This window comes from Stigmatopora nigra, chromosome 4 (genome assembly GCF_051989575.1).
Source record: "Stigmatopora nigra isolate UIUO_SnigA chromosome 4, RoL_Snig_1.1, whole genome shotgun sequence".
Lineage (NCBI taxonomy): Eukaryota > Metazoa > Chordata > Actinopteri > Syngnathiformes > Syngnathidae > Stigmatopora > Stigmatopora nigra.
Genome location: NC_135511.1, coordinates 4,618,263 through 4,906,620, shown reverse-complemented (window position 1 = coordinate 4,906,620; position 288,358 = coordinate 4,618,263). Strand labels below are relative to the sequence as shown.

Sequence of the window (288,358 nt, the reverse complement as noted above, 5' to 3'; positions counted from 1 at the left end):
TGAGAAACTTTTACTAAAGACAAGTTAAACTAATAATAATAAGCACTACTAGTTGATATTTTTAAATGGAGTAGTTCAACCATAATAATCAGAATCAGTTTTTATAGCCGCCAGCTAAACTGCTACCAGGCGCTTTTATTTTTAAGGAATGGTTTAATATGAATAATAAATATTATCATTAAACAAATAAAATGAAAGTGTGTTCCATGAAGGTCGAAATATGCAACATAGAAACATTTATATTAATCTATGAAATTAATATGTACCCTCCATTGTTATATTTGACAACCAGTTTAAAACCACATTTGGCCTTAAATATATGGTTTCCTTTTGATATGTGGATGAATATATAACTGTCACAAAGAAAACGTGTAACCTTGCAGTTGTTAAGGGATTATTTCATAAATACTTAAATAGCCTTGATTTATTGTACAAGTCATAAAGTAAAAGGTCTTGTCCAAATACTTTTCTTCTGACTAACCAGCAAGTAACAGTAGGTACATGCTGGCACTCAACAACCCTCCCGGCCTCAAGGGACGAGCCAACCAAAGCAACCACTGACATCATCATTGTGAGACCCTGACAAGGGTCATCTCCACGTGTCAGAGGTGAGATTGAGATTCTGACACTCAAGAGGGGCGGGGGGGGAGTAAGACAGTACAACAGAGACGACATAAAAACGGACAGAGTTGAAAGCAGGGTGGTATGGGAGATGTTTTCGCGCAAAGCACCGTGTTGGCGAGGGATGTGTGCGGCAGGGCATGGCGCGACATTGACTACTAAGCCCAAACGGTCACTCGTATGACATGTGTGACGTGGGCCGGCCCCAGCCATTCAGCCTTTTGTGCTGCTGCCACACTGAGCGGTGTGACAATGAAGTGCAAAGCAGCAGTAGCAAAAAAAAAAAAAAGGGCCATCTAGAAGGACGGCCAATCTACTTATGCACCCCGCAGTTGACAGGTTGACATTTCTATTCAGCGGGCCGGGGTGGGTGCGAGTCGGCTGACAGATGAGAGAAGGGAGAAAGGAGAGAAGAAACAAAAATCAAACGCTGTTTTCCCTCTTCAATCACCTTGTTTTATCTCGCCCGCACAGTTGTTGGCTTTGACGAGACCACGCTGGCCCGGCTCGCTGGTAACGGCCTACCACAGCGAAGCACGCATGGGGTGCGATGGTGGCTAAAGGGTTCGTAGACTTTTCACACTTTTATTTTAGAATTCATTCTACCCGAATGATGGCATTTTCTCTTAAAATAATCTTACATTTCAGTCATTTTTATGAACGCTAAATTTGTTTTGGAACTTTTAAGCCAATGTCATTTCAGATCATTTTATATAGTATTAATGTCTCGTATGATCAATAACAATAACTAGGTTTATTTGCATAAAATAAGCAAATATGTATATGAAATACAGCCAAGTGACATGTATGCAAATAGTGTGTTGACATGTAGTATATAATATAGTCATTCTACTATTAAAAAAATATATAGGAAAAAAATGTATAATGAAACACTGTCGGTAAACTACATTTTCTTCTTCAAAGCCATAGATGTCAAATTTCCTACCACCTTTTGCAACATGTGATTTCTGGAGTATTCCAAATGATTTAATTGTGGTAATTAGGAAAACAAGAATATATGTTAAACCTCGGGAAAACGACTAAAGTATTAAGTGTTACTCCAGTTTCCATATTTTTTATAAATAAGATAGTGTAAGGATGAAAATTCACTTTGCAAAACTAAAATAATTGAATATTTCTAATAGATCCAGATGAATGTGCTTATGATGAGTATGGTTGGAAAAGAATTAAGACCCACCCCTTAGTAATTTACCTGTTTGGATACTCTGGGTTCCTCTTCCATGTACTTCTGCTCAATTGGAATCAGTGTCCTGAGACCAGCTTTCACCTGGAGGAAAACAATGTGGTGAAATATATACTTTGTTATGAATATTTTCTAGTTTTTTTGTTGTCACAATACAACACACGCGCGCTCTGTGAGAGGTTGGAGCGAATGGGTGGGTGGTATTAAGATGGCAGCTACGGGACACACACACAGGGACGGAATGAGCGAACAAAGAGTGCTGAGGGGGGAGCCTTCCATAATTAGAGCAAAAAAATGAGGATGAGTGAGGATGGGAAAATGGAAAGAATTAAGACATCGGCAGTGAGAGAAAGGTTGGGGATAAACATTTTTGCTTCAATACGTTAGGGAATCTAAAGAAGCGAAAAAAAATAGAACTTACAGCATTAAAAATGACGTCTATTTCGAGAAAGATGACCCCTTTTGTTGGCCCTGTCAGCTCCTTGCTTTTCAAGACGTAGGCTTTGCGTTCTCCATTTTGGATCTGCGAGCGGGGAGAGGGACATGACAGGCGTCTGTCTGGCAATACCCGACAGAATGGGCTCCTCGGGCCACCTTTGAACCCCCGGCTGCCTGTGCTGACAGGGAACCCAAAACAACTGTGGCAACTCTGACAAGTACCTGTTCATTACCCATAGCAGCTCGCCTCTGTCAAACAGAAATTAACTATCCTGGGGAATCACACTTTATATATGCGACACCAGCTTCAATCACCGCAAGAGCGTATATAAATATACTTTGTGAAATGTGTGTCATTTCAGCTTTTGATCAGTGTCATTTTCATAACATTTCTCATTCACGCCGTTATGTTCTACTCAACTGTCAATCGCTTTTCTGACAACCTCAAACTTGTCAATGTGTGAGCAAAAATAACCTATGCTTCTTATATAGGAATTTCAACTGAGTGTTTTTATAACCTCAGCTAGTAGGCAAAACCTACAAAAACAAAGGTTATGTATTTGGTTTGGTATGTTTGTTTGTTTGTTTGTTTGTTTGTTTTTCTCTATGTTTAGGTTGCTGATAAATAAAGAACAAATAAAGGATTTAATATCAATTTTACAGTTTTTTTTCTTATATTAAATTAAAGTGGTGATTAAATTTGGGAGTCAGTAGGTCAAAGGTCACCGAGGTTTGTATGTTGTTGTTGAAGATAAACTCGACAACGATAAAAGTTGCAAAATATGTTTGAAACACGAAATGAAAGATCTTATTAAATTTTGTGGTAGTGAGTTGTTGGATTTAATTGTGTATTTCCTAAATAACCGTGACTCAAAGGTCAAATAGGTTTGTATATTTTTTGTCAGTATGTTTGTGTTTAAAATAACTCAAAAATGAATAAAATGATTATAAAAATACTCATGAGGTCAAATGTCTTGTTGTAACGAGTTTCTTACTTAAAGAGAGTGCTTTCACTTGCAAATATCCATTCTTTGAATTTGGTTGCTTAGGTAGAAGTCTGCTCTTTTAAAGTACTCCTCTTGTTTTTAATGTTTCTAAGGGATAAATAAACAATAGTTGGACTCACACTTAGTAAAGGAATGGCCACTTTCCCCAGGAAGTCTGCACTTCTGTCTCTGTCTTCGTCGTAAACAGTGACCTCGAGCACTGAGTGAATGTCCTTCACATTACTGGATGGCAAAAAAAAAAAAAAGTTTAAACGCATTGTCCATCTTTGAACTATATTTGCCAAAGTAGAGGTGTGTCAGACTCATCAAAGTCAGCTATAAAGATGGGCAGTCCTTTGTAGTACATAAAAACGAGGATTTGTGGGGGCTTGTAGAATAATTAAATTAACATGTCCCAATACTGGGAATTACCTGACTTTGAACTCAAATTGTATCACATGTTTAAGAAGTATTGTAAAGTTTGTTCTAATTATCAACTACAAATTTGATACAATATCAGTATTTTCTTTCATTATTAACCCCTCATATTTTTCTTCAAGAAATATGTTAATTTTCTCAGAAGAAATGGATTTAAGTCAAGGGTGTCAGACTCGGGTTGGTTCGTGGGCACAGAACATAGAAAAAAATGGTTAAAAATTACAATTATTGATTTAAAAGGGGGAAAATCAGGAAATGTAATATACATTTAAACTTTTCATTTGAATTTGATCCTAAAACAGAAAGTCAGCACTCATGATTTACTTTCCCGGGCCACACAAAATGATGCGGCAGGCCAGATTTGGCCCCCGGGCCGCCACTTTGACACATGTGATTTAAGGTATATCACTATCAATGCCAGGTAATGAGTTACCTGGCATTGATAGAATAGATTGCTATTTTAATGTTTTGCCAGTATATAATAGTACTCACAAAGTAAAGACCTTGTTCCACTCTGGGTTGAGGTTTTTGTAAACAGTATGAGTTTGCAGCCGGTCATTACTCAGCTCCACTATACAAAAAGGGTCACTCTTACCTAGACAGGAAAAGAAAAGAAAAATACATGAATGGCCTTCAAAAAATAATGAAACGAAACAACACGGAGAAGTAGACTTTCTCTGCTTGAGATTTCAAGGAGAGGTTTTGTCCAATCTCTGAAATAAAGCATGAATTGATGCATTCTTTAAGTTGTACTTTCCATGTACAGATGTTAAAATAATAAAAAAAAACGTTCCTACTGAGTCAATATAATAAAAGGCGCTTTGAAAATCAACTGTTATTCTGGCAATAATAAGAGTTCTTCCGTTTTAATTCCATTAATTAGTACACATATAATAAAGATATGATAATTATACATTTTTAAAATTCAATATATTATAATATTGTCATTGGTAAGTAGAGAAATGACGCAAAAGTTATATATATTTATATCCATAGTTATACAATGTACACTTGTTGGGATTTATTAGCTAAATAGAAACATGGCAAATTACATGACTTAAATTATTTTTCTCATGCTGCCATATATTCATTAGCTTTTAATTCTATATCTTTTAAAGAAAGGGTAAGTTCTGTGTTTTACTAAGGGTAGTTGTATCAGTGAGTACCTCATTTTTGAATAATTGTGTGGAAAGCAGGTTTGTTTTAGAAAATGAGGCAAAAAGGCTTGGGCCAGAATATTTAAAATATGTCACACGAGTCATGGGGAACTATTGAGAGGACTGAAATAATTTTATTACGTTCGTAAGACTCACGAAAGTTGGAATTGAGTTCAATCCCCTTTTGGCATTTGTGTGAGCGAGCATGTGTGCTTGGATTTGCGCGCTTGTGAGCATCATCGATCTGTGTGATTTTCTTCAAATGTTGTGACAAGGGCAGGACATTTAGTGGGTGTGCAAAGCAAATGTCACAGTGATCAATGCGCTGCCGAAGGTGTTGCCTCTCATATCAGTTGTTGAGACGCTTATTGATGTGGCTTGTTTGAAGTGGCTATCGACAGACGTGTCTCTAACAATAGAAAACAAGATGCAGTCAAATAGACAAAGCATTAAGGAGTATATCATCCTCCAGACAATGCTGTCTTTGATTAAAGGCTCCCCTAGTGAGGTAATGCGGCTTAAAATATTGACTTTTTTTGTAATATCGAACTGTATTTTTGTACATATTTTGTATGGATTGGACGCCCGTTGCCATCAATTGTACAAAAAAATCACTGCAATCAACGTATGTCATTTTTTTTCCTCTGGATGTCTGAATTTATAAAGAATCATCCTGTCACTTCCACATCATGGACAGTTATGCCACAAATTCAAGTTTGATTAAATCAAAATTGCAATCAATATAAATTAAGGGACAGAACATTATACCGCTGTAGTACCTCTCTATTTTGGTCTAATTGCCATTTTTTAATGACTTGGCAGGTTCTGGTGATCTAGACTTGCCACCAGTGTTGAACTTTTGCTCTGTTGGTCGTTACCACCAAGGTAGCTGTCTCAAACATTACACGCTTCTATTTGAGCCAATGTCCAGTTAAAGCTCCTCCCACATAGGGTCACGTCTCCATGGCGCCTCCAGAGGAGAGAAAACTCATTTCGTGGTCCCCAAAGGAAGCTGTGGCGGATGAATACGGCACGGATGAGAAAGCGGTTTAATTGCCTCGCAGAAAATTTAAAGTTGAGAGTTTGAGTTGTCCATCAGAATTAATTATGGTTAATTTATCATTCATTACGCTCGTCCTTGCAAGAGTCGCAGGGGTGCTGGAGCCTATCCCAGTTAACAATGTCCAGTAGGTGGGGTACAGCCGGAATTGGTTGCTGAAATAGACCCCGGCTACAACTCTTACGAGGTACGGAGGATGAATGGATGAATTCATTTTATTGTGGCTTTTTTTCCATTGTACTTCTATGCCCTCATAGCACGTCATGGCAGTTTTTGGGGGTGTTTAATCTAATTTAAAAGGAGGTCAGTTTTTACCTCGAAGCAGAAAGCAGAATAAATACTACAGGGCACACATAACAAATAATAGTCTACGATGGAGGGGTCTGACAGCACCTTCAATCTTAAAACACATTTTGATCACAATTTTGATTTGGCAAATATTTAAAAATAACATTTATTGAAGAATACAGTGGTAAATCAACATACCAGCACCTCAACAAACAAGCACCCTGACATACGAGCATTTGGAGATACGAGTAAAATTTCGAGCAAATAAGTATCTCTAGAAACGAGAAAAATTTTGAGATACGAGAAAGCCAGGTGGCCAAGACATGTGAGGATGTTTATCATTGTAGCATCTTTTTTGCCACATCTCTTTCGTGTATAACAGATATCTACGAGCACTGGGCAGAGCGTTGCATTTTTTTCTGTGTTTTTTTCCATCACTCAGCGCGGATGCCAGAGCGATCACTAATACGAGGAGTATAGTATATTACTTCTCGTTGGCTGCTCATAAGAACATCATGGGCACTGGGTCTCTCCCCCACAACTTCTCGTGTAACATGTCTGGTCGCAACTACCTATTTGTGATGTCTCTGCGAGCACTGGGTGAAGCGCTGCATTATTTTCAGTTACGCATTCATTTTCATTGATCATCTCGATCACTGCCACCCCTCTCAGTTCAAATAGACTGGACACCCATCCCTGCCAATGGCAGTAACAATCAAAGCACATCTCTATTATGGGACTATGCTCGAAAGCTATTGGGAAAAAAAAAACTTACTTATACAGTAAATGAAAAAGAAACTCCATTGAAGTCCTTGAAGTAGGTAATGAAGTAAATGCCATCCTTGCTCCTCTAGTTGAATGTGAAATTGCTTATAATGTATCACTATTGAAATGACTCACATTAAAGCATCTACTCAAGGAGCAGGACAAGGAGAGTTGTTGGCTTTTGAGACTGTTTTCAATTCTCTTTCTCGTTGAGCACTACAAAAGCACTTCAATTAGACCAAGAAAGATGGTTGGAGTGTGATGTAGAAAAGAAAAGAAAAAAGAGGAGACGGACAGGCAGCATGAAAGGGAACAAGAGAGGAGAGAGCTAACTACTTTTCTCTCACTGACCTCCCTTCTCACTCTCTGGCTGTTTGTCTACCTGCCTTTCCCTGTGCTCAACTAATAAAATAGGGTGTTTGTGTGTTGAGGGCTCTAATGTGGCTGTTGCATCTGCCCATCACACACAAAGTTATTTGAAACTTTTTTCCCGACATTTTCAAGCCAAAAAACAAAATATTCTGGGTTCTGTTTTCCATTTGATTTAAGAATGGGAAACAAAAAGGTGTATAATTCCCCATACCATTGAAATTTACTATTTGCATATTAATTTTAGATGCAGAGCTTCAGAGAGACAGTTTTGATGTTAACAATGTCTGTAAGGATTCATTTGCCCAACGGTAAGTAAACTAAGTTTGGATTGGACGTCTGGCAACGTCGGCGACAGCCTAAATTTTTTGTGGATCAGGGGACAGCCCACCATCTGAAGAAAATTAAAACTACAATACTAAGACAGTTTGTTAAGTTTGACATATTCGATTTAGGACGAAACAATGGTATTTGCCGTGTTAAATGAAAGTTGTGCATAAACACAACACAATTCAAAAGTTTTTTTAAAAAAATACTTGGACAAAACTATGCCATGATGACCTCAAAATGCAACGTGCATTTGAGATGGTTCTTTTGTTTGAGTAAAATGGGGCGAGAGGGACATTAGGCAGTGCAAAAAACAGGTAAATAACTTTGATACAGGGCTATTTTTTCTACGCCGAATGAATAATGAGCTGCGAAACAAGGTCAGCGAGTAAATTTCGGCTGCAAGTGAACTACAAGAGCCATTAGTAGATGTACTCTGTCTGCCCTGGTCTCAATAAACCAAATCTAGCAGTTCCACTTTGTATTGGCTAACACAGACTCTTGCTGCTTCCAATTGAGAAACACACACATGCTTTATATAGTCTCAACTAGATAATGCAGTGAAAAACTAGGCCTGTCCACTGCATACCTAATTAAAAGTAAGAATTAATGGGGAATGGCAGATTAGGCGGGAGCAAGTGGAGAAAGAAAACAAAGGCAAGGAAAGGGGGGAGATTTGTTCGTTGAAATGAACATTTTTTTCTCTCTTATTCAAATTAGCAGCCAGCATCTTCTACCCCTAAATACACAGTGATTTATCTATTTTAACTCCCCCAAACTGTCTCTTAAACCAACATTACATTTTATCTTGGGCTAAGTTTATGGTATTGTACAATGTGCCACACACAGTCCACATAGAAAAATAGAATCAAATCCTGAAGTGAATGACTTACTTGTCAAAAATGTCCAATGAAAATGAAGCTATACCACGGAAATCCACATATCAAATCTAAAAACATGCAGGTGTGATTGGGTATTTGCTTGTTTTTAAACCAGTTTTTTGAATGAAGAGAAAAGAATGCTTGACAGTATTTTTTTTAATATCCAATCAGCCAGTAGTGCCCCCCAAAATGGATTTTTTTTCAGTTTTTTCTTTTGCCCATTAATCAAATGGTATCTCAAATGTAAAATGAAAATGTTATAACTGGTGGCCCGGCTGCTTGAGTGATTATTGTGTCTGCCTCACAGCTCTGGGGTCCTGGGTTCAAATCCAGGTCGGTCCCCCGGGTGGAGTTTTCATGTTCTCTCTGGCCCTACATGGGTTTTCTACGGGTACTCCCTGCACATCCTAAAGACATGCATGGTAGGCCGCATTATAAGGCGCACCCTCAATGAATGATATTTTTTCCATATATAAGGCGCACTGTATTATAAGGCGCACTGTATTATAAGGTGCACTGTATTATAAGGCGCACTGTATTATAAGGTGCACTGTATTATAAGATGCACTGTATTATAAGGCGCACGATCTATTTTGGAGAAATTTTAAGACTTAAGTGCGCCTTATAGTCGTGAAAATACAGTAATTGCTATTGACTTCCAGGTATGAAGCACTCACTTTACAGTCACCTCTAGAGCCAGCCATTGTTGATGTTTTGGATTTTTTTGTATAAAATCTTGCAGTGGGGGAGGAGCTATATGATGGAAGAGGTTGCAAACTAAGATGGCATCTGTATATTTAACAGTATTGTTTCAGTTTAAGCATTTGTGTTTTTTTAATATCCGACAATGGTGGTTTTTCATTTTTGGATTTCCGTTTTTTCCATATATAAGGCGCACTGGATTATAAGGCGCACTGTCTATTTTGGAGAAAATTTAAGACTTTTAAGTGTGCCTTATAGTCGTGAAAATATGGTATGCACATTTATAGACCTTTACCATGATTATACCAAACATTGTAGATAGCAAAGAAAAAATGCATAAAGTTGAATTTAAAGCATTAATCTGTCAGATGAGCACATTAATCGTTTTATAGTTAAAATGCGGTAATATGTCCAAACAAAATCAGCAAGCTGCAGGCATTTTTTCAATAATTTTGAAGCAAATTCTAGATTAAAGGCCCCCAAGCATTTTCACACCAAAAAAACAGCATTCCCCCAAGTTGAAATGCATTGAACGTCTGACGCCGTCAATGGCTCTGAAACAACATTTATCGCCCTATCTTACCAGTGACATCTGCTGCCATCAGTCCTTCAGCACGAATGACTTTTACCTGCACCACACCAACATCTTTCAGGTTATGCAATGACCTCCACATGCTCTGAAACAGCAGAACATAGGTGAAATGTCAAAGAGGCTGGTAAATTAGCATTTAAGAGAAAGATGGGTCAATAACCTGACATTTCATTAAGGGAGGAAAAGGGTAGAAAATGTCCTTTAGCAGCCCTTATTTTAAAATATATCGCTGGCATTTATAGCCACCTCCACCAAGACGACAAATGAGTAGCCGCAAGTATGTGTGCTTGTTGATATACTTTAGTTCTATACTATTGAAATTGAAGTAGATTACCATCGGTGGATTATTATAATTGAGAAGATTCCCAAAAATATGATGAAGAAAACGTTAATCAATGAGTCAGTTCACTCCCTCTGTTGGATTTTGACAATTCTGATTTGATAGTAAACATTTTGTTAGTGACATGAATTTGACAATTTACCTGACTGGATTACAGACAAAAGGAAATGTGTTGATGTACTTATTAAAGTATGTGGAATTATTGTTCCAGAATATTTACAGTTCCATTCTCAAGCCCATGAGGTTTCCCATCTGCTTTGCTGCCGTCATAGTTTAAATGTGCCAAACATGCCTTTTGGCATTATGGGCAAAAAGTTCAATGTTGCTTTCATTACAGCAAAACATTTAGTTTCAATCCGATGAATTTAATAAACTCTGGCTTTCCAGCATACGGTAACCTCTTCACGTTGAGTTAAATGAGTGCTTCTCAATTATTTTCTGTTGTATTTTTTAAGTCTTGAGCTACCACGTAGCCCTTTGCGCCCATCTAGTGGGGCCGCCATACTATTTGAAAAGCACAGGGTTAATCAGATATGCTTTGAATTGTGTAAAATGTGTGATGACTCCCATTTAACATGAGTTTGATACGAACTGGGTCATTCTAATCACAGGCTTTTTGTGCCCACTGTACATTCGGGGTGCAACTAAGACCCGAAAGAAGCAAATGGGTTGCACGTTCATCAGAGAAAATTGGAAGGAGAACAGCTTGATGTATAGAGGCAAGTTTCAAAAATGTCATATAAATATACAGGTCTGCGTGATACCGCAATGGTCTCAACTCACTGTTTATTGACTGTACATAAAACAAAAGGAATTAGGTGTTTGTTCCAATCCATTTTTATCCAAAAGTAAAGGCCCTATCAGGCACATGCACACACACAGACGACGTTTTTGTTCTTGCCGAAACACTCAGGTACATTGAGGCCAAATTGAGGAGCATGTCGGCGAGTCTTAAAAGCAAGAGTGGAAATGCACTTCACTTCAATTTATTTCTCTCTCTCTCTCTCTCTCTGGCAATAGCCATGTCCATCCCCACAGGAGTAATTATAATTTAAATCTCAGAGTCAGGCCAGGCTACAGACTTAATTCATTATTACCAACTCTGTCAGACTCTGCCTGTTTCAGGCGATATCATTGTCCAAAAGCTCTGTAAGGGAGATGAGAGGCGAGAGTGTGTGAGAGCGAGGGGGCACAGACAGAAAGAGAGAGAAAGAGAGAGAGAGAAAAAGAGAGAAAGAATATAGAGGATGGGGAACTCTTTGTTCCAAGGCATGATTTCTATAACGATACAAACACTTGTGAGAATACTTAAGAAGAGAAAAACATCAACTTGAAAGAGGCAAACTAAAAGGCCAAGACTGGCTTAAAATATCTAGCACAAAGTATAAATGTTGTTTGGTTAAATATGTCAATTTTGTCTTTTCGGAGCCCTTGAGGAACTTTTTGATGATTGAGAACAAGGGTCGGGTTGGTTCGCGGTCCACTTTAACGTCAACTTGATTTCATGTGGGCCGGACCATTTTAGATATAATATTTAGATGTTTTTTTTTTTTAAATGGATTTAAAGAACTGGATTAAAAGCCATGAATATTCAGATTTTTCTAGATCTAAAACAATGTTTATTTTAGCTTTTTATATATATATATATATATATATATATATATATATATATATATATATATATATATATATATATATATATATATATATATATATATATATATATATATATATATATATATATATATATATATATATATATATATATATATATATATATATATATATATATATATATATATATATATATATATATATATATATATATAAATATATATATATATATATATATACATATACATATACATATACATATACATATATATATATATATATATATATATATATATATATATATATATATATATATATATATATATATATATATATATATATATATATATATATATATATATATATATATATATATATATATATATATATATATATATATATATATATATATATATATATATATATATATATATATATATATATAAACAATATATATATATATATATATATATATATATATATATATATATACATATATATATATATATATATATATAAACAATATATATATATATATATATATATATATATATATGTATATTTAGATTTTACAAAATGATTTTTCAACTAAAAACTCAGAAAAATGTGATTAAAAAATGACAATTATTGATTTAAAAGGGGGGAAATCAGGACATTTAATATATATCTATAATCTTCATTTTAATTTGATCCTAAAACAAAAAGTTGGCACTGATGATTTACTTTTCCGGGCTACACAAAATGATGCGACGGGCCAGATTCGGCCCCCGGGCCGCCAATTTGACACCTGTGATTTAGAACTGTTAATGAAAAGCCGTAAAAGTTTACTATTGTTTAAATGTTCATGAAGGCATTGTGGGGTATTATTTTGACTACTGTAAATCACACTATGTCATCTATTTCTTGAATAACAATTTCCCTAAACTACACCTAGTACAACTGATCACAATGTCGACATACAGATCTATATTGATTTTACTTATTCCCAAAAGTTCACCATCATCCATCTACCCGTGTCCTTTATCCTAACATGCATATGTGCATGTGTGTCACCACTCTTCAGAGGAGGTCACCACATTCTCCTCCTCCTCCCTTCCATCCTTCTGGTGGCCACCCCAGGCCCATTAAGAGCCATTAGTGTGTATGCTCTTTTGCCATCATAATACATAAATCTCTCCCTCTCCTGTTCGGGCTGTCTCCCTGCACGTCTGGGAAGCGGTAATTAGCGATGAAGGAAAGGTTACGGTGAGCAATAGCACATCCAAGGCAATTGTCACTAAGTGAGTGTATTGCACCATGTTGCATATGGCATACGATGCATTCAAAGTACATTGCGCTTCAAATACTCATGTCAAAATGCCATGTGATGTTTACACTGTATGTACATGTGACCCTTGTGAGAATAGGCAATATGGAAAATGAAATTAAATTAAAAATAACACTGTAATGTACTGTATGTTATTGTTTGATGTATTTAATGTAGAACATCCCAATTCATTAGGAACATCTGCTGAAGCCAATACTGGAGCTGTGTAACACATTAATCTTAAAAATCAACATGGCTTAACTATTGCATTAAAATATAGGAATAGTGTTTATTATGTAAAAAATAAAACTTATGGTCCATTTTGTTAAAATGAAGACTGTTATTAGGTAATATACCTAGTACATAATAAGTGGCCATGAAAATACATTAGCAGATTATAATATTCTTTGTAATTATTGACCGTGAAAACATAAATAAAAAGAAAAAAAATGGGTTAAATGGTTTTTGTAATAACGTTTTTTGATAAAAACATTTTTCTACTACTCTTTTTAAGTAATTTTAAGTACATATTTTAGTTTAGGGTATTACATATTGCTGCAGCTGTTCATTTTTGTTTAATAACCAAAATGCTATGGAATTGTAGTTCTTTTAGAATTAGCATAAATGGAATATTTTCTAAATATCAACCATTTAAAAAAATGGCATTTTTATTACAAAAAAAACAGGAAGTTCAATGTTTTGGCATCTGTTCTATTACTGTCTTTAATGAAGTTTTAAGTTTTTACTAAAGTGTTGATTTAGCCTGCATATCAATCCCAATTAATTTTTGGTATACTGATAACACGTAATATAACAAAACACATTCATCCGCATGATTACACAACAAAAGTTTACAAATAAAAGACCCATATATGAATAGGGCAGACTATTGTTCTTTGAACAGAATTATTCGGCTAGTGGTGATGCTTAAATCTTATCAAAGTTCTTGAATACGGCACATCTTTATTAAATTCTGTAACGAGAAAATGGCTTTTGTGGGTAAAAGAATTATAGTAATGACTGTATACTTCCACGTCTATATTTCACCATGTAACAGGAGAGACGATTTGGACAGAGACAAAGAGAGAATAGGTGCTACGATGGCAAGGGGAAAGGTAGTCTTGAAAAGGAAGGAAAGAAAATTGGACCTTCAGCCGAGCAGAAAAATGGGGTCTGTACAAGTTGTGAGAGAGGTGAAATAGCTTTTTCTTTTCATTTTACACGCCTTCCCTTCCAGTGGAACTCTCAGCCTTTACCTCTCATCCTCTATTATAGCCACAAACACACACACTTTCACACACACTCACACACTGCATTCCCACATTTTGTGAGTACAGAGGGGGACAGTGAAATTCTCGGTCAAAGAGCGCCCTCGTCTGATCATGGGCCATCACTGCAAATGGAGATTTCCAGTGTGTTATGAGCATTAAGTAATTCCCTGCCGTTGACAGCGATACACGTCTGATCAATTTTGACTGGGAGGGTCTAGCAGTATTTTTTCATCTATCACCACCAATGGCACTCAATGAGTATACATTCAGTCGACTCACATATCTCTGCTTGATCTGGTGTCTCTCGTTAGGGTCGTCGAGTACGTTGACCGACAGGTCCGAGATGGAAACGGCAGCAGAAGCTGTGAGCGTCACCAGCATCACCAACAGACCTTCGCCTTCCTCTAGTGGCAACTCCAACTTGTGGGTGTGTTCTTTACTCAGTAGAGACAGGTCGATTGTACACCTGAACCACACACGAACATAAAAAGGGTTGGCTTGAACAAATTAATTAACGTCAACTCGGTTTCATGTGGGCCGGACCATTTTGGATATAATATTTAGGTTGTTTATTTTATAGATGGGTTAAAATAACTGGATTAAAATCCCTACTATGAGGACCCGAATAATCATATGCCTACGATTATTTTTTCAACTCAAATTTTCGCATGCCTACGATTCTTATTTGGGTGCCTACGATTATTAATTTTTGCTTCAATTAAGTCCATGCAGCAGCAACATTGTTCAATGTCATTAACTTTCTACGTGTAAAGCACACGTGCTGTTTTTACTAACGTACTAGTACTTGTAAGAACGTGCAATTGCCACTGGTAGAGTTGCAATATACATAATTACAAAGTATTGGTAGGGCTAATATATACGAGAATTACGTTACACACAATCCATTGCAGCAATTATTTGCAACTGTAATGCAACTTTGCAACACGATTATGCATCACTAATTATCTCGTGCCTACTAATATTCATTATTTTTGGAATTTTCCATTGCCTACTATTATTCCGGTGCCTACTATTATTCCGGTGCCTACTATTATTAATTCATTTGGAATTTTCCATTCCCTATTATTATTCCAGTGCCTACTATCATTAATTCATTTGGAATTTTCCACTCCCTACTATTATTCCACTGCCTACTATTATTTGGGTCTTCATAGTAAATATTTTGTTTTTTAAAGATCTAAAACAATGTTTATTTTAGCTTTTTTATATGTATTTTTAGCTTTTACAAAAGGATTTTTGAACTAAAAAACACAGAAAAAATGATTAAAAAATACAATTATTGATTTAAATATGGGAAAATCACGGAAATTTAATATACATCTATACTCTACAATTTAATTTCATCCTAAAACAGAAAGACGGCACTCATGATTTACTTTCCTGGACCACACAAAATGATGTGGCGGGCCAGATTTAGCCCCCAGGCCGCCACTTTGACACCCGCAATCTATATAAAAAATGTAAGCATTGACGTGAAGGTCAAAAGCTGGTTTGGCTAAACAAATCCTTAATATTTTTGTCTACCTGTAATAATTATTATTTTCTGTTGTTTTGAAAATGCTTGTATAATTTGTAGGGTTGCCACGGTATACTAAAATGTCATTTCAGTTCGATTTTTAAAGTCTGGAGTTCAATTAATTTTCATTTCAAAAATATTTACTATAAAAAATATGGAAATTAAATAATTATTTTCAAATAAAGTAAATAGTAATAGAACTTGAGGAGTGAGATTGGTTGAACACATCCACGTCAACCATTACACCGTCAGTGATTTCATACCTTCCCATGAAGTCGTCTTTTTTGCCAGCATCTTTATCCCAGACTGTAATGTCCACATAGCCTCCTTGCTCTTCATACATGTGGAAGTCAAACTGTTCTCTCCATTGAGGATTTAATGTTTTGGAAATTGTCTGAGTCCACAAAAAAAATGGATTACAGTCAATAAATGAGGTTGTAAACAATTGGCACTGTGACATATTTACCTTGCTCTTGTATTTCTGGTGGCCCATCCTGAATTTAACGTAAGGATCACTTCGACCATTTGAGTCCATTGGCTGAAGGCCGAGACCCTCGATCAAACTGATGCTGACGATGCCTCGCCACAGCTGAGCTTTTCTGTGTACGTCTGACAGACGCATACTTTGGCACTGTCATATAAAAAAAAAAAAAAACATCCATTCAGGCAGGCATCAAGGCGCACACAAACGGCTAAATACTTTAAATTATGATAACCCCATTTACGTCAACATGTCCTCCGAAATGTGGTGATTGATTTAGAACTCTGTGCTTTCAAGGCTTATAATAGATTGTAATTAGGTGAAGCCTATTGGAAGAGAAGAACATTATGTAATCTGTTCCAGATCTTCGTTTCCCTGTTTGGTTTCAAGATAACTCAAGAGCATAAAAAGGGATTATTAACTAACTTTTTACCATAAAATGAAAGACCAAAATAAATGTTGGTATTTTGAAGTCAAAGGTCACACAGTTTTGAGGAAGAAAAATATAAGAATTAATTAGAGGGAATATTAAACTTGCAGAGTTAAAGAGAAAATGTGATTACATTTTGGGGTTAGCGAGGTCAAAGGTTGCAGAAGGGGAAAAAATGCTAAGAATTAAAAAAAGGGGACATTTTATGATAATATGAAAGTGAAGTGGTGACTATTTTTGGACCAAAGAGAATTATTATATTATTTCTCCTAAAATTTCAATCTCTTTTTAGTGACTTGTCGCTTGTTTAATAAAGTTATTACCCCTTTGTCTTAAAGATGTAGTTTTGTTATTTTGTTCATTGTGCTATCAATAACAACCTTTGATATATTCGTGCAAGTAAAGAGATTATTAGATTTTTATTGATTATTTTAAGAATATTGTTAAGGAATTTGATTGACAAGGAAATAACGATGAAAAACACTAAACACATCACTTGAATAAGTCATAGCATGGAAAACCTGTTGAAATATGGCACCCTTTGACTGCCATTGACAGTGACAGACATCTGTGTGTGTGTGTGTGTGTGTGTGTGTGTGTGTGTGTGTGTGTGTGTGTGTGTGTGTGTGTGTGTGTGTGTGTGTGTGTGTGTGTGTGTGTGTGTGTGTGTGTGTGTGTGTGTGTGTGTGTGTGTGTGTGTGTGTGTGTGTGTGTGTGTGTGTGTGTGTGTGTGTGTGTGTGTGTGTGTGTGTGTGTGTGTGTGTGTGTGTGTGTGTGTGTGTGTGTGTGTGTGTGTGTGTGTGTGTGTGTGTGTGTGTGTGTGTGTGTGTGTGTGTGTGTGTGTGTGTGTGTGTGTGTGTGTGTGTGTGTGTGTGTGTGTGTGTGTGTGTGTGTGTGTGTGTGTGTGTGTGTGTGTGTGTGTGTGTGTGTGTGTGTGTGTGTGTGTGTGTGTGTGTGTGTGTGTGTGTGTGTGTCATTGTTTATCTTCAACCTACAGAAGGGACTAAAGGTGGAAATTAGCCATCGGCTACAACCTTATATATTCTCATATATTGGATTGGATGACTTTATTCATCCCGTATTCGGAAAATGTCGTTGTCACAGTAGCAAGAGGGTGCAGAAATAGGAAAGGCATTTTAGACATAAATATATGTTCATTAACATGAATGGTGAATAGGTTCATTAATGTGTGCTGTCCCTTATTAAATATATCAAACCAAAAAAACACGATCACTCACTGCTAGTTCAATTTCCGATTTCTGTCTATTTCCTCACCACTTACCAGCGTATTTAACCTCTCTTTGAATGATTAGAATATCCATCACTGCAACAAATTTCTCCCTCCCCCCCTTTATCCATCTTCTTTTATTCGCATAGCTTTTGTTTTGTAGATGAATTTCATTAAACTCCAAGCAAACCCTGCCTCACAAGCACAACCCTTTGATCTGTAGATGTAGACTCTTAATTTCTATTCTCCAGACATTGAAAACTGCTCATAGCTGCTGGTGGTTAAGTTAACCTCCCATGCAACTACTTTCACATCTGCCAATTGCTACCATCCTACATGGCGTTGAATGTTAATGATAAATTCCAGGTCACTTTTTTATGTTGTACCCAATCAACAATTTAATTGAACTGTTTTCTAACGATCTAAGCTGAAAATACAAGGGCTATTTACTTTGGAATTATGCATCTCTGTGCCAATATGCACAGCAGGAGAAGAATCATTCGTACCGTGAAGATGCTTGAAGTCCCAAAATGATCTACACTTTGGTAATATTTGCACATAGTCCAATTTGTATAAGCCCTTTGGAAGAGGGAAATGTTTGAAGTGCCAAAAAAAGAAATTGCCTAGTGGTGAAGATGGAGAGAGACCTGGATTTAATCTGCCTCTGACTTGTAATTACTATTTCAAACTCTTTCTTGAAGAGCTTGCATCTTCTAATACATGTTCAATGCTTCATTAAAAATAGATTTAAAAATAAAACAGTGCACTGTGTGCAGGAAAGCAAGGAGACAGGGAGGGAGGGAGTCAAAAGGGTTGCAAGTTCATTAGCGTTTGCGTCTATTCCCGAATCGCAGGCGGGGTGGCCCATATCGACGACTTCAAAGGCGCCATTCAGTGGAACGCCCAGCTTCAACTAGGCAAATTCAAAATTTGGAGTCATGAGGAAGCACTACCTCAAAAAGAATTCAAGTGTCCCAAGTGTCAGCATTTGCAGAAAGACAGACTGACAGAAAGACAGACGCTGCATGCGTGAACCAACATGCTGAGACAGAAATAAAATCATGAAGTAAATAGGATTGGCAACTGCTTGAAGTCAGCTGTGATAGGCTCCAGCACCCCGCAACCCTGACATGAAGTGGTGATGGAAATGAATGAATATTCAAATAGGATGAAAAAGATGAAAATATGACTGTTTGTAATGGCAAACAAAAAGCAAAATAACTAAACTCAAAGGGCTCATTGGGTTCTTTTTCTTTTTGAACCAAAAACTGAGCCAAAAACTGACTTGAAAGGATATAGTATCTATTTTTTAAACCAGCTAAACAAGCACTATTATGTTACAACACACTACTAGAGGCTGACCACTGTGCACGCATGCCCTCTATTGGCTAACTCGTAACCTACATGCATCACAAGTACCACAAATGTCTGTAATTAATTAATTAGCCCCCGATACAAAATAAAGAAATAAAAAATAGACTCTAAGGATCAATAGATATTGGCCCATGCTACATACCACAGCTACCAATTTTCATGATCGGTTCACCATTGATGGGGACTCCTCAAAATTAGTGTCCATAAGAAGAATTAAACAAAAAGAAAACCAAAAAATAAGAAAAAGACGAATAAAATAGGAAAGAAGATGAAGACAAAGAATAAGAGGATGAAAAAAAACACAAAAACCATTACTATTACCTACTATTACTTGTAAAGAACCTCAGTTTTTCGGGTTTTCGACACTTCTTTAAAAACATCGGTATAAATACTACATACTATAATAATATAAGATGATTGATAAATAAGAAAGAAAAATATATTTCTTTGCCAACTGTTATGTGTGGATTGCAACATGCAGAAAATTAAGTGGTGACACACTGCCAAGCATGAAAGAAACGTTTCCAAACGAGCAGAGGCAAGAAAAAAGAGGGATGACAACATAAAGGATCATTGGCAAAAAGTGAGGGTTACATGATTTTTTTAGTTTACCTTACTAGATCGTTTCCAGCTCCTTCTCAAAAGCATGGTCTGTGAATTGAGACAAAGCAGTTACAGAGCAGCCCCACCGTCTCACCCTTGAAGCAGTGAGTGAGAAAGGGGGTGATGTGAGGTGGTCAAATGCTAGTAGTGGCCTGAGTGTGAAAGGGTTTAAATTAGCTGAGTGAAGCATTTGTCAGACATGCAGGGGTAGAAGCAGGAGCTTCAGGTGCCTTGTGTTTTCAAGCCTAAAACATGCATTTTTAGTACTCTAATACTAAGAATTACAATGATTATTAGGGTCACACAAAGAAACAAAAAATGTACGCACTGAATAATCAAGTCATGAAATTACAACAATAAAGTTTTAACATTATGAGGTTAAAGTCGTAGTATTGCAAGAAAAATCTTGTGATATTTTACTCATTTAAAGTCAAAATTCAATTTATTTTACATATGTTTCTGTACTTACATATTTTTATTCTCCTAATATAACGTAGTACATCTAAAATGTTATGTAAAGTTATATAAGCCTACTATCACTTGTAAATCAAGTAGTTACATTGCATTTTGACTTTAATCTCGAAATATTGCCACTTTTTTCTTGCAATACCACGACTTTAATCTCATGATACCATGACATGATTATTCTCTTAATATGGGGAATTAAAAGTCGCAAAATAATATCTTTATTGTCATTGTCTCAACTTTTTTTCTTTCTTTGTGTGGCATAATACTCTATCATCGATCATTGGTTTGCTAATGACAGCGATAAACACCCTATCCTTTTTAAATGGGAGGGAAAAATAAACATACTATCCATTCAAAATGGCTGGGACGGTTACCACTGTCAATGGCACTAAAGCACGTGAGACAATAGGTCTAGCCATCCTAACCACGCAAACACGACTTTGCAGTCGTTGTATTCACAGTTGGAGTGACCCAAAATGGTTCTTAACCTAAATAAAATGTATTTGTTCTGTCAAGTGTGGATTCACTGAACTGCAGAAGTAAATAAGCAGCAAAATTAATACATCAGATCAAAAGGAATAAGATATTTCCCCCATGACTCCGCCTTGTTCTGGGTCAAACATGAGGGGGTCCAATTAAGCAGACAAATAATTGAAGAGAAATAAATGTGACTCGGAAGCATCTAGCGCAAGAGAGCAAACATTCACCAAGCTTTGAACATGAAATTTACACCGACACGTTGATTATATTGGCCTATGTGCATATGTGCTTGATGATTTGACAAGTTTTCAGTAATTGGGAGTAAATGAAGCCAAAAATTTCAGGTCAATACATAGAACAAGAGAGATATAGAAATGTTGCCAAGATTGTGGATTTCTTACTGCATCTCTTATATCTCCCTCTCGTGGAGATAAAGTGACAGAAAGTTCAAGGCTGCCCAGATTATGGTCTGGATAATGTGGGTCCTTTAGGTCCAGGGAAACTTCCAGTGTCCTGAAAGCAAACATACAAGATCATTGTTATAATCATTCATTCATTCATTTTATTAAACGCTTATCCACACAAGGGTACAAGGAGGTGCTGGAGCCAGCTGACTTCAGGGACACCCTGCATCGGTGGACAGCCAATCGTGGGGCGGACAACCATTCACACTCACGCTCACACCTGTGGGCAATTTAGAGCGTTCAATCAGCCGACCATGCATGGAGTACCTGGAGAAAACCCACACAGGCCCAGAGAAAACCCACGCTAGTCTACCCCTGAATCCGTGGCCGGACGATCGCAGGGCACAAGGAGACAGGCAATCATGCACACTTGCTCCCCGCCACCAGATGGCAATCTTTCACATTATCAGCTTTGAAATGATCTTAATCGTGCCAAGAAAAACAATATATATTAATTCATTCATTTTCTGAACCGCTTTTTCATCACAAAGGTCATGGGGGGTGCTGGAGCCTATCCTAGCAGACACAATATTGGTGGCCAGCCGAACGCAGGGCATGAGGAGACGGACAACCATGCACACCCATACCCATACCCAGGGGCAATTTAGAGTGTCCAATCAGACCACCATGCATATTTTTGGAATGTGGGAGGAAGCCCACACTGGCCCTGGGAGAAAATGCAAACTCCAAACAATTGGACTGACCTGGATTGGAACCCAGGACCCAAGTGCTGTGAGGCCGATACGCTAACATCTCGCATCACCGAGCCGCCCATTCTTTAGGGACTTTTGCATTTTTTTGCTTGTTTCGCCAAGCGAAACACAAGTAAGAACACGAAAACAATAGAACTCTTTATAAAGTTTGTGCATTTTCACATATGATAGTGTAGTCCTGTAAACAACCTCAGTGCTTTTTATTTGTATTTAAAACATGTTTTCTCCATGATCAGAGATCTAAGAACCCTAACCCTAACCCCAATGTCTCATGTTCTACCGACTCAACTAACCCTAACCATTTTGTATTTAAACACACCCTAACCTAACCCTAACCATTTTGTATTTAAACACACCCTAACCCTAACCTAACCATTTTGTATTTAAACACACCCTAACCCAAACCTAACCCTAACCTAACCATTTTGTATTTAAACACACCCTAACCTAACCCTAACCATTTTGTATTTAAACACAACCTAACCCTAACCCCATCCCCATTTGCTCAAATCGTGTCTAATCTGAAAATGACAAGTAATAATTTACCAGCTCAAATTGACAATTAGAAATAATTTCCAATCCATGTAAAATGAGAGTTATCATTTTCCTGTCCACTAAAACTGATGATTGTTTACTGCAAGGTCCTTAAAAGCTTGAAAAAATATATATAATTTCTCAACAAAAATACACTTCAATGCAAAATTCAACAGAATGTGCAGTAATTGAATGTACTTCATTGCATGAGCTTATACATATACAGCCACTACTAGTTTATAATATAGAGAAAGTGTGTCCAAAACTACCACAGGAGGGAGGCAAAAGATTATTTTTTGGCAAGCAAAAGTGTACGTTTATTTGAACTATATTTCTTTTAAAGTGTGTGTGTGAGTGTGTTCATCAACGGTAAATAACAGAGCGTATGCATATGCAATAGACAGTTACATTACAAAAATAAGATGACCTTTGATGTTCCAGGGATTCCAAGTAGAGATATGCTGAGCCCATAAAATCATCCTGAAGTCCAAAGTCATAGTCAAAAACCTAGAATGTTTGATAAAAACATGTTTAAATAGGAATTTGTCATTTTCCAAGGTACTGTAACATATTTTCTGCTTGATAAAATACCTTGACATACAGCGGTTCCCTCAGGCTTTCCACCAAAAGACTTGTTCTTTCATCCCACACTGGATTGAGGTTCTTGTGGATTGTTTTACTCCTGAACACTTCTTTCCCTGCAATCTTGAACTTGACATATGGATCGCTGGTTCCTGTGCGAGAAGATGAACACATTGAGGATATGGCTACAATAAAATCCATGTCCGCTATTGACGGCAATAAACGTCCATAACCTAACCCTAACTCTGGACGCAACCCACAGATTGCACATTGGATTGGATTAGATAATTTTATTAATCCCGTATTCGGGAAATTTAACTGTCACAGTAGCAAGAGGGTGAGAATACAGACACCGGAAAATACATTTTAGACATAAATAAATAGGTAATTAATAAGTTAATAAAAATTAAGTGTTGCTGAAATACATATATATATATATATATATATATATATATATATATATATATATATATATATATATATATATATATATATATATATATATATATATATATATATATATTCACACATACATATACATATACACATACACACACACACACACGCACACGCACATACACACATACACACACACACACATACACACACACACACACACATACACACAAATACATACACACACATACATACACACACACATACACACATACACATGCACACGCACATACACGCACACGCACACGCACATACATACACACACACACAAATACATACACACACATACATACACACATATACATACACACACATACATACACACACATACATACACACACATACATACACACATACACACATACACACTCATACACACAGACGCACGCACACACATTAATTTGCAGGAAAGGCACAAAAATAACTTATATTAAATCGAAATATTTAGATTACGCAGATGCTTATCAGACCGAATGATAGAAAAGCAAAATGTTAAGCATATTTCTTTAGTGTGTTAGTCTATTTGTTAATATGCCCTCAATCCACTGTGACAGAAGTGATTACCAGAGAAAGGGCAAGAGATGAAGAGAATCCCATTATGAAAGCATTACCACTCTTGTATTATCCTTTTGGTCAGTATCTTCAAGGGAAATTGCCGTAAATCAAGATGTACACGGCATCCATTGACTGGCTTTAAACAAGTTAGTCTATTTGATTGTTTTATCTGAAGATTTTTAACAGATTTTACATTTACATTTATTTTATTCAGGCATCAAGGTTTTCAATGCTACTACTGCAAACATAGCAACCACAATATATGCATTTTTGCACTTCTCGATAAAAGCAATAAAGGAAAATGTGGTTAATTTGCTTCCGAGGGAACCAGTTTGCAAAGCTTAGTGGATCATTGATTTCCAAAGACTTGGCACTATTGTCCTGTTTTTTTTAGAGCTAATCAAATTCATTGGTCGTGACTCCACATTAAAATCCCGGCCAGAGCTAGAAATATATACATAACTTTCATTCAGACAATCCCCCTTCCTCCCAGTCCAAATGGCACTCACAAAATATCTTTGCGAGGTAAAACTGAAGCATCACCATTTGTCACAAATAAAGACGTAAACATAAAACTGCGGTTTTGAAAACAAAATACATTCTTGGACTGCTGTAACTTAGTTTGGAAACCAAAGGCCATCAAATTAAATTGCATCATTTTAAGAATAGTGTTGACATAATTAAACAGAAGCCCTAAAAACAGAAATCCCTTTACTGTGCTCGTATCACTTGATGGTCATTTGATTCAAATATCCACAATGAAAACGGAAAATGAATGAATGTTTAACTATCTTAGCCAATACACTAGTAGAGAACTTTCAAATATAAATAAATATATATTTATATTTTTAACCCTTACAGTGATGTTATTTAAAGGTCTCTCCTCTAGTCTTTTTATTTTACTTTTCGAAACATCTTTGTCGAAGACTTTGTTACCTGACTAATCTAATAATAATTGCTAATATTTACTCTTTTTAATGACCAAATAGTGTCACTTACTCTTTAAAGCAGGGTTCGAATATCCACAATGAAAACAATACAACTAGTCTATTTTCCAAATCCCCCTCCTCTACCTCACCTGAAACTAATGATCAACTCATCAGCAAGCTGTCCAGAAGCTTGATACCAATCCCGGTTATTTGATTTAGATGTGTTGGCGGAGGGAGACATGAAAACAGACTGGATAGGGGTTCTCGAGGACCAGACTTGGCCACCCCTGCTTTCAAGAGTCAAAGGTTTTACATCAACTTATAAAGAGCTGTTCACAATAGTCACCACACACACTTACTTGTAAGCTTGCACAAGGCCTTGATGTCAACATTCCCATGCACTGTACAGTGTCTTTATATTACCAAAAATGTGTACTGTAGGATGTTGAGCCTAAGTTCGGCTCAACATGTTTTTAGTAGCATCAGCATGTCCTTCAGCAAGGAAGATGGCTGCATTGTCTATCCCAACATAATTGCTATAATAGTGGCTTCAACCATCTGAAGTTACAGACTTTAGCTTTACTGGATGAGCACATTCAATTGTTCAAGAATGGAAGTCTAAGAGGAGAGGAATTTTCTTGCATTCAGTTTTCAGTTTGAGCGATGACTAGAAGTGTTGCAGGTGAAAGTGTCTCATTGCACGCAAATGGTCTGCCTTTAAATATAATGGGAACATTAGTGTCTTGTATTGCCAAACCTCTGAACAAGAGTGTTTCACATCTACATGTTCATCGACTGGAAATAAATGTGTTGAAATCAAAAACCAGTCTACTCAGCACAGGCATGCTTGGCTGAAGCGTGGCCAAAATCTCTGGTAGTATCTTTGATAAATGTTTCCTTTATTCCTGACAGCAGTTTAAAATGCACATAAAGCAAAACTATTTATTGCTGCCGGAATAACACAAGAGCAGCAGGGGACAGTGCAATGACTCAGGGCCAGGCAAACTAAAACAAGAAAAGAAAATGCAGCAATACCGTAGTTAAAAGTGTCATCTAAAAAATAATTTGGTAGAGGAAGACACAAACAAAAAAAATGACGTCTAAACTTAAAATATGTAATCTTTGCCAAGGGTCATTGCAGACATGTTGATACATGATTCCAATGATGAATTATTAATTTCTTTACTTTCATCATTTATCTGTAATTCCAATTACATACTCCTGATCAATAGCTCTCTTGCCCATCACATGACAGGCAAGTGGTCTTAAATTATTAATTGATGATAAATGAACATCTAATTACATTTCTACTTTAATCATGTACTAAAATAAGCGCCAGGTTCCTGGAGGTTAATGAATATACTATAGTTGTATGCATAAAAAATCACTTGGATTATCATGATCATATTTCAGTGCCTTTAAAGGCAATAGATGTCTAATCCATTTGAACATGATGGTATTCATTCATTCACCGTGACCCTTGTGAGGATAAGCAGTTCAGAAAATGAATGAATCACTTTAAATTTCTCCTAAATATGAGTGTGCGTGCACGTGAATTATTTACAAATTTGAGGAAAAAGGAAAGAAAACATTTGAAAAACAAATGAAATATTAGCAGATTTCTGTTGTCTTTGATGAAAATAACCAGATTAATTTAAAATATACTTTGCTAAGGAAAAGATCAATAGAGTAGTAACTGTCCAACATTTTCCCACACAGTTCTTTGGCTTCAATTTACATTTCCAGCTAAAATGAGAAGGGTGCTAATACGAACTATGAAAATTGTTTTGTGCCAACCCTACCAGAAACTGCTGAAACAGTGGGTGTATGTACTCCGTATTGGACATGACAGATGGCTGCAGCATAAAGGGTATCCCTTTACCAACAGTGATATAGGAATATCGGACAGGGCTATCATTCAGTCATTCAATACAATTACTGACATTGCGCTATGCACCCAGACGCCTGTGCTTTCCTTTGTTTGTAAAATGTCTTCTTATAAATATTTCTATGGTGTGAAATATCCGCTCAGTCTGAAATCCTCAGTGAAGAGAAATAATATTTTAAAAAAATTACAAACCAATGCACTAACATTATCTGTTTTATGCCCTCTTCAATATAAACAGTAGTACCTCAACTTACGAATGTATGAAATATGTGGGTTATAAAAAGCAGCGAAGTGGAACTCTTTGTTCCGAGATACGAAAAAAAACTCAAGTTACGAAACGGCAAACAAAACATAAATGCACTTTCTGTATCTGTTTTTTAATTTTAAATTTTCATTGTAGAGTTGGTTTCCCATAGGCAATCTCTAAACATCTCATTGGCCACCTTTTGACAAGGACGAAGCTGTATCTCCATGATGCCGGAACTGAGGTTAGCGCACTGTAGGCAGATGTTAGCGCCGGTCGATCGGCGTAGCCGCCAACGTGTGCGATAGAGAAGATAGGAACGCAAGAGCCATCCCTGTCGAGATAGCGCCCACAATTGGATCACAACCATCTAACCAAAAGCCCCTATCTGTATACCTTCTCATCTTTTTCCAGGACCTTGGTGACATCCTGATGTGTGTGCCTTCAACCCTTGTATATCACAAAGTTGTTTCATTACTTTTTCCTCGTCCGCAAATTTTAAGTATGTATGTTTACTCAGCTGCCCATTGTTTGCTTATTTCTTCCTCACCTATACGCACTCACAATTCCACTCCATTGGAAAATAAGTTTGCATTTCTTATTCATTTTATTGGTTGAATTTGTTTTCATTTTCTTAACTTTTTTCATACATTTGCATATGTATTTCATGCAAAATAGGTATTATTTTTCATATTTTTAAAGGGTTTGGGCATAGTATTAAAGATTGTGGGACAAATTATGCTAGGTAAATATAAAATGTGTCTACTAACAAAAATATTCCTGAATTAATTTCATAAGTAGAGGCACCACTGTACGTACTAAAATAGAAAACAAAGCTTAACAGGCTATAGGAATTGCACTACATTTCTTTTTACTTCTCACTCTGTACAAGACACTCACCACCACATTGATTGGCAACATGAGTGATATAAAAACAATGAGAAAACCCTACCTGTGCGATCTCTGATGGCCAAGTTGTTGCCTTTCTTCAGGACAATATCCAGCTGATACATAGCTGGACTAGGAGGTGGAGGCTCTGCATTACAAGGCTCCACTGTTGTGATGCCCTGTAGTGATGAGAAAAACATACAGTAAATCTAATAAAAGATCATTTATTACTAAAACAAGGGCCACCTGGTATTGTGTGTGAAAAACTATGTCTTCACATAATGAACGGTCAAACTGAGTTGCATTAATTTACGTCATAGACAATCCACTTTGGAAGCTTAGAAATCTTTGAAGGACGTTATCCCTTCAATTTCATTGTGGAACCCCAACTGGCTCTCAACATGGTTCCCCTCGGAGCCATTAGCAAGCCACACGATGAGTCAAGCGCTTCTCCTTATGTTTTTCCTTCTTATTAATTAGGCAGTGCATTGGGCTATCATGCATAGCGATGAAGCTAAGAATAGAAATAAAAGAGATTAGGACAATTCTCAAATACCCCTGAGAAGCAGTGGGAGAAAAATAAGAGATTTCCAAAACCGGTGTTGGTCCCTTTTGGGATATCTAAATGAGCAGATATCCCAAAACTGTGAGGGGAATAAAGGGTAACTATAAATTAGAGTTTGTATTTTGGTCGCACTAGTTAAACTCTGGTTGCTATGTTCTCATCATTTAACATTAGGGCTTTGAATTTGAATCACAAATCGACAATAGCGACACACAAATCCAATAGTTAGCCATGCATGTCATTGTGTACTGAAAAGGAAGACAGCAGAGAGTTCATCAAATGCTTGCAAGTGGGCTTGACTTGCTCGAATACTTTGCTCGAATGACATTTATCCCAAGAATACAACACTGCCTGCAAAGTGTCCACTGTACTTATATAGAGACCTTTCCTTTTAAACGTTTTGACCCGATCCCAGATGAATTTGTATAGCTGGCAACCGACATCACCTTGCTATTCTACTGGTGTAGGCAAATCCACCTCTATATCAACACCAGTAAGACAAAGGAAATGGTCATCGACTATCGGCGGACTACTCAACAGACCACTCAGATGAACATCCAGGATAAAGACATTGAAATTGTGGAGAGTTTGAAGTACCTGGGTGTTCACCTCAACAACAAACTAGACTGGTCCACAAACATAGATGCCCTGTACAAACTCTGTGGAGGAAGTGGGAGAGCGGAGAATGCTGACCAGGATGATGTCCATCATGGACAGCACCTCCCACCCCCTGCATGAGTCTGTGGAGTGCCTTCGAAGGTCTTTCAGCAATAGACTGCTGCACCCTCACAGCAGGAAGGAGCGCTTCCGCAGATCCTTCCTACCATCAGCTGTCAGGCTCTTTAACAAAAAAATGGCTGTTAGGACCTACCGTATGCATGCATGTGCATCTATGTGTATATATATATATATATATATATATATATATATATATATATATATATATATATATATATATATATATATATATATATATATATATATATATATATATATATATATATATATATATATATATATATATATATATATATATATATATATATATATATATATATATATATATATATATATATATATATATATATATATATATATATATATATATATATATATATATATATATATATATATATATATATATATATATATATATATATATATATATATATATATATATATATATATATATATATATATATATATATATATATATATATATATATATATATATATATATATATATATATATATATATATATATATATATATATATATATATATATATATATATATATATATATATATATATATATATATATATATATATATATATATATATATATATATATATATATATATATATATATATATATATATATATATATATATATATATATATATATATATATATATATATATATATATATATATATATATATATATATATATATATATATATATATATATATATATATATATATATATATATATATATATATATATATATATATATATATATATATATATATATATATATATATATATATATATATATATATATATATATATATATATATATATATATATATATATATATATATATATATATATATATATATATATATATATATATATATATATATATATATAGATAATTCAGCAAAATGGTTATTTATTTATATATTTATTCATGTATTTATTCATTAACTTATTACCTATCTATTTATGTCTAAAATGCCTTTCCGATTTCTGCATCCTCACTCTCTTGCTACTGTGACAACGAAATTTCCCGACTGCAGGATGAATAAAGTTATCTGATCCAAATACTACTTTGATGTTGTACAGCATTACTACCTAAGTGTAACTATAGATTGCAGAGGATAAAACAATGTGATGAAAATAACCCATTTAAGAATTTTGGGTAGGCTTTGTTGATTAAATTAAAGCCAGCTCGCCATAAAAGGTGACCAAACCGATCAATATTTAGGTCTGCATGTGATCACGCAGGTAAACCATGCATTGTTATCTCAATTCTTACAGCCTCAATGCGTATTTTTTCTTGAGTCTAGTACTCTGACCTCCATTTTATTTGTTGTAGTCCAATTTCCGTCCTATTTATATCAGATGTAAGCCTGGACATGGCCCAATATAAAAAGATAGATAGAAAACACACACACACACCAGGGGACTTATTGCCTTTGGTTATGTACATGTTAAATATCAATAGAAAGAAAGAAAAAGGAAGGGGCCAAAAGAAAAAAAATTGGGGGGAGGATTATTGTACAAAATTGGGTAAACTGATGATTTTATTCCCCATAAATGTAGTAGGAAATTTCACAATACAACTTTGAGTGATTGCATCCTGCCGTTTCAATTAGCAGGTTTGTTGAAAAAGATTGATATCCTGAGTCTTGGGGTGCCATAGACGAGAATAGAGTCTATAGTGGTGGACTGTCAGGGTCTGCAAGGCCTTCTCTGCTGGCCTAAAAAAATATATATCTGAATCCCAGACTGTTGTTAATTATGTTTTGTCCATGAATACTTAAAATAATTCCAAATTGTCAGCTTCTTTTCATTGCTTTTCCTCTGGTTGTGCTGCTTCCAAATGTGTGTTTTCATATCTAAGCATCTAACCAATCACATTTTAGCCTTTTATTTGTTGCCATGGTCAGAAATCTGCCTTGAGGTCTTCAGAATCCGTTCTGTAGGTTCTGCTGCATCAAACAAGCATCACTAAAACTGTGACTTTAACCAATCAGATTTCGAGTTGTCGACGCTAATGCCTTCTCGCAGGCATAGAGATACGTCATTGCCTTCTCGAAGGCGTAGGGATACGTCAATGCTTTCACCAACTATGATTGGCTAGTGATTTAGTGGACTAGCCAGAGCTACCAAACGAGAAAAAATATGTAGGCTAATTTGATGCTTCTATTGGACAGTTTTATGTTGCAGCACTACTTAATGCATTTACCATTTGTGGCTGGTCGATATGAAGTTAATACAAAAGTGAAGTGAATACAGAAAAGCTGTCATAATTACATAAAAAGAAAGTTGCATTTATACTCCGTACTGAATGTTTATCTTCCAAGTGTCAAAAGATTCTCCAAAAGATATCCAACACTATATGTATCTGAATCTAATTCTCTTTTTTTCCATTATTTAAATTAGAATCCATCATAAAGCCATGCAATGGATGTTTTTGTACCTCGAGTAGTCTTCAATCACTCAAGTGAAACAAACTACCATCTTAGCATGAGGCAAACCTACGTAAATCATTTTTATTTGAGTGTGTTGACGGCTGTCTGTAGCAATCACTTGCATGTGGGTTTTATGAAAATGAGCAAGCGCTTGCATATCAACTAAGTCTGTTGCTTTATAAAAGTCTGCCCAATAATACATTCAGTACTATATACTAAAAAAATCCCTCATATTTCAGTGCCGTTGGGCCGAGGTGACAGTAAAAGAACAAATGTTTTAATGGGTTGGAAGTCTACAAGCAATAATAGAATTGCTTGCTTTGTGGTTATTAGCAACATCATAGAATACATTTATTGACCCATGTGTCGACAATTGTTGTATCGCTTTACTATTTTGAGATAATCACTATATTTTGAAATAATTGTTTGTATTGCAAATTGTATATTATGATGAGGAATTCAGAGCTTCCTACTCATAATAGTTACTCCAGATATAGAGGGAATTATGGGATAAACATTCTTGAAAACTTGCATTTCTTATTTTCTGTTGAATATTTATCGTCACAAATATTTTTATCCTACAGTTTAACGGTAAATATTCTATTAAATATTTTCTGTAAATTTAAAATTATTGGCATAATCACAGTAAAAGAGTTACGGGTAACAGGGTTGCATATCTGTAATAATGTTAGCTTTTTTCTTAGAAGAAGAATGTAGCTGTGGCGCTAGTATTGGACATCTATCATCATGAGCAGCAGCCAATTAGTTTCTCAGCAAAGCAAAGGCCAATGATGCGAAAAACACATAAAAGCCAGTTTATAACATTAATAGATGATGTTTTTGTCCCCAGTTTGCCTGCTGATTCATCATAATCTGAAGACTATGTATAGTAAGTTATTGATACTGGGCAGGGAGGTTTGTGCCGTATTTGGGTCCCATTCCAACACATATGATTCTGGTACCGCCTCCGCACTGACAAGATAGCAGCCTCCACATTGGTAACATGATAGCAATGCGTATCCCTCACATTGGCACCTTGCTAAAAATATCAGTGACCAAGTAGTAAAATTGTATTATTACGTGCCGTCTTATTCATGGGAACGGAAATATACCACTTTTTTCAGACCACTTGAATGCAAGTCACAGTAAAATGTATCTTTGAAAAACAAAAAAAAAGAAAAAGTTATTTCCTGTTTGTATGAATCAAAAAATGAACTGCAGTCTCTACCTTCGTGGCTGCTGTTGAAGATGTTCAATTTTTCTATCAAGTTAATTTACTTTACCCCAGTCAAAATGAATTGATAGTCCTGTGCTGTCAATGACACTAAGCATGGTCCTTCACTGCCAATCCACCCAGTTAACATAGGAAGTTATCATTGGCAGTTTAGTTTCTGATTTTAATTATATTGTTTTATTTAATATTATCTAATTATGATATTATTCTCACATTTTGGGTCATAAAGGCCACAATTGAATACCAAATGTTACTATTGTGGGCTATATGACCCAAAATGTGTTTAACAGTTTAGGTGTTTCTAAATTATTAAATTATTTCTTGCCTTCTTAAGGGTTCATTCATATTCTGCATGTTCTGATTAGACACTCTAAATCCCCGGTCTCCAAACTTTTTCTGACCAGTAGAACTCTTTCTATTTTCTTGCGGACCTGTTAATGGGAAGAGCGACAACTTTAGACAAAATATTGTGGGGGTGCGGTCGGTTCACGAACAATGTCCACGACAGCAAGCAAAATACCAATTATTAATTATTATTATTATTATAACAACTTTTCTCATTTCAAGTAGGAGAGCGATGTTGAACACCTTAATATTTATTATGCTGACAGCTACCAGGTGGCTCACGGTTGGTGGTTGGGGACCACTGCTCTAAATTGCCTCTAGGTATGAGTTTGAGTGTGAATGGTTGTCCATCTCCTTGTGCCCTGCGATCGGCTGGCCACTAATTACGGGTGTCCCCTGCCTCTGGCCTGAAATCAGATGGGCAAGGCTAAACCGCCCTCTGCAACCCTAGTGAGAATAAAGCGGTTCAGGATATTAATGAATGGATGAATGTCTAAAGAACACTATACACCCTTTTGTGGTTATATTTACTCCTTGATCATATTGGTTGGGTGGGAACATGAATACTTGAAATGTTGTTTTATACATGGCAAAACGCGGTATAAATCGCCAGCCACTTGATGACACAAAAGGGTAAATGGGTAATGGTTATATAAAAATCTATTTGAAAATCAACAGTCCCCTCAAAATGGCAGTTGACTGCCCTTGCTGGTCTTTTCCTCCTATTGAAGTTGAATTTATGAGCTTAAACGCAGTTCTGTGGCAACAAATTAATGCAAAGAAACTCAATACTACATTAACAGGTGGTTATTTGGACTTGTCAAGAAGAAAATCTATTAAAAATAATGGTTTATTTCAGTCAAAAGTCCTTAAAATGCTGCACTTTGTTACACAAATGCATAAGTGTTGGGATGTATATTAATGATGCAACTAAGGAACACAATGACAAATTGGAAATTGTATGAGAAACACCACTCACCAGTCTTGAAGTCTTATCTGACCTGTTCCGAAAGGCCTAAACACTAAACTAGTCAACAGTCAGTTGGACGGTGTACGCAGAGACAGACAACCTATCACACTTACAATCACACTGCCAATGAGTGGAATTTGATCCCATGCTCCCTACACTGAATTCAGGTGAATGAACCACAACAACATCGGGGTGACCAAGAATTACTCCAGCATAACAACATGGTTACTTTAATCTTTTCTAATCCCCATCTATCCACACATGCGATTTTCAAGTCCTCACCTACCTTTCCAGCCAATTCATCTCTCATTTCACCTCCACTGTCTTTACTTAGACTTGCTTATTTGGGCCAACTGCCATCTTGGGCTACTGCGCTCTCATTCCAATCACGTTCCACATCCGGCTGTCCGGGTGTTTTCTCATAAATTAACTGTACCACCCCAAAGCGTCTGGTCAAGACAGAGGTATAAACAATCATCATGAAATACTACGTCCATGTGATCATGCCAGATCACACTGGTTTAATTGGCTGGAAGGTCCCTGCCACACAAGCACCCTGCTCAGGTTGCACTCAATTAGAAATCAGATACAACACGCCCACTCGACTTCAACACCCCACACTATCATTCTATACACAAACAGCTAAACGAACCGCACATACAGACAACATCTGACCACATGACCAAAGCAGGCATTCAGGTTTGTGGAAAGTACCGTGTATGAAAATTATTTCTGCATGCAAATGTGTGAACATGCTGAAGCGGTGGAAACATTCATCATTAGAGTGAAATCCTGGTAAACACAAAATAAAATGTTCCCATGCAAAACATGCGCAGTCTGGCAACGAATCTATATGAAAGTATGGCAAACAAAATTGATGCCGGCTGATGAAGAAACCTACCGTTTGGCTTTGCCCCACAGCTGACAGGGGTAACGTCAACATCCAGACATCCACACTGAACACTCCACTGTACTATCACTGCTGCTGCTGCCTTTACAACAGAACAGACTGATTCTCTCCCTCACGCACGCTGCAAAGGCCAACCAGATGCGACGATCTTACGAATAGTCGAAAGGCGCTTGGTCTTTTTCCCTCTCTTTCTCTCTCTCTCTCTCTCTCTCTCTCTCTCTCTCTCTCTCTCTCTCTCTCTCTCTATGTCTTTCTCTCTCTCTCGCTCCCCCTCTCTTCCTCAATCACCATCATTCACAAATCCAAAAAGATGCTTGCTTTTTACTCACAAATGTGACAGGTAATAAGTTGACAGGGTAAATAAAAGCATTCATAAATGCTGTTCTCCAATACACATTACTAATGTTAGCCGATCAGACTCCTATCTGCCCTCTTCTTATCCTTTGGTAATTAAGTGTATTCCCCCTTACATTATCTCCACTCGGTCGGAGTAGTCATACTGATATAGCAATGCGACATTAGTTAGCAATATATGAACTAATATGCTAACTGAAATATAACCTGTCCAGTCCAAAAAAAAACATCACCACCCAAAAAGAAAAGGTCATATACTGTGATTTTGGGTTGGGCCGCCTTTAGCTTTTATTATGGCACCCATTAAATCTTGCATTCTTTTATTACACTTCTGTATTGTCAAGATTTATTTCCATCCAGTGTAGCATTCATTTTTCACCAAGATCTTGCATTGATGATGGTAGAGGATATATAGCATTAAGAGGTTTCAGTTGGCTGGAGAGCATAAAGATTAGACTCAAGAAATGCAAGAATATCTGATCTGATAAGTCTAAATTCACCCTGTTCCAGAATGATGGGCACATCAGGGTAAGGAGAGGCAGAATAAGTGATGTACACATCATTCTTAGTGTCTACTGTACAAGGCAGTGTTATGATCTGGTGATGCTGCAGTTGGTCATGTCTAGTTTCAGCAACATTAGCTCAATACTAAAAACATGAAGTCACCTGACTATCTAAATATTTTGAATGACCAGATTATTCTATGAATTGCCTTTTTTTTATGATGGCATGGAACTACTAAAAACTGACAGTGCAACGATTCACGGGGCTCAAATTGGTTCAAATAGCCATCAGTGGTTCACTCTACTGACTTCGGTGCGGGGAAGCGTGAGATGTATTCCCGCACAGTGGAGGTATGATTGTGAGTGTCTCTCTGTGTGCTCTACAGCTGACTGTTGACCAGTCTACGGTACAGTCTGCTTTTTACCCAAAGTCAGCTGAGATAGCCTGCAACACCCCCTGAGACCCCTTGTGAGGATTTGACTTCCTTTTTGAATTTGTCCACGTGCAAGCAACACCCTTACGGTACGGGTTATACGCGGAGGCGGCCAATATGCCAGAAAATACAGTAATTTCAGCACATATATTGGCCAGCATAGAATCCAAACCTTAATTTCATTGTGTCATGAGCCAGCTTCCTACTCCACTATTCGGTATATTACACCACATCTAGTCTACCTATTAGGAAGCTCATCTAGTCATTCTTCCTAACCACTACCACATGCAACATGTTACTGTGTGTCTGTTCAGCTGTTTCTTTCTATTCATTGGAATTCCGAAACGGATGTCCACGTGTGGCTGAACCTGAAATCTATGGCTTTCCTGCTCATGAACATGGTGCCGGTAACTGTGAGTTCCGCCCCGAGCCTGTGTTTCGTCTGTTGCTCACTCTCTATAGCCTCTACAGATCCCATTACAGCCCGTGGAACAGCTGGTCCTGTGCCAAGCTAATTCTTCCAATGTTATCGATCGCTTCTGTTTTTCCTGTCCCGCTCTTGACACATTGAGAATCCTTGAGATGTGCTGGAGAAAGCTTTGTTCAACGATTCAACTCTATCATCATCAATGCAAGATCTTGGTGAAAAAAATTATGCAGCACTGGATGGATATAAATCTTGTGACAAAGCAAAAGCTTATTGAAACAATGCCACAGTGAATCATATTTAAGCCGCCTTTCTAAATTTACAATAAAATGAATAAATAAAATAATATATTGACTGTTTTTCCCTTTTCATATTTGAAATAAAAAAGTAAATAGAGAATATTTACTATCAATTTGACTCATGTCATTGACCTATTTGATTTATTGAAATTGGGAGGACCTTCAGCACCATGGATGTCAAATCCATTAATTGATCCAATTCATTAGAACATTCATTCATATGCCCCTTCCAATCAAAAAAGGATGAACATAAGCACTCCCAATATGATTGAGCATCTTAAATTGTGCAAGCCTCTCCTTCGCCCTCCTTTTTCTAGCGCACTGTTATCACTGGAGCGGATTGGAGGAAGATGCAAGATTTATCAGTGCGAGAAGACGCATGGCACCCTTGGAGTATAAAAAGACAGATGGACAGATGAGATGGACCTATATAGACAGGGTGAACTTTGAAATGAAAGCCAAGATCTATTCAATCCAAACCAGATATTCATTCATTTCAATTTCTTTTCTGTACCGCTTATCCTTGCAAGGGCCACGGGGTCCTGCCTAATTATTGCGCCCTGAGCAGACATCTTTCAAAAAACATTCATGCTCACGTTCATACCTAGGGGCAATTTAGCCAACCAGTCCTCAATTTGGGATGTAGTGGGAAACCGGAGTACCCCCCAAAAAAACCCACACAAGCTCATAGAGAACATGGATACTGCAAACAGGAAGGTCGGAACCCACCGAGGATTGAGTCCTTGATCTTGGAATTGTGAGACACATGTGCTGCCACCGACCGGGCTGACCCCTTCATTACAGATAATGAAATACATTTCAGAATGTATTCCAGACTTTCAATTACTCAAATGTAAAGCAGCCATGGTGCTACCCAAGGTTGGCAAAGGTATCACACATTAAAAGAATTAACCACTTTGTCTGATTATTGTTCCTTGCACTCACACTTGATGCAATTTATGCTCTCATTTTCCAGCTGATTGTTTGCAGCAGAAATGTGTCTGTTTTCCCTATTGGGAGACCTTTCACACAGTTCTGCACCAGTATCCCAGCAAATGAATACATCGAAATATTTCTCATACAGTATGAATTGCTTATACTTGCCAATTCAGAAATATTAGCATTATCTATGGAGTTTTATATAAAATAATATGGTCTCACCCTGACAATGAAACAAAAGCTTGTTTATGTGCCAGTACTTGACATTAACGACTACCAGAATGCCGGGGCCAGCCAAGTACTCTTTTCGAGCATCTAAATAAGTTTTACAGCTAATAACGTTTTGATTATGTGATGTAAAATGAATGAAGAAAATCACAATCGCTGTGTCTGGTTTGTTTGCTGCCATGGGCGGTGAAATTCTTCTTCTTCAGCGTAGAATGCAGAGCCCTGACTTCCGTCACTCTTCATTTCCTGTCTTTTGGTTGCGATTTCAGTGTGAATTTTTACATTTTTAGGAACTTCTTTTTATACTTAATATAAAATCTCGTAATTTCCGCTGGTGGCAGCATGATTGTGAGTGCGAGTGGTCGTTTGTCACTCTGTGTGCCATAGTATGGCTGACTGGCGACCAATCTAGGGTGTAGTCTACTTTCTGCACAAAGTCAGCTGCGATAAGTTTTGGCGTCCCCCGCAACCTTTATGAGGATGCGTGGTACGGAAAATGAATGATAAGTTACAATATAGACAAGGTGGCATGTATATATGTACATTACATAAGTGCTAATGAACAATTTGGAATAGCCACTACTATTAAGCATATTTCTCTCACAGTTGAAATGATTCATTTAAAGTTAGGTAGTTAAAGATACCGCAACACAGAGGAATGAGTGATGGCGGTTATAAGAAGCATAAAAAGGCAAAAGAAATAAACAACTGCTCTGGAGTCGAGGCTGCTAATGTAGAGACTGACATGAAATGACAGCGAGGCCAGTCACAGCATGGCCATGAGTGCGCCCTTCAAATCTACACATGGATTTATGTCCGCTCAATACTCACTTTCTGGCCAATCCCAACAATCTTCATTTGACTCTCACTTGAGCAGCCCGAGGAAGATTGTGAGAACAGTGTTAAGCTTGAGCTAACTCTAATCCAGCTAATTAAAAGGCATTAGAGGAAGACAGTAAAGATGAGGTAAGTAAACATTAACTATTTGCGGGACGATGGTCACTACAAAAGTTTGCACAAAGATACGTTTAACCCTTCATAGAGAAAGCCACTATTAGTTGTTATGTTTTGTTTATTTTTACTCAGGAAATTTAACCTGTCATTGTGACTATTTTTGGTGATTAAAAAATATTATTTATTATTATTTATTATTATTAGTTTATTTTTAATTATTTATCCTTTTTGTCATATACATTTAATGGGAGGCAGCAGTTATACATCCACCTCACAGTTTTGACATTAAGGGTTAAATCCCTGGTTGGTTTGGAACGTCCTGTGAGGATTTTGCATGTTCCTCCAGTGCCTGCGTAGGTTTATTCCCTGTACTCCGATTGCCTCCCACATACCCAAAAACATGCAAGGTAGGTTGGTAAAACACTCTAAATTGTCCTTAGATCTAGGATTGAGCATAAATGGTTGTTCCTCTCGTTGTGCTTTGTGATTGGCTAATAAACAATTCAGGGTGTCCCTCGCCTTGTGACCAAAGTTGGCACCCCTACGACTCTTGTGAGGATAAGAAGCTCAGATAATAATTGAATGAATTTTGATCTCATTTTTTGTCATTGATCAAGAAAGATGGGAAGGCGGCCTGTCCAACCTGTTTAAATTAACTTAAATTTACCCTTCCTTGTCCAAAAGGATTGGATGTCTAGCACTTCCAATTGCAGCTAAATAAGTCCCAAGTAACAGTTAAAAAAAGAAAAGAGTAATCATAATTCATGCGTGAAAGGTTACTGAGGATAAAAACATGCCCATTAGGGTAACTGGGGACTAAATTATCTGGAGGCTTGAATGAGTGAGTGACAGTGTGTGATACCTCCATATGCAGTGCAAGTACAGTGAACTATTGTTAGGCAGATGATAAAGCTGACTTCTCAGAGGAAATCTCCCCCTCAACGCACACAATGTGTCATCAAATCATCCCACCATCCAGACCTGGAAGGAAGTCCAAAAATGAACAGTTGTACAAGTACAATAATAAACCCCATGAGTCATCAATTATCTTTCGATTTAAGATGTGCCACACCAACACTCATACTGCCAGAAGCTTCTATATACAGTAATACCACAGTACAGCTGATCTGTTGTTAAAACAAGTGAAAGGGAAAAAAACTCAATCTCAAAGACACCTCCATGAACTTTTTCAAAAATAATAACGTTGTGTAGAGGAACAATAACTGAACATCAAGATATAAACTAGAGAGGATACTTCATATTAAATTTTAAAAAAATTCTCGGAGTAATATCTTTCATAGAAAAGATTTTATATTTTTTCAAAAGTCAAGTTATATGTACAATGAACTCACCATGGATGTAATTGAGCTCGCCAGTGCATTTAAAAGGGTCTATCAGGCAAATAAAGTAAATGAGAGGTTTAGAAAGCGATTCCGTGCAAGCTAATAGAAGTTGGAATATTTACCTAAGGTCACGGCTCTCATAGAGGTCCTTATAAGTCATGCAAGAGACAAACCCACACGCTTGGTAGGAAGGCCAGTTCTTTCATTTGTAGTTGGGGGTGTCACATGACAGAGGGGAATAACACGCTGCCTCTTAGTATAGAATTTGTCAAGTCACAAATAAAACCGCCTGCATGTGTCTGCTACTGTGTTTACCCTTGAGGGACAAAATAAGTGTGTGACTCCAGTTTTTAAACTAGGTCTACAATTTCCTCTGTGTCTGTTTTGCTACTCTAAACAAGGAAATTTCCCAAATATGGGATGAAATAAAGTTCTAATCTAATCTAACCTAAAAAAATAAAGAGAAAAAAAGGTCCGTATGAGATTTTCAGACTACAGAAACCACAAGAAGCAAAAATAGTGACACCAAATGAGTTGAATGAAAAACAGATGATGTTCTGAAGTAGTCAATCTTTTTATAGAGTATTGGTCAAATATATAATGACTTGAAAATAGCAGCCACCTGCTGTGAAAAGACGATCCAGGAAAAAGTAGAGCAGCACATCTATCTCTCATGGGATACAAAAAGCATCCCCTTTGTAACGTGACAGAATGGCAACCATGACATACGAATGAAATAAAATAGTACACATCCAGAGCCAATTCATTCATTACCGCAGTCTGCTATATTTGACTTTAAGCCAATGCTGACTTTGAGTGAATTGCTGATGCCTCATTTAGCTGTAATAAACTCAACAGCCACAGCAATACAGTACATTCAAACAAAAACAGTTCTGGTAGTGGTGTTACTGGTACAGACAGAAGCATACGCGTATGCTCAACCTCTTTGTAGACAAGAAAAGGGTAACTAACTTTGAATAGCAAATTGGCAGGCAAATGAGAATCAAAGAGCAAAATCACTGTAATACAACACCAAATGGAATGTACTTAGATAGCAATTTATCTTTACCATTAAATTTCTCAAAGCATTTGACAGTGGCTCACATTGACCCTTTCATATAGCAGTGAAGTGTGCTCAGCTCCCAGGTCTACAACTATCAATTTTTGGGTTCAGTGTCTTGCTCAAGGGCACTTTGACAGTAGACAAACTTTGGCCACTAGATGACATGCTTACAACTTCACTATGGCGGCTCATGTAATATGTTTTAATATGGTTTTAAATCAGTTTTCAGAAGTACTCATGAAACAAATCCTCACGTGATTTGCCGGGTATGTTAACCCAAAAATACAATAAATTAAGGCAATTGTTTACTGTGGCAATACCCATTTTCCGGTTAGGTGAACAGTTTGTGTTTAAGACTGAGTAAATACTCTCCGCCCCACCAAGACAAAATCATAAATCACCAAGTAGAAAGATGCAAACCGCAGCTTATTATTGACTCAGAAACATAGTGGTACTATGCTGAGTCATACATCATAGATTTAATATCTTATTCTCAATGATGTTGAAAACTAGCATTTTGACACAAAAGCATAGATTATAAAACTCCATTGAGATGCCAGTGTCAGAACACACCAAACATACATTTATTTGGGGATTTCCATACACTGACATGGAATGAGTGGCATATTCAACAAATAGCATCTATAATTGATCTTAAAGGTTTTATTTCATTATTCCTTGACTGAGGCTGCAGGAGCCTCATTTGCAAATATTCAATATCCACTCACCACAAGGGAAGGGAGACCCACATTGAGTTGCAAATATCACATTAGCATCAATCCTTTTATCACAAACCATGTCTGCATCTTCCTCTCATCTGGCTGAGCCATTCCATTTCCAAACTCTCCCACACAAAACTAGCTTAATGGTAGTACTTCATTTCAAAACTGTTGCAGGTCAATGCCACTGGCCAGCCCAAATCAATGTAGACATCGATCACATAACATTCACCTAATCTTGAGGCACAGGGAGTAATTGATTGCTTGCATGAAACCAGCAGAGGGTGCATATTCAAGAGAAGCAAATTTTTCATACAGGTTGGAAAGTCTCACCTCATCTCATCTCATATTTCCTCCGAGTTCTCCGGTTTCCTCTCACATTCCAAAAACATGCATGGTAGGCTGATTGGACACTCTAAATTGCCCCTAGGTATGGGTGTTAGTGTGCATGGTTGTCCCTTCCTTGCGCCCTGCGATTGGCTGGCACCACCTCTGGCCTGGAGACAGGTGGAATTGGCTCCAGCACCCCCGCAACCCTAATGGGGATAAAGGGGTTCAGAAAATAAGATGAAATGTACTCTAAGGGTATATATATACAAAAATAAATAAATTTTATATATATATATATATATATATATATATATATATATATATATATATATATATATATATATATATATATATATATATATATATATATATATATATATATATATATATATATATATATATATATATATATATATATATATATATATATATATATATATATATATATATATATATATATATATATATATATATATATATATCTCAGAGCAATTTTTGGAAACCAGCTTTTTCCAGTTCAAATAGCTAGGATGTCTATCAGTACCAAGTCTCAATGTTAACTACCAAAATAAAAACTGAATACTTTCACAATCACATCCAAAGACTTCTATTTTGCCATTTTATTGTGGCCCAGGCAAATTTTCCATTTCAAGTTGTTCTGCTTAGGTTCTGAAATGATTGCTCCATGACTAGGGACATTATCTTTTCATTCATAAATCTCTCTCTATCTGCTTCTTTGTTATCTCGGCTGTCATGTCAGTCCCACGTTTTAGTCTTTCTAACGCTAGATTGTCTTCCTTTGACAGCAGTTTGACAAGAGAGATCCAGCAATACCCTTGGCACATACAGTATATTCTCAATACAGAAAGTCGGGCTGCCTATTTGTTTTCCAAGGACAACAGTGACAAAGGACAAAAAGAAGGTCACGGTTAAGTGCTTGTGCAGATAACCACCAAAATGCATTTTACATTTGTCCTCAGCAGGTTATTGGAACCCAGACAGGATAATGATGGGATCACTGGAGGTAAATCAGTGAGACAATGGAATAAAGATGACCTCTCAAGGTAAATAGTTGCAGAGGATGTAATATATTTTTAGGCCAGCTGAGGGAAAGAACAAGATGCGTTCTCTGACTTCCCAGGGAAAGCGAAAGATGGAGATGGATTTGTTCAAAGTCATATATATACATATATCTAAATATTTCGACAACACACATCTATTTTTTCATTAACTTACTTATTACCTATATATTTATGTCTAAAATGTCTTTTCCTGTGACTGTGACAGTGAAATTTCCCGAATACGGGATATCTAATCTTATCTAACATGTAGGGGCAATTTTGAGTGTTGAACCAGCCTACCATTCATTCATTTAAGTGAAGTAAAAAAATAAAAACTCGATTTAATGTGCACCATTTAAGTGAAGAGAGAGTCGAGTGAAAAGTGAAACGATTAACTTCATTTAGATGTTACAGATATAATTGCCGTTTTTTTTCCTTTGCCACTTTTTGAACACACAGTAGCATGAAATGTGCTCCAATGTTCAAGTGGAATGCACTTAAAAAATGAACTGCCACTACAAATTCAGACTTAATCCCTCCTCCAACCACTCAGCAAAAAAAAGTGCATATTCAATTTATGAAATCGTGCCTTGCAGCCATTGACGACGATAAACATCAACTCTATTTGTACTCATTGTGGTTAGGGTGAACAGGTTTGTTTATTGAGTGCATGATACAGGATGTGAATGCATAGTCTAAACTCTTTTCAATCAGGTACAGCTTTTTTATGATACATACATATATATCCTTATTTATTTGGTATGTATCTGTTCAGATAAGCATATTTTTAATTTGACCTCAACAGTTTTTAGTCTAATACATCATTAAATTGATATATTTCAGAGATTTGAAGGTTAAAGTCAAATGTGGTGTTAAGATTTTCCATTAGGAAGAAATGGGCCACATTTCAAGTATATTACAACTTTTTAGTGTTGGAGGCAAATCACTATTAATTAAACCTCACTTCTTCAAATTATCAGCTCAGGTCTTGCATTCAATAACTAGAATACAAAATGTGCAAACCTCCCTTCCATATGAATCAAATGTATGACTATTGACCGCAAACACACTTTGACACGTCGCCAAATTCTTCAATATTAATGTATTGTCATAAAAAACGCAGACACGAGCCAGTGAGAGCATGATATATTATTTAACTCAACTGCCATGCACAGTAATGATGCTGCGAGATCAATGTGAGTCAAGTCCTCTTCAGTTGAGTGTATGCAGCTAAAGAGAGATTTAAAGGTGGCACAAACTCCAATATGGAGTGAGAAGTATACTTCATTGTTAAATCACTTATGGAAAGCTATCTGGATGATGTTGGCAAGTGATGTGATTAAAAAGGCCTTAGAACAGCAAAACAAGATATGGTCCGACGATATAAGAGTTAAGTGATTGGACAGCCAGTTCATGATGCAGATTTATACCTCTGACATTTGTGTTTGGTACCAAAACCAGTTTTAAATTTGGCACCAGTTCTGGAGCAACAGAATCAATAAAATCCAAATTTTTCCTCAAGGCAGTTAGAGAGCATCTATTTTACTCGCCTTTTTTTTTACATTATTTACTTGATAATAGCCATCTGATGGTGTAGTGGTTCAATCACCTGCGGGAAGCGTGGGATCAAGTCAGACTTAGTGTTGGTACGATTGTGAGCTCTATTACTGACTGGGAAACAGTGGTGTAGTTTGCCTTTTGCCCAAAGTCAGCTGGGATAAGCTGCAGCACCCCGCCACCCTGGCCAGGATAAGTGTTGTTGAAAATTTATGAATAAACTTGATAACACTCATATATTGTTAAGGGCAATTGCTATACAAACAACAGATGAAATGTTATTTGTTACATTTGTGAATCAATTGTTAATTTGATACTTTAGGAATGCCTGTATGGGAGTATACCAGTCATATGAAGTGGCTTGACATAAAACTTCTTGCCCTTTGATGCTAAAATAGCTAACACAACAATTTGAAATGTGTTGCACGTGATCAGGCTCGAGACCAACACGATGAGTTGCTAGCCTGTGGTTTATTGTGTTTACTGTTTGTTTATTGTTCTTCCACATACTACTGAGGCCATTTGCTAAAATAAAAACTTGGAAAGCAACCAGCATGTTTCAAGTCCTGCTTCTTATACATACACAGAGCTGCCAAACTCTGTCGACCCCATTTCAGGTGTAACCGTGTCCCTTTTCCGGAGTTTATCCAGAGTGAATGTGATTAACGCAAAATCGATATGCGGTGAAGTTGCACAAGACAAATCATTCGTCAGAACTCAGATGATTCACAATGCACTCGTGTTACCGAATTCTTCCAGTTTACAGTGCAGTTGAATCAAGATGGCGGAAGCCGTTGCGTTGGTGTGAATTTCGAGGCATTTAAATTGGAAATATGGTACTTCTCTGAAATGGTTGCTTCCAAAAACATGTAAGTGACAATTTTGGGGGGATTTCCGGAGTTTAGGGCGATTGTCCAGAGCCCGGGAGTTTGCCTTGCATTTCTGGGTAAACTCCTGAAATTCAGGAGTAGTTGGCAGCTCTGCATACAGTTAATCTTTCAGTTGTTCAAAGAACATCAATATGCAAAAGTACAATTTAGCAGGCCTGTATTTACAGTAATAGATATCTAATAATCCTTTTGAGTGGCGAGAGGTTGGAAGAGATTGAACAATCGCTGCCAGGCTCTCCCAGTTCAAAATGAGTGAATGTCTACTGCCATTAATGCCAGCCAAGAAGTAATAAAAAAAAGGGAATAAAATATAGAAAAAAAATTAAATTCAAACAATAAAATAATGAAGAGAATATTTATAGATTTATGTATTAAAATAATTTGAAAAATATGTGAAATTTGCCTGTTGGCTGTTTTTAGCTCAAATAAGTCTGTAAAAATTAACTCATTGGTTGCCACTAATGGTGAAAGAAGTACAATCAATTTTACTTGGGATGACTGACCGCCACCAAACGGATTGCATGTCAAGTACGATCAATGGCAGTGAAACATCATCACTCATGGCTAGCCAGTTTAATTGGATTCAATGTCTATCACTGTTAATCACAGTGAATGAGTTCATCTGTTATCAAAATATTTCGTCTATTTTTGGTTTCAGCTCTGGTTGTCAGATATATCGGTATGGGAACATCTGGGTACCTCGCAATATGGTGCAATTTGGGATACAAGGCTCACAATAACGATGATCTCCCAATATGGCAAAAAAATTGTCGATGCATGATGCAGGAAACCAATCTACATTATTCTACAATAAACCTATTGGAAGAAAAACATATATTTCTAATAGGAAAAAAAATAATTTACTTTACACGGTCGCCGTTAATCCGCCAAAATCTTCCTTAGTCCTCCTTACAAAAGAAGACAATATTTCAGTGGAACATTTCTGATAGACAATCAAAGCATAGACACTATTTTAGTGAAAACTTTACTTCTATTGAAAAACATTTCTAGGAACTTGTCAGTTCCATCATCAACCCTGTCAGGAGAATTTTGATAACCTATTGGGATTCAAGACGGACGTTTTGACTTCTGATTCAATCCGATTTTTCCCAAGATGTTTTGCTGATACTGATCAAAGCCCATATATTTACACTAGTAAAAGTAATGCAAAATATATTTCAACTAATAAATGATAAATCCCTTTTTTGTATTAAAGTCAAGGCATGCTTTGTTTACAATATTACACGATGATCTGTCACTGTCATTGGTGTCTAAAAAGATGTCGACCAACACAGCAGACATGTTTGCCTAGGGCAATGTTTCCCAACCACTCTGCAGGAAAGTCATACATTTTTTTGTTCTGGAAAAAAATCTTAACATACAGAATACAAATAGAATAAAATTGAATTTTTGCGAGATTAAAATGCAAATGATGAACATTAAATCATAGTATATCTTACTATTACAAGATTTAAATTGTTATATTATGAGATTAAAGTATTATTGTTGCTAATTTTCTTCTCTGGTTTCCTCACACATTCCAAAAACATAAATGGTAGGCTGATTGGACACTCTAAATTGCCCCTAGGTTTGGGTGAGAGTGTGTATGGTTGTCCACCTCCTTGTGCCCTGCGATTGGCTGGCCACCGATTTAGGATGTCCCTCGCCTCTGGCCTGGAGACAGCTGGGATCGGCTCCAGCACCCCCCCCCCCCCTAATTGTATTGTTGAAATACAATTAGCAGGACTCAGTGGCCCTTGAGGCCCTATTTGGAGACTCCCGGTCAAGAGGAAAGCATGCAGCACTGCAGTTGGCTTTATTATGTAGCTGCTGAGAATGTGTCACTGGCATTGCAGTCATAGGCCCTTACAAGATTATATTGGAGCTAAGTAAACGATGCATGCAGTGGGAATCTTACCTCATGGCGAAACATGTGATTGTGTATTCAGGTCAAATGCAATATGAATGAGGTTGTTTGAAATATCACGTGCAGTGTAGTGTGTTGGCTAAGTAATGGAGTTGTACTGACAGCATCACTCTGCTTACTCCGCAGCTTCCCGGCTTCCTCCAGGACCACGGCCGGATCCACCACCAGCTTTTCGAAACACGCCGATCCCAGCGACGAGCTCTTCTGCTGGGACGCGATGCGCTGCGACACGTGAATGTTCGGGCTTCCGTGAGCTGCCAGCTCGGGCTTGCTCCCGGAAGAAGCCGAGCCGCGATGGTGCAGCAGCCCTTCGGTGGTTCCTCGGCTGGCCCCGGCCGCCGTCACGTCGTCACCACCACCACCGCCACGACCACCACCTTCGCCGCACTTGTCCCCGGACGGAGAGGCGCAGCGGAGGTTGGGCTGCGACGACGAAAAGACTCGGTCCAAGTGTTTCTTTTTCCTCTTGAACATCCACAACCCGGATTCCTTCCTGGTCCCTTCAGCTCCGCCGCTAGCCCGACGCTCGGAGCCCAGTTTGGGACTGAGCCACGGCTTGGTTTTCTCCTGGAAAGTCTTCCACATGCGCCGCTGGTAGGACTCTTGTCCCCTGGACGTGCCTTCATCCTTGGCTGCCTTTTGCTCCATGTTGCCAGTGCAGCAACCACCCAGCCTGAAGCGTTGGTGTGTGTAAATGTGCGAGCGTGTGCACTCGCAGCGTGCACTTCACTGCCGGCCGGGTTAGGACCAACACACCAGGATGAGGAGGAGGCGAATGATGATGATGGTGTTAGTAGTGGTGGGGGTGATGCGAGTCAGCTTGTAGTACATTGTATAATAGTAGCACTCCGCTACTATCTACCACACGGGTGTAAAAGTGGCGGCTCGGGGGCCAAATCTGGCCCGCTGCATCATTTTGTGAGGCCCGGGAATAATAGAATAAAATGAAGATTATAGATGTATATTAAATTTCCTGAACCCCCCCCCCCCCCTTTTAAATCAATAATTGTTTTTAATTTTTTAATTTTTTTTCAGTTTTTAGTTCAAAAAACATTTTGTAAAATCTAAAAATAGATTTTAAACAAGCTAAAATAAACATTGTTTTAGATCTGTTGAAAACTGAATATTCAGGGATGTTAAACCAGTTCTTTTCATCAATTTTTTTTGAAATATCTAAAAATCAAATCTAAAATGGACCGGGCCACATGAAACCGAGTTGACGCGAACCAACCCGAGTCTGACACCCTTGATCTAACACACTAGAGGGATGTCCGAACTTATTTCGACAAGGACCAAATTCAGACAAATCTTAAGCTTCAAGGGCCAACTGCAAATCCATCCACTTTTATTTGTTAACATTTCTTCATTCCTTCATTTTATGAATCGCTTTATCCTCACTAGTGTTGCGGGGGTGCTGGAGCCTATTCCAGCTGACTTTGAGCCAGAGGTGGGGGACACCCTGAATCGGTGGCGAGCCTATCGCAGGGCACAAGCAAACAGACCATTCACACTCACAGCCATACCTAAGGGCAATTTTGTCCAATCAGCCAACCATGCATGTTTTTGGAATGTGAAAGAAAACCGGAGTACCCGGAGAAAACTCTCGCATGACTGGGTATAACATACAAACTTCACATAGGTTACTTTCTTCACAGAAACAATAAACAATTCCTGCTCTTCAGTCATAAATTGCCTTCAAGTCCATTTTGCCAGCAAAACCACTCTCAACAGAGTAAGTGCCAGTTTAAGGAACTGAGATTTAAGATAAGAGACCATTTTCCTCAAATGTAAGCCTTCTTGTTCATTATAAAACCCTACCTGTCTTGATAACACAGAACACTGTTTGGTAACATTACACACTAAAGTGTGTGTGTGTGGGGGGGGGGGTTGTTTTTCAAGAATAAAATGCAGATTCTACTGTTGTTGTGGCATGCTACCGTTACCTTTAAGGAAAAATCACACGTAATTTGATTTTAAAATGTTTTTTTTTTTAAGACGATAATAGCTCACATTTTGCAGAAGAACAACTTTGGAGGTGAAAACTCTCTTGATGTGTATCTAATTTCAAATGTAAGCTTCTCACTCTGTTCTATGTCTGGATATGCCTTTTCCCTTCAAAGAGGCTATACTCAATGTTTTCACCCACACACAGCAGCAAATAGTAAGTGAGAACTTTTTCTTTTTGGATGCTTGTACTGCAGTCACAAACATGATAACCCATTGCATCTTCCTTCTTAGCTCCTGATTCATAAGAGAGCCTAGTTTCACTTTGCCGAAAACCACAAATTCAATGATTTAAGTGTTAAATTTACATGCAGCATGCTTTGGTATAGAGAATCATATACAAATTGCTTCATTGCTCCTGAAAATACTAGTGTTGTACTCGTATCATTTTTTTTTTGGGGGGGGGGGGAGACTAATTCCACCAAACTGTTGTGTGTAAATAATTTAAAAACTGATTTTTTTAATACTAACACTAGTTTTAATATCTTTTACTATCTACACTTACATGAATGTCAATGAATTGCTATCACACTTGGTCATAGACCGCTTCACTAATTGTTTGCAAGTGACATCTCTAGACATCCAATAAAGTTGACAGGGAATAAACATTCATTCATTCACAATCAAACCTCCTACTCAAAATGGATTGGGCATCTACTAGTGACAAACTTATTTGAATTCACAGTAAAAGCATGAAAATACTTTTCAAAAAAAAAAAGCCCCAATGGGCAATGTTGCCAAATGAATAGATTTAAATAAAATTTTTGTCATGACTAACTAATTTCTCAACCAATTTGATAATGTAATAGTTCATCAATGTCAGAGCTTTGCTATTTAGTCATTGGCCACCATTGACTGTGCTACACATCCAAACCATTTGAAATTCATTCACTGCCTTCCTTCCACCGCAATGGATTGAGCGTCTATGCAAGTGATGAACTCATTTTAAATCAAAGCAAAAGGATGATTATATGCCAATTGGACATTTATGATTGCGTAATTGGCAGCCATCTAGAAGAGAGTGACTGGCTGTTTGGAAATTAATTATGAAATTGCACATTGTTGTGAATCGGCATGTTATTTGTGCGTACTCCCAATACAATGAACTTATTTTAGTGCCTAAACTAAAAAATAAATTCAAATTTGGCAAAATGCAACTGAACATTGCTGTTCACTTGACCCAATCAAAGGCTCTTAATAAAAGGGAAGTCCACCTTAAGTTCAATAGGCATGCGTGCCAAATGGTTCCTATCGACTTTCTCTTTGACTGAGCGTAAATTGTGTGAATCTGCAGCCTGCACGTTATTGTTTTTAACGATCCTGCTGACACTATGTGAATGCACACACACGCAAAATGGGCTCCTCTGGTGAGTGCAATAATTTCTAATTAGATTTCTTTGCTGGGACAACTTAATACAGTTGGCAGGATAACAGAAGACTAGGTTTGTTGAAATGAAATTATGAAAAACAATTTTACTTGACCCAATTCCAATTAGGCTTATTTAACAGAATGTGTTTATTGACTGAATGCAATTAAAAGTTACCCTTGTAAAGGTAGCTAATAAACTCATGCTTTGGAATATTTGGGATGGATTAGTATTTACCGGTCAGGATTTTAAACAAATTCATTAGATTACCATATTTTTTTCATATATAATAAGTATTTGGAACTCAATATAATGATGACTGAATCAAAGGTACGGGTTATGTGCGCACGATACTTGCTATACTCTATTTCACCCATAGATGTCGGCAAAGTTACATTAACAATTTCTGGGTTATTTTCTGTTTTGCAGTAAGAAAACAACCATTACTGGATGAATTAATTCCTTATGATATTCACCCCAATAATGTGCTTTTGATTCATACAGTTTCTCAGAAATCCCGTGTGATGATTTTTCTTAAGATTCTCCCTCCGAAGTAACACTGAAAATCGTGATTCAGTGGGTGGCTTATACGCGAGAAATTGTAAAGATCAACGATTTTAAGCCAATTTTAAGGGTGCAGCTCTGTAAGAGAGTAAATACGGTAGATTAAACTTTATTCATCCTTAATTCATTCAGGATCAAGGAGGGTGCTGGAGCTTATCCCAGCCAACTATGGGCAGCAGACATTCAACATTCTTAAATGTTTGCCGGCCAATTGCAGGGCGCAAGGAGATGGACAGGCATTCATACATTTTTGGGATATGGGCGGAAGTCAAAGCACCGTAAACCTTTTTTCAGTCTACGATACCTGCCGATAAAGTAAAACGCTTCAGGGTATTTTTGGTCAGAGGAAATTGCAACACTGCATTGCCAGATCCGGCTGTCAGCTAGGCTTGTGCTCCACCCACCCTATCATCCATGAGTTCCTGTGGAGTTGTGGAGCACCATCATCACAATCACATGCATAATCAAACAGTCAGTGATGGAATTGATGCAGTTTTTTGCAGCTCAAAAGCAAATGCTCTGCTGCCTTTTAAATCTTTAATCTTCTTTAAGCTCATCCAAGGCATTGTTTTTCCTCTTATGATCAAAACACCCACTCATGTTGATGCAGCCTTCCGGTACACCGAAAGGAGGGGCATGAGGGATTGGTAGTGTGGGGGCTAGATGTGGTGTGACCAGGTCGAGGTCACTTGTAGGAAGCAGATGGTAAGCTGTTACTAGCTTGATTTTCAATTATTTTTGTCGAAAGTATAGTTGTTGTTAGAACCCTTTTTAATAGGCCACTGTTACGACTCCCCCTGGGGTAAGATATACCAGGGAGTCGCAACTACCACAGCAGACGGGTTCGGTCAAGGATCAGTCCACCCAAAAAACGCAAGTAGCCTTCAGTGATATTTTATTTACAACAAAGTCCACAAAAACCTAGACTACGAGATAACATAGGGGAAGCACGAGACATTAAAGTGGCACCCTCAAATAAACACTGTAAAAACACCCTCCCAGACAGTTGTCCAAATGAACACCCTCAAAATTCAGGAAATAAGGCCGAAGGGTGCCACTGTCAGAACTGATGTAATAAAAGTCTAGATAGGGGAATAACTACGTGTCTAAATGCGCGAACTATATGTATATATACCCGGGGGTGTCTAAACTTATCTCAAGTCCCCCTATGCAACCCAAAATCATTAACTTTGCCAATCACAATTACAAAATATAACAAGGGGTAACGTACTCACATTACCAGGTGAAGCTGGGACAATCAAACTTTACTCCGCACTAAACCATGTGCTTTCTAAGGAAGGAAATGACTCCACTGCCTCAGCAATTACAATCACAGCCAGCCAAGGGAGTCAAAGTCAGGAATCAAGAGAAACCAAGTCAACCTGAACTGACAAATTAAAAGGGTTTAAATAAGGGCAGGAAGTGAATCTTGATTGGAGGAGGGATGATGGGGAACTACTCACCGCTGTGTTGGCCTGGGCAGGGCTTTGTCACAGGGGTGGAGCCACAGCTCCATGTACCTGTAGAGAAAAAGAAACCACACCCCTCCTACATAGTGTGTGTGCCCAGGCTGCCAGCCGTAACAGACACTCACTTAAAGAACAAATCATTGGCTGCCATTAATGGCAATAGGTGTCCAATCCATTTTGATTGTGAGGGATGGCAACAATCTCACTTCTGGCACAGAAGTATTAGCATTCAAAGACAGTCCGCATCTCAAACTATTTGCTCATTTATCGTCGTCTGTGTGTGTACATGGTTGTCACAAGAGATCAAAAAGTTATGTCATTTCTAACAAGGGTGTTAAACCGGTCCTCAAACAGGGCCACAGGGGGTGTAGGTTTTCACTCCAACTGAACATGAGGATACCTTTTGCAACAGTAATGAGTTGATTTAAGTCAGGTGCTACTTATTTTGCTCATTGGTGAAACTGTCGGCACTGGATCGGTTGAAACAAAGACCAGGACCCACTGCGGAATCGGTTTGACAAATAATAAAAAACATGGCAAGACAATGATGGAAGCTTGGCGTCTCGGTGCCATCCTTTTAAACTCAAAGAGGCTGGCATGGTAGCCATCGTCTGGTCTATCATGTCAAATGCCATTGATTAAGTTATGAGATTTTTCCAACCACAGGACAGCTAAGCCCCTCTCTACACTCAAGTGGTCAAAACATATTGTATGAAGCTGAGAGACAATGGAAAATCAATCAAGCCCATTACACAAACGGGCCTTAGCCCATACAATATTTCGGAATGTCATGATGTACTAAATAATAAATGTCAAAAGTAAATCAAAACTTTCAAACCTGTGCTTTTGCAAACTCAATGCGTGGGAGCCATATCCAGCCCACCACATAATCTTACGTGATTTGCCTATGTAATGTTTTTCATTTAAATAAAATTGTATTCCGTTGAGTACTACACAATTCAGTGAATAATTCATTTTTATCTTTTTTTTAATAAAAAAAACATATATTACTGTTTTTTTGTAACGCAGAAATGACAAATATTTTTCCTTAAAAATTCAATCGATTAAAAGAAAACTAATTTGCCTTTTCAAAAAAAATGTAATAAAGAGAGCATTTTTTCCTTTAAAAATAAACAAATATCTACAATAGATAGAAAATAATAATTTTAAATTAAATCATTCATTTTCCTTTCCCCTTATCCTTGCTAGGGTTGCTGGGGGTGCTGGAGCCTATCCAAGCCAACTAGGGCCACCAGTTGCGGAACACCCTGAATTGGTAACCCAGACACCCATATCCCACAAGGAGTTGGACCACCAGTCATCCTCGCATCTCACACAGCCTACCATGCATATTTTCGAGATGTCAGAGAAACCCAGATCACACGGAGAAAACCCACGCAATTCTGGCGAGAACACATAAACTCCACATAGGAATGGTTGAAATCACCGTTGATTAAATTCTCGATCTCAGAATTGTGAGGCCAACCACTCATCCACCAGGCCGTCATCACAACATTAGTTAAAATCTTAGCTATTTTACAGGCCAAAAATTAGGATTTGTAGAAAGTAATGGTTAACAATATGTCTAAGTCTCTAAGAGATAAACTGACTAGAAAAATAGTTGTCAATTCATTTGATAATTAATTAGTTGTTGATTCATTGTGGCAGACCTAATTGACACATACAATGGCTCTCCAGAGGAAAACAGTACTATCAGGTTGCCCTTGACAAAGATGAGTTTGACAAATATATAGAAGACAACCTCCAGAGGCCAGGAGTCAGGGCAACTCATGACAAAAGATGGAGCAACCCAAAATAGACAAAAATGCTGACAAAAAAGGATACAGCTGAGCCTTTAAAAAAAAAAAAAACATCAGATTTTAATGCCTTTTGGGAGTGATGAAATCAATCTTTATCAAAAATTATGAGAAGGGAGAAAGGTGCACATCATCCCCAATAAACAAGCACAATTGTAAAACCCACTAGTAATGAAATGGCATCTTCTGAGACAAGGTCAGTTATCCTCCTTGATGAATAATGTTGTTTTCTGTAATGAGCCTGAAAAATTGATCTATCATGCTAAAATAAAAAAATAAAAAATGATGTCTTCTGTGGCAGTCATCTGTGGTCAATTGAATATGGACTGCAGTACATTGTAACATTAATGGCAAATACTGTTTGGCAGTAAGGGAATCATTACAAGATGAAACAAAATCAATATACGAGAGACAACACATCGGAAAATAAATTTCATAGTAGAGTACATCAAACAGCCAATTAAGATAATTAAAGGCTGTCAGCATATGAAACAAACTCAAGCTGCTAATTAGCTCTCTCTATCCAGAAAGCTGTGGTATGATTTAGTTTAATTTGTTCATCTTAAATTCATGCCACATGCCACAAAAAGAAAAAAAAAACACACACAAAAGGGCATGTACTAACCCGTTGTCGTTAATCATATTTGAACTTTGGGGAGGGCAGTGAATGATTCAGTGCCAAAGGACATTCAATCCATTTTAATTGGGAGAGGCCCACCACCAATAAATTCAAATGGATTGGACGCCTACCGTGAATGGCTTCCAGTGAGTTAACTATCCATCTCCTCTATGGAATCTTCAAAAGGAGTAAGATCGATTATCTGAAAAATAGTTGACAGCAGTGATATGTCAGGTGACAGAAGTAAGTGGATAAGCTAGAAGGTAGCCTAGTCTGTTGTTTTGATACAAACATTTTTTACTGAAGAATGCTTTGGTGAAGTCACAGATGACATGTGGCCAATAATTCTGTGTTGTTGGTTTTTTTTTTTTTTGGGGGGGAGGTCTAAACTGTAATAAAAAATATCAGTGGTAGACTGTGAGCATGCAGGTTTGCTTCATAAGTTAATGGCTTGGGAACCAAAACAGCTGAAAAAAAAATCATGTTTTAAATTTCAGATGTGAAATGAATAATTTTTCACTTTTTGTTGTCGGTGTTGTTGAAATTGCACCACATAAAAAAGTCATGTTTTAAATGTCAGATGTGAAATGAATAATTTTTCACTTTTTGTTGTCAGTGTTGTTGAAATTGCACCACATAAAAAAATCATGTTTTAAATTTCAGATAAGAAATTAATAATTTTTCACTTTTTTCATACTGTTTTACTTGTAGAGTCAAGGGTCCTAAATGTATGATATTTACAATTCAGTAATGCGAATGGAGTACAAGATCCTTCCATGGCAGGCTTTGCTCTTTCTCTCAGTCAAGGGGGTCACGTTCCGACTATAAAATCTCATATTCTTCGGGACTAACTTCCTCTTCAGACCCATTTTCAATTTCTCATTCCATTATAAGCACAATGGGTACATATCTATGTCCTTTTTTTTTACCCATTGCATCATACATCCTTTATTGGATACTGTCCTCCCATTGCATCTTTAATTTTAAAAATCACTGATCCAAAACGCTACTTAAATTGCTATAATTTATATAGATACGGATTTGTAAGTAATCTTGATAAAGTTTTGATCGTTTATTTTTATCACTCTTTGACAAGATTCTGTCATTTAATTCGGGTGTAAAAATCCCTGATACTGGGACTTTAAATAACAAACATGATTGGGCAATCTGGGTGGTTAATCGCTTAACTTGTACCAGTATTGATAAAATGTCTAACCACTGCCTAAATATAATAGTTTTTCTAGATGTGTTTCCCCAACTATATCATAAAATAAATATAATCTATTCATTAAATATGATTTTTTTTCTGTTAATGATGTTTTCTGCTGCTTTAATCTTAATTTTCCAAGTGGATTAACAGGCAGGATGCCCATGAAACTGAGAAAAAATGCTTGTGTAGCTAACTGACTCATCTATGATGATTAGGTGACAATAGCAGTGTCAAACTATAAGTGACAACTGCATACACCCAGCATCTTGTTTACATACAACAACATCTGTGGCACGCACATATTAAGCGGACTGTTATCTATGCTGTGAATTTCCTCCATGGACGATTAATAATGTACTATTTTCTTCTGTTCAGGAAAACATAATGAGACAAGTTATATTATATCCATGTACCAGAGAATCCTGCAAACACCAAACTTTTTGCTTATACTTATTAAAGTATCTATCCCAGTACTTTCTAGTTCCAATTAAAAAGTTATTGTTCAAGGCTTTCAATACACTAATGAAGTCTTTGTTTTTCCGCCTCACTCCAAAAGCAATTTGCTGTTTTTCAACATGTATTATGCAGTAACAACTTCTTCCTGTACTCAAGACAAATTTCCTTGTGAGTGGATTATGGCCAGAAGGTGCCTCAATAGCAGGTTTACGTGTCTGGGGACAGTCATAAAGATTTGATAAAATGGATTATAGGCTTATTCAAGTCCAAAATGCAGCCCATGGGCCAACTCAAGCCCACTGCTTAGTTTTGTTGGGCCGCAGAAAATAATGAAAATATCATTGAATATGGCACAAACAAAAGGCTTAAAGTGAGCCTATATTGCATTTCGGAGTTTTAACACTAGATCAGGGGTCGGGAATCCTTTGGAGGAAGAGAACCATAAACAATTCATATTTTCAAACATTATTCCTTGAGAGCCATACTTAGAATTAAAAAAAAATTACATGGAAATGTATTCATTTGTTAATCTTTTTACTACTTTGAAAGTAAAAAAAAAGTCTGAATTCTTTTGAGAACATTTTTTCACTTTTGCTAATGATTGAGTATCAATGAGAGTATATGCATGCAGAAGAGTCTAATGAAGAAAAATTATGACTAAAAAGGCACTAGAGATAGTGTCAGCGCCACAGTGCCGGCGTGACGATCCCATTGGTGCGTTTGGGACTTAGGTCTCTTTCCAGCGGTTCCCATATTTTACCACACAGGTTAGCGGAGAGCCATATACACCCATCAAAAGGGCCACATATGGCTCCCGAGCCATAGGTTCCCTACCCCTGCACTAAACAGCAATTCTTCATTAGCTGAAGGGTCAAAAACTCTCAACATGTTGAAACAAGATTATCTGTCTCTCTGTGTATCTTACGACTGAAAGGCGACCAGTCTTGGGTGTAGTCTGACTTTTGCCCTAAGTCAGCTAGGATTGGCTCCATCAACCCATGCGAGGATGGGCGGTACGGATGATGAATGTTCTTACAACCGTGTACAATTTTCATATTTTGATTTACAATATGAATTCTCCTTGTTTTTCATAGTTCGTTCAACTAGTGAAAATATAAGTATAGTATAATATTTTATAATATATAATATATTTTGGAATATGCTTGTATTTTTTGATTATTTAGTTGCTTCTAGCCCTAAAATCATTCACTTGCATCGACAGATATCAACTTAATTTGCAGTTAGATACCTCATGTTGAACTGTGATTGGTTCCTATCGTCTATATAACAAATTTAAGTGGAAAGACTTCAAATTGGCCCTTGCAGTTTTTGATTTTTTTTTAAGCGGGCCTCAGAAAAAAATGTTTGAACACCCATATCCTATAGAGATGTTGGCTAAATGTATAAATCTGCCTGGCGAAGACATTGAGTGAGTCGCTCTCCAAAATCCCTTGCTACTTCTTTCCAACTGGCGTGGGAAAATGCCAATTTTGTCAAGATTGAAATCTCCAAATTCATCACACCCTGCGTAAGTGTGACTAAGCTGAGGAAAAATGGTGCAACGTGTGAAACAAACACAAGTCGAGGCTGCTGGAGCAAATAAAGTGTTTGTGTTTGTTCAAGGTAGATCATAAATGAGTTGGAAAGTCTCCAATCTGCCAATATGCTGCCTGCCAAAACCAAAAATTGGATAAATAAATGGTCAGGCGACGACATGAGAAAGCACAGCTGGTTAAACAAAAACACTTGAAAGGTGGCTGACAAGTTTGGGTAACACCCTGTCATCAGCACCGTGGTGGTTCACCATTGCGGCAATGGTGGTCCTGCATATGGACGGAGACAGCTTCAAAGAAGATAAAAGCCTCTTTAGCGAGTTTCTGTTTGGCCTTAAAGCTTGCAGCGCTATTGAGCACCTATCCATCACAGTTGTGTAAATGTAGGACGAGATGAAGAGAATGAGAACAGTTTGATGAATAATTGATGATAGTTGTAAATATACTCAAAGGCAGGGTCGAAATATGTGAAGGGTGACTGATAAAGTGGTTAATATGGGTATGAGTAAGTGTAAATTATCGCTACACTGACACCTTCACAAAAGAGCCGACACAATTGCGGACAAAAATCGAGTGGCCCGTACGGGGATCGAACCCGCGACCTTGGCGTTATTAGCACCACGCTCTAACCAACTGAGCTAACCGGCCTTGTGAAGCTTTGGGCTGTGGGTGATAATTTTACAAAATAGCGCCCACTGCGGGCCCATTGTTTGCTTACGTTCTGGGTTAGCCAAGATGGGTTCAGGATTTCTTTAGTTTCTGTATTAAATGATGTTTCTTTTTAAGGTGTAACCGATTCATGAATAATCTTTATTTCATGTGGACAATGTGGACACCAGGGATCTGGTCATTACCAGGTTAATTGTGTATAAAAATCATACAATGTGACCAAAGATCATAAACTGATGAAATGTTTTTTTTTACCCCCAAGCAATGCATTATTATTCAGGATTAAGAAGTAAGCTGTAAAAGTAAGTCCTTCAATCGATGATCAGCATTTCTTTCAGCATGCTCCATAAGTACCTGCATGAAAATGAAACAAATGAATTCCTTCAGTGATGTATATGTATGTTATATGATTTTGACACTAGTAGACTAGTAGAATCTAATGGCATCAGCGATTTAAAAGCAAAGAAAGTAGCCAAATATGTTTCAGCTGTAAAGTGATAGTGTGCTTTACATTAATCAGCTGCGCGTCGTTTTTGAAATGCAGGTGCTTTAGAAGATACCAGCTGGCCACATGCATGACCGTCACAGGGAATTCTTGAGAAGGGACATAGACCAGCTTTTCCAACAGCCGTCTGGTTTCCCTACAGACCACACAAATGTTAGCAATGAACGATCATGTTTCAAGCCGGCAATTTGAGAAGAGCCTTTTGTCACATGAGAAAAACTCTACCTGGCAGCCATCTTGGTGGCAAACTGGACCAGAGCCTGGAACAGGAGTGCCACAGGGGAAGGGCCTAGTTTCAAGGCCTCTGTTGTAGCTTGAAGAGCCAGATCATTCCAGTCGTTTCCAGGAAGACCTGCCTGAAAATTTTACATGGAAACACATAGGAAGAATAAACACTCTTCTGAATTTCAGTCACAGATGCTCATCATGTTGACCTTCTGTTTGACCGTCAACTCTGTCTTTCATCTCTTCAGTTTCACAGTATTTGTAACCTAGTGTATGAAAGCAAGCACCCACTTACCATGCAGGCCCTCGCGGCTAGCAGGCCGAGATGCAGCAGGCTGGCGATTTGACTGCCGTGCAGGCCTATCTGGGAGGCAAGCTGCAAACTCTGCCGGAGTGCCATCACTGCCTGGACCAGTAGACCCTGGCTTATGTACACTGTGGCCAACCACTGGATGAAACACATTAGAATGAAGGGTGTCAATTCATTTTGTCGAATGGCACATGGAAGTCCCTGAACTCATCTTTTGGGAATATTATGTCTGCCAACCCATGCTTCCACGATAAAACAACGGAGTGACTACTAATCAATTATCAAATGAATAGACTGATCTACTTATTACAGTGTATTTACATAAAATGAATGAATCCATCCACCAATCAATCTCCTCAATCTTTACAAATGCTTTTTGTAAGCTTTTAAAAATGAATTTATAATGAAAAAAAAAACACTTACCGTGTGGTTATTGGTTTACTAAATAGAACCAAGAAATATGGATGAAATATGGATCATATTCATTTTTACATCACTTTATTTTTTCACAATAATTGAAAAAGCAAATAACTATATCCAGTTTTTCAATTATTTATGAAAAAATAAAGGATCAAACTATAAATGTCTTTATTTTTAATTTGTAAAGAATATGCAGTTTTTTCTTTAAAAAAATGAAAAACTTTTTTTCCCATTTCACCCTATCCTTTCTATCATCCTCCCCTACACTAACCCTTTCATGCCACTTGGCAGACTAGATATGGCCCCACGACCATGAATTTGACACGCCATAAATGTGAATAATGAGGCAAATCCCATTTTCCAGTGTTGCTTGAAATGACTATGGTTGCTCATTCTTACATGCCATGCTGCAATATTGTGTGGGTTCAACATCACAGCATTATTAATCTGCTCCAGGACAGATTCGGAGAGGAAAGTACCATCCCTGGCCTTAAGGAGACGCTGGCATTGTACTTGTCTCAATGACAATACCACTGACGGTTGCTCTGGGGATACTTTCAGCATCTGGATCAAAGTATGCCATGCAATTACACTGTCAGTAGTAATTTGGTTGTGAAATATAGTAATTAATTGGAAAATGAGTGAGTAGAAGAGTGCAAAGGTCACCTGTGAGCAGAGTGCTTCTGCTTGATCAAGCTGTCCACTCAGCATGAGACCACTGACTGCCTGTTGTATTACCCATCCTTCCAGAGATTCGACCAGGGGGAGCTCTTGCCCATCAACATGTCGTACTGTGATTCACAGTACATAATACATGTAAATATATATATATATATACATATTTATACACATACACATATACCTCCCAGCCCTATATACATATACACACACGGGCATGTTTTCAGAGTTAACTCCCAATTAATTACATTCCTTTTTAAAATGTTCAATTGCAAATGTTATTATACATTTTGTTTCAAATACTACATCAATACAGGATTTACCCATTATGCTTATGAAGCAAAATTAAAATTTAAGCGTCGTTAAAAACAAGAGTTTGGGAGATTTAAGATGGTAAAGATGAATTAAACATCAATTTCCTCCAAATACTAATTTGTAAGAAAGGTAGCACGCAAAGATTGGTTTGCATGTAGTATACTCATGGTTCTGATATCAAGGGTTCAAGTCTGTGCTCTATGTTTAATTTTTTTTGTGATACAATCTATAAAATGAATATTTTATTTCACATAATCTTTATTTTGCATATATTAGATTTAGAATACAAATGTAGGCTTACAAACTTTAGGATCAGCAGAGGTCCTATGCAAGCCTAAACTCTTTTGAGCTAACCAAAGACTGACTTCTAAACGACCCTCAGACAATTAACTGCGTGATGTGTTCATTTGTGTGTAATGGCTCAATAAAATTGTTATTTTTTTGGGGGGGTTTCAAAACTCGTTTTCAGCTAAAATCTTAATGCCAGAGTAATACAACAGTAAATAACACGGTAATTACAAGTAAATACTCATCACAAAAAGACATTAGACAGCCATTAAAATAATACTTTGTGGCACGGCTACAATTTTATCCCAAACGCCTCCCCGCTTTCCAAAAAAACCCAAATAATATAATACATACCTTTTTCAGAAACCACCAACATGAGGGTTTGCTCTAGTCCTTGCCTACGAGAAACTGAGCCAGAGAGATAAGAAGCAGCATTTTCTGTGTGACATGCAGCCATTAATCCTGCCCACGCTGCTGGATCATCTGCAAGTAGAAGAGACATTGTTCTAAAACTGGCACCTTCTAAAAACCAAGAATGCGCTAAACGCTAAAATTCTTCTAAGCTACACATAGTTAATTCATAGCTTTGGGCTTTTTGAATAAATATTCGCAAGCTACCAGGGCAGAGCAACACAGCTCTCTGCATGGTCTTCAGAGCATTCCTATGAGGATCCTCTCCAGAGTGTCTGCCAGAGGCCAGCTGGTTCACCCCACTGTACAGGAGCGCTCTCTACGGAATAAAATCGTCTTATTTAGCAAAAACGACAAAGGTGAAAAAGATATTAGATAGGTTCCTACATTGACAGCAATTTACATTATCATATTTATTCCAGTATAACACGCACCAGTGTATAACACCCACCCATAATTTGTGACTCATAATAGGTAGAAATGTTTTTTTTTTCTGTTTTTCTCAGCTCACAGCAACGATTGCACCGGTACTGGAAACTGGCAAATGCTGAACACATGTCGCCATTACAAAACAATTATTCACAACATATGGTACGGAAACTTGGTAAAAACAAAGTGATACCAGGTTGAACACAATTCTCAAATGGAATTTCCAATTTTATAAATCCTTAATTCCGGTTGGCCTGGGAGGGCTTAAAGCCATTGAATGATTGGTGCCATCTCTTCCCAGTACAAATGGATTGGACGTCTAACATTGTCAATGGCATTCAATAAATTAATCTATGAAATAAAAATGCCAATAGAATGATTGGTCTCCTTAGTTTGAGTCTCGTAATAGGTAATACGAAAAAGTTAGTTAATACAAAAACAGTTCATTTTAGAGTACCTAGATAAGGCTCGTCTCTCACGCCAATAATTTCAAATAGATATAAAACACAGTATAAAGATGAGAAATTCTACCTTTCCCAGAGTCATACTAGAAAGACAGGCGACATGTCCAGCAATCGCTCCCCCCTGTAAAACAGCAGCATGACATTATTTTGTGGCAAAATGTGGCATAACTTGCAAGGCACATTGCTCACATTTGCCTTCCTGGGGTAGTAACGGGGTACCAGTTTGGACAATAGTGACCACAAAGATGAGTTCCAAGGATAGCTGAAAATTCCCACAAGAAGTAAGCTGATAGGTAAAATACAATCTCAAAGTGGTACACACCTGTGTACAGCTTTGGAGGCCTCTCTTTGCACTGCACTATAGTTGCCCTGCAGTGCCAGTAAGGTGCAGGTGAGAAGACAGCGCTGCTCGATAACTGTCGCACAGGACGAGCCTTGTTTGAGCAGCTCGGCGCGGGCAGCGGAGGCTAGTGTCGTATCATTGTGGACCAACCCAAGGGCGCATAAACACAGAAGCGACTCTGGTACCGGTTCTTTCAAAATTGAGCTGCGAAAGACAGACATATTCAGCAATTATTTCACTGGAAATTGCTGAATTAGTGGACTGACCATTTAAACAGCAGCGTCTTGGCAGAGTCGACATTGCCTTGTTGGTATTGCAGCAACGAAAGAGCTGTCAACACATATGCTGTCTCTTTTTCATTCGAGGCCACAGTCAGGGCACGCTCGTATGCTGCGGAAAACATAAGCATTTCACAGTCGCATAGCACATTGAATCTTCATTCTTGATGGGGCACACACATAACTCATTGGCTGCCTCTTACAGTGAAAGACGTCCAATCCATTTTCACTAGGAGGCTAGCAGCAACTGATCAACAAATTAAAACATGAGTATTCATAGCCAGTCCTTCCAGTTTAAAAGAATTGGATGATATCGTTGTCATTAGCAGGCAATGATTTTATAGGGCGAGTGGCTTTTAAAAAGAGGGAAAAAAAGAAACTAAATTAACTTTGATATCATTAGATGACACAATTAGGTTATGTAAATCATTATAGGATTTTTCATATTTAGTAATAAATACATTTATAAATTAATTACATGTTAATTTAAAAATAAGTTGTGTGGGGATGCTCTGCTGATGGTAGATTTCAGGTCGATTACTGTTGATTTTGGGTCACTACCTGTGGATTTTGGGCCATTCTAGTTTATAGTGGGTCACATTTAATAGATTTTGAAGAATTTCAGGATCATTTTCTATTTCTTTTGTGTTATTTACATGAAAAATATACTGATTCTGGCCACCAATATATAGCACACACTCCCCTTTAAATGAGTATCCCAGGTGTGGCCAAGTCGAGGCCTCGAGAGCCCCTATTCGGTCTTTTTTCCATAGCTCCCTCCACCACCACACCTGAATCAAATGATCTGGATCGGTATCAAGCTTCTGGAAAGCTTGCTGATGAGTTGATCATTTGATTCAGGTGTGGAAGAGGAGGGAGATCTGGAAAAAAGACTGAATAGGGGCTCTCGAGGACCGGACTTGGCCACCACTGGAGTAGCCTATAAGAAGAGTCCCCTGCCACCCTCATGCTCACAAAGCAACGTTAACACTGATGTATGGAGATTATGAGCTAATGGCCTCAGGGTTACCAAATCAAAAAGTTTGTTTTGCTGATGTGGATGCAAGGTGACAATCATAAATATATATTAAAACTGTATAACATTCTGTATTAAAATGTACAATTTTAAACAACGTTAAAACTAATTGTAGACTATGATTATGCCTTCTAATAGTAGTCGTAAATTTGACAATATTTAAATGTTTGGTACTCACTGCTGATGCTCTCTTGAATTAGCCCTGCCTTGCAGTAGGCTAGAGCCAGCCCTGACAGATCACTAAGATCCTCCAGCGGCGTGGAAATATAAAAACTGACTGCCTCTCCCCACTGACCACAAGCACTTAAGGAAAATAGTAGAATTTATTATGTTTGGTAGAATAACAGCAAATAGATGTGCTGCCAGTAAAAAAAATCTGAATTTCTTACCATAATGCACGAGCATAGTTGCCACGAGCAAAATACAGTTGATCAGTGTGCAACTTGGAATCAAGCAGCTCAACGGCCCTGACGAGAATAAAAAATAATGATAATAATAAATAACATGATCATGGAATGTTTTTTTTTCAGTCATACCTTTGATAAGCATGCATAGCCTGTCTTTTTAGCTGGAGATGCTCATTCAGAAATCCCAGCATGATGAAGGCATCTACATCCGATTGGATTCTTTCTGGAAGGAAAACTTGACATTTCAGACGTCTGTCTGCATGATCCAATTACAACAGACTTTTGTAACATACCAGTGTACTTTGTGAGTGCCACCTGGGCTGCAGTGATGGCATTCATCTGGACTATGTTGTAGCGGTAGACTTCAGAGTTTCTCTTGCTTTTATCCAGCAAAGTGGAACACACCCAATGGGCATAACCTTTGATTCCCTCCATCTAAATAAAGGTGAGCGATCAAGAAGAAAAGGGAAAGGAGAAAAAGAACAACCAGAATGGGCTATGTATATATTTTGTACATTTTCAAAGTGAATTCTTAGAGAGCAGAGGTAACGTACATGAGTGCTAAGTTCAGTGGTGTGTCTAAAAAGATCCATGGTTTCATCACTTCCCACTCTCTCTGCAATCAAAGCCTGTCAGGATAGATGAGAGCAAGGCTTTAATGCAGGGGTCTCAGACTAGGGTTGGTTCGCGGGCTGCTTTAACGTCAACTTGATTTCACGTGGGCTGGTCCATTTTAGATATAATATTTAGATTTTTTTAAATAAATGGATTAAAAGAACTGGATTAAAATCCCTGAATATTCAGTTTTTTTATAGATCTAAAACAATGTTTACTTGAGCTTTTTTCTAAATGTATTTTTAGATTTTACAAAATGGTTTTTGAACTAAAAACAGAAAAAAGAATTAAAAAATTCCAATTATTGATTTAAAAGAGGGAAAATCAGGAAATGTAATAGACATAAAAGAGGGAAAATCAGGAAATGTAATAGACATCTATACTCTTCATTTAAATTTGATCCCAAAATAGAAAGTCAGCACTCATGATTTACTTTCCCGGGCCACACATAATGATGCGGCGGGCCAGATTTGGCCCCCGGGCCGCCACTTTGATACAGGTGATCTAATGCTTTAACTATGATTAATGATAAAAACGCCTGAAAAAAGAAACAAATTTGTTGGAGTTTAAGTTCCAAGCAAGATGGAACTTTTAGGCTGTAGTATACATTTAACGGTTTCAGCAGTAAATCTGATTAAATGTATATGTTAAGTGTTAACAATATTCACACCAGTGTATTTTGATTCAGTTGTTCACGATGAACTATTCGTATCTTTTGTAAAATAGATTTTGGGGACAAGTAGTAGTATGAGATTAAAATGCAATTAATCGAGATGAACCACATACAAAATTAATTCTAAGGCAAAAAAACCTGTCCAATCCAGCAGTTGACATACAGCGGCTCCAATGATTGTGCAACCTTAAATGCCTCATGTGCGAGCTGTGGAAAAAAAAAAAACAAGAAGATGGTGCATTAAAAATAGAAGTACATTTGTGTTTGACCCGATGCAGCAAAATGACTCACTGTCTTGGTGGAGAACCTTTTACAAAATGTCATTTTTTAACATTTGGCAACATTTTTATCCAAAAATGTTGCCTTAAAAAGACACTTACAGAAGGATTGATGGGGAAATGACAAGGTTGAAAAATGTCACTTAAAATATCTTTGCCTTTTATTTTGGAAAATTCCTGTACATCTGTCTCTTTTTCTTATGCAAGATTGCCAATAGTGAAACAAAAAAACTTCCACAATTATCAAAATATGAAATGCAAACCTTTATATTGTCCTTTTTCAGATACAATGTGCCGAGGTTGGTCCAAGCAACAACATTCTGTAAATATATATTAAGTTATAAGAAAGATATTTGAATCCAATTTCCAACCTATCATACATACATTAGATTCAACTTGAATGGACTGGATGAAGCAATGCTGAGCCAGTGCAAAGTTCTCCAGACCTGCCGTTTTGGAAAAATGTCAAATTATTGTATTTTTTTTAAAAGAGAGAAATAGGTTACTGAATACTCCATGACAAAAAAAAAATATTTTTGATCAATACACTACACCTTTGCTAATGTTGATCACTCCCAATGCATTCCAGTAGCTATGTTCGCCACTGTCCATCATTACTGCCTTTCTTAAACACTGGAAAGAGCCAAAGGTAAATTTAAAACGTTACAAACAAAAAAAAAACCAGGAATACTAGAGTTAAAAATACTTGTTGGGATTTCTCCATTAGTAATGTTTGTTCATCCTCATAGTCAGAGGTCAGGCGAGCTTGTCGATAAAAGTTGAGTCCCAGATCATACCAAAGGCTTGCGACTTCTGGCATCAGTTTTAATGCACGAGTGTAACACCTGTGGGAATGGATCGTTTAAATGACGGCGATTGACATCCATTTCGTTTTGACTGGGGGGATTAGATGTGAATTCCTGCCAATAAATGAAAGATGTAGGATAGAATTGACGTACCTCTCGCCGACTCTGAGCGTCTGAGCCTGGTTCAGCATGTGGAGTGGAGTTTTGGGGTCCAAACCAGCCAACGCTGCCGGCATCTGGACTTGAGCTCTCTCCGGTGAAACTAAGCTTACAGCAGAGCAGGCATCTCCCAGCAACTTCCATAAACAGGACAAGTCAGATCTCAGCTGCACAGCTCTGAGGAGCACAACTTCGATCAGGTTCGATTGGAGCTGGTTACTAGTCAACTAGTTGCCCGGACTAGTAATTAGAGGCTTATAGTCTAAAAGTTACAGTAAATTTTATCTGAGGGAGAAACATGAAGTCAATGCACATGATTTATTTTCACAGACCACACTAAATGATGGCCACCCGTGTTGAACACTTCTGCTGAAAATCCTGAGCAAGTAGCAAATGAGAATTTGGATTTACCTAAGAAAGTTATGTATAGCTTGCTGGATCAGGTCAATGGCTCCTCCATCTCTACAATCCTCCATAAAACTTTTTGCCAGGGCGAGCTGAGACTCACCAAGACCTGAATAAGACAATCTGATTATAAATGACATGTCACAACTTTGCAGTGTCTCACACAATAATTTACCTTTCAAAGCAGGGACATAGTCGTGTTGTGTTGTGATCTGTAAATATTCTGTGATGGCTTCTTGGAACTTGCCCAGGGTCTGTTTTATGGCCGCGGCCTGGTAAAGGATGTAGATGGAGGTAGGCTGAAGACTATGGGCCTTCCCAAAGGCCTTTAGAGCTGTTGTGAAACTTTGGCGTTTTAAGTAGGCCTCGCCCAAACACTCCCAACACACACAGTCTTCTGGATCTGCTCTCAAAGCTGCTTGGAGGCTGCAAGTATATAGATAGGTAAATGAGTTATTTCAGAATTGGAGGACATTTTACATCCCATCCATTTAATTTTAATGATCCAAATTCAAATTCAAATTACTAAAACAAGCAGTTCCTGAGTACATTTAGTGTACTTGTATATTTTATTATATATATTTTTTAAATTAATGAATGAATGTAGGATGAAATCATAAAAGAAGAGAGTATTTATTTTCAGGTATTTTAATGGCCAATTTTCCTCCAATCCTTGAATTACTCAAATATCAATAAACATATATAAATATTTGACATAAAAAAGACCAGTATAAATAGTTAATTGGGACTTACTCTGCAATTGCCTGTTGATGCTCTCCAACCTTTAAGTAGTAAAGACCTCGTCTCAACCAGGCCCATTTAGCAGAGCCTGGAGTGGCCTTTTCAATCACTGATTGGAGTATTGCCAAAGCAGTGTCCTGAAAAATAGCCAATCGAAAGAACTTAGCACAAGTTTCCTGAGTTCAAGTAGGAGTCTGAAGCTAAGTCCAGAAATTACCATGTCTTCCTCTGCCATGCAGAGATCAACTGCAGATGCACCAGACTCAGCATCATCACAGTCCAACTCGAAGGCCTTCTTGTAGCAACCACGTGCCCGACCATAGTCATTAGCCACCTCACGGTAAAAATGTCCCAGGAACCGGAATGCGGAACTGAGATGTGGGTCCAATTTAGCAGCCTGAAATACACATGAATGAGACTTAGAAACCAATTGAAGACAGACAATTTCTTACTAACCTTGAGAAAATGTGACTGTGCTTTGTTTTTGTCTTTACGGGTCTCTTCGCCCATCGTCCAGTAGAGTGTGCCGAGCAAAAAAAAATACTCGGCACAGTTGGGGCTCTGTGCAGCCGCCTTCAGGAAACTAGAAAAAGGAAGGGGTTAAATAGTATTGAGAAAAAAAATATTAACATTTGTGGTCAACCTTTGCTCTGCTAGCTGATTCTGGTGCTCAGCTAAGTGAGCTAATCCTCTCAGAGCTGACACCTGGGCCAAATTTGCGTGGGACATTTCAAGCCGTGAAGACAACTGCAAAAGAAAGAGTGGTTACATTTGTTTTTTTGTTTTAACTAATTGGTTGCCATTGATGGTGTTCATGTAAACATTAGTTGATCCACGGCCATCTTACTCACTTAAAATAGTCTAAGTCTACTAGTGATAAGCTCACACAAAAAGTTTTATTTTATGTTTTAACAGCCACGTGATTGGATGCCTATTATCATCAATTGCAATATATCAATTGCATGTGAAACTAATGAGTTAAGCAGGATGTATTTATTGTGATGTGTCAAACTAACCTTGATTGACTCAACTACTTCCCCTTTGTTAAGGTATGCACGGCCTTTAAGGGCTAATAGTAATGGGTCTTTGTCAGCATCAGGGATCTAAAAAGTAGGTAAACAAAATATAACAAGATGATAAGTTGAATATGAAAGTCATGTTATGAATGGAATATTTGATAGGCAAATAACACCACAATCTAAATATTTTTCACACGGGACAACAAAATATGATCCAATGTAGGTTTAGCCATCTTAAAAGTACAAAAACATTAGTGATTTCAAAATAGAGGGGAAATCAGGGTTTGTTGTCAGACATGAGGTGAAAAATATACAATTTGGATTTACTATCTTTAGATAGACAGCTAAAAGCTAACTTTCAGCTTAGCTTTTACCACAATTCAAAACGTGTTGGCTGACAGAATTTGAATAGGGTTGTTTTTTTTCCAAACGACTTTTGTTGTTGTGTTGAAGCAACATTGTAAACGTTATAATTTTTGTAAACTTTTTCTAATTTCAAAAGTAATATTTTACTTTAATTTCATTCAAAAGTTGTCATCATTTACAAAGAATATCAAAATGTTATTGAGGTTGATACTATAAATACCAACCCCATAGTCTGTAACATTGTTGACAACGTAAAACTACTTAATATTAAATTACTGTGAAAAAATCAATAAATAATATTTTGAATAGCGAAAAGGATGTCAGATCCAAAGCAAGATATTAGGGTACTTGGTAATACATAAATTATCATTCTTAAATGTAATTATTGAATGATACCCAGGTAAAGGTGAGATATGTGGCAACAAAATCCCCTAAAATATAGCTGTAGATAATAAAATGTATCCTTTTTTTCAACACCATAATTTTAATAGTACAATGGTACCTCTACTTACACTTACAAATGCTTTTGGATACAAAATATTAAGGTAAAATAAGCTTCATTTGGAAAACTTTTGTTAGATACGAAAACATTCGACGTTACGAATTGTCAAGCGAAATGAAAACATAAATATGCTTCCTGTATATGGATTTTTTTCTTAAATCGACATGGTACAGTTTCTTTCCCATTGGCTAGCCGCCAAAACCTTGCTGCCCACTCATTCACTAGACGTATGCTGCTTCACAATGATGCCATTTCATAAGTACGTATAGGACCCAATGTACTTACCAGGGAAAATGTCTCCAAAGCCTGTTCTGCAGCCTTCTCCTCTTCACTCCGAACTAAAGCTTCAAACCTTAGCTTCAGGAGTCTGATCCTCAATTCCTTTTCTGCAGGCAAACACGCTTTTAAACCTATTGGAATAGAAGCACATATACTCTAAGCTTTCTCAAACTGCTTTTAATTGGTTATTTCAATAATAAAAAAAACTTGATGTTTAGCATCATACCATGAGCGCATGATTTTGCACACTCTGCATATTTGTGCACTTTAAATTGAGCCTCTGCCAGACTGTGCCACAATGGAATGAAGTTAGTTTTCTTCAGTCCTACCAAATGAAAAGAAGTCAACTTTTTCAACAACTGTATGAATTAGATCATGCAGATGATCAACAGACCTGTCAGTGGGTACAACTGTACAATTTAATAAGGACCAATATAAGACATGGTAAGCCTTTCATTCCGCTATATCTATTCATCTGTTATAATAAATAATGTATGTATAGACATTTACAAAAATATTTTTCTGCTCAATGGTTCTATCAATTGAATGGGGAACTAATACAGTGTCCTGAGTATGTTTTTACAACCTTGTGTGAGATCCTTAATGGCATCTTTATAGTTGCCCTCTTGGAGCGCTTTCATCCCGAATCCCAATTTACACAATCCGTTGTCTGTGGCTAAATTACGAAGCCGTGAAAAGCAACTGAGTGAGTCTTCATTCTGGACACCTATAGTAATACAAAACACAGCATGTAACCTTTCTGCATATTGCATTTTTAAAACTAAACAGGCCAGCATTTACATATTTACATATGTGAGAACCTTTTTTGAGGTAGTGGGAACACAGGACTTCAAGAGGAAAACTTTGAGTGGGGTAGAGGGACAACGCTGACTCGCACGCACTTTTCAACTTCTCTTCTTCTTCAGGCAACTGTGGCAAACAAAAAACCCTTGATTAAGAGACCTGTAAAAAAGTGCCTCACCATGAAAGGGTGTGCACAATGTTGCTAATAACATTTTATGTTCTTCGATACCTTGGAAAGACATTTAATATAATTGTCTGAGAGCTTCCGATGTTCTTCTCCAGGTTTCGGCTCAACCAGAACCACGGCTTTCTCAAAAGCTGTGCTTAACTGTTATACAAGATGGTAAAGAAAATTGCTATTAATAGTGCAAAATCACTTAGTGCTTCTTTAAATGTTTTTTTTTTAAGTTCTGAGGGACAACACCAAGTGATAATACTCGGCCACCACGACCAAACATTGTTAGGTGTCACTGTGTATGCTTACATGCGTTTGCATTTCAGTGTCCTGATCATTTTCACTGGAGCAGTCCGTGAGGAGCTGGGCCATTTGTTGCCAAAGTTGGAATAAAGCTTTCTTGTCTGCGCCATCTTCCTCTTTGAGTCGAATCAACTGCAGCCAAACCTTTGCCAACTATGTATTTGTAAAAAAAAAAAAAAAAAAACGAAAATAGTGGTCAAACTGCACACAATAGATGGTAATATCAAGGAATTACAATATTTCATTGCCTAATATCTGGCGATACAATTCATATCACGATTAATCTCGATACAGCACTTTAAAAGGATTATTACGATTTTTGGATATCCCTTCTGGAAAAAAAATATCAAAATGGACAAAAGCTCATTTATATCCATTAATTTGTGAAACCTCATTCAGCAATAAAAGTAAACATTTACTCATTCACTCATACATATTTTACATGCAGTGACAACATAGTAAAGTACAAGTATGAATAAATTCCACACCTTGGCATATTCTTTGTCAGATTGATGTATCTCTTGGAGCTTCCCTATCACTTCATAACACTTGTTTTTATCTGAGCTGGAAAGGTGGAATAAATACAATTTGAATAGGGAAAACCCATTAGCATGAAAAAAAACACTGTTCTTCTAAGATATACTGTTTTACCTTGCATACAGCTCGACAAGCTTCTGATAGACATTAGGTAGCTCAATTTTGAAATCCCACTGATCTGTCTTTTCATATAAATTGCACAGGCCCTGTAATAAAACAAAGTTAGAATATACTAATTTATAATTTTGGTAAAACAGATATTTTCAGTTACCTGCCATGCCAGCAGCTGCTCAGGCTCTAGCTCCAATGCCTTCCTGTAGGCCGTCTGTGCCTGATCAGGTTGATCTAGCTCACTGGCAGCCAGGCCAATAAACACCCATGCATTGTAGTTGTTCTTCTCAAGCTTCAAAACATTCTGACAGCACATGGTTAAGTCAGACACAGATACATTATAAATGATGTGAGGATTGTCAAAAGCCTCGATAAGTATTAAAATAGCAGAACTGAAACGTATGTGCGATTTTTTTTGGAACTAAAAATATCAATGCTCAGTTATTCGTTTTTGCATTACAGGTCACCAGAAATATCTTGTCATGGGGAAAGGTGGGTTTGATTTTAAAACACTTGCCTCATGTATACATATGTATACATCTATACATATATACACATACACACACATATATACACCCATATATACACACATATATACACACATATACACACATATACACACATATACACACATATACACACATATATATACACACATATACACACAAATATATACACGCATATATACACAATTAAAGGGCATTTACTATTTGTAAGTATCGATATGGAGTTGAACATTTGAGTATGATGACGCATTGATTTTTGTGCTTACCTTGCATTGTTTCAATGCCTCTTTGAAGTCCTTGCTATTTATAGCCTCTCTGGCACTTTTTAGGGCAGCTTTAACTTCCTTATTATTCGACATGATATTGCTACCTGTGGGATGGGAACTCATTATACATATTGTGTTTGTCTACCTGTAGTCGGGCTACAAATAACACTGAATCGCAGGGAAACACTTTTGTGATGTTGATGTACAACTGAATGTCAATATTCCAGTACTCATTAAACAGTGATTTAGCAAATGAATAGTTTAGGTACACATTAGCTTGTTTCCCTTTAAAACATTAATCGATAGCGTCATACGCTTGGAAATATACAAACACGTAATGCAACTTGTAATTTTTTTTGTGCTTTAGGCTGAGTATGAAATGAATATTGAATAAAAACTTAGGGAGACCCACTGTTTACTTCGACAATTCAAGGCGCTGCTGCCATTGACCCGGATGTACAGGTCATTGCGTTAACATTTTCAAAATAAAATCAGTATGTGATGGAATTCCCTCCCCTGCTACCAAATAATGTATTTAGTCATAACGCGATATTAAAAGCATTTTTTGTTATAGTATTTTTAAAGGCTTAAATAGATTTTTTTTAAATGGTGTGAAACGTTTTGAATCCATGAATAGAAAAAAAACTTACAGCCCAAACGTTTATTCTAAAAATATTTTATTTGGTTATTTCTTATTATACAAACCAGCCTACAGATTCTGCAGGATAATACATAAAAAAATGATGCGGTAACATTAAAAAGCAACAATTTATAAATATGATTTATTCTAAAAGACAAAAAGATATATTAAAAATGTAGGGGGAAAAAAGTGCAATTTTAACCACAATAAAACACTAAAGAATTATTAGGATTTGTTCAGCCACCTCTCAATTAATCTTTCATTGTTAGCAACATCTTTTTGCCAGTCAAGATTCCACCTGAGATTAGCAATCAATCGACTGTAATTGCTACCTACTCTTTGGCGCCATGCAGCAAATTCTTTCTTGTTGTAAAAATGGACACTGGCAGAAACACTGGGATAATCTACAATACGACGTAACTGCTTGTCTAGATGTGCCTGCACATCTGGGAATTTGAAAGCCACGTTGTGAAGTTCTTCCTTGTCCAGCACAAGGTCTGCAAAGAAGCAAAAGGAACAAAAAAAACCCACAAAAGTGTTTTAATTTTAAGGGATGAGGGAAATAGTATAGAAGTAGTAAAGTATTTACCAAAAAGCTGAGGCGGCACGCTCACTCCATCACCGTATGTGATGTATTTCCACTTGCCCTTTCGTAGCATGTAGGTTGATGCATTGACATTGCAGCCATGATACTCACTCAAAACCCAATCTGGATATTTCTTTTTGGGAAATGTAGTGTATTTGGAAAGAAGAGGCAGCAATGAGTAGCCACTGAGATTTCCAGTTGCCGGGATATCTGCAATATCTGAAATATAGACACATATGACTGTGTAGAAAATAATTAAATATCACTTATCATTTGCATATTTTCATTCTATGAGTGTCACAACCCTGACAAGGATAAGTGGTGTTAAAAAATGCATGAATGAATATAAATAGAAATATAGAGATGTTTGCTATTAGGGCTTTGGATATGGATTGGAATTATTTTTTAATGACTAATACCCTACATAAGACATAAACGTATAAGCCATACCCTTAAAATTGCCTTAAAATCATTGCATTTTAAAATGTCTCTTGTATTAGACGCTCCCAAAACCAACAAATTCCTTTTTTAATTGGTAGCACAAATGTGTTACCTTGAAGGGAAAATCTAGAGGAAAAAAAATGCACATGGTATTTCTGAGATACTCTTTGAATTGAAAGGATTGTCTGCTGGATTGCACATTCCAAAACGGTGTTTTTACTTCAATTTCATTCATAGATGTCAATATAAAATTGTCTTGGCTTATGGCGTTTCGTCCTTGTTGCCTTGGAGTTTCGTGCATGTCAAGATTAATTTATGCGCAAATAAGCCTTACCCTCGATTCAGTCATCAGTTTTTTGAGAGACAAATACTGCATATATGTGAGAAAATACGGTAATACAATGTGACAATGAGTAGTTTAACAGTTTTCCTACCTAGCATAGTAGGGTAGAGATCAACTAATGACACAAGCTGGTTGACCTGTAACCCCGACACAAGCCCAGGCCCCATAATTAGCAAGGGAACATGGGAGCTTCCTTCAAACATGGACATCTTGTAGAATTGCCGGTGCTCCATGGCCAGCTCTCCGTGGTCCGCCGTAAAGATTACTACAGTGTTGTTGATCATCCCTGTGTCTCTCAATGCAGAAATGACCATTCCTGGGGAGAGTTTATTCAGTACATAAATCAAATGCTTGAATTGTATTGTAGGCTTACTGCTTTCAACCAACCCAGCATGGCATCTGCTTCTGCACACATGGCATAGTAAAAGGTACGGATACTTCTCACTTCCTCTTTTGTAAAATCGCCACTGCAGTTTTTTGTGAAAGTGGAGTAGTAGTCCACAGGGTGCATAGTAGCCAAAGATAGCCACGTGGGAACAGAAACGGTCTCAGATTGAACCTGCAAAGAATACACGTCACAATTTAGCGGGAGCAACACATTTGATTAGAGGAAAGATGAAATATGCCTTTTTCAACCAGTAAAGAGATGAACGGAAAGTGGATCCGCCAGCGTTGGGACCCAGTGAATCAGTCTTGTAGGTGTGAGGAAGATTGAGGCCAAGATAAAGGGCGAACGGCTGTTGAGAAGACGCAGCCATCTGATGGATCCATTTTGTGGCAAAATCTGTGTTTTTCCAGTCCACCATATTGACTCTGACTGTGGACTCGTTCCCAACCAGTTGAGTGACAGGCCGACCTTCTTGCCGCAACAGGAAGGGAACGTCACGTGTCCAGGCCTCAACACGATTACTGTGTAGTATGAGCATCCATATGTTAAATGTCAACATGCACAATTGTAGAAAAAAACTGATACTCGTCACATGTCCTTGACGATCTTTCACTTTTCACACAAGCTTATGTAAACCGGAGGGTTTTAAGTAAGTTATTTTTTAGCAGTACCAGTCATTTTAAGTTGATCCTAAAACATAAAGTCGGCACTCATGATTTTCTTTCCCGGGCCACAGAAGATGATGCGGCGAGCCAGATTTGGCCCCCGGGCCGCCACTTTGACACCTGCGGTTTAATCTATTGAAATTTTGTTTTTTTTGACTTTGGGAAGGGAAAGAAACACATTCATACTGATATGCTCCTGGGGTACATCGTGCCTGATTAAGGTATTCTATAAGCACACTGCTTCACATTTTTGGATGTGTGGTGCTTGTTGATCTTTTCCGAGACTTCCAAAAAGTTGTAAAATAAGCAGTCAGATATTGCTTACCGTAGTCACAGAAATAAGCATTGTGACAATGGGGGGCAATGGCGAAGCTTGTCGGATGTTGTCCCTTAATAACTGTTGCTAGGATGTATGATTGGTCAATGGTCGTTTTAGGTGTCAAGTTTACGAAAGGTTAATTACCTGAGAGAGTGGCTCCCTGAGGTATAATCCAGCTTGCCAAGCATCTTCGTACGGTAGCCATTCTTTTCCAGCAAATCCATCCACGTGGTCGCATTTTTATCAAGGCACTTGTAGTTGTTCCACGACTGGGTGAGGTGGACAAACTGACCACTCCACATGGCTGCAGGTAACACAGACATGTTTCAATTAATCTTTACATCATTTGATAAATCCACAATTGGCCGATGTACTGTACATTAATAAATGAAAACTTGCCTGCACGAGAAGGGCAGCATATGGGAGAGTTGGTGTAGGCATTGCTGAAGGTGCTCCCGAGTTCTCTGAGGTAGTTTATATAGGGAAGCTGCACAACTTTGCTACCAGGATCAAATGTCAAACGACCATCCTGCAAAGTCAAAACAATAAATTAGAAAAAATACTGTAGTTTTATATATACATTCTTTGATTTTCTGCAGCCCATGCCAGCCAACCACGGGTACCAGGTGGGCGACATCCTGAATTGATGGCCAGCCAATGGCAGGGCATAAGAAGACATAACAACCATTCATTCTCACACTCATATCTAAGTGCAATTTAGTGTTCAACCAGCCTATCCTGCATATTTTATGGGCTGTGGGAGGAAACCGGAGAATCACACAAACCCGGGGAGAACAAGCTAACTCTCCATATGAAGGTATAGACCTGCGATCGAACCTTCAATCTCAGAACAGTGAAGCCGATGCGCTAAACCACTGAAACACTGGGCTGCCAAGTTTAATTTACTTATCTATATTTCATCTGCTTTGACTTTAAATTATTTATTTTGGGGGATCTAGTTTGCACTGCCGGCTTGATTGGTTAGCATGTCAGCCTCACAGCTCTGATGTTCTGGGCCTGCATGGGTTTTTTATGGGTACGCCAGTTTCCTCCCACATTCTAAAGACATGCATGGGAGGACTATTGGACACTCTAAATTGCCCTTAGGTAAGGGTGCGATTCCGAATGGTTGTCCGTCTGCTTGTGCCCTGCGATCAGCTGGCCACCGATACGGGGTCTCCCACGCCTCTGGCCCGGAGTCAGATGGGATAGGCTTCAGGACCCCCTGCGACCTTTGTGAGGATAAAACGGTTCAGAAAATGAATGAATGATTAGTTTGCACAGAATGTTCCTAATATTATATAAACATTAAGGTGGACATCATTTGTGTAAATTGGTGGTATTACACCACTACAGTATACACTGGCTACAGATTGCGATTGTATACGTTTTTTAAAAATGTTTCATGATTGTGCGTGTGGAACTCGTCGAAAGCACGTCATAGGAAATGCGCTACTTAAAACGTACATCAATATATACTCACAAATGCATCTGTCATCACCATTACGATGTTAGGTCTATTTTCAGATTGATGACACAAACTTTTAGTATGTATTTGAAATAGACATATCCATGCAATAATTAAATACATGGCAAAAAATCCCCCCCAAAAAACTTCACTCGGGCTTCAAATGATTTTTGTTCATAACAACATCCGGGTCGATTTAACAAAATAAGAGCATCCGTTAGCACAACAACAAATGGGAAATACAGTAATGTTATCAAAATAATTCAGAGACGTTGTTGTCCTTTAAAACTGCTGAAATGACACAACAAAGCACACATTTTCATGTATTTTTACTTTTAAATTCTGAGTATGGCGCAATTATTCATAATTGAGACCTTCCGTTAACATATGACGTCACATGTGTAGCCTACATGACCATCAATGTGATGAGGACGTCAGGTCTATTATAGAAGTTTTATAACATTACATTAAAATCACAGTTCTGGGTCCTGGTACCACGCATACTCACATGCCATATAGTAAAGGGTTTAAGACATATCTTTGGTGACCATTTGTTTTTCATGTAATAACACACTAAAAACGCTAGAGAGAAGCATTTATCAGAAGTACTGATGCCCAGGCCATTATTGTACTGCAGACTTTCAATGGGCTAATGCGCTGCCGTCAACTCATTCCTTACCATTGACGGCAATAGTCGTCAGATTATTTGCAGGTGACAGGGGCTGAATAGATTAGCTTTAAATATCCATCTGACATTGGTAAAAAATGTTCAGAACTGTACAAACAAAATTCCCATCATTTTTATTCAGATGAGGCCAAAATTAAAACCATTTGCGAGTTGAACATCATGCAAAACCAAATCCTGATGTCTTAAAAAAACATATTAGTATTATTTTTATTTATATAATTTGCAGTTGCTTATTTCAGCACTCTGCTCAACAAGCAGAACTCAACAGGTGGTGTCGCATTTGACTGCAATAACCATACACGCCTGCAAGTGGCGTTTTGAGTTTGTTGGAGTTGTTTTTCTGTTCAAACACAATGCGATCCCTGCCCCCACTAACCACAGTTCATTTTTACAATTCTTGATGCATAAACAACATAATGTACAATTGGAATGGTCGTTTTTATATTAGTATTGAATTACTCAAACCCCAATTTTTCAAACAGTGTAATAGCAGGGTGGCCCGGTGGATTAGTGGTTAGCGTGTCGGCCTCACAATAGGAGACCTGGGTTCATATACAGGTTGCTCCACCTGTTTGGAGTTTGCATGTTCTCCCTGGGCCTACGTGTGTTTTCTCCGTGTACTGTGGGTTCTGCCCACATTCCAAAGACATGCATGGTAGGCTTATTGGACTCTCTAAATTGTTCCTAGGTATAAGTGAGTGTGAATGGTTGTTTGTCTCCTTTTGCCCTGCGATTGGCTGGCCACCAATTCAGGGTGTCCCCCGCTTCTGGCGCGAAGTCAGCTGGGATAGGATCCAGCACCCCCTGTGACGCTAGTGAGGATATAGTGGTTCAGAAATTGAGAAGTATAATAGCGTTTCTATCTTGATCAATCTGTGCAAGGTGAGTCTTATGTATGGGGCATATGTTTGGGTTATGACAGTGGTGGGCAAACCAGTCCTTAAGGGCTACAGTGTGTCCTGCTCTTTGTTCTAATTGGTCCAGCACAGCTTTTTTTTTAAACCAATAATGCAGAAACTCGAGGCACCTGACTGCAATCTACTGATTGTACTCATTAGAAACCAGATTTGGTAAAAATGTTTCCTCTTAATGGGTTGGAATGAAAACCCACACCAGCCCTTTGTGGAATACTTTGTACACCCCTGGGTAATGATATATGCTTGTACAGACAAATACACAATGGCCATACATGGCTTGTGGCAAGTGAGCTTGGGTTACATGCGTGACCTAGTAAATAAACTCGTTGTATATTACCGAATAACAACAATAATGAGGATATTATGGCAGTATCTTTTTGTGCCATCTTTCAGCTGTTAGAGCAAACTTGTCATCTGGCCCTCTCCTCCTTCCCATAAGGCGGATAAAAAAAGGGGGCGGGGATGGAACTCTACGCATGCGCACAAGGTTGTTTTTCACATCTCCCGTAGTTTAAAGTGAGCGGAGCTGCCAAACTGCCTTGTCTTTGACCGGAGACCAAGCGGGGCTGAGAGGCGCACGATAACAGCATCCTTTGCTGTTATTCAGCCTTCACGCATCTCAATGAACCGCACACATCGAGAACACTGATAGTGCCTACTGCCTCTCGCAGGGAGGCACCAACACTTTTTTTCCCCTCATTCCCCTTCCACCAAATACCATTAACATTTTTTTGGTTGTCCGTAGCCTACTTTTTTTTAAACCTCCACCATGGTGCTCGGGAAGGTGAAGAGCTTCACGGTGAGCTACGACTGTCTGAATGACAGCAACGTGCCCGTGTTCTCCAGCGGGGACTGCGTCTCAGGGAGGGTGGTCGTCGAGGTGACCGGCGAAATCCGCGTCAAGTCCCTCAAAATCCACACCAAAGGTTTCGCCAAAGTTCGCTGGACCGAGTCTCGGAACGCTGGTTCCAACACCGCCTATACGCAAAACTACACGGAAGAAGTGGAATATCTCAACCATAAAGACGTTCTAATTGGACACGAGAGAGGTAAGACCGACTTGGACTAGTGTCTCTAAGTTTTTTAAGGGGATGTTGGAGGTCCACCTTTACGTAACAATATAAATTTACAAAAACAAATGATAGATGTGGTTGTAAGCGTTTAATAGATGAGTTTGGTCTTGTTTTTTAGTACGAATAGCAGACAAATACGTGGTTAATTGAAGCAGCAGATATGTCAAAATGAATGACAGCCATGGTTTGCATTTTTTCCCCACTCAATTAAGCTAAAAAATGGTATAATAGTCATTTTCGAATCGGAGAAAAAGGCTTTAGATTATGAACGTATGTCGTAATGGCTTTGTTGGTGAAAGTGAGCACATATTCATGCGGGAAAATGTGTTTCTTTGTCGCTTTCTTAAGTTTCCACCCATTGTTCAAAGCGGTTCAATCCTGTTCAGAAAACTGGATTGGGAGTAGGCGGGGTTGCAGGCTTGTCTCCGCCCTTATCTCTCTGCGATTGGCTGAGGTGCTCATGTGTGGCTCAATGACGTAACCATTGCAGAGTGACTTGAACAAGTTTTTTATTGACAGTTTATAATGATCAAATGATAATCTTGCAGAATTTCATGGATTAATAACATTGAAAACAACCAGTTTAATTTCCTAGAAGATTCATAGTTGGCTTCCCTTAAAATCCAATTCCTTAAAACAGGGAACAAACGAAATTAACGTTTGAACTGAAGTTGGAATTGTTAGTCATTGAACATCATTCACCTTTGTATTTTCTTCATTTATGTTAATACATTAGGTTGTGTGGAAAAAAACAAGTCGAGGACAAAAATACCCTTAGACGTTTTTTGAGAATACGCTATTTAAGCAACTAATTTACATGTCGAGCAATGAAACATGTTACATAAGCACAAGTAAATGATGGAAAATCTCTTTTTACGAATGGAATTAATTTGCAGCAGTACTGAAAAGGTTAACCAAACCAAAATGCCTCCATGGAAAGAGGAAAAAAAGATGTCATTACATTATCAGAGGATCATAGTGCTTATTTGAGCATCTATTCTATCCTTTTGTGCTTGTGTTCACCAATATTTTCCCAATACGAGTGGAAAAATTAATTTGAAGTGGTATTTTAAATAAAATTTAACCCCTGATGATTAATCTTACTCTATTGATCTATGTAACAGAATTGAGCTTTCACGGTGGAATGTAAAAAGGTTGTAGTAGTTTTTCCCCAGAGCAGAGCTGAGCAAGCTGCAGTGTTGCACAGTGAATGTGTAATGAATGCATGTGTCTGTGCCAGAGAGTGGGGGTGTGCGTGTAGGAGCTGCTCGCTCCGGTTTAGGCCGGTCTCCTCCTGACTGACAGCTCTGCACTTGTTTACCACACGTCTGCTGCTTGTAGGACTGGGAGGGGAGGGACTGCTGAGCTGGCAGAAGCAGCTTTTGAATTGCCTCCTCATGGCGTCAATGGCAAATGTATATTTATTCCACATTGGAGTCAGAAAGCTGTGCATAATGGTTTAGTTTTGCTAAGTAAACTCTATGGTCTTTTGGCTGTGGATTGTTCGGTCTGTGTTGTGTTGAGAATCTGCTCCTAATTTTTATTGTGTGATCAAAATTGTACAAGTTGAACAACACTTCAATGATAATATTCACCAATTGCATGGTAGGCTCGATCAAATGCGCTTGCACCCATACACATTTACAGCTCGATTGCAGAGTAAAAAATATTTTATTCTCTTCTTTCTCCCCCACCCTCTGTTTTTTTCTTTTATTTTTCTGTGGTATGACTTTCAGATGTCCTCGTAGAGCAATGTATCCAGGTATGGTATACATGTGTTTGGAATAGTGTCCGCCTTGTTTTTCAGACGATGACAACTCTGAGGAAGGACTCACCACTATCCATTCAGGAAGACATGAGTATGCATTCAGCCTGGAGCTTCCACAGACGTGAGTGTTCTTTTGCCCGCAAAACAAAACAAAAAAACCCTCCTAATTAAGTCACCCCATTTTTAAATGTGAACCTTTCCGCATCCCTCCTTTCCAGACCTCTGGCTACCTCTTTTGAAGGGAAGCATGGCAGCGTGCGCTATTGGGTAAAAGCAGAACTCCACAGGCCGTGGCTGCTGCCCATCAAGACTAAGAAGGAATTCACCGTCTTTGAGCACATTGACATCAACACTCCGTTACTGCTGGTAAGGAGGAAGTGTGTGTGTGTGTGTGTGTGACGCCACAATGACTCATCCGAGAAGCAATTTTCCTTAAGCGTGTCGTAAACTCAGAAATATTTAGAGCTGGTCGTCTCATGCAATTTCTAGGCGGTAGTGTGTGGTGAACGCCCAGTGTTGTTATATAATATCTGCATTTTTGGATGAAGCCTAGTTTAATGCAAGGTTTCCGAAGGTTTCTAGGGCTCCTACGCAACACACAGGCATGTGTCAGAGCTAGAGGTTTCCCAATCACACTACATTTGACAAAGAATGAAAAAGGACAAAAAATCTCAAATTCCCTTTTGTCAAGACGTTGTGCATCACAAAATAAGTTTTCAAACAAGTTGTTTCAGTGTTGTGTTTTACATTATTAATCAAACGTATATAGAGAAAAAAACAAATTCCTTTTCAATTAGGAAAGCTGCCTTTCAGTCATCATATTTAACTGCCATTGAAGGCAATAGACATCCAATCCATTTTGACAGGGGTCGTTCACCTTTGTCAAAATGGATTGGTTGTCTATTGCCTTCAATGCCAGTTAATATGTAAAAGTAAATTATTACATTTTAAAAACCTAATCTTGTTTTACCTGGTTTTGGGCCTCTGAAAATGATGTGATTGGACTCTATTTGTGTTCACGTGATCGTATCTGGGACTTTCCTCATACCCGTCCACTTTGGCCAATTGCTCCCTCTATTAATTATTGTATTTCCCCTTATAAAGCGATAAAGAAACGTAGAAATGCAAAGCGGCAAATATTTTCTTGCATATAGCATGTAAAAATCCAATATTTTCTCCAAAGTGGACGGCTTTCAGACGTGCTATATTTTTATAGTGAAAAGGCGGACGGGTAAAGGGGGGAATGCACATTTGCATTTCATGCTTAAAGCAAGAGAATACTATTAGCAGTCGGCGATGACGTTTTCATCTGTGACTGAGACGACCCAAATTAGAACCAAAATGGGTAAAACGAGATTAGTTTTACAAAAAAAAACTTAAATAAAATACCATACAAAAGTTGTTATATGGGGTACACAATTTGAAATGATTAAAAAAAAACGGGAAAATGAATAAGTTGACAGGTATGCTTTCTTATTGTTTATAGAAAATACTTATTTACTCCAAAAAGTGTGATACAAAGCTCAAAATTTGGACTAGTTTTAGCCAAATTAGTTCTCACGTTTACCAATTTCTTTCCTCCAGTCACCACAGGCCGGCACAAAGGACAAGACCCTTTGCTGTTGGTTCTGCACCTCAGGTCCAATTTCCCTAAGTGCCAAAATTGAACGGAAGGGGTACACCCCAGGTAAGAATCCAGTTGATTCACTTCATTCATTCACTTCTTCAAATAGCAAATGACTTAATTTCTTCCCCGTCAATGACTTTACAGGAGAGTCAATCCAGATTTTCGCAGAGATTGAGAACTGTTCGTCCCGGATGGTGGTGCCAAAGGCGGCCATCTATCAGACGCAGACTTTCTATGCCAAAGGGAAGATGAAGGAGGTCAAGCAGCTAGTGGCCAACCTGAGGGGCGAGTCCCTGTCCTCAGGCAAAACAGAGACCTGGAGTGGCAAAATGCTAAAGATCCCGCCCGTCTCGCCTTCGATCTTGGACTGCACCATCATCAGAGTGGAATACTCACTCATGGTAAGTGTATAGAAACTACATTTCTTCTTGTTTTTTTCTACCATGGCTTTGTATTTTATCGGAATTGACACATTATCCAACCTGGCTGCACCTGGTATTAGCTCCACATGGCGATAAGAGCATTAGAGCAGCGTATCTGCAGCAACCCCACAGGCGCTTATTACCTATTTACTCTCTAAACAGCCACTAGGATCTACCTAGTGTCTACGATAAACATCTGACCTAAAGACATTGACCCACATAACATGGAGCTATTGTATCAGTTCAGGGCATTTCTTGCATTTCAGTAGTTTTCATGCTCTCCTTTTGTGTTTCTTTAGGTGTATGTGGACATACCAGGGGCAATAAACCTTTCTCTGAACCTGCCGCTAGTCATCGGAACCATCCCACTTCATCCCTTTGGATCCCGCACATCTAGCGTGAGCAGCCAGTGCAGCATGAGCTGGCTGGGGATGGCTCTGCCCGAGAGGCCCGAAGGTAGGCTGGATGATTTTCGGTGCTCCTTCAGGTGAAGTTCATTTCGGAAAGGGAATCCCTGAATTTCTAATTCCTTGCTTCTTATTCAGCTCCTCCAAGTTATGCAGAAATTGTGACGGAAGAGCAGCGACAGAGCAGTCTGGATGTGCCAGCGGCTCGCGAGGATCTGGATGGACCTCTTTTTGCCTACATACATGAGTTCCGCTTCCAACCTCCACCTCTCTACTCGGAGGTAAGCCCGGTTTTTAACACACAATTGCTTACTTCAGAAGCCCAATTCTAAGGTGACCCTCAGACTTTAGTTTGAAGGGACTTAAATCAGATCAGAGCCTATCTCAGCTGACTTCAGGCGAAAGGCAGACCTACACCCTAGACTGGTCGCCAGTAAGCCTTAGGGTGATGCTGTATTTATTTGCATAAATATTGTCATTCTCTTCAACAATAGACCAGACAGATTGGACAGGAAAATATTAATTTTTTTATGCCCGGTACAATTATTATTTTTTCTCCAGAATTGTTACCCATATTTTTATAGCAATAAATGATAAATAACATTTATATTATTGTGAAACAGCTCAAGAAATAGTCTGTTTTTCAAAATATTACACAATGTTACTCTGATTAGTTTCTAAAATAAAATAGTCCCACAAAGTTGGCATATTTTACATACATCATGATTGTACTGAACACACCTGCCAGTGATGGATTGGATCCATCTTGTGACCAAAAACTGCCTGATATTTCAGAAATAATCGTATCCGGTGCTAATACTTAGTTCCTACCCCTAAGCATGGTTCAGCTGTTCTGAATAGCCACACAAAAAAAGATAGGGCAAAAATAATGTATAATAATAGTCAAATAGGTTTCCCCCCAATGCTTATTTACCTTTTGGTTTCTCCAGGTGGATCCTAACCCCGACCACGCCGACCGTCCAGAATTGCGCCGGGCCGATGCCTGTCCATCACGCTGAGGCGTGGTTAGGAAATTCCTTTGGCTGACTCGAAATTGAAAGAAACCTGCAAGCTACGAGGCTCCACGTTGTTCATTCTTTCCCAAAGCGGAGTCATTGACGAAAAAAAAGAGAGAAATCAGATCGACAAAGACTCCGTTGGGATTAGACAAATGTGTCAGCGACAGAGAGTCGCTGTTTGGCCAGCTCACTCGCTTGTTGAGGGTGGGTTGTGTACAGACATTTTCATCTATGGGGACCCTTTAGAAGAAAGGAAGAGTCTGAAGGTTCCGTACATACGGACAAGAGGCTTCACCAGTCACGTCCAGACTTTTCTTTAGCAGAAAAAGAGAAAAAAAAAGCGCCGGTCCAGGATATGGTTGTCGTCGACGAGAGAGCGCCACATACAGAGCAAAAGTCCTCCTGCCTCATTTTGGGATTTGGTTTTGCACATCATTATTCTTGAACGAGTGGCTCTGTTCAGCGGTTTGCTTTTCCAGACTCTTGGAGATGTGAGACTGAAAATGACAACAACAATGCACTGATTTTTGTTTTCCTAATAAGCCCGTTCAAGAAGTTTTTCCTTAGTGATTTTTGACAACTAGACTTTCTTTCTTTTTTTTTTTTTTAAATAACCACAATACCAACCGCAGCACACTTTGGTCTACCTAGAAGCTTTTTGAATTTGAAGATGTTGCCTACTCTACTTGGATCTTGTATGGCTTCCCTCCGTTTGTTCGTTATTAGTTTGTGTGTGTTCTGGAGCAGGGGTTTGCAGGTATCATTTTGCTACTAGAATTGGAAGTTTCTCTTCTGTCTGTATGCCTGCTGCCCCTCTTCTAACCTCTTACTAGCCAGAAGGTACTGTTTCATGTGTTCAACAGTGCTAATATAGCAGAAAAAAAGTTGTTTTTACTTGCACTGTTCAGAAATATTGAAGAATACTGTTTGTTTTGAGTTAGCAAAACTATTTGGAGAAACAATGTGGACTTGAGCGAGGCAGCTTTTATTAGACACATTCCCTTTCGTCCTGCTGCACGTGCTCATGTTATCAGACCAGTGAAGCCAGAATGCTTTATTTGTGGGGGGGAAAAAGACAAGCACTGACGCCGTTTCTAGTTTGGAAAAGCAAACCATTTTTACGCAAGCTGGTCAGAACAAGTAGTGGTAGGTTGATATGAGTACTACATTGGTTTTCTAACTCATTCAACAAAATAGGCCAGCTGTGGTAATAATGGCTTTGTCAAACAAAATGATGCGCAGCACTTTTTTTTTAATTTGATTATCTAAAAAAATAAAAATAATAAAAAAATAGAGAAAAAGCATTACATGGTGAAGGTCTGGATACAAAAATAGGTACTAATGTTTCCAGTTAAGCAGTGTTGTGTAGGACATGCATTATTTAATGTTGAAGGTTTAGTTTACAATATGTGGCATGTGTGGAGATCCAGACGACGACGATGGGAACACTTCTGACGACAGACAAACTGCAGATCATTCAAGTGATCTTATCTTTGTGGCCTTGACAAAGAAAATACCTATTTAGGGTTTTCCTTTCCTTTCTCGTCTATATTTTCAGTTGTATTTAAAAGGACAAAAAGGGAAAAAAAGTCCTTTTTCGAAGCAAGACAAAACAGCCCGAGAGGCCTCCTGATTTTTTTCCATTTATTTGAGAGCATTGTTGTAGTTGAACAGATAACCCTTGTGGTCTCTCAGGCTGTTGATCAGCCCTCCTCACTTGAGGAAAAACATGTACTTGGTTACCTGCATTTCCTTCAAGACCCCCCCCCCCCCCCCCCCCCACGGCCCCATTCTTTTGTATTGTGACGCTTCATGAATAAGCTGACATGTTTGCTCAATACCGGCTGGTGTGAGTATGTCCAAAAGTAAGACTAAGCTTATAAAAGGCAGGAACTGAAATGTTCAGACGGTCGGTATATGACATCTGAGACATTTTAGAAACAAAGTGCAATATCATTCGCTGAATTTTCTTCATTCTTCAGTTTTTTGTTAATCGTGTTGTATGGATATTCTATGAATATGCTATGTTCTGAATGATTTTCTTTTGTCAAGTTCTTCCTTTTTTGATTTGAATAAACATTTTGTTCGAAATGACCATTCAACATGATTACTGGTTGAGTAGTTTTTCTTCAAAGGAATTTGTTCAACTAAACACCTTTTAAACAATGGACAGCTGCAATTAAAATATTTTAACTCCTGGACCCTACTTAACAAATCTGCCTTGTTTATTTTAGGAATAAATAAGTACTACTATATGAAACTGCAAAAACAACATTACCAATAATAATACAACACTGCTAATAAATTAAAGATCATGCAAACTGCATGAATATTTATTGTTACGTTACTTCATATTCCAATGGAAAAAAAACATGCTTTTTTTCACTGCAAACATGACAATCAAACAGTAACATGTAAAAGGATGGACACAACCAATTGGAATAAAATCTTTTATTTTTAGAAATTAATACATTGTCATGTTAAATGTTAACTTTTATTCAAAGAACATGTTTAGTAATGAATATTGCACAGTGCAGGGATATCATTAATATTCATGGTCATCAAATAAGATCATTTGCACTACTGCTCTGTTGTCAAATCTATGGATTCTAGGGGCAAATCTTTGTTTTTATTTGTTGTTTGTTAAAAGGCAGTATTAACAGATATTTTTAAAATATTAAACTGCCAGTGCAGTTGTTATAGTATGGCATTTCATAAACAGATCAATTTAAAACTTTTGAAATAAAAAATTACATTTGTCTATATCAATTTGAAATTTTTGAAATAAACAGTTACATTTGTTTATATCAATTTAAAACTTTTGAAATAATTATGAAGTTCCTATTGGGTTTTCTGTGAATAACAAATGAAATATCAGACTTGCTTCAACACTATATGGCAGTGAGTGAATCGTTTTGAACACAACTGTGAGTAGGTGGGAACAAAAATAGACTAATTGCAGAAAATAAAAAATAATAAGAAATATTCACAGAAAAATAAGACATATTTACCAGTTTACTCCTTCATATATATATATATATATATATATATATATATATATATATATATATATATATATATATATATATATATATATATATATATATATATATATATATATATATATATATATATATATATATATATATATATATATATATATATATATATATATATATATATATATATATATATATATATATATATATATATATATATATATATATATATATATATATATATATATATATATATATATATATATATATATATATATATATATATATATATATATATATATATATATATATATATATATATATATATATATATATATATATATATATATATATATATATATATATATATATGAGTCAGGTGATATATTTATAGTCTAACAATATATATATATATATATATATATATATATATATATATATATATATATATATATATATATATATATATATATATATATATATATATATATATATATATATATATATATATATATATATATATATATATATATATATATATATATATGTATATATGAATATATGAATATATATATATATATATATATATACATATATATATATATATACATATATATACATATATACATATATATATATATATATATATATATATATATATATATATATATATATATATATATATATATATATATATATATATATATATATATATATATATATATATATATATATATATATATATATATATATATATATATATATATATATATATATATATATATATATATATATATATATATATATATATATATATATATATATATATATATATATATATATATATATATATATATATATATATATATATATACATATATAAGTATTTATACACATTATTTATTTATTTATTAACTTTTTTATTACCTATTCATTTATGTCTCAAATGTATTTTCCGGTGTCAGTATTCTCACCCTCTTGCTACTGTGACAGTGACATTTCCCAAATATGGGATGAATAAAGTTATCTAATCTAATCTAACCTACCTAAGGGTCTTTCAACTGTTCTACATTTCAGCAGCCCTCCAGTGACCTACAATCGTTTCATAAACCAGGAATCAATTACTCTATGTCAAACTGTGTGTGCGTGTGTGTTTTCAACACCATTTGACATTACTTCATGTCAAATTCAAGCATTTGTCCCTCAACAGGCCCCTGTAAATCCACCAAGGAAAGAAAAAAAATGTGAGGAATGAAAAATCATATCTGTTGCATAACCAGGATGTTTGATCCCTCGGGTGCTACGTGACTGAACAAAAATGTGCTTTTTTTCCCCCCCTGTCAGCTTTACCGCATTAGTGATGACTCAGTAGTTGTGTCCACCTTTGACTTTTGGGATTGGGGGACCCCTTGTGAAAGAAAAGGAGCAGGGGATTATTGTTAGAGTTGAGCATATATAAATATATATATGCACGCGTTACTCATAAATGCTGACGCTACACGAGCCTCAGCTGTTTCCTCACACTGAGTTAATCCCAGTCGTCACAATCCAGTGTGGTGCACTGTGTGTCACATCATTGGGAGGACACGACGATTCATGTACACTCAACAGCCTCTACTTGTGAAAAGATTATTTTCTTTGGCAATAATTGGTTGAGGATGACGACAGAGCCTATGTCCGATTATTATTATTAATAAGCGGATAGCCCTTTTTCATAAATTATGTAAAATGGTGAGTCTTTCAGGGCTATTGACAATAATAGAGGTCCAATTATGTGGCACTTTCCATTTCATTTTGTGGCATTTATGGGTTACTTCCTTTTACTTTTTTTTATTTGGGGGAAATTTAAGGAAGGTTCTTGTCAAAAATATTCCCAGTGATTTGCAATTTTTTTGTCAGGCCTGAGTTGATAATCAATAAGAGTAAATCAAAATATGGACAGGAAATATAATATACATTCTATATGTGAAGAGGTATGCTTTTCTAACTTCAAATTTAATCATTTTTTTACCTTCATGTTCTAAAGGTCACATGAAATAATAAAATCTACAAGTTCTTTCAGAAAGCGTACAACACAGACACAGTTCAGATTAAGTATAGTGTTACAAAACTAGTATATTCTTCAATGGGACAAAGAAGAAGAAAAAAGGAGCCACAGATGGACAGAGGAGAAGCAAAGGGGTTTCAGAGTTATTTCTTTTTCATCTCCAAGCAGCTACTTCATACCCATTCTGGGCACTTCTGCTCCAAACTGCTGACCTTGCCAGCAGGCACAAACTGTGCAGTGAATAATCATTTTTGAGTGACATTAACAGCGATAGACGTTCTTCTCTATTCATTTCATTTAATCTGATCTTTGTCGAATGAAAGTCAAAGCATATTTGACCTGATAGCATTACAGTTAATTAAATATTCTCAGTATTGCTTCCCGCAATTCTGACTTTAAAATAGAGCGAGACCTAATATACAAGACTCAATCATACCATACAGGTGCGCTCAGTGCCCCCCCCCCCCCCCCCCCCACACACACTTTTTAGAACAATCATTTATTAATTAGGCAACATCTGTCTTTATAATTACCATCTAATAATTACCATTTCCGTGTGTCCTTGAAATTGGTGTCATTTATCTCTTTTATATTATATTATACATATTAAAATACAGTAACGATTACTATTAATACAAAGTATAAATATAATTATAGTGCAGACCTGGCATATGTATAAATGTAGGACCCTCGACCCAAAATGTGATGTTCACATACCTTTAAATATATCTTATTTTTGTTTTATTCTTTTACCTTATTACCTAGAATAGTCCCTTGTCCTATAAAGGGTTAAGAAACCCTCTCATGTTTCCAGTTTTATGACTACTGGCCTTCTATCTTTCTTAGGAGGCTGATATATTTGCACTAGCTTTTCATCATTTGCATCATAGCGTTTATAGTTAGACGTTAGTCATTATAACTCATTGGAATAAATTCTGCCCGCCCTTACAGTTAAAATTGATCTTCATTTTGTGTTTATATGTTATTGTATTCGTCATTTTTTTTAAATTTCATCTTTTCAAACTTTTTGAAATGATGTTTAATTTTATTCATAATTTTTTTAGTGTAGTACTTTTAAATATTTGAAAAATAAGTTATTGATTTAAAAAATGTTCTGTTAAAATGTATTTGACTGCCGCCTTTAGTGGCATGGGATGAAATATGTCCACTCTGTCATAGGTAATTCCATATTATACTACTACTGCAATACTATCCGAGTAATGTTGTTAAGTGAAGTTCCACAGAGCGCTTATTAAATCCTAACATTAGCCTCAGCTTCCACCACAGTTCCACAGTTACATTTTTCTTAGTAAACATAATGAGCTATTTCTCAAAGAAAAAATATTCCATCCACAGGTCCGAGGACCAATACTGGTCCACAAGCTACCTAGTGCCGGTCCGTCAGAGTAAAAAAAAAAAAACGTATCGTTTTCAATCTCGCCCTCCTACCGTATTTTCACGACTATAAGGCGCACTTAAAAGTCATAAATTTTCTCCAAAATAGACAGGGCGCCTTATAATCCAGTGCGCCTTATATATGGAAAAAAATAAAATGTGCCTTTCATTGAGGGTGCGCCTTATAATGCGATGCGCATTATGATGTGGTGTACCTTATATATGGAAAATACACTATTTAGCTTCTAAAGTCAAGTTTGAAATAGAATAAGGCTGGAAAACAACTAAATCAGTAATAACACTGATAAATGCAAAAAAATATATTGAATAAACAATAGTACTTCAACCAATAGTGGCCTCCACACAGAATAAAAAAAATCCTAAAAAAAAAAATGTATGTATTTTCACGACTATAAGGCGCACTTAAGTCTTAGATTTTTCTACAAAATAGACAGGACGCGTTATAATCCAGTGCGCCTTATATATGGAAAAAAAAATAAAATGTGCCTTTCATTGAGGGTGCGCCTTATAATGCGATGCGCATTATGATGTGGTGTACCTTATATATGGAAAATACACTATTTAGCTTCTAAAGTCAAGTTTGAAATAGAATAAGGCTGGAAAACAACTAAATCAGTAATAACACTGATAAATGCAAAAAAATATATTGAATAAACAATAGTACTTCAACCAATAGTGGCCTCCACGCAGAATAAAAAAAAATCCAAAAAAAAAAAAACGTACTGTATTTTCACGACTATAAGGCGCACTTAAGTCTTAGATTTTTCTACAAAATAGACAGGGCGCCTTATAATCCAGTGCGCCTCATATATGGAAAAAAAATAAAATGTGCCATTCATTGAGGGTGCGCTTCATAACCCAGTGCATTTTATAATCCATTGCGCCTTATATATGGGAAAAATGTCATTCATTGAGGGTGCGCCTTATAATGCAGTGCGCCTTATAGTCGTGAAAATATGGTACTTGAAATAATAAAAGTTGTTTTAATAATAATAAATGATTGCTATAATGCTTGGGACTTGTTTACTTATTTATTTTGCCGTCGTGGGTGTCGTTCGTGCACTGACCCCACCCCCACACAATGTTGTCGCTCTCCCCATTAGCCGGTCTGCAATAAAATAGAATGAGCTTAACCAGTCAAGAGAGAGAAAAGGTTTAGGACCTGCTATTCTACAGCTTATAATAATATAAAGACATGGCATAAGATAACCTTTTGATGACATAGATATAGACATGGATGCACAAACAGTTCCTGTCAGTTGTATTTGAGGGGGCATGTGTGCACGAATGGAACGGTACATTCTCTTGGGTTATGTCATATAGGAATATGATGCGCACGAATGAGGAGTGAAGGTGAAGTGGTTCGGCTAATGTTTGCGACGGTCTGGAAAATCTTTTTGACTAAGTTTAATCATAGTTGATGTCCAATCTATTTGAAATGGAAGGGCTGACAGCAGATAAACAACCTCAATGGAAATCAATAAGCCAAAAAACCTAGGTCAATTCATGTTAGTATGTGCTGATATGAGAGAGTTAGATGAGTGCTACTTCACTACGTGCATTCTATTTTACCCCGAGCTTCCTTTTTATAGCCTGGGCTGACTCACAGATTTTATCCTCACATTCTACTGAGTCACAGACTGCAAAGACAACCCCAACCAACCCACACCACACATTGACCTCTCTCCAGTGTGGCTTTCACTGCTGAAAAACAACAGGTGCGACTCAAGAAAGGAGGGGGGGAATTATGGTTTTGCGTGTCGGAGCTTTCCAGTCACGCCTAACTGATATGTTAGCAGTCCCCTTCGAAACAGCCAGTCTGCAGGAGGATTTGAACTCCGGGCAAACCCTGGCAACCTTGAGCTATCAGCACATTCAAGACTGCGTTCCACTGAAATATTTCTCCACCTTATTACATTGGTGTTCTTTCCATGCGAGTTACTATGTTGACAAGGTTATTTGCGAACGAAGACAACAATCTTCCATACACTGATGCATTTCTAAAACAACATTTAAAAATTGGCTTTTGTCATCCTGCGTTAAGTTTGTTATACAATATGGAGACGGAGACCCAAGATGTGGCCCAAAATGTCTTCATGTAGCCCACAAAAACTTAAATTTTAGGTGTGTAGTATTATTAAATAAATGTTATGAAGCAGTTAAGCACACAGACAAACTATTCATTCATTCATTTTCTGAACCGTTTTATCCTCACTATGGTCGCAGGGGGTGCTGGAGCTTATCCCAGCTCACTTTGGGCACGTGGCAGGAGAAAGCCTGAATTGGTGGCCAGCCAATCACAGGGCACAAGGAGACAACAAACACTCATGCTCATGCTCACACTCATACCTTAATTTATATTGTCAAACCAGCCTACCATGCACGTTTTTGGAATGTGGGAGGAAACCGGAGTACCCAGAGAAAACCCATGCAGGCCCAGGCAGAAGATGCAAACGCCACATAGGTCGACTGACCTAGATTTGAACCTAAGACCCCAGAATTCTGAGGTTGACCCACTAACCACTCAGATGCCAAGCTACAGAGAGCAACAAGCTAATGTTAATACGAGACCTATGAGCTTATTAAAGCTTCACCCTTGGTTAAAAAACACCTCACATGGACAGGTCCTCACTAACCCAGTTTCCCGTAGCTGCCTCAAGGTGATAGCCCACTTCCAAAATAACATAACACCATGGTCTTGTGCTTATCACATCAAACGTGACAAAATCCAGGGTCAACAACAACGCTTGTTCTGGTTTGCTAGGAGACCTGCATGAACTTTGGGTTTAGGTTTGAAGTTGCAGAACTTCATGGCGGGTTTTGACGGCGACAGGCGCCCAAACCATTTTTCCGGGGAGGCCTGGCAATGAGCATTTAGTCTTCATCAACATCAACAGCACTAAAAAAATATAAATTATTCACCAGCCCCAGCGATAGCCATTTCCACAAGCAGATCAACACATATCCACTGTGCATCATTCAGTACTTTTAATTACTTTTTAAAGGGATCTTAGCTGGTAGAATTACACAACTGGTTAGAACGTTCAGTGCTGTCTGATTTCTCCACCTACGTTTTACTCAGGAATAAACTCAGACACTCTCATCTCATGTTCCCCAATTTTCCATCCGTCTAAAGCGGACAGGCCCGGTGGGCTAGTCCCCCCTCATCCTCAACCTTTACTCCTCTGGGCTGGACCGAGACCAAAGTCGCACTGTCTGTGCAGCTGCTGTCTGCTATGCTGACCACACATACAGTAAAAGCACTAAGAACATTCGAGTATGAAAACGCATTTGATGCTTGTTGCCATGTCTGAATTGTTGCCAAGCAACCGTTTTCGTTGGACAAATTAAGGTATGTAGTAATGCTTTTCTTGTGTTTTACATGCTACTGTCATCAAGCCTGACCTTAACTCTGACCCAATCTGGTTTGCTCCAGTTCAGACTCGAATGAATGCTGGTTGAGAGAAGAAAAAAAGGACAATGAGTGTGCTCCTTGTGTGAAAATGACTCAGGATTGGCAGTTGCTCTCTTCATTTCCTTAAAATACGGGATGGATTAGTGTGTAGTGCACATTTCCTGTGCGTCATCTGGATGTACTTGAAGCACACAGTGTAATGATATAATAAAACATGAACATTTGCTAAATAAAACAAACCCTACTGGCTAAACAGTTTTTGGAAAATGGAAATGTCAGTCTGTCCCATTTGCACTAATGAAACATCTTGAGCCAAAATACTACTAAATTGCCATTAGGTAACACACAATTTCACTTCTAACGTATATTTTTTTGTTTTCGCATATAAAATAAATATGCAACAAGCACACCAAATTTTAACAGCTATCTGAAACGATATTAGACGGACATAAAAATAGGAGCGTTTATTAATTTGATAGAAACTGTGTAAATAGGAGCAAATACTTGGCTCAACAATATGGTATGTGTACAAAATTGTTCTTCTCTCTGGATTGGCTGGCTTTCAAATCAGCCCATAGTAGGCTGTGATAGGCTCTAGATTCTTCTGCGATCCTTGTGAGGATAAACAGTTCATAAAATGAATGAAGGAAAGGTCTCAGTGGTTTGAACTGGTTTTGATATTTATAACTTTCCCTTTCTGGTGGCTCGATTATGACAAAACTATTCTCCAGAGATCAAACACCACAACAGCAAACTCAAGCAGTTTTTTTTTATAGTCATTCCAAGTTTGTTGTCTGTTATCTGCCACTTGTTATAAAAGCTGATTAAATAGAGCTGAAATGAGATTTATGAAGACACATGCACTTATCAAATCAAATCGAATGAGATCACCGTGACCATGATCTTGCTCGAGGGCTTAATGGGAAAAATCCATAGAGGCTTTGTCCTATTATAAAAAGTTGGTCCAACAGCTTATCTATGCAAACACAACTATTTCAGGCAGCAGTGAGGGTTAAAAATATCAGTAAGGAGCGTTCTGTGTCAACGGTCCAACACTTGGGTGCACAATGTACATGCTGGCAGCATTCATGCATGCATTTTATGTATTTAGGTAGTAAACGCACAGTGAAAAGCAAGCACATCCACATCAGACCATGCACAAAAGCTTCGGCAGAATATACATATGACTCCATATACCGGCTAATGGTGTATAATGTTGCTGATATTTACACAACCACCCGAACGGCCATTAGTAACTTTTGACAGGGCCCTCATTGGCTGCTATTCATAAGATGACAAAAAGAAGCAAAATCATATCTGTTATGCTGTTTGTAAAACAATAATACAATAGGAACGAACAATAGGAAACATTTATATATATATATAGAAAAGTTTCCTATTGTACGTTCCTATTGTACCAATCCCGATCATTTCATTCAGTAAATTCAGGAAATTAATCCTAATTAAAATGTATGCAAAATGGCTTAAAATAGCCATATATATATATATATATATATATATATATATATATATATATATATATATATATATATATATATATATATATATATATATATATATATATATATATATATATATATATATATATATATATATATATATATATATATATATATATATATATATATATATATATATATATATATATATATATATATATATATATATATATATATATATATATATATATATATATATATATATATATATATATATATATATATATATATATATAATAGTCTTTTTTGCATACATTTTAATATGGATTCATTTATTGAATTACGGAATTTCCCTCCATTGTGATGACATGCACATTATTCATTTGTGAGGCTATTTTTTAATGTTTCTTTCCTTCTATGGAAGGCACACACAAAACAGTGAAAGAAAAAGCAAAGCCCATGAAAAAAGCATTTAATCTCTATTAGATTTATACCTGTGTCGACTTCTTGAACTCCAGTGTCCTTATCAAACAGCCGACTGTCAGAGTCAGATAAAAGCCGCCATTCACAGACTCTCAGTTAATGATGTAACACTAATACAACACTGTGCAAGTGTGTCCTGCGTTCACTGGTTTACCAAAATGTCACTCCGCACTTTTGAATTGAACAGGAGCCGACTATCTTGATGAGATGAACACAAGCTGACTATCTTGATGAGATCTTGCCCTGCGTTCTGCTCCACTTGTCACAGTGGAATAATAATGTATATTCGATTCTTGCTGGACGATTTTGTTGACCTTGCAGATAAATTTGCTACCTGTCGAGATACCATTTAAATGAATTGTTTATGTCAGGGTTTGAAAACAAAGGTCAGTCAAGGTGCCACTTTGGATGGGTCACACTCAAATATATGGTCAAATTCCAGGAGTTTGTGTGAAGGTATAGACTGGGTTTAACTCTTTCACTGCCATTGACGATGAGAGACCTCCAATCTTATGGCTTTGTTCACTATTTTGCTGTGATTTTAAATAAGTGTAATGGGTAGTGCTGTTAGCAAATGCTGCCTTCCCTTCCAGTTCAAATGGATTGGATATCCAATGTTAACCATGGCTCATAAACATGATCTTTTGAATTAAGAATTATTATCTTCATATTTTATAATGAATAAGTTGGATCGCAGCCACATGATTGTGTATAGGTTCACTCGCCGGACTTCAGCGTGGGCTCGATTTGCGCTGTTGCTGGTACGATTGTGAGTGTGAATGGTCGCCTTTCTCTCTATGTTTCCTACAGCTTATTGGCAACCACTCTAGGGTGTAGTCTGCATTTTGCTCGGTGTTAGTCTAATTTTCAATGTATCTTTCTTAATTTTTTGGAATACTTTTAAGATTAACTGTATCCCCTGCCTGCAACCCTTTTTCATATTTTTATTTTTTTCCTATTATTTGTTACATTTAAATATTTTCTTAACCATTTTCAATTTTCATTTTGTTGTAATGAATTCATGTCTATATGTATATGTATATATATATATATATATATATATATATATATATATATATATATATATATATATATATATATATATATATATATATATATATATATATATATATATATATATATATATATATATATATATATATATATATATATATATATATATATATAAATGAATTCATTACAAAAAAGTCAAAATAAATTGAAAATGATATAAGGTTTTAAAAAATATATACATAAGGTTTAAAAAAATATATTTATTTTTTCCCAACTGTTTTACAAGAAAATCTTATTGTTGCTAGCAACTCCCAGTTCAAATGGATTGGGATGCAGCAAACAAATCCCTTGTGGCATAAGAAAGGAAAAAACAACCCAAATGCATTTAAACAGAATACGATTTATTAAGAATGTTACACAAACTCTATCACATGTAGTACATTGCTACAAAAATGTCTAAATATCCACTCAAACAAACTCCATCCATTAATTTAGTCCAACATTCTGATAAATGTTCATCCATCCATATAAAAGCAGTACAAATAATATCAAATCACTAAATGAAAATGTATTATTCCACCAGAAAAAAAATTAGTGCAAATAAAAATAAAGTTTGTATAAAAATACTGTGATGTGTTCCGAGGATGAGGGGTTCTACTAGAGGTGTGTGTCAGCGATGGGGATCCTTCGTAGCTCCACAATTTGTGAGCTGCTCACGCTGCCCCCATCGTGGCTGCCCGGAATGGACTCGTTGTCACTGATATTTAGGCCGCTTCCTAAAACCCACACAAACATTGCAAGAGTTTTAAACAGACAATTGACATTATTTGAAGACAAAAAATGCACAACTATTCATGTAAGAAAATATTTTATTGAGTTAACCCTGCTTTGATACTGATCTGTTATTTTTTACGTGCGTGTAGTGACCCCCAGAAGCATGGGTTGTGTTGCAATACTGTAACCGAAGCGGACAACTGGCTGGTTAGCTCAGTTGGTTAGAGCGTGGTGCTAATAACGCCAAGGTCGCGGGTTCGATCCCCGTACGGGCCAGAAATTATTTTCAGTTAGGATTTTCTGATCTAGTTAACTGATATCTTGCAAGTTCACCAAGAAGAAAAGTGAGGTTTTCTTGAAGCAAAACATTTTTGATTATTCCCATCCCCAAAAGGATTGCAGGGGTTGCTGGAGCCTAACTCAGCTGTGTTCGGGCAAAAGGCAGAATACAACCTAGACTGGTCGCCAGTCAGTCGTAGAGTAACAATCATCCGCATTATCATACTGCCGCCACCAGCAGTAATTGAACCCGCGCCTGCCCATCTCTAAGTCAGGTGAGTGAATCACTACCCCAAGAGGCAACTCATTTCTATTTATTGATTGTATTTAAGATACACATAAAATGTGCTCCCCGTCAATTAATTAAATGAGTTTTGTATCATGTCATATTTGATTAAAAATATCAAAACACTTATACCTTTTAGCAGTACGAAAGGCACGCATAGTGTGTTCTTTCTTTTAAATAAATTTACTGTCACAAATTGAAATATTTCAGAATCTCAGAAACAAATGACTGGTATGCTAATTTATTTTGCATGATACAGTCTGCCTGATAGGTATAAGTCTATACCGATATGTAAGTAAATAAGGAAGTAGCCTCAGAAAAGCTGTTTTTTTTCTCCAAAAAAAGCTTTGTCAACACAACAAAGGAGCACATATTTTAAAAACTTTACGTTTTGAGAACATTGTTACAACTTATGACAATAAAGATGGAAAAAACATTTGAATTTGGGTTTAAAAAAAACCCTTCAAGCAAGTTCATGTATTTTGGATCACAAGATTGATAACATTTTAAGACATGATGGGATTTTTAATAGCTTTTGAATAAAATGTAATAGCTGGATTTTGTTACTAGAGTCTCTATGTAAAATGTTGGTGTGTCATTTGTGCGTGTCAGTACAAAATGATAAGAAAAATTCTAGGAAAGGCAGCATGTAAATAAATGATCAGCTCAACGGGCCTCTTTGATGGTTCACTGGCAAATGAAGTGTGTGAAGAGCCTCATTACATGGCTGCCTCCTGACCCCAGCCGCTTACATAATTGTGGTTGGACAATTATTTTTCCAGATGAGTGCCTCGTTCTGTTGGTCTTCAAGCGGGCTAAAAGTTCACTGTGACATGTGGCCAAACGGTGCGTTCAAAAGTCACAGTTCAGCCTGTAATTATTTCATGTAACATGTGTGCTACGTGTGTGAGAGAGCATTTTGCTATTTGCAATATTCTATCTTTCTTTAAACTCTTTTAATGATGATAAACAATCCAATCATGTAGTTCTTTCCATCCCTGTGATGTACATTGTACAATAAACATCCAGTTCATTTAAACTGATATTGCAATGGCAGTGAATGAACATCCCTACATCGAATGTTTATTGGCTGCCATCCTTCCCAGTTCAATTTGATTGGACGTCTAGTGTAGTCGATAGAAGCCTATGAGTTAATAATTTTGATTGCTTTCAGTTTTGCCCAGCTAAAGCAGATTCAAACTAATCGCAGTTATTTATTTGTAAAGACAACCATACAAAAATGGGACAAATTCGTTTCAGTCTGATGTTACATAAGTTGCATTGAATTGAATTTGAAACACTAGTTTAACCTGAAGAGTGAGTGTGGTACTCTTTTAATGAAATAAGTGCCTTTGTTGTTGACCTATATGGATGACTCAAATGGAAAGCATGATGACTGACAAGATGTATCAAATTAGCTTTTGTAGGTCAACGAACTGTTGAGAGTTACAATTTAGACAGAACATAATGGGAAGTTCTAAAATATGTGTTTGGCAAGTCAATTTAAGTGAGTTGGAACTCTTGTGAGTACAGGAAGTATGTGTTGTTGTTGAATACTTTTGCGAAAATCTGTGTAAAATGGTTGGGAATGAAGAGAAAACTCATGACTAGGTAAGTGTAGTTTAAGATTGGAACATTACATTTTTTATTGTAGGTAATATTTACCAAGGAAATGAGATTTAGACGTGTTTAATGAATGTTTATTTTAAATGTATTATGGAAGAAGAGAATATAACATTTTAGGTATGTCACAAAGGTCTAGAATTTATTTTGCAGAAAACTAGATAACAGATTATCCTATTTAACTAAAATCTGTTGACTAGGTGATATGATGAGAAGAGAAAGGGCCAAATGTCACAGAGGTCATCTCGTTACGCTTTGAATTTGGTTGCATAGAAAGTCTGCTTTCTTAGCATGGTCCTTTAGTTCAAAACAGGCATTCAGGAATTTTGCTTTTTCCTTTATTTTGATTTGGGCTTGTACAGATTTTGAGTTTGTATTTGTCGTCATTTAGTTCTCTTTTGCTAATGAAGTAAACATTACTTTATTTATAGTCGAGCAAGTAAACAACTAATTCTGATGTGTAAAAAACCTTGTGGACTTCCTGTATGTGGCTCCAGTTTTTTACCTAGGTCTACAATGTCTTGTGTGTCTTGTGTCTGTCTTGCTGCTGCAACCAAGGAAATTCCCTGAATACCGGATGAAATAAAGTTCTAATCTAATCTAAAAAAAAAAAAAAAAAATAGCATATTGAAAATAATATGAATATTGGCTACATGTAAACATGGCACTGTGCCTTTGATTTGTTTGTAAAAAAAACATTTTGTGTGCTCATCAGTGCAGCACATCTGCGTGTACTCACCAGTTTTTAAGGCAAATATGAGGTCGTCAAACTCCTGGGACTCTTCGTCTGTGATGGCCAAGTTGGTGTTGATGAAGCCTCCTTCAGTTGTGTACGTCCCCATCACCGGACTGGGCTTGAACCCAACCGTGGGCTGAGTGCCGGGCCTCAGTGACGCATGCTCCCAGTCCGCAGACACCTGATGAAAAGTCATCATCTAAGTGTTGGTCATGCAGTCGTTATTTAACAGGAACTTTCCAAGAAAATTATGAATATGACACAAATATAATAGGGCTGGCCCACTTACTATTATTACATTTACAAGCACACCCTGTGTCATGTAGTCATGTTCCTGTGATGAGTTTGGGTCAGGCAGAGTGCATGTCATTCAAGCACCCTTAGGGTTAAAAACAAGGCCACCGAGAGTTCATGGGGTGATCGAGAGGTCATGTGAGTGTTAGGCTTTTAGGGGGTTGAACAACCTTCCAAGAACTAAAACACGAGAAAAACATACAATTCTTGGATGGAGCCTAGTGTTCTGCTCAAGAGCTGACTATACCAGTATAAGACTTGCCTGAGACTAGAATTTACCAAGACCAAAACTAGAACTGGACAAGCTGAGACCAACACGAGACCGAGAGCAAGACCAATAAAACAAGATTTTGGACACAATTGAATATTTACAAATGATTCAACAACTTAATCAAGTGATGCATTTTACTTACTGAACACGGAACCTTTCATGTTGAAGTTTTCTGATACACCAACTAAATTGACACACCCAACTAACAGTTCCCAAAATATCCAATTAAATAACTATTCTTCTCATAATTAAATATCAGTTGGGGCAAATAAATGTAATTACTTGACTGTATACATAATTTCTTCTTGTGCTACAGCTGCTTGAAGTACCGTAACAGTGTTGATATTAAATCAATTGATAAGGTTGAATTAATTACAAAGTGCAAACTATTCCACAAAGAGTGGGTGCGGGTCTTTTTGTTCCAACCAAACAAGACGACATCTTTTCACCTATTTGGTGTCCAACAAGCACAATCGGTGGATTGTAGTCTGGTACTTTATTTTTGCGTCAAGATGATTGGTTAAACTGTCTGTGCTGTATCAGTTGCAACAAAAACCTGTACCCACAGCAGCCCCTGGGGACCCGTTTGCCTACCCAATTTTTTTTTTTACTGAGCCTAAGCCCTAGTAAATCAAATTTTTGTTGTTGTTGTTATTAATGGAATGCACATTTCTTCAATAAAAATGAATTGGCATTAGAGGTGCTTTAAAAATGTGCTGTTTTTACATTAACCACTTTAATTTTCCCATAATTTCACTTAGAACACTTAAAGCAAACATATGGACAATCTTTCTACTGTTCCAATGGCTTTGTTTTCATTTTCGTCGTGAACTCACTCGCTGCTACTGACAAGTCCGAATTGATCCCCGGACGTATGGTCGACGGACGTTTGGTCGACAGACACTTGGTCCCTGGACGTTTGGTCGACAGACAGTTCTCTCTCTCTCTCTCATGATTATAACTTTGAGAGCGAGAGATTACCTGGTTGATCGCTTACAAGAGCAAACTCTCTCTCTCTCTCTCTCTCTCTCTCTCTCTCTCTCTCTCTCTCTCTCTCTCTCTCTCTCTCTCTCTCATGATTATAATTTTGAGAACAAGCGAATCCAGCAACCAAACGTCCGTGGACCAAGTGTCCGTTGACCAAATGTCCGGTCACGGTCCGAATGGAGAGGCACTTCAACAATGACCATTCAATGCCCAAATGTCCTCATTAATGACTCACATTAACTCATAAATCCATCCAAAAAGTTGTCTGACCTCCCGTATATCAGCCCACCCTTTCATGATGATCGTTCAAACACTTCACTGTCTTCATCATCAAAAACTATAGCCCGAGTTAAGAAAGTAACTGAAAGACTAGTTGTGAGACTGCTGGTAACTCAGACTACTTCTTTGTGTGCTCTGATTTCATTCCAATTTCTCTCCGAGCTTACAAAATAAGACTCGCGTGGTGGTGTTTTTATCGTTGAGGCTAAATTCCAAAGTGCTGTGCGCTCATGAATAAAACAAGATTAGCAGATTCCCGTGAGTGGTGGGTCTTCCAACGCTCACGCTGCACGAGTCCTTATAGGGTGTTCTCTAGAGAGAGTGCAAGAGTTATGTGTGCTTGTTTGTGTACACCGCCTTCAATATTACAATAATGTGTAAGCTTTTACAGACTACTTGTAATAGTGATGCTGCTCATTTCATGATTTTTTTTAAATTTTAGCTTTAGCAACTTGGGGTTGTTTTTGTGGGATTTTATGGTAAAATTGTTGGAACTCTACAAAGGGAACTAATGACACATGTACAGTGAATAAATATGATTTTTATTACAGGCATCTTGAATTCAAATGTTATTTATGGCTGTGACAATTGACAGATTTCTATAAATAAATGTTCCAAATATTAATAGTATTTTCTGGACTATAAGTCGCACTTTTTTCATATATTTTGTCTGGGTCTACGACTGATAAGTGTATTATTTGTTTAATCTGACTCTCAACAGCTTTGTAGGTTGTTTTTTTAGGTTATACTTATAAAAAAAGACTTACATTAATGGATGCTTTTTTTCTGTTGTTCTTTATTTCACTATTACTTTAACGTATATAATGTTTTGCAGGTTTTTTAAATTTTGCTTGTAAGATATCAGTTCTCTACATCTGATATTTCATGGCAAAAATATATAGTGGCCCGTACGGGGATCGAACCCGCGACCTTGGCGTTATTAGCACCACGCTCTAACCAACTGAGCTAACCGGCCAGGTGCTTCAACATTGGTCAATATTTCAAACTTATCCTGTTTTGGAGGAACTATACGTGTTTTTGAAATTTGGGAGCAAACGGGAGTACCTGGAGGAAACCCACGCAGTCCCGGGGAGAAAATGCAAATTGCAAACAGATGGACAAGACCTGGATTTGAACCCTGTACCCCAGAGCTGTGAGGCTGACGCGCTAATGTAAAATAACGGGAAAAGATTCGTAAACCAAAAGATAGACTACAATGAAATACAAAAACAACGAGTGGGAAAACGTAAGGCCACCGAGACACCTGAATTAATACAATAGAATACTAAATGAACACGAAGGTTGTATAAATGATTTCATCATCGATCAGAACGGTCTGCGTTACCTCTTCCATGGCGCTGATGAGGTTCTGTGTTGATTTGTTGATATCGGCCCCGACCGTGGTAGGTCCGGCTCCCGGAAGGCTGGAGTCCAGACTGTCATGGCCACTCATTTCTACATTATAGGTGGCTTTAGTGGGCCAACAGAGCTGGTTGTGCATGACAAAGTAGACTGCAAACACATATAGTCCCTGTATAGATTGCAGAATGGCAAATTTAATAGGTTACAAAACTTTCCAACACTCCTGGCTTTGTAAAGCTTCTGCGAAATCAGCATCTGTTCAAGCAGTGCTAATGGAAGATTACTTCATCTAGGAGACATGACATCATTAGAGCCCTGGTATTTGTTCATCTGCCATTTCCGCAGCATTACAAAACCCTCTTGCTCAAATACTCGTGCCAGGATGTGAATTACCCCAAAACGGGCAGGTGACAAATACCACAAGACCGTCTTGTATTTCACGACATACATCCTCGGGCGATGCCTGCAGCTGCCGACAAGAATGTCGTTTGAAACTGAAAGTGGGACATTTTAAGTTTTGGGGCCTTAGGCGGTGCTAGATGTCCAATCCGTTTGGACTGGGAGTGGTGGATGCATTTGGATCTCCCAGTACAAACGGTTTGGATGTCTATCGTCGTCATGGGCTGTTGATTCGTTAATAGGTCAAGCGACTAGTTCTGGTAATTAAAAAAAAAAAAAACTTTAATGTTATTTATTACTGTAATTTTTTAAAAAGAATTCGTGGGAATGCTTTACTGCTGGTCAGTTAACTGCAGTAGGTTAAATATAGGACATTTCACGTTAATATAACACGACTAAAAACAGAAATAAAGATAGGATAAAGCTCTCTTCAGTCATTCAACTTTGTTACCATTATAACCGAATTAACACTGTCTAATCTATGTGGCAGATAGATTCTTTCAGTTTTGTTTTTTTGAATGATTGTACTATTATAGGAGTAGAAGATATTAAATATTAGTTGTTGAATGGTTGTCCAACTTCTTGTGCCTGGCAACTGATTCAGGGAGTTCCCTGCCTGGTGCTCATAGTTAGCTGTTAATACTCTAAAGTTGATTTGAAAATATATCTTAGTATTTCAATGTTTCAAATGAAGGTTTGTATGTTGTTTGCAATCAAGGCAGCTCCATGCTCATAAAAAGCAACATGGGTGCTTTAGCATAGATCATTAGGAACAGCCATTCAGAGAAGGCTTTAAAATGGGCCTGTTATATAAGTGTGCACTGATCAGTGGAGAGAACATGTGATTGGCGAAGGCCAAATGAACAAAGTTACAAATGGGTTGTGAAAGGGTATATAATGGTGATCACAGGGGTCAAACCATCGGCCCTGGTACTAGATTCATCCTTTTGTCTATTGTGTGCATTGTTATGTTTGTTGCTAAAATATAATCTATATAAAATTTGTAGTCTTGATTATGAAGAAGATTTACACATTAAATTTTTGTTTCAAAATTTTAAGAAATCCATAAATAAAAGTGGGTAAATACTAACCACTGCCTTTAAAAAAAATTAATAAATCAAAGATAAAATTAAAATATAAATATATAGGTAAAATGAGAATGTTAAAGTTTTTAATTGAAAGATAAAAAATAAAAAAAGAACTTTATTGTTTCCCCACCATTTTAAAGAATTTCTTTAAAATGAAACGAAAACATTAGCTTTTTAATATAATTTTATTTTTTTTTATTAAAAAAACAAATTTAAACAAAATTATGATGATGTATGCGGCTTTTCCTACTCTAATCAAATACAAAATTTTAAACAATAATAAAACGACACTATTTACCATTTTCCACCTTTTAGACTTTGGTTAAAATATGTAAACCGATAAAAGTTAAAAATTAAAGAAGAATAAATAAGTTAACAGAGAATATTTTGGACGTTTAGCACCGGCAATGGCAGCCAAATGGATACTTAGTTTCAAATTGGCCAACAATTGTTTGCAATGCTGCTATGAGGTAAATCGGAAGGCGCTAAGGAGAGGAAGTACTGCTGTGATTGGATTACATCCCCTCATTCAGTCTGCTGCGCCACAGATGTGGACCAATAATAGAGATTCATGGAAGGGAGAAGTAAAGGAGGATATGTGGCTTCTAAGTGTTTGACAAATGAGGAACCTGCCTGGCGACAGGCACGCAAGCATACATGAACGCAGTTCTAGGCACTCACATGTGCAGCTGTTTAATGGTGGCAGGTAAAAAAAACCTGCTGTTTTGTGGCGCACGAGCACACCACAGACATTTTTATAATGGAAAAAACTCAGCATGTTGCAGAACAGCAACACGCCAGATTTAAAAAAACAGTTATCATGTTCCAACTGGTTGTTATTTTCTCTGATTTTCTTCTTTTATTTGATGCGTCGGCCGTGTTTACTACCAACTCATAACTCAAGGTGTCGAATTCAAGGCTTGGAGCTCAGATTCAGCTCGTAACATTATTTTTGGTTTCACGCAAAAGTAAATCATCTGGATTCATTTTATATTTTACGCTAAAATCGAATTTATATAAAACTTCTCGAGGGTGCCTGATGGTGTTGGGGTTCACTCGCCTGACCTCAATGCAGGCAGGCGTGGACTCGATTCTCGGTCTGAATCTCTGTGTGCCCTACGGAACACCATTCATCTACGGTCCTATGGTCTAAAACTCCAAAATGCCCTCCTTGAGAGCAATGATGTCTGGCTTTTGGGAGAATCAGCAGTCTGCACTACTGGTCACAAAGTTGCTTGCATGCATGATGTCACCTTACGGATCTCTAGTGATCAGTAAACTCAACATTGTGTGTTGACGTCGACATCATTGCTCATCCTCCTGCATTCTTTCCAACAAAACAAACTTACTTTAGTGTGACACTGTTGTCTTTTGCACATGAATGCCACATATCACCGAGGGTTACTACACACTTTCAAAAGTGCATTACAGCAATACAATGAGTGAGCAGGAAGGATGATTCGTCTCATTTTCTCAAAGAATCAGTCGTCCCAAATCAAAGTTGTCTAAAATCTTTTCATTGAATATTGTTTGGCATTAACGGCGATAAACGTCCAATCAATTTTAAGTGGGAGGCCTAACAGCAATCATTCCATTGCTACCAACCTCCCCAGTCAAAGTGGATTGGATGTCTACTGCCCTCAGGGTAAGTTAAACATAATAACTCAATGGCATCCTTCCTTGTTGAAATTGATTTGATATCTATACATGTCAATGGCAGTGAATGAGTTAAAGGACGCCAGCGACAAATTTATCATGAAGTAATGGGATATTGTAACATATATAGTCATTTTTGCAATTAAAAAAATATTATTTGGAAGTTAATTATGAACGATGATTAATCAAAAAATAAAATTTCAACCAAGATAGCTCACTATCCCTTTTTGTTATTTGTTTAATAGATTAAAAAAAAAATATACAGAAAAACAAATGCTAAAATTCTGCAACTTTTTCCTTTTATTAGAACTAATGGAGAGTGCTACTATTTGGAGTGATTAACTCCATCTTGTACTAAAGTTGAGAAATGCGACTTATCGTAGGCTGAATTGAATTTCTTTTGTGAACCATACTCAATGATAATTTCATCATTTGGTGCGGGCAAATAAAAAAACGGACCATAATTGTGACACCCCTCGCTTAAGACTTAAGATATTTGGCTGTTTTAGAGTCTGAGTCAAAACTGTATGTAAATCCTTCACAATTTATAGGCAAATGAACATTCATCAAGGAGAGTAAAGAGGTAAATAATCTCACCAGCAGGCAATTACAGATGATATAGAGGACAAGCATCCACATGTGCTGATAGCCAATGTGAAGTCCTGCCCACATCCACACGAGAGAGATGAGCAGGAACAGGTAGAGGACTAGTGGCACCTCTGGAATAAGAGAAGAAGGTGAAGATGAAAATAACATGCCTCTTTGCAAATTAAAATTTTTGGGACCAACATCCGGACAACCAAACACCTGGACGACCAAACGTCCGGATGTCCAAACATCCGACCGACCAAACGTCCGGACGACCAAATGTCCGGACGACCAAACGTCCGGACGACCAATTGTCTGGCGACCAAAAGACCAGGCGACCAAACATCCGGGAAACCAAACGTCCGGAAAACCAAACGTCCGGGAAACCAAACGTCCGGCCACCAAACGTCCGGCGACCAAACGTCCAGCGACCAAAAGACCGACGACCAAACGTCCGGTCATGTGATAATTATACTACATAGTGTACTTGTATTTTTGCAGTATTGTAGTAATAATAGGGATGATCTTACTTCTCGATTTTTCGATTATCGCGGCCATGTCTGGTCTACATTATCCGCGAAACTCGAGGGTTTACTGAACTTCTGTATCCTGACTGCTATCTGGTTCGTCTTCTACATACTGGAATGTGCTTTCATCAAACGCGGGGAGGGAGGTCACTAGAGGAGAGCGAAGGACATTGAAACAAACCTAAAAGATGAAGAAAAAGATGGCAGAAATGGCACCTAAGTGAAACGTGGGCCCTGTGTTTCAATCCCACTTGTGAAGTGTACAGTCTGTTCTGCACACGGCGGACTAGTGACTCATTTTGCAAGGTCACTTTCAAATCCACACACTTACTACGTGCTCCACGCAGGCTTATCTAAGTTGGAGCATTTCGTTCTGTCTGGCAGGATTAATTTGAATGAAGCCTAAGACTGTGCGTCTAAGTTTCGGTTCCACCGCACGTATGTACTTGAAAATGACGCCCTCATGAAGAAAGGCATTTTTATTAACTCATTGGTTGCCGTGAACATTAATTGCCAGAATTCCCGAACCGAATGGATTACGGAATCAAAGACAACTAAACAGTTAAAAAATAAACACATTCTGACTAATTTGTTGTTGCAACTAGCTGCAACTAGTTAGTTTACAGGCTGATATCAGATCATTACTAGGTCCCATCCTCTTGACATCGGTTCTCTTCCTGTTAATTTTGTGATGTTGGTGGGTCACTTCTTGTTGATTTTGGGTCAACTCACTTACGGCACTTACTTTTTTATATTATGGCACTTTCTGTTCATTTTTGGGTGTTCTGCGGGACACTTTTTGATTTATTTTAATAATGAAAAAAATGGTAATGCCATGGATACTTTTATATTTGTTGTCGGTGTTTTTTTTTTTTAGATTTTATAGTATTTTAACCTGTCCCCTATCAAGGATCATATCCTGCCAATAATACACTATTCTATTTTGATTGGGAGAGCTGACAGCGAACAATTTAGTGGTCATTTGTGCCAGTCCTCCGAGTCGAAATGCATTGGGCAAATATCCATGTCAATCAAACTAAAGCGTCAAAAGAAAACCACAGACATCTGAAAGAACTATCCTTTTGTGTACAAAAGAGTCTTATGCTCCTTTAATACAATGAATAGAGAATTTGAGTCATTTAATCAGGTCTGAAAACAAAAAAAACATGCCGTCCAAATGAGGACTTATTGTCTTATCGCTAGGCAGACACGGAAGTTGAATACGCTTTTCTCTGGCTGACATAAGAAATAAACACTTAAACCCCTGAGAGTGCAAGCCCAATCGTGACCAATGAGCAAGCTTCTTCTCACCTCTAGTTTACATTTTATCGGACTGTGAGAGGATAAACCGAGAAGAGGGGAAGGGTTCAACCAAAACAGTCGGTTAGAAAATGCGGCTGGTGCTGACACGACTGCTTCAGCAGCTGTAACAACAAGCAGCAGTAATGAGCAAGTAGCCAGCATAGTATGTGCGGTGGCCTGCAAGCCCTGCCTGTGAACTGAATCCTCACCAGTGCAATTTTGTTTTTACTTCATACAAACACTGTGTTGTAGTATTTGAAAAAGCCACAGGAAATACCACTGCTTGTGAAGGGTTTGCACAAGTGCTGATTTAACCTCATGATCACTATTTAAACGAACAATATGTAAGGCATCGCACAACCGTCACCACATACTGTTCAATTGAGGATAAGTACATTGCCAACATGTTACTCTCAAATGCTTGTGTAATGAACCAGCACCTTCCTGCGCGATTAAAAAAAAGTGAATATTAACACTGCGATTGGCTGGTCACCAATTCAGGATGTCCTCCGCCTGGTACCGGAAGTCAGGTGGGATATACTACAGCACACCCCGTGACCCTTATTAGGTTAACCAGTACGGAAAACAAATGAATTAATATTAACATAACGGTCACACAATGAACTAAAGTGGTTTTCAAAGTGTGGTACTAGTACCCCCAGTGGTAGGTAGGCTTACTCCAGTGGTGCGCACAAGACTGTCTGATTGGCTTTATGTACTCAAACTTTTTTAATCCACTAAGCCAAGGGTGTCAGACTCGGGTTGGTTTGCGGGCCGCGTTAATGTCAACTCGATTTGATGTGGGCTAGACCATTTTAGGAATAATATTTAGATTTTTTTTTAAATAAATGGATTAAAGGAACTGGATTAAAAGCCCTGAATATTAATTGTTTTAATAAATCTAAATTTCTAAACCAATGCTTATTTTAGCTTTTTTGAAAATATATTTTTAGATTTTATAAAATTATTTTTGAACTAAAAACACATAAAAAATGATTTAAAAAATTACAATTATTGATTTAAAAAGGGGAAAATCAGGAAATGTAATATACATTTATACTCTTCATTTTAATTTGATCCTAAAACAGAAAGTCAGCACTTATGATTTACTTTCTCGGGTCGCACAAAATGATGCGGCGGGCCAGATTTGGCCCCCGGGCCGCTACTTTGACACCTGTGCACTAAGCGATCACAGTCAGCCATTCTCAGTCGAAATACAATGGAGGCCATTGGGCCAATGTTAGCCCTGTTGTTGGTACGCAGTAAGCTAAGTATTCTTTGATGCCGCAAAATGTTTGAGAACCACTTGACTAAATAATCTGAATGAATCCAGCGCTATGCTCACAGATCTCACCCATCCCACTGAAGTGCTAACATTCCTTGCCAATCATCGATCAAGGCGAAGTTGTAAGGGAACATCAAAAGGCATAAGAATGCAATAACAGATATTTAATCATCTGAAAAGAACATATTGTCATGTAAACACGCCTTCGGATAAGGCTTTGGCTTTAAATAGAAGCCATTGTTTCGTTAATCCATATGTCCTGGGTATTTATTTTTTCCCTCTCCCTGTCTATTTAGGCTTGAACACACATTTCAGTGACGTCAGCAGTCTCACATGCTCCTTCCAAGTTTCTACTTGTGGCCCCACATGCTGCACTCTCACACAGATTAGTTTGAAGATTATCTCATCACTCAGAGTTTGAAGTCAAATATTTGGAGATGTTTTTGAAACAGCTTTTAAAATTATACATTCTTGACTGTGACTTTGCACAGTTTTGAATCTTTTTTTTAACCTGTTTTGCATGAGGTTGCTCGCTCTCAGCCTTTTTCACTCGACATGCTGCTTTTTTCAACCACTTGTACTCAAAATATTTCTCTTGGTGTACTTCAGGGCGCAATACAATTGTTCTGTACATCACATGACTCTGCATAATTGTAAAAAAAATTGAATTCTAGGTAAGAACTTTTTAGTAAAAGAATTAAGGACTAAACCTCACCCAATTAAATGAGGGAAAATGTTTGACTATTTAAAGCACAAATGCTCCTTTTAATATTTAGTATAAAGGTGCGGTAACGCATCGTGCAACCGTACCTGTGCTGTTTGCACGACCCCGATAAACGTCATCGTAGGCCTTCCACTGCTGAGAAACCTGGTAGGCGTGTATGAAGACGACCAGCACTGCAACCAGACAGATGAGCGGAACGAGCACAGAGGTGCATAGTGCAGCATATATGTTAGGGATGAAACACCTGAAAATGGAGCATGGGGGAAAATTCAATAGGCAGAAAGTAGATATAAACAATCACTGCTTTTCTTCGTCCTTAACAGCAAAATTTTATTTGTTTGTTCTGTTTACCAGAAAAAAATCCAGATTCACACCCTTTCAACTTCAAAATATTCAAAAAATTGACGCAACTGAAGGATTGTATGAATTTCTCCTAATGCTTATGGGTCACAGCATGGCAGAATCATTTTTTATTTTTTTTTAAATAAAAAAGGAATTCATTTCCAAAGTAAAAAAAATCTAACACTTTTTAAAATGATTTTTGATGATTTTTTTTCTGATTAATTCACACATCCCCAAAAAACAAAACAAAATCAAGGGGCTCCAAAGTTACCAGCAAGTTTTTTTTAACTAAAATGTACAATTCTGCCAAAATTGGACAAATATTTTCCATTAAATTTTCGATTCAACTGGCACAAAAACCTTTCTATTCACTCCTATTGATTTTCAACTGGGTAAAATAAATATTAATTGTGTGTTAAATTGAGTGTTAATTATTTTTGACAAAAAGAAAAAAAAGAAATGCCCCAAAATGTAACAGAAAGTGACCCAAGATCAACAGTAGGTGATCCAAAAGTCCCCTTAAATTAACAAGGAAGTGAATGAACTTGACACAATGATAGAATTCGAATTCATTGAAATCCAGAGGACTGCTTATGAATAAACTGTCAGTGCCCCTGACAGCGCTAGATGTCCAAGTAATTCTGGCTTTAAGGGCGAATGAACATATATGTATTCATTTTCTGTCAATGTGACTGTTTTCCCAAGCCCCTCCGCAGCAGTTTGATCACAAAATTGACTTTCCCAGCAGAATCTGAGAAAACTAGACCCTTCCTATTACAACACTAAGCAAGCCAGCACAAAACGTTGATGTGACTGTCTATTTCACGTGTGGTGGGAGAGTGGAGTCCAGATAGAAGCTCAGTTTTCAGTGACTACAGTGAAAACTAATTGGCTTGGAGTTAGCCATAACATGACAGATGGTATGCCAAATAGACAATTGCATCACACACTTGTAGTGTGAGAGCGTAAACATGCTCTAATATGGATATTTGTTCTGTGGCCTTGTGGTTGGGTGAGAGCTTACTGTACTGGAAATATCACAAGAAAAGGAAATCCGGCCCAAAGCACATTACACGTAAGTGACTTGAGCTGAATTAAAAGATGCCCAATAAAACATATACTGTAAATAAAGCTTAGATTTTGCACTATTCCAGTTAATTCTCTTCATTGTTGTCGTGACTTTTCGTTTGTCCTGTTCCAGGTTCGCTACAATAAGTCACTCACATGATCTGTTTGGCTCAGATGTGATGCCAGATGCCCTTCCTGACACAAGCCACCACATGTTTTATCCAGGCTTGAGACTGGCACTGGCTGGCAATTGGAGCTTTGACCGGGAACTGAACCTGTTCTGTCCAATATGTACAACAACACTAGTTTCGGTTCATCCCCCCACCCCCTCAGATACTTACATTTGTACAATATACACTGCATAGTTACTTGTTTTGGTGATAAAATATGAATTAGTTTATTTTGGTAATTTAAAAAACAACTCCTTACTGCTTTCTGAATAATTCAAAATTAAATCATTACATTTTCCATTGACAATGATTGATGTCTGATCAATTGTAATAGTCCAAACAAACTTGACAATAATAGATGTGTATTTCATTGAAACTGGCAGGGCATTGGGCAAATGCTTCTTTTCATTTCCACTGATCGCATAAGGACTCATTTTGACTGATGTTTGTTCATTCGCCTCTGACAGTCAAAATGGATTGGACGTCTTGTGCTGTTGATGTCAGTGATTGATTTACATCAATAACTGCCCTTGTTTCCCTCTATTTTAAGACAGTATAAATTAAACTGCCTTCAGTACTTTAAATCAATCGTTGACTGCTTTTGAGTGATATGGTTGGATGTCCAATTTGTGTAAACTAAAAGAATGCTCATGTGTCAGTGCTAGATGTCCAAGCGATTTCTCGATGCCTTGCTCTCCTTTTCAAAATGGATTGGAAATCTGGAAACAACGCAATGGGAGTCAAGGAGCTAAATGGCTGCCCGACAAAGGATTGATGTCGTACCGAATATCAGCATGATAGCCATAACTTTGAAAATAATGGTATATTATGATGAATACTGCCTCTTTCCCACAAAAGAGGAACAGGAACTTCACTTTTACCTGACTTGCTCTTGTGTATCCGCAAATCTCGCATCTATGCACCCACTGTCTTACGGCCACTTACCCGCCCACAGGAAACTGGCGTGCATACACAGTTCCAAGGACAACAGCCACACCTAAGGCAAGCAGCTAATTTTAGATTTAAGGAGGGCCATATTTTTAAGAGGTGTGCATTTACCAAGCACGAAAAAAGGATGCATTTTCCATGAGTTTGTTTAGAAGGATTCATTTTCTTTCCTTTTCTTGGAATGTTGTGTTTATCCATAGCTAATTTTCACAATCACTGGCACACCAAAGGCCAAGGAGTGGTTTTGTTTGCTTTTTCTAATTGGTTTAATTTTGTACACTTCCACTTTTGAGGGGAATTTTCCTTGGCTGACTCATTCTGTGCTTCATTCATTTGATTGGTTGAGCGATCGCCTCACATGATGTCAGCAGATCAGGTGTTGGCTTTAAACAAGTGACATCATGTTGAATTTTTCTTAAATAGTCAACTTACACATTCCCTTGCACCAATCCGTAGACTGCGTGGATACTCCAGTCGAAACCTCCAAGCAAAACGACGACCAGTATAACGATGACAAGAGCTGGTAGACCCCACCCCAACAGGAAGTACAGCAGATATCGCCGCTCCGTGTGCTCATCGTTCATTACTAGCACTTGCCAAAAGTTCACAGCCTGGAGACACAAAAGGAATGGACGATTTAAAGCGACACATAACAACTTGATAATGTAAATCTCAGTGGAAAAAATCATGTTTAATAAGGTGAGGGAAAAAATTATCTGAACCTGAAATTTTAAGTCACCCTATCTCCCTTGACATTAAAAATAAACATAAAAGTGAAGTAAAGTAAAGTGATCATATGAAAGCAGAGCTCAAAATTTGAAGTACACCGATCTTAAATTGTTATTGAATACGTAGGATTTGTCATTAGATTAGATTTGAACTTTATTACATCCCGTATTTGGGAAATTCCCTTGGTTACAGTAGCAAGCACAAACACAGAAGACATTGTAGACCTAGGTAAAAAACTGGAGCCCCACTCAGGAAATTCACAAGGTGGGGACCGTCTGCAGACTGAGACTGAGGTTCAAGAATGCAGAATGACTTTTACTATTAACGACAGCACCATATTTCAGAAACTGAGTTAAACAGCTTGGCTATGCATCTACCCAAAGTGACTATATAACTGTACTTTTGAAGGTACTGGGGGAGTAAACACAATTGATCACAGAACTTACCCTTTCATATTCTGATTACTCCAAAATGTAGTTATTGCTAATTCAATTGAACACAACTAATTTTATGGAGTAAAATGTAAACTTGATAACATGAGTGTATCTGTGGCTTCTATAGAGAACCTGGCATACTGGTTTGATTTACAGCAGCCGAAAAGCGGAGAAGTGTTGAAAACACGTTTGAATATGTGAATCAGGGCCAAGTTGGATATGGTGCTGCACGCCAAAATGAGTTGTATCAAGTAGGAGTTGGACTACTTTCAATGATGACATTTCACTACTACGATTATAGACGTCCAACCACCTGGGAGGTTTGATTCCAACATCAATGGCAGCCAATGAGGAAAAAAAAATGGAAAATAAGGAGTCCTCATCATTTTTATACCTATGTCTTAGGACTTTTGGTAGATGCAGAGCTTAAAGTTCAAAATCTATAAAAGAGGACACAAAAGACCATTCCGCTCTTTGTTCAGAGTAATGAACCTTTATACAACACCTATAAAGCTGATGATGTTTGTGATTGCCCATCTGTCTGTTAACACATTTACAAATAGAGAGCTGTGTATGACGCAACAGGAGGTTATGGGATGCTGACCTCTAACTCGGACAACCTCTGCTCTCAAATAAACATTATTGTTGTGTAACAGGTAACGTAACAAACTGCTTTACACACGCTAAGGTTGTGTAACAGCTCAACTGTGTGTCAAAAAGACAATCAGAAAATGTCAGAATTAAGGTCGGACTTTCTCTAGGAGGTGTGAGAAGCTGTCAAGACACAATAAATTAATGAGGTGGCCTTTGAAGTGAACTCGCCGACTTTTGATATTGAAGGTCGGAGTTGGAAGAAGGGCATGGAAAAAAATAGATTGTGCTTCCTGTGGTTTGCCAGACAAATGTGTTTTTTTTCTTGATAGTTGTGTCTGCAGAAAAAAATAGGATGGGTCTAAGGAAAATAAGCTATCCTGTTATTCTTCTGGAGCACCAGGAGGAAACTCAGTGAAAGTCACAGTAATAAATTCAAGGTTAAATTTGCATCAGCCAGCCTTAAATATGGAGATGAAATAAAATTGTTTAAAGGAAATGTCGATTTAATAGTTTTCAACAAACTTTTGTGTGTGGGATACAAAACATTCTCTATCATGTCATGTTTTTAAACCAGAGGATCTTCATTTTATTAAAGAAGTTTGAAAATACTGTACTTAATATATGGAGCTCTTTAAAAAATGCACTGGAGCAGTGACTTAAACAAATGCTTCTAGATACGTAATTTACCATGCAAATGACCACCCTGACATACGAAAACAAGATCCAAGTTATAAAATCCCTCAAAATGTAAAAGTATTTCCTGTAACTGTTATATTATTTTGAAATTGTCCCGGTATCATTGTGACCTGCTTTACTTTTGCTTGAACCCCCCAACAAAAACAGCACCCCTCTTTGACCGCCCTTTGTCATCACAAAGTTCTTTATTTAAAATGATTGGTGTTAAGGAAATGAATAAATGGGCCCTGTTATTCATTGAAAAGCGGAAGAAAGTGGCATGTGGTTGACTGATATTGCAAAGCAATATGAGCGGCCATAACCCACTTACTGACATCACTACAATATCGAAAGAAGCATCAAAAGCGAGGACTCTTTGTCATGGCCTTTCTGTACTGAATGACAAGATGGAGAAGCTGTTAGTCCTTTGGAGTTCTATTTTATGGTGAGTTGTTTTGAATTCATAATTTGAAGTTGGGTAGCCTGGCGATTGAGTGGTTAGTGCGTTGGACTCAAAGTTCTGGGGTCCTGGGTTTGATCCCGGGTTGGCCCTCCTGTGTGGAGTTTGCATGTCCTCCTCTCTGTGGGTTTACTCCCACATTCGAAAAACATGCATGCATTTGGTCTATTTTAACATATAAAATATTTAATTTAAATAATCAAATTATTGATTAACCACAGGTTTTCTCTGGATACCCCAGGTTCCTCCCACATTTCCAAAACATGCATGGTAGGCTGGTTGAACACTCTAAATTGCCCCTTGGTATGAGCATGAGCATGAATGGTTGTCTGTCTCTTTGTGCCTTGCGATTGGCTGGCCACTAATTTAGGGTATAGTATAAATATAGTGAGCGGCCCAGCGGCTTGAGTGGTTAGCACGTCAGCCTTACAACTGTGGGATTCAAATCCAGGTCTGTCCACCTGTGTGGTGTTTGCATGCCTCTGGCCCAAAGTCAGCTGGGATAGGCTCCAGCACCCTCCCCGACCCTAGAGCGGTTCATAGATTGAGATGAAAGATGCCCGACTCACTGATTGACATTTTTGGAGTCATCAAGACAGTTTTACTTTTAATCAGTATAAAACTCAACAGGTTTTTCATAAGTTTCCCAGTGCAATTATAATACTTTGATTTAAATCCGGCCACCCGATTGTGTAGTGGTTCTTCCGCCTGACTTTGGTGTGGACAGTCTGGGTTCGAGTCCCACCTCCTGCGTCACTGACTGGAAATGAGCATTATGCCCTGTTGGCAGAGCATGACGGCAAAACACTGCAGTGTTTGTGTAGCAAACCATCCGAGAGAGAGAGTGCAAGTTAACTTTTCAATAAACTAAAAGAGCAACAATGTTATGTAATGCTGAAAATCCAATCTGGACACAGATATTGCCTTTTTTCTGGGCCTCACTGTTAGATATGCTGGTCGACCCATTCACTTGGCACAGACAAACACCCTTCCTCCCTTATGAATCTTGTACATATTGATTTCCTCGTGGTTTGAAATGGGTTTTTCTGGCGCCTGTTAATATGAGGAGCAGGACTCTCGAGTGTCTGCCCGATAGGAGGGGAAAGACTGGAGAGGACAAAGAGCTAAGTGACAGCAATCAATTACAACAAGAGTGGCTGTTATATAGCTGCACTCTTTATTTGCCATTGACGTCGATAGATAATCAGTTAATTCGGACTGGGGGCCGGGGGGGGGGGGGGGGGGCAGTCTTTGCACTCTTTTAATGTTAGCTTTGATTCTTTCAAGGGCTGAAACGTGTTCATTTTCAATTCTTCATTGCTGAAATACTGGGAGGTAGTTTTGCCAAAGTTTACTTATTGAGCTCCAGTAACCGTATATATTATCAGAGATTTTTTTCAATCACTGAGAATCATAAAACTGGCAACACATACATCTTATAGTCATTTATGTAAAACAGTAATTCAAAATTATTTTTTTTTTTACAGTAGTTTGTTATTAATTTGTCAGTAAATTCATCAGGTCTTTCAATTTTTTAACTCATTGGCAGATGATGCCAAATCCATTAATACTGGCAGCGATCGTTTGATGTCCCTCTTAAACTGACTACCACAATGCATTATCTCTGGGCTGGGTTGGCAGTGAATGCGTTAAAATGACATACTGTAGTGTTATGGAGCATTTGGTTACAAGCATTTCGAGTCATGGAATTCCTGTGCTTTTGTCTGCAGATGACAAGGATTAAAATTGTTTTATGTTAAGATGTTCATCATGATAACATCGTTGTATGTTTTTTTTGTTTTTCAGTGATTCTTTTCAATGTTGAATGTGAACACATAAAAACTAAATATTTGGGAAGTTTCCACAGATAAATTAGTTTTCATATTTCTGTTTTGATTTTATTAACAGCAACAAATCCCGAGACCATTCTCAAATGAAGAGGCTGGTATTGCCTGCATGAGGTAGTACAAGTCCTTATCCAAAAGTTAAGTAAACAATACATTTTTTTGTATCGAATGAGGGGAGAGGCGACCGGTGGGCTAGTAGTCGAAAACTATAAATTGCCTATGGTTATTAGTGTGAGCCTGTAGGGTTGTTTGTCTCCTTTGTGCCTTGTGAATGGCTGGCGACTGATTCAGGGTGTCCATTGCCTTGTGCTCCTAGTTGGCTGGGATTGGCTCCAGCATCCCCTACGACCATTGTGAGGATAGGTTGTTCGGAAAAGGAATGTGGGAGGTCCTTCACAATAAAAAAAATGAAAAACACCCACTGTAAGCCTATTAGACACTGAGTTCCTTCCTCCATGAAGAACAATTGAAATGCTTAATTGACGCTTAATGATCATAACTTTGGGTCGAGTGACCCTAATTCTGATACTTGCACTTACCTGTATAAGCATCCAAAAGAACTGACTGAGGTAAAAGTAGTGAGAGAAGAGTGCAAGTGCTGCACAGCTGTCCTCTGAAAGCACCCGGCCACGGAAAGCTGACACCAGAAAACAGATCTGAAAAAACATATAGTTTACATGAATAACATTGACTTCCATCGGAAAGGATCATTAACCGTCAGTGAATTAAAGACAGCTGTAGTCAGAGCAAGGCCCTCATTATGCAACCTGTTGGGTTGATTCCCAACAAAATAGAACATAAAATATTGTGGGGACAGAAATATTTCTTGGATTTACACTGGTTGTGGATATCTCGTTTCACCCAGTTTAATATCTCTTTCAGTGCTTTGACAGTGATAGACGTCCAATCTATTTGAAGGTTGGCAGCAAATAATGGCTGGAAATCAGCAAGAAACAAAACTATATACATACCCATTTTCGGATTTCCCCCATTTAAGTCAGAGCCACCATGTTTACATAAAAATGACTACTGATTCAGTAATTTTACCATCCAAGCCCTGCAGGGTGTGAGTGGGTGGAATGGCACAGGAAAGAAACTCATGTTCTTAGTGCTGGGAATTGAACCCAGAAGGTGAAATGGTTCAGGTAGTTAGGAGCTTGCCAAGTTAAGACACACCCCTACCATTTGATGAAAAAAAAACAATGTGCAATGTAGCAACAGTACAGCACCAACAGTTTTGTTAGCAGAACGTTACAAAAATCATTTAGAAAAAATAAATTTAATGATAGTTGCAATGTTCCCTAACACTCATCAGCGGGTAAGTACAATTGTTCAAGAATTAAATCAAGTGACGCCCTCATATTTATTTTCTAAATTTCCTTATTAATAACCCTTGATACGTCACTTATGTAACTAGTTGGAGTTATTTGCCCCTCACAGTCAAAATGGATTGGATATCTTCAATGGCACTGAAAGACAAGCATTCCTAGTTATTCCTTCCAGGGTAAAGGAATTAGATTACTATACCATTCAATAGCAGGTAACGAGTTAAACGTGGCCTAACGATTGTTATTGTTGATCCATTTATTCATTGTTTTCTCAACTGATCTCATTTTCTGAAACCCTTTATCCTCACTAGTGTCGCGGGGGGTGCTGGAGTCCATCCCAGCTCACTTCGGGCCAGAGACCCTGAATTGGTGGCCAGCCAATTGCAGCTTATTAGGCTTTATAGTTTTTTTTTTTATCAACAATGTAAAAACATGAATGAATAATTATATATACACACTTACATATATACACAGTCTACTTATTCCTTCAACTGATATCTTCCTTTAGCTCTAAAAAACATCCCCAATCAATCTCATTAGTATGGCAAAAGATGTTTGTGTGGCATTTTATTTTAAGTCATTGGCTACTAATGACATTGATAGGCATCCAATCTTTTTGAACTCAGAGGGAGAGACAAATAAATGAATGTTTGCTGGCAAACATTCCAGTTCGAAAGGTTTAGACACCTATTAGTGACAAATTAATATAAATGTACATCAAAAGTATGAACAGAGTCACATGATTGGATATCTATCATTACGGATGATACAGAAAGAGTTCATCTAAACGTCTCTAACTAACTCAAATAACCACTGAGTGAAATCAGCAGTCTCAACTCGCACAATAACACATGAGAAAATGTTCCAATCCTTGTATGGGACAAATAATGAATGGCTCAGGAGACAAGGAAATTGTATGTAGATGACCTAAAAAACAACTTTGCTTCAATCATAAGGTCTGCCGAGGAAAAGGGTAACTTAGAAGTATATAGCAAACAGCCCATGCAAAAAAAAGTGAATTTTGAAAACAACAATGTCAAGGCAGATTACTGTGCAAAATCCCACAGTTCATGAAAGTTGGAGAAAAACTCTGGCAATGACATGTCAAAGTCAAAGACCTAATTAGTGGTGAGAACATATGTTATGTAACCAACTCTCAGTATGCACATGCTGACCTTGGATCAATCTAAAATGGACTATATCCCCTGCTTCAGTAGTCTAGCACACCTGTTGCTTTTGTCTTTATGATGAGTACATGCAGTAATGATTTGCTTATCTTATAGCTCCTTTTAAAACCAACACGACTTTAGAGAAATCATGTCTTTACATTATATTTGACTGAGGTAGGCCGGGTTTGTACGGATTCAAATGTTGATGTTGCCAGTTTAGGCAGTTTTGGGCCTACTTGGGAAATTTACGGTAAAATATAAATTTAGGAGGCTTCATAGCATTTGGGCTACTTGATAGAACTGTTTGGATTTGATTGAGACAACTTAACTGGTATTTTAGGATATCACCATGAGCATAATTTCTGATTCATAGTTGAAGAGTCAAATTCTTCAGAACAATACATAGAGTTGCATTCATAAATCATGTCTTGAATGGGAGGATCTAATTTGAACAGGTTATTATTAAACCGGGTGTGTTTTACGGTGTGATTGCGCTGGAGTTTCTGATCTGGAAACTCTGACGGATGTTAGAGTTAGTGTACTTTACTTTTTTGGTGAAAAAAGAGGGTCATGTTAGCAGCAGTCACATAATGATGACCTTTCACAAAGTAGAGGTCATCAGGGTGGGAAGGAGTCAGGTGCAGAAAGGGGATTTATCGGAACTTATCTACCACCCTGTCCTTTGTCCCCCGCTTAACTTCTTTATTGTGCAAGACGCAAGGAGTCGACCTGTCTAGACCCTCAGGCAACAGACTAACTCATAGCAGAGAACAGGGAGATAGACCTCAGCACAGCTTGTACCATGTGATGACTTGCCTGAAGGAGATATCAACTCGTTGAACAAGAATGAAGAGGACAAAAATAAATTGATTTACTGCAACATCACAAGGTTATAGAAATCAAACAGAGCTGGACAAAAGACAAAACAAGCACTGTAACACCCCGGTATTATTCACTGGGGGTACAATATAAGTTATTAGACGACAGTGAATTACACAATATGTTAGATTTGGCAGCATCAGAAAATTTCTAAAAGAATGGATGAGCACAGAAATATTTTTTAAATATTACTTTACTTGGTTACATAAACAAATGTGTCCCCTTGAACAACAGTAACAGCTAGCTAAACAACTAAGATCTACAGTAATACCTCACCAATTGCAGATCGACTATCAGAGATTTAGGACAAATCAATTAGAATCCGCAAATATATATGATACGTCAGTAATGGAGAGTATTTCTCAATTTTAAACATGTTTTTATTCCTAGTGGTTACCACTCGCTTGGTGTCCTTGGAAAAGGATATTGTTGCCGTATTCCGAATGTTTGCTTCTTCTTTCTAGATGTATCAGTATTGCTATATGGGCAAGATCTCTGACGGCAAACATTTTTGATTGAAACCAGCTTGCATTTTATTCATTTCACGTTTGGTTGATTTATATTTACTGTGAAGCAGACAAAAGTATGCAACACCTGGTCACTGCACCCACTGCTACTAGTGGTTGCTGCTCTCATCCTCCCGGACAGTGAAAGTTTCACTACTGATCAATGTAGCCCAGTGTGTGACGCTATAGAAGCTGTGCAGCAGCGTGGCTTTAAATAGCACTCGACTGCATTACATCACTGACCAATGCAGGGAGGGGCTTGTGGGGGACCCATAGCTGTCTGCCAGCCAGACTATCCATCCACAGGCAAAACAGTCTCCCCTCCTCCAGCCATTCTATCCATTTTCTTATAGCTCAGAGTTCTTCTTCATCCTCACCAACAACCGCAGTACATCCCCCACCACAATCAGCCTCCTCTTTCTCTAACTCCCCCTCCCCCCCTATCAGCTACCGGTCTGATCTAGCTGGTTCCAGCCGCAGCCTGTAGCCTGGCTGTTTGCCTTTGTTCGCAATGAAAAACAGTAAAGCAAAAACCAGAAGTATGAAATGGTGATATGTATGGCATGTATGTGATGTCCACTGACAACTCAAAAAAGCTTGTTTCTGTCCGGACAAGAGTCATTATAAACATTTGTCACGCAAAATGTGAATGTGAAGTCAAGTAAAGTTCTGAATTGTTTTTAATTCATTGGCTGCTGCTAGAGACTGTATTTAAATTTACTTTGCCCTATTAACACTTGCGACACATAACTAAGGAAGCACATCAACAACTTTCTCCCTGTTCTAACAGTCTTAATGTTACGTCAATAATTATCAAATTCATCACATTTCAACGAGGATGTTTATTCGTAAATTGTATTTTTGTTTATTTGTGGTGTGATGGTAAATGTGAGTGGCTGGTAACCACTGATGCCTATAGTTGGCTGGGATAAGCTCCAGCACCCCCGCCACCAGTGGTACGGAAGATGAATGAAATATAAGTGATTAACAACTGCGTTTCAACCTTTTTCTTTTTAATTTGAATAGCAAAATCCTATATTATTTTTATTCCAAAAATATTATTTTTATTCCAAAAACATTATTTTTATTTCAAAAATATTATTTTTATTCCAAAAATATTATTTTTATTCCAAAAATATTATTTTTATTCCAAAAACATTATTTTTATTCCAAAAATATTATTTTTATTCAAAAAATATTATTTTTATTCCAAAGATATTATTTTTATTCCAAAAATATTATTTTTATTCCAAAAATATTATTTTAAAAATCGTCTTAACCTTGACTGATCACTGATTTTTGTTGCCAAGATTTATACAGTCACGATGTAGAAAAAAATGCTAATTATTTTTGCTATGCAAATCATATAATGCTTTATGAAAATACATAGTAAAATCCCTTGAAAATTGAATAATTTATAGCAAATTTAAAGTACACCCTCCATTGAATATGTCAGTTATTAAATGGTACTCACGCAAAATGATGAGTGGCAGGACATAACAGTCGTCCCGATTGAATCACAGCACAAATCTAGTTCCATATTGATCAAACAAATGATCACTGCCAACCCTCCCAGTTCAAATGGACTAGACGTCCATTGCCATCAATGCCACTAAAACATTAATTCATCCAGTTATCATTGCAAAAAACATACTTTTTTTGCAGCTGTCAAACTGCCTCAGCAATATTTATAGTACAACTAGTACTATTTACATAGACGTGCTATTTTCCAATCCATTCCTGCAAGCATCATCAGTCTCCTCACGTTCTACAGTTGGTGAGTTGAGGCGGACGTGTCGTTTATGTGCTAAATCACATAGGACAGGCAGTTGCACGAGAGAGGTCAGACAGGGCTGGCAGATAGCTGGGTTAATAGGCCAAGGTAATTTCATTTGTGAGGACGGAAGGGAAACAGGTAAGGTTAAAAAATATAAAGCTGATACCAACTGGTCAATGCATTATTATAAATGTAAAGAAAAGCCGAAAAAGCAAGTGTTAGATCTGAAATATTAGTGGTTTGTTGGACCCCGTTCTATATTTCAAGCTTCGCTGAATAGTCACAACAAGATAAGCTGTTTGTTTTCTGAGTTGCAATTCCAGTTCACTGAGACCACACGATAGAAGTAAAGGTCACGGGTGTTTGGTGTAGAACCTCAGGCCCAAGTTTACTTGCTGAGCCAGCTGTTGGCAAATAAACAACCTCTTTCTCCCCTTTGGTGTGTTTTCCATAAAAACAACCACAATATGTCTTATACAGTGCCATGAGAGATGTACAGAAACATAATATTCTATATCACGGTGTGAAAAAGCAAAGATCAAACCTGAAAGGCATCAACAATGTAAGGAGGTGTCAAAAATAAAGGCTAACTTGAGCCCACATAGATTTTAAGGGGCGAGCCGGGCGGTCGCAGTTCATTTTGAACCTGTTCTATATTTTGTTGAAAAGTAGAGCATAGGCCAAAGGAAGGCCGTTTTAAATTTGCCCCCCTAGTTAATGTTTAAAATGATTGCCCATAAAGTAAACATGGGGCTCATGAGATTGAGAGTCAACCATTTTCTCATGACTCAGCCAAAAAAGGAAACATCACTCTGTTACATGCATATGAAAGATATTCTAACAGGGCTCCTCTCTACTCGTATTCACGCTTTGAAGTACGTCTACTGCCCGAAAATGTTATCTGATACTCATACTGAACGTCATTTTTTTTCTTTTGTGTCTGGAGAGCCTCCTGAAAACACTCGTATGCCACATGACAAACACAAAGACATTAACCTCTCCTGATCAAGAAAGCATACTTGCTTGGCATAAAGGGAACGAGTAGAAGATTATTTGACCTATTTTTTTTATTATTATTAGTATATGTTTATTGATACAATCTGTCAATACAACCACTAGGGTAATCAATGGCGTCGTCACTATATATGCCGAGATCAATAACATGTTCTGCACAGGTGTGGAAACGCTAGTCGAATACCGTTTTCAATTGCACACGTCGTATGGAAGAAATGTCTAGAACAAGGGTGTCAGACTCGGGTTGGTTCGCGGGCTGCTTTAACGTCAACTTGATTTCACCATTTTGGATATAATATTAAGATTTTTTTTTAATAAATGGATTAAAAGAACTGGATGAAAAGCCCTGAATAATCAGTTTTTTTATAGATCTAAAACATGGTTTATTTGACCTTTTTTAAAATATATTTTTAGATTTTACAAAATTATTTTTGAATTAAAAACACAAAAAATATTTATAAAATTACAATGATTGATTTAAAAGGTGGAAAATCAGGAAATTTAATATACATCTATACTTTTCATTTTAATTTGATCCTAAAGCAGAAAGTTGGCCCTCATGGTTAACTTTCCCGGGCCACACAAAATGATGCGGCGGGCAAGATTTGGCCCCCGGGCTGCCACTTTGACACGTGATCTAGAATAACACAGATTTGTTGATTAGGGTCTAGTGCTATTTAAAAATATTTCAGTCCTGATCCAAAACCTTTGTTTGATAAAGAATGCTTGTCAAAAAAATACAATTAAAACACTATTGCCTATGCAAGGTGTTCTTCTGCTAATTAATTTCATCAAGAGCAACTACATTATGAATATGGTTAGAGTGACAGCTTTCAAAAGTTTTTACCTTGCCAATAAAATGGACATTTGCTGTAGCTGTTAAACAAACACACCTTTGGGAAGTACCAGATCAGTGCCAAGGTTAGTCAGAGACTTCTTTCAATAGCAGTTTAAAATGTGAACTAATCTACGGAACTCGTCTGACCCCTACAGGTCATTGTAGATACTGCAAATCCTTAAATCCACTCTGATCTCATGCATGCCTCCCATATTTCTCCACATCAATCTTTTGTGTGTAACAGAATTAAAACCAATGATACTTCATCTATTAAAACGTGTATTTGTACAATAGGTCCACTGTATCATTGTACTCTCGGTCTCATCTCATCTCATTTTGTTGAACTGCTTTATCCTCACTAGGATCGTGGGGGGTGCTGGAGCCTATCCCAGCAGACTTCGGGCCAAATGGGGGATTACCCTGACTTTTTGCCAAGCCAATCGCAGGGCATAAGGAGACAGACAACCAATCATGCTCATTCTCATACCTAGGGGCAATTTAGAGTGTCCAATCACCCTACTATGCTTGTCTTTGGAATGTGGGAGAAAACCAGAGTATCCGGAGAAAACCCACGCTAGCCAAGGGAGAACATGCAAACTCCACACAGGTGGACCGACTTGGATTTGAACCCAGGACCCCAGAGCTGTTGAGGCCACTCAGTTGCCGGGCCCTGTACGCTCTGTGTAACTAAGAAAAACAAAATACCGAATAATGAATGTGATTAAGCTAGTGGCTATATCCTTCCTCCGTTGAAGGTATCATGATCCTCCCCCCAGGAAGTGAAGCGAATCATTTTAGGCAATTAAGATAGCTGCAGCCATTAGTGACTGAATTTCTTGTGCTCCCATATTGGCAGGCAAATGCTGCATGAACCCATCTGGAGCACCAAAGCGTTCAGGATAAACAAAAGTCCTCCAAAGTTCACTTGACATGCACAGTGCACCCGAGACAAGCGGCCAAACTCCAAAAATAGAATGTTACTCAAGAGTTCTGCAGGTCCGCACTTGGTTTATCATCCGATGCGCCAGCAGTCCTGTTTGTTCTTCGGCGAATCGGAAATTAGGTAAAAGGTATCTAGCACAGAACGCTGCACGTGAATAAATAAATGGGAGGAAAGGTACAATCGGAATTGTTGCTGACCTAATTAACAAGAAAATATGTTTTGAGTACATCTTATGATGAAATAGAGCAACACAACAGTTCTCACAGAATGATTTCCTCCATGATAAAATAAATATGCATAGGGTGTTAATAAATCAAGAATCTCAACACCCCTGTACATAGTCACTGCGCTAAGTTATGTAAATAGCACCAACTAGTCGAGTTACTAGTGAACTGTTGAACCGGGCTAAAGGTGAGAGGTCACAGTGGCCTCCTGTTACTGTTTATATTGTGCTTTTTCTGGAAATAGATGAAAGTTCATGCAAGCAAATTTCAGGTCAACAGTTGCTTGTTCAACAGAATTTTTTCAAAAATGGAACTCCAGAAAAGACATTGTCATTCAGTACATTTGAACTGGGAGAACAAACAATCGCTGAAATGCCCTCACTGTCCAAGGAGTACTATTTTTACCATGGAGTATTCTTATCTAATTTAATCATTCATTTTCCAGTTCCACCCATATGAAAACCCATGCAGGTGCATGGAAAACATACACATTTACACTGATCTCAGTACTGTGAGGTGGACATGCTAACCACCCTAATACAGTGCTAAAAAAATCAATAAATATGAAGGTAAAATTTTAAACTTGATTAAAAAAATGTGCATGATCACATTTTTGGGTTATAGTAAAATTGTTGACTACAGTGATCCCTCAGTTATCGTGGTTAATGGGGACCGGGACCACCCGCGATAAGTGAATTTCCGCGAAGTAGGGATGCCCCTTCAAAAATGCCTAATTTAAAATTTTTTTTTAATTATTTATTCCCCCCCCCCTGTATACAGTAGACCATAGAGAATACAGGTAGAGAGAGAGTGAAATTCATGTTATAACAAAAAAACAACTGTAAAATATGTTGTCTCAATCTAATATATATATATATATATATATATATATATATATATATATATATATATATATATATATATATATATATATATATATATATATATATATATATATATATATATATATATATATATTTTTTTTTTCCCCCAAAAATTGCGAAGCTCTGAATCCGCGGTGGCTGAACCGCAAAGTGGCGAGGGAACACTGTATATATATATATATGAGATGATAACTGGCCTCACACCTGATGTCTCCAAAAGAGTGTTCTGGCTGGGGAGTCAGTCGTATGTACACTGTGGTAGCCTGGTATCCACTACAGAATAATACAGTTTAAACTAATTTGTTTGTAATTTTTCCTCTAATTTTGTATCAAAAGAAAAAAAATCTAGTGAAATTGGGTGATTTGAAGCTTTTCTTTATTTTATTATTATTATTATTTTTTTTTTTACAGTGCAGACTTTACAAATTATCGTTTAAACTTCATGTTTTGACTTTGTTGTGATGTGTTTCTTCCAGAACATTTCAATTTGAACTCTTTGTACCAGGTTTGGATGCCCAAATTTCAAGGTTAAATAATGGATCTCGGAATTTTGTCACAATGGAACTAAGTCATGTTTGTTTACAAGCACTTCCACCAGGATCCTTGATAATTTCCCGGGTAATGACAATAAAACATGAAGTGGGGCACATAATTAGATTGAAGATCGTCATTGGTCAAACAAATGAGTCACACAGGATGTGAAAAGTGAGGGAGCGAACTAGAGAGAGTTCACATTTCGGTGACTGATCATGTTAAACCATTAAGGGACAGTGTTCACTCCAGAAGATATCTATTCAAATGTTTTTAGGTTTACTCATTCACTGCCAGACCAAGTCGCAGAGTATGGGATGTAGGAGTTAGTAAAAAAGGAGTGGGTAAAAGCTATTAAATTGATCGATTCCAGTCCGTCCGTCACAGTTAAAACAAATTGGATGTTTATTGGCGTCAATGGCAGCCAAAGAATCAAGTTATGCAAAGTCAAAAAACAAATAAATAAATAAAAATTAGCCACACTTAACGGAATTCATGCACTATTCTTATTGTTTCCACCTAATTGCAATATATTTGATTTTTTTTCCTGTTCATTAATTCACTCATTTTTCAAAATGCTTATCCTCACAATGGTCATGGTTGGTGCTGGATCCTATCTCAACTAATTATGGGCACCAAGGTGGGGACATTTTGAATTGGTGGCCAGCCAATCGCAGTGCACAAGGAAGCAGACCGCCATTAACGTTCACTCTCATACCTATGGGCGATTAATTTTCATAATTTTTCTTCATTAAATCAAAATTTTTCTTCATCAAATGATAAATTTTCTTCATTAAATCATGATTTTTTTTCATTAGACTCTTCTTCATGCAAACTCTCATTGATATTTATTGATTAGCAACAGTGAAATAATGTTCTCAAAGTAATTCAGATTTTTTTTTTACTTTCAAAGTGGTGAAATGGTGAAAAAATGCTCGGATTTTCATGTATTTTTACTTTTAAATTCTAAGTATGGCTCTGAAGGAATAATGTTTGATAATATGAATTGTTTATGGCTCTCTTCGTCAAAAAGGTTCCCGACCCCTGGTTTAGACTAAAAGACAAAAAAGAAGCAATGACAAAAACATTACACGAAACAACATGATTTTCATCAGTTGTTATCTCATGATGAGAAAAAAATCCAACATGTAAGTCCAGATCTGTCCTACTTCTGGGTCGAGGTCAAGCCCGAACTGTGGTTCTCATAGAAAGACACCCACCGTGTTGTTTCCAAATTATACAACTTGCGTTAGCCTCCCTCTCACACGCGTGAGTAAAGAAAAGTCGATGTTTTTTTTTTTTTTTTTTTGCTGCAGGGCAAATTGTCCAAAATAGAATAGGACATTCTTTTGACGTCAAACACAGCAACCACTTTGTATTTTCATTGGATGATTGATTGGTCATGATGGGAACGGGTAAACTTCCTGAGGAAAAACACCAATTTACATTGTGTGTTGATCTTTCTTCCTGATCATGCCCCTTGCCTCTCTTTACTCTCCTCCCCTCCCAAAACATGACTCGACCCTCTACTAGATAGACACTTATGGGAATCCCACAGCTTGTTCACACTATTGAGATACGGGAAGGCAGGCCGGTGGGATATTATTGTGCTTGTAGGAGAGGTTGTCGCTGATGTGTTTATGGGCTGAGAAGAAAAGCTCTGAAAGCTGGAGCTGGTCCCAGAGTTACAGGAAATCCTCTCACCAGAACAAGAGTTACCTAAACATGCACCCAGATAAAGGACAGCACGGGCATAGAGAGGAGAGGAAACACTTTACTGAGTCACAATGACTCTCCAATGCGTACGTGAGGGCGCAAGTTGTGTTATCATAGGGCTTCTTGGTACTTTTAAATGTGTTTTCTTTAGATTTAAATGTAATCCAGCAAGAACCTAACAGTAAAAATGGGCAAACATTTACTGAAAATGAACATAAGTCGTTGAAGGGTGATGGAACAAAGCCAGTGAACGTTGTGAGTGTAAAGTTTGGACAAGCACAGTGTGTGTTCTGTTTGGTCCACCCGGTCCCGATCCCGTATGTCAGTAGACTGGATGAAAAATGCGTATTATGGTGACAACAGGCTTTGAATTGCAGTAAGATTGTGAGAGTGAAAAGTTGTTTGTGTCTCTGTGTGCCCTGCAACTGATTAGTGAGCAGTCTAGGGTACAGTCTGCCATATACTCGAAGTCGGTTGGGATAAGTTCCAGCTACTCCACAACCCTTACGAGGATGGGCGGCGTGGAAGATGAATGAATAAATGTTTTTATAAAAATGTGTACACCACGAGGCGCAGTTGGTCTCCACCACTAACTTGACGTGGAAATGAAGGATGATAGTCTAGAAAATTGCTAATATATATACTTATATAATTGGAAAAATATTATATATATATATATATATATATATATATATATATATATATATATATATATATATATATATATATATATATATATATATATATATATATATATATATATATATATATATATATTCTTACACATACATATACACAATGAAATATGAACGACTGTCTATTTGTTGTTAAACTCACACACACACACACACACACACACACACACACACACACACACCTGCGTTGGGTAAATTTCCATTCCACTCAGACAATTTTCAGTTGTCTTGCTGAGTACAGAGCCAGTGTAGTCAACCAATTCCCAGAAGGGTTCACTTGATTGCAAAATATTCCTGATAATCTTATAAGTTCTCTGGTCTAGACTTCACATGGAGTTTAGTCACTGAGTTCACCACAATACCAGTAGAATAATTTTGAGTTATTCTTATAAAATGGAAAACTACATCTAATTAACTATTTTTGAATTATTTTTTTTAAAAAAGGATCATCATTAATTGGGGGGTTTTAAATTGAAATAGTATTTAATAATTGCCCATGCCTAAGCTGTGTGGGTAACTTCCCTTCCATCCGAACCTTTTCCCAAATACTCAATTTATATGGGTGACATGATATGGGAAGGGATTTGGTAGCTTAGAACATGTGTATGGACTGCAGAGGCTTCTGTTCTCATAGGTGAAGATATTTTTCTATTTGAGCAAGGCATATTTTTGGTCTTTTTGACAATTGTGGGTCATAAACGCTGATATAAACAACCATTCACGCTCACACTCATACTTAAGAGCAATTCAGAGTGTCCAACCAGGCTACATGTCTTTGGAATGTGGGAGGAAACCGGAGTACTTGGAGGAAACCCACGCAGGCCGGGAGAAAACATGCAAACTCCACACAGGTGGACCAACCTGGATTTGAACCCACAACCCCAGAATTGCGAGGTCGACAAGTAAACACTCAGCCGCAGTGCCACCCTATAGCGCAATCAATAAAAAAAAATCAGTTATAAACGATTAACAAAGACAATAGCATCGAAATGATTTCAGCGTAACCCTCCAAAAGCCCCCGAATTGGTCCCAAATAATTCAAAGGTAATTGGAGTTCAATTGCATCTTTGCCTACACACTAGAGTTCACGCGGCAAAAACACTATGTTATGAATAATAGTCCAATACTCATTTGCAAGTAGGAGGTCTGAACATACATTGACATAGAAAGAAAGCAGGTCGGAATTTTCCATTCCAAACCCATTTAGATCCGGGGGCTCTTTCTGGGCCATAAACGGGTTGTGCCCAATGTGCGTAGCCCCCAACGACTCAAGACTTATGTTTGTCAACCAAAGCGAGGGGCTACCTGTGGAAATTTACCAGTCTCGCATTTGTCACACATACAAACTCCATAGAGGCAAACCAGAGTCCGCATATCTTGCTCACTGGTCATTTGACAGCTTTTTAATGGGAAAGGTGGGGGGCATGGTTGCGTTGTCAGGACACCAGAGCCCGCAAACCACGTAGACAAGTGATCGTCTATCCTTTTGTAAATTCATGAATATTAGCAAAGATGAAAGAAAGATATAGTCTGTGGTGGCTAAGCAGGTGAGTACTGTGCTCATGGAGGATATTAAAAGGGATAGACAAAAGCTTCATCATGTGTGGAAAAAAAATCCAATGCAATTGCAATTGAAAAGACACAGAATTTCCGTTTTCGGATGTGTAATAATGAAGAAAGTGTAAATAAAAGCCATTATTTCCAAGAAGTATAGAAAGACCGATAACAGCTAGTATAAAAGACCTTAATAGGAAAGATGATTTAACAAAGTATTTAAGAATAGAAACATTTCTTTGACCTCTGATGATAAAAAAATTGTGTATTTTATTTGTGTTTGAAAATTGCACATTTTATAGCCCTCGTATAATAGAGAAAATATAATCTAAGCCCAAAAACTGATGCCAGGCACAGCTTTCTTGTGACATGATGATGAGGGTTATATACTCACTGTCTGGAGTTTGCATGTTTTCCCCGGGCTCACGTGGGTTTTCTCCTGGTACTCCGGTTTCCTCCCACATTCCAAAGACATGCATGGTAGGCTGATTGGACACTCTAAATTGCCACTAGGTATGGGTGAGTGTAAATGGTTGTTTGTCTCCTTGTGCCCTACGATTGGCTAGCCACCAATTCAGGGTGTACCCCGCCTCTGGCCCGAAGTCAGCTGGGATAGGCTCCAGCACCCCTTGCAACAATTGTGAGGATAAACCGGTTCAGAAAATGAGAAGTTCACAGCAGAATGATGAAAATAGCCTCTTGATTGGACATCTATCAATGTCAACGGCATTAAAAGTGTTCTGTTTCCTCTGGGATGCACATGACATTGGTGTTGTCTGTACCTTTAATGTTCATTTAGGATGTGATACTATCACAATATTAGATGTTTGAATGCTTTTCATATGTGGTGTATTAAATTAGAACAAAATTTGTATTACCTGTGCTCCGAGGCAGCTCACCATCATGTGAACGAGCAATTTGGCAGCAAACATAGGGAGACGGGAACAGAGGATGTGTGCTATAATGGCCAACGCGAAAGCTGGAAATGGGAGGGAAACAAAAAAAAATAATAATCAGAATTTTATTCACAGCACCACGTCATTGGCACTGAAATGTGAGCATTCAATGCTAGTTGTCCATATTGCTATCCACATGGTATACCTGAGATGCAGATAAACCCAGAGGCATAGAAGCCCTGGTTATATGATGCAAGTGGGGCAAACTCTGCATAGGCCGCATAGATAGACAAGTGGGAGCAGGCGCACTCCACGTAGTTGGCGCTCTCTTTCACAACCCGGCAGTACTGACCATCCGATGACCAGCTAGAGCATTGAGAAAGCAAATGTGAAATAAACAACATAACAAAACTAGGTCGCAAATATTTGAAGATTGCATTCAGTTTGTATAAGATAACAAATAAGAGGTCAATTATTTTCGGCTCTTTCCCTCTTTCAACTCCTCTCTCAATTCAATCTATCAACGGTGTGATTATTGCAAAAACAATGTTCCAGCCAAGGAAAACTTGCCAAAGCACTAAGCAGAAATGAAGACCTGCGGAATGTTCTCATTAGAGTGATGGTGAAAGGAGGATTCATAGTGTTGCAGGAAAATATAATATATATATGTGCGTGGACCATTAAGGAGTTGACCTTGCCACAATATGTGAAGGTGATAGCGAGTGCTAAGCACATGATACTAGGTTTAGTATTGTCTGGGTTAGGAATGGGCATGTTATTCATTTTCATTGTGCAATTATTCGGGAAATTAAGTCATTGTTCACTATTGTTTTTCTCAAAGTTTGACGTCAATGGCATTGAATCACCATAATCATAATTCCTACATATGAATTAAACCAAGGGTGTCAGACTCGGGTTGGTTTGCGGGCCGCTTTAACGTCAATTTGATTTCACGTGGGCCCGACCATTTTAGATATAATATTTAGATTTTTTTTAAATAAATGGATTAAAAGAACTGGATTAAAAGCCTTGAATATTCAGTTTTTTTATAGATCTAAAACAATGTTTATTTTAACTTTTTTAAAATATATTTTTCGAAGATTATTGAACTAAAAACTATACAAATGGATTAAAAAATTACAATTATTGATTTAAAAAGGGCAAAATCAGGAAATGTAGTATACATTTATACTCTTCATTTTAATTTGATCCTATAATAGAAAGTCAACACTCATGATTGTCTTTCCCGGGCCACACAAAAAGATGTGGCGAGCCAGATTTGCGGCCGCCAACTTGACACTCCTTTCTGTCATGGCAGTTACTTAATTCCGCCATAAATTATTATTTTCATAGTTACATTATAACGAAAAATGTGGGAAGAGTCCTAAAAATACAGCAGGGATGTTTTGCAAAGAATTTTCAGTCTATATCGCCATGTGCTTGGACTACCTTTCAGTGGTCTGGTTCCAAAGAAGACACGTAGAACGTCCTGGTTTAAGTGTCTGACCAGCAGTGTGAATTCGATAAATCACTTCTATGCCATCTCCAAGAGGTCTTGACCTTCTGTCCTGAAGGTTGGCTGAGAAAACCTACACAAATAGGTATTTAAATAAAACTATGGGCAATACTGCCGCCTGCTGTTTAAACCTTGCAGAACAATGAAAACCTTCACCTTCCCATTGAGTGCATTTGTTGTATCATTGCTGAGAAACCAGAGGTCATTTCTAAACTCTATAATCTGAATCTGGCTGAGGTTGTTGCACTTGAGCGTGGAGACAGCTGGAACTGCCAGCAAAGTCTCAGGTATCTGGAAGAAATCTGCGTTACGTCCCCAGAATTTGTGCCCGTTGATCTGAGTGGGATACCACTGGAAGGCCGAGATGGACATGTGCGCACATGTGTCCATTGTGGTTCCCCCTCTGAGTCAAAGACACAAAATGATGTATTAATTAAAAAATAAGACACATTTGGAGAAAAATTTGCATACTCACATCTCACAATGATTGCGTGTGATGATGGAGAACGCAAATCGTTCTGTCGCTTTGGCGAGGTGACTGAGCCCCCGTGTGTCAGCTCTGGTGGGCTTGGCCAAACCACACAACAGGTTGTACGTCAAATTACGGCTGCTGTTATCAAGCCATTCTCTCTCGGAAACTGTGAGCAACTGGTTTAATTAAAAAAAAAGAGAGAAATTCAACACATTGTATTGTCATTTGGCCAGCAACAAGCACACAATTAATTCCAATGCAGTTCTTGTATTGGATTAATTCTAAAAGTATAAATATAGTGAGCGGCCCAGTGGCTTGAGTGGTTAGCACGTCGGCCTCACAGCTCTGGGGTTCAAATCCATGTCTGTCCACCTGTGTGGTGTTTGCATGCCTCTGGCCCGAAGTTAGCTGGGATAGGCTCCAGCACCCCCCGCAACCCTAATGAGGATAAAGTGGTTCCGAAAATGAATGAATGAAAAAGATAAATATTGTATATTAGTAGTACTAGTATTACTAGTAGTATATTAGATATTATATTACAGTTTAGTAGTATATTAGATATTATATTACAGTTTATTGATATAGTAGTTTCTTTTAGAGTGAAATAAAGGATTTTTCAAGACATTGTTTACACCTTTGTTGGGCTCTTAAAGAGTAATTCCCCATCATGCTTCTTATCTGTTACATTCTTTCCAACCCATAGTCTCATATACAATTTTACTTGTCTATTTTTCTTGTGGAAGTCAAGCAAATGTCAGCGAATTAGCAAAAGTAATCGAGTTGATTGTTTAAAAAGGAGAGTTTTGCTTTGAATGGATACAAATGATTGTTTCCCTCATTATCATTAAAAGAAGTAATGCAAGCAAAGGGTTTTATAGATGATGACAAAGATACTATACTATGGCCTTGAGTGGCCTGACTTTTGGATTTGTTTACTCTCAATTTGGAACGATTCAAATTAAGTGGCTGTGATTTGGAGGTCCACTTAGCTCAGTCTTGGCGAACAACACTGCACAAATGTATAAGATGATATAGTAATACAGCATTACTGAAAAGTCATACACACATTATATAAATTACTAATACTACACAGGCCTACTATGAATCTATATTATAAAACTTAAAATCAGTTGACTAAAGCAGATTAGTAACAGATTAGTAGATTAATAAGTAAAAAGCAAGTAACACCTTTCCTTTGATTTAATTAGCGAATTACTCTTGTTTTTTTTGTTATTAAAAATATATGCATTAGAAAGGAGGCTGGAACATATCAGCTCTTTGCCTGCCATTGTTGGTAATAGACATGCAAGCCATTTAAAATGGTATATAATTTGCTGCCAACCCTCCCATTTCCAAGAGGTTGGACATTTGCTAGTGACAAATTAATTTCAAGTCACAGCAGAAGGATGAAATGAACCAATATATTTGGATGTCAATTTTTGCTGATAGCACTGAAATAGTTAAGCAGACCTTTATGAGAATTGTTCACCTTTTCCAGAGCTTCAAACATAGCTGTCATCTGTTCCTGAGACAGAGTGGTGGCTGTCTGATCGATAAGTCCTCGCAACACCTGGTTGAGCGTTGGCGGATTGAGAGGTTGATGTAACTTCCCAACCAAGGCCCACATAGAGGCACTGGCAAGATTCGACACCAGCGTAACATTAGCTTGGCCGAATTCAGTGTGTACTCTTGCGCCCCCAGTCGCGTTAATCAGCTTCACTTGGAAGCGCTTAGGCCGGGGTATAGATGATTTGGGGTCAGAGGTTAGATACATTTCTACGGATGTGTTGCTTTGACCTGCATCAAAGGTCAGCTGGCCCTCCTGCTGAGAGAAATCTAGTCCTTCCTTAGCAGGATAGATTACAAATGGTCCGAGCACCTCCTCCCTGGGAAGCTCCTATAGGGGAGACAGATTTGTGAGTTACATTTCCACCCCTCTTTCCATTTTCTATAACACTTGTCCTCATGAAAGCCACCACGAAGATACCATAAATTGGAAACACTTAATGAATCTCTCGAGAATGAGTTAGGAATGTTTAGAACTGCTGCTGCAAAAGCGAATGGATGGATGATACGATATATATGTATGATATGTTCAGTCTTTTAAGAATGGAGAATAAGATGGGAATGTAATGTAAAAACAATGGTTTACTATCTCTCAGAGTCCACACAAAAAAATCTTTTGAAGTTCAGCTACATCAATACTTTCTTTGATATGCCATCACATAAAATTGTGATCCTAAAACCCACAAAAAAAGACTAGTCTCAGAGGTCTGATCCTTGTTTGAACCACCATGAGGACTGTGACCTGTGTCTCTCATTTGCTTTCACGAGAAACTGATTAAAGTTGACAAGATGAAAGCAGGAGAGCTCAACTATGTTCCTGTGTAGTGCATTTTATTTTCTCCTTTAATCTTCAATATGACTCCGTGAAAGTGATGGAGGACCAATAATCTTTTGTCGGTTTGAGTGCATTCAATATAATTCTGCATGGATAGTGTAACTATGAACAATACTATACGAATAAAAAAAAGACACTCAGATGATTAGTATTAGATTAATCATAATTATTATAATTAAATGGAATGTTATGACTTTAACCATTTACAAATAGAGACTAAAGAATAAGCCCAGGGGAGCACAGTTCAACCTAAGCAGCCAAATTGAAAGAATGACCAAAATAATATCACACTCCCTTCTGATTATGTCATCTATCCTTGAAATTTGAGTCAAATGGGCCAATGCATTTTTGAGATTTTAGCCTATTAAATCTATTCTGATCTGACTTTGGATTTCATTACCTTTTAATTTAAGCACCTCTTCCATTTCATATAACAAACATATACTGCAAGTTTGATAAAAATCACTTAACTTGGTCATGAGTTATTCCGAACACAGATATACAGGCCAACAAATAGGCAGACACAAGGAAACCAATACAGAATGTCCACTTTCTGTAGGAGCTAAGACGTAATTTTCCTCATCTGCTATTAATCTTATTGAAAAAATATGAAAGTAAAACATGCGTACCATAGTACGATACCATACTGATATTTTTGAAGCTATGCTTGCTCTTCTGTGCACCCAAAGACTCAGCTTTGTAGTTGTTGGAGTGGCAGTGGGTAACCTGTGGCTGACGTCAAAGTACACAACACCTCGTGGATCGTCGCTCTCCAACATGGTGACGTTGGCAAATCGGCCGGTTTCATCAATGGTGGCGCCTGAACCCACTTGAAAAACTTCCACCAAGAACCAAGTGCTGTACTCCGGTTCCTATGGGAAGATAGATTATAGGTTAATTTTTTTGGCTCTAAAGAATAGGTCAGTATTTTACTTGAATGTAAGCAAAACAATCTATCTCACCTCATCATCTTGGACCTCCAAAGTAAAAGTACACATGACCTCTCCTCTTTTGCAAGATGCAAATCCTGATGTGTGAATCAGCTGTTTGGTAAGGTTGACACCATTGCTGATAAGAGTTGGCACTGTTTTGTTGAAAGTAGCTCTCCATAAAACTTGTACATCCTCAAAAGCTCTATGCATTAAAAGAAAAGAAAATAGGAATTGAGAGGGATCATGTTTTAGTGTCATTGTAATCGCTGCCTGGCCTCCCATTCAAAATTGATTAGTCATCTATTGCTGTAAATGGCAGTCAAAGAGTTAAAATCAAGTGTATAGAAACATGTTTTTCCAGATGAAACCCTTTTTTCTTGAAATTGGCAGACATTTGTATTGCGCACATTATAATAAAATACGTACCGGTTTTCCTGCCTCTCTACATACAATTGAACTGTTTTGTTCCCTGAATCTTCATCCAGAACTTGACCAATCAGGGACGTTTGACTAAAGCCTATGATGCCATTATGGAAATCGCTTCCTGAGAAGAAAATTATACAAAAAAAGGTAGTGAGGTTAGAGAGGGTAGCAGGTAAAAAACATTGATTACACCATAGTTGCTGATTCAAATGGCAATCGAGGATGAGGACAGCAGTGACTCAAATCAAATCAACCCTTTTTCATTTGTTCGTTCATTAATTCATTAATTCATTCAATGTACCTTACAAGGGCTATTAGCACTAGAAAACACAATTTTCTTGACCTCAATCTAACAGCTGTTTTAAATTGATCTTTGGTTGCGGAATCTACATGATCTTGTTTTTTCTTTATCAAAAAAAAAGGTTAGCATCAGATCATTTGGATTCGGAAACCGAAAAAAATGTTGAAAACAGCTGTTACACATAAAACATCAAAATTGTTTTTTTTTTTCCTTTTTCTTCTTTTTTTCTTCATAGTGTTGCCCATTGTAATTGAAAATTATAATCTTACCAAGAATTGTGATTTTGGAAAAGGCCCCATAGCCCTGTTGTAGACTGTCAGTGATTTGCGCCCCTCCCTCAGGATCACTGAGATAGATAAAGAAAACTTCCTTTCCTTCTGGTTCGGAGTCATCCAGGATGAAGAGGACCACCTCAGTCTCATTCTGGCCAGCCAGCAAGTGGACAATACTAGACTCCAGGTGGAAGTCATGATTCTCCTTCGCTAGAGGCCAAACAGGCTCCAAAGCAAAAGGGAACGGTGTTGTGCTTCCATCTGGAGAATATCACATGTAAATTAACCCCCAAAAATAAAACTGAAAATACAATGATTTAGTAAATCAAAGTACCTCCATATGCTTGAACCTTAACTCGTACATCTCCAGCCACACTACCTGACCTGCGCACCCTGAGGAGAATTTTTCGTTGTTGCTGGCTGTCTTCATCATTGTCTTCGGGTACTTGGATCAGTCCTGGTCCTATACTTAGAACTCCACTGGTCACATCGCTGGCCAGGATGGTAACTGTTGCTAGTCTGTATGGTGGGTTAATTCGAGGGAAGAGCTCTGCCTCAGCCAAGTTTGGACCAAGGACTTTGACGTCTGTAAGGTTGACGCGAAAATATTCATCCGGCTCTGAGATGGAGTCATCAAGGATGGAAAGCTGGAAGGAACGGTTTGTTTGGCGAGGCGAGTCAAAAGTCAAAGCTCCGTGTGGAACGGAGATAAAATCGTCTCCTGGGACTGCGCTTCCTGCTATTGTTGTGTAAGAGAGGCGAGTTCTGTTGCTACGAAAACCATACAGCTTCTGGACATAGAGTGTGATGGTATGAATGTCCTCTTCAATGACCAGCCGGCGGGAATCGGGAGAAAACTGGTAGACTCCTAGCGGTTCCACTTCTGTCATGGTAAATCCTGACCTGTTCATACAAATGTACTTGAATTGGTGTAGAATAACATTAAAACGTCCAAATCACTTAGGGAACTCTTACCTGAGCTTCACATGGCTACCTTCAACTGTGATGGAGGTGGCTCCAGTCAGGTACAATGCATGAGCAGTTGGCTCAGATGCATCAGTCATGGCTGTCAGATGTATTATTTTGGTCCTCTCTCCATGGGAGAAGGTCAAAGAGCCTGAAAGAAGAAAGATTACATTCCAAATTGTAAAATTGCAATTGTAGCACGATACCCCGATTTATTCTGGATTGTTACCTGAATCTGGCACAATTGTTCCGATTGTAAAACCTGGTAGAGACTCTCCCGGGGGATACCCTGCCCTCCACTGGACTGTGATATCCCCAAATAACCCAGTTCGTGTCACTTCTGCTTGGCATTTCCCTGTTTCAATGCTTGAAACTGATAAAGCCAAAGAGGCAAAACCCACCTGAGGAGCATATTACATCATATGCAGTACTTAGGTTGGGCGCAAACATGTATCACATTATACTATAACGTGATCTATAGTGATTATAGATAATACTAACCTCGGAGTTGGCGGCTTCTTCAGGTACAGTCAGCCTAACAACAGTGGACTCGTGATAGAAGGTGGGTGGGGCACCAATTAAAGGACTGAGCATTCTTACATTAGTCAGCTCGACTGTTAAACTCTCTCCCAAAGACAAAAAAACCTATAAAAAGAAAAAATCTGTCAATTGAAATGTGTTGAAGGTGAATGAACTAATGTTAAGTCACCCCCTACCAGTCAAAATAAAATGGACATAAACATTATCGTGGAAATGTTGGTCTAAAATTATGGTAGTACGCTGTTGGCTCCTTTATTAAACACTGATATTGTTTTAAAAAGGATAAATGCATCAATATAACAATAGTAGATTGCTAATCTTGGCATACAAAGTACAGTGGTAGCTCTAATTATGAATGCTTCGACATACAAAATTGGCAGTGGCTCCTCAGCCGGTAACCGGTCAAATAGTCCCAGAGGCTATATAGCTGGTAACCTATTATTTAACATTGAGTGAATAGGAGATTTTCTAAACCATTCAACCAATCTTATTGAAATTTGATGTGTTATTGCCAATTGATAGATTTTAACATTAGGTGAATAAGGATTTAGTGACTATTATTTAGGCAGTGGCTCCGTAGCTGTAGTTTCTTACTATTTACCCCACACAGAATTCTTACCGGCTAAATAGCCGTATGGGGCCATATAAGCTATTTAGCCGGTAACCGGTTGATATCTGTGTGGGGTAAATAGTAAGAAAATACGGCTATGGAACCACTGCCTAAATAATAGTCATTAAATCCCTATTCACCTAATGTTAAAATCTATCAATTGGCAATAACACATCAAATTTCAATAAGATTGGTTGAATGGTTTGGAAAAAGGTGTTACTTTCATGTAGAATATCTATTTCTACTCACACTGTACTAACACTTATTGGTACCTTTACCATTTTCTAGCTCCCAACTCCTCTCAGGCTTCCCATTGACTATAAGAATGCTACATCTCCATGATGCCAGAACCAAGGTTAGCGTGCTGTTCGCACCAACAAACGCGATTATTAAAGATCTTCTCTCTTCTTACGAAAAATCCAAGTCACGAAACCACTCGTCACGGAACCAATCATATTTTGTAAGTAGAGGTACCACTGTATTGCGATATATCATCATATCAATGTGTATTGTCAAACTCTTGATGAAAAACCTGTCTGGCTATATGTTCAGTCACCTGGTTGCTTATGTGTAGCATGACAGCACTGAAAGCCTGGCCCTCACTGAACAACAGTTGTCCTTCAGCTTGTTCTCCCACTATGTCCATCATCTCCTTGGTCCCACCAGAGATTTTGTAGCTCACACTGACATTGCCAAACAGCCCTGCGAGCCGAGCCACATTAATCTCCAGAACTCTACGGATCTCTTTCCCTGACCCAACAACTGACACAGACTGCTGCTCCGGATTTAAGGAGAAGACACCATGGGGGTCATCATTTGCATTGACTCTGAGTATGAAAGACAAATACAGATGATGGAAATTATAGTAAATAATAGGGAAAAAACATGCTATTGAAAGAAATAAAATGTATCTCTATATTTGATGGGAATTAGACAGATTACGTAAATTCAATGTTTTCACTGGAAAAATCCATTTGATAAAATAATGAATTATTTTTTCCTAGTCACAAAAAATCAATACAAAAGATAACAGCAATAGTAAATAACAGGGTAATAAACATTCCATTGAAAGAAGTAAAATGTATCTCTATCTGATGGGAATTAGACATTTTTAGGGATTTATTGTTATTTTAGTGTGATAGTTTTCACTAAAAAACTTGACACAGTATATTTTTGGTGTGAGTATGATTTTTGAAGCGACTTCTAAAAACTTGGCACTAAAAATCACAAACTGACCTTATATGGGTGCGTAAAAGGTCCAAATTATCATCCAAAGTAGCACCATCCTCCACTGCTGTTAGTTGAATAGTGTAAAGCTCCTCTACTTCTGGCACAGTGTCAGGCTGAAGACTAACAACTATTTCTGCTTCCCTCTGGCCTGCCATGATTAGCACTGAGCCAGAAAATGTAGAAAAATCTCCAGCTTTGTCAAAGTCAGAGAATATCTCCCAATGAATCTAGAACAGAAAATGACAGTTTTTATGGCATGAATAAATCAAATCTATATATTTGTATTCAGTTTAGCATTTGAAAGGATTTTACCCGAATGGTACCCATAACACCCTCTCGACGTGTAACATGTAAAGAGATGTTGACTGGTCCTTCTGTGGGTTCATTGTAAACATGTTCTTGAAGTGCATTCTCTGTAAATCGAACTATACCCTTTGGGTCTCCAAATTTTTCAACCTGCATGGTGAAACAATATAGATACATTCAAAGTATATTTTTCACTTATTTTAAATAAAACGTGTAACCAAGGGTTTGATCACTGCCATGCCCTCGCATTTCAAATAGATCAGATGTTTATCACTGTCAATGGCAGCTAATGTTTGCTTGCCTTCAGTGTTATGGATCCAGTTTGCGAGTCGATGTCCACATCCCCACTGACAAGCCTGAGCTCAATTATAAATATTTCTTCCACCTCCACTTCACCATGAGGAAGGATCCGGAGTATAATAGAGCGCGTGCCTTCTTCCCCATCATTGAAGAAAAAAGTCCCATTCAATGGCTCTTTAATGTCTCTATTGGATGGAGGCAAAGCATCTCTGCTATTTGGGCCCAGGATAATCCAAGCAACCTGAACAATGAAAACTCAATTAGGAATAACAATGTGTGAGGGCCGAAGCTTTTCTATCAATATCTTAAAAAAAAAAATTCGTAACAGAACTTTCCAAAAGATAACATTTTTCAGCTTTGGTTAAAACAAGATGAACACAGAATATTAATGAACTGCTAATGCAGCGGTGTGTAAACTACTCCACAAAGTGGGCCCGTGTTTTCATTCAACGCATAAAGGGGACACCTTTTCACCAATCCAGGGTCCGATAAGTGCAATGAGTGGATTGCAGTCAGGTGCTCTTTGTTTCCACAGAAACCTGATTTGTTAAACATTCTGAATCTGATGGAAACAAAGATCAGGACCCACTATGGCCCTTGAGGATCGGGTTTGCCCAACCCTGCGCGAACATTACACAACTTATGATGCCTTTATATGGTGTCATATTTGCTAAAATAGGATAAAATAACATTTTGTGAGTCGAATATTGCCAGGGAACGCATGTACAAGTTTTCTCAAAATGTTCTACTAGAATTTGAACTTTCCGAGAAGAAACAAAAGTTTCCCTTTCGAAAGTGCACCAAGTGATTGAGGAGTTGTAAATTGTTAGACGTTTCATAGAAAGATTTATCATCAATATGCACATTGTTTGATTCCCCACTTTGCTCAACATATGAGTGGAACCATATTAGTAATGATAATTTACAAAAAATTACAAACAAAAACTATCTCGTAACATCATGACATTTTGATGATGCATGCACTGTGCAAGTGTTGGTTGCCAGATCCAATTATGAAGTTCCATTTGCAGTGTGTTGAGGTTGGTGATCTCATTTTAACAAAGCTCGTTGAATGAAAACAAATAGCTGTTCAGGAATGAACATGCTCACAAAATCATACGTAAAAAAACAAAGTACACTACTGACCGTTGCATTACCTACTCGTCCACCAGTCCTCTCCAAAACAAGCGTCAGTTTTCGAGTTTCATTTGGGTTACGAATGGTGATCAGACTTTCATTACGGAACCGCACAACACCACCCGGAGAGTCACTCTTGTTGATCGTCACCCTGGTGACTGTTTGAGAGCCAAGTACTGCCCCACCCGTGGTTCCAACCAGTACGATCTGGAACATCTCTGCAGATTCACTACAACATAGCATTTTTAGAGGTTATTTATGTTGGTTAAATTACCTTTGATTACCCTATCTCTGAATGTTCTCACCTTTCCGTGTCATCTATGATAGTAATATTAACAACACTACTTTGCTGGCCGTGGATGAACATTACTGAGCCATTGTTTGCAATGTAGTCAAGACCAGGAGTTGCACTCAGGCCTATCGAGACATACTCCACAGAGATCATTCCATAAGAACCTGCCACCCTCACCACTGGAATCAATACAGTGCCTGCATCCTCTTCAACTGAAGAAAAAGTTGTTATTGGTGCTTTGTAAACATTGATTGACTTATTGTCATCTTATTTTTGACTCACCTGTGATGTTAATGTGGTCATGACTGAACTCTACGACACCCTCAGCATTGTCATTCATTAGTATGTAAACAGCAAGAGATGAGATGTCACCGATGGCTGGAGGTTGGTCAAGTCGGAAACCTGACTCAGTCAGTGTGTAATCCATACCACTGACCAATAGAGGGTGACAAGAAATTAGAAAAATAAGTTGAATTACCAATGCCGTATACCCTAACATCAAATTCAATGTCATCTTTTTGAAGACTAGTTGTGTTTTTGTACCTGACATTGACTAGCTCTACATCGGTAATATTGAAATAGAACATTTCAGGCCCCTCTGGAAGATTGTCGTCATGGATACGCACTAACACACGTTCTACTGTTAGACCTGGGGTGAAGAGCACCTGCCCCGAAACAGCAGAATAGTCTTCTCCACTAACTGCTGTGTAGTCTGAGGTTTGGTAGGTGACCCAAACGTTTCCCAAACTACCCATTGTGCGATTAATAGTCAAAATTACCTAAAAGAAAAGAGTTAAGGGTCAATTTTTAATGTCGTATACATGTCAAATATTTAACAGCTTCTTAATCAGGAATGTTATTATGACTATAATGCTGAACTTACAGTTTTCTCCACTTCATCTGTGCTGATCTGCGTTTGGGTGAGGGAGAACAGTCCATAAGGGTTGTCACTGGCAGCCATGGTTATCCTGGCATGCTGTGCATTGGGACTGATTTCCAGTCCCGGGGTCATGGATGTCAGCATTAATTGGAAGTCGCGACGTTCCTCGGGAAAATCATCATCTATGGCCTTGAATTGCAACCGAAAACGAGATGATTCATTCACCGTTAAATTAACCTGCATTCCGCAATTGTCAATACCTCCAGAGAAAAAGAAGCAAAAGATTGCTTATCTTTCATTGTTACTGAGCCAAAGATACTTTTGAATTCATCATCCAAAGCGGGAGTGATATTCCAAAACACCTGCACTTCCCCGAACACACCTGGCCCACGAACAAGACTGGGGGAAAAATTATATTTTTAATTTACTTTAATCCTTTTTTTTTTAAAGGAGATTTTCCTATTAAATTCATCTTACTTGACAACAGTGCTTCCATTATAAAATCCTTCAGGTTCTCCAATGAAAATGTTCCTGGAAGACTCCGCCAAACCTATGATACCCAAGGCAGCTTTGTCTGCCATGATAGTGATGGTTGCCAAGCCTGAGGTAAAACATATCAGGAAAAAATGTCAGTTATACTTTATCAGGTCCATCTTAGTAGCAGTAAAATAATTTCCCAGTACCATTTAAAGGGTCAATAACAGCACTGCCATCACTTGCTGGAAAGAGCTTAACAGTGAAGCTCTCATCGCCTTCTAGTATGCTATCACCAATAGCATTTATCACAAAAGTCTTCATCGATTCAGTCTGGAAAATCAACATTACAGTTACTCGTTTGCTGCATAGTGACGCCTCCAGAAATTCTCTGATGGTGATACTTAACACAACTTAACACCAAAAGTAAACCCAAAAAAAGTTTGTTCAACTTGGAATAACTATCTTTGTTATTTTTGTTCAACATTTAAGTTTTTTTCTTCCGTTTTTTTTTGTTACCCCAGTTAAGTGACCATTTTCAAGACTTGGTGTCCATATATTTTCATCATGTAGGCCACAATATTAACATTTGGTGTACAACTGTGTACATGATGAAAAAAGTGATGTCCACATATGTGGATGCCAGATGTGAATAAAAAAATCTAAATTGTTAAACAAATAAGAGTAGATTTTGGTTTTTATAGCATGTAGACTTGCACTTTTGATCATGAGATGAACACGCTATTTCATTCAGTCATTTTCCATACCGCTTACTCTCACAAATGTTGCAGGAAGAACTATTGTTATTATTATTTTCTTTAATACAAGTTCCAATTTTTTTTTGTGTTACCCCTATTTCTTGAAGGTAGGTTGTAGCTCTACTTAAAACCCCATTCAGGTTCAGATGTGTATTCTAGTAATTTTTCAACTGTTTATTAAGTTTATGATCAGATAAAAATAACATTGAAACAAATATAAAACACTGCGATCAGCGTGTCCTCCGCCTCTGATCCAAAGTCAGCTGGGATAGGCACCTCGCGCAACCCTTGTGAGGATAAGCGGTTCAGAAAATGAAAGAATAAAATTGAAATATATTCGTTTTATTTAATATATTCAATGCCATTGATAGTAATCGGCGTCAAATCCATAACAGTTAGAATGCTGATCAAATTGTTGCCAGCCCCTCTATAGCCAAGTTGAGAATTTCAAATTGTTAGAATTGTACCGCTACATTCTGAATTTGTACCTCAGTGAAGTTAAGAGTTCCATTTTGAGGTGAAAGGTCATTAACAGCTTCCCGTTGCAGCTGCCACACCAATGTCACAGCTCCTTCACCTTCTTCACTGCGCAATACCGCAAATCGAGCAACAGCAGCAGGATCACCAATAAACTCTGGCTCATGTACAGTAACCTTAGAAAATATGGAGGTTATGAGATAATGCTTTTTTTTTTCAGATAATCTAAATAAATAAGAAGTTTCTGGTAACCTCTCGGTTTGTGCATGGTTTAGAGTTGATAGAAAAAACTTTTACCTCCATCTCTTTGAATCCAAACCGTCCCAGAGGTGAATCATTAGCCGGAATATTGACAATCACAGAAGTTGCATCTCCTAATCGAGCGCCACCAATCACCCGCATTAAAGTCACTTTGAATTTCTCTAACGGCTCCATGTGGTCATCATCCAAGATGGTGAGAATAATCACAGCTTCCCTCTGATACACCAATAGATTAGGATTTTATCCGAATGGTCATATTTTGAAAACATTGTTTTACCTGGCCGTCTTGGAAAGTGATGTTGTCAGACAAGGGGGTGAAATCAGTGATATCAGCAGTAAGAGGTTGAGCCTCCCAGTAGATGTGAACTCTTCCAAGTGTACCAGAAAGTCGTACTACTTTCAGTTGGAGGATGTTGTCAGGTGCTGACATCTCAAATGCCACAATAGGGCTATCCTAGTCAAATTACAAAATAAAGTTGAACCGAATCAGTTTATGACTTTTGTTCCTCTTTTAAATTCATCCAGCCCATAGGATAACTGTTTGGGTCATTCCAAAATTGGAAAACATTTTAGATCCCACTTACTGTAAATTGTGACCTAGCTAAAGAAATTGTATCCTCTCCAGAGAAAAAGCTAACATTAATATACATTTTTAATCATTTCATTATGACTATGCCAAGGGTTCAATATTATCAATAACCTTTAAGCTTTAAAAAGGAAGCTTTTGATATATTATTAGCTATTATTGCTGATTTTGGAGCAGACAATATGAAAAGGGATACCTCGTTTTTCAAGAATTTTTAAGTCAAAATATTCTCCACTTTTGGAATGACTCATGCACTTACGGCCACAACAAACTGCAAGATCCCTCGCGGGTCATCGTTTTCCTGAATGGTTACTTCAGCTACTTCCATGCCCGGTCTCTTCACAGTCGGTTGGCCTGCTCCAGGTGGCCTGCCAACTGCAGCCACACTGGTAATATTTACTAGGAAACTCTCTGACAGTTCTGGGATGTCATCCTGAGACAAATACATTCATACACATTTGTGGCCAATTATTCATCGGCAGAAACAATTTTTTTTCTTCATCTGGTACAACAGATCATTCTTACGGGAAGTATTATGATGGTTACAAGGGCGACAGCTGCTCCTTCTGGCATGATTAGGATCCCATCTTTGGCAATGTAGTCATAATTTGCAGAAGCTTGATTGGATGGAGGTTGGTACAAGGCTGGCTTGGTTTCATAATGTATTTCCACTTGACCTGTGGAGCCTTGTTCCCGAACTATAGACAAAGTCAGGTTGGCTGGGAGGCCTGAAAGTTTGAGGGGAAAGTTGAGTTTAGTTTTCAAATCCTTTATAGAGCAAGTGACTATTTTGGGTAACAATAAATTATGAAATGTGGTCCCTAAGTGTGCTCCAAATATGTACGCGTTAGCTCTAAATTACAGTTATATTATCTTTTTTTAAAATTATTAATCATTACCAAAAAACGAATATTTTTTACACTGATAGAATGGTAATAAAACTAAAAAAATAACATTACAATTAATTTAAAAAATAAATAGAATTTTGTCATACCACACCCAAAAAATCATTTTTTATTTTATTTTTAATAGTATTTAAGTCATTGCCTGCCATTGACTATGACAGTCACTAGGGTGATGATCTTTCAGTGCTAATGACGGCACAAAACGTCCAATATATCCGAACTGGGATGTTTGGCAGCTATCATTTGCTGCCAGATTCTCACAGTAAAATGGATTGGCCGTCAGTGGCAGCCAATTAAGTTAAATGATTGCGTAATAAAGATTGAATGAGCATTACATTTGTTAAAATATTCTCTGACAGACTTCCCAAAAAGATTAAAACAAAGCTCAGATTATTTCGATTCCAGGAAGGCGTAAAAAACCCTTTTACAGTAAGTTTCAAAAGTGTTTTTCCTGTAAACCCTTCTTAGAAGGATCATTGGCTTGTGTTATTAGAGAATATATAGTACATTCAGGCACTGGTCAGGTCTAAATATTGCCACAGAATAAACTAAAGTACAGTGAGTAGTTTGAAATTCCTGACTAACCCTGTGGTTCTTGGGTTAGAGTAATGTGAGAGTCCAGATGCCATCCAATAATTCCATACGGAGAACCGTTTGGCAGGATGGTGAGCAGAGCTCGTGCCCGCAAATTGTCAATAACAGCGGCCTGTTGTATGTCCTGCAGCGCAACTGTGGTCACATCCTTGAGAGAGATGGTAACGCTTTCGCTCAGCTCTGCCACACTATCGGCCAGCACAGTCAGTGGAATGATAGCAACCGACTGACCCACTGAGAATGTAACCTATGAGAAAAAAAATCACTTTGAGATCAAGAAATGTAGATTTTTCATTTTCTAAATGGTGTCGCACTATGGAAGGCAACAATGTTACATGAGTCAACGTCCACCGAGTAACTGCAATTACACTTTATTTTAGTAAAAAAGTATGTTGTTCGAGGTCAGATGTAAACCAGGATTCTTGCCTGGATTTAATGTTATGTTACATCAGTGAGGGATATTTACGCACCACTCCAGAAGTGGGATAAATATCTGCCAGACTCCCACTGGCAGACCAGTGAACAGTCAATCTGCCGAAAGTCCCCCTTCTTCTCTCCACAGTGAGGGAAATTTGATGATTTTGCTCCAACTCTTCAACCTCCAGAGACAGAGAGTTCTGGAAATTGCAAAGAGTTAAATTCCCCTTAAAATGTATACTGTATATATTAAAAAATAATCATGATCATAGATTCAGATAAACAAAGTGAGCGACATTTGAAAGCAAGAGATGTTTGTGATCTTGCCTGCGCAAACCCTATCACTCCATGGGCGTTGTCATTGCTCGGAACCACAATGGTCACCTGACCCCCGAATCCAATCTCTGCCCCTCCTTTGGGATTCTTTAGGCGTACTTGAAACTGCTCCTGCTCTTCAGGAACGTCATCATCTAAGACATTCACTGCAATCTGTAGCTCGTTGTCGCCAGGTAAGAAATGCAATTCTCCAAAACTAGGGTGGAAAGAAACAACTGAATTATCTAGTGAAAAAGAGGTGAACCTGGCTTGAGTCATATGACATCACTTCAGGCAATACCTGGGAATGAAGTCGGACTGATTTGAGACTGAGGTTAATTCATAAAGTATAGAGCGATTCTCTTCAGAAGAAGCCAAAATTATCTTGGTGTTGTTCAGGGATGAGACTTTAAAAGAGACAAATCTCATAGCTGCAGGAGCCTTCAGTACAATGGTGAATAGGCTGTAATCAGACCTCCAAGCGTAGAGTGATGACCCGTTGCCACCAGCAAGCAACACGTAAACTGGGAAGGAGAAAAAGAGCAGAAATTTATATGTACTTGTACTTCATCTTTTATGCAAGTGCTTACTGATTTCAGAGGAAGCAGTGAATGGATGAACAAAAGTGAGGCCTTGGTGAGGAATGGACTGATGTAACTCTGGTGAACGCTGCCCAAATTTCCACAGTAGAACTTCACAGGAAGGTAGGACATCTGAAGAAATGACATATGCCATTGACTAAAATGCCAAGTCATCATGTTTCAGTGTCATGGCAATGGACGTACAACCCATTTGACCTGGGAGGGCTAGCAGCGAATGATCACTGCCAGCCTTCCCATTGCCATCCATGTATTACTGAAACATGACCGGTCATTGCCAGCCGTCCCACCTTGATGAAGCACCAAAAAAAGAGTGTCCGCCGCTCTAATTTGGACTGTCTCCACTTGGCTAACTTTCCCTGTAACAGGGAAAGGTTGTGAATTTCCAAATCTTCCATCAGTCCAGTTAAGTAGGAAGCAGCCGGTGGTCACTCTGTTTAAACAGACTACTAAATAAGGAGCGTCTGCATGGATAAATGGAGTAACACTGACAATGTCTTCATTAAAGTCAAGTGTCTGAAGGAGGGTGAAAGTGTTGTTGGTCCAAACAAATATCTGCCGACATAAAAAGTTAAAAAAAAATTAAAAAACACACACTCAATGATTTCCACAGAACAGAAAAGCTAAAATGAATCAAATCACCTGACTTGATGCGACAAGAAAATGTCTTTCATCAATTGTGAAGTGTTTCACATCCAGACTTTTCACGCTCATGACTTGTTCCTAACATGACAAAAAACATGTTAACCAAACAATGTAGTAATGACAAGAAAATCAGTGGATGTTCTACTAACCAATGTGACATTGAGGTCCCTATGTACTTTCAAGATGCTAAGTTTGGAAGCAGGGGCAAAGGGAGGGCTGCCGTGTGTTATTGCAATGTAGCTAGTGTTTTTGGCCGTGAAGCCCACGCAAGAGTTAGGGTCCTGAATCCTCACAGACTGGAAGTAAGAAGTAAAAAATGATTATAGGACATACTACAAGTTCTTTGTCTGGACTTAGAATTCTTGATTTACCTCTACGGACACAAAAACTCCTTGCCATTGATAGATCGTGGCCAATGTGTGGGAAGATCCCACAGCGGGGGTCTTATCAAGTCTCACAGCAAGAAAGGATGGCAGTCCGGTGACAGAGCACCAAGTAGATGTGGGGCTGTCCTCAAAGCTCTGATACACACCCATAGCCGGGAAATGACCGTCTTTAAGACACAGATGACAACAAAAAAATATTATGATTTTTCATTGTAAAACTAGATGAAAATATTCATGACATCACCAAAAGCGACAGCTGTTTCCGACTGCGTCTCCCACTCCACACTGACAGCAGATTCCAGGCTGTTGCTGCGGGACACTGCGAGGAAAACTGGTCCACTTCCTTCATTTGCCACCACCTGGATGCTACTTCTACACAGGTGCCATACATAGTATTTACACCCAACCTAATCCCAACGTTTATGATACCGGTAGCTTTTGTATTAAATTTGTTTCGGACCTATCAAGAGTAGGTCCAATACGGAACAAGCCAGCTGGAGCAAGGTTCTCTAGGACTGTGATGACTGCGTGTAATTTGTCACCTAGACGCGCACCTCCGGTTGGATTGAACAGACTCACTGTGAACGTCTCGTTCATCTCAGGCTCACCGTCAAGCAATACTCGGATATCCAGCATCTGAAAACATGCAAGGAAAACATGCAATCAACAACTGGAGTGACAACCTGGAATCCATTTTCACTGGGAGGGATGGCAGCGAATAATTGCTTCTAGCACTAACAGTCAAAATGCATTGGATGACTACTGTGTTGTTTCTACGAGGTGTACCTTGAACCTAATACCATCCTCCATCACCACAGTCCCTTCTGATGGTACAAGATCTCCATTAGCAAGACTTCCATTGGCATCTGTTATGATAAACTCCACAGTCACAACTCCAAATGTGCCCTCTTCAGGGTTACGAACCACATAGAGGGAGGCAACACTCTCTCTCAGGCCTAGCTCAGATGTGGGCTCCTTTAGTAAGAAAGGCTCACTGGTGTTAAAAGATATGACACCATGTCCGTCATCACTAGCCAGGATGCTAATGGTGGCTGGAAAACAAGGGAAGCACAACAATGGCGGCGTATACTTTTGTTCCTCAGCAACAATCTTTGGAGTATGTGGCTAACCTGTAGTATTGGTGCCAAGTACCAGGCCAGGTGATGGATTGGACAATATAATCTGGAATCGTTCCACTCCCTCTGGAATGATGTCATCGATGATCTGTACCTCGACAAACTTGTGACTTTCGCCATTAACAAAATGAAGCATCTGAGTGGACAGGAGTGTTTTTGTCATTATATTTAAAATTCAGAATTTGGCAAATCCACATTTTTGAGGCTGTACCGTTTCGCTGATGTTATAATCAAGGCCTTGCTGAGCTTCAAGGTTCTGAGCATGGAAGAGAAGGGAAACATTCCCATATGTGCCCTTGTTTCTGTAGGCCACTAGAGTAAGAATCCCTAATGTTTCATTCACTTCAAACCTAAGAGCCAAAGATGTAAACATTTGACATGTTTGAAATAATATTTACTGCAAACATGGCAAAATATAAACTCAAAGTGTTTGCTTACATGGTGTTTGTCCATTCGATGACTCCTCTAATTCCATCATTGGCAGCAATGCTGACCTCTGCCACCAAGCCCTGAGTGTCTATGGCAGAAGATTAACATGCCTAAATTGTTTGAATGTTAAATACTAGCTTTATTTTTGTAGTTTATTTGCTCAACAAAGCAAACTCTAGCAGCTCTAAAACTGGGGTCTCAAACTCAATTCATTCACGAATTGACAGAAATCTGGGTGGAAGTGTGAATGGGTCTGAAGTACCATAAGGATTCCCCAAAAAGAAGAAGGAATGTTTCTGATACATTTTGGATAAATAGTTGTGAAAAACAACACCAAAAATGATCACTGCCTTGAGATATTTTAGCATAAAAGAGAAAAATGGGGAAAACAATTCCAGGAATTTTTTCAAATGTAATAATTTATTATTTTATGTCATGCAATTTGGTTATCCTTTTACCTTTGAGGTATGTTTCAAATAATTTTATATTATATATTAGATATTTACAGTATACATGTATTGCCCATAACCTGTTAAAATATCAATGTTTCTTTTCATCCTATTTTAATTTAAAATAGTATATATTCAATTTCCCCTGGCTTTTTAAAAATAAATATATTTATTATTCATTTTTAATTTATTCTAACTAGTTATTTAATTTTATTTAAAATTATTTATGTTTTAAGTATTAAGTTTTATTTCCTATGACAAAATATGTGCAGTGCACACTAATACAATTTGATTATCAAATAAAGGGCTGCAAAATATTGTCCTGACACCCCTGTTGTAGTTTGAAATATCATATTAAAGTGCAAAACTCTTGAACTACTCTATGACCAAGTGGGAGATCAAGTATCACTTTAATTTGCTTTTCCAGACAAGAAGACAAAATACAAACTATACTTCAAATGTTGCAACATTTCCCCTAAACGTTTAAAGGCCACACAATAACAATACCTAGTTGAGGAGCAGTAGCAACTGTTGTCATGAGTACGGCTGATGTAATGTTGACTAAGAAGTATTCCTGCAACTCTGGAATGTCATCCTGGTAAACAATGCAAAAGGAAAACACCAACTTAACTATTCTTATAAAACACAGAATGACCTCTTCCCTGCATCCTATGTAAATAATGCAAGATATTACTATTTACCTCCAGTATGGTGACTGGGATCGCAACAGAGGTTTGACCCTCCTCAAGAATGACAGAACCGGTCCCATCCAAGAAGTCTTGTCCGGGGATAGCAAGAACACCTTCTACCTGCGTGAGGTTCTCCAGAGAACCTTTGAGAACTTCATAGGTAACATTTACAGATCCTGGCAAAAAAAGCAAAAGAATTAGTCTGAAGTATTTGGTAAAGACAAGTGATCCTCTAAATCAGAACAAACTGACCTGAATTTCCAAATTCCCTGTTGATATAGATATCTACAGTGTGTTCTCGTTCCTCAGTGGTCACCTTTTGAGACAATTGAGCAATGGTCAAAAGCCCATATGGTTCGTCGCTAGTGTCAACAATTAACACCGCCTCTTTCCCCTGAACGTCAAATGTGGCTTGGCCTGGAGTTGAAACACCTTCAACAGAGGAATATTTTCATTTGAAATTTATGAAACAAGTAGTAGTTCAAACATGTTTCTTACCAAAAGTTTGGATGTTTGTCAGGAAAACTTTGTACTCAGTTTTATCCTCCAGTGTAGCATCTTCCAGAAGCTGTACAACAATCGTATTGTTTAACTGTCCCTGTTGAAGATTTACAAGTGAAGCAAATGATTTACACTTTAATCATCATTTTCTTCCATGATTTGTCTGTGGTCTACCTGATGAAAAGAAAGTCTCCCCGAGGTGGAAGTGAAAGTTCCTTCTACAAAAGGACCCCGTATCGTCCAGTCGACTGTGACGTTACCTAGACCTGGAGCGGTCCTCAAAATTAACAAGGTCAGCTTTTCACCTGAAAAGTGAATAAAATATAAATAGCAGGTCCAAACTAACAGTCACTGAATTATACTTGGCTACCAACCTTCTCTAGCAATGACTGACCGCGACGCCGGGTGAAATCCCACAATGCCGGCCACGTTATCATTAGCCAGAATCACGATGTTGACGGTATCTGAGCTTGGGAGGATGCGACTTCCTCCCTCCGTATTAACAAGCCCAATCATAATGTTCTCATTGTCTTCTGGTTCAATATCATCTCTGATCACGATCTTGATTGTTTTCTTCAGATCACCTACCGACACAAACAAAAAACATGGTGAGAATAAATACTCTGGGGAGATACTGTACAAAAAAATATCAAGGCAAAGTAAAGGCTGATATACATACCATCAAAAACTAGAGTACCCCCAGTTTTGGCAAAGTCTCTATCTGGTGTAGCTTTTCCTCCAACAAATCTCCACTCCACAGTCACTGTGCCCAAGTTGCCTCCTCTTCTTTCAATAACCAGAGGAACAACCAACATCGGTTCTTCGTGAACCTCAATGTATAGACCCTCGTTGGTGGCATTGGGACTGTCACTGTATATCAAAAACACGCCAAACGCATCCCCGTTCAATCCTATAGTGACCACTGCTTTATCGGGCTGGCCAATGGAGGGCAGGTTCTTCTGCTCCGCAGTCAAATTCATCAGTTGTACCTTCAAATGACATGTGATATCACATTGATTGCACTAATTCAATATAATCAGTAAAACGTTTAACTAAACCATTGATATGATAGTACCTTAAGGATCTGTATGGCAAAGCTTTCATCCTTTTCAGGCAATTGATCAGTCAAAATGAATACAGTGAGATTTGCTTCTCCTGAGCCGTCCTCCATAAAGGCACTTTGGGCCATCACAGGGACGTAGTCGCTCCCTGCCAAGGCCTGGCCGCTGAACAGAGAAGCAGCGGCGGAAATATTTTTCAAATATGTCACGATCTGATGCATTGGTGCGAGTTGGTCCGCCCCTGCTGTGACCCATGTACAGGAAGGCGGGATTGTGGTTGAGGATAGCGAGAAAGCTTGGCAGTCATTCTTCCTCAAGCACACAGCAGCACAGGCAGATAAGGGATCCTTCAGACCGGTCATGTCAAGTGAGTCTTGAGGCAGAGCACTAGGAATTCCTGTTTTTGGGACATCATAGTAGCTCAGCAGGTTCTGGCCCTCAACCTGTGCTGAGTCAACCGGGTCAATCTCTGAAGTGCTGTACAGGATTTGCAAGCGACCAAAGTGTCCATCTCTGAAATTGAAGAAATAAGATCTTTAAGGGTATAAACAATACTATAAATACTGTATAACCTGAACGACTGTTGCTCTAATTCAGGGGTCTAAAATTTTGGTCCTAGAGGGCCCCCATCCAGTCAGTTTTACATATATCCCTGCGCTACCCCATCTGAATCAAATGATCAACTAATCAGCAAGCTGTCCAGGAGCTTGATCACGATCCTGATTATTTAATCCAGGTGTGTGGGTGGAGGGAGACATGGAAAACAGACTGGACAGGAGCCCCCGAGGACCACAGTTGAAAATGATTTCTTGATATCTCTAAAACAAAAAAGGGATCATAGTTTATTGACTTATGTCTATTTCTGTTATGGGCAGCGAATAAAATAAGAAGAGAAAATGCACACCAAAAATGTAATGTTTCAATAATGACACATACACTCTTTGGATAGTAATATTGGCTCCAAGGCGTCCCTCCAGTGGCTCCTGTATGCGGTAAACAGGCTGTCCAAAAGAGACTGTCCCATACGGGTTGTCATTAGAAGGCACTGTAATGTGAACGGTTTTATCAGCGCCAAGATTTCCACCATTACTGGCACTGGTGAGTTCAATCTTTATAATCTAAGAAACAAAGAATATCAATAAGTTTTGAGAACAATCATTTCTAAATGATTGAATTTTTTGGTTTACCTCTGTTATTTCAGGAACATCATCAGCTAAAACCTCCATTTGGAGGGTCTTTGTGGTCTCTCCTGGAGCAAAGGTTACTTCTCCCGATGCTGGTTGGATGTCTCCCACTGCTACCATGCCATTAACAGTAGCCTGCCATTGGACTACCACTGTCCCAATAGAACCAGCATTCCGAACTATTGGCAAGGAAACTTCAACTGTGTTGGTTACTGGTTCTTCGACAGTGACTGGGGCAGCATGGAAGACTGTTCGTGACAATAAAAGCTTATAAACTTGTTGTAGCTATTTAAAAAATGTAGGAGAATCGTCATCAACTGACCAAAGGCACCAAATGGGTCATCAGAAGGCAATATGGTGATAATGGCACGCGTGAGCTCTCCAAGCAGGGCTCCTCCAGTAGTCTGATTGATTAACTCGACAGCAAAAGTCTCCTCTAATTCTGGTACCACGTCATTGATGACATATATCGGAACTGATTTGCTGGATTCCCCTTCTAGAAGGACGACATCGGTGGAGGCCACGCTGTAGTCTTCGCCTGCAGGTAACATGTACTGTGAATCTAGATAAAGGACAGAGATATGAAATGGTAGATGCAAGCCTTCACTAGCAAACTTACTGACTCTGGCGGTCCAAGGCACAGCTCTGAACTTAACCGATACATCCGCAAAAATTCCCCCGACACGTGTGACATTTATGATAGGGCCAACATAATCTTCAGCCACGCTGACAGCAGAAGCTGATAGTTGAAGTATACCGAAGGCGTCATCACTAGCCTCCACTATCACCTGGGCGATGATTTCGATTCTGGGACCAAGTGATGGGGAGTTGGAAACTGAAAAGGAACGTTAAGAAAATGTTATTAAGGCTATATTGTTAGAAAGAAAGGTTTAACTTATTGGGCACAAAGACGGCAATAAAAGTCTAATCCATATTGACTGAGAGAGCCCGGCAACGATCAGTAAATCAATATGTCAATGGTAAAAAGGGATTTCCAACAACTGGTGTCTCAGGAAAAGTATTTTAACTCTTAAGACAGGTCTCAAAACAAGATTTGGAAGGTCTGGGGCTTGTCTCCGTTTTGGACAGGCCAACACAGGAATCCTTTTTGTGATTTTATTGTAAATATAAAAATTAAATTACATTGCTCATGAGCACAGCCATGATGTGACATCAGTCATACCTAGGAATATACATACCGATAGACTCGAGCACTGGTCTACATGATAATGATTATTAGTGACATCACAAAGAAGGTTGGGGAATATAGGATACTCTAATTTGATTGGGTAAAACACTACTGGCACTGATAGATGGACTGCCACCATTTACAATGGCCACTGTCTGGAAATCCTGGGCTTTTACATTTCTCATCTGTCTGATTAAGAGAATGTTAATCAAGGTTTTGGAATACCTGCAGACTTCACTAGCCATCATAAAAAGTGTTATCATAAGCCATGGATTCTCAAAAACTACTGTGAAAGTACATACGTACAGTATATGCCAGGAAAAGAAAAAATGATTTAAAAAATTAAACAAAATTATGTTGTTCAATGACTGGTAGATCAGAGTCTGTCACTTACTAGGCCTTTGCTGCCCTCCACCAACAAGCTGTACACTGATCAGCTGAATGAACACAGACTCGTCTCTCTCTGGATCCTCATCATCCAACACTCTGATAGTGATGTTAGTTTCTCTTTGATTGGCCAGAAAAAGAACCGAATTTAAGAGTGGAATAAAGTCTCGCCCTTCTGTGGCTCGGCCAACCCCGGGTGTATTGTAGGGTTCCGGATCTTGTGCTTTAAGTGTTCTAAATGTGACTCGCACCTTGGAATAAGAGAAGGTATTGACACAGGAAGTCAGAAAATAAACGTTGTTAAAAAGAGACACGAACGACACACACCTGTCCCATTAGTCCTTTCTGTCGTAATATGCTGAGGGTAACAGCTGAGTCACCTTCAGGCAGGCGGACGGGCCTTGTGGTGTTGGAGAAAACAAAAACACCATAAGGGTGGTCACTGGCAAGAACGTTGACAGTTGAAGAGGTCGCGACACCGAGTCGGCCGTGAGAAACATTAACCAAAGACACAGTAAAACTCCTGTCCAACTCGGGGACGTCATCTTGGGCCACAGTGATAGTGATGCTCTGTGATGTCTGGCCAACGCCAAAGGAAATGTTGCCAGATTGGTTCAAGAGTTCCCCTTCTGAGCTGATATCAGCTTCCCAGTAGACAGTCACATTGGAAAGATCGCCAAAAGATCGGTCCACCTGGGAGATGGGAGTAAGGTGTTGCAAAATTAACTACAAGAAGCATTTTGCATATACCGTATTTTTCCGCATATTGGCCGCCTTCGCGTATAAGCCGTACCCTTAAAATTTCCTTAAAATTGTTGAATTTGACAATTTCTCTCATTTAGGAGATGCCCCATGGCTTTAATAAGGAGTACAAATGTGTTACTTTGAAAAGAAAATTAGTAAGAAAAATTTGGTTAAGCGTTTTATCTGTTTATCTTTTCTCTATTTGAAATAAATAGCCATATCGGCCACATTGTCTTGCATAATGGCATTTCATTTCTGTCACCTTGCAGTTTCGTGCATGTAGAGTCTAATTTGTATGCATATAAGCATTCAGTCATCATTTTTTTTTGACAAATAAGCTGTAATATGCGAGAAAATGCGGTATAGATAGTCTATAAATAGCTCTATTTTAATGCGACTAGGAAATACGTCGATAAGAACAGAGTGATTGCCTGACCCCTGATTTTACTTATGCCAACTGGAGGGCAATACCTCCTTTGTCTATTGGAATGTCCATCTTATATCTTTTTATATTGTTATTTTTTTATTTTGATATCAATATTTTCATAATGTCTGAGGGACTTCAACTATATTCAACCAACCTTTAGAATGACAATGCTATGTCCATCTTCTGGTTCTGTCCCATTAACAGACAGGGAGCTAGGGCTGAAGTTAAAGACTCCGTGGGCATCATCAGAGGCTGCAATGGTAACAGTGACCCGTGAGGCAGCTCCTAGGCTGGCTACACAGAAAAAACACACAAAGGCCTCAGAATTAGAAGACTAACACATAAACAGTATTGTTCAAAAATGTATCTCAGGGATATAGGGGAGATAAAATATATTCAAACTTAAAGTTGCTTAAGCCTATATAGGGCCCTCAGTTAATCTACCATGCATATTTTTGGGATGTGGGAAGAAACCAAAAATGGGGGAAAATCACATGCAAGCCCGGGAGTAAACATGTAACCACCACACAGGAAGGAGTGAACTCTGGGGCCCAGGCGTTAAACAATCGTCCAGCGGGCACTGCGAGTTAATTCATTCATTCATTTTCTCAACCGCTTATCCTCACAAGGATCACGGGGGGTGCTGGAGCCTATCCCAGATAACTATGGGCACCACACGGGGGACACCCTGAATCGGTGGCCAGCCTATCACATTGCACAAGAAGAAAGAAAACAATTCACGCTCACACTCATTCCTAGGGGCAATTTAGAGGACAAGACAGGTGGGTGGATGCACTTGTCTGCCAATCACAGGTCCAGCACCAGATGAGTCGAGCACCGCCAGGTGTGGCTCAACTACAATCACAGAGCAATTTAAGTAACCCAGAACTTGACCACGTCAATGGATCGTCTTTATCACTGTAAAGTATCTTCTCGCGCTACATCCTTGTTTGTCTCCCATTGATCGCTGATCTCTTGTTTTGTCCTTATGACCTCAACCACGACCACACATCTTCCGTGGTTAAGGCGTCAGCCTCACAGTTGAGGGTTCAATCCCTGGTGGGTTCTGATTGTGTGGCGTTTGCATGTTCTCCCTGCGCTTGCCTTGGTTTTCACCGGCTCCTCCGGTTACCACCCACGTCCCAAAAACATGCAGGGTAGGCTGGTTGAACACATTAAATTGCTCCTAGGTATGAGTGTGAGCGTGAATAGTTGCATGTCTCCTTGTGCTCTGCAATTGGCTGGCCACTGATTCAGGATGTCCCCAGCCTGGTGCCCAGAGTTATAGCTAGGATAGGCTCAAGTATCCCCTGTGACTTTAGTGAGGATAAACAGTGTAGGAAATGAATGAATGACCAATGCTTTTGCGTCTTTCCATCTTCACGGCACTAAAAGCGCTTTGACACTGTATTGTCATCCATCTACTGGTGACACATCATCGTAATAATAAAAAGACTCTGCAGGGAACCCATTAGTTCCAAATGAGTTCCGTCCTTACGCTGGCGACAAAAAACTAATTTCCACACCAGTCAGATTTCACATCTAAATGCTTAAAAAACAAAAAAATAAAATATTATAACAAATCGAGTTGCATTTAATGGGAGTGTGCGGAGAGTTGTGTCTTAAATGATGTCCTTAATTGCACCGCTTGAGTGACTGGAGAGAAAGGGGATCCATAAAAGCCATAAAATTCACTTAAAAATACCCAAACACTTACCATGATGGAGAAAGGATGATGGTAGGAAATCAAAGTCACGCTCCCCACTACCACTTTCCTCAACATGCAGAAACTGATCCACTGGTGGATCACAAATCGGGATCACAGGCGAGGACGAAAAGGGATTCACAGCAGGATTTTGCATCAGGAGAGTCAATATCAAAAAGACAAGGAAGGTTGCAAAGATAGGAACGTAGAAACGGGATTCTAAAAGAGCAGTCTTAAAGTACAATCAGAAATAACTGCTAATAATCAAGTCAAGTCTTGCAGAAACCAACAAAAGAAATGTAAAATCAACACCAAATTGAGAAGAATGTTATGTAATTACTGTTTTCTCACCTCCTCCATCCGCATTGAATAGTTCCACTCTAAAATTCTTATCTAGCTCTGGAACAAGATTGTCATTGATCCTGACAGAAATGAACTTTAACCTTTCTCCTGGGAGAAATTCCAGCATACCCTCTGAATCCTGACCATAAAACACATAACTATTCTTTTACAGTCAATCAGATGAAATGTTGTCTATATGTTACATTCAAGTGCATAAACTGACCTCATAGTCTTCAGGGCTGGAAGCTGTGAAAGGGGTCGTCCTGTATCCCACTGTGACCCTTCCCAAAAGGCCTTGTGCCCTGGCCACTGGCAGACGGATCTGCCCATCTTCCTCTCGGACAGTGATGTGTGCGGGTTCTAAAGCCGGCAGGATTAATCCCTCGCCTGGAAGATGATCTTGAAACTGTAGTAAACCTACAAAGAGTAGAAGTTCATCATACTGTGTGTTTCTTGAACTGAGAATATAACTGATTTAAATATATAAATGGTATATACCATAGGGGTGGTCACTCGCTGTTACTCTGACCGTGTTGACAGAATTAGAGGGGTCAATGCTAGCACCGCTAGCAGGAGTTGAGCCTAGTTTCCCATCACTTGAGCTTGCCGATACTAGTATAACTTGAAAGGTCTCTGCTAGCTCAGGGAGGTTGTCATCCAAAACGAAAAGGTTGAGGACCTAAAAAAAATGTGTATAACTGTTTGTCTGAAGGTTTTAATAAACGGGGAGCCATTGTCACACACCTCAGAGCGCTGCCCATTCATGAAAAGCACAGCTCCGGTGGCATTCTCAAAATCTCCATTTGCTGGCGTCGCACTGTCCTCGCCATTCATTTGGATGACAGAGTAATTAACATAAACTTGGTCCAGGGATCCTCGCATCCGTTCAATCACACATGAAATAGTTGAACCCTCCTCAGTGGACTGTGACAACAACAAAAAGAATGGAAATACAATTAGGTGATTCCAGAATTGGAGGATATTTAAAACTTTAAAGCCATTGAGTCTTTTTATTCTTCTGCTGTGAATTTAAATGACTTCAACAGTAGTAGTAGATATCCAATCCATTTGAAGTCAAAAGTGTGAAGACTTTCCGGTTGCTGATCCAGTGGACAAGGCAGCAAAAATGTTTTCATGTTTTTTAAAGCATGAAGACGGTCAAACTTGTAGATTAAGGCTGGCTTCCGTGTGAACCCTGGCACTTTCAGGTTATCTTTGAATAAGAATGTCCGAGAAGGCATCCTCTTCCAAAAAAAAACAGCGCCACACTCAGCTTGCTGTGACTCCGCTTTTCACCCGAAACTCGTGTTGCGTGAAAAAGTGTTGCCCTTCGATATGAGTGAGTGTGAATGGTGTTGACTGGATTGACTAGAAGACGCTCCAGCACCCCTCGTGACCTTTGTGAGAGTAAGCAGTATGGTAAATGAATATATGAAAGATAATACGGACAAAGCACGTCCGTTTAAAGATCAATACAGGACTCCTACTTTATTTTCTTAATATGACATGATTACATGCTTCATGATACAGTTCGAAACCTTAGTGACTTAGTCAGTAGTAAGTAACAGCTTGCTAAACAGCTAACTTTTACCCCTGAGAAACAATTAGTATTATTGCAAGTCAGCTACTGCGAGTATGCAAAGTATCTGATAGTGACAATAGAACATTTTGCTGCTCTTCTTTAAAAATCAAGCATTTGACATCTGGGAATATGTAGCAGAAAATCTGAAAATGTAAGGATTATTTTGAATTGAATTTTGAAACCATAATGTTTTCCAGTTCTAGCTATGTAGCAACTGGTTGACTGAAGTAACTGACATTCCAAACCTAATTCCAGCACGTTAATAATGTGATTTAGAGCCTACCTCCTGTTTGATGGAATGTCATCCCTCAACCACCTGTTGTGCTTAAACACATGAGAAACAATACGTAGGTTTCCAGTTCCATGGATGGAATCCTGGCGTACTTCAACAGAAATGCCCTTGAGCGGTATGCACCATCTGCCACACCACCTGAGACCAATTGGACTAAAAAGGGAGAGCGTGGGGCATTTTGCAATCAGGCATGAAGACTAATGAAATATGCAAGACAGGCGTTGCCAAAAAAAGTGGGATTCTGTTACATGTGTAATGTATGTTTGGTTTCTATGTAAAGATAGCTGAATGAAGGCAGTGACATGCCTTTGCAATTCTTAGATAGTTTTTATATATATATATATATATATATATATATATATATATATATATATATATATATATATATATATATATATATATATATATATATATATATATATATATATATATATATATATATATATATATATATATATATATATATATATATATATATATATATATATATATATATATATATATATATATATATATATATATATATATATATATATATATATATATATATATATATATATATATATATATGGCTTTTGTTTTTTTATTGTAGAAAGGTAGGTTTTAATTGTCCCCGTGTTTCTCATGTCTCAACCCTTCATTTAATCAGCCTTCTTCAGGCACATGTGTCAAACCCAGATGCTCCTTGGTGTTCCCGTTCATTCCCCCTTCCTTAATTTCATAGTAGTGAGGTTGCACTTTATTTTAGCATATTGCTTTTAGACAAACAAAAAAAAAAAAACTGTTTCTGACCACGACATATACACTAACTCCCCCAATAACACTGAAACCATGGAAACGCAGTAACTTCCTTGCTACTGTTGTAACTGCTTTGATGTTGTTTCATGAATTAATAAGTCACTGTCATTTTGTTGTATTACCAAATATAGCACTGAAACAAAGGAAAACAACCATCCTAAACAGTTGAACTAGGTCATAAATGATAACATTGTTAACAGCCAAATGACAGTATGAAGGTGACTAAGCTCTGTTATGATTCAAGCAATTTTAATTGAGTAGGGCTCATTATTTTATAGCTAAATTGTGTGGTACGCTGAAATAATTTAGCAAATAAAAATTATATCACTAAAAATTGTGAAATCTCTGATATAATTTACATTTTTGGGTTCTGTGAATGTTTTAGGCGGCCCGGCGGATGAGTGGTGAGCACATCGGCCTCACAGTTCTGGGGTTCTAGGTTCAAAGGCCAGTTCCGATAAATTGGATGTCTACTTGTGATAAAATCAATCAAATTCATAGCAGAAGGATTTTAAGAACCACATAATTTGATGTACTTTCTAATTTGATGCACTGTCAATGGTGTTAGGGATAAATATGGTGCACTTACGTCAGGTATGCAACCACCGGTGAACCCAAAAAGTCCATTGGCATTGTCACTCTTCATGACTCGTATGATGCCTCTGGGCCTGGGGATGGCCAAGCGAGCGCCACCGTACGCTGCCACCAATTGCAGGTAGAACACCTCCTCACCCTCCTCTTCATCGTCATTTTTTACTTCCACAACGAATGACTTTTGGTTCTCTTGCGTCTTGTAGCGAAGGTATCCCGAGATGATGCGCAGGTCAGTTTTGGCAGGCTGACTGTGAAGCTCATGTATTTGGCTCCGATTAAGCTTTGTATGGTATAAACGCACATCTTGTAGAAGGCCTGTATAAAGTTCTTGACCGGAAGGATCAGATCCGATGAATATGGAAGAGGGACCTTGAGGGGATGAGAAGAAAAAAAATGGGCAATCGTTTACATACTTAACAGCTGCTTGTAATTTTCCTAATTTAGCAAAATTGTGTAACCTTTTCTTGACCTTCCAACAACTGCTGGAAATCCACAAAACTGGGCAAATACAAAACTCTATAAAAAAAAAAAAAACGAGCCACTGAAAGACAAAAACAGCTAATGATTATGACTATTGGTTATGATTGAAGTTAACTAAAGAGCCTTTCATAGTATTTCCACCTCCGGAGAGCCTTCAGTAAGTGCGGGCTCCCACTATTGTCTCTCGCAATTAGAGGAAGAAAGAATATAAGAAGATGCAGACTGCTTCCTTTGAGCGGTAACAATATCCAACTGGGCCTACTCAAGCGTTGGGAGACTCAATAGTTAAGAACAAAGACGGTTGGTTGTTGAGTGTTATGTCTGGCGTGTATGGGCAGACTTGTGGTATTTCCAGCACACCACTTCAAATAGAATAACATACCCACTAAGATTGTCACAATTGCTTCAATTTAGGGAACTGTTTTGCATCCTGACTCTGACCGTGGTGCTGAAAGTGAAGTTTGGAAAAACAGTGGTACATACCTCTACTTACGAAATTATTTGCTTCCAGAACTTGTTTCATAATTTGACATTTTTGTAAACAGAGCAGTAATTAATATGTAAATTCTCTAATTTGTTCCACGGTCTTCAAAAGAATTACCAACTAAACCCTTTGAAAATGATCAGTGTGCCAGTGTTAGGTTTCCAGAATTTTGGGGATTTTGTAACTTTTGGTTTACCTTGGTATTTTGTTCAATTCCTGCCTTTGTTTGCACTTTGTTTTGTGGTCTGCTTTAATTAAGCTATTTACTATGTTGTCATCTTTTGGACAACTATGTATATACACAGGATAACATGTTTGCAGAGAGGCAAAACAAAAGATTCTGGCCATAGTGAGAAAAGTATAGAGAAACTCACCATCAGCAATGCCTTCTCCATTGATACTCCTCAGACCACCAGGAATGGGTTTTCCATCCAGAAAGAACTCAACAATCCCATCATCCACGATAATAATAACATGTAGCCATGTATTGTCTTCCACAAATTTGTCGGCAGTGGCCTGAGCCACTTGAGTATTATTTGCGCCTCTCACTGTGTAGTACAACTTTACTGTAACATGAGACTCATTAGTGTAGACTTTGACACCATAAAACAAAGTGCCGTTAGTCAGTCCTTTGGAGACTATGAAACCATCAGTAGCTGCTTTTGGGACCAACCAAGCAGAGAACGTAAAGTTTCCCGGGACAGGAGGCGACTCTTTGGGTGGGATAATCCCGTACGCTTGGGGAGCTCCGGAGAAAAACCACGTGTCTGTTGCAGAGTGATGTCTTCTGGCACGAGGCCTGAGCTGTACCTGGTCTTGGAAGGATGCTAGAAGTAACAGGTCATCCATTACAGGAAGACCACCTGGAAAATGTCCTGATACAATTTCCCAGGCCACCCGCACATCACCAAAAGTGCCCTGCTGTCGGAGAACAGTAAAAGATGTGAAATCCGCCATATCATCCTTTGACAGTACGTCCTCCGCTACTTCTTGTTCCAGATTATTGTCAGCGATGGCAAAAACACCGTATGGGTCGTCATTGAGGGGAATGATTAGTGATACGCTCAAAGAACTCTCAGCAAGTCGACCACCATCCCCAGGGTAACCACCTTAAAAAATAAAATATAAACATACCAGATTACCTGACAAAACATTGTGATAGAGAGTATATACCCAGATTAAATGTTTCCCAACTCACCAGATATATTTATCAGCCTGAGGACAAAACCCTCATTGAACTCTGGAATTTCATCTGCAATGGCTACCAGCACAATTGCTTTGGTATCTTCTCCAGTAGTGAAAGTGATGGAGCCAGATGTGTTGGTAAATTCTTGACTTTGCAACAAAGGAGTGATGGAATCATTGGCATAAAGACGCCAGAAGACTGTTACATTTCCAAAATGACCCCGTGCTCGTAAGACACTGAGGAGAAAAAATAGTAACAACTAAGTCAGAACGTCAATGGCTTTAATAGAGGAACATTTGCATTGTTTTTGTTTTTAGTTTTCAATACCAACAGCCACATGTCCTATTAAGGGTTAAGTCTTTATTGGACTTTGGTGACTGTATTCCTATATTAAAAAATCTTAAAAGTGTCATTTTTACATTGTGGCGTTCTTTTTTTAATTAAATATTGTATTTTCCAATTATGTTTTGCTCTACTAGTCAGTAAACTAAAGATATATTAAATAAATTAATTTTGGGATATTTATGGGCGACATACTGTGTGTTTCAGTCACTTTCTGTTAATTATGGGGCATTTTCTTTTACATTTCTGTGTCCCCATTTGTTGACTTTGCGTCACTGTCTTACATGCTGTTTATTTTGGTCACTTACTGATGATTTTGAGGTACTTTCATAAGGAGTTTAAATTGTGGTCACGGCCTCCATTAACACTCAAAAGTATTTTTTAAATGAAAATAATAATCTTTGGACCAAAAAAGAGAACACACTCACTGTAAGCCTGGAACATATTCTATGAGAATTAATGCTGTCACAAGGAAGGGCAAGCAACTTGATTGGCTAAAATTGCACCAGCATTGATAACATTTCTGCCTCTATTAGCTTACTACTAGATCGATGGTCTCGTATGTCCCGTTAAGATCCAAGATTTATACTTTTTTCCAGACAGTCAACGTGATTAGGCAAAACAGGGAACACACCAGTTTGTTAACCAGTCAATCAGAGTAATATAATAGAGTCCTTGTATTTAGTTATTCAGAGACAGTTTCTTACAAGAAGTTATTGTCTTTCCCCTCCTCAACTGTCTTTTCCGTTTGTTGTAGTGAGAAAATACCATTAGCATCATCGTTGGCCTCAATGACAACGACAGCCCTGTCTGTGCCGTACACCACAGTATCGCCTGTAAACATAAAAATTCATACATGCAGACTTCTCATGAAACAATTTAGCTGTCAGACTCTTTAATAAAAATGAATGTTAAGACCAAATAACAAAAGACATTTTAGACATAAATAAATAGGTAATAAATAAATAAGCATGTTGCTGAAATATATATATATATATATATATATATATATATATATATATATATATATATATATATATATATATATATATATATATATATATATATATATATATATATATATATATATATATATATATATATATATATATATATATATATATATATATATATATATATATATATATATATATATATATATATATATATATATATACATACATACATATATAACATTTTAGACATAAATAAATAGGTAATAAATAAGTTAATAAATAAAAAAATAAAAAAAAATATATATATATATTATTTTTTGATTTTTTATTTATTAACTTATTTAGTGCCTATTTATTTATGTCTGTGTCTGTATTCTCACCATGTAACAACAGTGAAATTTCCCAAATACGGGATGAATAGATTCATCTAATCTAAAACAAGATACTCATACAAAGCTGTCAATAATCAAGTTCAATACATTGCTTTAAATTTAGGTAACCTAGATACTATTTCTTCATTACATCATTGGCTGCCATTGATGGCAAATGACATTTAATACGATTGACTGAAAAGGCTGAAAGAAGTCAAAATAGATTGGACAATCATTGGCGTCAACGGCACTGAAACAATCATCAGCCACTCACCCGTAGCATTGTACAACACAATGAAGAAGCTCTCGTCAGTCTCTGGTATGTTGTCATCTTCTATAGCCACTGAGATGTTCTTCCTCCATTCTCCTATATCATACACCAAAGTGCCATTACTGGGAAGGGTGAGATCAGCAGGTGACGTGTCACCGTATTCCACTCTGTATGCCACACTGCCGACATCATCTGCTCGCCCTGCCCGCAGAACACTAAAGTTGGCCACGTCACCTTCCCGAAGCCGCACAATGGCAGGTTCTTTAAATGACACAGGGCGGGGGGAAATAATAGGAAGAGTTATGTTAAGATAAACGGTATTCTAACAACATATGTTTGATAATGAAACTCCTACCTGAAAAATAGATGGGGTCATCATTTTTGCTGATCTGAAAATTGGCGGTGAGCCTGTTTCCTAGCCTTGCTCCACCACTCACATTCAGCAGGGTGATTGTGAAATTTTCCAGGCTTTCAGGAATCTAAGACCAAAATATATTACAAATGAATACAGTGTTCCCTCGCTACTTCGCGCTTCAGCTATCGCGGACTCAGAGCTTCGCGGATTTTTTTCAAGAATTTTTTTTTTTTAAATTTAAAGATATTAAGTAAAAATTATAAATTACATCATTTTACAAGAGATAGAAACAAAATATTCAATAAGAATTAGTAATTGCATCAAAGAAATGGTCAATAACATGGTGAGAGTTCAGAAATCGCATTGATGACGTCATGGCTGTTTACAGGCGCATCATCACCGCCCAAAAAAACAATGTTCACAACTCCCAATAACGATGTTTCTTGCGTGCAAAAAAACTGCAGAAGATCCTCCATACGGACTACTATGATGTTTTTGCTTGATGGTGCTTTTGTGCACGTGTTAGATGTTTCTTTAAGCATTTTTGAAGGGGCACCCCTACTTCGCGGAAATGCACTTATTGCGGGGGTCCCGGTCCCCATTAACCGCGATAAGCGAGGGAACACTGTATATAATTACAGTTCCTTTATAAGAGGCACAAAATAATTATATACCAATTTAACAGTTTAGATCTCCGCTATGCCATTTACGCCAGATATTTATATGCCAAAGATTTTTGAAATACTCCTTTTATGTTTTTTTTGTATTATGATCTTTAGTCAAAATTGTAGATGAAGTGAAAAGGAAAAAGAATAAAAGCAAGGAAATGACTACATAGGCTACTTAGAGGTCCACTGTTACCTCAGAAAAACAGTTTTAATTGCAAAGATGTGAGTTTTGATAATTTTATTTCAATAAACCTTGATGAAATTAATTTAATAAAAGTGTAAAAACCAGTGTTGGAACTAATGCCCTTACATGTGTTACATTACATAACACAAACTACATTTTTGCTGTAACTTCTTCTGGACTTGGATGAATGCATGTGAGACACACTAGGCAAAAACATTGTGCCCAATTCCTGACACTGCACGCAATGTTTTAGAGCATGTGAGTTTGTCTGTTATTTACAGAGGTCTCTACTTCTCTCTCTCTCCCTTCTTGGGGTCTCAAATTGGTCAGAATAAGCCAATCAGAGAGTTTGAGAGAGTGGGGAAGGTCTTACTGGTATATGTCTTACTAACAGACATACAAACCCAGTTCACACACACACACACACACACCAATGTTTAAATGTTTAAATAAAAACACACTGAAGTGGTAAGTGCATTACACTGAAAGTAGAGGGTTTTCTGGGTGGAAACACGAACATCACGGGAGGTGCCGCAGCCTATCCCAGCCAAATATGGGCAACATGCACCGGAGACCATGAATTGATGGGCACCCAGATAATAATATTTTAGACAGTTTAAAACAAATAATAATAATAATAATAATAATAATGTGGTTTCTTTCATAATTGAGTAACTGGTAATGTATAGAAATAATAATACCAATAACTCTTTACCTTTCAAAAGTAACCTGAACAACATTGTTAAAAACTTCTAATACAATAAGCGGCATTACAAAATAGTCACAACTTCATTTACGAAGGGAACACCCAGTGTTGTAGGGACACAGTACATAAGCTAACTTATCGGATACAAAACAGGGGGTTAGAAAAGACTAAGGAAAGGATGTGTGACAAATGGCCCTTCAAATTGGAATTAAGCAGTAGCAAAATATAAAAGTGGTTACCAGGTCACAAAAAGAAAACCACATTTTTGTGGAATGCCATTTGCAGTTCAATTCGATTGTAAATTCAGTACAAATGCCTGATCACAAGCCAATTTAAATCACTTTAATTGAGATGATTGTGTGGAATGTCCTTTTCAGTTTCAATTCAATTGGAATGTCATTACAAATTCCTGATCACAAGCCAATTGAAATTACTTTAATTGACCTAAAAGTAAAACCTCAGCTATACAATTTCTGTTCTGTCATGACAAATGTTCATTTGTCTTTTTAAATATTGTGACAGCCTTCTGATTTTGAAGAAAACGATGAAATGATAATGACTTATTCTTTTCACTGTACCTCATCAGGTAAAGATTGGAGAGTCAGGTTTTTCAAGAAGTCCCCCTCCTTGAATGTGATGTTTCCTTGGATAGGCGCAACATCTCCAGATGCGGCTAGCTCCAGAGACCATGAAACAGAAACTTCTCCAAAAAGCCCCCTGCTCCTCTCCACAGAGTATGTCACTGGGAGTCAAAATATACAAGGATTTTGTATCTTGCAAGTTCATTTTAGTGGACTACTCCAAATTACCTTTGTATGTCTCGTTGCCTTTGCTTTCACGGATGACCTGTGTTGCTCCTGATTGGCTGAATTCTACAACCCCAAAGGGGTCATCATTTCTGCGCACTGTAACGTTGACTTTCCGATGAATTCCGATGCGACTGGGAGGGGTGCTGTGGCTGCTGAGTACCACTGAGAAAGTCTCGTCCAGCTGAGCAAAAATACAAAGGCATTTGACTTACCAATATTTCCAGTTCTTTAGAGCAATTTGGCTTATAGTTCTAGACCAAAAAAATGGTGAACCTACCAAATGAGAAAGCAGACTCACTTCCTTTACCATTAAAAAAAGGGTTACTTACTTCTGGTACACCATCAGACTTTGCCACCAGTGCCACCATCACTTCCCTCTCGCCTGGTTTAAACTCCAAAATGCCCGTGGGTCCGAAGAATTCGGAATTGCTTGCAGGCATGACGTCATAACGCACCAGCTGTTTTAGCAGCTGTCCCTGGACTCTGACCACATGAAGCTCCACAGCCTCACCCTCCTGGAAAGGGATAGGATTATACTTGTCAAGTCAAGTGGAGAAATAAATCTTTTTATAATATTGAATCAAAGTTTTAGAGGGTTTTTGGGGCTTACATTGATAAACCATGGACCTCTGGAGGATGGAGAAAACTCAAAGACTCCACCAGGATCATCATTTTCCATGATGATGATCTCTCTAGTGGTAAAGCCAGCTTTCAAGATCTGGTTTTCAACATTGCTCCTAGGACACAATAATGAGTAGTGCAAGAAAATGTCATTTAACCTCATCTTTACATGACAAATATTTGAGCATTGAACTCATTGCCTGCAACAATAAACGTCAAATAAATTTAAATTTGACGAATGACTGTGGATGTACATGATTGGAGTCATTGCCAGCAGTAGACAACCAATTCATCTTCCCTGGTACTTATTCTGTCTCTCTTCAATCCTGCATTACCATTGGCACCCAATTTTTTGGACACTTTCACAACAAAAGTGTACTGCTCAAAGGTAAAGTTTACCACTTATAATGATTTCCAATACATATTTCCTCTGGATTTCTGGTGATGAGGCATCACATGAAGGCTAACTTAGGAACAAAATAAGTAAGACGGCATGAAGCACTCCAAATATCCAACCACAGCCAAGCAACACCATGCATACTAACTCCAACTTTTAAAGATATAACATAATCAAATCTCCGTAAATTGAAGTAAACCACGTGAAGAAGATTCTCTGTTTAATTACCAACCACTAATTTCTTTTGGATTCCCTCTTTTCACACCAGCACTAAATTCCTAATGCCTCTCATTCCCACATCAACCAAAGACCCCAGAAATCTTGAAGTGGCCCTTTCTCTGGAAAATAAAGTCCCAGTTCAAGCTTCACCAAAGGCCCAGGTTCACCCCACTCTTCACTTACCCAAAGAATACAATAAAGCGTGCAGTCTCCACCCTGCAGAGAAGGCGTGGGAGAAGAGAAAGTCGTGCTTCCTATTAGGACATCCACACATAATGGCAAACCAAATGCCTACTTTTCGCATGCACACAACATCATCAAAGTAAGTCATACCAATATTCAAAAAATGTCTGCTAAACATTAGGTTGCCACTTTCTCAAAATACCTGATTTTATTTCTTTTTTCATTTATTATTAAACACAAGACATCCAATCCAATAATTGAATAATCGCTGCAAGTCAAAATTGATTTGATATTTCTCATCATCAGCACTTATTTAAAATTTTTTCATTTTTTTGTTCTTTTACCAAAAACCACAACAAATACACTTATACTCTCCAATTTTTAACTTTTCTTGCTCAGCTGCTTACAAACTGGGAATGAGTGTCCTTATAGGCAGAACAGTTTAAATGTGCCATATGGGATTTTTCTGTAAATATTAAAAATTATGTTGTGTGTAATAATTAATATAATTGGTGAAACAATTTTACTCTCAATTCTATTGAGTTGGTATTAATGCCCAAAATCAATTAAAAGAAAGCATGAACAATAAAAAAAAAATCCATAACATCTAAAAGGAAGTTACATAGCTCAATAACTTATATAAATTAGGGGGGTGGCAGAGACCACAACATATACTTGAGTAACTTATTGGCTGTCATTGACAGTGATAGAAGTCCACTCTATTTACAATGGGGGGGCTATCAGTAAATAAACAAACCTAAATTCAAATGGATTAGACATCTAGTCGTGATAAATTGATTTAAATTCACATCAAAAAGATAAAACGCCACATTGGACATCTATCAACATCATCATTGGCAATGAAAGAGTTAACTATTTTTATTTTTTTTTTAAACCTACCTATCCAGGGTAAGCAATAAGGTTTCGTTGACTTCTGGTGTTTTATCAGCCTTGATAGTGAAGTTGATGGAGGCTTCGCTTTGCCCAGACATGAAAACAACAGAGCCGTTGAGAGGTGCTAGGTCACTTAAGGTTACGTCCTCATGATTTGCTCCCATCGGCTTGAGGGTCCAGAACACAACAGCCTGGCCATCGGTACCATCCCGCCGGAGTGGGAGGCTCATCTATGAAAAACGATATGACCATAAACTGCAATATAATACAAGATTGTTAGCCGTTAGTCTCAAGGGGGAATCCTACCATGTTAGAATGGGCATCTTCTGGTTCGTGAACCACCAATGTCGTGTTACTTGTAAAACCAATTTCGCCATTTGCAATATCAGGAGTGACTGTTAGGGTGAGATTGACAGGTCCCACAAATCTGGGACTTTTTGAAGGAATCAGGGGAGTGATGTCATCAAGCTGCAGTGCATTCAACTTGTGGGGAAAAAAAAACAAAATATTAAATTCCAAACATTTTCTCTTTATAATTATATATATATTCAAATAAATAAAAAGACGCATGTAGTAGCTAAATAGAGAAGAAACATGATACAATGTGCTTTTCTGATATCTGCTACTTTCTGGTTATAATAAACACTTTGATATTTCTTGCAAGGATATTAGAAATGAATTTAAGGCTGGATTTGTAGAGTGGGAATAGGACAGGAGGTTGCCATGACGGCTGACCTGATGTGAGTTGCTTTCTAAAACAACTCACATACTCAAAAGAGACACTTCAAACTTCAAATGATTCAGACTCACATTCTTTTCAGGTTACCTGTATGAAAAAATGAGCTCCACTCTGCAGAAAAGCATCATTCCTGATTGGCAGTACAACATGGACCATAGTTTCATGAGAAAAGACAACATTCACAGTCCTGTTAACATTTAGAACCTTGTCTCGGGCCAAAAGTGGGTCTAATGGACCAGCTGGAATGTACAGGGCTGTTAGACTCATTGAAACTTGGCCCAGCATGCCACCGTCCCTCAGGAAGTTCAGTGACAGGAAACGACCTTCGGGTTGGCTTTTAATGCTTTGCTCTTTCTCAGAGTTGAAGAGAAATATCCCATAGACATCATCACTGTCCTGAATGTAAAACACCATCTGAGAAAAGAGTGGATGAGGTCAGTAAGTGTATATTCGGCTCAAAATCTTATCTGAATCAAAAGAGTGGGCGATTAAGTTTGCTACGGAGTAAAAAAAGAATTATTCTAATGCAACAAATGAAATGCGGAGGTGAAGGATTGAGAAAGCTGAGGAAAACAGACCTTTGAGCTAATTTTAACCATTCATCCTCTTTAATTAACTCAACCGCAGTTGTGATGACTGTTTTAATTAGGGCCCATTTCTTTCTGAGTCCTGCATGCCATATTTTGCATCATGTGTGAGTCACAATTTTGTAAAATATGTTGAGAACGAATCTTATTATGATATTAGAAAGAAAATCTACCTTTGTGAATTGTTTACACATTCTGCTAAGAGTAGTCAATGGGCACAAATGGCAACCAGATGCAGCACTTCTTCAAGTGAACGTGAACATGTGTGTGTGTTCATGTGTGACTAAAGATTAAATGCAACAGCACAAATCAGACTTAAATCTAACCACTCTTTTCCCACAGAGATATGATGAAAATAAAAGCATACAGTAAGAGCCGACCACAATTTCACTAATGCTTGGACAGACATACTATCACTGTGCTTTATGTCAACCACATGAAAGAGAAATATATGGAACGATGTATGCTACCTAGGATAGTATACAGAGTTAAACTAAACCCACATGAAAAGCAATAAAAAACCAAGAGCATAGTGGGGCGATTGAAATGTTACGAATACTATGGGAATATTTCTTGGATTTAAATAGAAGAAAAAATGTCCATCTTGAAAAAGGTTGGCCTGGTTGCCAATTAAATTCCAAGCTGGGTGTAATTCTTGAACTCCTTTCCAAAAAAACTGTCAACTAGGAGAAGTTGACACATGGTCTAACATTGCCTGAAAAAGGTTCCCCGAATTTGTTAACGAAAACAATTGCTTACAGCTGCCTTTGTTAGTTGGCTATTGTCAAAGTAGGCATCCCAAAAATACAAGTAAGAAATGCATTTGGTGAAAAGAATACACAAGTAATGAGTAGGTTCTGTATATTGGGAGTTTTTTTCTTTAAGAAAAAAATCACCATGTCATCTATGTTAACTGTTATTTTCATACAGAACTATTATACCCATTACATAAACATATTAGCACAAAGAAAATACATCAAAACCCTCGAATTACGATGAGAAAAATCTGCAGATATTAAACATCACATGTCCAAAAAGACTGAAAGTCCTCTAGTTACTGGAGAAAAAGTCTAATTTGTAGAAGGAAAAGAAAAATGTAATCTACCATAGCTCAAAGTAGCAGTGCAACCATAGCGGTTCTTTTTCGGAAATCCCTTAAGTAAAAGTAAAATGTATGGTGTGCTAGAAAGAGAGGTAAGAAGAACATTTTCTCCCAAAAATCACTCATATTACAGCATTACTATCTACCTCTGCGAATAACATAGGCATAACACTTCAGACTGTTTCCACATTAACATCTGAATTTTGTCTGCAGTCATCAAACTGAGTGACATTTTTCAATTGGGCGATATATCATACTGTTTCATGCATGCAATTATACAGGGACTATGTTGCAAAGACTCCTAATATTCTCAAACTATGATCCATTCCCCCTCTCTCCCTCCTCAGCTGTTTTTTTGTTTTGTTTTGCTCTACTGACCTCCATGGGTTCGTCCACTTCAGCATCCCCAGTGACGGAGTGTGGTAGCAACCTCAGGACAAAAGCTTCTGCCTCTTCTGGTAGATCATCTGTTACAATGATTATTGGAATCACAGCAGTTACCTGGCCAGGGGCAAAAGTCACCACCCCTGACTCAGGGGCCAAGTCGTCAGATACTGGCTGGAGGACACTTGAGTTTCGACTAATGGACCAGTTGGCAGACACTTGGCCATAGCTACCTCCATTTCTTGCAATAACAAGGCCTTTAAATCTGGGGGGAAATACATTACAATGAAAACGTGTCAGTCTACTGGAATGTCATTGTCCCTTACGATATAGTGTGTGTCATTTACCTCTGAATCAGATCCTCATCAATACTGATTGGCTGAATGACGGCACTATTGCTGATTGATAGGACGCCGTGAGGCTTATCATTAGGCTCGATGGTCACGAGAACGGAATTAGGTGAAACTAACACTGCATCTCCTTTGAGGCTCGCCTCCAGTAGGACCACTTGAAATGACTCTGCAATTTCTGGCACTTCATCATCTGTAATATTAAATAGCAGCCTGGTCTGGTAGACAAATGGAGGGAAGGTGATGGTCCTAACCGATTGCAGGTCGAGGAAGTCCTCATCAGGTGTGGCCTTGACCAGACCTTTGACATTTGAAAGCATATAATCCACACTGACCTGGAGATATAACATGGTCTGTATTACAAAGTGGTGAACCAAACACTTTATTTACTACGTTGACCTAAGTACCTCACTGTCAACAGAACCGACAAATGGCCCGTCCACACTTAATCGACCCCGTGTCACATTCAAGGCGATGACTCCGGCAGACTCTGTAACTGCCAGAAAGGAGTGTGAGAACCTCAGTGGGCTGTCATTACGCCGGATCCTCAGGTGAACACTACTGCCGTTGGGCCTGAGGAGAGCTCCGCCTGCTACGCCTGTGAGCCGGACTGAAAATACTTCATCGTCTTCTGGAATCTGTTCCAAATTAACGAAACGGTTGATCAATACGTACTGCAACCAATTGATCACTGGTGGTTGTTGCTAGTTACCTGATCATCCTGAATTAGGATGTTGAAGTGAACAACAGAAATTCCAACAGGAATAGTGATATTTCCTCTGTCTGGAGAAAGGTCCTCTAAGGCAGGATTGGGACCTCCTGAGACCTGAAAGAGAAAAGTCAAATATACATGAGTGCACGCAAAATTAAGATTGTCCTGTGCATCGTAGTGTCCCACTACCAAGACCACACAATCCGTGACCATGACTTGCCAGACACCAAGAATTACCGAGACCAAAACAAGACCCAAGTTGTTTTTTTTAAAAATCTTTTTGGACTCATGCAAAACCGATCTTGAGTGTTCCAAAACAATACATTACATTCTAAAATTGCTAAAATTTTCTGAATAATCCAGAATCGAGCGTTGCACTCTGAGAGCTGAACAGATTACCAAATGATTACAATGATAATATTTATTTCAAATTTTGAGCAAAGATACCAGTGAATGTACGGAGCATAACACAGTATCCACGACTACCAAAAAGAATATTGAATCTGAAGGTTGAATTTTGGGGCAAATATAATACATGAATATCATAGGCGGAAAATAACAGTTTATTAAATATCTGTAATAACTGTAGTGGCAACGTTTACAATACATTTTGAAAAACGAATGGAATAGGTAAATGATTTATATGTTAACTCACCTCAAAATTCACAGTCACTGTTCCGTATGTCCCCTTTTCTCTAATTAACGTGAGAGGCACAAACTGGTTGTTTTCTTTTTTTTCATCAACTACGACCTCCTCCGTCTGGAAGTAAAAAGATACATGACGACAAACTAATTAATTTGACTTCATACATAATCTATTGAAGGGAATCATTTAAAGCAATTTGTCGTAGTATAAGATTAATAACAAAAACATATGCTTGCCATCACGTGGATGCTAGCTGACAAACAACAGTTTAATAATATTTGACTAGAAGACTCAACTAGGCGATGTTGGATTTTCTTACTGAGTTGAAGGCAATGATTCCGAAGGCATTGTCGTTGGAAAGGATGGTTATAGTCGCTTTGCTGGGTCTTCCCAGTCTCACGCCGTTGGAAGAGCTCTGCAGAGCAAAAGCAATTGAAAAAGTTAAGGCAGGGTTGTCCAAACTTGCCCACAAAGGGCTGCAGTGTGTGCAGGTTTTCATTCCAACCCAGAAAGAGGACACTTTTTCACCAATCCGGTGTCCTACAAGTGCAATCAGTGGATTGCAGTCAGGTGCTTCTTGTTTTCTGCAGAAATCTCATTGGTCAAAGTGTCTGTGCTGGATTGGGTGGAACAAAAACCTGCACCCACAGTAACTAAAACTTGAGCGAGAAATTATAAAAAGTAACCATGTTGAATGCGGGCCCAATGGGCCGAGTGGTTAACGCGCTGGCCTCATAATTCTTGGGTCGAGGGTTCAATCCCAGGTGGGTCCTCACTGAGTGTAGTCTGCGTGTTCTGCCCGGGTGGGTTTTCGGCAGGCTTCCTTCCACATCCCAAAAACATCCAGGGTCGGCTGGTTGAACACTCTAAATTGCCCCCTAGGTATGAGTGTGAGCGTGAATTGTTACCTTTCTTCTTGTGCAATGCGATAGGCTGGCCACCGATTCATAGTGTCCCCTGTGTGGTGCCCATTGTTATCTGGGATAGCCTCCAGCATCCCCTACGACCCTTGTGATAAGCGGTTCGGAAAATGAATGAATGGATGTTGAATGTGAAGGATATTTTGTACACACAACCTTCCCCATCTTCCACTTTGGTCAACTGATGGGGCAGCAATGCCCAGTGTAGACCTCTGAACTCATTATTTAATCTTGATAAGTAGAAGGTAACTAAAACAATGGCTTCTCGTTGTGAGGCATGAGCTGTGAAAGTCATTCTCTTCAGAAAGATTTATAATATGTGCATAATGAAATTTTGTCATCATATGTTGTTTAAAAACATATTCAATTTCAAGAATTGCATGCTTTAATTTGTAACTGGGTTTTAAAAGCAAAGTGTTGTCTTTTAGACGGGACATTTCAAAGGTGCTCTACTCCTGTACATTTTCCCCCACCTTGTTTTACCCTGGCAAAAAAAGGCTTATGGAGGACACATCAAAGAATCTAAAAAGAAGGCTTAAAGCGCTTGACGTCTTCTCCACAGCACAATTGCTTAATGTTAAGGTTTATGAATAAGAACAGTGAGAGTTTGTAGCAAGGATGATTGAGGTGTACAATAAGGTGATTAACTTAGGTTAGGTTAGATCTTTATTTTATCCCGTAGAGAATAAACTTATTACCTTATAACCAAAATAATGGAGCTTTTACCTGTAGTGTGAGGTTAAAGGTAAATGTCTCATCTGCTTCTGGCAGCTCGTCATCTTTCACTGCAATGAATATGGTCTTACTGCGTTCAGTGGACAACAAAAAGGCAGCAGCTGTGACAGCCTCAAAATCTCCAGTGTCCAGTCCCTCCAGCTAAAAATAATAATAAAAACAGTTCACTTATACGGATGATTTCCTCATTTTTTAAAGCATATACTAAAGTGCAAATCCTACCAGAACCAACGCCGTGACATTGACTGGATCTCCCACTCTCTCCACGACCAGTCGGACAACCGCTGTGCTGCTCTCGTTGACGACAAAATCTGTTCGCCCCGAGAATCGAAGAATTGCTGATTCTGATTTTGTGCCAGGGACAGACAGTGCCAAAAGCAAACCAGCCAAACGGAGGAAAGTAGTCATCCCTGTACAAAGAATTGCAAAAAAAAGAAAAAACAATTTTGAGATTTTGGCCTTGGACCAAATGAATAAGAACAATTAAAAAATTATAAGAAACAAATATTAATGGGTTTCCCGACTTTTTAGTTCTAAAAAAATATTAAATGAAAAACAAAATAAGTACAAAATGGTGATTGTATTTTTACTTTTAAAAAAGTAATAACAAAAAAAGAGAATATTTCCTGTTTTTTAAACTAATATTATGCATTGAAGAAAATAAAATATATTTTAAAAATATCTAAAAGAATATTAGCTGAAAACTGTGTGTTTTGACCAGTTTTAAGGTAAATATTCCTCTGAACAATTCATTTACTATGAATACCAGGTTTTATAGCCATAAAATACTTTTTGAAGGTTAGATTGATTCCCACACAGCACTACTGAAGGCCTAGGTGTCAAATGCACGGCCCGCCACTGTACAACACAAATGATAGGTTGCATAGATTAAAGCAGACATATGTTTAGAAAAATAGCCCATCTGGTCATGATAGTATAACAAACTGATAATATTATACTAATAATAATTCCAACAACTGTTTTTCTCGTGCTGTTAAAACTGCAAATGCACTTGCTGTTGACTATTTTTCTTCACCAAATATGATCAAATCACTACTTCGACTTCAATGCATTGCTAGCTAGCCAACAATCCTCATTCCCCCCTCTAATTATCCTTCTTCCTCCAATGAGCGTTGAATCTCCTTAGGCCCAAACGTCTCCCCCAGAATAATCCTGCTGGATGGAGCCGGTAAAACAGTTGTCATGGTTAACACAACAACACAACGAAGCATGACAAATGAGTTGGAGCCAACTGAGGACTGTGGCCATTCTCCTTCATTCATAATCTGTGCAACACAGAATTGCCAAGATTAACATCAAAACATTCTTTTGATATGATGATCATTTTCGCCCCATTTCTCTCGGAGTTCAAAGGCACTGGACGTCTATGGCTGTCGATGGCAGTGAATTAGTTAATCAGTTTAATCTTACATGGTGATTTTGTGTGCACAATAGAAAGCTGAGTGGGGAAGCAATCAAAAGAGGATTTAAACCAGTGGGTTGTGTGTTACCCTACAAACAGACTAAATCCTGTTATTAAACATGATTTAATTAAATTCCTGTCATTTTACTTTTACTTTGGGATGTCGCAACATTCCTCATAGATTAATAACAAAAGTATTAAATTGCTTTTCAATTGAAAATGTTGGTCCGATACAGAACAAAAAATCTATCAAAATATATTTCAGGATATCTACGTAATTATCTACTGGTACTTGGTAGTAATTTTAACTATATTGAGAAAGTATTTTGTGAAAAAACATTAGGATTTGGTTTTATTGGTTTTGTTAGTAGTAGTATATTTAACTAATGTATACTGTAGTAGCAGTAGTAGTTGCTACAGTCAGTATATTGTGTCCTCATCTCCGGCCCTGTGCCTGCCCGCATACAAAGTCAGGTGAGTGAACCTCTACAAAATCAGGCAGCTTCCAATGTCAATTCATGAAATAAAACTAAAGCCAATGGAACAGTAGCAAGGTCCTTAGATTCAGAGTTGTAAGTAGCATTTGAGAATGCTATCGTACATCAGATCTCTTGTTGTCAATGGCAGCTCACGAGTTAACCATTAACATAATATTATTGATAATGATGATGATAATAGCGGCCCGGCAGCTGAGTGGCTAGCGTGTCGGCCTCACAGTTCTAGGGGCCATGAGTCAAGTCTTAACATATAATTAACATTAATAAAAATAATAATAATAATAGTAATAATAACAAAAATAACAATATAATTATTAATAATAATAATAGATTAGAGTAGATAACTAATATATTCATTCCGTTTTCATGAAATTCCACTATCACAGTAACAAGAGGGTGAGTATACAAACAGGAAAAGACATTTTCGACATAAATAGCTAATAAATAAAAAATCCATATATATATATATATATATATATATATATATATATATATATATATATATATATATATATATATATATATATATATATATATATATATATATATATATATATATATATATATATATATATATATATATATATATATATATATATATATATATATATATATATATATATATATATATATATATATATATATATATATATATATATATATATATATATATATATATATATATATATATATATATATATATATATATATATATATATATATATATATATATATATATATATATATATATATATATACACAACATAACTATTATCTTTTTCAATCATTCTTTTGGTCAAATCTGAGTTGTAGAAATTACTGAAAATTCAAGAAACAAGAGAGATTATGTTCTTTAAAAGAGCATATAAGCTTTAAACTGCAAATGTAAATCATTACCCAACACTACTCACAACCACAACTTGCTCTTTTTTTACAAGGCAAAAATCATAATTGATCATCTTAGATCAATCAAAACAGGTTCTCTGGAATGCCCACTCACAAAAGAAGGGTGGTCTATGGACCATGAATCCCACAGTCCCTTCAATGCCTGATTTAAAAAAAAAAAAAAAAAAACAGATGCTGTGTGAATGGCGCCAACCGGTTTTACAATTAGCGGGGTATTTTTGTTGGGTTGTTTTGCGATGTGCTAGGCATGACCCCAGGGGTTACAGGCAGACCAAGGACCTGCCTGTCAAGAAGATGACATCGTGGTGTGTTTGGCTCAAACCTCTAACACTTTCTATATAGATTTAGCACACAGAATTGAGACATCTATACACACCCATGCGTAAGAGGTTACGGGTTTCGCAACCCTTGTTGCCAGGGCTTGAGAATGCTTTCTCATTAAAAAAAATCTTGGTAGAGAAATTCTTTGAAACGCATAACACACACTGTCCATCACTAGATGTAATGGATTGTTAAACTTTAGCTTGCCAAATAAAACACCACATTTAAGGAAAGCGCCCACGGCCCAGCTTCAAAAGTGACAGATTCTGTGATCTCACTTGTCTTAATCATTATTATCTTTATTCTTGTGCCTCCTTCTTTCAAGGAACACACACAGTGTCATTAAAGCCTTGCCAAATTAATGACTTAATGACATTAAACAAACTTAATTACCTAGAATGCAAATAATAGCACCCACTATCCATAACACAGGCACCACTATACTCATTGAAAGTCTTTTAAATTAAAATTGATAAAATACTACATAGGCTTTACTGTGATGTTTATTTCTATACAACCAAAATGAACAGGATCACGTCGCTAAGAATAGATAACACATAAAATACAATCCTTAAACTACACATAATCGTAATTTTCAAAGGTGGATGTTTAGCAAAAAAAAAGTGAATGAAAATGTGAAAAGCAGTGTGGAATTTCTCAAGAACAGCCTGAGTCTCAAAACCATATTTTGAGAGACTTTTCCTTATTTCCAAAAGTTTTGGACTTTTCTCAGACTCAACATTTGATTTAAAGAAAGACACTTGGTCAAAACAAAAACAAAACAATAATAATATTAAATTGATCATTATTTGTGTTGCACTGTAAAAAAAAAGTATGCGTGAAAATTGTTAACGTATATTAATGGAAAACATGAAAGTCAAGTTATAGTGAAGTTAGTGACTTTTGCCTTGGTCTCTTCATTAAACCTTGTGAGTAAACCACTGTTCCCGGCCTCCCTGTTTCCTTGCAATTAGGTCCATCCCCGTTTTCCCGTCTGCACATCCGCACGAAGTGACACTGGAATTTACAACAACAGCTGTCCAATCAATTTGAAGTGAGAGGGAAGGCCTTCCAACTTCAAATGGACTGGATGTCTGCTAAAAAAAAAAATCATACATTCATTTGAATCCACAGCAAAAAGATAAAATGAGCCAATTCCAGAGACAGTTTCCAAGTGGATTTTGGTGGGTGCTTTGTGCTTTCCCTGCAGGTTCCCCTTCTTAAAACGTTGCTGTCATATATGTTTTGTCCAACATGAAAATGTGAATACCCAAAATCAGTAGAGACAAAATGAACAGAGGTGATGGATTAGGCTTTTTGCTCAAAATCCCTTCTCAGCAGGTCCACTGATAAGAACACTGAAGACGACATGCTGGTAATAGGGCCTGCTGTGGCTTGACCCTGTCAACCTTTCCTTCTAGTTTGATGAACACAAAGTGCCGCTCTTGATGACTAACCCTCACTTAGTCACTGACCTACGAGATATCCCAGTCGCACACGCCGAAGAGGTGTCCGGTTGCCGGGCAGCTCTCGAACTTGTGCCGAAGATGACTCTTGGGTTTCGCTTGACAGCGGCCAGTGTGTCGTAATCTATCGCATTCATTATTCAATGGCATGCTTAGACTTTGCGGATGACTGTAGTAGTTAAGTGTGACGGTGGAGTATTTTAGTTGCCTGGTGAGAGCTTGACAGTGGATCATTCGAAATATGTCCGACTTCCGAATTTATAGTGACTAAAATTAGATGTTGGAGTTTGCCTTTTGGTGTCATTATTTCAACGAGATCCAAGTAGTTGGAGGTTTTGAAGTGGAATACGATACTTGTATTTCCCTTTTGGAAGAGGGTGTGTGTAGGATATCAGTTTGTAGAGTTTAATCAAGGGCTTTTCCATGTGGTTTTTATAACATAAGGCTGCTACGGTTCAGAGATGCCTATGCAGAACACTCTGTGGTCACTTAAGACCACAAACTAGCAACATACGGACTGACTGCATATCTTTGTGTACATATGTATTATGCAGTAGAATCATCAAAGTCAAAACCCCTAAATGTGGTAGAATTTTTATTTTTAACTCGTAGCCTGCAACGTTTCACTGTCATTGATGACCATAGATGTCAAATCCATTTTGACTGTGAGAGGTAGCAGTGAAGTGGAATTTTGGTAAAGATGCATTTGAAATCAGCTGGGATAGGGTCCAGCACCCCCTGCGATGAATGAATGAACCAATGTATTGTATTCTTAGGGGAAAATCTGTCTCGACATATAACCATTTCAATATACAAATATTTTTTTTGAGACGAATTCAATTTATATATAGAGTTTTACCACTGGGCGGCCCGGTGGGGCGAGTGATTAGCGTGTTGGCCTCACAGCTCAGGGTCATGGGTTCAAATTCAGGTCACGTCCACCTGTGTGGAGTTTGCATGTTCTTCCCAGGCCTGAGTAGGGATCCTCCAGGTAGTCCAGTTTCCTTCCACACTCCAAAAACATGCATGGTAGGCTGATTGGACACTATAAATTGCCCCTAGATATGGGTGTAAATGTGTATGGTTGTCCAGGGTGGGGGAGCCTCTGTAGTGGAGTCAGCTGAGATAGGCTTTAGCACCCCCCAAACCCTCAAGACCCTTATGAGGATAAAGCGGTTCAGAAAATTAGATGAGATAAGATGAGAAGTATACATAGGTATATATAGTATAGGTATATTAATTGACATGAGGAGCACCCTAATATATCAAACCTGCCTAAGGAGAAACACTGAAGCATATTCTGACCTTTTTTACCACTGATCTTGTTACACCCAAATTTAGACTCTTTTGTGTCATATTACAAACATATTTAAGCCATTTATTTGTTCTTGAATTATTTTGAACAAAAATTTGCAGAAAAAAAACAGGTTTCTCCTGAGCAGTGAGGTAAAAATTCGTTTTCTGTAGAAATTACGTGAGGAAGCTTTGTTCGTCAGGTCAACACCCACAGATCAATTCCTTCTGATTTTTCATCATTTCTATATATTTGGGGGTATTTCAAGATTTCTTGTAGATTCTGTGATCTTTTGCAGTCACTTCCTGTTGATTTTGAATACAGCACTTATTAATGAAGTCATTGTTGTTTATTGACGCCTTGTGATGAGCCGCGGTGCCTCCACCTTAGTAAGTGTCGAGCCTCAGAAACCACCCACAGACTGCGTAGCCACAGCTAGCATTCCAGGTCAACTCACTAGCCCATAATTGCACTTTGCATGAAGTCTTTGGTTCTGCTATTTTTAGATCAGTCAGTGCACTCAGGGACGAAATAACGAAACATAATAATTGAGAACATCTAAAACATACATTGTGAAATGCACCAAAGTTTTGCATTTAAACTTATTTTAGAGAGCTATATCCCAAAACAGAGTAGTGTTTATTTTTAGGGGCAAAATCGAACACCCTGCCATTAGACCAGCAACAAAGAGTAGCGGTATGGGAGGAAATAAGGTGATGAATTGCAGTGAAATTCTTCCATTCCAACATAGAAAAGTTTGAATTGAATCCCCTCTTAAAAGAACAAAAACGTATGAGGTCACCCCTCAGCCTATTGTCACAAGATACTTCCCACCGTTCTTTTTTTTCTTCAGGGGGTGAGAGTCTGTCAATCAAATGTGCATTTTACTGTGAAAACGAAAACAGTTTTTCTGAGGTTTAGTCCATTCCTTGCATACCTCCAAAAAAAGCTGGAATGCGTTTCCCCTACTTAGGAAACAAGCAATGTATGAAAAGTATGAAAATAGTTTTTTTTCCTCCCCCATTTTACATCTGATTGTGGCCCTAATATATATAAATAAATTAATAACTAAATATATATATATATATATATATATATATATGTATATGTATATGTATATGTATATATATATATATATATATATATATATATATATATATATATATATATATATATATATATATATATATATATATATATATATATATATATATATATATATATATATATATATATATATATATATATATATATATATACATATACATATATACATATATACATATATTGCAGCACAAGTGGTTAGTGTGTCGGCCTCACAGCTCTGGGTTCAAGTCCAGGTCGGTTCACCTGTGTGGAGTTTGTTCCTCTGTGTGGGTTTCCTCCGGGTAATCTGATTTCCTCCCACATTGCAAAGACATGCATGGTAGGCTGATTGGACACTCTAAATTTCTCCTACGTATGGGTGAGAGCGTGAATGGTTGTTTGTCTCCTTTTGCCCTGCGATTGGCAGCACACCAATTCAAGGTGTCCCCCGTCTCTGGCCCGGAGTCAGCTGAGATAGGCTCCAGAACCCCCATAATGAGGATATAGCAGTTCAGAAAATGAGACGAGATGAGAACTCACATACCTTAATTACTATTAACAGCAAAAGATGTTCAATCCATTTTAACTGAGAAGGTTTCGAAACAAGCATTTTATTGCTTCTAGCCTTTTCCAGTTAAAATGAATTGGACGTCTATTGTCGTCAACGGGTGTTTTCAAAATAGATCCCGCTCTTTTACTCACCAACACAACTTAAACTTTGTCACTTGGACTGGCAGTGAATCAATTAAGCTAATAGTGGCTGCTTGGTCTGAAAAGGTAAAAAACATTTTCCGGGCTGATTATTTTGTGTGACAAAAAGTGATGGAACCAGACAGAAAGACACTTTGAGGGGATTAATCAACGTTGTGCTCACCACAACCTCGCAGACCAATGGGCCGAATAGGAACGCATATTACTTCATTGCATGTACGTAACCGCTTGGGCCTGGATGAAATGCTAATTGCCTTTCAAAAGCCAGGGACAGAGGCTGTGTTTTTATTGGGGAGAAGCCGGTCTTCACGTTCCACTGAATTTAAAGGAGCAAACTTTTGTTCTCGCATGGTACTTTTGAGGTTTTGCGCGCGTTACTGACATGGGCACAGTTCTCTTTTCTTTTGTTTCTACAACGTTTGGCAAGCAGCGCTCCACTCCAGAAAAATCCAAAGCGTATTATTCAGCGTGTCCTTTTCCCCTCTGTTGTAATTAAAGGCGCAGAAGTACACACATTCACAGTATTTTGGGTGTCGAGGCGACCCTTTAAAAGACTCCAAAGTGCAAGATGGCAGCACAAATGCTTGTGGCTTTCAAAGGTCTGTTTAATCTGAAATTGTCATTGGTTTGATATATTGATAGCAAAATGACCCCAAAATCAAAATCCTATTAGGAATAAGAGCCAGCACGTTTTTTATTTATTTTTATTTAATTCAAGTATTTATTTTCTGAACCGCTTAACGTCACTAGCGTTGCATGGGGTGCTGGAGCCTATCCCAGCTAACTTTGGGCACCAGGCGGGGACACCCTGAATCAGTGCCTAGCCAATTGTAGCACACAAGGAGACAGACAAGCATTCACGCGCATAGTCATACCTATAAGAAATTTTAAGGTTTCCCTGGATGTTTTTGTGATGTGGGAGGAAATCGCAGTACCCAGAGAAAACCCACAGAAACCCGGGGAACGTGTAAAATTCCATAAAGGCCTCTCCGAATCAGGGATCAAACCATTAAACTCAGAATTGTGGGGCTCATGCACTATCTCATCCAGTGGGACGTGCTAAATGTAATTATTTCGATCATTTTTGCGATGAGTCGGCTCATTGGCTGACGTATAAATGTTGTTTGTTGTTACACTAAATAACTCTGGTCTTCAGATTTTAACTGGAAATACTCATTGGAACCAAAAACACCAAGTTGGAATTTTAAAACTCTGTAATTGTATATTTATTCCAAAGTAATAGCTATTGTGCCCGATATGTATCAGATGAAATTTATAGTCCAAACATTTTGCAAAAACAAAAAAGCATGAAGTCAAATTTTCACAAAATCAATGCCAATTCAAGATGCTTTGGAAACAAACAGCAATTGCCAACTCCAAATGTTTAAAAATATCTTAGTTTGATTAAGTACAAATAATCAACTGCAAGTCTGACACCCTTGCTTTAAATGATAAGTCGACTATCAAAATAGTTATGAATTATAAACCAATTTGCTGGAGGTTTATTCATCACGGCGGGCTATACTATGAGTAAAACCCAAACATTAAAAAAGTGAACCTAATGCATCTATTTGAGACAAATACAAGCGCTGTGTCTCTGCCAAGACTAAATACACAACAATAAAGGACATCAAAAAGGGAAAAAGAAGCTGCTACAAGTGCAACCCCCCTGCAGTGATACACTAAGAACACACTATTTATTACACTTCCATCATTTTGGAGGAAATTACGTGGCCAAATAAAATGGGCAACTCAATGTATCTCAAAAAACAACTCGACAAAGAAACCTCAGGATTGTTGGCTATCCTTGTTGGTCCACCACTTCCATGTCCTGCTACTCCAAGGTCAGCAACCACTGAAACATGTCTTCCATCAGGCAGCAATTCACAATTATAGGATGTACGGAAACATGGCATTCAACATTGCCATTATACGGGACTTAACTATGATTTTGATTTATAATGTGTCAGCTGCGCCAGGCAAATAAAAAAAAAAACTTTACAGGATTTCTAGCCCTAGTGGTCTCCATTCACATTCAATCCGAAACACTAAAGTAACATTTTGAGCTGCGTTAGAGTGACGCACTTGACTCTAAACACTATTACTTATTTTCACGTTACCTTAACCGTAATGTTTGCCGACAAACATAAAACTGATTTTCTACTGGACCACTAAAAATTAATGATTGAATAGTTAAATTCGATTGAAAGCCTTATTACGTGTATACATTATATATTTTTATTCACTCAACATTTCCAGGGTTGTTAAGAGTGTGACAGGGTGAAGTAGTTGATGTTATACATGAGTGCAGGTGTTAAGTTAAAAAGGGACTCATGCCGCTTAGCATGCGTTAAACACACGGCGATGACGTAATGGGCACGCGCAAGTCACACAGTGATTAACCAATGGTCATAGACCTTGGTATAGTATAATAACAGGCTATTCAGACATTTCTCTAAGTTGGTTTGAAATACAACAAAGGACCTGTCTGATTATTTCACCCGTCTTTTAAAGGTATGTTGCTTTGTTTTGAATAACGATTGAGTGTGAGATGTGCAAGAGGCAATAGTAGCATGTGAGAAAGAACGTAATGCTTAGTGATGCTTGTTTACTTTTTTTATGTGTGCGCGTAAATGTGCGAGTCTCGGGTATTGTTTACAGCAAGCTACCTTCGGCCGCTGGTTATTTACTTTTTCATGTGTGCGAGTAAATGTGCGAGTCTCGGGTATTGTTTAAAGCGAGCTACCTTCGGCCGCTGGTTGTTTACTTTTTTTTTATGTGTGTGCGTGAATGTGTGCAGTATATGACGGCCGGAACAAAAGGTAACAAGTTACAATACTCATAAGTTATAATCGTTTATGCAGCAAGTACATTGCTTTGGATTATAACGGGTTGTTAATATGTTACTATGTATATATTTGAGTGTTATTGTATATTATGTTTTGTGTGAATTGCTTTGATATAACTAAAGTTGGTTTGAAATACAACAAAGGACCTGTCTGATTATTTCACCCGTCTTTTAAAGGCGAAATACCACCACCCCGTGAAAAATCACGGGTACAACAAGAGCAATGTCAATTTCACTCAATCCAACAATGATTCATTTTTTACAGTTATTTTAATTTTTGTTGTTGATGAGTGTAATTGGTTTTCTTTTATGGACTACACTATCACTACAGAAATCAAAGAATATTCACTGTTACTGACCAATCGCTAGGCAGCCCGTTGAATGAGTTGTTAGCATGTCGCCCTCACAGTTCTAGTGTCGTGGGTTCAATCCCAGGTTGGTTCCTCACTGTCTTCCCACATTGCAAGCACGTGCAGAATAGGCTGGTTGAAGACTCTAAATTGCCCCTAAGTACACAAATAGTTGTCTGTCTCATTGTGCCCTGTGATTGGCTGGACACCAATTTCGGCTGCCCCGTAGTTAGCTGGGATAGGCTTCACCACCACCCGTGACCCATGTGAGAATAAGTGGTTCAGAAAATGAATGAATATATGACCATTAGCTGCAATGCAAATCTCATCTCTTAGTTCAAATATCCATCGTTGTCAATTGCATGTAATGAAATAAGTCTCGAAAAATAGATTTTTTCTTGTTAACTTATCGAAACTATTCATCATGACTAAGAAAGTTTGGAAAAACAAAGACACCTAGTCAAAAAATACAGTTATGGTCATGTTTATTTTCCTCAATACACACACATTCTCTCACATAGGCAGCAATCATCCATCTCAGCCTGTCTCCTATGTGTGCAACACTTTGCATCAATGAGTAGCCCCCGCTTACAGGAGCGACCCCCTTTTGTTCCTCATTGCCATTAGGAGGCCGAGACAGAAAGAGGGCGAAGCAGGCACTAAAACAGTTTCCTCCCCGTGAATCACATTCGGGCCCTCACACGGGCCACTGGGGCGACCACATAAACATCAACAGACAAAGAGAGAAGAGTAAAAAAGATCTCAGGGGTTGTATGTGGACAAAATGGACAATATTAATCAATGTGCACAGGTTTTAAACAAGACCCAGTGAGGCTTTTTGGTAAAACAATTGCAAGACAGTTGGTGAGGAGCAGGTGTAAGTGCTGAATAGATACAGAACTGCTGCTCCCTCCCTTCTTATACTGGTGGGAGACGGCGGATTAAACCCAGGCAACAAAAGAGATTTACAAGAAAAGATGACATCATATCAAAGCAATTATACAAATAAACTGGACAGATTACTTAGGAATTGGAAAATATCAAGCGTTGCGACGAAATCCACCCGTATTGGCTTCATTTCTCAAGTGCGCTCGCTTAGAAGACTTAAAGCCCGGGAAACTCTACTATAAATTGGGGGACTTTTTTTTAACAAGAGGGTCCTCCCTTCCCGGTCTACAATTGTGTGCGGATCCCCTGTTTGATTTCAGTGGGCGAGGGGGAGAGCCCACACAAAGAGTAGCAGTCACACTGGAGATCCTGCATGTAACCATGGAAGCGTTTTGTCTCTGTCGTCAATGGACTCGACAGCCATTCATTTAATGATTGCGTTTAATCAATATTTAGACTCTTTGGGGAAGAAGCAGGGGGTGAAAGAAAATTAGCACCATGTCACGTTTAAGACCACCACAACAGTAGACGTTCAATTTAGACAGTTGGGCTACTATTGAATGGACATCTTACAATGCCATTGACGGGGATAGACGTCCAATTCATGTAAACTGAGTTCGTAGTAAGCAAGAAGTGAAACATAACCACTACTATAAGAATTTTAAACATGACACATTGTGCATCCCAAACTTTGTGAAGCAAAATACGTATTTTAAACTTAATAAATCAACTTTTTTTAAAAATGTAACACACAACAACTTACCTGACCACTCCAAGTCCATGTCGAATTCTTGTAAAACGACCTTCAGGTTGAGGAAAACATGGGTAAATTACCCTTCGACAACCCCCTTGATGGTGTGATAAATCGGCTATCCCCTTTGGGGGGGGCGTGCTTGGATTTCAAGTACTAATAATGTGAGATGGAGAGGGAATGCCATTTAAATCGTGAGGACTTCTCCTATCTGTCTCCACCGGTGAGTTGCAGCCATGTGACGGAAGATGTAGCGCACACAAACACACGGGAGCGCGCACGCCGAGCCGGTCCAAAGATTAGCGATTTGATCCACGCGCGCGTCCGGTTTGTTTCGAGGTGCTTGAAGCTAATGAGACTCGATGTTAAATTTAATCCCCCCACTAAGGATTCGTCTGGTCACGTTTGTTCGTTTTAAAGTGTCTTGTGGCGCCACCGTGCGGGATAATTGTGTATTGCTGTTGTGGTCAAAGGGTATGTAGTATATTATATACGTAACTCGTTATTAGGCTAAATGACATCCGGAAAAGTGACATTATAACAGTTGAAAGGTGTCAAATTTGTCGTTGAACAATATATTTTTTTTTTATTTTCAGAAAGAGTTATGTCGTTATATCTCTAAAATAGCATAATTTCTGTACTTTTTTGTTCTGAGGTCAATCAAATCAAAAGCATTTATTGTCATCATGCACAGCTCCGTACAACAGCAAAAATGCGATATGTTTCCGCCCGGTTTCGAACCGGGGACCTTTCGCGTGTGAGGCGAACGTGATAACCACTACACTACGGAAACGCTTGTCCACCCAATGAAAACCGCATTACTTATCAGGTAAAAATATACTGGAAATAATTCTCGACAAGAAACATTTTAAAATAATGAACATTCTTTATTTTATTTGTGCAAATGTTGAGTGAATACATTGTGTCTTTTGGTTTTAAATACATGTAGAACTGGCGCAATAAACAAATTAAAACGTTGACTAATATTGAATGTTTTATTTTCATTTGAATATAAATTCCCTTCTTGTACTTATTATTAATTGTTATATTACTTATTGACTATTGTATGTTTGTTTGTTGTTATTATTTGTGCACTTTTTGGTGAAGCTTTAAATCTCATTATACTTATAATGGCAATAAAAGCATTCACTTCAATTCAAGTATCCGGGAATCGGCGGCGCAAGTAGTTTATGACCAGTTTGCGTTAATAGGGGATTTTTTCCATTAAATACTCTTGTTGAATTCTCGATAGGTTTGAAGACAGATAAAAAACGAATAATCGTGCCTGTGATCTACGTTGTATGTTGTGAGAAACAAAATACACATCTCATCTAAACCATTTGAAAATCATTTTGAAATTGAGCAATTTATACCTATTTAAATTACACGCTCCTCCTCCGTCAAAAGACACACGCTCCACACAATTGGCTCTCAGAATAATTCAGACATCTAGTCAAATAAAAGTAATATGTCTATGGCAGCCGGCGTTGTGACGTCACGTGTGTGCGGACGTGGCCTTGAGCGACGACGCTTGCTAAACAGTAGCCAACTAGTAGATTCCGAGGACTTGAATCGGTAAGGAGCGACGGGCGGTAGTACCGCCCGTAGTTATGTTCACATCTTCAGGTAAGCGTGTTTTATTTATGTATTTATTCTTTTTTTAACCTCTCCGCTATATGTCTCTATAAACTAGATTTGTAATCGATTGAAATGTGGTCACCAAGCAGTCTTACAACGCTAGTTAGCATTAGCCCGAGATAAACAGATGGGATTTTAGTTTGCTTATGTCGCTGAGTATTTGAGCTTTAAGATTTTTTTTCACTATTTAATCACTGGAAAACCATTACATTTCATGTAGCTTTAAAAACGTTATTCGAATTTCATAGATGAAAAGTGTTGGATACATAAATACATTATAATCAAACATCCTAGGAGTCATATCAAGTTATCATATGAATAATTAGATTGTGATTTGTAGCTTGTCTTTAACGTGTTAATTTTATGCTTGGCCATAATGCTCTAAAATACTCTGAAATGTGGAAAGCAACACTACTTCCAACATAATCATCTGTAATCTGTACAATAAGGGCAATAATGTATACAACATGGGGACTAATTAACGTTATACTCCCCTGCTTTATCTATTTTAAAATTATAGTGTCTAATTTTTTTCTGTACTGTTTTTCTAACATTGATCACAGAATGACAAAAAAGGTATTGGATTTTTAATTAACTCATTGGCTGCCTTTGATGTGAACAAACCCACTGAGTGAACCCCTTTTTTTTTTTAGTTTTAAACGATTAACACTTCTCTTCATATGTATCTTATTTGCAAGAATGATATTAACAAAAAGTTTGCTCAATAAAAAAAACTTCAATTCTAGTTAGTGAACCCCTTGGTAATTATGTTCAAATATAAAGCAATATAAATATGACTCATTGTTGTAAATTTGGTCAATCAATTTAGGGCCATTTCTATTTGTTCAAACTGATACATTTAGCATTCAATTAAGTTGACCTATTTTCCTCATATTTTGCAGAACTATAAAAAAATCCTCTTAAATATGGAAATATGGATTTGATAACATCTCAAAGTTTTCAACGGCAATGTCTAAACGACAAATTCTGGAAATGTTGACAGTTTTGAATGTGGTAAAACTAAAATTAGGTCACCTTTTCTAGGTCAATGTCAGTAGTTACATTGAGACAGGAAACCTAATGTGCCGTGAAACAAGAAAACAAGTGCAGCTCACACATAGCAACACATTTTTGTAATTTACTATACAGAAACTGCACTTTTACTGCCATATCTGTATAAGTTACTATTTAATTTCTCTAATCTAGTGAAAATGAGTGCACGGCCCCCGAACTATGGCTTCCAGTCGCCCACCATGGTTCAACCTGCCAACGGGGGTCACGCTTACTTGTTCTCGGCCACTGCTTCCGAGAATGAACTGTCCGAGGAGGACGGGGAGACATATGAGCTACGACCGCGTGGCAAGGAGCGCTCTCGGAGGAGCAACTCCAGGGAGAAGATGGACGACATCATCTACCTGAACCGAGACATTCACGAGGGGGACACGCTGAACAGCATTGCCTTGCAGTATCATTGTTCAGTAAGTTTTCACCCATAACTGTTTTATGATCTAAGCAAAAATTATTCTTTGTACGGTAATGTGGGTTGGGACAAACATTCATTATTCTAACAGAGAAAAAGCTCAATATTGAGATTAAAATCGAGCTATTATGAGGTTAAAATCGAAATATGAAATCATAGATTGTACTATAACAAAATTCAAATCATAATATTATGAGTTTGAAGTCATTCTGTTGCTTATTTTATGTAAAGTAAATCTCAGAAATACCACCTGTAATGATTTTTCTTAAGATTTTACATTTAAACTAACACATTTGTACTCCCCATTAAAATTATGAATATGGAGGTGAAAATTGGGAATTAGGGGGCGGCTTATATGCGAGAAATTGCACAATTCAACAAAAAAGCTCTTTTCAACAATATCTCAGATCAGACATTTTCCCATGGTAATCTTTTATGCAATGTACTGACCAAGCTCTCTATTCATCAAATTTCTATTGTTGAGTTTGTGCAGTTTATTGCTGAAAGGTAGAATACACCCTGGGCTGATTGCTATTAATTCGCTTGGTAATTACAGAACAGAGACATTCACACGCACACTTTTTTTCAGTCATGAAGGAGGAATGGGAACATACCCTACCTGCTTTACCGCAAGTGTTGTTCAAATTCATACCTGACAATTTTACTTAAGTCCACATTACATAGAAAACCTGGTGAAAGAAACTTCTGTAGTCAATCTTATATGTATATACTATATTTTAACACCTATAGGGACCACTTAAAAGTCTAAAAGGACACACTGCTTTTGTTGTGCTAGCATGATACACAGCATAGCATGCATGCTGGCGTATGTATTTTCTGACTTTTTATTCTGAGATGAAGAGGAAATAAATGACTGCAAAATAATGCATTATATAACAAACAACCAAAAAATTGCCATGTCAGGTTTTTCCATTTCATTCAGCCCTATGTGATACCCACTTTCCTCGATTCCAATGAAGGTTTTAGTGCGGGTGTCAAAGTGGCGGCCCGGGGGCTAAATCTGGCTTGCCGCATCATTTTGTGTGGCCCGGAAAAATAAATCTTGAGTGCGACTTTCTGTTTTAGCATCAAATTAAAATGAAGAGTATAGATGTAAATTAATTTTCCTGTCCTTTTCAAATCAATATTTGTAATTTTTTTTAATCCATTTTGTCTGTTTTTAGTTCAAAAATCATTTTGTAAAATCTAAAAATATATTTTAAAAAAAGCTCAAATAAACCTGTTTTAGATCTATAAAAATACTGAATATTCAAGGCTTTTAAACCAGTTCTTTTAATCCATTTTTTAAAAAAATAATAATAATTAAACATATCTAAAATGGTCCAGCCCACGTGAAATCAAGTTGACGTTAAAGCGGCCAAGCGGACCAACCTGAGTCTGACACCCTTGATCTAAGTGATTGCATCAAGCTTTTCTTACAAGGAAGATGTTGAGAGGAAATTAAAACATAGTTCGGGTAGGTGGATTTGTCAGTCAGCACCGAGTTGTGAAGGGAGGCATCTGAAACAGGTACTGTCCCACCAAAGGTTGCCAAATTCAAGCATATAATTAGAGACTAAGAAGTAGCTATCACTGCTCATAATTGTTCTAAAACTGCCATGCAAGCCCAAGCCATGACATTACTTCCTCCATATTTCTCCTATGCGCTTGTATGTTTTGGATCATAAACAGATACTTTGTTTCTCCATATTCTGGTTTTTCCATCATTATGGTAGAGGTTAATCTCGATCTGCTCAATCTGTAACGCTTTGTTTCAAAATCTTTTGTCGGTGATCTTTGTACTTATTTACCGGCCTTCAGATTATTCTTGCTGATGAGTGGTTTGCATCTTTTTGGAATGGCTTCTATATTATTTTTTCTTTTGAAGTCTTTTTTGAGCAGTGGATTGTGACACTATCACCCCTGGAAGTTGGCAGTGATGTCCGCTAGCAGTTCCTTTTTAGAGTTATTTTTGTTTTTCTTCAGAGCTCTTTCTTGAAATTGTTAGAGTGGTTATGCCTATTGTTTGTGCAATAGCTCTAAGCCTATTTTACCTCGTGTTTGGTTAACAGAATAAAGGTTTACCACAATAATCGCTAATTTCAGTATATTGTAATTCCGTCATAAATAGAAGTTCGCAATTCTCAAAAACAAATTCAAATGAATTGACCTTAAATCATTTGATAAAAACTCATTGATTGCCTTTAACAAAACTAGATGTCAAATCGTCTTCATCTGTCATCCAAAGTTCAAATGGGTTGGATGTCTGTCGACTAGTTATAGACTCCTATAAAGAATTTTAATTTGGGCTTTTGTTCCAACTGATGCAACACAGACAGTTTAACCCAATTTTTCTTGCCTGCAAGTTGCCTGTTAACATTTGGCTTGAAGGTTGTCCATCATGTAGCCTGGGGTGTTACTTCACTAAGCTTAATAAAACACATCTGGACTTTCAGGTTTGTTGAATCTGCTTAACTTTCTCCCAAAGTACTTCCATTGTTGTGACAAAATACTAAAGTAATTTTCAGTTTTTAATGGAGTAAAATCTCGCAATTATAATGACTCAATGGGTGTGCTGATGTTCTAGAATGCATTAATCAGCACAATGCATTTCTTCTCTGGACAAGGACACTCTTACTTATATATAAAACAAATTAAGTAGACTACTTAGCAGCTTTTACTTTGTTTGTTTTTTTTACAGTTACTACTTTGAACCCAAAAACTGTTCATTAGCCTTGCAGTGGTTAATGTCATAGTCGTAATCAATACATAAATGATTTAATGGGCTCTATTACTCCTTTTATTTGCCCTTGTGCTGTTGATTTTAAGGAGTTGGAATATTTTGAGGATGCATCGCTGAACCTTTGCAGTAAGGCTGCAACAAAGTTCATTCATTCATTTTCTGAACTGCTTACAGGGGTGGTGGGGGGTGCTGGAGCCTATCCCAGCTGATTTCAGGCACCAGGCTGAAGGCACCATGAATTGATGGCCAGCCAATTAAAGGGCATGAGGAAATGGGCAAGCATTCATACTCGCACTCATACCTAAGAGTGTCTAACCAGCCTACTATGCATCTTTTTGGAATGTAAGCCCGGAGGAGAACCTGCAAACTCCACATTGAGGACTGACCTGGGATTGAACCCACAACCCCAGAATTGTGAGGCCAACGCGCTAACATGTAGAATATACTGTTCTAAAAAATTGTTGTCGCCAAATAGCATTTGATCTGACTTAGTCATTTTGTTTCACTAATCGGTAACCATGATTACTGTCCCTGCCGATTAGCATCTGAATCCACACCTCATAGCAAATGTTAATCCTTGATAACTAACACACTGCATACATTTACACATAACATTGAATTTATCATTGGATGGAGTCTGGCTATTATTTAAAACTAGCTTTTTAGCTCCATCCCATGATCAAATTGACAAAAAATACTTTTAACTTATGAGTCTTGGCTGAATGTATTTTCTTAATGAAATGAAAAATACTGGCGTATAATCATGTTTTTGTACACAACTACACACACTTAATGTGTGTAGAGGAGAGTTTGGGACTATATCAGTCAGAGTAAGTTGAGGGTGGAAATGTCAGGAAAGAGGGCTAGAAGAATATACATGGGTATAGTATAGTGAGGGAGGACATGAAAGTGACTGATTTTGGGGATGAGGATGGAAAGGACAGGTTGAAATGGAAAAGGTTGATTCGCTGTGGCAACACCTTGCAGGGAAATGCTGTATTATTTCACCTTTCCTCAGCATGAAATGTGATATTTGAAAACAGGTCCACAGAACTTGTTGGGTGGAAATGCTGTGGTCCATGTCCAATATAGACAGGGTGCCTTATTATCCAGTGTGCTTTATATGTATCATAAAGAATAAATAAAATGTGTCATTCGTTGAGGATGTGCCTAAAAATGCAGTGCTCCTTATAATCGTTAAAATATGATATATTAAAGTTCACTAAAAATGTCAAAATCCACGCTGAAACTCGTAAGCAGAAGCCACTTTTGCTAATAGGACTCAGCACTGAAGAAAAAAAAAAGGTAGCTATAATAGGAGTGACCCTAAATGTCCGCCTCAATTGCAGTTTTCTGTGTTCTCAGGTGACGGATCTAAAACGCTCCAACAGCCTGGTGGCAGAGCAGGACTTCTTCGCTCTGCGTTCAGTGAAAATCCCCGTCAAGCGTTTTAGCATGCTGACTGAAACTTACAACAGCGTACCTCTCAAACAGGCTTTCCCTGGCGAATCCCGGTGCCCGAATCCCAGTTGCTCCACGGACCTCCACCCGCCAGAGTTGTCCACTGATTCTTCCTCTTCCACAGACAGCGTGGAAGGCTACCTTCAGGTGAAGGACAAGGACATCGAGCAACTGGTCAAATCCTCTGAGCCATCCAGGAGCAACCTTCACGAGGTTGTGTCCTCCTTGACGGCCCAACCCGTGCTACCCTCGCCGGGAAAAGTGGAATACAAACCGGCGGAGAAAAAGGACCCGTATTACGGAGCCGACTGGGGCATGCGGTGGTGGACGGCGGTGGTCATCATGCTGGTGGTTGGAATTATCACGCCCGTCTTTTACCTGCTATACTATGAAGTCCTTATGAAAGGTGAAGTCGGGCATCACGGTACAGATGTAGATATTCCCAGCCTTGAGCTCGCCGCACATGAGCACGTTCCACTAGAAAACCATCAGGTAGGAACATACCCCTCACGCCACGCTGCAGGGGTCCCTCAGGAAGCCCCTCAACTACTCAAAGTGGACAGTTCACCACATGCAAAGACATGATTAGTCTCTAGTGGAACACATTTATGCATTTCGAACTCAGTGAACCTGGACTTGTGGTTCATCCCAACCATGCTGCTACTTTAATGCGAAGCAACATCTTTTGTGTTTAAATATGTGCAAAGGTGTAATAAAAATTAAAATGGCTTAGTTCTAAATTTTGGTCATAAGAAAGAGTTAGATTTAAGCAATTTAAAATTATTTACAAGTTTCTTATTCCTGTCTTTTTGTCAAAATAAGGATCAAATTTAACACTAATCACCAAAAATATTTTTCCTCAGTTCATTAGCTGCCTATGATGGTGATAGACATTTATTCCATTTAAACTGCTTTTCCAAATGGATTGGATGGCTATCCCTGTCAAATTTTTTTAAATTAAATTTGTTTGAAAATTATGATTGCTCACAATGTACTTAATATAGATCTAATATATTTAATTCAAGACAATTGAGCCAGTCTAAACCATTAGTATTCAAAAGTCTTGAGTTCATTTTCTCCATATTTTTCTTTTTGATAGCCTGGGTACTGCATAAAAAATGGTTCAATGATGAAAATGAGATATTGCACAATTTCCATAGAGGATTTTTTTATAACATCACCTCTGTTGACAATGTGCCTTTGAAGCTGTAAATGTTGCATACAGGCTGGAGAGTAAAATAAATATATTTTCAAATATTGCCAGCGTCCATTCACTTTGGCGTGTCTTATTTACACATTTTTTAGGGATCATTCACAATCTTAAAGGAAATGTAATAAGTTGAGGTAGACTTAATACGTTGCTTCGCCATCCATGTTGTCATCACTCCCTGCAGCAAAGTCTTCACCGTTGTCAAAGTAGTTGTCAATATAGTCGTTGTCCTGTTACAAATGAAAACATTTAAAATCTAGTTTCCAGGTTTGACATATTGTTGGCACATCTGCAGTTTGTTGGGTAGCAACTAATCAAACAATAGGACGCAGTTTGCATGGAAAATGTCAGATTGCTTTTAAGATGAAATTTGACATACTTAAGCTGTCAATACAAATTTAACATCTTACAATTACTTGGGTTCAAGGGAGGTTGGGCCAATTATGTAGTTGCCAAGACATATTTAACATTTTACGCTTACTTTGGTTTAAGGAAAGTTGGCCCAATTTATTCTATAATGCTCCAAATACAGTGTATAATATCCACAATTTAATTGTTATTTTATTTTTTTGTTAAAAAGTATTGGAATCAATTGAAGCAGTCATCTTTTCTTTTTATAATTAACCCTTTCATGCACATTTTGTTCACTTTTCTCAACCCTTTGATGGGACTAATTTACCACAAAGCCACCATTGACTCATCTAGACATTTTTCGACGGAAGGTTTGCTCTTAAGCTTTTAAGAAACCAGATTGCAAAATTATATTCTCTTCGGTTGGAATGAAAACCTGCGTCCACTGAGAACCTTGAGGGCATTTACATGTAAAATGAAACTCTACTCAGGAAAATTTCAAGTTATGAAAGCACTTCTGGCAACAATTAAATTTGCGAGTAGAGGCGTCAACAATGTTATAAAGTACTTTGACCTACATTGAATGTGTTCATGCATCTTTGTATGTGTACTGTAAGCTAAAGTGACAAAACACCGTTTTTATCCCCTCGATTTCAGATATATCTTGGTTTTTGCAATCGAACTGCCTCTTAAAACACCCTAAATCTTACCACACACAACCAGGATTCAAACACAAAAAATATAACAAAAGGTGGTTCTAAAAATAACTCACTTCAACTTCCTCTTCTTCATATTCCTCCTCTTCAATCTCCTCCTCCTCATCACCACCACCACCCTCATTTTCTTTGTTCTTTGGCTTCTCCTCATCTGATTTGTCATTGTCACCTTTCTTTTCCAGCTCCTTATTTATCGACATGAACATCCCATAAAGAATAGCAACATTTCATTCAAGCAAATGACAGAAAAAAAGACCAGACTACTGTACTCACATCCAACTTGTTCAGTACTTCTTTTGCAGCTTTGCTGCTTATCTTCCCTCTTTTCTTCTTTGGGCCTGGAACATGGAGTTAGTTTGTCTTTACACCAAAATTATTTTAACTATTTGGAAAATGATGGTCACATTAAGCTCTTCTGAAAAGAAGTTTAAAAAAAAGATGTAAAATTGTATTAGTAAATAAAAATGCCAAATAATTCAAGCTACTATTTTCTTAAAAAGAAAAAATAGATAACATTACCGACATGAATGGTAGCCAACTAACTAAATTGTGCTTTGCCGTCCCTTTATTATAAATACTGCATACCTGCTTTCTTGTCCGTTTTATTTTGCGGCATCAATTCTTTGGGAAAGACGTTCCAGTCTTTAAAATATACAAACAGGCAAAAAAATATTATCCATCCTCGTAATCCTGCAAAAGTGTGTTGAAGAAAAAAAAATGAAAAATGAACCTGGTATCCATTCATCTTTAGCTTTTTGTTTCTCCTTCAAGTATCTCTCTGTGTATTTCTCCAGATCTGTTTCAAATTTAAAAAAAAAGAATGAGTTTGGAACTCAGAAATTCAGCATTGCTAAGAATCCATTTTGTTCCATAAGTCAATTGTCCAATATTAAAACTCCATAAATCGACCTGTCTGGGATATTGGCAGGAGATCAAACAACATTCTTCCACAAAGCCATCTTTTTTACCCCTTATAAAAGGATCATATAGAAAATATCTCCCTTGTTGAGTGCTCTCTTGTCGTCTAGCCAATTCTTATTGGATCTTCCCTATCTAACGACATGTTTGAAAAGCTCTCACCCCTCTTATTGGTCTGAAACTTGAGGTTGCGTGGCATCCGTTGCATTACTCCCCGCATCTCCTGTTTGAGAGCCAGCATGTATTCCATATCCTCGCCCACTTTGAGCGGGACAGGCTTGAAGTCGGTGGGCTATGAAAAGAATGAGGATGCATTTGGTACAATAACAGTAGTTAAGACATCGTGTTGTATATCAATAGAATTTTTCCAAATGCATTGTTGACCTGCAGATAATTTTATAAAAGTAAAAATATACATATAATTACAAGTTTAAGTTTAGTATTTTGTTATACACCTATAACAGGAATGGACTAATGTACTTGCCTTGTATTATTCCAATTTGTAACCTCAGAAGAAAAAGTTGGGCAAATTTACTTTGAATGGAGTATCAATTTCTTCCAAATAATTAGACAAATGGATGGCATGGCAGCAGAATGGTTAGCATTTCCCGAATATTCAATCCAATCCAATGTCAATAAAAATCAGTTAAAAGAAAATTTAATGTAGCTAAAAAAAAAAGAAGAAAATTGGATTTAAAACCAAACTATTCTAATTCAATTTGACTGGCGATTGAACAATTTCTGCCATGCTTCCGAGTCAAAATACATGGGATGTCTATCACTCCTCACAGCAACAACTTGGATTAAACAGGAAACAAATGTATTTTTTTCAAAATGGGTATTGGCAGTCATTCGCATGTAATGGCACTTAATGACACTTAATGACAACCACATTTAACAGGTAAACACTGCCATTTTAGTGACAATGAATCAAATTCCTAATATCCCATTTGAGATGTTGCCACAGCCAATTGGCAATCTCAGCAGCAGCTTTCAACAAAAAAATAATGTTATAGAAAGGACACCAATTTAAACAAATCAACATTTCATTACTGTTTCTTAAAAGGTGTCATTTACTCATCTCATTTTTGGAACCGCTTTATCCTCACTAGGGTGGTGAGGGTGCTGGAGCTTATCCCAGCTGACTTCAGGCTAGCGGTGGGGAACACCCTGAATTGGTGGCCAGCCAATCGCAGGGCACAAGGAGACAACCATTCCCACTCACACTCATACCTAGGGGCAATTTAGAATGTCCAATCAACCACTGCATGTCTTAGGAATGTGGGAGGGAACCAGAGTACCCAGAGAAAACCCACACAAAGAACATGCAAACTCCAACACAGGTGGACCGACCAGATATCCCACTGAGAACCACTCGTCACCCGGTGTCTCTTTGATTGGATTGTGAAAAAAAGTTCTCATTTTTGTGTCAATTTAGATTTAAAAAATCAATTCATACATTTTAAAATGTGATGTTTACCCGTTTACCTGATTCAGATCTTCTGAAAATTATTGATTACAAAAATCAATTAATACATTTTTAAATATGATGTTTACCTGATTCCGATCTTCTGAAAATAACACGATCGGGCCCGATTTCCAATTTCACGATAGATAGAGTGTACTTGTAATGTATTCAGTGTTGGTATGTATGCACTGGAAACTTACAGGAAAGAGTGGACTGGGCCCCACCCTGGCTTCTGGCATGCTGCCCCTGCCGATGCCCAGTGCCTCAATATTGAAGGTGAACGCAGCCACCCCACGGCCCTTCCCTGCCATGCTGACAGAACCGCCACTGCACCTGATGAGTGCCGTCATCATGGTCAGTCATGCTCTTCAAAAAATGCACGTGTCTATAACGGTGTGATCATACTTACAACTAAAAGAGTGTTAACAGCTGTCAAGCTCCCTCAAAAGTCAACGACGTTTGTCGTCAAGCGCTATCTTGTCTTTAGCGTCCACATTACGTTCTTATACAACTACTTTGTCGCTAATTTGACAAGAGTTGTGTTTGCTACCACACCACACCGGTCAGCGTTCACATGTGCTCAGCTGGCTTTAACGAGCCATGCGTGACGTTGCGTGATTTTGCAGCCAATGGTTGTAGGCGTGAGTAATTTCTACTTCCGTACTTTTGTCCAATTCCCGCGGTCTCTCTCTGCAAAGGGCGTGTCCGTAGCCGCGGCGTTAGCCTCAATGGAAACACTCGCTTCTCGGCTCTCCCCTCGAGCTAGCGTCCGCGCGACCACCAAAGCGACCACAAAATTGATTTGACAGCCCGATTAGCGCTTCATCCACGCGTGAAACCTGCATGAATTGGGATGTCCGCGGCAGACTGGTACGCTCACAAGAATCTAGGCGACGGCCTCTACTGGATCCAGGAACGCTTCTACCAGTCGCAGAACCGGGCTAACATATGGCTGCTACGCGGCTCCCATCAGGACCTGGTCATCGACACGGGACTGGGCTTGAGGAGCTTGCCGGACTACATCGACGCCATGGGGTTGCTGGGCAAGGACCAGCAGCGGAAGAACCCGCTGTTGGCCATTGCCACCCACGCCCACTTTGACCATTCGGGCGGCCTGCATCAGTTCCAACAGGTGGGCGTCCACAGCGCCGAGGTGGAGGCTCTGGTCAACGGGGACAACTACGAGACGGTCACTTGGCTCAGTGACCGGGAGATCGCCCAGGCTCCTAGTCCTGGATGGAGGGCGAGGCACTATAAAGTCAAGGCTGTGCAGCCCACGCACATCCTGCAGGAAGGTAAGACGCCGGATCGATCGGTGGCTCCTTCTGTCACGGTTGGCCACGCTTGATTGGCTGATTAGCCATCCATTTTTACCCAATGGCTGCCATTGATGGCGATAGATGTCTAATCCATCTGAAATGGGAGAGCATTAGATCACTTTTTGGATTGAAAACAATTTAAAAATCTGGAAATATTTTTCATTTCATACTATGTCCCCTTTATAAATAGTCATTCTCATCAAAGTTTTAACGACGGAACCTCTAAAATGAAAATCGAATATTACACACTGACCTAATGTCACCAAAAGTTGCGGTTTGAGTGATGCAAAAATAAATAATGTAATGTTTTAAATCACATCATTTTGGTATGACTTTTCTCCAAATATTACTTAAATCTCTTTATCCTCATCTCATTTTCTGAACCCCTTTATCCTGACTTCGGGCCAGAGGCGGAGGACACCCTGAATTGGTGGTCAGCCAATCGCAGGGCACGAGGAGACAAACAGATATGCATGCTCACAATCATACTTAAGGGTAATTTTAGACTGTCCAATCAGCCTACCATGCATCTCTTTGGAATATTGAAGTTCTCACTCTTAATGCCCCTTGATGGACTTGGCAAGGCAAATGATTGCATTCTTGCTGTAAATGCATCATTGACACAATTACTAGATGTTTAAGTGTGATTATAGGGTTCACCACCTGAGAAGTTGACATGCCTCGTTACTGTTGGCAAAAATACCAAACAAATAACATTGACTTTGGCTATGGTTGAAAGGATCTTATAAAAAATAGGTCACCTATTAAACTGTGCTTCTCTTTATTGCAATTGCAGTCCATCAAACGCACACACCGGTTCTGCTGTGTCAGTAATTACTGGATGCATGCAAGCATGACTCAGAGCAGTGTTTAATCCCTTGCAAGGAATGAATATAAGACTTACAAAAGAAGTAGTCAAACCCTTGGCAATGTCACTTATTGTCTTAAACAGCCTGTGTTTGCCCCTATTTCTCAACTACATTTAAAACATTGACATAAAATTTCTCAATATGTCCGACATACCATCTTAATCCGTTCCAGGACTGAGAACGTTTGAATTCAAAACAAATTAATTTGCTCCAACCCTCTGAAAAAACACCAAAATCAGGATATTGGATTGGAAAAAAAATGTTTTACTTCTTTTAATTTGCCATCTATTAACAAAGTTACACATAACTAGTGGTTTAATAGTGATAAAATGTGTTTAATATAACTAAAATTGGGCGGTGTTGTATGCACAAGTTTACTTTATTACCCAGAAAGCCCTCTTTTTGCAACGCACATGCGTTTCCTGGTCGAAAGTTGTCTGAATAAATTGTTCAGTGCTCGTAGATATGTGTTTAGACGAAAGAGATGCGGCAAAAAAAAGACGGTGCGCTACATTGATAAACAGCCTCTCATGTTATGACCACCTGGCTTGGTCTCATCTCGTAATTTTGATCGTATCGCGGGCGAATTATTCAACCAAAATTTTCGTTGTACCACGAGCATGTCATAGGTCAAGTTACCACTGTATTCATCTTCCATACTGTGCTTCCCCCTTTAAGGTGACGTCATCAATCTGGGCGACAGACAGTTAACAGTGCTTCACATGCCGGGCCACTCACGGGGCAGCATCTGTCTCCATGACGCCGACAACAAGCTTCTGTTTAGCGGCGACGTGGTGTACGACGGTGCCATGATCGACTGGCTGCCGTACAGCCACGTCAGCGACTACATCGGCAGCTGCGAGCGCCTGGTAGGCCTGGTGGACAGTGAACAGGTAAGATCATTTCAGTGCCACTCATCCACACACTATGTGAGAAACTAAATGTCATTGCACACGCAGGTGGATCAAGTCCTGCCAGGACATTATAACACCTTCGGCGCCAAACGCCTCCACCGCATTGCCAGTTCATACATTAGCAGAGCCGGAACATGCCCGGCCAAGTTTTCCACTTGGGCTTGGAGCACCGTGGCCGGCGTGGCGCTCAGGGCGTCGAACCCGCGTGGCATTTGCTGAGTTCAACCCCCCCGCTGGGGTTTAGCATCCTGTACAAAAGAAAATACAATGTAATTGTTGCCAAATTTTATTTCTTGCCATGAATGGTACTGACCTATGTAATGTTATGATAGTATACTGATGTAATGCTCGAGGTTAATATACAGTTTTGGAAAAAAAATAAGAGACCAAAAACATTTTATAAGGACAACTCTCCCAATTCCATTCTTATTAATTAGCTGAAATCCTGCACATTTCGCAAAAATTGAATTCAACGTGTCAGGTTTTGAGATAGGATGAACAAACAGTTTGAGTAACTCGCTCCCTCTAGTGTTGAAGATAGGAAGTGCAATAAAATGTAGGCTGGATTAAGGCATCTTGGTAAAACCGTATTCAATTATTATCTTCATAATTTCTTGCGCATCAATAAACAGCCATAGTTCCCCTCTGTACAGTAGTTTGGACTTCCCTGTTTTATTTAATACATATTTAAGAACATAATAATAATATTAAATACCTAAAGTCAAGGCCTGGCAAATGAGTGGTCAGCCTCACTGTTCTGAGGTCCCGGGTTAGAATCCAGGCCGATCTTCCAATGTGGAGTTTGTGTGTTCTCCCTGGGCCCGCGTGGCTTTTTTCCAGGTACTCTGGTTTCCTCCCACATTCCAAAAACATGGTTTGTAGGCTAATTGGACACTCTAAATTGCCCCTAGGTATTGGTGTGAGTGTGAATGGTTGACCGTCTCCCCACCGATTCAGGATGTACCTCCGCCTCTGGCCCGAAGTCACCTGGGATCAGCTCCAGCACCCCCCCCCCCTCAGTCCTTCTGAGGATAAGCAGTCAGAAAATGAATGATACATCAAGTTAACATTACATATTTATATTAAATAATTAAAATTAAAAACAAAATACATTTAATAGCAGCAGTTAAATAAATATATATATATATATTAGTGTTCATAGTCCAGCTATTCATAGTTTTGGTTTCCAATGCACATATAGAGCCAAATTTTGATATCTGAAGCGATGATTTGACTGAATAGTTAGGCATTTGTCCACTGTCAAAATAATTGGTGGCCGCTCTACTGGTACAGGTCTCTTTATTTCTTTCTAAACTGTAACTTGATTTTTTTAATTTAAATATGTATAGCACATGTGAAGTGAAAATAGCACAAACACTGAAGGTATTGAAGCCCAGTATAAAAGGCCATACTATTTGTCTATGCACTTTGCACACACTCAGCATCTGCTACCTCCCTTGTATGTTTAAGTGCTTTGTACTATTGGTGAATTTAAGGCTTGGTGCCTATATGATTGATAATAAAGCCTTGTTTCGATCTTCCTTTGAGATGTTTATATATATATATATATATTTCATCTTTGCTTTGCCGCAAAATAGATTAACAACACGATCTAACCAACTAACTATCTTTTGTGGTTTATACCCTTTATGGGAACAAATTTTAGTATACTATTTAATTTAGTATTAGTGTTGGCCTTGCATGATTTAGGCAACAAAATAATAATTTTTTTTAATTTTATTTAGTAAAAACAATTAAATGGTTGTTTGCCTTTGTTGTGAATGTTAACTTTAAAAAAAAGTTACTGAAAAAAATAGTTACCAAACACTCCTAATAAATTTTTTTCATAATTGCCAATGTTATTTTCACAGTTATTCAGTTCAAAAAAACAATTTCTTTTTTAAAAAGCCAACTTTTTGTATCTTTAACTTTAATGTTGCACATCATCTGTTCTTCAATCTTTTATTTGAACCCAAAGTAAGTACGTGTTTAATAAAATTATCACATTTTTAGTAGTTGTTTCTGTCAAATGGTAGAAGATTGGAAAAAAAGCATAAATAGGACACCCATTCATGGTGGCGTGATAACAGGATAGTTTTGTGTGAATATGATTAAATAGTTCCATATCACAGCATTGGGAAGACAACGTTTTGAGCGGAGGTGTCTAAAAAAAAAAACTTTGCCTCAGTATTTTCCACTTTTTATTCAACATAACGTCAACGCATTAGCGCAAGAAAAGATACCGCAAAACAATTTAAACATTTTTTTTCATATATATTATATAGACGAGCTTATTACAGAACAGAAACTGAACCAGAGAATGCCGATTCGTGAATTTAGCTGTAGTAAAGTGTTTATTCTTCAGTGTTCTGAATAGAGTTTTTGTTACTGGTAGAGTGAGATATGGGAGGGGGGATGAAACACAATTTTGACATGTAAATACAGTAAAGGTGCGTTGAGATGGAAGTTTTAAGTAGTTGAAAAAATATCGCAATTATATGGTTATGGAATTTGAATACGTATTTTTTGGGGAAGGGCAGGAATTTTCTGCTGATCTGATTAACTGGAAAAAAGTGCAGTATAAAACAGCATGTAACAGCCAAATTTAAAAAAAATAGGACTATGGGAATGAAGTCATAATGTTATGAGTTTTATTATTACCTGAATAAAGTCAAACTTTGTCTAATTATGCAAAATAAGTCGCAATATCATGAGACTATCATAATTGTTAATAGTAATATAAATAGGATAAAATAGTAGTATTTTAATAAAAATGTAGATTATGTAGCAATGACTTGAAATCAGCTGTACATCAGTATATACAAATTATATAAAGATAAATAATATAAGATGACAATCTTGCAATGCTACAAGTTTTTTCTTGACATATTACGACTTTATTCTTCTTAAGTTACGACGTTGAACGGTATTCTTGTAATACTTGAATTTTTTTTGATTAATTAAAACATATTGCCTTATTCTCGTAATATTATATATATCCTGTCATAATATTAAGACTTCATTCTCTTATTTTTGTCCCTAATACTCTGTCATAGTAGTAATGTTTGTAACTGGTAATGCTAGCTAATGAGTTAAAGTTCAGTTCACAGCCAACATACACTGATATATCTCTCGTTTTTTGGTAGTTTAAATTAAAAACAAAAATCTTGTCACTAAATTCACTAGTCCCAGAAGGCACCAACTGTTAAATTATTTTACTGTATGCGACAAAAAAGACCTCACTGCTTTTTCCACATTCCATCACATGCTAGCTTGTATTGCTGGCATACAATGAGTTACGCGTTATAAAAACATTAGATTTAGTCCCAACAACAAATTTATGGACAAATGACACAACGCGAGTGAAGCGGGATGGGAAAGAGTGGAGTTTGAATGAAGGAAAGGTGGGCAGGTGCTTCGGGGCCAAATTCCATAGTTTGTTTGACGTCTGTTAAGAGCGCCTCCTGGGATTGAGGTCACACCTGACTTTGGAGCCAGTTTCGGGGGTCCAGTCTGGCCCTGAGGTTCCTGAGACTGCGTCTGGCCGGCGAGGGTCGCGAAAAGGCGGCGCACTCGGACAACTCAGGACTGTGTCCGCCACCCTCGCTGTTGCTGGAGCTGCTGCTGGAGGAGGAGCTAGAGGAGGACAGCGTGGTCTGCGTGCTTCGCTGGGACAGCGGTGACGAGGAAGGTGGCCGGCAGGGGCGGAGGAATGTCCCCGTTCCTCCGTAGCCCCTCCCCCGCAACGTGCTGAGCTTAGCGTCCAGCGACAGCGTGCGCGGCCTCGTGCGGGAGGGGGGCGGGGACAGCGAGAAGCCGTGGCGTGGGGAGCAGGGGCTGGCGCTGCGGTCGCTGTCCGACGCCAGGCTGGCGTCCGAGGACAGGAGGCCCCGCGGAGAGAGGCGACGTGCGTCCAGGTGGGTCCGCAGGCCGGGGGGGATGGCGTCCTCCTCAAAGAGGGACATCCAGTTGGGGGAGACGCCCAGCTGGCTGCGCAGCTCCAACTCTCGCATCCTCCGGGCCAACAGGTCCGAAACACTGCGCCCCAACTCCTCTGAGGACTCAATAACTGAAGGAGAAAAGCCAGAATTGCATCACTTATCATCACCATGCAAAAATGTTCATGGTCTACATTATTTAACATAGTCTGGCCATACTATTAACATAGCACGGTAGAAAAAAAAGACCAAACAGGGACCATTAAAGAGCAGTTATGGACACAAGCTACACTTTATACTATCTATCTTCAGATAGGAAATTTATTTCATAAGAAAGAAGAAATGAAAACATGTTTGAATAAAATAAGAAATCCTAAATTACATTTGAGTAAGAACGTACTTATAGGTAAAGCAAATAAATAAGTATATTAAAATAAATAAAGTACAGGAAAAATGTGAAAATTCTAAAAGAAAAAAACATAATGGTAAAACATTAGAATAAATGAAACAAAACTACTAAAAACTCTTATATTTAGATATTAAAAAATAAAAACACAAAAATATTGAGGATTTTTAAAATATTTTTGTTCTTTAAAGAAATAAATGTTCTATTTTTTTTTGCTCATGTTTGGTTGTTTTAAACCTAATTATGAATATTTTTCATGTAGGTTTTTCCCAATTTTATTAGGTTTTTAAATTGTTTTTTTTAGTTTAATCTTATTTTATTTTATTCTTTATTCACAGTTGAAATGCAGTGCAAAACACTATCAAATAGCTTTGTAATTCTAAGCACAACAAACATTTTAAAAAATATATACATTTGGTTTAAACAAGCATGTTTTTAATTTTAGAAAAGTACTTTGAATAATAAAAGATTTGGGTTTTAAGCCTCAGTTATTAATGATTAATATTTGTATGTTTATATTCAGTTTTGAGCCAATATATCATTGCATTCCTAATTAAATGCTCTTTATTAGGGGTTATTCACTTATATGATTTTGTTCATTTGTTGTTCTATATCTTAATTTTGAACTTATTTGCAACACTGGCTGTACTCTCAGTGTCTAAATTTCTTAATTTTGCTTTTTAAATTCTACGTGCATCTTCCTCACTCTTTGAAGACACAAACATGCCACAATACTTTACAATTGAAAATAAATATGTGTGTTACATTCCGAGCATTCGCATTTGACATATTTACCGTTCAAACTATTAAGTCATTGGCTACCATTGGGGGTGCTATGCGTCAAAATGGATTGGACGCCTATGGACATTTTGACTGAGAACAACCCATCCAGTCAAACCAGATTGGACGCGAAGCACTCTCAATGGCTGCTAAAACTGTCAATCTTCCTGACATATTGTCTCAAAGCCAAATAACCTACCGTATTTTCACGACTATAAGGCGCACCCCCAATGAATGACATTTTTCCCATATATAAGGCGCACTGTATTATAAGGCGCACTGTATCATAAGGCGCACTGTATTATAAGGCACACTGTATTATAAGGCGCACTGTCTATTTTGGAGAAAATTTAAGACTTTTAAGTGCGCCTTATAGTCGTGAAAATACGGTAATTGCTATTGACTTCCAGGTATGGAGCACTCACTACACAGTCACCTCTAGAGCCAGCCATTGTTGATGTTTTGTATTTTTTTGTATAAAATCTTGGAGTGGGGGAGGAGCTATATGATGGAAGATTTTGTAAACTAAGATGGCATCTGCATATTTAACTGTTTCAGTTCAGGCGTTTGTGTTTTTTTAATATCCGACAGTGGTGGTTTATTAGTTTTCCTGTTTTTTCCATGTATAAGGCGCACTGGATTAAAGGCGCACTGTCTATTTTGGAGAAAATTTAAGACTTTTAAGTGCGCCTTATAGTCGTGAAAATACGGTAAAAAATTGGAAATCATCAAACAGGCTTCTCCTCCTGCTACGTCACCTGTCGTTGTAATAGGATGAGAGAAGAGCCCGAATCTCGGCGGAGACAGCATTGTCTTGAAGCAGAAGACCCTCACACGAGGGTGCGGCAAGCGGGGCTGCCAGCGGTATTTAGGAACGGCCCAGAGGAGGAGGAAAAAAAGAGACGGCAAGACAAGATAGGACATGGCGAGGTGTCAAAGATTAATTGAGGTAGATGAATGGGTAGATAAAAGGTGGTGAAATGGCCAAATTAAAAAGTAAAAGGGACATGAAGGAAGGAGGAGGAGCAGAGAAAATAGGACAGAGTGAGTCCCGGTCTTAAAGTGCAGAACAAGCGAGCAGATTGTGAAATTAGAGCTATCGCAAACGCACATTACACCCCTTCATGCAGAAAATGGTATGCAAACGTCCTACCCATTTCGTGGTAAAGGGAGCCCTGCTTAGGCGTGACGGGGGCCGGTTTTCGTGGTGACGGCTGTTCAATTTTCATCAAGTCATCACAGCACTGCTTCCACTGGCCTATAAGGCAGAAATGGAGACAACAGGCAGAATGCAATCAGCGAACAAACATGTCTGGTGCCCTTGAAAAGAATTCCATTAGACTCATTTTGATGATGGTTAGTTAACAAGTCTACGTCACAGTTATCAGGGTGTGTTAGCAAGTGTTTGGTTTGTTGGGTCTTTTACGTGAAGTAAACTTTCATTTTTGGACTATAAAATGCAACAAACATAATGTAGAAAGGTTTTTTCATACTTAAGTTGCTCTGCACTATATACATCAGCTGACTACATTGAATTATGGGACATTTATGACAAGCTAATCAAGATTTAAGGATCCATGAATGCATTGGCCTGCACAATAATTTCACAATCATTACGGTAATCTAAATGGCAAAATGGTAAGATTTTGAGCTTTATTGCAGAAAATAAATGTCCAGTTTTTCCAGAAAATTCTGCACCTAATTAGAAGGCCACCTGAAGTTTGTCAAAAAAATATAATGAAAATACACAAATTCACTTACCTATAAAAGGCAGGGGGCCATATTGAAATGATATATATTCAACAACTAAATGTCACTATAGTACAGAATGGGAAGGGATGCATGAATCTGAATGATCAATTCAGAGTCTGAAAACTTCATAAATCATGGTGGTGGAAAAAAAAATCATATAAATTCAAGCATAAACCACATCACTCTATGAACAGTTGGGGCCAAAGTGTCAAAGGACTGGTTTAAACAGTGTGACATAAATCACAAACCTAATGGTACAATTATAGCTTTTAACATTCTTAAGTAATTGGCAGCCATTGATGGCATCCGTTGAACAATGGCAGCGACAGAGTTCATAAGAACAAGGACTACTGAAAGATGAATTTGACTTACTCATGTCATAAAAGTGCTGCCAAAACGCCTCCATCCACCTGTGCGTCTCCTCCCGATTGTCAGTAGTCAGTGTGTGCGTGACATCTTCGCCACCGTACTGGTTACTGATGCAGACGTTCTGAGCTTTGCCCTGTGCATCCTTTTCTGACACGCGTATCCTAGTCTCCTGAAGGAAATAGGGGGTAAAAAACCCTACAATGAGCTTCCATTAAATGACTCATTATTCTTCATCCCAGCAACTGCTTTCCTAATCTGGAATGTGTGTATTTAACATCTGCTAGATGGCAGTGTTGCTCCATTCACTTGCCCTCTAGTGCTTTATTTAAAAGAGACAGGCAGTTGAAAAAAGTGTGACTTTACTGTAGGGCCAGACACAAATGTATGAGTCAGAATTAAAAGGAACAAGTGATGAGTGGGTCGAAATTCTTCATTAGGCACGTCCCCAAGATGATATGAGACTGTGTTATGAACAAATTGTTTCATTAAAAAGTATGAAGCTTTAGAAAGAGAACTACATCCTTTCTGCTGACTTATTTAGGGCAAAAATCAACCACAGTATGTTTTAACACCGGTCTATTGTAAAAAAAAGTTTTTATAAGGTGTTGTGTTGTTCAAGGGAGGATCTAGGGTCAACCTGAAAAAAAGTATTACAAAATAAAGTAAAAATAATATGAGATTAAAGTTGTAAAATGATGAGGAAGATATGGCATGATTAAAGGATTAAAAGTGAAAGTATGAATTCAGTATGGCTAATGTAGGTAATTTGCTGCTATGTATTTTATGTAACTTTGACAAAACGTACTATTGAGATCCAACTGATTTATTTCAACAAGGAGAGCTGCAGCTAATCTCATTTTATTACAAAATATCACTTTAATATCATGACCATGTTCTTCATAATATTGCAACTTTAATGTCGTCATATTTCAAGATACAACTTTACTTTTGGAATACTATGACTTCAATAGTGTAATATGAAGTTTTATACTAGTAATCACTTTTTTCTTCTTTATATGGCCCTAATTTTTCATTGTACTATTGTTTTAGTAGGTGGCTAATTTATTCCTGAAGTAGTAGAAATCACTTTTCTTGCTCTAATGGCATTTCGATTTTCTTTTTTGAGGCCCTCTAAAAGCTCAGAAGACTATGCTTAAATTTGGAAGCTTATTTATGTATGAACGCATTTCTGACCTTGTTGATAGCGATGGTGAAAGCCGGGTCGACGCCACCCACGTTCACGTCTTCTTGTCGTTGATAGCAGAAGAGGCTGATTCCTTTCAGGACCGCGTACACTTTAGTCCAATTGTGAAGTCCGGCTCCGAGCTATTTTGAGAATGAAAATAGAATAAACTTCATTTGTCATGACTGAATCAAGATAGATAGACTCAAGTTGTTAAGTCATTCAGTCAAATTGACAAGAATAAACGTCCAATCATGTGTTTCTTTACATTCTTCTGTTGTGAATTTGAATAAGATAATTACTAGTAAACGTGCTAACTCCGAAACTCTCCCAAACAACGGCAGCCAATAAGTTAAAAGTAGAAATCGTTCTCCACCATTTGTGTGGTACCTAATGAAGTCATTTTTTGCTCCTCATTTTTCGGTCATTTAAAAAACATCACCACTTTTGAGTTTTTTGGGCATTAAAAAAGTATAAAACGTAATCTAAGATTAATACGGCTTGGAACAGGTGCTCGCGCTGCACCCTGAACTCACCGACACCTTTAAAGGTCCACTCATCATTTGCTGCGTCATACACTGAGGCTGGGCTGCAAGGCGGCAACATACACTTCCATAGAGAGGCAGCCAGTATGAACACTCTTCTGTACACAGACAGGGCAGAAATGCAAATTGTTATTACTCACTGAAATAATATCAATTAAAATATGAGACAAAATTAACTTTGGAGTGCTATTGGGTACTACAACCAGTTTTCAAGGAAATGCCCAACATCAACAGAATGCGACCCAAAATGAAGTAAATGTCTCTCCGAAAATAATTAAATTGACCTTAGGTCGCCCCCAAATTAACAGGAAGTGACCTGTAAAATGAACTGGTGGTGACCCAGGAATGCCGCAGGATTGATAAGTGACGTGGAGAGGTGCCAAATTTTGAAAGTGAATGAAAAGAAACAGGACTTGGCCTGTAAATGGCTTACAATGCTCAGGAAGTGACAAATGGAAGTTTAGGCAAACATCCCCATGCATTGTATAACAATTTTCTTCTTAAATATTCTCGTGAATTTAGTTTTATTAACAATTTTACTACCAATTTGTTAATAATAAATAAAGTCTTATTCAAAATATTTTGTTAAATGTATTATTAAGTGCCTATGTCAGTCAAACTGTGTGGATTTTATGTTCCCCTGGGACTGCGTGGGTTTTCTCCCGGTACTTACTTGCAATAGCACGACGCACAATCCCTTCTGTGTAATAACAATATGCAATATCTTAGATTTAGCAAAATTTTAGGATTTACCTTGCCAGGACGTGACTTTTTATATTTTTATATTACTTAGTTATGCTTTTACTGGGAAAACGCACTTTGTGGAGTAGCACCACCAATTTCGTATCCTAAAGGCTTTTGATTTGATTTGGTCCTCTGTTTTCCTCCCACATTTCCAAAACATGCATAGTCGGTGGGTTGGGCACTCTAAATTGCCCCTAAGTATGAGTGCGAGTGTGAATGGTTGTCCATCTCCTAATGCCAAGCGGTTGGCTGGCCACCGATTCAGGGTGTATCCCGCCTGGTGCCAATAGTTCACTGGGAGAGGCTCCAGCACCCTCATGACCCTTGTGAGCAATTAAAAATGACAAAAACATGCAGACAAAAAATAATTAATAAGATAGACTATTATTTTATAATTACTTAATGATGTCTAAATAAAAAGTCCCTATAAATTAACCTACAAAAGCTTACAATGTCACCTGTTACGGCAAAAGACACAAGGAGACATGTAGAATAGCAGCTGCAGGGTCTGAGGCAGGGATCGTCAATAAAAGTTTTACACAGCGGCTCAAGAATAAAACATCTCAAGCCCTTATTACGGTTTCTGTTCTACACTGCCTTGCCTATCTTTATTCCCCTGACCTTGAATGTCAGTCACAGAGTATGGGAGGACAAAGAAAGAGGAGGAAGGTAGGCAGGAGAGGTGACGTTGGAAAATGATGTCGTGTACAAGAAGGCAGCGACAGAAAAAGCAGTGAAAACGACAGATGGCTAATTTGGCAAAGAAAAGGAGGAAAACAGACAGATGAAGGCTGACGCTCACCGTTGCCTGAGATGGTGAGGTCATGCGTGCGGAAATTATCCTGCGCGTGTGAGAGTGACAGGGTGGTATGGGCCAGCAGGTGGTACTTGGGTCCCCTGTGGATAGATTGGAAAATATGTATTTCAGTCCTTAATCATTGGTTGCGATTGTTCAATCACTGCCAGCACTCCGATTCCAAAGGGATTGACGTTAGCCAAGCTTTTTTTTTATATTATTATCCTACTTACGGTACAGAGGGAACTGGCAGAAGAAGGGGAGATGCCCCCCCATTACTGACTGGGCTGCATGGGCCAGGCTCAATAGCCGCTCGCAGTTTCTTCCCAGCTGAGCGACCCAATGAGGAGCTGAGCTTGCTGGCTAGCTTTCTGGGTGTATTCCCTGCTGAGAAGTCGTCCTCTGAGCAGCAACTGTATAGCTCCAAACGTAGCTTGAAAGCAGGGCCAGCATCACTGCTGTCATACAAGGAGAAATACAATCAACTTCAATAGTGACAGAATGCAGTCATTTAATTGAATGTATTGAGCGAAACAGGTCTAGAACTTACAACACAATGGTGTTGTCGAAGCAAATGTCCGTGAGCGTGCGGTCTACTATGACCATATCCGTGTCAAAGATCTCGCCCCCTAACTGCAGGAGGCAAAACACTGCACACCGGTGGAGCTCTGCAAGAAGATGAAAACTAGGTTTACACAAAAAGATCACTTAAAAAAAAAAAAAAAACAGTCTACTTCTTACCTACTCTCTTAATACCTTAAATGCTCAGACTGTGTCTCAGTACGCTTAATAACCTCATTAAGCTTGGTTAAAAGTCCACTACATGTCTCCTGAGTTCATTTGTATGTGTAGGTCATGCAGATTATTTCCAGCCGAGTGCCAAGAGACCGTGCACGAATTAACCCACATTGACTTCCTCAAGAGGAAATTAGATAAAACGGAAGGTCATTGGAAATTTTAGTGTGAAAGTCTTATGCTTTAACGTAAGCACATTGCCTATCAGGGAAAAGGGTCAGGGTTAGGGGGTTATAATTTATTCATTTTCAAGAACTATACTTGTTTAAATTACGCACCATGGGTTTTTGGCTCTGTGGTGCCTCATGAAATCCATTTAATTTTATTCCAGTGACTACTGTGGATAGAAGTATCAGTTCCTTAGGGTAGTCAATAGTTAGCATAATATAGCCTTGCATTACCATGGACGAAGACTCACTTCCCTGCATTTGTGCTTTCCCTTAAAACAGTTAAAAAAAGCTGTCTCCCAAGTATCTCAAATGAAGACAAAAATATATATAATCACAAATTGTACATTGTGTGAAGTAGTTATATGCTATGGAAAAAAGTTTTGGGATACCTTAAATTAGGGGTCCCCAACACCAGGGCATCTATGCAGTCTGTTTTCCGTATCTCCCTTCTTCAACACAACTGAATCAAATAACCATGATTCTGGAGAGATTGCCGAGGAGTTGATCATTTGATTCAGGTGGGTTTGCGGTGGGAGACATGGAAAACAGACTATATGGGTGCCCTTGAGGCCCGGAGTTTGTGACCCCAGCTTTAAATACTCTTTGGGTTCTATTAGGCCGTATCTGCTTCTTGATTCTGAAGTGGTCACACAGCAGCTACTTCTTACCTCCTTTGTTTTTGAAGTACTCTGTGTCTTTCCACATGAGCGGTATCCGGAGATCTGCCATAACAACACATGGGGGATGAGATTACAAACACGCTCATCACAGATCCAGGATAAACGTCATACCAACCGTATAACTAGACGCTTTCTGGTTGTACAACTCACGTACGGCTTATAAAAGGAAGCGGCTAATATGCGAGAAAAGACGGTACTACAGTGATCTGTCATTGGCAGGTTAATAAACAACCTAAATTTGATGCTCCCTGGTGTGAATTATGTTAGAAGAGACAAGTGGTGCTCTGCACTCAATAATGATTCATTTGCCTGCCTTCACCGGATGTGATGGACGGAGTGTACCCGTCAGCAAGCTCACCACAGTCAATACACACAGTCAAGTATGCACTAATGAAGAGCTGGTCTCACAGAATCAAATTACACTCAAGATTCTATTAGCTTTTTTGCCTTGTACTCAGCAAACAAGAAATGGGGCTTTGTTGTAGATGTATTTTCTTTGGAATTAAAGGATAATACTATGAATAAGTCCAAAACAGAGAGTACTTGCCTGATATGGCTACTTTCCCTTTGCACGGCAGCCTGTCATCCATGGGGCCCGCATCCGACGACCTCCGCGTCACCTTTTGCATGACCTGCGCTTCTTTCATCTTCTGCAGCTCGGACATATAGGCCATGATGCGAGTGCTGCACGTCTGCAGGCTTTTGGCCGCCTCCAAGGCCTGGTCTCGCTGGGAACAGGCAGCCAGCAGCTTGCAGGCCCCATCCCGCATCCTGATCTCATGGTCGATTTTTTTCTGGATATCACTATCCTACACACAAAGGGAAGAAAATCAAAAATGGCTTAATTTCACTGATGGACAAGGGTGAAAGCAGCAATAGGAAATACATCCATAAAGAAGCTGTCCAACACTGGGATATATGTAAGTTGGCACCTCTGGGATGAACTTCCAGCATGTATCTGTGCATTAGCCCTGTAGGGCTGTTAAAATTATTTGACCGACTGACAAATAATTGTTTATTCAAAAATGATTGACAACAATTGATTTCTGCAATTCGGGTGTCCAACGTGAAGGGCTCATAAATGACTGGGATAGACACAAGCGCCATTTTGACACTTGTCAGGATAAGCATGCATCCATTCATCCATACTGCACATCCTCGTAAGAATTGCGGGGTTGCTGGAGCCCATCCTAGATGACTTGAGGCGACAGGCAGACTATATCGTAGACTGCTCGGGAGTCAGCCGTAGGGCACACAAAGAGACATATGACTATTTGCACTCACAAACATACCAAGAAATGTTTTTTCTAACTGCCATTGACAGAATATATATCTCTCTCTCTATATATACATGTATATCTATAAAATGGACAACATCGACGTCTATGCCTGTCAAAAAAACAAGATAGATTGGCGAACGCTGCTGCCTAACCTCCTTGACTCTAGCTAGTCACATTCATGAATTCTTGCTTCTTTTCATTTCAGTTCCTCTACTTATTTTTTTTCTCTGGACCCTCATTAGTTCCGCTTCACCGTCCTCAAAATACCTCCACTACCTGTTTGTATGAATCCTGCCTGATGTTACCGGCTCAGGAGAGTGGATAATGCAGACTGACCGGCTTTTGGAAAACAGTAAGACATGGCAGTGAAATGTTCCAAAAGAGCAGTAAATCACCAAAAAGATAAAAAGTACATGACTGGATTGTGGAGCCAAACCACTAAATACATTCATTGTGATGTGCAATGAAACATCAGGAGAAAATCAAATGTACAAGACCGAATATAGTAATTACACACGTGATTTTCTCACTACGTATTGCTGAATGTATTCTTTACAAGAAAATGTTAGATTCGTCATACATTCATTTCTGCGTGTCGCTTATCCTCACAAGGGCCACAGGGGGTGATTGGGCCTATCCCAGCTGGCTTTGGGCCGAAGGGGGGTAACCGATCGCAGGGCAGAAGGAGACGGACAGCCATTCACATTCACACTCATACCTCGGGGCAATTTAGAGAGTCCAATCAGCTTACAATGCATGTTTTTGGAATGTCGGAGGAAACCAAAGTACTCAGAGAAAACCCACACAGGACCGGGGAGAACATGCTAACTCCATACAGGTACTCCAGTCCGACCTGAATTCGAACCCAGGACCCCACAGCTGTGAGGCCGAAGGGCTAACCACTCATCCGAAGGGCTAACCACTCATCCGAAGGGCCGCTTGAGGCAAATCAGGTAATCAAAAATTTCCAAAGAAAAGCATAAAACGTTTCACAGCACTAATACCCTAAAAAATATACGATACTGGATACGTTTTCATTTCGCTCCTTTGAATTGGGGTGAATGGCGTAATGAGCAAAAGCCCAGCTCAGACTTTATCAGGATGAGTCCAGTTGAAACAGGTCCAAGAGTGACCTGCTATGCGGAGGTCCTGTATTTATAGCGGCTTAATTAGCAGGCTTCTCCTTCTGGGCATCTCAAAATAGAAGACAAATAGCCAAGATCTCAAACTAAGCCTTTAGCTAAGCAAGCAACATACCACTAGATACCTGATGAATAATTAACCTATCAAACATGCTTATGTAGTGGTTCACATGGCTGCCATTGCACCCTCTCATTTATATTTTCAGCACTTCAATTTTTTCCAAAAACCCTCACTACTAACGCAAAAAACATCCAGTCCATTTTGACTGAAAGAAGTTGGCTGTGAATGATCGCTGCCAGCCGTCCCTGTCAAAATGGATTGAACGTCTACGTCTGGTTATGGGTGTTATTTTTATTTAATATTATTATTTTAAAAAAACATGTGTTTTTCTTTTATCAACTGTCATAGCACACACTTTGAATAATATAGTTTGGGGCTTGGCAATAGTAAGATCAAAATCCCCCAAAATTACAATGATCAGCGTTGACATATTTAATCAATCAAACATGCTGGAGAAGCAAATTGACTTCACATTTTACAATTGTTTTCCTTTGTTTTTAATATCAAGAAATAAACTGAAATGACTTGTGTTTTATCTTTTCCTAACGCATTCAGCCATCAACAATCCACTCCGCATCCTGTCTACTGCTAACATAAATGTCAGGTCTACATCTCATCACTAATTTATTCAAGACTTCTCCCTTAGGCGGTGGTCTGACGTACAGTGACTTGGTGTCAAATTATCATTTGCTATTCACACAGAATTTTACCTGACTAGAAAAAGAATCTTATGAATGTAATCAACTCTATATTTTCTAGGAATTTACAGCAAGAAAATTGTATGCAAGAGTAAACTTTCGGTAGGGACTTTGAGGTAGCTATCCATACCAGATGGTCACTTTCTCGATGACCTTTCTGTCCCCATCTGGTCATGTTGTGTGTGCGTGTGTCTATGTTGATCCTCACTAGTGTGCCCGTTAGTGTGATTTTACACACGAATCACACTCACACAACATCAAGACAAACATACTTTAAGTGTTGGTTGGAGATTTGACGCCCCCGCAGATGGTGTGTAATGGATTGTTTACGATCTCTAGTTCTGCATGAGTAGGCTTAGGCTGTTAGATCGCCAACCCTTGAACTCTGCCCTGCATCCACCCACCAACCACACTGTGGTACTACAGTTAAAAGCTTACGGATATCTGTTCTTCGAAATATATTAGGAAAAAAATAGAACTCATTGCCCGACTATTATGAAACCCATTGCTAGTGATTTTCTAGAATGCCTGACAAATTGATGACAGACATACAAGCATTTTAAGCCCTCATGTGCATGTAGGGTTTCTTTTTAAGACAAAGAATTACCCACACACATCGAATCACAATGATGTGTTTCCCTTCCTGTTCACCGTTTCCCACTTTTGCTCCGGGTGGCACAGCAGTAACAAAAAAAAAAAAAAAAAAAGAAAATGATTCTGTTGGCCTCAAACTCAAAAGGTCATGTCATTTTACATTTGCTCCAAATAACCAGGATGGATGAACCATAGTTGCTTTATAAAAAGGAACTCTTTTTACAATGTCATATTTAGACTTAAAACACAAACCCAGGAAATCAACGTTGTAATTTGAAACAAACGGCTGTTGTAAATGCTGTAATGTATTTCCTAATTTAAACTTCTTCCTACTTGAACTGCTGGATGAGTTACTAAAGATTTCACAACAACAACACTCTGTCCTAGTTTAGGGTTAACCATATTAAATCACTTGCTTTCACTTCACCAAATCCATCTTTAACTACAATGATAATCTATAAAATACCTCACTAATTAACGACATAAGCCACTGGCATTAGATAAGGCAGAAGTAATAAGCATGAGGAGCGTAAACACCCACAGGAATCATAAGCAATGTTCTAATTCTCATAACAACCTCCCTAAAGTGTTGTAGATTGCAGCTGCTAGCATATAACTCGGGGAAAAATAGTCGTCTTGTCTTAAAGTGTGCATAAGTAGAGTGCATTTGTTCAAAGTGATGAAACAGCACCAGGAGTAAAGTACTGTGTCTCTTATTAATCGCATTCTAAAGTGAGAGCTCATATGCTATAGATTTTTTTGGACATGCATTATCATAGAATCGCACTGCTGGAGCTGAAATCTGCCAACAGACAAATCCTAAAGCGGACTCGTGTAAAAGCAATGTTAATTTTAGTCCACTGCACACAGAAACATTATTATCTACTTTATGACTACTTGTGTGGTCCCCCCACATATAAACCATGCGGCTGCCGTGTTTAAATTTATGTGTGCCTAGGTGCCGCTTCAAGACAAAATCTTATCAACAACTGTTGAGTTGAAAAGAATGTTGCACATGACCAATGTGTTTATTTTCAGTACCAACATGATGAGAAAAGAACATCCTATTTTAGTTATAAAGGACATGGAATTGTGGTATAAAAAAATGTACTCATGCTTCTGATAAGATTTCAAAATGGGAACAAGTAAACAGGTAAGTAGGAGGCTTTTCAACAGTGATGGGCAGATAATAATGCAAGCAACTAGCAGGACATACTGTCAGGGAATTAACAAATTAAGACCTCCACAGACAGGCTCATGTACTGTCTGACATTCTGCCAATCCTATATTTTTCTACCTGAGTGAGAGTCTGACTAACCTGATTTTGAGGTTCTAAGGATGAATGCTGATCTAAAACATTGCTAATTGTTTGAAAAGGAAAAAAAACACATCCAAATATAAAATATTTCCACATTTCACACATTATACCTTTTCCATAATGGGATTTTAATGTTAGCTTCCCCTGAAAGCTAATTTCTACTACCGGCGGTGTTTAGTATCAATTCAATTTTTTCCTGTTTCTTTTGACAATATCCATGTACAAAAAAAAATCTTTAAAAAAATACTAATTTTTCGCAAAATTACGTGATCAGTCATCTGTACCAATCAGGCAATGCTTGTTTTCATCACATTAAAATGTTCAACTCAATATGGATAGAAAAAGTGCAATACCCTTTCGCAACTACTTGAACTTTGGCACTCTTTCAGCGCCATTGATAAATGAGAAATCCATTTTTTTTCTGTGAATTGAAATAAGCTTGTTACATGTAGACATCCAATCCATTTGAACTGAAAAAAATTAGCAGCGAATGAACATCCCAGTTAAAACAGATCGGATGAGCAGCCAGTGAATTAAAATTAACATTTGTTGCTCATCTTTCAGGGCCACAGACACCCCTAAACCTCCCATCTTGGAATGGACATTTATTGATTTGTGTAGCATATACTATCCTGCACACTATCCACACGTGTGCTCCCCACACAACCTTCTGTTGACCTCATCAGTCAAGTTCTTTCTTGAAGACATCAGAATACCAATTAAAGAAATTAGGTGTTACATTTCGTGATTTGAATTAGCAAAGCCCATCACGCATACTTGTGAATGACACTTCTCAGTAGGACAAGATGATTCACACCTCCAGGCGACATGCAACAATTGTCAGAATGTGTTGTATGTTTTTATGAGTGGTTAAGGCTATCCTAATTGGAGTTGAGTTCCAATATTCTCCCTGCGCGCTCAAGCCTGGTTTAAATGCGATTTGAATCGTAACCTTCCAACAAATTAACCCTAATCCCTGAAAACACTTGCATAGAGTTGCTAGGTCATAATGCAGTGGAGGAGACATCAAAGGGCAATTGGTTATTGAATATTAAGCTTTTAATAGGAAAGTGGATTTTCATGCAGTGACGAATTCCATCACCTGACCTGGGTCCAATTGAGTATGCATTAAATTTACTGGAATCAAAACCAAGGAGGAACTGAAGACAGTTCACCTGGCAGAAATTCACAAGGAATGGAATCCAATGTCTGGTAATGTCAATGGGATCCAGATTTGAGGCTGTAATAGACTGCAAATCATTTGCAATTAAGTATTAAGGTGGTTTGAGTATGTGTGGACCCTTAAAAAATTGTTGATGTAAATCTAGTTCCTTTATATTATTTGGGTTCCTAAAACTGTGGAAATTGTGTCTATGTCTCAATAAAAAAAGGTCCGAATTGTATGTGGGATAGCCTAAAAAGCTGCAGCAAAAGGAGCAAAAGGGAGGGTGAAATGAGGATGAGCTTGCAGGGGCCCCTGTTGAGCTGAAAACATTAATGGAAACAAGCGGGTGGGCACTTATCTTCTCATAAGTCCAGGCTCAACATTTGCCAAGCAATGCACTCAAGCACATTTAAAGAGCTTTAATGAGCTGACGCTTGCAAATCAGCTGAGTTTAACTTGCCATGCCAATTAACGACTTCAATTCACACACAGCTTCCCTCTTTCAATCGAAGAGTAAATCTTAGATAATTGCTTTAGAGGCAGTATCTAACATTCGTGTATGCTGCAGACACAGTGCACATGAGAAAGTGCAGTATTGCATGCAGTTGTTATATAAAGCGAGCTGTGGAAAAGCCCTCATTTATTCCCTGTCTCACTCTTTAGCCAAGAGCGCCGGTAGTCAAACTTGCTTTTATTGCATTCCATAATTCATAACTGTTACTAGTGCTGCCTTATTTACAATATATGGTTACACGTGTTATGGAGCACATGTGCTGGCCCCCACTTTTGTCTGACAAGACAGTACACGGAGCCAAAGACGCCCAATCACGACAAAGTAGCTCCCCATCTTGCTAAGGGAATGTGTGCTCGTGTCCTTGAATTAATAGCATCCTGGAATAACCCTCAAGTCAGAGTAGAAAATCACAAAATTCATAAAGTCTTTCAATTGGTGACCCTTTTAATAAGGGAATGTTCTGGTGCTTATGGGGCGTACATATGGACAAAAATCATTTCATTAATGGTTCATACTGTGAATATATGAGGAGAGAAATTGGTTTGCACAGATGAATGAGAAAAGCCAGCAATGTTGCAAAAGGGTGCAGACAGTGATTGAACCCAGAAGCAAAAAAAACTAAAGAATGAATTATTGACAAACATGAGTGACATACGTAAGATGAGACAACTATCAAATCTTTTTCCATCTTATGAGTCCTTTAAACCAGCTCTGATTACTGATGCTCCAGATTCAGAGAGAACAATGTGATGTGGCCTAATTGGGCCCTATCACGTGGCAAGGTACTTTACAGAATATCATAGATTGGATTCTTTGCTGAGTTATATAAAAAAATGTAATTCCGTCATTTTCTCACTTTTGCTGATTTTACTATCGCAGATTTCTCACCCCTCATCATCTTGTGATTACTATTCATAAGCACCTATGTTTAAGTCTATCATTGTGGTTGTACATGGGTAAAACTTATTTCCCTAAATGTGATCAGTGTAATTTTTTTGTGTTTAAACTTTAGTTGCTCATAGGTCCCACAAAAACCTCTTAATTGCTATAAGCCATGGTCTTTCATGAAAAGGTCCACAACGTGTTGTAAGTATTTTTCTTGAATTAAACAACTTCAACTTATTCGTTGTGGCCCAGTGAAAGGGTGGTTAGCATGTCGGACTCACAGTTCAAAGGGTTCAATTCCCAGTTGGAATCCAAGCATTATGTGTGGAGTTTGTATGTTCTCCCTGGGCTTGCGTGGGTTTGTTTCTTCAAGTGCTCCGGTTTACTCCCACATCCCCAAAATTATGCAAGCCTTGCTGTTTGAACACTCTAAATTGCCTTGAGGTAGGTTGTCCACCAACTAAGGGTGACACACTCCTGGTACCCATATTAGTAATACATGAACTTATTGGCTGCCATTTGCCATCTGCGAGTGACATCCAATCCATTCAGACAGGGAGTGGCGACAAACAAACAATTGGACGTCTATCGCTGTCAATCACAGTGTTATGCGATCGTTTACATCTGCAGTAGACATTAAAAAGACAGTTTGGTGGCAAAGTAATTATGTGGCGGTCACAGAGGTGAGGTGGTGTGGTTATCTGTCTGCTGTTGATGCAGTGTGTCTGGCAATGCATCAAAACCAACCTCAGTTAGTGTGTACTTTATATCACGTTTATCTGAGCAAGCAGATGCTCAACCGTTACTTATCTTAACGGATGCCCCCTGGTACCTTTGAGCAACTACCAACCAATTCTACTATTTCAATTTAGCCAACAGTAAAAAGACATTAGACATTCATTACTGTTCAGTTTCTTTTGTGAATGAATTGTGAAATGCTGTGTTTGAATTAATGAAAGAAAGCAGAAAAGGACAGGAAATCCGACAAGCCAGAGGGTTTTGAGCTAAATCCCTTCACATTCTTGTAATTAAAAAAATTAACATAAGCATCTGGAAGCTGTAAACCAATACTCCAAAATGTTACCACTATAAAAATCATGTAAACAATGATTTGCTACTTTTGCCAAAGTGGGAAACCTTGCATTTTTCCAGTAATTATCCTTAACTTGTACATTGTACAGTAGTTACAGTCTTAAATGTCATTAAATACGCTTGACTACTAAGATTGGTAGAATATTACTTCCAAATGTGTTTAATGTTGATAAACATTTACGTTGGCATTAGTTCAATGTACGCTACAACAATACATTATTTGCATTACTTCCTAATTGTAGGACAACCAGCCAAATGGAATGTATTGTTTGACCCTAGAGGTTTGCTTCTATGTTATTCTTCACATTTATCTTTTTTTTTTACTATTCACATGGTCAGAATAAATCCTTTAGGCCGCTAAAAACTTCTGTGTATGAAAAGCAAGCGGAAAACAAATAAAAGAATATTACTGAGAAAAGTCATTTTTGAAGTGGCTTTGAGGTCAAAGCCTGAAAAGCAGGATGACCAAAAGCTAGCAATAAAAGACTGAAAAAGCCTAACTACATATAAAAATAAAAAAAGAGTATGTACATTTGTTCTGGGTTAAAAGATATATAGTAATTGATGTATGTGGGTCTGTATGTTTTATGAAGCAGTAGAGTATAAACAGCTGTTATTTTCTTACACAGTCCAATCCACGCATTCGTTTTGAGCAGAGGAATATGTTACATTTCTCTGTGCACTAGATATTTTAGACTGAGGGGCCCAACACACACGTATATTTATTTATATAAATACACACACACTGCGTTATTATATATGATACAGCTGCACCTAACTGAACTTACCAAACAAGAGAAAGCCCATTTGTTCATATATATAAAATGTACTACACTGTCAACCAAAGAGTTGAAAGCGAGAGAAAAAGCTGAAAAGTACGATATGTATAAAAAGTTAATATGATTTTTAGACAATAAGACACAGAAACCAATTTTCACAACAGAACAACCATTTGTTCATTCATAATACATACTCGATGATAAACTGTTGGTGTCCACATTGTATTATGCGATATTTACACACACAAAAAATATATTTTTAGCCATTAACTTGGTTTGAAAATTTGCGCTGATTGGAAACTCACTTGAAATAAAGCCATTGCTTTTATAAAGAGGTCAGCCACTTTAAAAAAAAAAAGTAAAAGATTGACAGCTACATCTGAGTATTCAATAATTCTAGCATACTGCCAGTGTTTTCCACTTTGTATGTACCGCAAGTGTTGTGTCTAGTGCAGAAAAACATGAGAACAGACTTGCTGTCATGTAGTATATGTCGATCAGAGGCAAGATTCCAGGACGGTGGGTGATAGGCTAAAGGGGCACTGACATTGATTCCTCTGATAAAACCTGACTATTTTACCCGTATGTCAAAATAAAAGATGAACCAAAGGAAGGACTGGCCCTTTCTGTGAATTGTGATTTAGCATCTCTGAAGAAAGACAAAAACAATTACCTCCAGAGCACACTCCAGAGCAGAGTGAAGGGAAAAAAAGACAAGACATTTATCTCCATGCATATCCAAAAAGAAGTGCAAGGCACATCTACTGACAGCTAGTTCATCTTCTCTGCAGTGAGTGGTTATTGATTGAAAGAGGATTCCATTCTCGCTTGCAGAAATTGCAGACACAATGAAAAGCAGAGTTGGGATGGTATTCTAGCTTGCGCTGCTAAATTGCTGTAATGGCCTAATGCAATGAAGTGGTGCCGACCTCAATTGTCGTACTGCACAGAAAGCATGAAATAAGAAGACCTTCAGTGACTTTTTCACAGCTAATGAGTCAACATGGCTGAAGCTGTAACAGCAGCAGGGACACATGGAACACGTAGTGCTAAATTCTGCGCGCACACAGACGACGCGTTGCATGCATTCCGGGAATGGAAAGATCACATGTCAAGCGCTTCCAATTTCTAGATGATACATGTGGCCTTTAAAAATCCAGCGCAGACATGTTTACAAAAAAAATCAGCAAAGACATTTAACTCATTGGCTGCCATCGTCTACGACAGACGTATAATCCATTTGAACTGATAGAGACTGGCTGAGGTCGTTCAATGGCAAGCTGTCAGATAGAATGAACGTCTGTTGGTGTGATGGCAATAAATAAAATTACAAATATTACACTGCGCTTTCCAACAAAATTAAACATTTCCTGCATGAAGTGCAATATTGTGAAGTTTTGCATAAAATGTAAAGACAAACTTTCCTTGTGCATAAAGTTAAAGCCTATCATTATGTTAAATACAGCTCAGCAGTCAGTGTTCTGATTTTACTGATTTTTAGTGGCAACACAAACGTTGATTAGGAGGTTGTGCAGAGCCACAAGTGTAGAAGCGCCTGCCATGTTCACTAAAAGTCCCAAGATCCTCTTACAAAATTTTACAATGAATTACAATGCAAACTTTACAAATGACACTTTCAATATATTAGTGTTTTATGTTTTTAAAAAAAAAGGAAAAAAGGGAGCACTGTGTGAGCAATGTGTAAATTTGTCAAAATCAAAACAACAATGGTGGTTAAATGTGTGTTGCTCATCACTTCCTGTGAAGACGGCTGGATTTACGCTGCCTTGGTCACGTCACATGCATGAATGAATCATGATAGTGTTAAGCGAGAAAAAGGCATGGCTTCTATTATTTTTACACTGAAAGCAGGCAAAAACAGGATCTTCGGGAAAGCAGATCTTCTGTATTTGCTTCTATTTGCCAAGAAGTAACCTGTTGTAAAGTGAGTTGAATTCATAGCTACAATAGTGCTTCTTAATATTTTCCTCAAAAGTTTAAGCAAGAAATTCTATAATTATTTGATATTTTAATATCAGATAATGGTCAATTTTACACATGGCCATTCTTTATTATTATTATTTTTTTAACCTTGCAATGAAAGAAGCCAGAAACAGTTTTTTCATATATCTAAGAAAACATGGATCCATTAGTACAAAAATCTTATGTGATAAAAAAAAAATAATTTAAGTTTTGGTTTCCGCAGTCGCAAAGTAGCAGCTGTCCTACTACAGTACTCAAATCGGAAATTTGATTTGCCAGTATTGAGTAGCATTTTGTAAGTCACTGTATATCCATCCATTCACATGCATAAGCCTCCTAAGTCACGTTAACTTATACTTAGACACTAAAGACATAGAGGCTGACACCAAGTATTTCAATGATCCTGACACACAGCTGCTGTACACGTATACACACATACAGTTGTGGTCAAAACTTTACATACACTTGTGAAGAACATAATGTCATGACTCTCTTGAGTTTCCAGTTATTTCTACAACTCTGATTTTTCTCTGATAGAGTGATTGGAACAAATACTTCTTTGTCACACAAAAAACCTTCATGAAGTTTGGTTCATTTCTGACTTTATTATGGGTGAACAGAAAGGGTTAACTGTACACAATGACATCTACCTTTCTTTCTTCATTCTTCTCTATCCCCATCGAACCTAATGCTGATAGTCGAGCCTTTACTGTTGTATTTCAGGCATTCGTTTTATTCCATTCATAGCTAAAAATCCGACGTTTCTTAATGATGTCCAGCTTTTATTATAAGTCTATCTTGAAAATTGCTTTAAATCAACATAACAATATTTTTGCGGAAGATCCACAAAATCAGGTGACTAGGACTCGCATCCAAAAATATGGAATCGGGACGCCCCCTTAGAGTCAATATGTTAAATGCAAAACAACTTTCCACTGTCTTGCGTTAAACATATGCACAGTAGCTAATGTTGTGATCCCGCATGCCGGCACGTCAAAGTTGACCGTGCGCCTAATCAGTGATAAATAAAAGCCCACTCGGCACCAATGATGCGGTTGGCCCAAACGTGCTGGCCCTACCGCACGGTCAATCCACGTGGTCCACGCGACGTGTGACGTCGACGATGACAAGTGACTGAGATTTTCCACGCAGCCCGTAGCGGTGGATGCCTTGTTGTCCCGAGATATAAAACAACCAAAAATAAGCCAATCTTACCATTTGGATGTTCGTGTAGTTCATAGCGTTGATCCACAAAGGTCCTGCATACAAACTGGAAATGACTCGAACGTTGTAGACGGAATAACAAGTAGATTTTTGATGGGGGAGGAAAAATGCAAGTTTCTAAGGATCCCCGCAGTCCACACAGTCGCTTATTTACGTGACAAGGCACTCCATCGTCTTCTGCGCCGACATTGTGTTCGCTTATAGTCCTGAATGCTCCTCGGCTTGGCTTTGACTCCCCCCTACTCTCTCTTTCTCTCTCTCCCTCGCTCTCTTTCTCTCTCAAGCAGCCGCAACAAGAGGGGAGGCGAAGAGTGACCGACGAATGGGCCAACCAAAAGGCTTCTCTTCACGTCAGGAGCAGTCAGGGTTATTTTGTTTCCATTGATAACGGCAGAGGTCTAATACAGTCCAAATGGATTGGACTAGACGATGCAGTCAATTGGACGTCTATCCTCGTCTATGACACACTCAAAGAGCAGTTCAAATGGAATGGATGTCTCTTGGAAGTGATACCTCTTTTATGTCAAGGGCATGGATCAAAGGGGTTTCAGTACACGGCATAATAGGTTTTTATGTTTCATTATAATGAAAATAAACACAAATCATTTTTTAGAGATATCAAAAACTGTGTATGCTCTCACTTTGTAGCTTCTTACACAACAATAGAGTAAAAACACAAAAATATTATATTATAAAAAGCCAAACACCCCAAAAAACAGTTAAAAAACATCCTGAATTACAACCTACTATCCAATATAAGATTTTGTTATTGTTATACGCAGTCCAAATTTTACCAATCTACCTACCTGTATTTCAGAAAGTAAAAACAGAAATGTGTAATTCTGGTGACAGTTTAGCTTTGTGACAGTGTAGTATTCTTCCGCAATATATATATATATTTTTTTTTAATGTATTCATTTTTTTCATTGGCACAAAAGCAGATGTGTAACGGAGATTGTTGAAGAAAAATAAATGATAAGAATTATAGTTGAAGTATAGTTTTATCGGTCTCAATCAAAGGAACTTTGGGAGCAGTTACATTTTCTTCTTTTACAATAAAACCAAGGGGAAATTTCGTAAGTAGAGGTGTACTTTATATGTAAATTATTTTATTTGTTCCCTGGTCCTCACACAACTACCAACTAAACACTTTAAAATGGGTCAAAGAGTCCCAATTTCATATGAAAGATGTGAGGAAACATAAAAAAATGAGAGAAAATTATAAGATAATTATGTATTGTCTTAAAATAAATAAAGCATATGAAAATGTGCCTGATTGCGGCAAGAGCCCGTTCTACCCCATCTCAAGTCACACATTTGCATATGCTTGAAGTACTTTTTGATTTTAGTTTTTAATCATAATAATTTGCCTATTAGTGTGATTAAAGTACACGGATAAAATGTGTACTATCTGAAATGTAGCAAAATAATATATGTATGTGTCTCTGCTTTGGATAACATTGATAGACTAAATAATGTGATTTGTATATGAGCCAATAAATTGAGAATGATTGCAAAAATAATAGAAAAAGCCAAGCAGTTTTTGGCAGCTATTGCTTACAGCCGCTTACATTCATAGATTTCCTGGCTCCTCTAGAAATACTAACAACAGTCAACATAAGATCCCAAGGAAGCCAAAAGGCAAGTTGGTGCTGACACAGTCAACCCACGGTGGAAAAGAAAGACTAACTTAGGTTTTTTTTTCTTTCTATTTCTATTTTAAGGAGTGACTAAACTTTCTGGGGCAGTATGACGTGAGCACAATTACCAATTCTGCAAGTCATCCCACAGTTCACTGTAAAGTATGACTTTTTGCAAGATATTTAGTCTATAAATAAAAATGATAATAAGGAAGATTGTTTAATTTTTACAAGGTTAAATTATTTGATGGTGATCATTCATTATCCGAATCGTTAATCCTCACAACGGTCGTGCAGGATTGCTATAATTTTTAAAGCTCAACGTATGGATTGTTCGTAAATACCGTAGACAGACTGTTTTATGATGAAATATCTACAAATATATAACTAATGTAAATTCAGGTCAGCTGTCAACTATTACTTTATTCACAAATTGTGACCCCGGGCCATTTATTACGTGATGTGGTTTATTTGCTGATTTGAATGAATTCCTCAAATAACCTTTCTGAATTCATGATTTCTGAATCAAAATTGATTATTCATATAGAAATTACTATTGTTATCATGTTTAATAATTAAACATCCAAAATGATCTCTATGTTTACTACAAAAATTTTGTTTCAGCTGGCACACGGGCCAGGCCGTATATGGCCCGCGGGCCGAGGTTGAAAAACGTGCACACACACGACCAGGGGCGGTCGAGCGCGTCGGCACAACTTCTTTCGGCTGGGTAGTCGGTCGGCTAATTAGTCGTTCGGCTAATTCTACGTTAGGCCAGATGCCCCCTCGGCGAGTTGGCCCTCGGCCAGACGTCAGTTGGCTAAATGTCTTTGAGCAAGTAGACCAGCCACGGTTTCGCTTAGCCACATGTGGCTTATTTTCACAGGATGCGTAAAAGCAAATTTTATTTAGAGATTTTAATAAGTATGGCCGGTGCAGTTTACTTCAATAAAGTTGCCTATTACAAAAATAATGATACAGATATTTGATTAACCACCTATTCAATTCTTACACTAAAATAGATTAATGCAGCATGAGTGAACCACTGCAAAACTAGTACAATAAAATGATGTGCTTGTCAATGTTTGACCCCATAATGCTAAAAGTGGACAGGCATCACAAATAATATCAACCTAACACTAACTCAGTGTATCTGTAATTACTGACAGTGCATTGTCATCCCTCACCATAAAAATACAAACTGCATCTTCCTGCACGCCTGTCTGTGTTCACTCTGCCAAATTGTGCAGCGAAGCGTTTGGCCCTGTCAACTGCTGAGGCACCATTTGTGGTGAGGCCGTAAGGAGGAAATGTTGGAGTGTGGGAATAAACAGAAATTGGAGAAGGAATCAGTTGACTTAAGGGAATTCAACACTATGAATTGATTAATGGGGCATCCGAGTTGTCATTGGCAAACATGAGGAGACAGAAGTCATGCTAGTTTGCTGCAAGAGGAAGGAAGAATATAAAAAGGTAGGTGTCAAACTGCATTACTGCAGCAAACACAGAACTGTTGCTGGAGTGAGCAGTGAAATGAAAAAAAAAGCGAGCAGATGACATGTAGGAGGATGAGGAGAAAGTTGGACTGTGGGCAGCTTTGCCTGCAGCAACATGACACCAAAACGCAACTCTTTGCTTTAATAATACGTCTATCAAACATGTTCTGAAGAGAATAGCTGAAAGTAGTTCAATATCATTAGATAAACGGCAAGAGAATATTCAGAACATCCTAAATAACTCACTCAACTGCCTTTGACGGTGATACCTGTCCGATCTATTTTGACTGGGATGTTCTAAATGTTAATTCATTCTCAATGCTAGTTCATTTTATGGCCCTTCCCAGTACAATGGATCAGAAATTTATCATTATCAATGGCAGTGAAGTAGCTAATCTCTTGTCTTTTTCTAATTTTGAAATAGTTTATGTTTTTTTTCTGATTTATTTGTCGTAATATGCCATGAGAGAAAAGACAAGATTGACCCAAACAAGATGAGGCTTGATGACATAGGACTTAGAGCTGTAAATATACTGCAGCTAATCAGATTAAGGTTTCATCAGCAGGTAGCTTTGACAAAATGCGCATCCTCTGAACACTTTACACTCACAGGTCAACGCATTTGTTGACGAATAAAGCATGCGTGCACCTGAACTAAGCAACATAAGGAATAATCATCATGCTCATTTACTGTACTTTTCCATCCAGCATCCTTTCTTTACTGCTCCAAATACAAAGCACTTCTTATTGATTGACTGATAACATAATGCTGCATCCTCTCTATACCATTGCACACCCTTAAGGTCATTTTCAAGAGCACATCTAATCCTCTCGCTTGCTTTTATTTTGTTGCATTTTCATGCACCATAATAAAATATAAACAAGAAGAACTCTGATCAGTCACTGCACAGTATATAAGATTATTAGGTAGAAGATATTTGGTATGATGACAATTAGGCTTTGTTGTTGATGATCCCACGACAAAGCCTATGTCCGATTATTATTATTATTATTATTATAATTTTCATGCTTTGGGTGCTTTAAGGGGAATTTGTTGACAGTTTTTTTTGTTTTCAGTACATACCCACAAGTTCCGTACAGTTATTAATGTGACTTAATTATATTTGGGGACACTATTTGAGGCAACACAATAAACAATAAATAGAATACAAATTATACATAAACATATATATATATATATATATATATATATATATATATATATATATATATATATATATATATATATATATATATATATATATATATATATATATATATATATATATATATATATATATATATATATATATATATATATATATATATATATATATATATATATATATATATATATATATTTATATATATATATATATATTTATATATATATATATATATATATATATATATATATATATATATATATATATATATATATATATATATATATATATATATATATATATATATATATATATATATATATATATATGTATAATTTGTATTCTATTTATTGTTTATTGTATAAGGGAGGTCTTGTGAAAGAGCGAATTAAATTATTAAATTATCAATGCTCTTTTAGTGTGGATTACTGAAAATCATGACATTAATATAAAAACATCACTCATATATTATTGTCAATTGTGTGTCTGTGAAGTATTTTTGGGGTCATTTCGGGCTATATAACTAAACACGAGTACTTTTTTACATGGTAGTTCAGTCCCAAAAAAATGTGAAAAAACGCATATTATATGAAGTAAAAGTGGATACATGTACAGGTATGAAATTAATATTAAAAAAACAACTTTAATGATGAATGCTTTTTAAAAGTGAAAAATGTTGACTGTACACAACAGTAGTATGTAATTTAAAAAACTGGTGCATCTGCCCCCCTCTGGACACAAGGATGTATAGCAAGATATTAAATAATCTAAATTCCATTATTTATGCAATTTTAGGAGAGTAAATAAGGGTCATTGACATGATTATTACTGCTGCAACTAATCAAAATGACCAATCTTTTCCTCACGCTTTGCTAAAGGGGGGCACAAATGGATTAACCTTTCCATCACCCAATAACGACGGATTATAACACATGCAGTCAGTGTACTGACATATGGTCACCTGTTGGCGCTGAGGTTGCAAGAGGACATATGGACAAGTAGAGGTTTCAAGGAAATGACAGGAGGCTTAACGAGGTGACTGTGTGAAAATGTGAACCTGAAACATGACATAACTCTGCTGGGCACTTGCTCCCACTGACCTCATCACGCCAAGTTGGGCTGTTGCAGAACAGCTCAGCAAAGCCTTTCAGCACCTCAAACCACAACAACTGGCCCCTTTCAGCAAATCTCCGATATCATTCTCCTACTCCCAAGCACTTGCCTGTTAAATTTGGAATTCCCCCATTAAATGTTTGACTGCGGCATTTCCAACAGCAAAGTCAAGGGCTAAATGCTATTACCTCATTGGCTGCCATTGACAACAACTTATCGCCCAATCACTGCCACCGCCTCCTAGTCAAAACAGATTTTATCTCCTTTCTCGATACCGAAAGAGATTGACTCAGAGTTTTCAAAATAGAAACACTTTGTTATATTTGTTCCAATATGAATTTCCTGAGTACGGGAAGAATGAATTTTAATCTAATCTAATAACTGTCAACATAACATTTTATGGTACAAATCAGAACTCTCTGGCTCTCTCTAGTGTTTTTTTCTTAGATTTGCAAGAGTCTCATGTGTTCCTTTTTTTTTCCACCTTCAGGAGTTTAAGAAACCAAAACTAATGGCAAACATCTCCCTAGTCTAGTATGACAAAAGCATTATCTGTTATATACGTTATAAGTATAGGTATATGTTATATATTGGTGACTTTTTTTAACATTACCTAAACCATTGCATAAAAAAATAGTATCCTGAAACTTTCGTACCTAGAGGCATTCATAAGTAGAGGTATGACTGTAATATGAAAAATTGAGCTTTCTGTGAATTTCTTGACTTTTATATTGTGGCTTGATATTTTATGTTTGGTCTGAAAAAAAAATTGTGCTTCTTTGGACAGTCTTATTTCAGATAATAAAATTAAAATGCTATGCCACATTCATTTTTTAACAAGTTGAAGTTTTAACAGAATGAATGTAGTGCAAAATGTGGGAGAATGAAAACAAAAGTAGCAATAACATAACAGCACCTGTCGACCCAGCATGGTATTTTTCTCTCTTTGCCTTCTGTTTTTCAAAGGAAGTTGGTTCCAACCTCAGCATCTTTAACAGAGCACTTATTCTGCTCCTCCTTAATTGCTGCAAGGGCTTGGGTGTGAACTTAAGTGTTACATTTAAGGGTGGTTCCAAGTTTTTGGGTGCTGTAGTAAGACGGAAATGTTTCGACTCAGTACACAAGGGGTTGATAGGAAGAGAGCCTTACATTTTTTTTCAGGGTTCCAAGAATGCAATGGGTGTGTGCAGATTGCGGTATAAAGCCTTCTTTCTACTACTCCGCCTGTTTCTGGCATGAAACTGCAGAAGAAATGGAACATAGTGAGCACATGCCACCTACTGATTGGCAAAAAAACAAGTGCATACACTGTGATATAAAAATGAGACAAAGATGTGACCTTTAACCCCTGCCTGCGACTGAATGCCATAGAGGTCCAATCAAATCTGACTGGTTTAGAATTGACCTCCAGTCAAAATGGAGTCTATGGACATTGAACGGTGTCAGAAGCAGTGAAACATGATCATTCATTGCCAGCCCTCCACAGCAGAGGGAGGCGTGTTCGATGAAGTACTCCATTGTAGAGGAATGTGTATTGGCTCAGACATGACTGTTTGCTTTAAAGGAAAACATCCACGGTAGCTAAACAGAGTTTACTTATGCTAACCTACAGTACAAACACACATTTACTGTACTTATGACTATTTGAACAGTCCCATGCAGAAATTGGAAAAAAAGACCATAACATCTGCTTTACTAGCCACAAATAATAAACTTGTTCTTAAAAAAATACATATTTTTACTCATTCCACTGAATAATAACCTCGGCCCAAGCCCGATTTGTAGCCGATTTCATATTCCCGTGGCTCCCTTGCCAAGACTTGCTAATCAGACATTCTCAGCACTGCCCAGAATTTCTTCTAAAACTTTTTTTTTCAAATTCATTACAAATAGGATTAACCTTTCCTGCCACTAGAAATGTACCAACAAGGAAGAGATTGATCAGTCTTGCTCGAGTGTATACTGGTTTACTCTCTGACTGCAGACAGAGATAAAATACTGTCAACTTGACCTCTGGCATCCACAGACCTCACATTTGCAGAGCATGAGGTGTGGAACTCCGCAAGCATAGAAGCTAGGACTCAAATGGTAATTTATTAAAAGGTAAAAGAAATGATAACAGGAGAATCTATTTAAATGCCATTTAAAATTAGTGTAGAATATCACAGTAATCCAAATAATGACCATGGCTACCTTTGGCATAGTGGGAGCGTGTGAGAGGTCAAACATGACACCGAAAAGCAATTCCCACATAACCCTGTCCATCATAGGGCAGGTCAGGGGTTCAGTCACCCTGGCTGTAGTATGTTCCATTCCGTGGGTCAGTTACACTTGAGCCTGGACTGCAAGACAAATATGGTCTCTCATGCCGCCATTAAATTTGCCAGATGCATACAAGTTAGTGCATTTGAAATGTGAACACAGCTGACTCCCATGAAAGTGGCTCCTACTATTCCCTTAAAAATGTGGCACAATCACAGAGCATGCAGACATTTGCACACAATTTAAATAGAATTGATGAACTGTAATAATTTATGAAAGGGTTTAGTTCAGGGGTGGCCAACCAGTCAGAGACCAAGAGCCACATTTTTTACCGTGTTACCGCAAAGAGCCACATTTTTTACTGTGTTACCGCAAAGAGCCACATCACACACATACCTTTGCTCAGCCAGATTTATTGTAAATGTCACACACCAGCATAGTAATGAAATAAATTGACTCCTACAGTACTAACAGCACAGGCCAGTCATTATCAACAATGAACATTGTGTGCACTGTCTCACACAGACAAACTCTCAGTTCAACCAAGTCCGCAAACAAAAATATAATAATTTACAATGGCGTTTTTCTTTTTCTATGCATGTTACTTAGTGGGACTTCTGTCATAAAATCAGAGCCTATTTTTGCGCAACGTTCGCTCCTTGTGAGCTGTCATTTATTATGAATGGCTTTTAACTAGCGCGCCCACCACGTGGGTGTCCACCTCGCTCTCCTATTGGCTGCTCCCGGCTGAGCACTCTCGCCTTGGTCTGCCTCGCAGGGGGTGTGGCTTTTTCAGCCGACGCTCGATCTTTGGGATACTTTTTGTGTGCGCGACGCTGTTCATTGTCGCTTCTGGTTCACGGCAGCTCTCCCACTCTGTTAAAAACGTTTACTCAAATGACCTTGCTCCTACTGGGAAACTTTGAGGTATTTTCATCCCAAGCACATGCGCATTGGACGAAAATACCGTATTGAACTCAAGCGAAGCGCACACGCAAATAAAAATAAAACACAAATACAAACTTTGATATGGACGTAAGAGCCACATGAAACCGGTCAAAGAGCCGCATGCGGCTCGCGAGCCGCGGGTTGGCCACCCCTGGTTTAGTTGGTAGTATAATGATCGTGGAACAAATTATCCTAATGTCTGTACTTACGAAAAATCTAAGTAACAAAACTACTTCTTCAACGACTTAATTTCGGAAGTAGAGATATCACTGTATTTTTAAAAAATTTACATTATTGAGAGCTGCACAGCTTTTAACACTGTCGTCTCGGCACCTGATGTTCCATAATAAGTTGTGGGAGGAGCTCCCATTTTCATTCCTGGCAAAAACTGGAGTAAAAATATGGAAACGCTATCACATCAAAACCAAAATTTAAGCCAAACTGTTTTTTTTTCTTCTTGTATTCCATTGCAGTGGGGTTTTTTTTCAAGGTCCTTGGGAACTGATTTAATTAGTGGAATCACATCACTTCAAAAGGCAAGCATAATTATTCAGTCAGAAAATGGCATGAATCTCGCTAGTAAAATGGGGAAAATAATTTGACTGATTTTGCTTGACTAATTGAACACAATAATGTAGAAAGTTTAGAACTCAAATAAACATTAGTATTTTGTCAAGGAACACATTTCGAAACAAACTTTGCCATGGAGCTAATTTAATTTAGTTGTGGTACAGCCAAGCCAGTGGCTTTACAGCTGTAAAACTATTTGTGCCATTTGTCAACCCCACTGGATTTTTTTGGGATGTTTGAGGTAGATGGTTGTCCATCTCCTTGTGCACTGCGATTGGCTGGCCACCGACCGGTCCCTGTTGTCCCCCGCCTGATGCTCAAGAACCCTCTGCAACCCTTGTTGGGATAAGTGTTTCAGAAAATGAATGAAAAAAACATATTTGATATTTTTCTGTATATGATTTGTTTATGGCAAGACTACAGCACAATCCAATGCCTCAAGTGATGATATTAAGGAGAACACATTCAGGAACTTAAAAATGCAACGACCTATATTTTCACGCGACCATTACCCAGATAAAAATCCAAGGTCTGTCAAGCAGCTAAAATTAGAAAAGTGTCCATCCAAGGGGCTCTGGATTTAATGAGGGGGTACAGAAAGTATTAGTCAAGGTAGGGTTAGAATAACATAAGCAGGGTTACAAACCAGGCGGAAGTCTGATAAAAGCAAAAAAGTGTCCTCGTGCATCCGTCTGCGGTGACAGGAAATGCTGTATTTTAAGTCTATTCATGGCAAAGGGCTAAATGCTATCATGACGTCACACTCGGTGGGAAACAGTAATTACACAAGATCATTTCCTGCTTCACATCAGCCGTCTCTCGTTTTGAGGGGGGAATCCTGCCTATGTGGACGACAGACTTCCTCACACTTGTGACTCAGGAAGAAGTTATGAAGTTAGAGACTTCTGGGTAAACAGGGAAAAAAACACAGAAGGCAAGAATTCCTCATACGTACCTGTTAAAACGTGAAGAGTCAGAAAGTGCCTCGCTACGGGGCATGAAAATAACTATGCTTGCACGCGTGACTCCTAACCAAGCAATTATATGCCTGAAAAAATGCAACAACCTTCGAACAAAAAAACATACACTACACATGTCTTTGAATGGAACTTTAAACAATAACTAAATATTATGAGTTTATGAATGGAAACATATACTTCTCTGATGATCATAGCCCAGAACCACCATTACACAAAAACAAAATGCAGCGACATTGATGACACTGTGCCATTGTGGAACTTTGTCATTTTAGTAAAATAATAGTTTTGTTGTTGTTTTTTAAAAGCTATATTCTACTCCTTTGTGACTCATACATTTGTTCATGTGGCATGTGGAGGTGAGGTGTTTGCGGATTATATAGTATAGTACAGTGTATAGGGCCAAAGAGGGGGGGAGGGGGGTGATCCCAAATGGCTCTCCACTATAATAACGGCAACTTGTGATGATCGAGCTGGAGCTTTATGCGAGCAAATAAACCTCTAGAAATTACAGTTAGGCAGCAAACTGTAACGCTCTGCCTTACACAAAGAATCCCTGTCTCATAAACCTACCAAGTCAGTTGGGAGTGCAAACAAGTGAGGAAGATGTTAAATTTGACCATGTAGAAATGTATATCCGCCAAATACTGATCTCGCTGTGTAGCAACATACAAACTGACCCAAATTCTTTTCTTGAAATTCCTCTTCTAATAACCGCATAATATAGCAACGGTTAAAATGTCTGGCATTGCTTCCCTTTGTAATTGGCCAGAGTCAGTATTAGACAAAGTGATACTTTCATGTAGTGGTGAAACAAATAGCCTGTGTGTAAAGAACTAATATGTTTATTGGCGACTGATCAAATTAGACCAAATAGACCTCATGATCACTGAATTGGTCCATGTTATAACAAGCATATCAGAAGATTAGTGGAATAGTGGAACTGCATTTTTTGTCTTTTTAATGATTATTCATACATTTAAGAATGTCGGACTTGACCAAACAATGCAAGAATCATGCATTTTATATAATTCAATAAATTTCTACATATGAATTGAATCAATGTAAAGAATTGAATATCAGGTCATGTTTTGTTGATAACTAAAATAAACAAACAAAAAAACAAACTAAAAAGAAATTTAGGTAAAGAATTCATCAAAAATCCAAATTTTCAAATACTGTGGTTCCATTGTAGGCGGAAAAACTGATTTCAAGTCATGCTAAAAAAATCTTTAAGATTAAAAACACAGTTGCCCATCTGCGCCACAGACATTTATAACAATCATGAATCCATAAATGAAGCCAGCCAAAGCCAAAATCCAGTCAGTGATAAGAAGGAGCCTTTTTCCCCCTTTCAAATGAAAAGACAGAGATAGTGTGTGTAGTAATGCCACTGGGAGAATAGCATGACTCCTTCCTCTATCTGAACACAAAAATGTGTAAGACACAGTTAAAACACATATAGACAGATACCCCCAAAGGGACTTGCGAGACACAAAATGTGCAGCTGTGCACTGCATATGAACCCTAAGGGGGATAGATGGCATGCACATTGTTGCTCTCACTCCAACGTGCACGCCAGTGTCAGCATGAGCACACAAACCCCTGTCCGGACTCAACAACACCAGGGCACAGCTGCGGGATCAACAGGCCACTAAAGGGAATGCACCATACTCTGAAAATAGATTTGAGCTACCATAGGGTCCTACAAGTAAGTTGGGAGGTGGCATTTGAATAGTTTGAATAAGAAGGTAGAAAGTTGTCCGAAAATAACGTTAAATAGTTGAACAAACTAAACAGTGTTTTTTTATAGATACTGCTACAAAGATGTACCAATGGTAACGTACAACAAAAGTTCTGAAACTCTAAAAAAAAATTGTAAACATTAACATCATTTACTAGTCGTTATTAGTCTCTTTTGAAAAGGAGAAACAAAGCTAGCAGCAAAACGATTGAAAAAGACAAGAGTGATTGAAAAAACAAGACAAGTTTTTGACAACAAACTGACTGGACACATTTAGACAATAGTAAAATATTATGCATAATGTAATAACAATAATAGCTGGCGGAACGGAAAATAAATACTGCATCATATGAAAACGGAAAAATGATGATATATGATCTTGAAGACCATACATCAGATTGTAGTAGCACATACTGATATTAGTAGTATTAACACTCAGGTATTTGGTTTTCCATGACCACGTTACCAGAAATTTGTTGTCATGGGGTAAATTAGATTTTCAAGTAATAATAATAATAATATTTTTATCATTATTAAGTAGCAGTAGAGCATCAATTTCCACTTGGTGGCAGTTTCCTTGTGAGTGTGAATGGTTGTCTTTATCTATGTGTGCCCTAAAATTGACAGGAATCCAGTCTAAGTTGTTCACTTTTCTGCCAAAGTCAGCTTGGATAGACTCCAACACATTGCGACCATGACGAGGACGAGCATTGTTCCAAATGAATTATCTAATTTTTTAAGGTTTTAAGAGCCTCATGATTGGATATTTCTCTACTATATTATATTCATTTAATAATGGTATCAATTATAGAGTATATTTTTAGGTAGCTATATTGTTGCATTAGTTGCAATAGTGGTGCCTTGTGTTTTTACTTAGATCTACAATGTATTATGTGTCAGTACTTGTAACTGTCTTGCTACTGCAACCAAGGGAATTTCTCAAATACGGGATGAAATAAAGTTATTATCTAATCTAATCTAATCAATTTGATGCTGTTATAGGATGGTTTGAATTTTAGCATGTCACTGACTATGAAAAACAGCAGTCTGTATGTAGTTCTACACCCATGCATAAAGAGATGTTAACACGGTTTATTTTCTCTTAAATCTATTAGGTAATGTTATACAGAGCCTCAAAAGCAAAATTATGATAAATCACATAATGGATAGAAATGCCATTTATGTAAATGCTTTACCTGCTGTTGGGTTTATTCTGTTTTATTATTATAATAGTTATATTAATTCATTTCTTTATTAAATCAATCTCTTTCTTTTCTTTGTATTAATTCATTACTTTGTTAAATCATTCTCTTTCTGTTTTTCAAAAGTCTTGAGGTCACACCAAGTCATCTTTAACCTAGACAGCCTGTTCCAGGATGGTTATACAAACAATCCACCCAATCTGGGTCCTTGAGATTTGGTGGGCCCTTGGTGACGAGGACAGGGCTATTCGGACAATAACAAGAATATTGTTATCGTTATGTAACCGTACACTTCGGGTTTTTCTGTATGTAACGATTATATGATTATGATTATATTATATGATTCTTAGGTCAAGGAGGTTGTATAATTACTCTAATCTAAATGTTGTTAGGTCTAGTCCCTGTTTTTGTTATTAGTAAAATACTTTGATTGTTATTGTAGTCCCAGATGTTGTTTTTACTCATACGTGATGGAATGATCAACAACTCTGTAACTTGTGACCATAAGACTGGGACGAAAACGTCTATTCGAGGAGACGTTCGGAAGTCGTACGGTGACGCTTGCTGTAACTCTCCCTTCCGGAAGCTTTTTATCTGTTGTATCCATTTCTATTTAATTAAATGTCAATAATTGAATAAGATGTCTTCCTGCAGTTATTGATAATTACGGACGAAGGTAATTATTAATGAACCTGACATTTTGGTCCTTCTGAGCCATGGAGGTCAATATACCGGAGCGAGAACCCAGGCGCTGCTGTTCGACATCTGGTAAGTGACCGTGCGCACGGCGTCTTCAAAACCCTTGGTGGGCCGGAGTTTTTCGACGGGGGCGCCTGGATTCTCGGCGGTTGAAGACTTTTCCTGCTGGAGGGAGACATCTGATGGATCTCGGGTAAGTCCACATTAATGTCTGCATGTTGTGAAGGTGTTTACAAATGCGTTAAAGGGACATTGTATGTGAGGCCCATTGTTGGGCTGGTTTCGCGTCCTGGGTGACGGCGATAAAACCCTGTGTTTATACTAGTCAATGGCAGGTACGGTGGGGCACTTTGCTGGAAAGTGTCCTGTGTCTCAGGGGTAGGCACGAATGTATTGTACTAGAGGTACAATATTGGGGCCGGGGAGTGTCCTGTGTCTAAAGGGTAGGCACGAATATACGTTGTATGTTGTTTGTGTGGTTTCTGCAGTAAAATTAAGATAAGCCTAGGAAATACAGTCGAAGGAGTGATAATAATAAAAATAGATATAATAAAGTTAACTCTGTGAGGCACACGAACTCACTACAAAAAAGTAAAATATGGGAAACACGTGTTGTAAGGCGGGTTTGGATGACGATCCAAAAAATACGTCTAACTTGTAAGGATTGGAAAAAATTGGAAAGACAAAGCGCTTTAAAAATATTACACAGCTATATTTATGGATAAATAAATATGGGTTTGCTGGCCAGCTTAAAATGCATAGAATACAGGATAATATATGCACTAATGCATAGAGGTAATATACATATATAAATAATATGTAAGTGGATAAAAGTGTAACAGCTTGTTCCACAGACACTAATGGCGAAATAAGGCCGGGGAGAAGTTAAAAAATACTATTTTGGGAAAATAGTGGGGGCTCCCTCGGATAACGGGGATATATTTAAGACCGTGGCGGCGGGAAAGTACGGTTTGGTAAGGAAAAAATAGCGGGGCCTCCTCGGCTGACGGGGAAAATATTTACCGAGATAGGTGACGGGCGCGGAGGAAGTTTAACAAAAAATAAAGGGAGCTAGAAAATTAATGGGGACACTGGTATTTGATTTGGTTAATCCGGGTATGACGTTTTGTGGTTACAATAAATTGGGTTTTTTTGTGATGCTTGGGCTTGTATAACAACAATTAGAATGGTTATTTCCAAGTGCTGGTGGTGCTTTGTTAATATAACCTATATGTACTGTCAATTTACAGCAATGTGATGGCTTATTGCAGCTTGGTTTTTGATCCCGTCCGCTAACGGGAAGATGGTGTTTAAAAAAAAAAAAGACAAAAGAATATATACAAAATGATCATTTAAATTTTAGCAGGGAATGTCACTTGTGTTTTTATTATGCTCTAGACTTGCCAAAAAATGTGTCAACTGCGGGGGAAGCGTTTCTGGTGCAGCGGCTGCTGATTAGATGGGAGTGAAACATGTGGGCCGCGGGGCAGACGATTTAACTGTGTTGGGCTTTCGGGAGCGTTCGGACCGTGTAAACGACTAAAATTTTGTGATCCCTTCCGTGAAGACATTATAATAATAATAATTGGCCTTGGGGGTGCTGAAGCAAACTTGAGGGCAGAAAATGGGTTTTTGCCATATTGTTGTGCTTGCAGCATACATATTCTGGATATATGGGGTCTTGGAAAAATATTGTTATGTAGTTGAATATCGGAAGAGGGGTTAATTTGACGTTTTAATGGTTGTCTTCTCTAAAAAGCGTTGTATTTGGGCACAGGGAAAAAGCTGGTTTGTAAACATAAGATAACAATGCTGTTTTCGCAGCAAGAGTGGAGGTCATAGTTAACGGCTAATTGCGTTTTCTGTTTGGACTTTTCAGAATAAGAACAATACATGGGCTGCAAGAAATGCAAGGTTATGCGAATGCTTTCGCATTGATATTTTGGGTTTTAAAATGAAATGCATTAAGAGGATAGAAAAATCTGTTCAGTAAAAGGTTGATTTGGTAAAAAGCTTTGGATTTGGGAAATAGACCAAAATAGTCATTTTTGAGCAATTGTGGATTTCAAAGGGCTCTTAGTTAAAGGAAACTAGCTTTTGGAGGATAAAATAATATTAATACTATTTCAGAATTTTTTGATTGTTCAAAATACTTTAATCCAGGAGGTTGGCTGTTTAAAAAAAAAAAAAAAAAAAAAAAGGCCAGGATGACAAAATTTACAATATTATGGTATATTGGTGACGATAAGGTTTTTAAAACATTAAAGTTTGTAATTAGGACTTGTCTAACAAAAGGTTGATTTGTCTCATTTAATTGTTGTAGATTTTTGTTTTGGTAACAGGCTATGGGAAATGACTCGTGTCTTAAGTAAACATCATATGAGGTGATTTACAAAGTATAGTAGGTATTGAATTATTTGGCTGATTAACGACATCAGATGGGAAATTTACAATGCAATAGTGGCATGATAAAATTCATGGCATTCATCCAAATAATTAGGTGAATTGTAAATAAAATAATTGGTTTAGGATGAGCATATTTTCCCTAAGAATGGAGTAACATGGAATGTTTTTCAAAGTGCACTTGAAAGAACATTGTCTGTTGTCCTGGCAGGAGGAAATATGCTTTGTCACAGGTCATATTGATGACTTTAAGGATATTACGGATTGGATAAGCATTGGTCAATTGATACAACCAAATAACGTTGCTTTTACGGCATTAAGGGCATGCAAATTGGTGAGAACTTTAGCAACGATGGGGTTAATACGCCTGAATGTTACAGTGATAACGAGTGACAATAACAAGCTTAGATAAGGGAGGGAAAGGAGAAATTCTCCAAATTCCAGAATCTGGCTTAGAAACAGGTTATGTTAGTCGTTTTGGGTTTTTGACAGGATGTGGTAGTACATTAATTCTGGGAAATTTTGGGAAATTGGGGACCCCATATCTAAAACAAGTTTGAGACAAATGTGTAAATAGGCTCTATTTGGCGCTGGATGCACGAATTCTAGTGGGGCCTTTCATGTTTTGAAACAAGTGACGCTTTAGGTAGATGGGTTGTCTATGAACAAAATGGGATGGGGGAAATTCGCTTACAAATTCGGCGTGTTATCTTGGTTCATAGAATTTGGAGTCAAGCCGACGTAATAAAGGCCATAGGCGTCATGTTGTATAAATTAGGCGTGAATGAATTTGTTTTACAAATGGGGGAGATTATCTTATCACCTGAAACAAGTAGAAACAAAATTGGATGGCCGCATTAAAAGGTGATTGGCATGCTATTAGAGGGAATTGGGATTTTCCAAAAACATGATAGGGGGCCATTAGGTCATGGCGGCTGTAAAAAATAAAACTTTAGATGTGAAACTATTCCCACCTCAATTCGGGGAACAAACAGGTAAACGGATAGCATTAAAAAGGATATAACTTTGTGTGAAACTTGAAGGTAATTTTTTACAAACGGTTAAAATGCTAGAGTGGGGGTGTGTATATTAAAGGATCTACTAATGAATGCGGGGTGGATCCAGACCTTCCGGAATGTGGGGTATTCATGGCGTCCTCGAGAATTTGTGGATTTTCTCCGGGTACTCCAGTTTACTCCCACAAAATGAAATTATGGATGCTAGACTGGTTGAACACACTAAATTCTTCTGTTTATGAGTGTGAGCGTGAATGATAGTTTGTCTTTTTGTGTTTTTTGATTGGCAGACCACCGAGACATAATCTATCAATAAAAGATCAATAAAGAAAATAATTTGGGCTTGAGTCAAGGGAAGACCTATGTCTCGACAAGGGGGAGGTGGCCTTGCTACAACGGCACTACAAGGCTTAGGGTAAATCTATATGCATACCCACATATCCATTTCAAAAAATACATATAGATTTTATTTTATTTTTATTAGATCATATGGATATCATTCCACGATATGGAATTCCAGAAACTATTTATAGTGATAATGGCTCCCATTTTGTTAATATAATAGTTGTCTACCATCCACAATTGGCGGACCTTATATGAAGTCCTGTTTGGTAGACCTTACAAATTGTTATTATTCACTACACAATGACAATTGGATGATGAGGCGAATCTATCAGAGAGAAAAAAAAAAACGCACACACCAAATTTAGACTATCAGAGGGAGATTTTGCTTCTCAACAGGAAACGGACGAAGCGACGGTGATTCTTGAAGACTGGATGCTGATAAGCAGCATAAAAGAAGAAACATCGGAGCAACGCAAAGTGGGAGGGTCCTTGTTACTGAAAGGGGACACGGATGCACCTTTCCCACAGTAAGAAGGTTGTCTAAATTGAAACGTTTCAAGAGGAAAACTCCCTAAACAAAGACAAAAAGTCATGTTGAAAACAATTATTGCTTTTGGGGCAATGAGATTAATGATGATTGTGATTCTATTCCTTTCCACAGTAGGGTTGTTTTCTCCAGTTGGAGAAAAAGGCGGAGGCGTTTCAATTGAGGATACACCTTCTTACGGGAGGGTAAACCGAGAAACATACACATTTACATTTAATTAACATTACCTACTAAATCAAATTTCCACATTGAAAATATATATTTGGACTCGGCGACGTCCCGGTTGCCATACAAAAAGAGATGGTGGGAAATATGTGTGGTACATTAACAGCAAAAAATTAAAGATTGGGAAAAGCCTTGTTGCAGAAATTGGTCAAGATTGGAAAGCTTGGACTGACATATTAACCTGTGAAATTTATTTCTGAAACAGGGATTTCCCAAACGGGGGATAATTGGGCGCTGTTAATGGAGTGTAAAGAAGGCAAGCACTAGGTGGAGCTACTTTGGTAAAAGGGTGGTCTCAATTGAAACATTGAGGGGACGGGTAAGATAAACTTTCTGACTTAATAAAATACGGGAAACACCAATATTAATTGAAAAGATTATTGCTCAGCAAGCAATACCATAAAACTATAGGGAACTCTTTTATATTGGGTTTGACGTCTCCATATGGTTTCAATTGAGACTAAACCATCTTACAAAAGATTAGGATAAACTACCAGACAAGGGAAAATACGATGGGATCTAACAACTCCCTCAATCACCATTCATTTGGGGAAAAGTGTTTTTACAAATGAAAAAACGTGTCCTACTTGGCAAGAAAAAATATTGAAGCAGTGTTTATCCTGTTACGCGGTAAATAGGAAGTCAATTTTTCCACTGTTTAATCATTTTACCTGCTTAAACCTTACAGGGCATGGTCTGAAGCTGGGGGCGATAAATGAGACGTGGTGTACCGGCGTTCTAAAACAAACTACACCCCTGATACCACGTTCTGGCCTATGGTGGCGGGGTGGTAGATAAATTATACGACTCCTGCCGAAACGCGGCAGGACTAGGTACTTTGGTCTCACTGCTCTTACCGGTGTCTGTTTTTCCATCCACAGTGGAGGAGATACAATTGGCGGCTCATAATTCGGAGGTGAAGGGTCGACCCTCCCGACATCGTCGAGAGGCATGGAGGGAAGGAGATCCAACATACATTGATGCGATTGGCATCCCCCGGGGCGTACCAGATGAGTATAAGCTGGCTAATCAGATCGCAGCAGGTTGGGAGTCTATCTTCCTTCTAATCACCCCAAACAAAAATGTGGATAGAATAAATTACTTACATTACAATGTTCAAAACTTGGAAATTATACTGAACAGGGATTTGTGGCCATGAAGGAACAACTGGCAGCTACCAGTCTGATGGCGTTCCAGAATCGCATAGCGGTGGATATGATCCTTGAAACAGGGGGCGTGTGTGCAATGTTTGGAAAACAATGTTGCACCTTCATACCGAACAACACGTCACCCAGTGGATCTCTCACCAGGGCCATTACTGGCCTGCAAACACTGAACCGCAATATGCAAGAGCACTCTGGAGTAGATACGTCCGCATTGTCAGATTGGTGGGATAAGACCTTTGGAAAATCTAAAGATTTGGACTATAGGCACAATTACCGCTATCCTAACATTGTGTGGGTGATGTAGTATCCCCTGTTTGCGCTCCTTGCTAAGCCGACTTATAACTACTGAAATTGCCCCTACAAATTCTAAAGTACATGAGTTGTATCTTATGGGACGGTTTGGGGAAAGCAGTGAGGTCCAGGAGTACGGTAAATCCGAGGACCAATTGGACGAATATAATTATGTTTTTTCTCTTTCAGACCAGCCATGGGAGTAAGGAGTAGGCGGATAAAATCGCAGTCACCGACATTTCCATTTAGTGATTACTAAGAAATGACTAATAACATACATATTATAAAAACGGGGGAATGTTGGGTTTATTCTGTTTTATTATTATAATAGTTATATTAATTCATTTCTTTATTAAATCAATCTCTTTCTTTTCTTTGTATTAATTCATTACTTTGTTAAATCATTCTCTTTCTGTTTTTCAAAAGTCTTGAGGTCACACCAAGTCATCTTTAACCTAGACAGCCTGTTCCAGGATGGTTATACAAACAATCCACCCAATCTGGGTCCTTGAGATTTGGTGGGCCCTTGGTGACGAGGACAGGGCTATTCGGACAATAACAAGAATATTGTTATCGTTATGTAACCGTACACTTCGGGTTTTTCTGTATGTAACGATTATATGATTATGATTATATTATATGATTCTTAGGTCAAGGAGGTTGTATAATTACTCTAATCTAAATGTTGTTAGGTCTAGTCCCTGTTTTTGTTATTAGTAAAATACTTTGATTGTTATTGTAGTCCCAGATGTTGTTTTTACTCATACGTGATGGAATGATCAACAACTCTGTAACTTGTGACCATAAGACTGGGACGAAAACGTCTATTCGAGGAGACGTTCGGAAGTCGTACGGTGACGCTTGCTGTAACTCTCCCTTCCGGAAGCTTTTTATCTGTTGTATCCATTTCTATTTAATTAAATGTCAATAATTGAATAAGATGTCTTCCTGCAGTTATTGATAATTACGGACGAAGGTAATTATTAATGAACCTGACACCTGCAAACTGAGAGCAATCTGGCGTATGTACATCATATTGAGATCCTCCAATATCCACAGTTTTTCCTCCATATTTGTCAGGTTATCAGAAGGCATCCTTTAGAAATTTGTTCTCCGAGACGTCACATCACCGTAACAGTACGGGACCCAAAACAAATCCCCAATGGCAGCCTTCTCTGCAGTGTTGCAAGTTCTTCTCCTACTTTTCCAATGAATGATCCTCACAAGGCGCCTACGGTTACCACCCATCCAGGGAAGAATAGCGCCTTTTAAACCGCATCCCTCTCCTCTTTTGTGCACCACTGTCAGGATTGTGAATGCGACAGAGTGTCTTGTGCGAAGACAAGAGAGCTGTTGACAAAAAGGCCATCGCCTCTGCAGGAGTGACCGGCACAACTGGCCCAGTGTGCGCCCTCCTTCTCTCCTATAGTAAAACCCTCTAACTCCCTCCCTCCCTCTGTGCTGACTTAACCCCTACGACTCACCTACAGAGAAGAACTTAAGAGATGAAAAATTACTGAAGCAGCTTCCATGCCTCTTTAAAAAAAAAATAATAATAATAATAATTCCAGATTTCACACAAGCAAGGCAAGGAAAGTTTTCTTCTTGTTGACTGTAAACTCCACTCTAAAACGTATAGATACAATATCCAAACTCCTGGCCAGCCAATGATGTTAATAGATGGCCAATCCATTTTAACAGGGAGGATGACAGCGATCATCGCTTCTGACGTCTATCGCCCGTACTGGTTTCATCAACTGGTATAGTGGCTAATGAATACAAGTATATTTAATGTTTTCTTTAAAAATTCGCACAATCAACATTCAAGTTTAAAAGAAATACATGAATGGGTTATCAGGCCAGCCGCATTAAGCCAAAATTACCTGTTTATTTTACAACGCATAAACCCGATGTCAAAGAGCACTTCAATCATTTATCACAGCCCTTTAAATATTCATTACAAGTCATACCGGAGAATCTGGCGCTATCAAACAAGCATGACGCTCTGCATTCCAAAGACTGAGCACTTAGGGTGTGTTCACCGTCTCGACCCACTATCATAACTGTTCCATTCTCCAAATGACTGTGAACAGCATGTTCTCCTATTGAGCCTTTGCTTTATTTGAGAGAAGGTTAGATATTTTTTTAAGTGTATAAACACCACTTGCTACAACGTAGCTATCACAGATAAAGTGGCACTAAGTACCCTGAGGATGCTTAGTACCATGACAGAAGACTAAAGGTGTTTTTTAAAAAATCGATCCAGCGAAATATCGTGATATTACATTGCACAATTCTCATATCAATGAAAAATCCGCCTGAATCAATATTCACAGATGTTTTTGGTGGAAATAAAGAATAGGTTGCCACACTTCCACTACTTTCCGCTAGTTGGCAGCAACAAGCCGTGGTGCCGTACAATCTGAGGTATAATTATACTTCAGTTACAGGACACACTAACTTAGGCATGCATAGTAGGCTGGTTGGACACTCGAAATTGCTCCTAGGTATGAGTGTGAGCGTAAATGATTGTCTGTCTCCTAGGCTCCAGCACCCCCCGTGACCCTTGCGACGATAAAGTGGTTCAGAAAATGAATGATTAAATGGATGTTCAAATGTTATAGATCCTTTAAGGTTGTATTTCATTATGATCCTGCATTTAAGCAGTTTTGGCCATAGCTGTTTGGAATAAAAACTGAGAAAATATAAATATAATGAAGACGTTTTTCAAGATGTTTTTCAAACATAAAACAAAAACTTTAGAACTGAATAATTTTTCACAAATAAATTTATAGAAATGTGCCATATATTTCAGTCTCTATGTCACACAAAAACAAACACTAAAGTACCAAAAATATAATGGAGAAAAACTGGCTAAATAAGCATCTGTTAAAATAAGTTTATTAAAATAATTATGGTTTAAAAAACAACAACATAACAGCGGTTAGCCCAAGTTCAGGCTCTATGGGGATTTTAAGAAGAATATTACTTCTGGAAGTTTCATTCATTCATTTTCCATACTTATAAGTGCGTGTTGTTGGAGCCGAGAGACAGACAATTATTGACACTCACAACATACCGCCACAAGAGGGAATCAAACCAGTGCCTGCCTACAGCAAAGTCAGGCGAGTGAACCAGAGTGAAATATCCTGCAGTAAAGCATGGCTAGCTGCTGTCTTATATGTGAATATTTTCCTTAACTTGATGAATTTTGGGTGGTGCAGCAAGTATCCAGGACTTTAGGGTAGTTTACAAGCCCTCCACCTAAAACCCTACACCAAAAGAAAGCAAACAACCTGCATTTTTTTTCATTATTGCTACAGCAGTAATGTGGATGTAGTGCCTGGGTGTGTCCTTGCGATGTGAGTGATACGGTAGCAGGCAGGAGCAGTTCAGGAAACGAGTCTCGCATATTTGTCTGAGGGTTTTTAATCAAACCATGCATTCATTCATTTACTAGACTGGAATAGATCCCTTGTTTATTCCTTGATGTCATCTTAAATATGGATCAAGCGCTTTCCTTTCAAGAATATTCTAAAGAGCCACAAACAAGGCCAAATGGGACACTGCAACATGCCCTTTAAACAGTCAAACAGTAAAAACAAAATGAGTTTTCCCAAGCCTTTTGACTTGTGAGGTTGGGGGGGGGGGGTCAGTTTAGCAAGCTGGGTCACTTCCCAGAGAAAAGCCTCCGCCCTCCAAATCTTAAATCACCCCTCAAATGTGTCGCAGACATCAACATACACACACAAACGGTGCAGATTTATTGTTCTTGAGGTAGAAAGAGAAATAGTTCACTGGCTGGTGCAAAGCACGGGATGTGGACACATGCAAAAGCATTCTGGAACGTCCTGAAGAATGTGAGTTAATGCGCGAGTGAAAATGGGTGAAATGTGGACTCAGACTGAGCTTTGTAGCTTTAGTGATGCCGTTCGTCTGAGTCAGGATTTTAAAGTCCATCTGGGAGAAATACCTTCTATCCATCCACAAGAACGTATGTGATGCCTTTCCTTACAATTTCAGATGGATGAGGAGCTGAATAGCTCATTTCTTTTGAGGTAAAATGGAGAGGATGGTTCTTGTGCAAAAAAAATCTATTTTCAGTTGGTCTCAAAACTAAAAATTAAGTATTTTTTAAAGATCACTTTATGACTATCTAGAACACAATTTAATGGAATTTTCAGTGCTAATTTTAACCTTACAAAACATTTAGTCAACTCTTAGATTGTCGTAAAATATCTTAATTTGCAAACAGTCAGAACATTTTTCTTTGTTGCTTGACTTTGAGACACAATTTCAATTTAAGATTAAAGGAAATTAGAACTCCAGGGCAAACTTTTCAAAGATATTTGAAGACAAGTTTTGTACATTTAAGACTTTAAAGATGCCAAGGAAGCCCCCATCCATATTTTGCTCACCGACTGGTCTCGGGTTTCAGATTGCAAATCTTGGTTTTCTAAACTACACTCATTGGCTGCTATTGGCGGTGAGAGGAAAAGTCACATTTATTGTCAAAATTAACTTTTTTTAACATTGACAGTCATTTTGGCATATCCATACTCATACTAAAGAAACACATAAACAAAGCTTGTATTCTTTAATCTACAGAGATGTTATTTCATATGTTAACTCATTAGCTGCCACTGATGGCAATTGACATCCAATCTATTTGGATTGCTAGGCCCTTCCAGTCCTAAAAGATTGGACGTCTAACGGTGTCAATGACACTGAAGAATAATGATTCAATTAAGTTAGAGATTTTAAGGTACAGTAACAAGTCAAGGCATGGTTAGCACATGCTTTTTTCAGAAAATATTCTAAGGATAGAAATGTTACAATAATGAATGTATTGAGCCAGTGGGCGAAACACAGTGGTTTGTGTCACCAGTTTAGACTCTGCTGAGCACATATACACCAACATTTATAGTTGCATTTCTAGCATCCCCAATAAATCAGCAGTAAATCCACAGAACATGAAACACCACGGGCATATCTTACAAAACAACAGACTGACTCACCATTGGACCAAACCATCCTAACAGAACAAATCAGAGAGAAGGCACATGTCATTATCGCAATGACAGGTTACAGTGACATGCATTCAGGCAGGTGACTCAAGCCACTACTATTACTACAAAAGAAAGCCAAGTATTAAGAGGATGTAGATTAACGCTTTTTAAAGAAAACTTTTAGAGTCTCTGTCCCTGAAAGATGATTGGCTTTTAAAAATATGGCTTTGTACTAGATTTTTGTCGGCGTGCTACAATTACAGAGTTGCTTTGACTCTCCAGTTGAAAACGATAATTTAAGCAATTATTTGTCCAATCCCTATGTTCAACCAAAAGCTCATTCATTCATTCATTCATCGTACACACGCTAGTATTGCATGTGCATGCGTAATCGGCGTGATCACAATGCAGCTAATTATTGGTTGGGGCACTTGCCAATCAACTGGCTCATGATTTTCCCCACGTTGACCGCATGCTTTGAGCTGCGCACCACTATTTGCGAACGTTATTCCGTGCTCAACATTGACCCAACATGTCCAAGAAGAACGAAGTGCTGGTGACTCTCCATTTTGGGATCGCGGGTTCATCTCTTGTATCGTATCATCCAATGCTCCTTTGGAAGATTCCCCATAGTTCTCTATTTTTTCATATAAATCCACAACCGCTAACCCAAAAAACCCAATTTTGTCTGTGATTTTGGATGGTAACTTTGGGGTTGTTGTAGTCCCAGGGGTCATCATAATTTGTTGATTTTTGTGGTTTAAATCTATTTTGAAGGCTCTTTAACAAAAAAAAATGTTAATACCTACCGTATGTATACATGTACATGTATGTGTATGTATGTATATATATATACATTTATAAATAGGTATGCATGCGTATGTATGCATGTATATATATATGTATGTATGTATGTAGATGTATGTAGGTATGTATATGTATGTATATATGTATGTATATATGTATGTATATATGTATGTATATATGTATGTATATATGTATGTATATATGTATGTATATATGTATGTATATATGTATGTATATGTTAGTAGGTATGTATACGTATGTATATGTATGTATATATATGTATGTGTATTTCAGCAACACGCTTATTTATTTACATATTTATTTATGTATTTATTTTATTTATTAACTTACTTATTACCTATATATTTATGTCTAAAAGGGTTTTCCTATATCTGCATTCTCACCCTCTTGCTACTGTGACAACGAAATTCCTCGAATACGGGATGAATAAAGTTATCCAATCTAATCCAATATTGAGCCGCAACAGCTCTCGCAACTATGGCAAGCAGCCTCCGACCCAATTTCCGATGCGCGGTGAATGCTGAGATATATAAAACTGCGTTTCATTTCGGTTGAGCATGATCTAGTACATTAGTTCTATGTTTGCTGTCATTCCCAGTGGAAGTCTCAACTTTGGTCCAAGCTTTCAGGAAAGCAGAAATGACTGACTCGATTAATGACGTCTTTGGTGAGACGGAGACGGGCGTATTGGATGACGCATTCGCCCACCTGTTCAACATGAGTTATTATGCTATTGGTCTGTCACAAAAATACAAATACTTTAACCACAGAGAAAATTTAAAAAGAACTGTTATTTATTCATTTTGGGAGTGAATGAAGTTTTCGGGAAGCTGATTTGCAATCTATTAACAAAGTTTGGCTGACCTGTTTATTCATGGTTAGCCCTCCAAGTTCAAATGGATTGGACATGTAGTAGTGACCCATTCATTTAAAGTCATGGCAGAAGGTTGAAAAAAGAATAAGAATTAAGAAAGGGTGTAAATACTTTTTTAGGGCACAGTTGATATACGCATACAACTTGACCTTTGCTCCATGAAGCAAGGTCATCCATTTGTGAAGTGTGTCTGAAAGGTAAAACCCTGGGATGCTTCTTTGTCTACCCGAGAACAATAAAAAAAATTATGGCAAGGTGTTCAATTCTTCAGCGTAGTCATGGCAGGCACTGACTCACATCTGCTGTGCTGATGACAACAGCGAGTGATGAGCTGCGAAAGCAGACATATCATGGAGAAATGCCCCTGGAGCTCAGTCCTTGGTTACAAAGCGTGAAGAAAAGACTTGCCCAGACAGCTACACACTCATAACTGTCACCGCGGCAGCACCGCAGCGACATCATAAATATCATCCGCAGTCTACCTTGTTATTAGGTGTATTAGTTTGACTCAGTAAATTTTCACCGATCTGGCTTCTAATTTAACATCAGATGAAAGGGGCGTCGCAAAGAGACGTTTAAAAAAAATATAGCCCAAGCCAGACACACAAATCATTCAGAGAGTTAAGAAAAAAAATGCTTTTTACCATATACAGGTAAGAGGAGTTTTTCTTTCTCCATTATATTCGGAAGGCCTGTCCAAGTTTATACTCACTTGTAATATATATATATATTTTTTTTTTAATTCATCCTAACATGGGTCGAATGTGAGCTTTTGGCAAAGGTCAAGTAGTCGCAAAACTGGTTGGCAGCCACGCACACATTCAGCATTAACACCTTTGAGTCTTTAAAATGATTAAAAATAATTTGGGGGGGGGGGGGGGGGGGATAAAGACAGCATTGAGAGTAACTAAAACAAGCAAATTGCACACAGGGAAGCTGAAGTCAAGATTTGAACATCAGAAGTGTGATTAAATAAAGTGTCCTCACAGAACAAAAATGTGAACTCTTCAACAAAGTAATGCATGTCATAGATATATAAATAGACACTTCTAACCTTTTACGTTACAGAGACTGCAGTAGAGCAATGGCGCCCTCTTTTGGATTTAGGAACATTTTTTTAGAGAAATAAATATAGATTTGCATCATACTGGTAAACGAAAAAATGTGGTGGATTGATGCACAAACTCGTTATAATGTAGCATTGCAGGGATGCTGAAACCAAAGATGTTACCAAAGTGCTACAATATGTGAAAATCAGTTAACTATGACAAGTGAATGTGGACAATGATTCAGAAAAATGTATACTCTGTAAGGCCCGAAAAGTCAATCTCCTATGGGGTAAGATATACATAAACAATCTGTACAAAATACTACAAATATAAGAATATACAAATTCTGAATGCATGAAAACTAAATCAAACAGATAATACTAATAGCATATTTGAAAACAGTGACCAACAGGTTTATAGAATCAGTGAGAATATGTTAAATCAATATTGAGAATATGCGCCACCTGATGGTCTCGGTTTTCATTCGCCAGACATTGGTGTGTCCAAGGATGGGATCAATCCTGGCTTGGTGGTGGAATTATTGGGCGCAGTAACGGTTGTCTGTCTCTCAATGTGCCCTATGGCTAACTGGCGACCAGTCAAGGGTGTAGTAAGTCTTTCACTCAAAGTCCACTGGGCTTGGCTCCAGCAACCCTTGCGAGGATGCACAGTACGGGATATTAATGTATTATTTAATTAAAAATAAGTGACAGACCAAAGTCTTGTTGTCATTGACAGTGATAGACAGCCAATCTATTTGAACTGGGAGGGACTGGCAGCAATCGAATGATAACCTTTACAGTTGAAATGGATCAGACTTCTATCCCCACCAAAGGAATTTAAAAATCATTTTAAATGTAATTTTCAAAGCAGTAAACTCTAAATCAATTAAATGGACTTTTCATCACCCTACTACGGTTTGGTCCAATGTTTTTGTGCGGAAACATACTTTACGCCTTTAGGTGATCATGCTAATGACAAAAATAAACAAACTATAATGAACACATGATTTCCTTAGTGGACATAACATTTGCAGAACCAGCAGGAAAAGCGCGACCATAACGACCAGAATGGACATGTCAGTTTGCCACCGGGGTTCAGTAAAGAGCACATTAAAGCTCAGGCGAACCAGCTGGGCCTTCTATGACCCATCTGCTCTCGAATTGTCCAGCTCAACACATTCACAGACTAAGGGAGGGGTTAGATTAAAACAGTTATCAGAGATTGAGATTCAAACAATAATAATCGCTTGAAAACAATTAAAAATTCAATTCAGGAATAAAATTCATGTTAACCGAGGAATTGTTTTTAGGTTGTTTTTGTTTTGTAATGATTTACAGGATTATTATCAAATTTGCAATATGAAATACAAGAGGAGATTTTAATTGTCACGTAATGAAGTCAAAGTTCAAATGTCATAGAGATCAGAAAACAAATTTCACGATATCTTGCTAAAAGATGAGCTGAATTAACTGAAATTTGCAGGGCAGCCGAAAAAGACAAAACATGAAATAAAAAAATTAAGCAGATAAGTATCTTTTTAATTAATCAAAATGAGACATTGGCATTTTTTCTTTGCAAATATTTGCATTCATTCATCTTCCGTACTGTGCCTCCTGGTAAGGGTTGCGGGGGTTGCTGGAGCCTGTCTCAGCTGACGTTGGGCTGTAGGCTGACTACATCCAAGACTTTGTAAGCCGTGGGGCACAAAAAGAGACAGGCAACCACTCACGCTCATGATCACATTGCCACTGAGTGGGAATCGAAACCAGACTGCCAGCAAGTCAGGCAAATAATATTCATAGTTCCACCCTTCTCAGTTTTTGTAAAACCATGAGTAATAGTAATAGTAGTACTGATATAAAATGGTAGCCCTAACTCTTTTGACACAGGTTTTCCCCAAAATATTTTTATGAAAGAATTGGAAGAGTTATTCAACTTGATAGTTTTCCAGTGGAATGGAATTTCCAACACTTGATGGTCTTTGAATTTTGTTATTTTTCTTCGAGATTGTGTTGATTTTGCAAAAATATAGAGTCTTGGTGTGAAAACAAGTAGCAAATAGAATGATTTTTCTGGTCACCAATAATCACATCGAGTTTACCTGGCTGTTATATTACAAATGCATTTTCACCCTTTAAAATACACATAGTAAGAACATTCCTTAGCGACACCCGCCTTGACAGTGCATTCCTATGTACAAAAGAGGGGCCTTGACTCCATCTACTTCACAGTTGGGTCAGATGGTTATTTGATGAATAGCTGAAAAACACAGCAGGGTCTTTGTTCGGGGCAGGGAATGGTTGAAAAGGTGTGTAATCCTAAGCCTAACGACTTGTACTGGTTACAGCCTGATAACAGTGCACAGTTGTGGGTGCATTTGAGAAATCTAAGAAAGGAACATGAAAGAACACTGTGCAAGAGACTCGTGTTTCTAAAACTTGAACAATAACTCATAGGGGCCCAGCCTTAAATGTCAGACTGTAAATGATATCCAAACATTCGTATAGGTGAGCGGAGTATGTGTGTGGTGGGGGGGCTTTGCCAATGTTTAATGTCAAGGTCTTGTATTCACAAGAAGATACTTTTGGCATATGGCAGCCAAGCTCTTATTTTATACCCAGTAAACATCGGCACAAACTGGCTACAGCGAAGGTCACATCGGGTGATGAGCAAATGCCGGAAAAACAGATGAAGATAAATCAAAAAAGAGAGTCGCAGAACAAACAATAATCTTCTCTGACAGTTCGGAGGAAAAGACAAAAGAGGACTTCCTGAGTGTTCAGGAAAGTGGGTTAGTGCTTTAGAGGAGGAGATAAAAAAAAGGAACATTTTATTTCTGGCATCCGGGGACCTGAGCCTTCAAGCAGGAGAGTGTCCCACATAATACAAATCTCTTGAGGTAGGTACAGTTAGAAAGGAAATGAATGTGAAAGAATGTGATTGATGAGCAGCCGATTCATTGAATAGTTTGCAACAAAAATATAAAAAGTTGCACTACTGCCGTGAGAATTTCCTATGATGCTATCACTTCCAACCGTCTACCCAAACGTCTGGTGAGCAAAGCGCATGTTATTGAGAAAATCCGGTGGACTTTGCTCAGTGCTACAAATTAAGGGCTCAGTCACTGTTTACATGTGAATTTGTACAAGTGAACGAAACCCAAACCAACACAAGGAACAGTTGCAATGAATGACTAATCAAAGCCAGGAGTTAAATGGATGTATGAAGAGAAGCCTCTGGTTCGTGTGTAGACATGTCAAACCCCATGTTTTATGTGTGACTCAAACGTTGGATGTCTCAATGGATCGGACAGTATACTGGAGTTTATCATTATTATTTTTTTACATGAGATAATCAGGAGCAAGTCAGGGCACAGATGTGAAACCTGTCGGCAGCAAGAGTAAATCACATGCATCAGTGGTCCCCAACCACTGGAGCTCGGACCTCTACTGGTCCGTGGGTATTATTATTTTTTTTTTTTGTAATAAAATAATGTACATAATCTCTGTTCTAAGAAAAACGTCAACCCCACCCTCCTCTTTCCCCCAAAAAAGAGCTAATTTGTGGTTACATTGGCTCATACGTCTTAACATGATGCTTCATTTGGTTTCATGACACATAATCCCAAAAATAAATGTATAAACGTATTAGTCTATTATTCTGTCCTACAATGAAGACGAGTCTGTGAAAGTAATGTCTATATTTAACTGATCCGTTGAGGATAAAGAAAGAATAGTATGTGGATCAATTTTGTTTTTCTGTACATTAAAATGCATGTGAAATTTCTGTAGAAATATCAATTTATTGTTTTTTCCATTTTTTAAGATTTAAAATAAATAAGTCTTAAATTGTTTTATTTTGATTAAGAAAATCACTGAAAAAGAATGTTTACGTTAAAAACATATTTACAAAACAAAAATGAAAGCAAATGAAATTTCTTAAAAGACTTCCTGTTTTTTTAATTTTATAAATGGATGTTTAGTGTCCTCAAAGGCAGACGGAAAACACAAGCACTATGTTGCTTTTGACAAAGATGAGTTTGACAGCCGTGACTCAGAGGATGACAACATCTTTTTACTACTAGACAGCAGGTGAGTGTTCATGTGTCATGTAGAACGGGAATGAAGATAGCTTCAGGGCTTTGTTGTCCTCACAAACAAATGAGGTAATATGCAGTGCATAAAAATGCAAATGAGACCGTTATAGATTGAAAGGGCGAATTCTGCATTGCGACAAGGACATTACCAGTTATGTGTGAAATTCTAACAGAAAAAGATGTATTATGCTCAAAATCTTAGTGTATGAGTACACACAATTTCATTTGAATTTGGCAATGAAATATATAAAATGTTTAGAGATGAAGAATAACAGATTGTTCTACTTCTACCATTCAAATGCTATGCTTAGTAGTAGGATATGGCTGATTTGTTCTCATGGCTTGAAGTGAAGAAACAGATTAAACCTTAAAAAAATGCTGATTTTTGTGCAATATGCATACAAAGATTGCGTAATACAGTGTTCCCTCGCTACTTCGCGCTTCAGCTATCGCAGACTCAGAGCTTCGCAGATTTTTTTCAGGAAAAATAAAAATAAAAAATGTAAAGATATTAAGTTAAAATTATAAATTACATCATTTTACAAGAGGTGGAAACAAAATATTCAATAAGAATTAGTAATTGCATCAAAAAAAGGCCAAAGAAATGGACAATAACATGGTGAGAGTTCAGGAATCGCATTGATGACGTCATGGCTGTTTACAGGCGCATCTTCACCGCCCAAAAAAACAATGTTCACAACTCCCAATAACGATGTTTCTTATGTGCAAAAAAACTGCAGATCCTCCATCCGGGCTACTATGATGTTTTTGCTTGGTGGTGCTTTTGTGCAAGTGTTATACGTTTCTTTAAGCATTTTTGAAGGGGCACGCCTACTTCGCGGAAATGCAGCTATTGCGGGGGGGGTCCCGGTTCCCATTAACCGCGATAAGCGAGGGAACACTGAAATAGCAAAACATGTAAAACATCCCTCAGCATAATAATACAGCTTCCAAAAGAGACGTGCTGAACTTTGTTTGAAATGTAAAGAGATTTTTTTCTGCTAGAAATCAAATATATTCATAAACAACTTTATTCCAATAAAATTAGTGGTCAAAATTTTTGCAGTCATTAAAAGTGAGACCTTTGCTGAGCTTCTCAATTGTTATAATCTGTTATTTGATTGTTCAAGCATTTTTTGAAAAATGGCCCTATTATTAAATTAATAATTAAATTAATAATTAAATGTATAATTATTAATATTTTTTTTTCAATGCATTATTCTGAAATTGCATGGGTGTGTTATAGTGAATAATATGGTTTTAATTGTGTTTGTGTGCGTGGGCATGTGCGTGGGCGTGTGTGTGGGCGTGTGCGTGGGCGTGTGCGTGGGCGTGGGCGTGTGCGTGGGCGTGTGCGTGGGCGTGTGCGTGGGCGTGTGCGTGTGCGTGGGTGTGTGCGTGGGCGTGTGCGTGTGCATGTGCGTGGGCGTGTGCGTGTGTCTGTTTTGGTAGGTGAGTGTGGTGTGGCTCTTTGACTATCACAGTATAACATTTTTGTGCTTTGCTCTTGTTCGCAAGCGTCCTCTTATTCTCAAGTTGCATTAGTAAGGTTTTTTTCCAGTCTGGTGAAAATGTTGTAGGCTTTCTTTTACGTTGTGTCTTAATTCTTTCTACATGAAGTGTGTCAATTATACGTTTTGATCATAGTACGTATAGACGTTGGCACGTGTACTATTTCAGAGGGTTAGCATTGGGTTGGAATTATGACACCACATGTAAAAACCTTTTCAAAATTGTAATTTGTGAAAGCCCAAAAACACACTTCCTCGACAGCCAGATTCTGGCAAAGTTTGGATGACGCTTTGCATTCAATCTTGAGCACCCAAAGGTTGTTTGCAGAGCATTTTATGACGTAGGAAAGAGTTTGGAGCTGTAGAGTAGCGAAGAGCCATTGTTCATGAGGTACACAAGAGCCCCTTTGAGGCGATGAAAGAACATTTTGTCATTCCTTGGAAACTACTCTTTCCTCAGCTGGCTCACGGTCTGAGATTCGGCTTTTATTTACTTATTTCCGGTGGACAGGCAAATTAGCAAGCTGAGTTCATCAACCAGTTCCCACACAGGTTGTCTTGGAAGTCTGCATCCATGAGAATTTACCAGGATCTTAAAAATTCATGTGTAAATGACATGACTTATTTATTGCCAATGATGGCAATAATGGTCAATTTATATTGTGTAGGGGGTCTGGTGTTGATTATTTCAGATATTTTGTGAATGTTTAGTACACCTAGAGCACTCTTAATGAGTGATTTATTTTTAACCCTTTAGCAGCTATCAGACTACAAAAAAAATTGGAGGTCTAGCACCGCCAATGGCAAAAATACTATTCTTTTTCCATTTGGTATTTTATGTGTATTTCTTTTTTATTAATTTCATTTTCTTTCATTTAGATCTTTTAGTAAGACTGTATTTATTTGTAAACACACTTAAAACTATACTAACAATAAGAATATAGAAAATACAATAATGTTTATTATTAAACATATTATAATAACGGTCTTAATATTTGTAGTTCTTTTTAAATGACAGTTACTAGCTCTCCAAGGGTTAAAAATCAGATGTTTCATCTTTGCTAAGCTGTCCCTGAAAGGGTTGAAAATGTAATCTTAAAAACAGGAAAAACAACAGAAATGCCCAGTAAAAAAGGCAAATTATCTGTAACCATTTTAGCTTTGGATGTACATGGTAGCTATAGAAACAAAATCTAACCACTTGTAAAAGCTTTCACGAACATAACTGACCACCTTCATGTATTTGGGAGGGTTGTGGCCAAGTGGGTGTGTCATCTCCCTCTCTGTCTCTCACACAATCACAATATTTATCCAAACCACTTTCAGGCTTAGTTGGTGGTAACCACAGTAAAGTGGACTGGTTAGGTGACCATTGCCGAGTTAGAAAATAACTCAATGTTAAAATAGTTAAATAGAATCTACTGTATTTCATGTTAATTATTGTCATAACACTCATAGTGCACTCTTGGGTGGCTTTAACTGACACAGAAGACTTAGAATTAATGCAAATGAGGCGTCATTGTTCCCAAGACCGTTAAAAACAAACAAAAAAACTACTGAACAGAAAGTGTGAGGGATTGAAATGCAAAACATTTCTGTCATATTAGGGCAGCGATTTAAGATGAAGTATGATAGCTGCTTAATCACAGATCATTTGTGCAATGAGCCAATCATCAGATTATATATAAATAATGTTACTTACTGACATGGTATTATTATTCAATTTGAACAGTTCTTCCTTTTTTGTTTTTTTCTTTTAAAATGTTATAAAACAAAAAATTAAGAATAAAGAATATTTTTAAAATATTTTTCGTTGTTGTTGTTTTATTACAAAATCACAGAGGCGTGTTGCATTCACTTAAAAATAAATAAATAAAGTCCTGAACAATTTTCTTTTTGGGAAATATTTTGTATAAATTATATATTTTTATACGTTATATATATTTTTATGTTATATATATATCATATATTTTTATACGTTATATATATTTTTATGTTATATATATATCATATATTTTTATATTTTATATATATTATATGTTTATATTTTATATCGATGGCAATGTATGTCCAATCCATTGTGACTGGGAGCTTTGAATGAACATTTGTTCATGTCCACTTCCCAGGAAAAATGAATTGGACGCCAACAATGAGTTAACTGCAACCGAGCAAACCAGTATTGTATACTGTAATACTTCACTGTATTAGCAAAACACATTCACAGCTGGAAATAGAGAGACAGAATAAATACTTTGCTGTTTTTTTTTTTTTTTTTACCATTTCAATTTCTCGAGGGAGCCTCAATTTTAAGTTCAGTCCCCCAATTCAAAACACACACAACAAATTCTTATTATCAGCGCCACAATAAGAAACTTCGAACTTGGGCTACTTCTTAAAAAAATGAGTCAGCAACTGTCATCTGAAGTACTGTCAGGAAACAAAATCAACTTTTTTTCTACCATATTTTATCTCCTCTTGGTTGTAAATAAAGCAACGGTAATAAAACAAGTGTGCTGCCAGAACATCTATTCAAATCTAAGTTTTTGGTGCCTTGCACATGTCAGCATTTTGTTTATGACTTTATATAATGTAACTTTGCTTGTGTTACCTAAGTGATTCCATTGACACTACACAAAAATACACTGGGTTTTATTTTTCATTTAACAGGGAGGCTATCAATGTACACATGTTTTTTTTCCTCTTTGGATAAAACAACCCAACTATTGATGCCAAAACAAACTAAATGTTTTTGTTCGGTATTTCTATTTACTTGTCTTAACTGAAACAGCTGCTCACATTTGTGGATAATACAGTAAACATTTATTATTTCAGTGTCTGACTTCAAAAGGCACTAACTGTAACCTTGATTTTACTTGAGCTTAACACTGACAACCAGGCAACACAAAAACAAAATATGGAAATTAACTGCAGACACAAACACAACAGTAAAAAGATAATAAAAGCTATAATGGGAATTTTGACTGCTGGTTAAATTACAAGCAGGCAGAACTTGGAGTGAAGAAGAAGGGTTTGAAGCACTGCAACAAATCTTACCTTTTTTAAATGATATAACAAAAAATACAAAACTAGCAAAATAAACACTTTGGAGTTCGAAAACTCAAAAGAAACTTGTTTTGAATTAAAAAATATTCTAAAAGATGGTCGATCAATGCTGTGGAATTTGATGAATTTGATTGATCCTTGCTAGACTGATCGAAACCAGATTGTATAATTTAGGGTGTACCTCACCTACTGCCCGTTTGTGACTGGAATAGGCTAAAGCACCCCCAAGACCTGACAAGGACAAACAGGATGAAAAACAAATAAATGAATGAACAATCGATGTCTCGATCCAGGTCAATATACTCTTACGCATCGAATAATCACTGGATCAATGCATTTTGGAGGGGCTCACTACTGTGCCGTATAAGTGACGTTATAGGTATGTTAGCTGCGTGGATACAGCTTTAATATTTACGACTCCAAAGGCCATAAGCAAACCAAAGTTGGTGTCACGGCTTCAAAAGGCAGGAAAAAACTTTCCATCAAAGCAGTATGGAGGACTTGCTGTCAAAGTAGTTAGGGAGCAAGATTAGAAATCCGTCTGAGACCGTCTGCATCGCTCAAATACAGTAGCCAACTTAAAGCAGATGTTAACAGGATAAAAGAAAACATTCTCATACATAAATGGGTTTCCACCTACTTTTCAACTTTTCCTGGATGCTGAGCAAGGTAGAAACCTTCTGGTGCACACAATTATATTACTAAACTATCTTGGAATATTAAGTAGAAGACATGGAATTAAGTTTCAGTTGCAACCAAACCACAAATGGACACCAAAAGTCCCTGTTGGGAAGTTAGGGTGCTTTGCTTGAGGGGAGGAATAATGCTAAACAGAAGGGAATATTAGTGTAAATAGAGAAGGCAATTAAAACTTTATTTGACGATTAGCACAATGTAGGGCACCTCTCTTGTGTAATTAAAGCAAAAATGAGGTTATAAATGCACCAAATGAGTTAGTTCAACATGAGCCCCAGTGTAAACAGTGGCATATTATTATTTTTCTTACTCAAAATTGGGGAAAACAAAGGTAAGATTGTACATGTAACACCAAGCCATGTCATTAGTTCAAAGTTCATATATTTCAACATTACTAGTACTTCTTGACACTATTTAGAATTATAAATTTAAAGACCAGGTTAACTCATTGGTTGCCATTGACGACAATAGACGTCCAATTGATCTGTTGAGTTAAAATGTTGAAATGAATTGGACGTCTATCATCACTAAAACGATCAATCACTGCCAAACGTTCCTGTTCTAACGGATTGCATATCTTTTGAGACACAAATGGGATTTAAAATTAAGCATTTTAATTGGGAAAAAGAAGTTCACTGAGAGGGCAAGAGACTTAAATAGAGCGTTTGCCCCCAATGGCGTGTCGATGCTTTGCCTACCTGTGATGTGTTGACGTAAAAACTTTTTCTGAACTTCCCTCGTCGTATTTCCATTTCAAGAGCCGAGCCACGGGCAACCGTGGCTCTTGTTGTTTGATTCCGACAAAACATACTTGCTAGCAGCCTCACATCTGCGGGGAGTCCCCACCGGTTCTCCGTAGAGAGTCCAATCTGAAAATGAGAGCCCGACACCGGATACAGATGGTGGCACACACAGAGGGAGCGACCACGTCGAGTCGATATCAAGTTAAAAATTATTTAGGTCGCTTATTTGTCAGAGGCAACTTTAAATGTGTGTAACTCGTAGTGCGATGACCAAAAAGTACCGGAGGGAACCCGGGACCAAAGTTTGCCCTGCCCAGTTTAAACTAACTTCTACTGGTAACGTGACAGGAATGCCGTCTTGCTTGTGGGAAATTTATTATAAGTGAAAAAATCGCGTCTTGAAAGTAAATTATTTTGAATAATAAACAAATAAAGAAATAAATCCGGTTTTACCTCTACTTACGAAAGCCTCTAAATACAACATCTCTAATTTACAAAACCATTATTATGGAAATGACTTTACCAAAATACGAAATCTTCCAAAGCGAAAATACATTTTCTATGTCCGTTATTTTATTTTGAAAGTGTCCTGCATCTTGGTTGACACTCAGTGACGTCCCTTTTGGAGCATTACAACATAAATTCTTTTTTGGCCGCCGTTTGTCATCGTGGAGAATTTTTGGTGCGGATGAAATAATAAAATGACATTGCATGACAACTTTATCAGGAGGATAACTGATGACACACTGGAAATCAGTCTAGAATCACTTGTGTAATTTAAACTTGTACAACACAACTACAGGCACCAAACAGGGGACACCCTATATTGGTGGCCAGCCAATCACCAGGCACAAGTTGATGGACAACTATTCACCTTCACACTCATACCTAGGGACAAATTAGAGTGTTCAATCGGCCTAACCTCCATGTTTTGGAAATCAAGGAGGAGATGCAAACTCCACAAAGAATGGTCAGACCTGGAATCAAACCCTCGATCTCAGAACTGCGATGTCCATGCACTAACCACTCGTTCACTCGGCCACCCTCTCTTATTGTCTCATTTAAGAATAATAATCCTATGCAACCTGGTCACTCTTAGGTAGAATCTCATGAGTGCCAGCCATTTTTTTTTTGTTACATCATACATATTTTTCATTTATGATAGCAAAAGAAAAGTTAAACTTTACATTATAAAAAAATAAGGTGAAATATCCATATAACTATTTTAGCCTAAAATAGGTATGCAAAAATTGTTATGCAAAAATAGTTATGCAAATTTGCAATTGATAAATCCCGATAACTATTTTAGCCTAAAACAGTTATCTGGATTTTTCAACTGCAAATTTGCATCACTGCTGAAATAGTTATTGATGACTACTATTATTGGACATTGTTTTTCAAAACCTTCTGTTTTGACCATTTGAGTAGTATTCTCCTTATTATATTTGCTTTTGATGTGTTTAATGTGTGCTTTTCTCTTTATGATATTTGCCCTAATTGTGTTTAATGTGTGCTTTTCTCTTTTTATACTTTAATATGTAGTACTTTTTCTTGATTACTTTAATATACTGTAGTTATTATTTAAACGCAAAGGTTATTCCACCGACAGCCAGTGCAGATGGCTGTAAAATAGCCTTTGTCAACATGGTTGAGATTTAAATACTTAATTTATGACAATGGAATCTGCCTGACAATTGGCAGTAACAGCAATTTGAAGGACCTGCTGTGAGTGGAATTCACAGAGGTCAGGACAAATCTGTCACAGGCAAACAGAGGCCACATCCACATAGAAACAGAAACCTGCAGGGGAGATGAAAGCACACAGGGGGTGAATACGTACATATATGCTCGCTCAGGTCCCACAATAGGATTGGTCCACCTAAACATGCAGATCCACAAAACTGACCTTCTGGTTATTTCTACATTCTTCCTATCTCAATAGCTATTAGATTCCTGGACAAAATTGGATTTTAGGATGGTTCATGAATATAAAATTAATAATAATTCTAGCGTGGAAGATACTATTTGTTTCCTTGCTAGTTGTTCTTTGCATCTTAAAAACAGATCTGTGACAGTTATGGAGTAGAACAAGGGTGTCAGAATCGGGTTGATTCACGGGCCACTTTAACGTCAACTTGATCTCACGTGGGCCGAACTATTTTAGATATAACATTTAGATTTTTTTTTTAAATAAATGGATTAAAAGAACTGGAATAAAAGCCCTGAATATTCCGTTTTTTTATAGATCTAAAACAATGTTTATTTTAGCTTTTTATATATATTTTTACATTTTACAAAATGATTTTTGAACTAAAAACACATAAAAAAATAATTAAAAATTACAATTATTGATTTAAAAGGGAAAAATCAGGAAATCTAATATACATATATACTCTTCATTTTAATTTAATCCTAAAACAGAACGTTGGCACTCATGTTTTACTTACCCGGGCCACACAGAATGATGCGGCGGGCCAGATTTAGCCCCAGGGGCGCCACTTTGACACATGTGGAGTAGAATATATTATGTAGGATTATTATCCTACAAAGAGTGAGTGAGTTTAGTGATTGACTTCCAATTGAATGTAACCGGGAGGGATGCCCGCGATTATTCGCCGCCAACCTCTCCCAGTTCAAATGGATTAGACATCTATCACCATCAATGGCAGCCAGTGAGTTAAGAATGTATTGTATGAGTGATTTTCTTAAAAACAGTATTGTGTAGTCTTTTTACACACTATCTTGATGATGCTTTTATTTTATCTTCCACACACAAACATTGCTACTCTTTGTTGGCTTTGGACCACAAATTCTGATGAAATGTAGAGCCGACTAGTTACATGTTTGCCGTAGTATGGACCCACCCATCGGTGCCTTATTTATAAGCAGGATGTTTGTTGATGCGTGCTTGTGTAAATAGCTAAAGGGCTGCATCTCATGCAGCAATGTGATCCAACTGGGAGATGCCTGTTGGGGAATTGCAGATTATGTTTACAGGCCTCATGTCGCTGTGGTCAGTAGGAGGTCGGCAGGTTTGAGAGATGCTTTCCCCAAGCAGGCCACCCGCCTTTCAAGTCCTCTCGGGGGCTCCATGTGAGCCCTTCAGGCAGATCAGCTCCACACGGCAATGTGCTTATGCGTTTGTTTTGTCATGGCACATTTGAAATCCATCTGGGAGGAAAAGATAGGTTTGCTTTTATCTGCATTTTCTTTTTCTTTTTTTAAATATTGCAAACTATATTTTTACCCTTTATTTATACCCACTTGTAGCAAAAAAACAAACATAACTAGTCAATACATGGAGTGACAAAATGTTACAAAGGAATTGATGATCATGGGTGTTGGAGGTGTGGCAACGGGGGGACGTTAACACGGGAAGTTTTTAAAACCGCTTTCTATAAATTTGGGGGCTTTTTGGTAGGTCATTACTTCCTGTTGATATCAAGCTATTTTCCTCATTGGGAATAAATGGGGCCAGTCGGAATTAAATTTTGATAAATTCTCGTAGAAGCGTACTTGTGGGAAAAAGTGGGAATAAACACAGATCATGTCACTAGCATTAACATTTTTTTTCAATTTTTCTCCCTTTCAGTGAACCCAAGTATTTGGGACCCAGAGGCATAGCTGTGGCTTTTGAGTCTACAATCATGTGGTTGTCTCTTCTAAATATAAAAGAACATAGTTATAGTGCACTGCTTATTGCATGAATCATATTTAGAATGTCAGATCCATGGGAATGATAAATAATTGTATACAAATCAAGATTTTTAATCAAAGCATGGGGTAACATCTGAGGGCACTTGCATCTGTTTCCCTTTGAGGCCTTACGTCTCGTTTTCTCTGCCCAGTTCGATGTTCAGCACTTGTAAATGCTACATCCTACCCTGACTCATTTTTTTCCAATTTCTCTCTCCCTAGTAAATCACTTCTATGCCAGCATCCTGAGGGTTTACAGGATTACATTCATCGATGTGTGACTGTAATCATGTCTGCCATATGTTACTGTATGTCTTTTGAGGCAGGGTGTGAAAATGACAGAGGCAGTGCTGTTGTGGAAGTTCAAATTTACAGAACGAGGCAAAACATAAGGACAATCTTCAGAGATTGACAAAGTGTATTATTATGTAGTAGTCATTTGTCTATGAAAGCATTTTTTCACTCATACTTGACTGTTCTGTACGAGCCTGACTTCTGCTGGACAACAAATGTCATTACAAGCTCATGTTTGTCCTTAGCCTGTCATGCAAGTCATCAAAAACTTAAATGGGTACACCAACATCACCTAATGACATGGAGCTATGGAGGAATGGTGCTGTAACCGATCCCAGGTCACTTTGGGCCAGAGGCTTACCCTGCTTATTTTGGGGATGTGGGAGGAAACCGGAGTACCCGGAGAAAACCCACACAGGCCCAGGGAGAATATGCAAACTCCACACAGGTGGACCAACCTGGATTTGAACCCAGGACCCCAGAGCTGTGAGGCCGATGTGCTAATCACTGTCTCTAGTTTTATAGTATACTGTTGTAAATTTGAGGGAGTTATACAAAGCGTTTTTTTTTTTTGCATCCTTTATTTAAATCTATTTACAGTGAATACAAAACACTCCTCCCATAGTTGAAAGTTCACAAAGAAATACAGCAGCCACTTTTGGTGAAAAACTCTTTATCTTCTTGTTTCATTTCGGGTGCGGTTTGCTCCAGTTGGCAGCATTGTTGCGACCTTGCTTCAAACCCTACAAAAGTGAAATTTCATTAAAAAAAGAAAAAATCCTACGATGAAATATGTCACGGTCCAGTGCACAGTAAATATGTAGTTCTGGATGAAACAAGCATACCAAGTAGTAGCCCGTATGGTAGCCGCTCATGTACCACGAGATGAGCATGCTGCCCATTGCCTCGTCATCTCCCATATCTGGACTCATGGGTGGAGGTGGTGGGATCATCTGAAATTACACAAAAACAATGTGATTTTGTAAGAATCCATGCGTGCATTTGTTACTGTCGATGAACTCACCGGTGGGCCAAACTGCATCATCGGTGGCCAGGGGGGAGGGAAATGCCCACGATTACCAGGCTGTTTATTTCCACCCTGGGAGTGCAAACATAATTGTAGTGGAAGTGAGTAAAAATGCATTTTCTGAACAGGGGTTTATCTGACCGGTGAGAAGTGGTTACTGGGTATTTGCATAAATAAAACTTCACAATTTATGGTAGCGTAGAGATGTGTCATGCACACTGAATTACTCCATACATGCAGATAATAAATGGTTTAATATTACTAGCGGATAAAAAGGCTCTATTAAATGCTCAAAATGAGTTGGACTAATTTACAGAATGCCCACTAGCAAAATCATGAGATTTGGGACTGTTGAACATTTTATCACTCATAAAAGTTGATGTAATACCCTTTTACTGGGCTTTATTTTGTAATTTCATTACTAACTTTTTAAAAACTTGTGGATGACTAAAATGTAATAATCCACTATCATCTGCTACCTACAACCAAAATAAATAGGTAAATTATTTTTTTTTCAATGGCAATGCAAAAACATGTACATTATTCAAGTAGATTACATTTTACCTTTCTAAATGGTGGCATTGGAGGTGGGCAATGAGGAGGGAATCCAGAGGCCCACATGGGAGGAGGAAGCTTGTGGAATTTACCCTTTTGGTTTTTACTGTTTAACTGCGGTTTGTGCTGGTTTGGTTCCGTCGACCGGTCACTCTCTTCTGTGGAAGATTCAGCCTCCTGAGTCTAAGGTGGGATGGTTATGGAGCATTGTTAACACATTGATGATCAGAAAAAAAAGTATGCTAGAACCTGATTTTATTTTTTGAAAATTTGATATTCAGGGTGTGACAACATATTGTTATGGTGATACTATATTGCCATACTTTGAATCCTGAAAGGTATGCTCACACTAAAAATCAATGCACCGTTTTAACATGGGGCATATGAAGATTAATTCCTCCAAAGCCAAAATGAAATAGATGCTAAGTGCTGTCAATGGCACTCAAAGATGAGCATTTAAAGCCAGTCCTCCCAGGTCGAAATGAAATGGACGTCTGTATTGTCAATAGCAGGCAAAGTGATGAGAGACCAATATTGTTTTTACAAGATTATTGCAATAAAGTAGTGTTGCTGTATTTTATTTTATTTTTTTTTCCAGAAATGATGCACTGAAATACAGTAATCCCTCGAATATCGTAGTTAATGTAGACCAGACATGGCCGCAGTAAATGGAAAAACCGTGCAGTAGTATCACCCCTATTATAACTACATTTTTTTTGTGCCGAGTCCTAGTAGCAAGCGGATGACAAGAGAGGGCCCTCTACTTGTGAGTTTCAGCGTGGAATTACACATTTTTATGAACTTAAAAAAATGTTAATATAAGAAAATGTTTTTTCCCCCAGTAAAAATATGTAGTTTGGCTGCAAAAGTTGAAGTCGTGATATTTGAGGGATTACTGTACCATCCCAGTATGTGAAGAAAAAGGAAAATGTCAGCGAATGCAAAATACAAACGGTTTATTTCTCTATTTGAAAATAGCTTGTTTTTCTCTTTAATAGTCTTAACGTAAATAATTGTGGATTGATTTTTTGATATTCCCATCTCCATTTCTCTCTCTTGTTATTATAAACAATGCAAAAGTGCACAACTAGGGCTGTATCTCCAATGTGTTTTAAGCCATAATACAATATTGAAAAAATATTTTACCGAGGTCTTTGTTTCGTAGTCGCCCTCCGAAATCTCTGATAGTAAGTCTTCAAGCTTTTGTTCCTCCTCATTGCCGTAGTCTGTGTAGACAACTATGCACGTGCCTTTTGTCTTGTCCACAGAGGAGATGGTAGCCGAGTATAGTTGACTGTCTTCTGACCAGTAGGCACAGCAGGAATCTCCAACTTGCCACTGTGATAATAATGGGAGGTGTAAATTATTGTGTCATCCTCAAAACAAATAAGATATTAGCATATTTAATCTAGATCCCCACTTCTTTATCCGTCAACGTATTGGTTCTTTTTCTGCTGTCCTTCTTTTTGTTATTCTTGCGCTTCTTTCCTGGTGGGATTTTGATTGAGGTGTATGGTTCGTTTTCTCCCTTAAGAGCAGCCTGGCACAACAGCAAGAGTATATTAGATGTGTGATTAATTAATACAAATTAAAAATATTTTTTATTTTTTACCTTAAATGACGAAACAGCCTTATCGTAGGCTTTAATCAATGCTGTGTCATCCCAAATATCGGAGTCATCACTCTGGAAAAAATATAAAATGTGTTTCACTAACGACCTTTTTACCCAACATAAAATCTAATTTGATATGACTGATATCAATATGATTTTTATGATGATATTTGGCCTATAGTTATGTCTTTTTGTTAAATATCTTGAGCCCTGTACTGTAAATTCGCCTGAATGGGTATTGTCATATATTGCCAATTTAAAGTTTGTATCACCTAACCATCTTCTAAAGATCCCACTCAAGAAAACCAACCCATAACATCTTATGCAAATTCCTAAATTTAATGAGGAAAGTGCAGAAGATTCTTTTACGTGGAATTTGCACATGTTTCAGACAATTAATTACAAATTATTTCGCTCCCTTCCTTCAGCAAAATAAAGTACATAACTTCACGTCACTTCGATTTTTCTGAATTTGATGTCTTTATTTTCTCTAGTGTTTCACTCATACCGCAGCGTGTTGGTATGTGGCTAACTTATCAAGCTAACGCATAGATAATACACAAAAGTGCACCGTCCTAAAACTTGTCGTCTTTCATGTAAAGATGCACCAGTGTGAAGTGACTTACCTGGCCACCCCCTCGCGTGAATAACGCATCCTGGCATCCATTCGCCATAAGTAAACGATGGCTAAATCAACAGCTAATTGCAAAACAGTGAACGCGCTACATGCGTCGACAAAATGACGCATGTCGCGCATCGTGACGTATTTTTCACGCGACGTGAAGGGTTGGCGTGGCAACGCGAGGTTGTTTGTGTTTTTTTTATATTTGCGGCAAATTAACCACATTTGGAGCCGTATTTTTCCTATGATTGAGGCATCTCTTCGTTCTCTGGGGGCCACCGTTGTTGTGGCTGCCTCCAATGACGAAAACCATCCCCCAGAAAATATTATCGACGGGTAAGTATCGCATCAGTTTGGTTTTGCGAATGTTAAGACTTCATTTTCAAATATGAATCATATTGTGCGTTTTCTTTTCGTCTTACCAGAAACACTAATACATTTTGGATGTCCACTGGAATGTATCCTCAAGAGTTCATCATTCGTTTTGGAGAAATGACGCATTTTTCTTCAGTGACATTGGACAGCTACAATAGTAGGCTACATTGCAAAATGAAAATTCTCAACACATGTTAACTTTCTCTGTAAAGATATTTTGATTCAGGTCATTAATGTACTCAATACTCGATGACTATTTTTTTTGTATGTGGTGTAAGATTAATGCATTCATTCAATTTCTGTACTCCTTATTTTCACATGGCTCGCGAGGGGTGCTGGAGCCTATCCCAGCTGACTTGGCACCGAGCGGGGGCCAGCCAATAGCAGGACACAATGAGATGGACAACCATTCACGCTCACACTCATTGCTAGGGGCAATTTAGAATGTTCAACCAGGATTACCGTGCATGTTTTTTTCGATGTGGGAGGAAATTGGAGTACACGGAGAAAACACACACATAAAGGTCGGGAGGGATGGAATCCTTGACCTCCAGTTCCCAATCCACATGTCCAAAATATGCATTGGTAGACTGCGAAAAATGAATGAATGCAAGGGCAATTATTTATTTTGGTCACATTTAGCATCCATGAATAAACATTTATTCATTTTTAGTATCGCTTATCCTAAAAAAAGGTCGCAGTCAACTACGGGCAGCAATCAGGGACACCCTAAATTGGTGGCCAGCCAATCGAAGGGCACAAGGTGACAGACAACTAACTATTCACGCTCACATTCATACCTAGGGGCAATTTAGAGTGTTCAACCAGACTACCATGCATGTTTTTGGAGTGTAGGAGGCAACTGGAGTCCCCAAAGAAAACCCAAGCAAGCCCAGGGGAGATCATGCAAACTCCACACAGTGACACTGTGGCCCCATTTGGGATCAAAACATTGGAACTATGAGGCATACTAGCTAACCACTCGCCAAAAATAAACGTGCTTTTTGTTGCGTCAATTTGTCAACATGAAGTAATTAGCTGAATAGTTAAGTCAAAATATAAGTTATATAATAAGTTGAATCTGAATTTAATTGAAAATGCTAAATTTAACACTAAATGTTAATGTTAATCTTTTCTAAATCTAAATGTTAAATCTAAATCTTAATATTGAATCAAAATGCCAAGCCTAAGTATTGTATAAATATTAAATGAGGCCTTAGGTCAGTTGGGATTGGCCAACTCAACTCAGTAATGGCTCTAATCAAGACAAGCACGAAAATAGTCAACATAGTTATTCATTCATTTTTCACTTTTAATTTTGATCTAATATGAAGCAGCATACACTTGTCGGGTCTAATTTAAGCTAAGTAGTTATTTTCTTTTTAAAGGTTTAGATGTTCATGAAAATTATTTGAAAAGTGGATTTGTTTTTCTTTAATTATGCCCTAAAACAAAGCCTAACCAGATGACTCATTGTGTTACAAGTTCTCCAAAGGCTGTGTCCTAATCTAAGCGTGGTCATTGTCCGTTTCATTTTAGTGTAATTTAGGGATGAGTTAATTAAATCTGCTGGACTCTTTTTTTTTTTTTTTTGCAGTCAAGCACCTTAAAGTAGAAAAGAACACATCCCAAAACGCCTCTCACTTTGAGTTTGTGACAGAAAAAGGTAGGCATGATGAATATATGCATGTATTAGTCACTTTCTTTTCAAATCCTCATGAATTCCTTTTCCTGCAGAGTTAAAGCGCACGGAGGGAAATCTTCAGTCAAATTCCATTTCAGTATGTCAAATATGATCTTGTCAAACTTATTTAAAGATAATTAACTTGAGGCAAAATCCTAATTTATCCTGACCTCTTTTTGTTTTCTAGCTAAACGGAAGCAGTGCCACTCACCTTCGTTTTATCATCAACTCCGGATACGATCACTTTGTGTCTGTGCACAGAATTGCTGTAAATAAATGATAATTGCACCCCTCACCCCACTGTTAAACACCATTTTTTACATATTTAATGGTTTTATATATCTTGATATCGCTTTATATGTAAAGTAAAGATAAATAAATTGCAACTGTTTATATTTACTTCACATTCCAATTGAAAATTTCTTCTCGTGGAATTTTCATGCTGATAAAAAAAAGATGGTCAAATTCAAGGACTGCAAGCCAAACCCACACTCCAGGTTTTTCACTAAAATGATAAAATTTTAGAAAAAAATGTCACTTGGAAAAAATGTTACTGTTGAAAACTGTTTGTTTCCAATGTTCATTTTAAAATAAATGGAATATTTGTTAAACAGAATGTTTGTAAGAAGTTTTTGACTTCAAACCAGGAATTCATTTTTATACCACTTTTTCTCACAAGGGTCATGGGGGGTGCTGGAGCCTATCCCAGCTAATTACGGGCACCAGGCGGGGGACAACACCCTGAATTGCGCTCCCATTGATTGCTGTAGATTTTCGGTCACATTTTTTAGCATGCACAAACCGCTTTAGATTAGCTCATATGGATCTCTAATCCACTGGAAGTACATTATGATTCAGGGCCTTGCTCTTGGACACTTTAAGAAAAGGCAGTCGTTATCAGAAATCAAACCATTGATGTTTTTGTGCCTTGAATACTCGACTATTGCCGCCCCACACTAATAACGTACATACTAATTTCTCTGAAAGCTGGAATTCTATATTAATTGTAAAGAAAAACTGATTCAACTATTCAAGGGGCGGCCTGGTAGAGCGAGTGGTTTGTGCTTCTGCCACACAGTGGAGGAACTGGGTTAAAATCCAAGTCGGTCCACCTGTGTGGAGTTTGCATGTTCTCCCCTGGCCTGTGTAGTTTTTCTCCAGGTACTCTGGTTTCCTCCCACATTGCAAAGACATGCATGGTATGCTGATTGGACACCTTAAATTGCCCCTAGGTATGGGTGTGAGTGTGAGTGTGCACGGTTGTCCTTTGTCTCCTTTGCCCTGCGATTGACTGACCACTGATTCAGGGTGTCTCCCGCCTTTGCCCTGAAGTCAGCTGGAATAGCCTCCAGCACCCCATGTGGTTCAGAAAATGAGATGAGATGAGATTTTTGGTCTGGTGGAGATTCTACTCAGGTACAATTCCACAGAACTGGATAGAGAGACGTCCAATCCATTTGAACTAGGAGAGGCTGGCAGCGGATGATGAATGTTCATCCTCCATGTGGCACATCTATTTTCCATTGACGTCAAACCAAATTAATTAAAGATAGGGACTCACCACAGAGCCTTTTGATTGCATTTTCATCTGTTTCTGCTAATTTGGCAATGATTCAGATAAAGAGCTGGCTTACATTGAATGGCACAAACAAAAGGGCATTTCTTTCTCACTCTCTCCGAAAGACACAGTTAATTAACTAATTTTCAGCTGAAGAGGAGGGGGGCTTTGAATTGGCATGTGCACAACCCCCCTCCTCATATTGACATCCCTATAGAAAAGGCGCACCCCGGGTGATGCAACTGGAGGGGTCCAGATGGTGTCCCAGCCAACCAGTAAGTCTCTAAAGACCGCTAAGCTATTCTCTTTGGCGCATACATGGATGTACTACTCCCATCCTCCACACAGCTACACTATACTCGTTCCTATCTCCCCCCCCCCTGCTACCACGCCATCTTATCAGCTTGAACATTGCGTGCGGACCCATTGGGACTCCCTCCCCAATTACTTTACTGACTGCAGAGGAGCTCAGGGATTTGCCGTAGCACAGCTCTTGGAATAAACCAATAAAAAGTATAAAATACAGGACTAAATAACAAGCCCCCTGATATTTAAGGAGCAACTAATTGCTCAAGGGTATGGTCGCGCATTGGTGTCTGTGAGTGTAATGAGTAATGAGGGGGAACTAGCAACTGATACATGGTTATTGACTCATTTATTATTTAGCAGTATTTACATTCATGGAACAGCTTTGTTCATAAAATAGATAAGCATATTCTTCTTTACCGCTCTTGAAAATATGATCATGTTGCAGTGAATATGGTTTGCAAAAGTTCCTCCCCTTCGATAATGAATTCAGGCCCGCACTCTTGTTCTTGACCGGCAGCCGGTGAGAAGAATCACAGCAGGATATGAGTGTCATTATCATGTCACTGCAGGGCAGGCTTCAGTTATCAGAAGGTGTCTTCTCAGGGCTTTCTTAATGGCTGGCCAATGACACAGAGAAGAGATCGATGGAGCGCAACTCATTATAACGCAAAGCATTATTATCCTGTGGGCGGATCATTTGAATCCTTTGTATGGCACTCATTTTACTCAATGGCGCTAGATGTGCGATCCGTTTTGACTGGGAGAGGATGGTAGTGAACAGTCGTCGTCAACCCTTTCAGTCAAAATGGATTGGACGTCTAGTGCTGCCAATGGCACTAAAACATGACAATTTAAAGTCCCACGGCTCCCAATGTTGATGAACTACATGTTTATCCTTGTCATTGGCAGGCAATGAGTAATCCTGTACAGGGATAGTGGTGACAGCAATATAAAAGTTGGCATTTAAGGCCTTTAAATTTTTACAGAGCGCGTCGGCCTCTCAGTTCTGCAGTCGAGGGTTCGAACCCAGGTTGCTACTCATTCTGCGGAGTTTGCATGTTATCCCCAGGGTTCTGCGTGTTTTCTCTGACGTTTCAAAGCATGTATGATAGGCAGGTTGAGCACTCTAAATTGCCTCAAGGTGTGTGTGTGAGAGGGTGATTGGCTCCTTGTGCCCTGCGATTGGCTGGCCATCGATTCAGGATGTCTCGCGCCTGGTGCCCGTAATTTGCTGGGATAGCACCCCCGCGATCCTTGTGAGGATTAGCCGTTCAGAAAATGAAAAAATGAATGAATAAAACTAAGCCGCCTGATAGCGTAGTGGTTTCCCCCCATAGTAACACATTGGATGCCATTTCATCTACATCTGGACAATTGGCTATGATATCCAATCCATTTTGACTATCTTCTTCCCTACGGATCAGAATGGATAGGACATCTACCGTCGTCAATGGTGGCCAATGAGTCAATCATATGCACTAACCA

The 288,358-nt window shown here is 38.0% G+C and overlaps 11 protein-coding genes and 4 non-coding genes across 33 annotated transcripts in view; 5 read left to right on the top strand and 10 right to left on the bottom strand.

The window, feature by feature from the left end:
- The window catches only part of LOC144195011 (multiple C2 and transmembrane domain-containing protein 1-like), a 100,738-nt gene extending 46,971 nt beyond the window's left edge, over window positions 1–53,767 (bottom strand). For 3 of the 11 annotated variants that reach the window (XM_077714320.1, XM_077714323.1, XM_077714327.1), the window contains exons 1-14: window positions 48,568–49,248; window positions 28,278–28,392; window positions 23,263–23,405; window positions 23,099–23,178; window positions 21,362–21,473; window positions 20,022–20,060; window positions 16,363–16,527; window positions 16,160–16,290; window positions 14,639–14,825; window positions 9,820–9,913; window positions 4,180–4,282; window positions 3,390–3,492; window positions 2,247–2,348; window positions 1,835–1,909 (exon numbers count right to left, since the gene is read on the bottom strand). In XM_077714320.1, coding sequence (XP_077570446.1) covers window positions 1,835–1,909; window positions 2,247–2,348; window positions 3,390–3,492; window positions 4,180–4,282; window positions 9,820–9,913; window positions 14,639–14,825; window positions 16,160–16,290; window positions 16,363–16,527; window positions 20,022–20,060; window positions 21,362–21,473; window positions 23,099–23,178; window positions 23,263–23,405; window positions 28,278–28,392; window positions 48,568–49,113 — 1,995 coding nt within the window. In that variant the 5' untranslated portion in view covers window positions 49,114–49,248. Of the gene's footprint in view, window positions 1–1,834; window positions 1,910–2,246; window positions 2,349–3,389; window positions 3,493–4,179; window positions 4,283–9,819; window positions 9,914–14,638; window positions 14,826–16,159; window positions 16,291–16,362; window positions 16,528–20,021; window positions 20,061–21,361; window positions 21,474–23,098; window positions 23,179–23,262; window positions 23,406–28,277; window positions 28,393–35,428; window positions 35,563–48,567; window positions 49,249–53,635 lie in introns of those variants that run through there. The other 8 variants (XM_077714319.1, XM_077714325.1, XM_077714326.1 and 5 more) reach the window with 6 other exon arrangements.
- A 6,331-nt stretch (window positions 53,768–60,098) lies between these two features.
- On the bottom strand, window positions 60,099–60,172 carry trnai-aau (transfer RNA isoleucine (anticodon AAU)). Its single transcript has one exon. It is a non-coding gene; the product is annotated as a tRNA-Ile (tRNA).
- A 126-nt stretch (window positions 60,173–60,298) lies between these two features.
- skic3 (SKI3 subunit of superkiller complex) lies at window positions 60,299–75,308 on the bottom strand. Of its 3 annotated transcripts, none has more exons than XM_077715719.1 (41): window positions 75,260–75,308; window positions 74,848–74,951; window positions 74,236–74,379; window positions 74,079–74,170; window positions 73,916–73,991; window positions 73,434–73,580; window positions 73,179–73,277; window positions 72,967–73,075; window positions 72,732–72,872; window positions 72,372–72,470; window positions 72,152–72,276; window positions 70,996–71,082; window positions 70,623–70,726; window positions 70,436–70,562; window positions 70,197–70,376; window positions 69,992–70,116; window positions 69,414–69,664; window positions 69,245–69,347; window positions 68,828–69,010; window positions 68,575–68,713; window positions 68,423–68,501; window positions 68,253–68,314; window positions 68,132–68,188; window positions 67,729–67,797; window positions 66,857–66,931; window positions 66,596–66,737; window positions 66,432–66,525; window positions 66,285–66,362; window positions 66,074–66,198; window positions 64,848–64,971; window positions 64,561–64,785; window positions 64,428–64,500; window positions 64,306–64,359; window positions 63,553–63,664; window positions 63,289–63,417; window positions 62,320–62,444; window positions 62,053–62,217; window positions 61,219–61,371; window positions 60,924–61,054; window positions 60,705–60,834; window positions 60,299–60,547 (listed from the first exon to the last, which is right to left on the bottom strand). In XM_077715719.1, exons 2-41 carry the CDS (start codon window positions 74,938–74,940, stop codon window positions 60,476–60,478), a joined length of 4,698 nt encoding a protein of 1,565 aa, XP_077571845.1. In that variant the 5' UTR covers window positions 74,941–74,951; window positions 75,260–75,308; the 3' UTR covers window positions 60,299–60,475. The 3 variants fall into 3 exon arrangements, with proteins under 3 accessions (XP_077571845.1, XP_077571846.1, XP_077571844.1); XM_077715720.1 differs by having other exon boundaries at window positions 75,267–75,292; XM_077715718.1 differs by having other exon boundaries at window positions 74,848–75,294.
- A 199-nt stretch (window positions 75,309–75,507) lies between these two features.
- On the bottom strand, window positions 75,508–79,964 carry arsk (arylsulfatase family, member K). Its single transcript, XM_077715070.1, has 8 exons — window positions 79,713–79,964; window positions 78,629–78,758; window positions 78,374–78,533; window positions 77,484–77,766; window positions 77,245–77,416; window positions 76,949–77,173; window positions 76,077–76,292; window positions 75,508–75,984 (listed from the first exon to the last, which is right to left on the bottom strand). The coding sequence occupies exons 1-8, from the start codon at window positions 79,818–79,820 to the stop codon at window positions 75,713–75,715; spliced, it is 1,566 nt and encodes a 521-aa protein (XP_077571196.1). The 5' UTR covers window positions 79,821–79,964; the 3' UTR covers window positions 75,508–75,712.
- A 1,856-nt stretch (window positions 79,965–81,820) lies between these two features.
- Window positions 81,821–89,725, top strand: arrdc3a (arrestin domain containing 3a). Its single transcript, XM_077714974.1, has 8 exons — window positions 81,821–82,351; window positions 84,183–84,264; window positions 84,362–84,509; window positions 85,728–85,830; window positions 85,915–86,171; window positions 86,492–86,648; window positions 86,738–86,880; window positions 87,550–89,725. The coding sequence occupies exons 1-8, from the start codon at window positions 82,072–82,074 to the stop codon at window positions 87,616–87,618; spliced, it is 1,239 nt and encodes a 412-aa protein (XP_077571100.1). The 5' UTR covers window positions 81,821–82,071; the 3' UTR covers window positions 87,619–89,725.
- Window positions 89,726–100,832: 11,107 nt separating this feature from the next.
- On the bottom strand, window positions 100,833–197,761 carry adgrv1 (adhesion G protein-coupled receptor V1). The gene is made up of 96 exons (XM_077714886.1): window positions 197,492–197,761; window positions 185,161–185,348; window positions 184,930–185,079; window positions 183,603–183,698; window positions 183,293–183,397; window positions 182,638–182,751; window positions 182,333–182,563; window positions 181,923–182,260; window positions 181,570–181,840; window positions 179,590–179,916; window positions 179,070–179,246; window positions 178,770–178,993; window positions 177,870–177,902; window positions 177,060–177,186; window positions 176,779–176,964; window positions 176,450–176,630; window positions 176,219–176,382; window positions 174,083–174,206; window positions 173,731–173,988; window positions 172,837–172,963; window positions 171,800–172,023; window positions 170,976–171,710; window positions 169,633–170,006; window positions 167,116–167,295; window positions 166,870–167,050; window positions 166,595–166,788; window positions 166,381–166,510; window positions 166,042–166,122; window positions 164,479–164,618; window positions 163,481–163,846; window positions 163,161–163,404; window positions 162,197–162,412; window positions 161,900–162,115; window positions 161,581–161,825; window positions 161,330–161,511; window positions 160,408–160,906; window positions 160,012–160,321; window positions 159,707–159,916; window positions 159,507–159,637; window positions 159,330–159,429; window positions 159,084–159,263; window positions 158,844–159,007; window positions 158,650–158,737; window positions 157,703–157,781; window positions 157,476–157,614; window positions 157,259–157,400; window positions 156,915–157,180; window positions 156,589–156,764; window positions 156,373–156,500; window positions 156,114–156,295; window positions 155,892–156,038; window positions 155,740–155,820; window positions 155,388–155,652; window positions 155,089–155,211; window positions 154,800–155,022; window positions 154,511–154,715; window positions 154,237–154,383; window positions 153,758–154,013; window positions 152,793–152,995; window positions 152,527–152,700; window positions 151,959–152,135; window positions 151,718–151,897; window positions 151,432–151,596; window positions 150,395–150,518; window positions 150,189–150,312; window positions 149,972–150,110; window positions 149,715–149,900; window positions 149,375–149,610; window positions 149,114–149,262; window positions 148,845–149,043; window positions 148,549–148,768; window positions 147,404–147,643; window positions 147,109–147,252; window positions 146,803–147,023; window positions 146,123–146,393; window positions 144,918–145,061; window positions 144,646–144,817; window positions 144,426–144,567; window positions 143,785–144,353; window positions 143,448–143,711; window positions 142,881–142,998; window positions 142,485–142,656; window positions 142,152–142,394; window positions 140,611–141,018; window positions 139,125–139,297; window positions 138,806–139,052; window positions 138,583–138,722; window positions 137,339–137,499; window positions 137,116–137,216; window positions 122,719–122,835; window positions 117,873–118,051; window positions 114,999–115,156; window positions 111,084–111,205; window positions 107,327–107,512; window positions 104,154–104,331; window positions 100,833–101,228 (listed from the first exon to the last, which is right to left on the bottom strand). The coding sequence occupies exons 1-96, from the start codon at window positions 197,508–197,510 to the stop codon at window positions 101,110–101,112; spliced, it is 18,654 nt and encodes a 6,217-aa protein (XP_077571012.1). The 5' UTR covers window positions 197,511–197,761; the 3' UTR covers window positions 100,833–101,109.
- On the top strand, window positions 101,429–101,502 carry trnai-aau (transfer RNA isoleucine (anticodon AAU)). Its single transcript has one exon. It is a non-coding gene; the product is annotated as a tRNA-Ile (tRNA).
- trnai-aau (transfer RNA isoleucine (anticodon AAU)) lies at window positions 106,884–106,957 on the bottom strand. Its single transcript has one exon. It is a non-coding gene; the product is annotated as a tRNA-Ile (tRNA).
- A 438-nt stretch (window positions 197,762–198,199) lies between the features above and the next one.
- Window positions 198,200–198,272, bottom strand: trnav-cac (transfer RNA valine (anticodon CAC)). The gene has a single exon. It is a non-coding gene; the product is annotated as a tRNA-Val (tRNA).
- A 676-nt stretch (window positions 198,273–198,948) lies between these two features.
- On the top strand, window positions 198,949–206,060 carry lysmd3 (LysM, putative peptidoglycan-binding, domain containing 3). The gene is made up of 3 exons (XM_077715295.1): window positions 198,949–199,105; window positions 200,324–200,595; window positions 204,706–206,060. The coding sequence occupies exons 1-3, from the start codon at window positions 199,090–199,092 to the stop codon at window positions 205,384–205,386; spliced, it is 969 nt and encodes a 322-aa protein (XP_077571421.1). The 5' UTR covers window positions 198,949–199,089; the 3' UTR covers window positions 205,387–206,060.
- On the bottom strand, window positions 205,943–210,284 carry polr3g (polymerase (RNA) III (DNA directed) polypeptide G). Of its 2 annotated transcripts, XM_077715297.1 has the most exons (8): window positions 209,874–210,265; window positions 209,665–209,797; window positions 208,159–208,288; window positions 207,809–207,874; window positions 207,664–207,720; window positions 207,352–207,416; window positions 207,135–207,263; window positions 205,943–206,241 (listed from the first exon to the last, which is right to left on the bottom strand). In XM_077715297.1, exons 2-8 carry the CDS (start codon window positions 209,773–209,775, stop codon window positions 206,152–206,154), a joined length of 648 nt encoding a protein of 215 aa, XP_077571423.1. In that variant the 5' UTR covers window positions 209,776–209,797; window positions 209,874–210,265; the 3' UTR covers window positions 205,943–206,151. The 2 variants fall into 2 exon arrangements, with proteins under 2 accessions (XP_077571423.1, XP_077571424.1); XM_077715298.1 differs by lacking the exon at window positions 207,809–207,874 and having other exon boundaries at window positions 207,664–207,768; window positions 209,874–210,284.
- Window positions 210,142–214,117, top strand: mblac2 (metallo-beta-lactamase domain containing 2). Its single transcript, XM_077715296.1, has 3 exons — window positions 210,142–210,759; window positions 212,331–212,545; window positions 212,612–214,117. Exons 1-3 carry the CDS (start codon window positions 210,318–210,320, stop codon window positions 212,783–212,785), a joined length of 831 nt encoding a protein of 276 aa, XP_077571422.1. The 5' UTR covers window positions 210,142–210,317; the 3' UTR covers window positions 212,786–214,117.
- A 637-nt stretch (window positions 214,118–214,754) lies between these two features.
- rtkna (rhotekin a) lies at window positions 214,755–275,470 on the bottom strand. 6 transcript variants are annotated; one of them, XM_077714814.1, is made up of 12 exons: window positions 275,097–275,470; window positions 225,272–225,533; window positions 224,713–224,766; window positions 223,630–223,747; window positions 223,313–223,537; window positions 223,086–223,180; window positions 221,531–221,637; window positions 221,006–221,137; window positions 219,815–219,980; window positions 218,844–218,948; window positions 218,449–218,545; window positions 216,484–216,635 (listed from the first exon to the last, which is right to left on the bottom strand). In XM_077714814.1, the coding sequence occupies exons 1-12, from the start codon at window positions 275,205–275,207 to the stop codon at window positions 216,629–216,631; spliced, it is 1,479 nt and encodes a 492-aa protein (XP_077570940.1). In that variant the 5' UTR covers window positions 275,208–275,470; the 3' UTR covers window positions 216,484–216,628. The 6 variants fall into 6 exon arrangements, with proteins under 6 accessions (XP_077570935.1, XP_077570936.1, XP_077570937.1 ...); XM_077714809.1 differs by lacking the exon at window positions 218,449–218,545 and having other exon boundaries at window positions 214,755–216,635; XM_077714810.1 differs by lacking the exon at window positions 218,449–218,545 and having other exon boundaries at window positions 214,755–216,635; window positions 223,313–223,534.
- Window positions 275,471–279,692: 4,222 nt separating this feature from the next.
- On the bottom strand, window positions 279,693–283,118 carry smn1 (survival of motor neuron 1, telomeric). The gene is made up of 8 exons (XM_077715830.1): window positions 282,952–283,118; window positions 282,326–282,397; window positions 282,134–282,253; window positions 281,860–282,051; window positions 280,723–280,896; window positions 280,156–280,230; window positions 279,977–280,084; window positions 279,693–279,874 (listed from the first exon to the last, which is right to left on the bottom strand). Exons 1-8 carry the CDS (start codon window positions 282,997–282,999, stop codon window positions 279,818–279,820), a joined length of 846 nt encoding a protein of 281 aa, XP_077571956.1. The 5' UTR covers window positions 283,000–283,118; the 3' UTR covers window positions 279,693–279,817.
- On the top strand, window positions 283,075–285,622 carry hspb11 (heat shock protein, alpha-crystallin-related, b11). The gene is made up of 5 exons (XM_077715831.1): window positions 283,075–283,283; window positions 283,373–283,479; window positions 284,920–284,988; window positions 285,060–285,103; window positions 285,194–285,622. The coding sequence occupies exons 1-5, from the start codon at window positions 283,192–283,194 to the stop codon at window positions 285,284–285,286; spliced, it is 405 nt and encodes a 134-aa protein (XP_077571957.1). The 5' UTR covers window positions 283,075–283,191; the 3' UTR covers window positions 285,287–285,622.
- Window positions 285,623–288,358: the final 2,736 nt, after the last annotated feature.

What these genes read in the sequence shown, in the direction of transcription:
- skic3 (XM_077715718.1), bottom strand. Translation starts at nt 74,970, where the DNA reads ATGAGTTCCCATCCCACAGGTAGCAATATCATGTCGAATAATAAGGAA. An exon ending in ACGCTCAGAGTCGGCGAGAG is followed by an intron (nt 68,714 to 68,827) that starts GTACGTCAATTC and finishes CCATTCCCACAG; the next exon opens with GTGTTACACTCGTGCATTAA. An exon ending in CCACTGAACTTAGCACTCAT is followed by an intron (nt 66,738 to 66,856) that starts GTACGTTACCTC and finishes ACCTTTATTTAG; the next exon opens with ATGGAGGGAATCAAAGGTTA.
- arsk (XM_077715070.1), bottom strand. Translation starts at nt 79,820, where the DNA reads ATGTATTTAATTATTGCATGGATATGTCTATTTCAAATACATACTAAA. An exon ending in AGAAGCAGATGCCATGCTGG is followed by an intron (nt 77,174 to 77,244) that starts GTTGGTTGAAAG and finishes AACTCTCCCCAG; the next exon opens with GAATGGTCATTTCTGCATTG. An exon ending in CGTGCCGCCTCAGCTTTTTG is followed by an intron (nt 75,985 to 76,076) that starts GTAAATACTTTA and finishes GCTTCTTTGCAG; the next exon opens with ACCTTGTGCTGGACAAGGAA.
- arrdc3a (XM_077714974.1), top strand. Translation starts at nt 82,072, where the DNA reads ATGGTGCTCGGGAAGGTGAAGAGCTTCACGGTGAGCTACGACTGTCTG. An exon ending in ACGGAAGGGGTACACCCCAG is followed by an intron (nt 85,831 to 85,914) that starts GTAAGAATCCAG and finishes ATGACTTTACAG; the next exon opens with GAGAGTCAATCCAGATTTTC. An exon ending in CTCCACCTCTCTACTCGGAG is followed by an intron (nt 86,881 to 87,549) that starts GTAAGCCCGGTT and finishes TGGTTTCTCCAG; the next exon opens with GTGGATCCTAACCCCGACCA.
- adgrv1 (XM_077714886.1), bottom strand. An exon ending in AACAATTGTGCCAGATTCAG is followed by an intron (nt 144,568 to 144,645) that starts GTAACAATCCAG and finishes TTCTTCTTTCAG; the next exon opens with GCTCTTTGACCTTCTCCCAT. An exon ending in TGGAGGTCCAAGATGATGAG is followed by an intron (nt 142,395 to 142,484) that starts GTGAGATAGATT and finishes ATCTTCCCATAG; the next exon opens with GAACCGGAGTACAGCACTTG.
- lysmd3 (XM_077715295.1), top strand. An exon ending in CCTTGCAGTATCATTGTTCA is followed by an intron (nt 200,596 to 204,705) that starts GTAAGTTTTCAC and finishes CTGTGTTCTCAG; the next exon opens with GTGACGGATCTAAAACGCTC.
- polr3g (XM_077715297.1), bottom strand. Translation starts at nt 209,775, where the DNA reads ATGGCAGGGAAGGGCCGTGGGGTGGCTGCGTTCACCTTCAATATTGAG. An exon ending in GGCCCAGTCCACTCTTTCCT is followed by an intron (nt 208,289 to 209,664) that starts GTAAGTTTCCAG and finishes TTCTTTTCATAG; the next exon opens with CCCACCGACTTCAAGCCTGT. An exon ending in GTTTCAGACCAATAAGAGGG is followed by an intron (nt 207,875 to 208,158) that starts GTGAGAGCTTTT and finishes AATTTGAAACAG; the next exon opens with ATCTGGAGAAATACACAGAG.
- mblac2 (XM_077715296.1), top strand. Translation starts at nt 210,318, where the DNA reads ATGTCCGCGGCAGACTGGTACGCTCACAAGAATCTAGGCGACGGCCTC. An exon ending in CACGCACATCCTGCAGGAAG is followed by an intron (nt 210,760 to 212,330) that starts GTAAGACGCCGG and finishes TCCCCCTTTAAG; the next exon opens with GTGACGTCATCAATCTGGGC. An exon ending in GCCTGGTGGACAGTGAACAG is followed by an intron (nt 212,546 to 212,611) that starts GTAAGATCATTT and finishes TTGCACACGCAG; the next exon opens with GTGGATCAAGTCCTGCCAGG.
- rtkna (XM_077714809.1), bottom strand. Translation starts at nt 275,207, where the DNA reads ATGTTTTGTCGGAATCAAACAACAAGAGCCACGGTTGCCCGTGGCTCG. An exon ending in TTCGACAACACCATTGTGTT is followed by an intron (nt 223,538 to 223,629) that starts GTAAGTTCTAGA and finishes CTTGTATGACAG; the next exon opens with CAGTGATGCTGGCCCTGCTT. An exon ending in GCAGCACTTTTATGACATGA is followed by an intron (nt 218,949 to 219,814) that starts GTAAGTCAAATT and finishes TCTGCCTTATAG; the next exon opens with GCCAGTGGAAGCAGTGCTGT.
- smn1 (XM_077715830.1), bottom strand. Translation starts at nt 282,999, where the DNA reads ATGGCGAATGGATGCCAGGATGCGTTATTCACGCGAGGGGGTGGCCAG. An exon ending in CAATGCCACCATTTAGAAAG is followed by an intron (nt 280,231 to 280,722) that starts GTAAAATGTAAT and finishes TTGCACTCCCAG; the next exon opens with GGTGGAAATAAACAGCCTGG. An exon ending in ACCATACGGGCTACTACTTG is followed by an intron (nt 279,875 to 279,976) that starts GTATGCTTGTTT and finishes TCACTTTTGTAG; the next exon opens with GGTTTGAAGCAAGGTCGCAA.
- hspb11 (XM_077715831.1), top strand. Translation starts at nt 283,192, where the DNA reads ATGATTGAGGCATCTCTTCGTTCTCTGGGGGCCACCGTTGTTGTGGCT. An exon ending in CCAGAAAATATTATCGACGG is followed by an intron (nt 283,284 to 283,372) that starts GTAAGTATCGCA and finishes TCGTCTTACCAG; the next exon opens with AAACACTAATACATTTTGGA. An exon ending in TTCAGTCAAATTCCATTTCA is followed by an intron (nt 285,104 to 285,193) that starts GTATGTCAAATA and finishes TTTGTTTTCTAG; the next exon opens with CTAAACGGAAGCAGTGCCAC.